At 38.0% G+C, this 288,358-nt stretch overlaps 1 protein-coding gene across 1 annotated transcript; it reads right to left on the bottom strand.

Annotated features, from left to right (window-relative positions):
• Window positions 1-61,119: 61,119 nt before the first annotated feature.
• SRBD1 (S1 RNA binding domain 1) lies at window positions 61,120-282,882 on the bottom strand. Its single transcript, XM_050754732.1, has 21 exons — window positions 282,595-282,882; window positions 276,797-276,876; window positions 273,368-273,545; window positions 270,748-271,134; window positions 256,185-256,351; window positions 252,227-252,344; window positions 250,411-250,549; window positions 245,191-245,287; window positions 243,743-243,878; window positions 232,914-233,017; window positions 223,875-223,982; window positions 221,317-221,474; window positions 218,947-219,037; window positions 218,158-218,265; window positions 160,080-160,171; window positions 149,328-149,410; window positions 91,373-91,479; window positions 89,963-90,139; window positions 85,532-85,711; window positions 65,663-65,847; window positions 61,120-62,351 (listed from the first exon to the last, which is right to left on the bottom strand). The coding sequence occupies exons 2-21, from the start codon at window positions 276,874-276,876 to the stop codon at window positions 62,062-62,064; spliced, it is 2,985 nt and encodes a 994-aa protein (XP_050610689.1). The 5' UTR covers window positions 282,595-282,882; the 3' UTR covers window positions 61,120-62,061.
• Window positions 282,883-288,358: the final 5,476 nt, after the last annotated feature.

Genomic DNA, 288,358 nt, shown 5'->3' with positions numbered 1-288,358 from the left:
CCCATTTCCTGTGTTTGTTTGGTCTCTATTTCAGCTCCTCTTCCTGGCTACAACATCCAGGTAATGGCTCTCCCCACTCAGCTCAATCCCTGGGGCTTCTGCTATTCACCATCCTTGAAGGGAGTGAACCCACCCACCACCAAATGCCTCAGAAGAGCTGCATCAACAGCTGCTTCCCAAGAGGCAGGGAGTGAGTGCTCAGAGAAAACTCTGCGTAGGGGTGAGGACGACGCCAAAGGTTAGCTCTGCTCCCACTGTGCTCATGACTATCTGGGCAGTCATGGTGCTTGGCCAGCTTCTCTTGGCATCAACCCCCTTTCTTCAGGTCCTGGTCCAAAACCCAGCCTTGAGGATGCTGCCTGTCTCAGATCCTGAGCTCCATAGGAGAAATGGGGCCATGCCCAGCACTGGGGCAGATGTAAAGAGCAGTTTAAAGACTATGGAAAAAAGGAGGACATAAAGGACACGGGAAAGGGAGAAAGACGAGGAGGAGGAGGAAGAACAACAGTGCCTCCTTTATTCCAGCCTCCATGCCTTTGCTCATACTGAAACCTAAAGCGTCGCCATGTATGATCTCCTCCCCACAACCATTCCCATCCTCATTGCTCTCCCCTGCTGCTGGCCTCACATCTCACAGAGCCTTGCCTCGCCTGTGCCCTCCCAACCCAGCCTGGGCTTACAGCCTGCAGCACTGTAGCTGTTCACTGCATGTGCTTCAGGCTTGGGTCCACACTGCAAGCTGCTCCTCTCGCTTCCCTGCGGTGACTCATGGGCCCTTGCTGCAGCCTTGATTGATTGGGTGACAGGGTAGCCAGGGTCTGAGGCACCCTAGTGGCTCTTGCAGAAGAAAAAGGAGTCCAGGGCACATTCCAAGCCCTGTCAACGCTGGCTTAGCCCCTTAGTGGTGTAAAATCTCACGCCTGGAGTCCTGTAAGCTCCTGGTGCCAGCTGCAATTTTATTGGTGGTCTGTGACTTCAAAGGCCTCTCCTCCTGCGTGGCTGAGCCAGGCAGACTGCAGAGCAGAAGGCCTGTGCCCAGGGCACCAGGGAATTCCCCCAGGACCTGGACCCAGCCTCCTCTCCAACCTACACTGCCTCTTTCTTTTATAGTCACAAAAATCACTTTCCCAGCTCCCTTAGTAGCCAGAGCAGATGGAACTGCAGAAGAGGAACTGGCTTCGCTGGATCAGTTTCTTAGGATACTGCTTTTCTGGATCCGTTTGTCCCAGATTTGAGGCGAGACACTTCCAACCAAACATCTCTTCAATGTCTCAACTGGATAAGATACTTTTTTTTTTTCTCTCTCTCTAGAAAGTCCCAGCAGTGGAAAGACAGGAGGCTGGGGTGTGGTCTGGGTCATCCTAAGCACCCACTTGGCATCGGTCTGCCTCATCTATCAAGGAGGGTGACACTGAGGCCTGGCCACTGCCTCACAGCTCTTTGGAGGTTAGAAGAGGTCAAGTCTGGGAAAGCAGGCAATGAAGCTTTCAGAGAGAAGGCACTGCTCAGTCCACACTGCTGGTGCCCCTCGCTGGCCGTCTCCACACTCAATGAAGTGTTTAAGACACAGTGTCTGAATCTCAACCCTGACATTTCCCAGCTGCATAACTTCGGGAGAATTACCAACTCCTCTGGGCCTCCATGCACTCGTGGGGATTAGCTCATATTGGTGAAACACTTGAACAGTCCCTGACACCTGGTAGGTGCTATAGAAATGTTTGCTATTGGTTTTTTTGTTTGGTTTGGTTTTGAGACAGAGTCTTACTCTGTCACCCAGGCTGGAGTGCAGTGGCATGATCTCAGCTCACTGTAACCTCCACCTCCCGGGTTCAAGTGATTCTCATGCTTCACCTCCCGAGTAGCTTAGATTACAGGCGTGTAACGCCCAGCTAATATTTTTTGTATTTTTAGTAGAAACGGGGTTTTACCTTGTTGGCCAGGCTGGTCTCAAACTCCTGACCTCAGGTGATCTGTCAGCCTCAGCCTCCCCAAGTGTTGGGATTACAGGTGTGAGCCACTGCACCCAGCCAGAAATATTTGCTGTTGTTATTATTGTCATACATATGCCTCATCTTGCTCATTTATTCCACATGAATAGGATTTGTGTGCCAATGAGATGGCAAGCTTCCTGTATCCTTTCCTCCCCAGCACACACAGACACCCAGCCCAGCCTGGTGTGCTCAGGCGAGAGCAGCTCAGACCCTGCTCGGCCTTTCGCTTGTGAAGTAAGCGTGCGCAAATGATTAAACCCCTGCAATCCGGCATGCTCGTTTATAAGGGGTAGCTAAGAATAACCTGCTTCACAGAGTGGCATAGAATTTACATGAAATTTAGATAAAACTACTAGTAAATATCAGCAAAGCTCAGCGCCTGGCCTACTACAGGCACTTAATGAACGTATTAATGAATATTTGTAGTAAGCATTGAATGAATGTTTGTTCTCCCCGGTGCTGGGCAAACAACAGCTCAGTAAACACTTGGTGGCTTCAGGTCAGTTCTGAAGAGCATGTTTTAAGTTAAAGGGGGTGGTGGCATCAAGTGACCAGCCCCACCCTCCACCACTGGCCACACCTTCCATAGTGACTACACTGAGAAAACATTTAGATGGACCGATGGGTGTGAATCCCTTGAGAACAAGGACTGCACCTTCTCTCTTGCACTTGCCAGCATCTGGCACAGCTGGGTATTAACCGTGCAAGACACAACCTCAGCAGTGGCAGCCCTGGATGTCTGAAATCCTGTCCAGAAGAAAATTGAGAGAAAGCCAAAGAAGGAAAAGCTGCCCTCAAACATGCCCAGGATCTTGCTGGAGATGGAAACTAACAAGGATGGAAACATGACAGCAGAAAACTACAGACCAGTTTGAAGTCTGCCCACCTGGGAGTCAAGCCACATTGAAAATCAATAAGGCATCAAGGCCGGGAGCTTGGAGAGCCGACTGGATACCTGCGTGGGCCTCCTTTAAAGAGGGGAAAGCTTTGAAGTTGCAGACGACCAATAAAAATACAGCTGGCATTTACAGCTTCAACTCCTCCTGCTTTTGCTTTTCACCATGTTGCTAAAGCTGCCTACAAAGCTGCTCCAGGCTGGAATCTTGGCTCAGGTCGACAGAGCCCATTCCCGTTCCACGGACAAGAACAGGGGCTCTTGGTGTCTACAGGCCAGGAATTGGTGATCAACTGTGGGCACACTGGCAATTTCTCAGGGCAACCCCATCTTAGGTTCTGAACATCAGAGGCAATGGCTAAGCTCCCCCAAAGCACTTTGGTAAGTTCAGTTAGAAGCAGGCTAAGTGGTGGCCAAGTTCAGTTAGAAGCAGACTAAGCGGTGGCCAAGATGAGCCTCAGAGAAGCTCATGCTCTTCTGGGATACCTTCGCTCTATTTAATGTGTTTTCTGGTCTCCTGCCCATTCGGTGTTCCCTTTTCAATGCCTGTAACACCAGGAGGAGGAAGGGCCTTCTGGAATGAGCTCTTCCCCTCAAAGATGGAGCAATGCAGGCACAACAGGTTAGTCTAAAAGGGAAACAATGGTTCCAGTGAGAGGGAGCTGGACCCTGATTCCCAGCCCAGTACCTAGGATTTAAGATGCTGAAGCTGGAGGCTCTTCTTTCTTCTCTCACTTCTCTATTTACCACTCTCAGGAAACTCCAGGACCTTCCTTTTTTCTCAGTAAGCACAGAAAGGGTTCTCAGAACTAGGGGCTCCTGGCCCAGTCAGGGAGACAATCCTTAAAGCCTAAAACATCCAGGCAAAAAGCTACAAAGCAGTCTCAGAATGAATGGAAGGTGTTATGCCAGGCAACATATATGGGCAATGTCAGGCTTAATGACCAAGCTGAGCTAATGTCAATAAACAGAGAACTATTAGGAAATTCATTAATCAAGGTCTTGTTTATACTCCTATTTGTCAACCAAATTATTTGTTTGACTTGTGGCCTCCTTGGTTTATTATGGCCATTTCTGTCATCAGTAGAGCTGGGCTGCTGGAATTTCACACATAGGGAGTCCTGCCTCTGTCTTCCGCATGCTCCTGGTCAGCCTTCTCCCAGAATCACACCTCTCAGCAGGGGCCAAGGTCTGTCTGCAGTTAACAAACAACCGTTCTTTATAATCTAGTGATTTCTCGGGCCTTAATTAATTGATTTGCTAATCACTATTTCCTGTTTCTAGAAATGAGCCCAGAAAGTTGACCTTTGAAGCACTCCCCTGCTCTTGGGGGCATGTCATCAGGAAGAAACTCCAGGCTGAAAACACAACTGCAAGGCCAACAGGCCGGGGAGCAGCTTTCTCAGGACATCTGAGGTCCTGCCCCACCAGGCTCTGGTCTTCACACACCATCTCTCTCACTGTGTTCCAGCCCCAACTGCCCTTTGCCTTCCTCCTCCCTGAGCCCACGCTTGCCCCTCCCTCAGCATCTCCCTAGCCCCAGCCTGAAGGCCAACCTCCTCCAGAAAGCCTCTCCGTCACCACAAGGCCAGAAAGAGCCTGTCCTGCCTCTAGCTTCTAAGCTTCTTAGTCCCAACGACTGTCCCTGCTCCATTGACACCTTCCATACACAGCTTTGTGAGCTGTGCGTATCTGTGGTTACCAGAGGGTAAGTTCGAGGGCCAGCTGATGCCTACTGTCTCACAGCTCTGCACCGGGTTTCCTTGGCCCCACTCCCCCACAGACACACGTACATGTACACACACAACACTGGACCAATAGAACTTTATCAGTAAAATGTAACTATTTTGTTACACCAGAAGCTATCCCTGTCTAAGGCCCTACCCCCAAAGCAAGTAGAGAATGACAATTACCTTGATAAGGAACAAGGGCCTTCCCACTTCCATCCCCTAAATGACACTAATTTCCGGGGTTTCCACCTTCTCTGAGCCAGTGCTTCCATGTGGGAAACAAATATGAAATGATTTCTCCATTCAAAGTGACAGATCACAGGTTTCTAGGTAGCAGGCAGGGGAACCTGCCTCACAAAAGGTAGACATCCTTTCTGACTTTGAAGGGAAAAGGGCGAAGGGCTTTGTGGGGAGTGGGAGCAAGGATTGGATTTCTCCAGAATCACTCGGAGTAATATCTATCCTCAGCAGCCGCCCTGTGGATTCTGACACATCTCAAAAAAGCAGGGGTCTGGAAAAAGCAGTCAGCATCTCTTACCTTCTGCAAAAGCTACCGTGCGGACTGTTCCTTTGTAGTTTGGGCGTAAAGAAAAAAATCAAACCATCTTGGAAAAATCAGAAAGCAGATGCGCCCATAATTGAACTTGGCAAGAGCAATAGAAACCTCGTTATGGGTGTTACAGGCACTCACACCTCAATTAACCTAGGGGGCTTGGGGCCGTCGGTTTCTCTGCACAGATGTCAGGGTGAGAGACCCTCATGGGCAGAAGACTTAGATACCCTGAGACCCCCTTCGGAAACCAAGGGCCCGGGATCCCCACCCAGCCCTGGCCTAGGATCCTTCTCAGAGCTTCAGAGCCTCATGTCCAGGGTAGTCTGTGGTGCACCCTGGGCTGCCTAGGCCGCCAAGCCCACCCTGGAGTGGCAGGAGCCCAGCCTGTGGCCAGCTCTGCACCCACAGCCACGACCTGCTGCCGAATTTTACTATCTGCCATTTACCATTCTGACGGGGAAAACAAATTTAAAACACCTGGAAATTTATGTCTCTGATGGGTCAGGTTGCACTGTTCCATTATATTAAATAATCCAGGCTGTGTGCTTCAAAGGCCGCCGGCCTCAGGAGGCCGCCAGGGCGTGGGGCCTTTGTTAGCGGTGGGGATGTGGGCAGCCCGTGGCCCACCAGAGCCTGGGAGCACCCCAGGGTGCTTGGGCCTGAAGGCTGGGGGTTGGGGAGAGGGCAGCCTTCAGAATCAGCCCCAGGCACTGGCATGTGCTTGTGAGTTCTTTCGGAGGCCTGCTTTCCTTTTCCCTGGACTGGGGATGACTCTCATCTGCACTGGCCTGGGTTTAGAAGGTGTTTCCTTTCTCACCCGGTCACTCACAGGCTCAGCGACGTGGGGCCCCAGTTTCCTCCTCTGCGTAACAGGACCTTAGTGGCAGGCAGCTCTGTTCGCATGGCTGACGCCCCTCCCCAGCCCCATTCTGTCCCCTAGACTTACCGGGGGGTTCAATTGATTCCCTTCAAACTCTCAGAAGCTCTGAAGGTCAAGATGGGCAAGGAAGGGGTGAGAAGATTGGAGTTTGGAGGAATGATCAAACTGCTGAGACTTGGGTGGCTAGTGGGGTCAGTAGCAGAAGCTAGGAGAATTCACAGGAGGCGCTGGCCAAGCAAAGCTCTCAAGGCCAGGCCGGCCAAGAGCAGCACTGATTTGGGGGAAGAAGGAGTTCAGCACCCTGAGACCATCTGGCGAGTGACCCTCACCCAGCACTGACACTGCAGGGGAGGTGGCAGGGCCAAAGGGCAGGGGTGAGGACTTGTGTCCCAGAAGCTGGGCAGGAAGGATAGGTGAGTTGTGCCTGGAGTCTGAAACCAACAGATTGGTTTAAGAACTCACATGACGTCTTGGAAACTTCTAGAAAATGCTAGAGGATGGGATGGGAGTGGGCTCTGAGATGTTCTCACCCTATGGTGAGGCCTGTGAAGCTTCTCAACGTTGGTGCTACATCTATAAGATGGAGACGAAGCTTCCTGCTCCCTCTGCCTCACAGCACTGCTGTAAGGGCCAGCGGACAAGTCTTCCGGAAGTACCTTGTAAACCTAAGATTCTGTAAATGAAGACTTATTTTTGCAGTTGGGAAAAGGAAGCCTGGAGGAGGCTGGAAACATGGCAAAGCCACAGCAGAAAGAGAAGAAAGAGTGGGTGTTCTCACTCCCAGCTCTGTGCTGTCCAGCCCCTCGTCCTGCCGGTCATCAGGACCACTGCCCCCTCCCCCATGTCTCCTCTAATCCTCTAAGTGTGTCATGGGTCCTTCCCCGGGTCACTGGTGACACCTTGCTCAGCCACAGCATCAGAGAGGAGAGATAACACCACAATAGTCTTCATAGAATTAAAAGACTTCCTGGAGCGCGCTTGCCCTTTGTTTTTATAGCTGCTGCTCTGTGGATAAGAGTCACTAGTTCAGCTCATACTCAGGACCAACAGAACGCTTCCAAAGGTGGCCCACCTCAGAGACTGGGACTCCAGAGGTCAGCGCGCCTCCATCTAGCTGTGCTTTCTAGTGAACACGTTACTTCACCTCCCCTGGGCTCAGTCTTGTCACTTTGGCAATGAGGGCATTGTGCGGCATTCTCTGAAGCCACCCTACCCCCTTCAATGGTCTGGAACCTTAGCAGCACATTGGAATCATCTGAGGAACTTTTTAAAAATACCTTGGCCTGGGTTCTGCCCCCAGAGGTTCTGATCTAATTGGTCTGGGATAGAACCTCAGGTGGTTCTCATGTACGGGCCAGCTCGAGGACCCCTACACTAGTGGCTATGAGGATTTTATTCAGCAAACATCCAACCCCACATGGAGTGGTCCAGGAGCCAGAACCTAGACATTCAAGAGGGAGCTCCTGTGAGTTTAACTTCCTCTCCTGGAATAAAAATTTTTAGAACTCAAAAAGCACAAAAGTTGATTTTTTGGGGGGTCTCTTTTCTATATGACACTAAGGTTAGGTCGCCATCAGTCATACACAGGTCAGAAGGGGCCAGTGCTGGCCTGGCTGCTGGGTGGGTTTATTGGCCACAGAGAGACTAACTTGAATTAATCTTAAAGGAGCCCCTTGGCAGGAGGAATCAGCAGCCAGCGTGGCCACTCCACTGCCTGACCCGGACCCCCAAGGCGAAGGAACCCTTTGAGCCTCCGTGCAGCAGCCCTGCCAGAAGGCATCACCGTGATGTATCGCCGTGGTCAACCATCCCTCTAAGCCTCAGGGCAGCCTTTGAACCGGGTTGCCCTGCCCACAGTGCGAAGCCAGTGCTCTGAACAGGCATGGCAGAGAATACTGCCGGAAAGTCACTCCTCAGGACCAAGTAGAGAAGGGCCGTAACGAGCAGCAAAAACTTATCCATCAACGTGTTTAAAAGAAATCCTTTGTTAACCCTTTTAAGGATACTAAATGGCAGATGCTGGTGCTTGAAGAGGCCTGGCCCAAACCCTCCCCACAGGCAGAACAGGTTCTCTTATCCCCATGTTTCCTCCACAGTAAAAACCCAGAGGAAGAGCTAATCATGTGCTGCCCACCTGGTCTACTCCCAGGACACAGGATCATTTCTAATTAACCAGACTCTAAACAAATGGGTGCAATTGACATGCTGGGAACATTTTCCTTTCTTAAGTGATAATGATAATATTTTCCCTTTATTACGTGCTTGACTCTGATGTGTTGCACGGGATGGCACTTCATAACCCCTTGAGAAAGTGAGGCAGGTATTCGTGTCTCTATTTTACAGATTAGGCACCCAGCATAAGTTAATGCCAGGGCAAGACTGTTTGTAAGCCAGGTCTCCTGGCTTATCCCCTCCTCACGTTACTGCTCATTCTCTCTCCAGCTGCAATCAAGCTTACATTATCTGTGTGCTCAGCAATTTTAGTTTTAGTTTAAAGGCATATGTTGTGTTCCCAATTATAATTTAAAAAATTAAAAGTATGGCATTATATTTAAAGTATGAATCCAAGTCTGAAAAAACACATGTAAGTTATACTCATGTAGAATAAAATAACCAAAATAAAACACATCAAAATATTAACCATGATTATCTATAGATGGTGAGAATGTGGTTGACTTTCACTGTCTTTATTCTACCTTTCTATATATTTTGAGAACTTTAAAATGAGCATGTGTTAACTTGGAATTTCAACACAAGATGTTTCAAAAATTGAGTTTTGGTTCAGCAGACTGTGCAAGAATAAGCTTCTGTTGGCCCCATCTGCGTCATCGTAAGTTTCAAAATGGCACTGATCCAATTGGGAATGGCAATTACCAAGGGAGAGCTTGTAGTTTAGCACCCCAAGCAAAGCCCAAAATTAATGGCTGTTAGCCATCACAATGGCCAATTTCTCAGGGATCACTCCAATTAGGATCTTCTCCATGGCTTACAACACTAGCCCTCTGACTTCAGACAAGGCGCATCTGCAGCACAGCTGGAGCAGCTGGGTTGGAAAATCAATCACTGCCCAACAACTGTGCAACTGATGGCCCATCAATCAGAAACATAAGGCGTTCACTCCATTTGTAAAACGCATACATTTGCTTGCAAATCTGCAAATGCAATAAGCAGCCCAAGCAGCTCCAGCCCTGGAAAAATGGCAGCACCTGTCAGTTTTGCCTGTAGAGAGTCACAGACTGTCAACCCAAATGAAGCACTCCCATTGCAAGAGTCCACAAAGACCCCTGGCCCCACACTCACTGGCCCTCAAAGCCCTTACAACCCACAGGACAGAGTTCTCCAGATATACTCGAGACCTGACAACAGTCATGCTTTAACTCCTTGAGAATCCATCAGTGCTTGAATAATTTCTTTGAGACCTTCTAATCCTTCCTTCCTTCCTTCCTTCCTTCCTTCCTTCCTTCCTTCCTTCCTTCCTTCCTTCCTTCCTTCCTTCCTTCCTTCCTTCCTTCCTTCCTTCCTACCTTCCTCCTCCTCCTCATCCCTTTCTCCCTTTCTTCCTTCCTTCCTCTCTTCCTTTCTTTCTTCTAAAATTCAAACATTAAAGGAGAAATGTCTTTTCCCTAGGTCATGGTCAGATGAAGGCCTAATTTGTAGAACTTAAATGCACACCTGCACGCAAACCACTTTCTGCGGCAAATCTACTTTCTCGGTACCCAAAAACTTTGTTGCAAGGTCCACAGACAACATCACTCCATGCAGCATTTTAGATGCCCTCAGTAAATGTATTCAGAATAAATATATGAACAGAACACTTTATAGCCATAGCCGCCTCTGTTCCCTCCAGGACACCCTAACATTGCCTGGTGATGTCTCCCTCATTTGCCTCCGGAGTAAGATGAACAGCCCTTGGCCTTCGGCCTGGCACCAGGGTGGAGAGATAGCCCAGCCAATATTCCTGATCTCTGGCAAGACCACTTAATATGTTCCTCTCTGAATAATAATAATGGTAAGTATAAACATCATATATCACTTTGTGATTTATAGATAATCTCACTTGATCCTGAAAATCCTGCCAAATAAGCATTATCATCACCAAGAAAGATGAGAAAACTGAAAGAGAACTAAGGGAAAGAGAAAACTGAAAGAGAACTAAGAAAACTGAAAGAGAATAATAAGGACCTATCAGTGATGTGTAGCACTGTGCTAAGTACTTTTCCAATGTGAGATAATCCATTCTTTAGGATACCCCTGAAGAATGTAGCATGTAGATATTATTAGACCCAATTTATAGTTGAGGAATTAAGACTCAAAAAGGAAAAAGAATCAGAGAGTTGTAAGACACACCAAGGTCACATAGTAAGTGATGGAATGAACTTGGATTTAAACCTAAGACTTCTGACTCCAAATTCTCAAAACTTTCTGACTATAGTTTTGTGAATCCAAGTATGTTAGTGGCATAGTTCTTAAAGTCACGTGAGCTTTCCTGGTTGGTTGATAACCGGAAGCTCAGGATTTCTTTTCTGGAGCAGAAGACTGGACCAGGAAAACCCCCAAACAGCCCACCCTGAAGTCCAAACTCAATCTTGGGGATAGTCTTCCATGACCCACCCTAGCCCAACTCAGCCCTGAGGCTAGAGCTCAGGATTCCGGAGGCACCATTACATGAATAGCAAGTACAGTGTCAGGCCATCTCCCCATCCCTGTCCACTCAGCCCAGAACTGCAGGCTCTGTTTGCTCCTGAGGGAATGCTTCCTGAAACTCCAGGATCCTCCACCTGCACTGGTTTGGGAAAAGAAAGACCGAGCTGCCTCTGCCTATGGCTTTCAGAGCCTTTCCCTGTGTGAGCACAGAGTGCATGCCATTGTGGGGGCAGGAAGGAGTGCTGCAATGGGCTCCACTTCTGTTCTGAGAAACTTAATAGTGGTATTACTAATGCATCAGAAAGCTTCGGGCAGCAGAACCAGACTGCCAAACCACATCGTGCTTGGGGGTGAGCTGCAAAAGGCCCCAGCAGTTATTGAGCATGTGCCAGGTGGAAGAGCAATCAAGCTTTTCCATATGGTTCCAAGGAAGGACCACAGGGAAGAAGCTAAAGGGAGACCCATCTCAGGTTGTAAAGGGAAGAACAAGGCTATGTAGAGATACAAAGACTGCCTTGGTGGGTAGTGCATTTCTCGTCACTGGAGGTATTCAGACATAGTGTGGACAAGCCCTTGCTGTGAGGCTGTAGATAGGATCATGGAATAGGGCAGAGGGTAAGATCTGAAGATCTTCAATGTCCCTTTCAACGAGGAGGTTTCTGTGATTCTACTTTGGTGTCACAGCCTGGTAGCTCCTCTCTTCCATCCTTCAAACCAGGCATTCGCTGAACAAGGAGCAAGGTTGGCCCCCCATACCAGGCAGGAGAGGAGCTGAGGAGCTGCTCAGTTGCTCAAGGCCGCTGCGCCACCCTTCCAGGCATGGTGCATGGGGAAGTGCTTAGGGTGGGTTATGGAGAACTATCTCCAAGACTGAGTTTGGACTTCAAGGAAAGCTACATCTATCAGACCCCTCCTGCATTCCCTAATCTCACAAGCTCTTTGTAAAAACTCTCAGAGCCATGGTAGCTCTTTTTGGCATTTGCAATGAACACAGAATCCAAAACTACTTTCTGTTACTGAAATAAACCCTGATTCCCAAAGAAACAGGTCTTTTGGATGGCATCGGATTCCTTCCCTTGCTATTGCCAATTGCTGTTTTTCTTTACTTTGTAACTTTCAGTTTTTCCCACAGTTTGCCACTCTGGAAAAAATGTGGAAATGGGGCTCTCACATGTTTGAGGTGGAGAGCAAACTCCTGCTGGAAAAAATGAAATCTCCAACCTGGAGCCCCAAGCCTGAGTCAAACTTTCCACGGAATCAAGATCTCTACTTACAACTTGAGAGGCAAAATTAAGTTGTAATATTCCAGCAAATAGCTGCAGCCATTCAGAATGCTACTCCTGGCTCCTTGGCTGGATCACAAACCAATGCAGAGGCAAATTTAATTACCTGTCAGGAACTAAATAAAAGGTTTGCTTCATCTAATATTCCCAGTGTGCGGGACAGCTATGAAAACAGTCTGACGCTCCATCGATTTGCTATTTACAGAGGCCCAAAGAGGCGCTGAGACACACAAATGGGCTGCTTGAAGCTTGCACAAGTTTAAATATTCCTTAGCGTATTTGCCGACTGCTCCCTATTCCTGAGCTACACTCAAAGTCACTGCCTATCCCCAAGGGCTCTTCCATCTGTTCCTTAAAAATATTCCATGATCTTTCCTTTCAGATGTTGAAAATGGCTGGTAAGGCAAGTCCCACTCCATGAGATAGATTACCCACAGCAGAATGCTCATCTCCTGCAGAGATAATCTGGCTTTCTGCGGTCCACTGCCTACTCAGCAAGAGTCCAGGCTGCCTTTTACCTCCAGCAGCATCGGCCATCAGGGTGTCAGGGCAGAAAGGACATTTTTGCACCAGGAAACTGTGATTAACAAGGTTAAGTTCACATCCATTGCTCTAAACCTCAGTTTCCCCAACTGCAACCTGGGGAAACCTGCCCTGCCCACTCACAGGGCTGTAGTGAGCCTAAGTGTGACGATGAGTCTGAAAGACTGGCTGATGTAAAGAGGTGTTACTGCTGATTGATACGTGCAATGGCATTTCGTTGTCTGGAGTTGGAGAGCCAAGGCTGGGGAAGGAGCAATTTCTATCTTCATGGAAGTCGGAAATGGCAGCTGTGAGCAGCACACGGAGAACACAGAGGAGGGGCGGGGCAGCACTGTGATGGGAGATGGGCAGGACTGTGATGGGAGATGGGCAGGACACAGCCAGCTCCCAACAGAGCTTCTCCTCCGAGGCTTTGCAGAAAGCAAAGTCAGCCCACAGAATTGCTTGAGAGAGCCCACCCCAACTTGTTTAGGGTAAGACCCTGAAGATGCTACAAAAGCAGCCGTCTGTTGGAAATGAAGGACAAAATCAGGACTGGAGACAGGAGCTTTAATGTTTTAAAATCATTTCTTCCCTGTGCCTAAAGTCAGCAGTATGGGTTTTTAGAGCAAGGACTCCATGTTGCTGTATCACTTGGACACGTTACTTAACGTTACTTAACTTCTCTGAGCCTTGGTTTCCTTACTTATAAAATAGATTCTGAAAAAAGTAAGTAATCTTAAAAGTGAAAATCATTATGTAAACAATTCTTGTACCATGATGGCTTCTGCCAGTTTTCACCTAGAAGCCTGGAGGACCTTGGTGAATAAATGGACTCATCTGTCCTCACTCTATCCTCAAGAATGTTGTTCCAAAAAGGGTAGTGTATTAGTCTGTTCTCACACTGCTATAAAGAGCTGCCCAAGACTGGGTAATGTTGAAAGAAAAGAGGCGTAATTGATTGGCAATTCCACATGGCTGGGGAGGCCTCAGGAAACTTACAATCATGGCAGAAGGAGAACAGGCACATCTTATATGGCAGCAGGTGAGAGTGAGTGTGTTAAGCCCAGGGGGGATCTGCCATTTATAAAACTATCAGATCTCATGAGAACTCCCTCACTATCACAAGAGCAGCATGGGGGAAACGGCCCCATGATCCAGTCACTTTCCATGAGGTCCCTCCCTCAACATGTGGAGATTATGGGGATTACAATTTGAGATGAGATTTGGGTGGTGACACAGAGCCAAACCATATCAGGCAGCTTGGTGCCACCCAGGAGACACTGCAGACCTGGGTCAGTCTCCTCAACTCTGGGTCACTGGGCCAAGGAGACATTTTCAACATAAAGGCCCCAGGCTCTTGGCATGTATGTCCTGGAATTATGAAGCATGGATTAAAGCATGGGATCTTCCCATCCAGCCCCAAACCCTGATATCCAGGCACTATCACCACACCCCCAGCAGGGCTCCCAGGACCAGAGAGGCCTCCTTCCCCTTTCTCCACACTCCTTAAAGACAGGTTCTGGAAGGTGCCTGAGACAGCTGAGCTGGGACCAAAGTCTGTGACTCAGTCACCTCTGCTGGCCCTTCTGTCATTGTAGGAGTCACAAGGGGCTCTAGCCATATCCCCACCTCCTTGTCTCCCACAGATCAGCTTAAAGTGTACTTTCTCTGGCCACACTCCCTAAGCCCTAGAAGGGACTGAGCACAATTTCACTCATCACCTGGCCAAACTCAGGGAGGGTCAAGTCACCCCAGCACCCCAGCCATAGCGAAGGATGAGCTAGATGAAAGCATTTGGAGAGCCTCTGGCTTCTTTTTCTAAGTGCTGGGTAAAGAAAGATGCTCCCTGCAGCATCTTCAATGATCTAATTATCAGGAAGACACCACATTTTAAATTTCTCTCCATGGTGACTTTTTTCCAAGGCAGTGCTAATAAAATCTCTAACCCACGTGGAGCCCCCCACTGCTCATCAACTATTAGCTGCCCTCAGGCTGTACCAGTCTGTTTATATTATAAATAAAGGCTGAAATATGCAGCTTGCTCGGTGCAGGCTCCTTGGGGGCCGTGGGGAGCGGAGCCAGCCCCCTCCACTGCCTGCCCACCCCAGGTTGGGGAGGGATAGCCCAGCAGAGGTTTTGCCTGAAGCCAGCTCCTTTGGACATTAACAAACCACTACAAGGACCTGCGATCCGTCCCTGGAATCCTGCTTTAATTATTTAGGAGGAAGAGTGTTTTGGCTTCCCCCAAGCTCTGCAGACCCCCAGAGCCCCCAGAATCATTGTTCAATGCTTATTACCGCCGCAGGCCCAGGCACGGTGTTGCAGAGACCTCATTTCAATATTTACCACTTAGATCACTTAAGGGCTGTCAGCTTTAATAACATTTTATCAATTGGATACTTATATTATTCACGGCTTCATAAAAATAACAAGACCTGCCTTAGCATTTCAATCATACCCGGACTAATTTCAGTGACTGCTCAGGGATTTCGTTTTTATTAACATTTAGATCCGCTGCGACTGATCTCTTCCTGGACGCATAGCGCATGAGGTGGCCACCGGCAGGCTGTGGGGGCGGGTGCGGAGCGATCTGCCCTGGGCATGTGGTCAGGGAAGGCACGGAGTTGACACACCAAGAGGCCAGGCTGAGATCCCGTCCCATTTGTGTGACTGTTCACGGTGGGTGGCCTGGCTCAGGGCTCTGTTGGGGGAAAACTTCCCCCTCCAGCCTTTGACAATCTGTCCACAGCCTGGACTCCTTCCTCCCAGTCCTGGAGCTTGCAGCCACAGCGACTATCTCCTGGGCTCTGAAAAGCAGCGCTCAACTCCACAGGGCTCCGCCTGTAAGGCCTCCTCCCGGAAGGCCTCCTCCCTGTCTTCCACCGGCAGATCCCTATTCAGCCTTCCGGGCTCACCTCCAAGGTCACAGCCATGAAGCCCTCTCCTGCTGCCCAAGAGCCAGCAGCATGCTCGAGGCTCAGAGTATGTCTGTGGAGGGAATGGCACCCTCCTGGCCTTTCCGGTCACTTCCTGCCCAGGTTCTGATGTCCCTTTCTCCCCCAGGCACCAGAGTTCTGGGCTTTCCTGAAGCCGCCATCACGCGCCACTCTCCCTTCTCCATCCGTCAGGGGAATGGCATCGGAGTCTGCTAGTAACTGCGAGGCAACTCCAGGCCTTTTGTCCACTGTCCATGTTGGAGATGTTGTCCTTTTAGAGGAAACACCGCCTCGCCCAGCAGCTGCCACATCTTCAGGAGTGGCTCAGTCTCTCCTTTGCTGCTCCCAGGTCCTAGCGTCTTCTTCAGCGCCCTGTGGCCCCAGGTATCCTGCTGCGGCAGCCTCCTGCCTACCTGGCCTTGCCTGCTCCTTTCCCCTCCAGTCATTCTCCTCACAAAGGCCAAGGTCCTTTTATGTCACTCTCCTCTGGGCAGCTTTCGAGCTTCTCCTTCAATAGATTTTTATTGCTCTCAGAACCAAATCAAAAGTTCCTCCCAACCAACCCCTTGCTCTTGTGTGCCCCCACTCTGGCCTCACCATGCAACCCTTCCCCTACGCACAGCGGGCTGGCCATCCTGGTCTTTCAGGTTCTGAGTCCACCAAGCCTGTTTCCCCCAGCAGCTTTGCAATGACAGCCCTCCCTGGGAAGCCCTTCCCACTGCTCCCCACGTGGCTCATGCTAGCCCCTGCTTCCATGTCACCTAAGAGAGCCATTCCCCACTGCCCTCTCTAACGTGGGTTTCTCCCTCCAGCCGTGTCATTCTCTATCTTGGTCCCCTTTGCTACCTCCATGGGACTGATCACCACCTGCAATTTTTACATTTCTTTGTTGATTTGTTCTGCTCCGTGAACTCAGAGACTGTAACTGGCGCAGAGCAGTTGCTCAATAAAAATGAATTGACTGATTGAATGAACTTATCCACTTCCTTAATCCTTTTCCCTTATGAGAATTCTCCCCATCAGCGTCCTTCCTTCTCACATCGTCTTGACTGTCTGTGCTGATAAAGGGAATTCGACTCCTATGGGCCACTCGCATCACTGGTAAATGTTCAGACTAGAGCCCACGGTCCACAGACAGGAGCACAGTGGTTGAGGACAGCCTCCCTTGTCAGCTGTGCCTCAGTCTGTTCATCTGTGACTTGGGGTTAGTATTATAATACCTACTTCATAGGGTCATTGTGAGGATTAAATGAGTTGATATATGTAAAGTTCTTAGAACAGCATCTGGCACATAGTAAGTGCACTATAAATGCCAACTATTATTACAGTAAGTTTAGAATGGCCATCCCCATTTCCTACAGAGAAAATTGCCCTCAACACACACACATACACACACACTCTGTTTATCACACCCTGTAGGTCGCAGGGAGGTGATTTAATGAAGCTGTGACTCCCTCACTTCCCTGCAGTTGCTGTGAATGGCCTTGGGGTGGGGATGGGGTGGGGGCTGGGTGAGTGCTTCCTGCCGGCTCTCCAGGCAGACCTTCACCTTGAGGGGGACAGGCTTTCTTGCAAGAAGGTATTTCTCATTCCTGCCTATCATCCCAAGGTAGACTCCCTGAGTCTCCATAGAAAAAGCACATTCTTTGCAATAGAGACTTAAGGAAAGTCAGTGTCCAATAACTGCTCGCCGGAGAGGACTGCCACAGCTGCATGCCGCAGGGGGGCAACCAGTGCTGCTGGAGGGAAGTAGCTGGGGAAGCCTGGGACTGGCCAGATTCCAATGTCCTCTTCTTCCCAGGCACCACTGCTGTCCTGGCTGGAGTCCTCTAAACAGAGGCAGATATTCCAGAGCTGCCAGGCTCCATTTGTGCCCTGTAATTGGTACAAATTTGTCAGTAAATTTGTCTATTGCTTGAAGCTTCTATTTCTGTTAAAGAGATGTTAAATACCTCCCAGGTGACTGGGCTGCAAGGTTTCCAATCTCCCAGGGGCTGTGTGGGGTGTGTCTGTGTGTCTGTGGTGGGGAAGCTATGTGAAGTAAGACCTTATCCATTTTGACACCCTGAGTTGCCTGGGTTCTGTCCTCCCAAGTGTTCTAAATTGCAGGATAAATTGCCCTGACAGAACGTCCTGCTGACAGACAGTGTCTTTTGTTACAGACGGAGGTGTTGATCCTTCTGTAATCAACAGCTTAATTAGGTCTGCCAAGATGAAAGAGCCATTTTTACTTTGGGAGCTAATATTTATAGACAACCTTCTCCCCAGCCCCTGCACTGGAGGTGTTAACAACTTGAGGGCTAAATCAAATAAAAATTATAAAACTCATTTCTTCACTCTACAAAAACTACTGGCAAACTCAGAGCTCTGCAGACTGTAAGCTGCCCCATCGAGCAGCTTCATTCATGGCCATAGCGCCCAGCACAGATTTTGGCACACGGTGGGCACTCAGGAAGCATTTGTTGAATCTTGAAAAAGTGGAGAGTCAGTTTGATGCCTTCCTTCTCTAGCAGAAAACACGATGGCATTGTGGTTAAGAGCTTGGCTTGAGAATTAGACAGTCCTGGAATTAAATCCTAGCAGCCTCACCACTCGGCTGTATGACCTTGGGCAAGGTGTTTAACATCTGTAAGCCTCAGTTTCCATGGCTGCAAAATGGGACAATAATAATACCTATAATTAGGGCTGTTGCCCTTAAAATCTGTATGTAGCACAGTCTTTGGCACAGAGAAGCTCCTTTAGTGTTGGCTACTTGGAGCAGAGGTGGTAGCAGTAGGGGTGGAAGTGACAAGTAAATCTCAGAGCAGCTATTGCTATAGGAAGGTCTCTGGGAAACTTTTAAGTTATCTTGTTTTATAGACTGCTCAGTCCTGTTAAGAATATATTAGGCTTCCTTATTTGGGAAATGAAAATTAAAACCACAAGGAGATACTACTTCTTACCCACCAGGCCAGCTATAATAAAGAAAACCGGAAAATAAGAATGTTGGAGAGGATGTTGAGAAATTGGAACTCTCATACATTGATGGTGGGTACAATCAATGATGCAGCCAGTGTGGAAAATGATTGGGTGGTTCTTTAAAAAATTCAGCATAGAATTACCATATATCCAGCAATTCCACTCCTAACTATGTCTTAGTTTGTTCAGGCTGCTATAAGACAAAAATACCTTAGAATGGGTAATTTATAAACCGTAGACATTTATTGCTCACAGTTCTAGAGGCTGGGAAGTCCAAGATTAAAGCACCAGCAGATTCAGTATCTGACGAGGGCCTATTTCTCATAGATGGATCCTTCTATGTGTCCTCACATGGCAGAAGGAGCAAGGGAGCTCCCTCGAGCCTTTTTTATAAGGTCAATGATCCCATTCATGATTGTGGACCCCTCATAACCTAATCACTCTCTAAAAGTTCTAGCTCTTAATACCACCACAGTGGGGACCAGGTTTCAATATGATTTTTGAGGGACACAAACAATCAGACCACAGCAGTTTATGCTCCAAAGAATCAAAAATAGAGACTCAAACAGATTCTTGTTCACCCATGTTCATAGCAGCATTATTCACAATAATCAAAAAGTAAAAACAACCCAAATGTCTATCAGCTGGTGAATAGAAAAACAAAATGAAGTATATTTACACAATGGAATATTATTCAGTCATGAAAAGGAATGCAATTCTAATATGTGCTATAACATGGATGAACCTTAAAAGCATTATACTAAGTAAAAGAGGCCAGACACAAAAGACCACAGGTTGTAGGATTTCATTTACATGAAATGTCCAGAACAAGTCCACAGAGACAGAAAGTAGATTAGTGGTTGCTATGGCTACCCATTCCTCCTTAAGCTGGGGAGATATAGGAGAATGGCCTTGGGTTGGGGATGGGGTGGAGGTCAGGTGAATGCTTGCTCCTGGCCTGCTTGATAATGGGTATGGGGTTTCTTTTGGGGGTGATGGAAATGGAATTAGATAGTGGTCATGGCTGCAGGGCATAGTTAATATACTAAAACCCACCAAATTTACATTTTACATTGTGTGAATTATACCTCAATTTTAAAAAAAGAAAAAAGAATGCATTGGGCTCCCAGTGGTTGACACTCAGCACTCACTCCCCTGGCACCCACGTGCCCACCCCTGCAGGCGGCCTTCTTCATCAACTTGCTGTCTGGGACATGAACCAACAACTGTAGTCACAGCCCAAACAGTATAAAACTTTCTCTAACACTTCACAATTTGCAAATCCCCTTCCAATTTGATCCTTACAATAGCCATGAAGGCAGGTATTATCATTACTATTCTACAGATGTGGAAACTAAAATCCACAAATATGAGGCAACTGGGTGAAGATCACCCAGCTAACAAGTGAAAGAGTTGGAATTGCAACTGAAGCCTTCAAACCCCAGCACTCCCTATTTTCCCTACTGATGACACACAGTTTGTTCAACAGCGCTTTCAAATCATCACAACTGTGAGCCACTTCTGAACACAGGCCAGAGTTATCTCTGAGTTTAGCCCTCAGCCTCAACTACAAAGGCAGCGTTCCTGACCCTGTGAGCTGAGGACCTCCAAAGTGCATGTCCCACAAGAAAGAGAAAACGTTTCACATTCTGCACCTGCAAAACAGGTCGCTCAATTCCTGTGTCACCCAGGCAAGGAGTTGGCCTGCAGCACAAGTCAGTATTCAGCTGCCAGGTACCGCTCTGTATGTCCTGCTGATTTGGACAGTGACTAAACACCTCAAGCAAGGAGCAGTAAAGAAGTCCCGGTTTTCACTCATTTCTGTCACCTTCCAGAGTCTGCTGCATTTGCAAGAAGGTTTCTCATGAAGTTCAGAGGCTTTTACATCAGATTCATCAAGATGAATCAGGTGTTGGGGGCATCTAACCATCTGGGTCAAGAAGAAAAGGCCAGGCCAGGCGTGGTGGCTCACATCTGTAATCCCAGCACTTTGGGAGGCCGAGGCAGGCAGATCACGAGGTCAAGAGATCGACACCAGCCTGACCAACATGAAGAAAACCTGTCTCTACTAAAAATACAAAATTAGCCAGGCCTGGTGGCACATACCTGTAATTCCAGCTACTCAGGAGGCTGAGGCATGAGAGTCACTTGAACCCGGAAGGCAGAGGTTGCGATGAGCTGAGATGGCGCCATTGCACTGCAGCCTGGCCAAAAAGAGCAAAACTCCGTCTGAAAAAAGAAAAAAAGGAAAAGTCCAGATGCAAAGAAGCTGAGAAGAGTGAGGAGGGCTTTTCATTCCAAATGTTAGAGGAGTGAGAGAAAGGGAGGCAGAGGAGAACCAAGGAATAGAGTGGAGAATATGCAGTGTGTGGAGGGAACCATGAGGAGCCCAGCCTTCCTGGAGCAAGAAGGGCAGAGATAAGGCTGCAAGAGCAGGTGGGAGCCAGATTTCAAAGGCCATGGACAGCAGGGTAAGGAGAGAGGCCCTCTCTAGCAGGCAGTGGGAAGCCCCTGGAACTTCTTGAGTAAGACACTGATATGAGAGTTCATATTAGTCTCCAAGATACAAGTTGTCGATGTGGAAAAGCCATTAAAAAGAAAAAACATCTGCTTATTTATGGGCCTTAGATGTAGTTTCTGTGGGTGCCCAAGAAAGACTTTAATGACCAACCAAGTTGGTTGTTGCCTCATGAGGAATGGAACTAGGGAGGTATATATAGAAGTAGATACCCAAATTTTTAACTATGAGATGTTAGGGAAAGGTCCTAAAATCTCAACACTCTCTTCTTCATTTGAGTGCCCGGTACTTTGTTGAAATAGAAGCTAACCCTTTCAGAACTGGTCAGATTCAACGGATGCAAAGATAATGGCCTTGTCTTCCTAAGGCTAAAAATGACCTTGAAGTCATTGATGCCTCCATGTGAAGCCCACGTTCCGAAGTAACATCCTTGCCAAACTGTTGTCCAGCCTTTGCCTGAATGCCTGCAGTAACAGGGTTGTCACTGTCTACTGGGGTAACCCTCTCTATCTTTAGAAATATCTGGCTTTTAGAAACTATTTCCTTAGATGAAGTCAAAACCTGACTACCTATGACCTCCATTCATTGGCCTCATTCCACCTCTTGGGGCTTCTCAGAAACACATTTGCTCATTCTTGCACATGGCGGCTCTTCCATGTTTTAAGACTGCTATTCATCCTCCATGCCTACTCGGTGAGTCTTCTCTTCGTATTTCTTATATGACACTGATTTGAAGCTCTAAACTACCCTAGTCATTTTGCTCCTTTCTCTTTTCTTACAATTTACTTTTCAGAGAAGGAAAAGTTCATATTCTGCATTTCCTCTGAAATACTTCTGAACTTCCCCTCCATGGGTTAGCACAGCATAGGAAAATTCAGTACAGGATCATTTATCTCCTCACCTCCCAAGTGTTCTGTCTCATTGCATGGTCATGCCTGGATGACAGCAGGGATGGGGACCTGGAACTAGACGCATCAGCTGGGTTATAGCGGCTTCTGAGAGGATGTCAAGTGTAACAGCAGAATGTGACATGAGTTAGTTAATGGGCATGAATTAGCAGAATGTGACATGGGTTAATGGGCGTGAGCTAGTCCGACAATGAAGGTCTCAAGGAGGGTCTCCCCATAGATCCAAAGATCGGACATCCAGGAACAAGCAATACCCCAAGAATCAAGCAGACAGTGGCACCAGGAAAGCTTTACAGCAAGTGACCATGCCTCAGGCACAGGGCCATCATCTCAAGGAAACTGGTATTCTGCGAAGGCCAACAGTAACAAGGATGCAGGCACAGAAAATTGAGCCCCAGATCTGGGTCTGGATGAGGGACTTTTCTTGGCCAGGTTGCATACCAGTTCTGATTAGTTGGCAGTGAGTCCTGGGGCCCGAGGCTGAACAAGATTCTGGTACCTGCTCTTGCAACCTCATCTCTGCCCTTTTTGCTCTGGGAAGACTGGGGTCCTCATGGTTTCCACCACACACTTTGTATATTCTCCACTCTATTCCTTGGCTCTCCTCTGCCTTCTTTTCTCCCACTCCCCATCTCAACATCTGGAATGGAAAGCCCTCCTCACTCTTCTCAGCTTCTTTAAGTCTGGCCTTTTCTTCTTAACTCAACTGGTTGGATGCCCCCAACACTTGATTCACCTAAGACTCTAGGAATCGGAGACAAGATTCTAAGACTGATTCCAGAAAAGACTTTAATGATTGATTACAAATGTCATCCCAGGCACAGGAGGGAAGAGTAATGGCTTGAATCGTTGACTATTTCCAAACCAGCAACAAGGTTTGTCTGTAGAACTGGGGCCAGGGTCAGAATGGGAAGAGAATCAAATGGTACTTGAAGTTATTGAGTCCTGATGTGGAACCAGAGTTGCATCAATTCCTCCTGCCAGAGGACAGGACTCATCCATATAGAAGTGTATACCAGAATTTTAAACTATGAGATGTTGGGGAAAGGTCCTAAAATCCCAATGCTCTCTTCTTCATTTGACTCCCCGGTACTTCATTGAAATAGAAGCTGACCTCCTTCAGAACTGGTCAGATTCAATGGATGCAAAGATAATGGCCTTGGCCTTTTTTTCTTGGTATATACTTCTACACAGGGCAGAAGGCAACATACCAAACCTGTAGGGGGTATAGAGGGAGAGACTGCCAAGGCTGGAAGACCAGGCAGGACTCAACAGCCACAGTCTTCAGGCCAAAATGAGCTTCTGGCCATTTATAATTCCTCCAAATTGTAGCGATGCTTGACTTTCCTCAGTTTAAGTGGCAAAGTTATGCAATCGAAAAGCATTCTGCAGAAGCAATTGTTGCAGTGAACAAAAAGAGAGAATTCCAGCTGTTTCAGGTCAACAAAACAAAACAAAACAAAAACAAAAAGAAACAAGGCCTTACAAAAACCAGGGGGCAGAGAAGGGAGATAAAATGAGGATGGAAATGGTAATAAAGAGATTCGCTTCCATGCTAAGTAACTGGCAAAATATTTGAAATTTCTTTATGTCTATTTAAAAGCTTCATATCACTGCTTGGAAAGTTATCCTGCATGGGAAACCTGTGATAGAAACTGGTTGGGTTTTCTCTGAATGACTTTATTGTAAGAAACCCACATTCTTAATGAGGCAAGGGAAGGCGGGAGGATGGACCACAGCAAGAAGGAGGGCAGAGCATCCTGAGGTGTTTGGAGCCTGTAAAGACATTTGAGTAGGATTTTATGTAAATCTAATCAGTTCCCAAATCAAATCACAATTATTTAACCCATTATCACTGGTCCAGAGTAATGCCAGGCATATTATTCTTACCAACCCCTCACCCTGTCAAGACCAGGAAAAAATATGAGTGTTTACTTTTATTATTATGCATCCTGTTACGAGCGCCACAGTTGCTAAGTGCACGCAGCACCTTTAACTAAAGAAACTAATTGCAAGCCACTTTCAATATCTCTTGTTTTTTAATTTAATGTCCTCAGAGATATATAATTGGGCTGGAGGGAAGAATTTTCACTGAAGTCATGAATTTGCTATATAAATACAAACAAGAAAGAAAGCTAATACAGTGAGGGAATATGGGATTAATTTTGAAATTGTCTGATTAGTGGATTGCTGCCCATCAATAATTGCCTTATATTTTCCCAAGGCCTTCTCTTTATTGGAGTCTGGCACCGCATCTGCCCACAGTCTGTCAATCAGCCTGTGCAGCTGGGAAGGTCTGGGGAGACCACAATTGGAAGCCTGCTGGGGCACCTTGTTAGACAAAGCAATATATCCCAGACGTGAAAACACTCCCATCTCAACTCGGCTGCTAACATCTTTACACTCAATCCTCCTGCCTTGGAGCAGGACCTCAAAGTGACTAAGTCTGATTTTTAAAAAGGAAAAGAAAAAGTCACAACTGCCTGTTTACGTGTATTTTACAGGCCTGGGTTCTGCTGGAATTGGAGGTCAGAAACACCTTATCCCTGGAGTCACTAAGTTGCCTAGTAACATCCTTGAGAAGAGCTCTGCAACAGCTGGAATTTTTAAAGCAACATCGGCGCCATGGGGGACACCTAAACATGCTTCAGACATTTAAAAATTAAGAAATATGATCAGAAGGGCTATGAGCAAGTGTGCAGATGGTGGGTTTCTAACTTAATCAATGCCTAAGATCTGGAATGTTCCTTAAGCTCCAAGAACATTTCCTATCTATCCTCTCCAGGCCTGATGCTCCCAGGTCCTTAAAGACTTGATCACAGAGAAGAGAGGAGGGTCTATTGACTGAACTCACCATAAACATCTTTTCAAACCACAGGCACATGTGCATGCGCATGCACACACACACACACACACACACACACACACACACACACACACACACACAGTTGCAGCCTTGCTAATGACATGTTTATACCATGCCCATTTCCAGAAATATTTATGTCTCTCTACCTTGCCAGCAATCAGTCAAAATACACAAAAATGGATTTGCATGTAAAGATGCTTCATTTAGAAGACCTAAAATATGATAATAGAACAAAGATGGCCCAGAGCATATTTTTGTTTTGTTTTCTTATCTTCTACTGCTTTCCTTTTCTGTTTGGTAAACTGAGCATTTGTTTTAAATTGGGATTTTGTCCTTGTGAGGTAGGAAATAAAATGATCTGGAGCCAAGGTCCCTAAACATGAGTTTATTTGTGTCAACCAAAAAGTGACTGGGGCAGATGTCAATTGATTTAGAGGCTTATTTGGCCAAGGTTGAGGACGCACCCAGGAGAGAGACACACGGGTCCCAGTAGGATCTGTGTCTTGCGCTTTTTCCAAAGAGGGTTTTGAGGACTTCAATATTTAAAGAGGAGAGAGGAAGAAGGAAGAGAAGGAGGGAAGGGAAAAAAAGGGGAGAGGGCAGGCAATGAGGCAAGTGGTCACATTCTTGTAAGGCTCTGATCGGCAATCAGTGAAGCTACATTTTACATGTAAGAAGAACGGAGTAGTGGGGAAGTCAATTATGCATTCCTATCTTGCTCAGTAGATCTACATTCTACATGAGATAAAGTAAACATGTAAAACTACAACTGTTTGGGAACAGAAGGAAGGTAGCTTTTTGCATGACTCAGTTCCCAAGCTTAACTTTCCCTTTGACATAGTGAGTTTGGGATCCTGAGATTCTATTTTCCTTTCACATTAGTCATTGAAAGGCAATTTCCTTTCCTCGTCACAGGGGCAGAGGTCTAAAGGACAGAGCTAGTTGCGATCCAGGCCTGCATGACAAGAAATCCAGCCACCGAATGGCTCACATCCATGTTCACCACAGAAACCTTAGGAATCATCCATCCCTTCCCTCTACTTTCCATTTGGTTTTCAGCTTTGAAGTTGGTCACACCTTCCTCCAGTGTGTCTTCCTCCTGTGTGACTAACAAGAGCAGGTGCTGGTGCTTGGAGCACTAAAATCACCCTGGTGGGCTGGGCGTGGTGATTCACACCTGTAATCCCAGCACTTTGGGAGTCCAAGGCGGGCAGAACACGAGGTCAGGAGATCGAGAGCATCCTGGTTAACACAGTGAAACTTTGTCTCTACTAAAAATACAAAAAATTAGCCCGGCATGGTGGTGAGCACCTGTAGTCCCAGCTACTTGGGAGGCTGAGGCAGGAGAATCACTTGAACCCAGGAGGTGAAGGTTGCAGTGAGCCAAGATTGTGCCACTGCACTTCAGCCTGGGCGATAGAGTGAGAGTCCGTCTCAAAAAAAGAAAAAAAATCACCCCAGGTGGACAGCTCAGCGCCGTGGGGTACACACTTACTGTGGCCTTGCCAATTAGCACAACTGGGGCCAGTCCAAAATGGTACATCTCCTGTTGAGAGAGAACACGGATACTTACGTCACAGAGTTGTTGTGAAGCTTAAGAGATAGAAGGCAGGTGGAAACACATTTTCAGCTCTAGTCTAGAGCATTCTGTCAAAGTAAGGTGATATTTTGTTATTACTAATTCTTTTCATGACTGGTCATAAGAGTGGTATCAAGGCAGCCGCCTTGGCTGCTTCCTTTGCTTTGGGTGAGTGGGCAGCCACCAGTTTAGGTCACAGGTCCATGGGACTTGTACTCACAACAGTGACCTTCCCAGGTGCTGGGCTTGTGGCAGCAGGATAGAGGAGTCTTCCCTGCCTCTGTTTCTCTTTTCAAATATGCTGGCCCTCTAAGGCCTATCAGACATTGGGCCACTTCTCACTCTGGCTTAAAGGAAATCACAATTTCTTTGCCTTACGAGTTCAAACCTCCAGAAGGGCAAAGCCTCGGCAGGCAAAGCCCTTCTCTCCAGGTACCAAGTTGGCTTTTGGGACCTCTGTAGTATGTACCTGCTATCCCTGCCAGATATCCTCATCTTTTTCACAGGCTGATCCCATCAACCCGAGGGGGGCTAAATCTTCTACTTGTTCATGTTGTTTCCTCACTTGCAATGCTTCTCTTCTTCCTCTGGGGCCCAAGCCTGCCCTTCTTTAAAGCTACCCCTGACCTCATGGCTTCCAACTGCATCTCCTTCTACTTTCTCCAACCACACTAGCCCTTACTGATCTCCTCCTCCCTGAATCTTGCAGCATTCATGGTTGGTAAAGGTCACTGGACAGTGATGAGCCTCTATGAGCTTGTTCCTTTCACATTTGTTGAAAATTCCCTATGTGCTAAGCATTGTGCCAGGGCAGATCCAAACAAGAATATATAAAGTTATGCGATTCCTCATTTTATGCTAGCAAGTTTCATTTGCCTAAGCTCCTGGAGGGCAGGAACCATATCTTATACTATATTTTGCAAGATTCACAGTATCTGTCAATAAATACAGAGTGAATGACTCAGCGACAACCAGTGTTTGGAGAGATCCAAGAGTGAGTTTAAACCATAGAGAAAACGATCTTGAAAATCAAAATGTTGGTTCCCCACTCAGGACAGCAATGTCCCTTGCCTCCTAGGTGGCCTGCCCCATATTACCAAACACATGGCATTGGGGAAAATCAAAGTGTCACAAAATAGGCATGTCTCCTCTCACAAAATAATCAACTTTATGGTTCAGGTATAACATGGAAAGACAGCACTGGAGCCATCAGTTTGTTGATTCTAGGTCCAGATGTGGGCACCCTGCTTATAAAGAGGACCCAGGGCTTCTAACTAGAGCATAAGGTCACCAGGACCTGGGCCAAGGACTAGATCTGTGAGATCTCCAAAGTCCCCATGGGCCACCAAGATATAAGACTTGCTCCTGGATGAAGGCCAGGAAACCAGGTGGAGAGTCCCACAAAACCACGAGACCAGGAGGGATGAGCTCAGGGGAGGCCTTCTCTTCCAGGTTTGTAAGTGTTGGAGAGCCCTACAGCTGTCCTTGGACCTGTCCTCTTCTCCATCTCCCTGAGTAACTCTGTCGAGTCTCATGGCCCTCAACTGATCAACGATGATGCCTATATTTACAGCTCCAGACCCAGACTCTTCCTGAGCTCCAGATACTTGGATGTCTGATAAGTATCCCAAAGTTAACACGTCCAAAACATATCTCTTGATTCCTACTCCAAACCAGCTCCCTCTCCACCTTTCCCTTTCTCAGGAAATAGCATTGCTGTTTAGCCACTCCGGCCAAAATCCTAAGAGTCATTTTTGAGTTCTCACTTTTCTCTCACACCCCATATGCAATCCTTCAGCAAATTCTGTTGGCTCCATCTTCAAAAGATATGCTGAACTTGATGGCTTCTCATCACCTCGACCACTACGGCAGTGTGTGAAGTCAGCCAACCCCACCTGCCCGGGCTGCTGCTGCTGTTTCGTGGGTCTCCTTGCTTCCTTCTTTCTCCCCTACCGGTCTGTTCTCCACATAGCAGTCATAGTGATGTTTGAAAACCATAAATCAAACCATGTCAGTCCACTACTCAAAATTCTCTCGTGGCTTTACTGTATGCCTAGAATAAGATCCTAAACCCCTCCTGTGGTCTACAACGTGCCACCCAGTGTCGCCTCATTTCCTGCCATGCCTTCCTTGTACCCTGAGCTCTGCTCACATTGACCTTCTGGCTCTTCCTTCCAAGAAACCCTCTTCCTTCCAAGAAACCCTGTTTCTTGCCTTTGGACCTTTCTACCTCCTCAGTGTTCTTCTCCTGGTTCTTAGTATAGTTCCAAACTCATTTCACTCTCGCGTCCACCCAAATACCTTCTGAAGAGGCTCTAGTCCATCTACTCTCCCCCACATCCTCATCACTCTTCACCTCCTTTCCCTGTTCACTTTTCTACATCATCACTAATTGAAACTATCTATTTTGCTGTTGTTGTTGACATATTCCCCGTATCAGACCCATGAAGGTAGAAATTTTGTCTTTTTTGTTATTTGTTATATCCTTAGAGCCTGAATCGTGTTTGGTACATAAAAGGCACTCCAGGAATATTTGCTGAGTACGTCAGTGAATGGATAAATAACCTCTAAACTTAATGTCATATTACTATACTCATGATCATGTACATAGTGACTCTCATGGAGTAATTTGTAAAACTAAAAGCACTAGATTTGTAGGAAGGCCTTTCTTCGTGGCGGAGAAAATGGTCCCCAAAAGAAAGGAAAACACTAGAGTTGCTGATAGGACAGTGCAGATGATAAAGATAATGACTAGCTCCCTTCTTAAAGCAAAGCTCAGGTTTTGCAAGGTTGAGCAAGCGTGGCTGGGCTTTTTCTCCTCCGCATCGTTCTTGTCCCACAGTTCCCCTGACCCTGCCCCAAGACCTCTGAACTATTAACACTTGCAGCCTAGCTCCAATTCCTTGCAGCAGAGCTGAGACCACACTGGATCATTTCACCAAATATTCAGGGAAACTGAAAGAAACGCTTTGTATACAGTGAGCCAGGTGCTGTGAGAGGGCACAGGGGAGGAGGAGGAGGAAAGAGCTCTGGCAATGTCCTTCCCTGAGGGCCAGGCTCACTTGCCTTGCAGGACAGCCACTTTGGAGAAGACAATGTAAGGTTTGGGAGGTAGAAGGAGGACTTCGAAATAGAGATGGGAAGGTGCCTATACTTCCAATTGTTCATACCCATCCTCACCACTCATGAGAGATGAAAACTTGAACCCCAGTTTTTACAAGAAAACACTGTGCTTGGAGGCAGGAGTGGCAACAGGTCTGGGTGCCGCAAAGCTGGTGCTTTTTAATCACCTTGGATCCCCATTCCACGAGGACCCATGGAACCAAGGGCCACTTCTCCAGCTGGGGCCTGAGGAACACCGGAAGTGTCCACTTACAGTCTATGGCTTTAAAAAGTCTGCAAACATGTGTGCTGGCTCGTTTTAAAATAAATGGTGTCACCTCTGGTTCCCCATGATTCTCACACCAAAGTGGGAGTGAGGGAGCCTGCAGGGGAAGGAAAGCTCTGAAGCAAAGCTGCTCCCTAACCATAAGGCCAGAACCCGGCTAGAAACATGACTGATGACGTGATAAGAGGGTGCCTGAACCATACGGAATGCAAAACAGGAATTCCAAGGTAACTGGCTGCATCTTAGGAACACAGTTTCCATTTACCCACTTGGAACAGAACAATCTGTAGCATAAAAGGAGAGTAAAATTTGGCAGGGCTCATTGTGAGCTGGTGAGGAGGCATGAGTGGAGAGAATTCCTAAAAGAGATCCTAACTTAATCAATCACTTGAAGCAGGAGGCAAAAAGCTGCTTTCAGAAATAGATCAAAAGAGTTGGATTGGCCCAGGCGTGCACACACCGTATCAATCTCTGGCCCAACCGTGCGAGGCTCCAGGCATCACCTCACAAGCGTGCACAGAGCAGCCTGGTTTTATTTGTAAATGCACAGGAACCACCTGAAACCCAACCCCAGGGTAAGGCTGATGGGGCAGGGGCCATGTGGAGTAGGAGTCAGGACCAAATGGAAATTCCCTTGGATTTATTTTCCTCCTGATTTCATGCTGGTGGAACACACACTAAATTCATCCCCAAACTGACAAATTAGTGGGGCCCCATCTAAGAGATGGAAAAGGGCCTGAGGCAAGAAAGAAAGGCCAGGGCTGGCTGGTGCCAAGGACAGACCTGCCTCCCTGGCTTGTACCTGCATAAACTCGACTCCCAGGAACTGAGGCCACTCCTGTCTCTCATCTCCATGCTCATGGTTTTGAGCCCAGTATCCAGTCTTAGTTCACCTAACCCTCTGCACATGTAAGCGACTATATTAGTAGCTTCTTTATTTACACAGAAGATACGTTGTGGTCCATCTTGCTTTTCTCACTTTGTATCTTTTCTCACTTTACAGTATAACTTGGAAATATTTCCAAATTAACTTTGGTCCTAGGAAGGAATTAAGCCCAAGCACTTTAAATTAGCAATGAATATCTGGAATTACGTTTTCTCCTATGCATTCAGAATGGCACTAGTCATGTACAACCCTTGGGAAAATTAAGAAAACAGTCACTCAAAACAGTTTCTGTTTTCTGGGGTTTGGATGAGGACTTGGGTTAAGAAAGGCTGATGGAGTATGGTGAACTATAATGTAACCCATCCTGTATTGATGGACATTTAAGTTGTCCCCTCACCCCTCTTATTTTCCTATTACAAACAATAGTGCAATGAATATCCTTGAAACGTAACTTGGAGAAGTTTGGTGAGTATCTCTGTAGAGTCAATTCTTAGCGCAACAATGCTCCACAGCTAGATTTTAAGCTCCTTCAGAATAGGAAAATGTTTTAATCATCTTTCTTGCTCCCTCACCTAGCACAGTCAGTATATAGTAGGAACTCAATAAATACTTATTGACATGGATTAGTGAAAAAGATACAATCCATACCCTGAAATTATAGAGCCATAAGCACAAAGCAAACAACGAAACAAAATGGTTTATTATAAAGTGGTAAGCAAAATGGTATGGATCTGGTAAAAGGGCTGCAAGAATTCCAAATGGAAGGTGTTAGGTCTTTGATTTTTATCCTTTTTCTTACATCTGAATTTTATATAACATTGCTAATTAACATCTCATTCCAAGAGACCAACAATGGATAGATCAGTCCTGCCTTCTTACTCCTGGAAATAACAAGCAGGTGGAAGAAAAAGATCCTGGTCAGAACTTGTTCCTTTCATTGTAATTTTTGGGAGACATCTAGAACATCACAGCAGGCGTGATTTCAAAACACAATCTTCTAGTACATTGGCTGGCTCAAGATGTTAGTAAAAAGAAATATATATATATTCCTATATATATATGGGAAAATGCTAGAATTTGGAATTTCATATTTTTCTATCTAAAATAATTTGGATCAGAGCTACTTAGGAACATATCCCACTGCAAACCAGCAGTTTCTGAATTCATACTGTACCAAAGATATGAGGATTCCAGGCTATCTATGGGATTTGGGACAACTGTTGTTCACTTTGATACCAGCTGATATTTCATTAAGAAGGTGTCATCATTATTAACAGCACAGCACAACACTGTGAGATTGTATCACCATTTTGCAAATTGGGAAACTGAGGCACAGAGAGTACTTGACATCCCATAATTCCTAAATAGCAGAGCTGAGCTTGAATCTAGGCCTTTTATTCTACTTTCTTTCCTTTGCTCGCAGGAGTGGACTTATCTTGATGCTTGAGCTTCAGGAGCAATCTGCGCTGCAATTTCCAAGACCCTGGGAGGGGTCCTAGTGTTGTCTATATGGTCGTGTATGTTTGTAAAATTTTCAGATGTAAGCTATTGAGCAGTAGTAAAAACAGCTATCTCTTTTCATACTGACTTTTCTTTCTGACTCACTCCCTTCCTGTTGGGTGGCCTCTGAGTAGTGGTAAGGACATTTTTAGGATCTAACTAAAAGAAAATTGAGCTGGGGTACATTTAGTTTGGGTTTGATGAGATATGTTTATATGACTCATAATCATTTCTATGTAGAGTTAAGTTAATGCTGGCTGTCCTGCAAAAGCAAAATAAACAAAACCCTTAATTTTTACTAAAATAATGTATGTACTGGTAACAAATCAAATAGCACAGGGGGCTTATAGAAAAGTTGAATAGTACAGATTAAGCATCTCTAGACTGAAAACCCAATATCTGAAATGATCTAAAATCGAAATTTTTTGAATGTTGGCATGACACCACAAGTGGAAAATTCCACACCTGATCTCATGGGATAAACTGCAGTCAAAACACAGGTGCACAACACACAATTTATTCAGCGTCCTAGGTCTTCTGGTGATGCCATTTTGCTGCCTGGTTACCCTGAACACACTGTTTTCTCATTGTGTTAATTGTATGTCATATTGTTTACTGTTAAGTACTTATGTGTGAAGAAGTATAAGAGTGATTGCTTGTTGGTAGCATATAAATTCTGAGTCATGAACGATGGTGACGCCAAACAACCACAGAGTGTCCACATGGGTGACTGAGAGAGTGACACTTGTGCTATCTGATGGTCCAACATACACAAACCTTGTTAAAAATTGCACAAATTTATTACAAATATTGTATAAAATTATCTTCAGGCTATGTGTATAAGGAATATATGAAACAAATGAATTTTATCTTTGGACTTGAGTCTCATTGCCAAGATATCTCCTTATGTACATGCAAATATTCCAAAACAAAAGAAAAATCAGAAATAAGAAACACTTTTGGTCCCAAGCGTTTTGGATAAAGGATATTCAGCCTATACTACAAGACTGATAACCAAAAGCAGTGCTCCCACTTGAGATCATTACTTTCCATTATTTTGGCATTTTCTTTTGACATTGATCTCCATATTTTAATTTGTGTCATTCTTTTTTTTTAACTCTGTATTTTTTTTTTTTTTTTTTGAGACAGAGTCTTGCTCTGTCGCCCAGGCTGGAGTGCAGTGGCACGATCTCAACTCACTGCAAGCTCCGCCTCCCGGGTTCGCGTCATTCTCCTGCCTCAGCCTCCTGAGTAGCTGGGACTACAGGTGCCCGCCACCTCACCCAGCTAGTTTTTTGTATTTTTTAGTAGAGATGGGGTTTCACCGTGTTAGCCAGGATGGTCTCGATCTCCTGACCTCGTGATCTGCCCGTCTTGGCCCCCAAAGTGCTGGGATTACAGGCTTGAGCCACCGTGCCCAGCCTTAACTCTGTATTTTTAAACAATATCTTAATACTTCTTTTTTTAAAGTCAAAAATTTGCAGGTATGTAAAACTTCCCTTACATAAATTATTTTAATTTGGTTTTCATATGGGGAAATAGCTAAATTTGGCTTTGTATGTTATAAATATTAAATATTAAAACTAGTTTTATAATATTTTATAATATTCTTTATTGATTTATTAATATTAGACATTACCTATTAATTTCTTATTTCAGTAGATAAAGCTTTCTTCAACCTACCCCCTTCCTTTATCTTCTTTTTATAGTTATGTTATAATTTTTGGTTAAATCAGTAGTCAGAGTTTACATTTTATATGATAGGGATACTATTTTTTTAAAAATTTAATTAATACTTTTCTTTTTCCCCTCAAATAATTATTCCCAACAGAAAAGCATGCGTATGTTCATTCACCAAGAAGACAAATACAAGAATGTCCACAGCAGAATTACTTATAATAACCTTCTACTAAAACCAACCCAAATGCCCATCCACAGTTAAGTGAATAAATAAATTGTGCCATACTCATATACTTGAGTACTCTACATACATAATAATGAAAGAGCTATTTTTATAGGCAACAAAATGAAAGAATCTCAAAAACATAATATGGAGCAAAAGAAACCAGACACATCACAGTACATTAATCTAATTATATAGCATATAAATATAGACAAAACTAATACTTCAGTTAGAAATAAGTACAATGGATGCCCTTGAGGAAGGTATAATGACTGTAAAGAGGTGAGAGGGAGGCTCCTGTGTTCTGGTAATGTTCTAGTTCTCCATCTGGGTCCTTTACATATGGGTATATTTGTATGTTCACTTTGTGAAAATGTAACAATATGTATACGTAGAATTTCTGTATTTTTCTATATGTGTTTTACTTCCATAAAAGTTTTTAATCATTATAAAATGATATTCACACTTTATTATCTTTTGACCTCCCAGATTTTAAATATTTTATTTTACTTGTAACATGTGTCTTTATCCCTTTTCCTCCCAACTTTTATTACTTTAACGCATTTTCACAATATCTTGGTTTATCTACGCTTATATTTACATTCTCTTCTGTTATCAAAAACCCCACATTTGTTTTACTTTTAGTTCTGCAGTTAAATAGACTCAAGGCTCACCACCAGATTATTTTCCTGTAGTTTTCCAGTCTTCTCCTAGGTAATTAAAAATGCATGTTCTTATTCATCAAAAAAGCTCAATAAAATAATATTCCCTCCACTATGTTCTCATATATTCAAAACGGTTTGTTGCTTTAGTACAGTATTAGAATGACAGTTGAAGAAAGTATGTTCTATTGTCTTTTAGTCACTCTGAGGCTTGTCTGTTAAAGCCCTATATTACCTCCTATAAGAAATCAATTTCTTTCTTTCCTTCTTTCTCTGTCTCTTTTTCTTTTTCCTTCTTTCTTTCTTTTGCCTCTCTTCTCAAAGGATTCTTTGAAGTTCCGTAATTTTTTGAGGATATATCTCTAAGTTGACCATATTGGTTCATTATTTTTTCTGGCTGTGTCCTTTCCATATGAAGATTCACACCTCTCTTTTATTTCAGGAAAGTTTTTTTTATCTTTAAATATTTGTCCAGTCCATTATTTCTGCTACCTTCTTTGAAGACCCTACATTGAACCCCTTGGCTTGTCTTCCATAACTATCATTTCTAAGCCTTTCTACTCATTCATTTGCTTTCATTTCATTTCACTATTTTTCTCATTTCCATTCTGTATGCTAATAATCTTAAATCTCATTTCCATTCTGTAAGCTAATAATCTGGGCAAAGACTTTCTTAAGGGTATGTAAGCATAGTTTTAAGAGCATCAATTTCCACAATCTCAATTTCTTAATGTAGAAATTCTTTCCAAAAATCAGTCTGCCAGGAAATATATCTTAAGTCGAGATGTTTTATGAGTTATTTTTTTTCCCATCTCCTCTTCCCAAATCACTCACCATCACTGGTGTTGGTGAAGCCTCTTTTACTCAAGGCACCATAAACTCTCAGTAGGGCTTCATATCTTTCCTTCTCTCATATATATTTATAATAAGTTTGAAGGAAGACATTAGAAACTGAGAATTTTGCCTGTGTTGGCATGTTCTGAATTCATTGTAACATGGGGACACAAAAGAGATGACAAATTTTGTTTATTAATCTCACCTCTTCCAATCCTTAACTATTGTCAAAAAGTGCACTGCTCTTCAGGGTGAGACTTGTGAGGGCCTGCAGGGTCAAACTGATGACAAGCCCTGGCTCTTATGTATCTTATCCACATATCCATTAATCTAAAATTTTCAGTATTAATATTTATTTTTAAATGATATTTCTACCACAACTTGTTCTTTCTGAATGTCCACCATTCTTGGTGATAGAGCTTAGAGAATCCTCTCATTCACCCATGCCCTGATCCCTTCAGGGGTATATCTACATGACTTTGAGGAGGAGGAAGTGAACAGTTCCACACCCATTTCCAATGCTCTAGCAGGTTAGTGTCACATCTGGAAATGGAACAGATACCTAAGTTAGGGGTTTGTATTTCCTTGAACATTTATTCAGACTGGTATGAGAAACATTTTCATTAACTTTTGCCAATAGATTATGCTATAAAGTCCTGTTGATTTTTTATTTGAGCATACATCTCCTTCTCACTGCTACTAGTTAACGACTTGCTCTTCAATTACTCTGTTTTGCCATGCAGTTATTAGATTTATATTATATCAGGGATATGTTCTAGATACCACTGTAAATAATGCACACAGCAACATTTATTAATAAAGTTTTCATAAGTCCTCCACTTAACTAATGGCCCAATACTTTCCTTTTGCTGTTACTTTCCATAAAGTAGTTTAAATTGCATTCTTAAAAGTAGAACATCTACCTCTACCCATGTAGGATAAAATGTTCCCCAAACATATTACAGAACATGATATCCTGAACCTTACCAGTGCAACTTTATTTAATTAGAGATAATTCCTCCCCTTCAGATGTTGATTGTGCTTCTCTAGTCATATCAAACACATCACTATAAACATGCTCCTTTTCAACCATTAAGTAAATGACTAACTTATCTCTATATAACAACTGTCAAGGATACAACTCTGTTCATCTGTCTTGCCTTTTTAAGACATTTTAAGTTGTCCTAGAAAAGCCGAATTCAGCATGATTATACTGTGTTCACAAAATGTGGACAATTTCTAATTTTTTAAAGTGAAACTGTGAACTGAATTTCCAATTTTATGCATTCTTCTTTAAAATCTATGTTTAATTTAAGCTACAAAAATGAGGTTTCTCTAAAAATAACAAGAATAATTAACAGCAATTTGATAAATCATGAAAAGACTTTTTCTGGGAAAATTGAGAAATCAAGAAATTAAATGGTTCTAAAGACTAGAAAACAAAATTAGAACCCAAGTTAAGTGGGTTCTAATTCCTGGGTTCCAACAAAATTGAGGGAAGATCTAATCAAGTTAGATTATTGAAAATAATTTTTGATGATCACGATATAATTTTGGCACATAACGTAAAAGAATTTCCAAGTCTTTAGTGAAATCAAAAAAAGTAAAACGATTTTGACCTCCGTCTACTTATTTATGTGATCAGCTCTATCTATAAAAACCGAAAAGAAGAACAGAATTGATGCTAAGCCTGTCACATCCTGGAAATAAGTCATATTTACTTATGTACCTATGGATATGTAAATTGAAAAATGCCTCATCCAATACTATTAGGTGGTAATTTTCTAATAAACTTTTATTTTATACATTAATCATTATTTATCAAAATTTAGAACATTTGCTTAATTGTATACTGCTAAAAATTATATGATTTTGGTTGCAAAGAAAAATGATAAGGTAATCAATGAACATCTCTTAAATATAAGATATTGTACTGGCATAAAATTATACGGAAGAAGTGGAAAGGAAACAGGAGTTAAAGGAAAAAGGAATGATGTACAATACTGGACTACTAAGAAGCTCATGCATTTTGGTACGTATCAAAGCACTGTGATATTTAGGTCTGAATGGATAATTTAAAAGAGTTATCCAAACAGTTTAAAGTGTCTATTGGGTTATAGTTTGCTAATCCCTGGTCTAGATCTAAGAAAGTGATGGAAAAAAATGATAATAATGTAGATGAAACTTAAAAGTGTGTCATATCTGTAGCCATTACATTGTGAATAGGAGAGAAAAGTATTTTTCCAAAATTCAAAAACTATTATCCAATTCAGCAAAGTCAGACACACCATTGACAACTGAACTAGTGAAATTCCAACACATGTCTTTATTGTTTCGCTTGCATCTTACTTGTTAACGTAAACAAAAGGATCTATCCATCAACACTCATGTCAGAACCACACTTGGAGAGTTGGCTGCTAAGCATTTACCAGGAGTACACACTATTGGGATTCCACGTGGGATTCCTCGTTTAGTCCAACTCCTTTTGCTTTTCAAAACCAATTTTTGTCTCAGGACACTTCTCCCACCAGCCTATGCATTTTCTTCTTGCTATCGTGCACAAAGGATTAGGTCTTATACTTTAGGATGTTTCCCTCAACTCTGAGAAAGACATTTGCTAAGGCACTTCTGACATTTGCAGAATGAATCCTCTCTGCTGCTTTTTGTATGCTCTCCTGCTTGAGCTCCACAGCTTTTGTTTTTTATCCAGGCTGTATTATCTCTGCCTTCTAATCAAAGTATTTAAACTTAAAGTAATTACTGATGTATTCGGATTTAAATCTTACTATTTATTTTTTATTTGTCCCATCTGTTCTGTGCTTTCACTCTTCTCTCTGCATTTTAAATGAAAAATTAATCAAGTTATTTTTTATCATTGCATTTCCCTTTTGATTATCTTGTTAATTATACATCATTGGCTGGCTGCGGTGGCTCATGCCTGTAATCCCAGCACTTTGGGAGGCCAAGGCGGTAGGATCGCTTGAGCACAGGAGTTCAAAAACAGTCTGAGCAGCACAGTGGGACACCGTCTCTATAAAAAATAAAAATAAAAATATTAGCTGGTTGTGGCATGCACCTGTAGTCCCAGCTACTCGGGAAGCTGAGGTAGGAGGATCGCTTGAGCCTAGGAGGTTGAGGCTGCAGTGAGTGGTGATAGCACCAGTGCACTTCAGCCTGGGTGTGTATATATTTATACACACACACACACAATTATTTTACTACCCTTTTTGTGGTTCCCCTAGAAATTACAACATGCATCTTAATTATTTGCTAGGATCAGATATAAATTTATATTTTTACCAATGCAAGGACTATAGAATATTTTAGTTCCCTTTACTCTTTTCCTGCTTTTTGTGCTATTATTGTCAGGAATTTTTTTTTTTTTACATATTTTAAACACCTCAAGATAATATAAGTGTTTTTATACAGTCAATATTCATTATATATATATCTCTACATACTTTTATGGTTTTGGTATCAAGGTAATGCTGGTTTCATAGAATGAGTTAAGAAGTATTCCCTGCTTCAATATTCTAAAAGTGTTTGTGTAGAATTAGTATTTTTTTCTTAACTGTTTGGTAAAATTTCCCAGTGAAGCCATCTGGACCTGAAGTTTTCTTTATAGGAAAATTTTAAACTATAAATTCAACCTCTTTAATAGATACAGTACAATGCAAATTATCTATTTCTTTTTGATTAAGTTTTGGTAGTTTGTGCTTTCATGGAATTTTCCCATTTTATTTAAGTGTTGAACTGATTGCTATAAAGTTGTTATTTTACTCTTTATCTATCTTTCTAATATGAATAGGCTCTGTGGTTACGTTAACTCTCTCATTCCTGACAATGAAAACTTGTGTTTTCTTTCTTTTTTTTTTTTTTTCTGGTCATCCTGGGTAGAAGTTTACCTCCTCCCTGAGCCCCACAAACTCTCACCCACCGAAAGAATCAGTTTTTGGTTTGTTTTTCTTTCTATTTCATTGATTTTTGCTCATGTATTATTTTCCTTCTTCTGCTTATTTTGGCTTCATTTGCTCTTTTTTTTTGAGATGGAGTCTTGCTCTGTTGCCTAGTCTGGAGTGCAATGGCGTGATCTCAGCTCACTGCAACTTCCACTTCCCAGGTTCAAGTGATTCTCCTGCCTCAGCCTCTCAAATAGCTGGGAATACAGGTGTGCACCACCACACCTGGCTAATTTTTGTATTTTCAGTAGAGACGGGGTTTCACCATGTTGGCCAGGTTGGTCTCGAACTCCTGACCTCAAGTGATCCACCTGCCTCGGCCTCCCAAAGTGCTAGGATTATAGGCGTGAGCCACCGCACCTGGACTGCTCTTCTTTTTCTAGCTTCTTAAGGTGGAAGTCAAGATCACTGACAGGACTTGAGGTCAAGAATCTCAAATAGAAGGATAGTACATTTTGCATAAGTTTTCCTTTCAGAGAATCTGCTGACCTTAAAAGCTTATGTATAAGAGTTGAAGAAACAAAGCAAAGAGCAGCAGCTTAGAACCTGGGAATCCAGGTGAATCTTCCAGCAGTCTCTCAGGCTGGGTGGCAGAAATTAGAGATCAGTTCCTACCAATGAGGAGAGGCCCTGGTGTACCTTCCAGGCTTCCTGTTAAGATGCTGGAAGAGTAACAGCACAGGTATAAGTTGCAAATAGAACAGCATGCACAAAGGACTGAAACTCGGCTTCAAATGAGCTCATTCCAGACTGGATTAAAGTGATCTATTCCTACTTTGCCTACCTGCCAAATAGTAGTAAATCTCTAGAAAATTGGCCAGAGACTCAAATTACACTTATGATTTTCAAATATAGTATCTGGCATTCAATCAAGGAATTACCAGACATGCCAAGAGACAGGACCAGCTGAACAAAACCAATGAATAAAAGAGACTTGAGAACAGACTCACAGATGATACAGATATTAGAGTTATCAGGTATAACTTTAAAATGACTGTGATTAATTTGTTCAAGACAATACTGGTCAAAATGGAGAATTTCACTAGAGAATAATTATCAACAATAAAGATAAAATGTAAATTTTCCACCTGAAAAACACAAATTGTTGAAATTAAAATTTTGCTAAAATTAAAAACTGCATAGACAATGAAGAAAAGAAGATTAACTAAAGGACAGGTCATTAGAAGATATCGAGAGTGAAGCAGAGACTAAAAAAGGCTGGTTTCACTGGTATATGCAAATGTTAAAACTAATCAAATGACACACTTTCAACATGTGCAATTTATTGTATACCAATTATTCCTCAGGCACATATTGTTGCTATAATGGAACAAGAATCATGGTGGCATCATATTTCTTTTCTGTAAAATCATTTTCTAGAAGACAACAGAGCAATAATTTGAAAATTCTCAAAAACTCCTACTTTCATTCTAGAATTCTATGCTTAACTAAATTAGCAATTATGTGAGGACTATTTTCAAACATGCACGTATCAAAGCATTTACATCCTGGGCATATTTTTTGAAAAAATCTTAATAATGTATTATAAATAGAAAACGGAGTACAAGAAAAAAGACTGAATATTCAAGAAACAGTGACGCTTACCTAAGAGTGTGACAAAAAGAAATTCCAGAATGACAGATAAGCAGTAGGCTTGGAAAGCAACTAGTTCCAACTGGACCACAGAAAAGCTATCTTACAGAAGACAGTGAGATTTATCAAAAGGTTGTATGGTGAAGAAGATGAATGTTTTAATGTTATGGTGAATATATGTATTGTATATGTTAAAATTAATGTATATAATGTGTGTGTATATATATATATATATATTTATTTTTTTTTTTTTTTGAGACGGAGTCTCGCACTGTGTCACCCAGGCTGGAGTGCAGTGGCGCGATCTCGGCTCACTGCAAGCTCCGCCTCCCAGGTTCACGCCATTCTCCTGCCTCAGCCTCCGAGTAGCTGGGACTACAGGCGCCCACTACCACGCCCGGCTAGTTTTTTGTATTTTTAGTAGAGACAGGGTTTCACCATGTTAGCCAGGATGGTCTTGATCTCCTGACCTCGTGATCCACCCGCCTCGGCCTCCCAAAGTGCTGGGATTACAGGCTTGAGCCACCGCGCCCGGCCTTATAATGTATATATTGAAAATAAAAAAGAAAGGTAATTAAAAGCCTAGGTGGACACTGTACAAGAAATGTGATGCAACTAAAATAAAGTACAATTTTCTCTGTGTATAAGAAAGATAATAAATTAATTTAATGTGATGCCTAGAACATTCTCCTTTAAGAGGTAGTGACATAGGATTATGTTTCCTTCTCTGAGGTTTCAATAAGACTATTTGACTTCACAGTTCACCATATTTTCACAGCCCACTGTATCTGTTCAGTGCATAATAATTTAACCAAATGCTATTTTTTTCTAATTATAGTTACAGAGAAGAATATAAATGCCTTAAATCTCAATGTTGTAAAAAAATGAAATACTAGCAGATGTTGCAGAGTAAAATTAGAGAAAGGAGGAAGAAGGAACTGTAAATATGCTTATTTTCTTATTTTACAAAGTGATATACATATATACATATATTATATATATATACATATATATTCTATAGTTGGCAAAAATAGAGGTTTAAATATATTAGGTAAAATTTGAAAATAACCAAGAACTAGACTATTAATAAAATTATCTCTCTCATTTTAAGATGGAGAAATAAATCTCTGACCCCATCTGCTTTCTAAAAACCAATCAGAAAAAAATAAAAATAAAAATAAAAATAAAATTGGAATAAAAACTCTGGCTAAGAGGAAATCAAGAAACACTGACGACTGGAACTTTAATATTGATAAAGAAGTGCTGCCAAGTGCAGTGAAGATTAGACCAGGGTGAGAAAGGAAGCCAAGAGGCCACACTTATGGCTGCAGATCCCACACAGAGTCAACAGAGCACATTTTTCAAGTTACTGATATATCTGGAGGAGCAAAAGCAACAGTTCCTTGTTTGAAAAAGCCTGAGGTTTAAAACCCGGCTATAGAATTTTCTATGACACCCTTTTGAAACAATATACACATGACATTCCTGCAAGAGAACATTTTGAGAGAGTAGAGAAAGTAAGGTTAATAGGTGGCCTCGAAGCTAGTAAGTCTTGTAAATTAAAATTTTGTAAAGTCTGAATCCACAACTATAACACACTCCACTGAACCTTACATATGTAAGGCCTTGTTGTAAGTTAGGAGGACTTCTTTGTGGTCCAGGCATTGTTCAAAACCTCTGATATCGCTGGGTGTGGTGGTTCATGCCTGTAATCCTAGCATTTTAGGAGGCTCTGGCAGGAGGATCGCTTCAGCCCAGGAGTTTGAGGCCAGCCTGGGCAACATGACAAAAACCTGTCTCTACAAAAAATTTAAAAATTATTAGGGTGCAGTGACAGGCACCTGTGGTCCCAACTGCTTGGGAAGCTACGGTGAGAGGATCATCTGAGCCTAGGAGGTTGAGGCTGTGATGAGCCGTGATCATGCCACCGTACTCTAGCTTGGACAACACAGTGAAAACCTGCCTCAAGCAAGCAAACAAACAAACACCTTTGATATCTCTCTCACATTTTCTTTCCCCGTGAAAGTCCTTCTACACAGAAGGAGTTTGTGTCTAAAAATGAGAATACCCAGGAAAAGGAACCAGGGGTGGTTTCATGACTCTGTAAATATGCTTAAAAAAATTGAACTGTACACTTTAAGAAAGTGAAATATATTTTATGTGAATTATATTTCAATAAATCTTTTTTAAAAAGAAGCCAGGAGACAAATTCATTACAGAAAAAAAGGCAAAAGAGATAAAACAAATTTGGCATTTGCCAGGAAAAAAAAATTATTGTGGGACAGTTGAAAATTATCCCACATAATAAAACTTCATATGAATTCAAGGAACTTGGTGAAAAAAGTGGCCACCATGAAGGAAGAGTTCAAAGCGCAGATAAAAGAAGTGACAGAAGTAATGATAAGACAACATAAGAAGGTAAAATGAAGCCCAGGAAAAATGTAGAAGAGAAAAGTCATAACATCACAGACATAGAAATCACAGAAAAAACAATAGATATTATTGAAAAGCTAAAGAAGTGGAGGACAGGCTTAAGAAAACTGAGCACAAGAAAAAAGAGTTTTAAAGAATTATAGAAAAAGTCACACACATGGGAAACAGCTAAGGGAGAGTTCTTGTTCAATTACGGATTCTTCAGAAGACAACAAAACAATCAAGCACACAAAAGATTTTCAAAGTGTAATCCAAGAAAATTCTTCGAAATAAAAGACTTGAATCTATAAACAGGCATACCATCTTCCAGGAAGAAGTAACAAAAATTCATCAGCATAGAACATACTCTATAAAAGTTACTGGACTTCAAAGATATGATCTTTCAGACAAAAAATCAAATTGCTTCAAGGGAAGAGATATAAATCAGGTTGGCTTCAGACTTCCTTAAAGCAACAGTCTACATTGCAGAAATTCACTATCTTCAAACACCTCATGGAAGTATGACTCAAGGATTTTATTTGTAGCCAACGTATAGTTCAAGCATAAAGGCAACATGCAGATGATTTCAAATATACAAATATTCAAAGAACACAGTTCCTAGGCTCTTTCTTGAAAAAAGTTACTAACAATTTGCTCCGCCAATTAAAGACAAATGGAGAATGAAAATAATTAAATGTCCAGTACAATAAGTTACAAAAAGAATAGCAGAGTAATCTTAAGAGCAAAAGAAGGGAAATATTAGTAAAGATAAGAGCAACAATTAAAGAACTAGAAAAGAGAAGAACTGTAGGACAAACAAACACCTTCTAGAGAATGTTCTTAAGGAAAAATGAAGGGTAAACTTTTACCTAAGTTAATCAAACAACATAAATAAAAAGGGAAGACACGAATAAATAATAAAAATGAGCATGAAGAAATAAGCATAGATACTGAGGAAATTAAATGTGTTTTAAGAGAATACATTGCTCAGCTTTATGCAAATAAATGTAATAGATAATTAGCTCGAGAAAAATTATCAAAACTGATCTCAGAAAAGACAAATCAATTTCTAAAAATTTTTACAAGTTAATTATATAAAATATTTAAGGAACATAAAACCTTAATATTATCTAAATGGTTGCAGAGTACAGAAAGGAAGATTTCCAAAATCTTACCAACTCGACATTGACAGTCTAATCCCTAAACACTATAAATAAGGATATTAGCTGGTAGACTGTAGTCTATTATTAAGCAAATACATATCATGATCAAGAAAGACTCATACAAAAAAATGCAAAGGTGGGCTGGGCGCGGTGGCTTATGCCTATAATCCCAGTACTTTGGGAGGCCAAGGCTGGTGAATCACTTGAGGTCAGGAGTTCGAGACCAGCCTGGCCAACATGATGAAACCCTGTCTCTACTAAAATACAAAAATTAGCTGGGCATGCTGGCACATGCCTGTAATGCCAGCTACTTGGGAAGCTGAGACAGAAGAATTGCTAGAACCTGGGAGACGGAGGTTGCAGTGAACCAAGATTGCACCACTGCACTCCAGCCTGGGCAAAGCAGTGAGACTCCGTCTCTATTATTATAACTTACACATAGATCAAAGAAGAAATACTGCATAAACATTTCTATAGATGCTGAAAAGTCATCTAACAACATTTAATATCTGCTGAATTACAAAAAAAAGTGTATTAATGCAATATTAATAGATGAGTAGTTCCTTAACATGAAGAATATGCTATTTTATTTCAAAGGTCAGAAACTATACAGTGAGTCTCATTAAAATCAGAAACAAAATAAGGGTGTACATCATTGTCACTATTACTTAACTTTGGGCAATACTAGCCAATGTCAGTAGAGAAGAGAAAGAAAAAAAAATTAAGATCAGAAAGGAAAACAAAGAAAACATTATTAATAATTTGCAGATGAGATGATACTACGCCAGAAGGCCCAGAAAAATCAACTAAAAAAAAATCCCTATTTCCAAAAGTAAGAAAATTTAGCAAGGTGGTTAAGAACAAAATTAAAACACAAAAATCAACAATTCCCTCTATATAAACAATAATCATCTAGAAAATATAATCAAAGTAAGTATCCAACTTATGTTACAAGAAATATAATAGAATCCTTAGGAGTAAACCTAAGAAACATGCATTATTCACTTGAAGCAAATTTGAAAACATTATTTAAGGCCATTAAAAAAGACTTGAATATATAATAAGGGGTATCATAGTCTTAGATACGGATGGTGGTAATGATGGCCTCCTCTCCAAATAAATCTATAAATAAAACTTTCTAAATAAAAACATTGACACCATTATTTTTGGCATAAAGCAAGAAACAAGCAATAAGGGATAATCAGCCCTACCTGGTACAGAAAAGCATTATAAAAATTACAGTAATTAAAGTAGTTTGGTACCAGCAGATTAATGGGAATATCTATGGAAAGGAATAGATTTCCCAGAAACAGACGTAACTGTGTATTGGGATTTTGTTTCTGACAAAATGGGCATTTCAAATCTGTAAAATTGTGTATTTAATAAATGGTATTAGGATAAGAGGGTAGCGATCTGGAAAATATAAAATTCTTTCTTTCACCCCTTACACCAAAATAAATTTTAGATAGATTAACAATTTAGATTAACTATTTAGATAAGAAAAAAAAGGAAAATAAATTGTATATTTGACTTTATAAAAATTTTGATTTTCTTCATGGCAAAAATCCCAATTATATTTTTTATTTCCAAGCATTAATTTAGCCTGTTTTATTAGACTTCTATGGTCATTTAAAAATATTATTTTTCTCTTCATATAAATGATTTGGGTATTCAATCCCTTCTTTCATTTAAACAGATTAAATACACCTATTTTATAAATCTTTTCTAATAATTCAACATGTGAAGGCTTTGTAAGTCTCTTTCAGTTGTTTCTTCTCTGCTGGCACTTACCTTTGAGTGGCTTGTTGCTTGTTTTCATTGATTTGTTCGTTTTTAGATTCTTGACTGTACTATCACATTCCTTGGAACTTTTCTAAAATAATTCTTCTTCAGAGGAGATTTGCATTCACTTCAGCAGTGGTCAAGGAGCACGGTCATTTTAAATGATATTCTTGGCTTGAGGATTTGTGGATCACTGAGATGGTACAGTATCAGCGGTACTAGGTAGCGTTTTTGTTCATTTTGATAGGTGGTATTTTCTTCCTTTTAAAAAAATTCCAAGTATTTGCTATTTTCTAATTTTCACTTTGATTTCTTCTTCGATTGATGGATTATTTCAAAGCTTCCAGACTTTTTTTTTTTTTTTTTGCACTACCCTCAATTACCTTTATGAGCATTCTGCAAGTGAACCTTCATCACTACTGTTTTATTCAGGCCTTGGATGCCTCTTGCTTATACTAGAATAACCACTGCACACTGTCTATGGCACCAATGTTGTCTCTCCACTCATGTTCTTTGTTTTTTGTTGCTGTTGTTGTTTTAACTGTATGTACTGGCATGTCTAATTGAGATCTTACAGAACTATTCCACAGAAAAATTACCAGCCAAACCTCCTAGAGAGGATATCAGAGAGGAACTGAATCACCTGGGTTCACCTGAAACAACAGAGCCCATTGAATCAGGGCAGTCAAACATGCTTCCTCTGAGGACACAGTATTGATTTGTTTAATTTCTGAAAGGTCATCTGCCCTGAGAAAGGGAAGGGGAATTGTTCATTCTCTTCCATGGTCTGTAACCTCATCCCTAACAGCTGCAAGGACATGTGTATGGGGGAGAATCTCTCCTTCTCCTCATTCCCCCTCCTCCATTGCTATACACACATAACTGCTCGAATTTACACTCATCACCATGTCCCGAAATGGACTGTGTTTGCCAGACTTCATGTTTTCCATAGAGGCTTGCCATGGGAAAGCTTCTTCTTCTTAGCCCCTCAAATCAACAGACAATGCATTATTCCTTCCTTGGATTCATCCTTGGATTGACTTCAGTTCACTAATAACTCCTGATCAGTATACCTATCCACGCCTGATCCTAAGTCAGTGTCTATTCACACTGACTTACACATTACCAGCTCCAGAAGGCAAAACACAAGCCAACAGAGTCAAAACCAAGCCAAGTCCAGGCCCCCATTAACTTGTACCAACTGCAGCAACTACCTTCTGACTGATCTCCCTGACTTCTATCCCTCCCACCACCCGCCACACATCTGCCAGAGAAATTGTCCTCAAATATTACATATTCAAATGCCCCCCAAATCAAATCCTTTCCCCCACCAGCTATCTTCAGTGGATCCTCTTTGCTTAAAAAATAAGGTACAAATGAAGAGAACCAGAAATGGTAGATAACAAGGTTAATATAACATACTATATAAATATATATAGTTAATCCCCGTATTTGTGATTTCCACATCCATGAATTCACCCAACTGGAATGAAAAATATTCCTTCAACCAAAAGCGAATGCCTGAGTCTGTACTGAACATGTATGGACTTTTTTTCTTGTCATTATCCCTTAAACAATATAGTATAACAAATAGTGTTTGCAATGTATTAGGTATTGCAAGACATCTAGAAGTGATTTAAAGTATATGGGAGGAGGTGCGTAGGATATAAGCAAATACTACACCATTTTGTATCAAGGACTTGAGCATCTGTGAATTGTGGTAGCTTCGGGAGTTCTGGAACCAAACTCCCATGGATACTGAGGGAAAACTGTACTTGCTTTCTTTTCTCAGCATCTTTAATAGACATAAAGATATATAAATAATTATACCAACATATTGTTGGGTTTGTAACATATATATATGTAACAACAACATAATATATAACATAACAGTAACAGTATAAGAAGGGAAGAGAGGGAATAGAGTTATAGGAGTAGTATTTCTTTTTTTTTTTTTTTTTTTTTTTTTTTTTTTTGAGACGGAGTCTCTCTCTGTCACCCAGGCTGGAGTGCAGTGGCCGGATCTCGGCTCACTGCAATCTCTGCCTCCTGGGTTTACGCCATTCTCCTGCCTCAGCCTCCCGAGTAGCTGGGACTATAGGCACCCGCCACCTCGGCCGGCTAGTTTTTTGTATTTTTTAGTAGAGACACGGTTTCACCGTGTTAGCCAGGATGGTCTTGATCTCCTGACCTAGTGATCCGCCCGTCTCGTCCTCCCAAAGTGCTGGGATTACAGGCTTGAGCCACCGCGCCCAGCTAGGAGTAGTATTTCTTTATCTCACTGAGATTGTTAGTATAAATCTGAAGTAGGTTATGCTAGGTTAATGTGTATATGGCAAGCCTAGAGAAACACTAAAAATATAACTCAAAAGACTTAACAAATAGAGAGAGTGTGTTAGTCTGTCCTTGCACTGCTATAAAGAAATACCTGAGATTGGGTAATTTATAAAGAAAAGAGGTTTAATTCTGCAGGCTTTATAGGAAGCATGATGCTGACACTTGCTCAGCTTCTGGGCGGTGGGGGGCCTCAGGAAGCTTACAATCGTGATGGAAGGTGAAGGGGGAGTAGACATGTCACATGGTGAGAATGAAAGCAAGAGTGTGAGAGAGTGGGGGGAGGTGAGGTGCCACATACTTTTAAATAACCAGATCTCATGTGAACTCAGAGTGAGAGCTCATTTATCACCAAGAGGATAGCCCAAACCATTCATGAGGGATCTGTCCCCATGGTCCAAACACCTCCCACCATGCTCTGTCTCTAACATTGAGGATTATATTTCAACATGAGATTTGGGTGAGGACGAATATCCAGACTATATCAGCGAAGTACAGACCAATATCTGTTATGCATGCAGATATAAAAACCCTCAGCAAAATACTAGCAAATCAAATCCAGTAATATATACAAAGGATTATACATTATATGTAAGTTTGCTAGGGCTGCCATAACAAAGTTCCACAAACTGGGTGGTTTAAACAACAAAAACTTACCGTCTTACCGTTCTGGAAGCTGTAAGTCCAAGATCAATGTGTTGGGAGGGTTGGTTGGTTCCTTTTGAGGGCACTAGGGAAGGATCTGTTCTAGGCCTCTCTTCTACCTTCTAGTAGTTTCTTAGTTTGTGGCAGCGTAACTCCAGTCTTCACATGACACTCCCTCTGTGTATGTGTCTGTATCCAAATTTTCCCTTTTTATAAGGACAACAGTTATATTGGACTAGGGCCCACTTTAATCCCATATGATCTCATTTTAACTAATGACATCCACAATGACCCTATTTGCAAATACAGTCACATTCTGAGGTACTGGGGATTAGGACTTCAACATATGAATTTTTGGAGGTCACAATTCAACCCATAACATACCCCTTGACCAAGCAGAATTTATCCCAGGAATGCAAGATTGGTTTAACATTTGAAAATTAGCTAATGTAACATACCATATTAACAAAATAAAAGACAACCCTGCAAAATCATCTCAATAGATGTAGAAAAAGAATTTGAAACAATTCAATACCACTTTATGATAAAAATACTTAAAAAAAACAAAGAATAGAAAGGACCTTTTGCAACTTGATAAAAGGGTACAAACAAAACCCCCCACATAGCTAACATCATACCTGATGATGAAAGAATGCTTTCCCCTGAAAATCAGGAACAAGACAACAATGTCCACTCTCACTATTTCTATTCAATATTGTACTGGAGGTTCCAGTCAGATAAATTAGGCAGGAAAATTAAACGTTTAAGAAATTCAGATTAGAAAGACAGAGATGAAACTCCATTCACAAATGGTATGACCTTATAATACAGAAAATCCAGAAAAATCTGCTAAAAAACTATTAGAACTAATAAAATGAGTTCAGCAAGGTTGCAGGATATAAGATCAATATAAAAAATCAATTGTCTTTCTATACAGTTGTAGTAAACATTCAGAAAATATAAGAAATCAATCTCACTTATAACTGCATTAAAAAATTAAAATACTTAGGAATAGATGCAACAAAACAAGTGTAAAACTTATACTCTTCTACCAACAAAACATTGTTGAAAGATATTAAGGAATGCCTAAATAAATGGAAAAACAGCCCATGTTCATGGATTGGAAGACAATACAGGTGTGCCTCGATATCTACAGGGGATTGGTTCCAGTATCCCCCTCGAACACCAAAATCCACAGATGCTCAAGTCCCTTATATAAAATGGTATAGTATTTGCATATAATCTATACACATTGCCTCATACAGTGTGCTTTAAGTCATTTCTAGATTACTTATAATACCTAATACAATGTAAATGCTGTGTAAATTATTATACTGTATGGTTTAGGGAAAAATGAAAAAAACTCTGTATATATTCAGTTACAGATGCAGCTATCCATTTTTTTTTTCCCAAATATTTTTGATCTGCAGTTGGTTGAATCCACAGAAGCAGAAACCATGAATATGGAGGGCTGACTGTTCTATTAAGAGGCTGTATCCCCCCAAATTGACCCACAGATTCAACACAATCCCTATTAAGATCTCAGCTGACGACTTTGCAGAAATTGACAAGTTGGTTCTAAAATCCATATGAAAATGCAAGGAACCCAGAATAGCCAAAACAATCTTGAGAATGAAAAACCAGGTGCAGTGGCTTACACCTGTAATCCCAGCACTTTGAGAGGCCGAGGGGAGTCGATCACGAGGTCAGGAGTTCAAGACCAGCCTGGACAATATGGTGAAACCCCATCACTATTAAAAATACAAAAATTAGCCAGGACTGGTGGCACACGCCTGTAGTCCCAGTCACCTGGGAGCTCAATAGACAGTTCTTCAAAGAAGATATGCAAATGACCAATAAGCATATGAAAAGATGCTCAATGTTATTATTCATGAGGGAAAAGGAAATTAAAACCACAGTGTGAAACCACTTCACACCCACTAGGATGGCTATAATAATAATAAAAAAATAACAAGTGTTGATGAGGATATAGAAAAATTGTAACCCTCATACACTGCTGGAGAGAATGTAAAGTGGTACAGTCACTTTGGCAAGCAATCTTTTGAAGAACTCCTCAAAAGATTAAACATAAAGTTACCATTTAAAGACTCATTAATTTCACTACTAGATGTACACCCAAGAAAAATAAAAACATATGTTTACACAAAAACTGGTATATGAATGTTCATGGCAGAATAATTCATAATAACCAACACATGGAAATAATCCAATGTCCATCAATGGATGAATGGGTAAGTAACATGTTGTGCATTCATACAGGAGAATATTATTCAGCAATAAAAAGAAATAGACTATTACTACATGGTACAACAGGAATGAACCTTGAAAACATTACACTAAGTGAGAGAAGCCAGTTGCAAAAGACCATGTATTGTATGACTGCATTTATATGAAATGTCCAGAATAGGCAAATCCATAGAGACAAAGTAGTTGTCTGCTAATGGGGGTACAGGATCTTTTGATGGGGTGATGAAAATGATAATATGTATTGTAATGGTTGCAGAACTCCTTGAATATATTCAAAACCATTGGCTGGCACCCTTTAAATATGTGACTTGTATGATATGTGAATTATATCTCAATAAAACTGTTAGAGAGCAAAAGAGCAAGAGTGTGCAAGGGAAAGTTTCTAGACACAAACTTTTTGATTGTAGACTATTTTCTTTGGTTCTGGCCCTATTCACTCGGGCCAGCAAACTGTATTAGGGAAGAGTTGGCCAAAGCCCAAAGGAACTCTCTTGATCTGTGCTTTGCCCTGAGCAATTTATTTTTAAGTAACCCTTTGTCAAATTAGACATACACAGTCTGGTTTTGCATATCCTCTCCTAGGGTTTTTGATGTTTTTATCTTAGGAGGACAGGGGCATGGAGGGTATGTTTTCTTGTTTGGAAGATGTGGTGGGTTAAGGGCCAATTGTCAGTTTTAGTTTTCTTGGCCCCTGACTCATCCATTTTCAACTCCAACAGCTTCCAGTATCAATCACACAGGAGCCAAACTCTCCATGAGCCCCAGAGATTTCCCCACTGCCCAGAATTTCTAATTTTCTTTCTTTAATGGATAGGCAGCTGTTGCTCAGTGTTCTTGGATATCTAGGTGGGAGGGAAGTGATCCAAGGGAACCTTGTAAACAATGAAGAAATAAGAGATATTTTGGCGCCTTGGTCACCCGGTGCTGCAACAAATTGTGAGGCCAGGCATAAGGTTCTGGGACTGGATTGCCTTGGAGCTGGTTGGGTTGTATGGGTTACAGTTGAGTTCCACAAGTAGAGAACAGGAGCAAAAAACAATTGGGGTGGAAGAGGGGGGCAGTTCAGGTAAGCTAAGTTAGTTTGAAAGAACCTCAATTCTAATGCTCTGGAAGCTGTACTGGACTGGTTTATGAAGCTCACTCAAAGCCACATAATCCACTCGGATTCACTCAGCCTTGCCTATATCCCTCCCACCCCTGTCCTCAGCCAGTGGCTCCACGGGAAGCCTCTTTGCTACTGCAGTCATGGTGCATGCTGTCTCACCTTAGCTAGGGGTGGTAAGGACCAGACTTCAGAGTGGTCTCCTTCTCACCTGCTGCTGTGGGATCCAAAGTAGCTCAAGCACAAGGGTCTGACCCAACTGGTTCCACTTCTTAGCAGCTGTCCACAAAAGCCAAGTAATAAAACCTTGAAGTATGGAGGAATCGATGCCTGGTAAGGTGAACACTAACTAGTAAGAAAGAAACAGGAGTCAGGAGGGAGACAGTCAATGAGTTTCTCTTTCCTACTTTCCTTCCACCCTTCCAGTGTTCTGTGCCACCATCATACCACAGAGCTTCTTCCATGACAACCTGGTGACTAAGAAACTGGCAATGTTTTCTTATGAGTCTATGACTAGCTAAGTTAACAGAGCACTTCGTATTTGCTTTCTCTGCTTCCTGGCTCACTTCCTTTTTTCCCTTCTTCTTCCTGCTCTGGGATTATAACCCCCAATAAAGTAAGAGTACATATGCTTTTTTCATGCTCTGTTTTCTCAAAAAAAATGAGCTAAGAGCTAAGACAGAGCCCAAGGCCAAACACTGTATCTAGAGGAATCAAAGGAAAAAGATGGAAGACTCAGGTCTGATGAAGATGGGGGCAAAATCAGAGAAGGAATGAATAAAAGGGGGGTGGTGAGTTTTCTGATTATCACAAATAGTGGTAGATCCTCAAGGTTGCTGTCCTCAGAGAGTCCTCAGAGGAAGACATTAGTTGCATGCTGTTATCACGTACATAAATGTATATGTGCAGGAAGTGAAGCAAAGTCATGTGGTATAAGGACAGCCTGTAATAGTGAACTTGATTTAGTCTGGGAGAAAATGCCCTCTGAGGTAAGATCCAATACTGGGACCTGATAAATGGGTGGAAGTAAGAGGAAGGGGAGGCCGTTCCAGGCAAAAGGAATGACATCTACAAAGGCTCTGTAGTATGAGGTACCATGCTGAGCAGGGGAACAGCAAGAGTTCTTCCCATAGAGAAAAGTGCCTCCCAGTTTTGACTTTCATTTTTTAAAACCTCAATCCAAAATAAAGACTATAGTTTACATTTTAACCCAGTACCAATACACATATATGTGCTCATACAATTGAAACAAAAAGTCATGAAAAAATATTTAACCTTACTGTATTGGTGGTGGTGGTAGGGGGTTCACAATAGCTATTGACCTTTAAATGTGCACATTCTCTGACAAAGCGGTACCACCAGGACAATGTAGGATGGTGCTCACTGCAGCACTGTTTGCTGTTGTTTACAAACACACAATGAAACGTATTAAGGTAGATATGTAGGTACTGACATGGGAACATGTACATGCCTGATTACAAAGAGAAAGAGAACAGTGTACATATGACACCAGTTTGTTAAAAATCTTTAGGAAGGAACATACATATAGAAAAAGGGACAGGGATGTACGTAAACTATAGAAGGTGGCTACTTAGCAGAGGAGATTTTTATTTTCCAACTTTTGTATTTCATTATTCGTGCCTTTTAGACTACACATATTGCTTTTTCAATCAGGAAAAATCGTAAAAATACAGTTATAACAAATGGTCCAAAATAACTTGATGTTTCTTGTGGGTGATAATACAGGTCAACTGACAGTGTGCTTCGCTGGAAATTCAATTATTTTGGTAATTGAAGTAGCAAATTACATCAAATTTGACTAAACTGGGCATTTTGAGTTTTAGCTTCATAAAATCACCTTAAACCTGTGAAACAAAGAACATGAGAATATCTTAGTTTTGACTTTCACTGGTGTTGCCTTCTCTTTCATTGCTAAGAGCCTTAAACCTCAGAAGCAGGTGGGCAAATGTCAAATGATCAAAGAACCAATCGTTGGGACTGGAGAGAGACATCCAAAAGCATGCTCCCTTGGGGGAAATTCCCCCTGCTTATTGTGGGCCTGGCTATAAGAAGGTGGAAAGTTTTGTCAGAAGTGAAAAGCTTTCAGTAGCACGCTTTCATCCATCTTAGTTGATTGCTTTTGCAAAATACTGCAATAAATCTAGAGAGAGTTATATTTGACCTAATTGCTTGGATAAAACTGAACTCTTAAAACTTTGTACCCCACCAACGTGAAGCTATTAAATTGCTCTCTCCCCCTTCCTCCCTCCGTTACCCCATGTCTCCCTTCACCATTGTATCTTTAACTTTAGATTTTTCTGGTAGGATTGGGCCATATAACATCTCAGGCCGCCATATTAGATGGGTCATACAGTTAGGATAAACTCTCTATCTCAGAAGCTTCCCTGAAGCATTTATGTTAATACTTTATTTCCTTTCTTCAGGATGAGAGTTTCTTCTTCAAAATATTTAAGGGGTGGCTATATAAACCTTAGATTCTTGATATGAGGCAAGAGAACAATAAGTCTTTCTGGGGGTGGTTTTTAAATTAATTTCTAAAAAGGTAATGTTTAGTGCTGAAAGGACCAGAGTCTGCTTATCCCACTCTCTCCCTAAGAAACGCAACCTTCATGCACAGAATCATCCTCACCATATAAAGTGAGTGAGAAGAAACCTAATCTTTCTTCCTGTGGAACAGACTGCTTTGGCAATGAGCCCAGCCATTCAGGAGTTCTCCATGATCTGTTATTTAAATCCAACTCATTATGACTGATTTTAGGCAGGAAGCCAAAATGAAAAGATGGGCTAAATATATTTTTGGTGTTTCCATCCTGTCCCTTCTTGCCATCTCCAATTTTAATACAAGTGCTAACTTTGAAGTCAGGGTTAGATATATAGACATCCCAATATGAGCACTCCACTAATCCAAAGCTAAGCTTTCCAAAAGGTCCTGTGGTTTCAGATGAGATGGGATGCCACCATATTCTCAAGTAGACAGCGGCCAGCTGAATTCCAAAATTCTCATGATATTGAACTTAAAACACCCCTTACTGTAGCTTAAATTCCAACTCCTTCAGGCTGAAAACATCCTCAAAAGATGTGTTATCTTTTTTATCCCTAGAACCTGGCACAGGATCTCATGGGTATTCAGGAAATGTCTTCTGAATGAAACTCTTACGTCTATAGGTCTGTGTTTTCCGTTTTTCCTCACATTCCACAACTGTGGCTATTCAATCGCTTCTCAAAGCTCTTCTAGTTTGCTCTTAATTAAAAACACTTTATGTATAGTCCATCTAGAATGTATTTTTGTTTGTAGTGTGGCAATATAATTTTGCCCCAATCTGAAGTGCCATTTCTTTACATTAAATTCCTACTGGTTTTGAATTGTTTTTTTTTTCCCCTCTCACTTCCATAAGCTGGTCTATGAATTGTTTTATTCCACTCTTCTGTGTTAGTAACATACTATTTAAATGATGGCAGCTTTAGAGTATACTTGAATAGTAGGGCAAAGTCTCCCAAACCATACATACAACTCAATTATTCTTTTCTTTTTTTCTTTTCTTTCTTTCTTTTTTATTTTTATAGAGACAGGGTCTTGCTGTTGCCCAGGCTGGTCTTGAACTCCTGAGCTCAAGCAATCTGCCTGCCTCGGCCTCTAAAAATACTGGAATTACAGGTATGAGCCACCACACCTGACCTCAATTATTCTTTTGAAGTATTGATTTGATTTTTCTCACATACTTTTCCAAATAAGTTTTAAGTTTAAATAAACATACAGACAAAAGCAAAGCCAACTGGAATGATGACTAAAATTGTGGCAAATAGATATATATCATTTTTGGAGGACTGGTTTTTCTAGAATACTAATTATAGCCTTATAAGTTAGGAAAATGGTATACCTTAATATATTCTGCTTTTTAAATATTTATTAGTAATGCTTTATAATTTTTCTTCATATTCATCTTTTATATTGCTTATTAGAGTCTAAATTTTTTTTGAGAGGAAGTCTCACTCTGTCACCAGGCTGGAGTGCAGTGGCACAATCTCGATTCACTGCAACCTCTGCCTCCTGGGTTCAAGCGATTCTCCTGCCTCCACCTCCCAAGTAGCTGGGACTAGGTATACACACCATGCCCAGCTAATTTTTGTATTTTTAGTACAGAAGGGGTTTCACCATGTTGGCCAGAATGGTCTTGAGCTCTTGACCTCGTGATCCGCCCGCCTCGGCCTCCCACAGTGCTGGGATTACAGGTGTAAGCCACTGTGCCCGACCGAGTCTAAATATTTTATAGTGTGTTGTAATGAATAGGAATCTTTACTCCATTATATCGTTTTAACATTATTTTTTAGATGTTTATTTTACATTGAACCATTTTATGGAATTCTTAGATGTTCATTTATTCACCCAATCAATATTTATTGAGCAACTGTCACATGCTGGGCATTTTTCTAGATATAGGGGATATAGTAGGGCACAACATAAATGTATATTAAGGAATACATTTTGCTGTAAGCCCCCACCTCACTCCCCTCAGCTTAAATGAATGAGGGTTTTGTTTTTTCTCACAAAATGTGAAGTCCAGTGCAGGTAGTTTGGGGCTATTTTGGTTACTCCATAATGCCAAGATAAATTTGGAAATTTTCAGTCATTCTGATGGAATCTCCAGCACCTTCAGCACTCTATCTGCATTCCAAGCAGGAAGGAGGGCAAGGGCAAAGGTTAAGAAAAGCAAGATAGCTGAGCTGCCTGCACTCCCCACCCCTTTCTAACTTTCCTAGAATTCCATCCTATGACTTCTGCCTATATTTAATTGATCATGTTCACGTCCATTAGCCACATCATTGCTCCTCTCTAGGCAGGATCTTCTTAGAAAGAAGGGGAGAAATCTGAATAAGCATCTAGCAGGCCGAGCCATGAGACAAAATTCTTGCCTTATGAAGTTCAAAAATTTTATAGCTGAGGGTCTTGGATTTCAACAACTTGGCCCTTGGACCCCTTCTCTACTTTATCTCCACTTATTCCACTGGTGGTCTCATTCAGTCTCACGGCTCTAAGTAGTTATGCTAGTAACTATCAAATTCACATTTCCAGTCCAGCCCACTCCCCTGAACATCAGCACTTGGATGTCTAATGAGTATCTCAAATTTAACCTGTCCAAAATGAATTCCTTTACCAAACTGTTCCCCCTGCCAGTCTTCTCATTTCAGTAGATAATTCTATACTCCTGATTGCTTAGGCCAAAAACCTTGGAGCCATCCTAGATTGTCTCACATCTTATGCCAGGAAATCCTGTTTGGCTCTACCTCCGCCTAACTACATCCAGAATCCCACCACTTCTCACCATTTCTACCACTAACATTCTGATCCAAGCCACCGTTATTTTAGCTTGCATTACTGAGACAGCCTCCTAAAATCATTCTTCACATAGATAATCCTTCCTGAATTCTCAGTTCTTTTTTTTGAGACAGGGTCTTGCCCTGTCACCCAGGCTGGAGTACAGCTCACTGCAGTCTCAACCTCCTGCATAGCTGGGACACAGGTGTGTGGCACCATGCCTGGATAATCTAATTTTTATAGAGATGGGGTCTCCCTATATTGCCTAGGCTGGTCTTGAACCTCTGGGTTCAAAACATCCTCCTACCTTGGCCTCCCAAAGTCCTGGGATTACAGGCATGAGCCAGCACACCTGCTCCAATTCTGTTCTTGACAGACCAGAATTTCTTTTCTTTAATTGATCTTACCTTATCCTTTACTTCTGCTACTTACCCCACTTTCATTCCCTATGCTGTTAGTGCCAAAAACTGCAACTCCTCTGTAATCTCAAGGTTATGCACTCCACTTTTGACAAGCATTCTTACCTAAACCCATTATTTCCTCTATTATTCCCACTCCAACATCCCTCCAATTTCATCAGGGCCTACAATCCTTTAATCCCATACTTTCCCACTGCTCCTCACTGTCCCCTTATACTCTCATTTTTCTACTTAAGCTTAAATTCCATGGTCAATAGTTTGTCTACATGCCCTCAACTTCTTTGTCCTCTTCATTGTACTTGTTTGGCAAACCCCCAACCCTGATTAAATCACCTCTCCACCTAATCTGGGCCCACACCCACAAAGCTGATGGGCTGGAGAAAAAAATAAGCTGATCTTAGATTCAATTAATGATCAATAACCTTAACTGAAACATTTAACACTGCCTAGAAGTCACGCTGTTTCCCTAGGCTTTTCACTCTCATTCTCATCCGTTCCTCACACTTCCCTTTCTCTTCAATGTTTCATCTCATATGATGGTATTCCTTCATAATTCAATGAGAAAACTAGAAGAAATTCAGACTTTCCATGAACTCCTATATTTACCTACCTACATTTGTGCTCATATACTTAGTCCTTTCTTTCACTGATATGAATAAACTCTTTGTATTCCTAACTTAGACCAACCCCTTGTGCACTAGATTCCATCTGATCTCATTTAGTCAAGGATATCTTTCCAGTAATTCTCCCCTCTGTCTCCTGTATCATATTTTCCTATTTTTACTGGATCATTTCCATTTGTATACATTTCTTTTGTCTTAAATTTTGACTCCATTTCCCCCTTCCAACCACTATGCTATTTCTCTTCTTCCTTTACAGCTAAACTCCCTAAAAGAACTGTCTATATTCACTGTCTGCAATCTAATTCCTCCTACTCTCTTAAGCCCACTCCAATACAGCTCATTCTCACTATTTATTGGGAAGAGTTATTATTTTTTTTTTTTTTTTGAGGCAGAGTCTCGCTCTGCGGCCCAGGCTGGAGTGCAGTGGCCGGATCTCAGCTCACTGCAAGCTCCACCTCCGGGAAGAGTTATTATTAAAGGTCAGTAAAATTTGTCCTATTTCTGGTCATCTTTCACATCTCAAATCCCACTGAACTACTTTGACTTTTCTAAGTCAACCCATTTATTACACGTCGTCACCATTATATCACTTATCTGATTGTAGTTTTACATTTTTATATGATTAATTATGCTTTCTCAATAGATTCTAAGCTCCATAAGGACAAAGATAATGACTATTTTTTTCTTTTTATTTTCTTTTCGTGCTCCCTACCCCTACCTATTTTTCTATCACAATTTCTGGTCAGTGACTAGCACAATGCCTGGCACACCAGGAGGTCACCAGTAAATGTACATGGGAATAAACGCTTTCTCATATGCCATTTTAAATTTGGAAAAAGGAGGTCTGTAGAAGTAAAGATACCAGCTCAAAGGCACACTGGATTACTAGTAGAACAGGGACTAGGAATAGAATATAATGGATCACCATGCACACTTTGCAGTTATAAATGAGATGTGGCCCCTCATTTTATAGCTTAGGCCTTACACCAGCCTCTACCATGTCTGGGCTGGATGGGACAAACTACACAATCCAGTGCAATGTCAAGTCCTTGTTGTGTCCATGAAAGCCTAGCTGCCAGGTCAACAGAGCAGCTTTACACTGTCAACTGTTCTTGTTCCTATATCTGAAGTGCCCAGGGAGAAGGCCTCTTCCTCTAAAACACTCATGTGAACTTATATCTCGGGCTTCAGAGTAAGACTCCTCAGGTACACATCATTCATCACTGATCTATAGATTATGAACCTGGAAGAATATTGGGAGGAGTGAGTAGGAAGATCGACTTAAAGTTATAACATTAAGATAGATCCATTATCAGTTAAAGACCAGTAAGAAACAGAGGAAAAGCATTTCAGAAATGAAATTGCTAGGCAAATAGTTATCTATATCAAAAAAGTTGATATATGCAACTTTTAAGGAACCTACTGCATTGTAGAACTATCATGAAATATAGTCACAGTCACTACTTAGTGACTACTATAGTTGATCATATGATTTATCATCCAAAATGGGGCACTCTGAGAATAAAGAGAGGCAATATTAAAAATTATGCCATGACAATGGGTGTTTCCTAAGCAAATGAACAAGACTGGTCGTCTTTAGTAACCATCCCCTACTTATGCATGGAGAAAACCAAACACTCATTCAGTCATACAAATGTCTTCATCAGGTAAATCAACAGCAGCAGCAGTAGTCAGAATGAACAGGATACCAGTCCACTGTGGGCTTTATTTTGACCCTGAATGGTCATGCTAATCCTTACAATCTCCAATGAATAAAAACAGAGTAAGAGTCACTTCCTTCATATACTTGTTTTTCTTGTCCCTTCACACCTGATCTACATTTGATCTTTAAAATGGCCATTTCTATCCCCACTTGAAGTTTAATTCTGATTTAAGAAAGGACACACTCTTCTATGCTAAGTCAAAGAAAACCATTCTTCAAATTTCCAAAGGCTTCCCTCTTCTCCAAGGGTTACATAAACCATATCTTCTTTCATCAAGACTGACTTCTAAGTCATTCACTGAATCAACATAGCAAAAACAAGTCACTAGCCACAAACCTTTATTGTTGGGGTCAATATGTATATCCTTTTGAGAAATGTTTCGAACCATTCATTTGATGGTTACAAACACATCAAAATCTGTTTTGGTTTGCATGACAAAGGAAAAGAGATTATTGCAAAATGATGAATGAAGTCCAAAAGGCCTGATTAAAAAAAGAATCTATAAAATGGAAGGATTAAACACTGCCCAGCCCTACTGTGTCAACAAAGACTATACAAGTCAAATCAAGAAGACAATCCCATACCAGTCCAGCAAGGCAGATGTTGGCAAGTAGAAGTTAAGCAATCTGTTATACAAAATGCAAAAGGAGTTAAAGGTAAATTACAAAAAAATAAAAACCCAAAATTTTAGCCAGAAAACTATTACTACATAAAGCCATATAAGAATGCGTATTTTTGGCCGGGCGCGGTGGCTCAAGCCTGTAATCCCAGCACTTTGGGAGGCCGAGACGGGCGGATCACGAGGTCAGGAGATCGAGACCATCCTGGCTAACAAGGTGAAACCCCATCTCAACTAAAAAATACAAAAAATAACTAGCCGGGCGAGGTGGCGGGCGCCGGTAGTCCCAGCTACTCGGGAGGCTGAGGCAGGAGAATGGCGTAAACCCGGGAGGCGGAGCTTGCAGTGAGCTGAGATCCGGCCACTGCATCCCAGCCTGGGCAACAGAGCGAGACTCCCTCTCAAAAAAAAAAAAAAAAAAAAAGAATGCGTATTTTAGTTGTTTCCTTTAAGGGGAAAGGAAATCAAACTGTTGGTTTTCTATTAATTCAGAAGAAAAAATAAAGGAAAGTGTTTGGAAAATATTTCTGATATTAAGTGAATTATTTCTCATTTGCTACCTAAAGTTTACAAGCAACTGACTTATTCTTGTCAATCTGTAGAAATGAGAAAATAAAATCAGTGTTTGGCCTTCAGTTGGACACTCATAACACCCGAATGAGGTCCAGAGTAATCCTAGATCGGGGGATGTCAATGTTGAGTACTTGGACTTCCACCCTTTCTCCAGGGCCCAGTCCAAGGCTCCTTCTCTTCTTTGTTTTTGAAAGTTTTGCTTCTGTCACATTTCGTATAGGAATCAGCCCAGATTTCCCTACTCCTATATCCACAAAAATTCCAAAGAGAGTGGCATTCTCCACTTTGCCTGTAAGAACTGTCCCAACCTGCAGATCTTCCAGGCATACTATGCTTCTCTTGAAATCAGGTTTATCAAAATCTGTAAGGAAAGAGAAAAAAAGTAAGTGGAAAAGGCATTGTACTTCCTAAATACAACTTTGTGAATAAGCACTTAATACATATTGATTATGTGCCCAGACCAATATTAAAGATTAAGGGGGGACATACAAGGAGCTGAAGACCGAGGCTTGCCTTCAGAGAACATGCATATCGGTTGGAGATAGCATTCATGCAGTAGAAACAATTCAAGAAAATTTACTTTCTTCTACAATGCTACACACTAGCATTATACGTGAGGATTGAGAAGAGAGTCTTATTTTCCTCTCTGTGAAGAGGTGGTGAGAATATATTTGCTTAATAAATATACAAAGCTAAACTATAAACACTGAGAAAGTAAGATGTTTGGAAAACAAGAGACTGGAAACTTTTTTTGTTTTTCTCCCAGTGCCTGGATTATTAAATTGTTTAAAGGTGGTAGAAAGTACATCAACTTTTGGTCAAATGTGGATGAAATTCAAATGTTCTTTCTTCCTCACTTCTTCCCACAAATTTGGAACTCAGAAAATCCATTCCCACCCATTTCAAATATATTTATCCAATCAACATTTATGGATTCTTGATTATCTATGACTCAGAATCCCAGACCAGGTAGTACCTAATATTCTTTCTCTTTCAATTAAATTCATCAAACATTTATTAACTCTATTATCTCCTGGCCAGGCACTCTGCTGGGTGCTACAGAAACAATGATGAAGATACAGATTTCTGTTTCCAAGTTCTTTATAGCCCTTTTTTCTTGCTTACCCCAGCATACATTTCTTTGTTCATTATTGTCCAAAAGATAGGCATAAAGTATGCCAAGGAATCATTATGGTTCTAGTTAAAAACAATGGTTTTTATGAGGGAGACAGTTAGAACTAACAGTTTAAACGGGGCTGTGGATTATCTGTGGATTCCATTTATCCATGCTCCTCTTGAAGGCCCCCTTTCCTAGGATTACTGAGTGTTGACTCTAATAACAACACATTCTATGCTTGGATCTCCTTTTACTAAGGCCTCATTTTCCCCTCCACCCATTCCATTTCCTTTTCCTCCGCAGCTGTTGGCTTTATCCTGATGACTTGTTAAAGCTATCCTTTACAGTTGTATTAACAACTGGCTACCCCTTTCTTCCCTTCCCCCAGTCCAACCATACTGATACCAAGATGTTTTAAAAATTAAGCTTTTTCCTATAAAACAAGATAAAAATCTTCTTTAAACTCCAAATTTCACCGTTGCCATGAAAAAGAGTAGGCTAAAATTGGGATTGATTCTGTGGAATTTGACCTGATGCTAAAGCAGTGAATTCCAAAAGCAAGAAACCTACTGTAATGTAATATTACACTAGGCTAAGGCTGTGTCACAGCAAAGTGGAACTAAGTCACTGATCGGGGCAGAGAGGCAGGATGGTCTCCGAGACCCCATAGGCATTGTTTTTATGCTTGGAAATTCTTTGTCTCTCTATTTTCTTGCAGAGGTCCAGCTGCTGCGGATTCCCTAAGGGTTCCTGATCAGCTGCTTAGTTTAATCTTGCATGGAAAATCAGAGTCAGGAACTACTTAACATATTCCTGAAGACAGTCTGGGACACTGAGAAATCAGAAAACCCTCCGTTTACCACGCAAACTTTTAACACTTTCATAGCCAAGCATTTTCAGCCCCTGTGTCTGGACAGCTTCTGATGAACCCAATTAGGGAAATTAACTAGTCACCATAGTGTTAATACACATGAAATTAATTACACCATTGATAAAACAAAAGACAGAATTATTATGAGGAAAGAATGAGGCATTAAGAAATACTTTTGAGAAAATGGAGGAAAGAGATGTAACATAAAACATCATCCATGGAAATGACCAAAATGCCCCCACAAAAGTATGATTTCTATGCCTTCCTCACCTTGGGGATGTGTTTAGTAGTAAGATGAAAGTTCTCAGACATTTTGAAAATTGTGACTTACATTAGAGCAAATGTCAGTTCCAAAGTTTGCTTAAAGAGACCTATTTAAAACTTCACTTGCCACACTGATAAACACTGCAGTAACTGGAAAGCTCAGCCCAGAGCCCAGATGCATCTGTCTTTCTGTTCAACAACTTGGTAGTTTAATTGGACCATATAATTTGAGTGCTGATCTTTGCTCCGAGTCTACAATGCAACTGGGATAATGGAACAATCGACACTAAGACAGAAAAATGAAGATGGATGTGAAAAATCCAGTACAGGATACCTGCAGTTACAGCATTTTTTGCCAACCCGCTAATGCAAAGGATGTAGCCATACCACCTCCAAATCCAGTATTTTTGAGAACCATTGCTCCACCCAGCACTCCAGCTAAAAACCAGCCAAGAAATTCCCATAAAAGGATACCGGGCCTCCAAATGGAGATGGATTTGTCTGCTGAAACATCCACATTGGGTGGAGGACCACTAGGAGGCTTCTACTCTCACATTTTTGGCATAGTTCTTACTGGGTGTTATTTTATTTTTCTTTAACTTAAAAAAGAAAAGAAAAGAAAACCCTACAGAAGGAGGAATAGCACAATGAACTTGCTGGATATATTTCAAAATTCCTTTAAACCCTTTCAAAGAAGTATGTCTAACCATCTCAACACAGCCTAAACCAGAATAAAAAGACAACGGTCTAAACATGGTATCATCAAAACTGGTTATAAGACCAATAAGCAGATTCATTTAAATCTCAGGGGTTCCTATTCAAACTTCCTCGGGAAGTAGGTCATTTGATACTGTAATTCTTTTTTACTGGGTCACTGCTCTCAACAACTATGGTTGTTATACATCCCTCACCATCTACCTGTGCTGAAAGCTGAGAGCACTTTTAATTAGAAGGAAAATCAACAGATAGATATTATCTTATTTGTTCAGTGTGTTCATTGACACGGAATCCAAGAACTTGGAAAGCTATAATTAAGGAAGAAGATTCACCTTTTAGCTTGTGAAGGGACTGCTTTATCTTGCACTTCTGGCTCCCAGGAGATAAAAACAGCTTACAAAAGGACCATAAAAAAATGTGTGCCTCCATGCATACAGCGGTACACACATGATGCATTTAGTTTAGTAAATGGGAAATACACAGTGAACAAAGAGTCCAGGGAGACCACCTGGCTTCTAGCTTTGGCTCTGGATATTAACTATAATGACTCTGAAGGAAGATCACTATGCTTTAATTTTCTCATGTATAAAATGGGAGAATAATATCCATTCTGCTTACGGCATAGGATTGCTGTGAGAATCAAAGGAGATAATGGGAGCTCTGCATATGCAAGGTGCTATATAATTTAAGTTCAATTGTTTACCTGTTCGAAAGTCAAAGCTTTCAGGCTGGCTGAGACCATCTATGATGACCTGTAAAGTGTGTACTGTTGTTTGCAATCTTTCTGCAATTTTCTCCATTCCTTCCTTTTCAAGGAATGAATTTATTTTTTGTTGCATTTCAGGCTTTCCAATCTCATACAGTGTCCCTCCAATGGATGACAAAAATCTGCAGTGGAAAAAATAAAAAGCCCAACACTTAACAATATTACTTCTTTTGCAGTCTCCTTATACAGATCACCCTAAAATGCATTCATCTTAGACCCATAGGTCAATCCATCAGTCTTTATTGAGAATCTATTCTGTGTCCTATGCTGTAAACTGTCTTGAAAAAGAAAAGGCCAAGGGAGAAAGTGGATTAAAGTGCTATTTATCAAATGAAGCACCTGCTCAGAGTCAGCACCAAAAACCTTTTTTTTTTTTTTTTCCTAGATGGAGTCTTGCACTGTCACCTAAACTGGAGTGCAGGGATGCGATCTCAGCTCACTGCAAGGTCCGCCTCCCAGGTTCACGCCATTCTCCTGCCTCAGCCTCCTGAGTAGCTGGGACTACAGGTGCCCACCACCACGCCCAGCTAATTTTTTGTATTTTTAGTAGAGATGGGGTTTCACCGTGTTGGCCAGGGTGGTCTCAATCTCCTGACCTCATGATCTGCCCGCCTTGGACTCCCAAAGTGCTGGGATTACAGGTGTAAGCCACTGCGTCCAGCCAAAAATATTTTACAGTATAATTAGTTCATTATAAGTTTAGTGTCACATATGTTTTTAAAATGAGGCTTTCTATATTTATCTCTTCCCTACAATTTCAGTTAGGAAAACATTTTAATTTAAATTAGCTAATAGGCAAACAATGAAATGATACCAAACTCTAACAAAATATGCATTAAATATTGCCAGTTTTTGAAAAATGAATTACTCTATTCATGTGTCATATCACTGCTTTTTACTTCTGTATACCCTTAATGGCAGCATTACCTGTGCGGCATACCATCAGCTGCCTTTTATAATTTTCTTTTGCTATGTTTACCATTACCTTTGATTGCAAAGCTACTTCTCAATTGCTTTCCTTTATAATTCAGTAAGAAGAAAAAATAATTAAAGGGTTAAGATGCATTTCCCTTTAATTTCGTGTGAATACTGGGCTGTAGCTTACTTTCTTGACATTCCCTGGCTGGGTATTTTTCTACACCATTAAGTTCCATTTCCTATGATTAATGGCACTTTAAAAATGTCAACACAGTAATCAGGCAGATAGTGATACTAATGCCCACAAATCCTTTCCTCTAGGGATACCTCTGGAATACAAAAAGAGAAAAAGGGAATTGTTGCAGGTTTGTCTATAATCAGAATTGGGATATATCCCATTTGGCAGGTTGCTGCACTATCAAAAAAAGAATGCTTGTGATTTTAAGTCTTTTTTGCATTGTTGTGTTCAACCAGAAAGGTCTCTTCACAGTGATACTCTGATAGTAATGATCTGGCATCTAGTGGAGAAAGTTCTCCCATCTCTCATTTAAGTAGGGTATCTCTTTGGATTCAAATGTGCAACACTCCGACATTATTACAGCCATACATATAGCCAAAAATAGACACACTTTATGGCATCCGACTAATTCTCTTGAGAATATATTTTGGTTAATGGTTTAATAAAAGATCAAAACGTTGGTGTTTGGTCTCCCTCTTTGAAAATGAGCTTTCATCCACACTGGTGGCCAGTGAGATAACACCGCAAGTCTGTGTGTCCGTGGCTTCCCCAGCACGGTGGAAAGGCAGCCGGTATCTCTTGGTGCTGATGGACGAACAGTAGCATACAAGGGTCCTGGTGACTGGGAACAGCTGCTGGAACTCTGACTGATGGGACAGATGACACATGACAACCTCTGCCCAAAGCAAACTTCCTTATACAACTTTCTAAATAATGCGTGCCCTGCTCTGAGCAGGCTTCCCTGGTATTCACCTTCTTGGCTTTATTGGTCTGCAACTGGCTACTTAGCGGAGAATCTTTCAAATCATCAAGATTTTGGCTTCTAACCATCTGTTAAAAATGACAAAAAGTATATTCACGCACTGTTAAGTCTAGAACCTTGAATAGCATTTTATAATAAAAGTAACTAAATGGCAGAAACTTCCCAAAGCACTGTATGAGTCTATCTTAAGGTTGCCTGCACGTGTGTGTGTGTGTGTGTGTGTGTGTGTGTGACAGAGACAGAGGGAGACAGGAACTAACTGCTACCAAAGTCACTTCCAAATAAAGAATTCTGCCAAAGCGGTTGCAGATGTAACAAGAACATTGGTCTGTTGAATCTGGGTGCATATTTCATATATCATTTTCATTCTCACACACATAAGCCTGAGGGCATTGGTAACTGAAATCAATAAAAAAGCACCAACTTGTGCTCGTAGCTAACGCTTCCTATTGATCAACCCTATTTTTAAACGACTACAAAGTCAAGTGCTCCTTTATTTTGAAAACTTTCTTAAAGTTAACAAGGTCACGCACACACACACAAAGAGCCAACGAGAGAGAGAGAGGAACTATAAAACGAACTGGGAATAGCATTTAGACTGACCTCTACCTTAATTAATTTTAAATATAGTCAACTGTATATGATAGAAGCAATGTTTTATGCTTAGTAGCCACTCAATAAACATGCTCCTTAAATATCCTAAGAAAAATTTATTCTACGTATTCTAAATTTCACTTCAGAATTAAGTGTGATAAGTAATATCCAATACAAAGTTTCACTTTAGAATTGAGTGTGGCAAGTAATACTCAATACAAAGTACTTTCTAGCTCAGAAGTACCAAATAAAAACACACTGCTTTATGAAGCTTGGCATATAGAAGTGAACATGTAGTGATAAATATCTGTCAGACATTATTCTAAATAGATTTTTCTCATTTAATCATGACAATGATTCTAAAAGGTAAGTATTACATCATACAGAAAAAAAAATGAGGTTCAGGGAGTTTAACTTGCCCAAGGCCATGAAGTTATTCTAACTGGAGTTTTATGCCACATACAATATATACGTCTGTGTATAACAAGATATGTAAGATTTAAAGTGCTATATTTGGTTAAGATAGAAAATAATACTTTTGGTAATATTTTATAATTTACTGGCAGACTACTTTTAACATTAAAAACACTGAGTAAACCTGCAAAGAAATTATATACATGCTTTTAAACAGAATTCTCTCAAAAGTCAATGAATTATTAAAGTTATATTCTCATTTTCTCCACTGTTTTTGGAAGGCTTTTTCAGGTTGGTAAGGACTGCTGTTTTTATTTAATACGTAATTTCATCCATCTTAGTTAAAGTAAGAAAGTAGCATAAATGCAACAAATAAGCACATCATGTTCTTTAAGCACACATCTGCACAAAGTTAAAATACAGATCTTGCAGCAGCGTAAATGCTTATTTTTCAAACAGAATGCTATATAACCTAAAATGGCTAATATTTTCAACAGAAACTTCTTATAAGTACAGGGCTTTTCCCCTCAAAGAATAAGAAAAGTCTTGTAAGGCTTTTCCAAAGAATAAAAAATTCTCAAGATTCATGACTTCAGACATGGCCATTCAGTTTTATGTAATCATTTCCAGCATGGAGATTTAGGAGCTGAGGACTTGGTTCATTACATTAAAGCAACATGATACCCCACAGAGCATAGAAGAACCATGGTGATGCAACACAATCACTTTAAAAACAACTTAATATTAGCATGTGCTTTGTGGGCAAAACACATATGATTTACAACTCAACCAAGAACCATGCTATAACAGCAAAGTACATCTAGTAGTTTACTCATTCTCAACACTTTCAAGAGACTTTCCTACTTGCTTATTTTTACAAAACCATTAGCTTTACTCAGTTTTAATGTAGTAACGCAACAAGCAAAAAATTAAATGCAAGAACACATTTTAGAAATGAATAGGTACAGGTAGAGAGAACAGGTCCTAATTTGTAATACAGGTTAAATATTCAATAATTTAAAAAGAAAGCTTATACTCTAAGAAAATCTGGCCTTCTAAAAAACTATGTAAACTGTGGGGCATAAAGTTTAGTAGTAATTTGTTACTCTAAAAATCTGTTACTGTTTCTATATTTTCTCTATATATAACATATATGTGTTACTCTACGTATACATTTCTTTAACATTTATTACTCTCTATTTTCAAATTTACTGCTCTTAATATTAAAAATGGAATATAAATTTAAGTGTGGCAAATGAGGAAAACCTGCTGCTCCTTTATGCTCTCTACAGAGGAGCTGAATTGACACTGCTGAGTATATCACACTACCTATTTAGCTTAGCTTACAGAAGGAGCGCTGGCTCCATCACAGCTGCTGTTCTAGCAGTCAAATCAAAGGGACAGCAATGTGAATTACATTTTAATCATCATCGAGGAATCTTTTCAAACTTTTTTTAAAGACAGGGTCTTGCTCTTTCACCCAGGGGCTGTAGCAGTGGTGCAATCACAGCTCACTGCAGCCTTGGCCTTCCAGACTCAAGCGATCCTCCTCCCTTGGCCTCCCAAGTAGCTGGAACCACAAGCCCAGCTAATTTTTAGTTTTTAAAAATGTTTTGTAGAGGTGAGGTCTCAATATGTTGCCCAGGCTGGTTTCAAACTTCTGGGCTCAAGAGATCCACCCACCTGGGGCTCCCAAAGTGCTGGGATAACAGGTGTAAGCCACTGTACCTGGCATTTTCAAATGTCTAACCTCCTTGTTAAACCAAGATACTGAAATAGGCCAGAATCCTTAAAAATCTATGCTGGTGCAAAATATACAAGTAATTATAAATTCAAGTATCATTCATTTATAGAGGCCCACAGAACTACCTATTGTACTACAGAAGCTAACAGATATCTACTGAAAATAATATTTAAATGGCATTTCTAAGCATAATAATCAACCACCAAAAGGGCAAATAATTATCCAGTAGAACTTAAGCTGAGACTGGTCTTTTTTTTTTTTTTTTTTAACAGTAAATTAACATACTAAGATAAACATTTTAAAAATGTAACCCTTTCAGAAAGAGTCATCAAGTTGTCCTGAAAGCTCTTCCAGACTCTGATGAGAGAATATAGTTTTAAAATGCATGCAGCTATCTGGGCAGGGATGGGGGCATTTTAAATGTTATTGCTTGGTACCATTTGGAGCACCTCCTGCATATATGAGTAGCAGAAAAAAAAAAAGAAATGAAAAGAGAAAGATTTCCTGTCACAGATGAAGGAATGTAGTTTGCCTTCCAAAGGACTCCGTTTATAAGCATCAGACTGTTACCTGCTTCTAACTTCTGAAGAATTTACTAAACATTTCCTGCTTTTTCAAAGATCTGTTATACAAGTACAGAAACTGGATACTCATTGCATGTTGCATTCATTGTATGTAGGAGAACACATCCTTAGAAAGCTGTTTTATTTCAAAATTTCTATTACTTAGCAATTTAGCATTACTGAACTAGAGTAAAAAAATTTTTTAAAGTGCCATTTAAAAACTCCTGAGATAGAAATCTTCTAAAAGATTTAGGATGATCATCTTTTCAGAAATAGTTGAACAGTGCTCATATAGTTACCTCAAAAGTATCTAAGATCAGTGAAATAATAACCAACGCCATACATAACCACAGTGATTATGTAGCTTTTCCTATTTCAGAACCACTCACTTTATACTGTGTAATTATCATATAATTTAAACAAATGTAGATATACATCTAAATAAGTATAAGTTGATAAAAACAGGAAAGGTGTCATGTACTGAAATGTTGCTATTATTGCTCCAAAGACATCTAAACTGTTGTAGGATTTGTCTTAGAAATAAATTTACAAGTGACACTAAAAAACCAGTCTTCTCACATTTTGAAAAATAACAAACCATTACCCTCCCAAAAGAGAACCAGGAAAAAAAAAAAATCAACAACCCAGTATTATGCAGCCTGATCACCCTCTTTCCTGTGAGTCTGGTTGTTTTCACACACCCTGCCATTCCCCTGCCCAAATGACAAAGATTTGCTAAAATCAAGGCTCTTCAAAGGAATGTGACAAAATGCTGAAACCAACTAAAAATAATTTAGAAAACCATACTCAGCTTTATTCAATAAACATTTATTTACTGTGGAGGAAGGCTCTATGAAAGATAACAGAGCCTTTGCTTTGAATGAGCTTACAATCTAATTTCAAGTAATGACAGTATAAAATAGTCTTCTGCTTATATCTGCTGTTTTAGAGGCAGGACTTTCTGTGCAGATAAACAGATACTTTGAAAGTGCCCAGTACAGATTCATTTATTTCTCTCAAATATTTATTGTGAATGTAGATTTGCTGATAAGAAAACAAAATCTCAGAGAGATTAAGAGACTTGCCCACACCTGACACCATAAGGTAGTGGCAGTGAAGGAAAAAGTTATAACAGATTACATCTTCACTAGCATGCCTACCCTTTTACTTTGGAAGATTTTCACGCAGACAGAAGATTTAGATCTCTGATAAACCTTGGCACCCAGGACCGCTGCCTGGGAGCAATTTCTTACTATTTTTTAAACCAAATTCAAAAGGAAAAAGCTTTGGCTCTTTTTGAATTTCTGAATAAGAGTTGGACAAAATTAAGTTAGTGGTTTCAAAGGCTACAGACTCTCTACAGCTCAAAAACACTGTGTTTAGAATTAATATAATTTAATTTACTGCCTGTAAAGTCATAATGTGGATTAGTGCCTGTGAATGTTTGAAAGAAGAGGGCAAATTTAAAAAGCAGTATTTAAAAACATACAGGCTCACGGTGGAAAAGCTGAAATTAAACAGACCTTGTACCACTAGGGAATAAAGCCTATGTATCAGAGGTAGAGGACTCTTCCTTAGGAAATAGCTTTTTTACTATAAATGCCATCCTGTCAAGGAATCCTCCTATCAAAAAATTTGAAAACGCTTAACATCTGCCATTTCAATAAATCCCTAGTTGTCCTCTGAATGGGCAAAAACATTGTTATTCCATTTAAAGAGTATAAACTGAGGTCAAAGAAACTCGCTTATGGTGACACTGAGAATCAGAAGACAGGCTAAGATTAAAATCCCTAGCTAGGCTGGGGGCAGGAAGGGCAGGAGGGAGATAATGGGAAACTAAATCAATAACCTACTGAGTTTCAGGCTCCAGACTGAGTGGTCTAAACTTGATGAAAAGAAAAAAAGGAGGACAGACAAATACTTTGAAGATGGAAGAGGCTGAAGCAAGCACAACTTTATGACTGGCCGGCAACTCCCTCACACTCCTCCTTCACTGGGTACTAATAGGTTGCTCCATAAACATAGGAGAGAAATCAGCATTTTCTCCAGTCTCAAAACCCAATATTAATATTCATTAACAATGTTAAATGCCTAAAATTACATCCAGATAACAGGATAAAACAACTTTTTTCCTTGGGGACCAACCATTGTAACTCTCCTCCATTCCCTCCACCTACCTCCATTTCTTTTACTGCTTAGCTTAGCCCCTCCTCAATCACAACAAAAATAACAGCAATAATCATCATATCAACACTAGCTTATTCTGTCTAGGTGCTAAGTATTCTACATATGTTAATTAATATAGCCCCATGAGATATGGTACTATTATTATGCACATTTAACAAACAAGAAAACTGAGGTATAGAGAGGTTAAATAACATTTCCAGTTCAAACAGCCATGATTTGAATCCAGGCAGTCTGACATTTCACTGCCTCCAGACTGAGCTAGCGGAAAATGTAAAGTCTCAGGTTCTTGATCTTCCTAGTTTCCTCTACCAGCTTTGCCAGAAACCTCATGTGTGCTGTGTTTTGGAACAGTGTGTAAGACATTGGATATGACAATCAATCCATAGCCTGATCATCTAATTCTCAAGTGGGTGAAGCTTTTTCATCATTTTTCTCATTTGGAAGGGCACTTTTGAAAATATGATTGTTAGTTCCTGGGAACTACAATAAGATGTTTAGGTTTTAACTACTAACAACACCACCACCACACAAAGCTGGGCTCAGTGGCATACACATGTAGTCCCAGCCACTAGGGAGGATGAGGAGTAGGATCATTAAGCCCAGGAGTTTGAGTACAGCCTGGGCAACATAGAGAGACCGCTGTATCTTTAAAAACAAAATTCACTTTTAGTAATCTGTCCACTTAACATTTTCATATTTTAGGTTTGGCCTCTCTTTTATGATGCTATGTCTTTTTATAAGGCAATCTAATATTGTCTAGGCATAGCTCTATTAGAAATTAATGTAGGATAACTAATTGATACACATCTTATGTTATCATTTATTAAAAGCCAGGAATGAGTCTTTCTGCTTTGCTGCCAATTCTTATAAGGCAAGTCCAAGTCCAGAAAATTTTGGGCTCTTTCAAATTTGCAAATAATCTCTTAGGTCTGTTTACCTAATCATCATTTATTGTACAGCATTGGCAGTTGGATTTCTTTTCAGGCAAGCTTCCCACAAAGGAACATGTTTTTATCATTGCAGGAGTTAGCTGGCATGCCAATGCAGAACGAAGCTGTGGTGAATTTTAGATGTGGGGAGGTGTGTTAGACATATTCAGTAGGCTAATGACTCACCCGTCAGAAAAATTGCAAATTACAAGTCATGGGCCTTCTGGTGGCTCATAGTCAAAACTCTGAATATCAAATCTGTGAAAAGTCAACTGTTGCTGTTTTTTAAATAAAAACAATGTAAACTTTTTGCATTACGATCACTTATTAGTTAGAAGACTTCTTTGCTGGGCAGTAAGCCCAGGTTGGCGAGAAGGTAATGAAGTCTCTGAAGGCAATTCTCAAGGAACAGTTCAGAGATGCTAAATTCTTGAACAGGAATGGGAAAGAGACAGAGACTGTGATATGCCCACTCATTAAGGGTCTTTAGTAGTGGAAAATCTTCACTATCTGGCTTGACTTATTTTAGCTCCATGGCAGGGAGCTAGGCAGAACATTTAAAGGACCTCCCTCAATCTCAACTACTTTTTAGCTCAGGGCACCAGTTAGGATCCTTTATATTCATTTATCTCATGACGGAATCCTTGTGTATCTATTGGGTTAATCTACTTTTGGTTCTAAAAACCTGACATGAGGTTTTAGTAAATTAAAGAAAAACACTGCTTGGCTTTTGTACAGAAGTTTCTTCCCTCCCCAAATAAATATTTCGCTAGGTTATATGATTATTCCTGTCCCAGACCTGAATTTTACATTCATGGCTGTCTACTCTCTGATACTTTTCAACATTGATTGTAAGGGTCACAAATAAGCACATCAGCAGAAACAAAGGAAATCCTATAGCACAAATATCACGTACAAGTACTGATACAAATCATTCCTTGATATACATTTACCTGGTCCATTCCAATGCAACTGCATGTGATATTCCTTCTACACAGGCTGTTAACCACTTACAGAAACTAGTATTAGAATTCCTCCCTAATGGGAAAAATTGAAATAACAAATACTAGCTAATGCTTTATCAAAATGAGTGCCAAGTGACAGTCTTGACATTAAATTTCCTGATATTTTTCAAGTTAAATCAAGAGCACAACCACTTTCAAGCTTAACTATCTGGAGTGAATCAAATTCTTAATGCAGCAGATTCTCTGGGAGAGTGCCAGGTCTCACTGTGACACATACAAATCAGCATCATCTGCAGCACCAAGCACTACTCCTGGCACCTTATTCAAGAAAAAGAGGAAATCAGATACCTGCCTTAGCTCTCTGGATCAACCCAAATGGTATGACAAAAACAGAGGGGGTAGTAGTGGGGGAAGTAACCCCTAAATAGGCTGTTTCTGGGTCTCATTCTACTAATATAGCAGCAATTTTACTTATGGTTTATGGCACACAACACAACTCACTCAAACACACAGACATGAGAGTTTCTGGATGACGACAGAAAATGGTAAGAAATCCTCTTTCATCGTCTCTAGTCTTGTAGTCTGCAAAATCTAGGAGGGCCTTGGCCCTTCACAATGCTCTGCGAAGGCAAACGGGATTCAGTTCGGGGAGGTCATGAAATTTTTTCAATCCACAAGAGATTCTGGAAGAAGTACTTACACAACATGTAGGACAAGCAATGTTAGGAAAGGATGATCTATGTGTTCTACCAACAGTTTTGTTTATACAACTGCATTGACCACAGCCAGTTTAGATTATAGGAAAAAAAAATACATGAATTAAAGTAAAGCTAAACATTTCATTTTGTTCTACTGAAGTTATCAGTTCCTGAGTCGTTCCCTTCCTCAGTGTTCTTTTATGTAGTCATCTTTCATTATTAATTTCTATCATTTATTTTCTCATTAAACAAACATTGCCATATCAGTATTTGTCAGGTGCTAGGGATAGAGAGGTAAAACAGGCTCTTATGATCCATGCCCTATTGGAGCTTATAGCCTATAATTATAAACTAACCTGAAATTTAATTGTCACTAGCCTAGCAAATCTGATGCCAAATTTTCAGATGCATTATTTATTTTGCAGAGACAAGGACAATTGAAGGAGCTCATGGCTTTACTATGATATTCTACTATGTTATACTCCTTTTTGACCATCTGAGCATATTATGAGTAAGTGGGGTATGGTGGAGTAACCAAGGGGTACATCAAAAGCAGCTTTTTAATTAAAAAAATTAACATTATTTTTCTTGCTTTTATGCAAGATGTGTTTCAAGATTCCTGATCTCTAAGATCAGTTCAGTGTTCCCCATATTCTTTGTATTCTTATTTTAATATTTACTCTGAATTTTGTTGATGATTTTATGCATCATTTAGAACGTGAGGAGCACTGTGGCAGGGGCTGAAGAATATAAAAATGAATAGAGGTGATTTATACCCTCAAAGAGCCTCCCAAAGTAGGAAGGATATAACTTATACTCACAGATACCATAATAGGGGTAAGAAATTAGTAAATGCCCTTAGTGAAGCATAAAGGTTGTTCAAGAAGGATCTCATTTTCAGCTAAGGATATCTTGTCAAACCAAAGATGATTTCAAGGCTCTGAACTGAGAAACTGAAAGGATGAACTGAAATAATCTGAGATGAAAAAGATTGTAGTTGAAGATTTTGGGGAGAGATGGGTTCAGATTTAGGCATGTTAGGTTTGAGATCTTAAGTAGGCAGATACAGTTTGGAAGAGTGGTTTGGGCTAAGAATATAAATTTTGGAGTCATGTGCTTATGGTAGTCCTTAGAGCCATGAGACCAGATGAGATCACTATGGGAATGATCACTGTTTAGTTCTTTAACTTTTCCCTTTTCCACTCCCCTCCAATACAGTGAGTTTCCACTTCATCCTCCACAGTGTCTCTAGCATTCATATTATTTTTGCCATTTGTAACCAGTTACTAATTTTCATATCCTTCATCCAATCTTTCAGTAAATCCTATTGACTCTACTTTTAAAGTATATCCAGAATCTGAACACTTCTCACCATATCTTCTGCTGTATCATCTGGGTCTCAGTCATCATCTTTCTCTTGGATTACAGCAATTAGTTTAACTGGTCTCCCTGCTTCTACCACTGCCCCTTACGGTGGACTTAAAACAGCAGACAAGGGGATCCTTTTAACATGTAAATCAGATCATATCACTCTTTCAGAACTATAGTCAAGCCCCTATAATAGCCTCCCAATGCCCTTTTGACTCAATCTCCTATTTTTCTCTCCCTTGCTCACTCTGCTCTGGCCACACTGGCTGCCTTGTTATTCTTTGAACATGTCATGCCTGCTCCCACATTTGAACCTTCAAATGTGGCTCCTCTTCCTGGAACTCTCTCAAGATATCTGCACAGCTCTTTCCTCCATCAAGACTTTTCTCAAATGTCACCAAGTCAATGAGGCCTATGATGACTACCCTACTTAAATTTTCAAACCCTTACCCACAATCCTGGCAATCCCTATCCCATTACTCTGCTCTTTCCCTGTTTCCCACAACATTTTATCACACTGTATAATTTATTTATTATGCTGGTTGTATACTGTGTCTCTTTGAGAGCAGGGACCTTTGAATGTGTTCCAAGATTGCATAACAGTACTTGGAATATAGCAATCACTCAAAAGACTTTTTTAAATGAATGATTCTGTCAGTTCTAGCCTAAGTTAATGGAAAGACATTCATGCCATTAACCATTCACTACTGAGCCTTTTTGTCTTGTCTTGTCTTTGTGTGGGGCTAGTGAGGAAGATGGAGATGGAAGATAAGAGAAGATGGAGTTGTAAAAGGAGGGACAAAGGGGGGTGGTACAAGTTTCAATTTTAGATACATAGAGTTTCCATTGCTAAGATACTCATGAGAAAATCTCTCACAGACAAATGGAAAGGTTGGGCTAGAGTTTAGAAAGGCCTGGACTAGGGATGTTACGACACAGGATTTGAATTATATAGTCTAAGACATACAGATGGTCATGTGTATGGGTAGAATCATCCAAGGGAGCAAGTAGAACAAGTAGAAAAGAAGATGAAGATCAAAAGCTTGAAGAATATATACATCTACAGGGCCACAGGAGAAAGAAAAACCACAGACAGTATAAAAGTCATGGTAGAAGGTCGGTAAGTTGATAGTGTCAAATGTGGCAGAATGGGTAAAAGAGTTAAGAATGGAAAGGAGGTGACTGATGATTAGTTGAGAGAATAATTTCGGAAGAGGGGTAAGGATAGAAGCCAATCTGTAAGGGACTGGGAGAAAGCACGCAGAAAGAATTAGAGGCAGATAGTTCTGAGAGGGTCAGCAATGAAAAGAAGGAGCAATGAGTTAGAAGGTCTGAGGGAAAGTAAGATAAAAGGTGGCCACAGCTTCCAGCTTTTCATGAATGAGGAATAGGCAGACCCCAGCAATAATACATCTCTGGCCAAAAATGATGAGAAGAAGTGAAGACATTAAAGATACAAGAGACAGTCATAAAGCTTTATAAAGCTATTATAAAAAATCTTATACATTTGGCTGCCACCCCCCCACCCCTAACATTTAGAGGTGAGGCAATTAAGACACAGAGATCAATACAATGGGCAAGGTCAGGAGTCCTCAGCAACAACCTGGAAGAAGTCAGGGTGGGGAAGGAAAGAGAATCAAGATATGGAGGAGCAGTGTAGGGTTACAAGACCCTGAAACAAGTAAAAGGAATTTAGAATAGAATGGCTTCAAAGAACTATTGAGGGAAAATCTATCTGTAGCAACAGTGTAGAGCAATACTCTAAATCCCATGTTTCCCTTATATCTTCTATAATATGGGTTCTCTTGCCATATTTAATTGACATTCTACCTCCATTCTCCTGCTGAAAACCTTGCTCTGGCTCCAGGATGAACACGCTACTCCTGTTCTGTACCATACTCCTCTCCTAAAATAAGAATATAGCAAACACATGCCTCATATAAAAAACATGATGGAAGGGAATTATTTTTAATGGAATATTTTCAGGAAACAGCATATCTGCAGCAGAACAGCATAAAATTCTACATATTCTAGAGAAGAATCCATTTCCAACATATCCCTTAATAAAATAAATCAGCAAAGTTTCATTTATTGGAGGGGGTAATGTTTTCTTGAGAGAAAAGGCAGTGTCCAATTTCAGCCATGTGATGATCGAGAATAACACTCAAAGACAGCATATTCCAGATACTTTTTTTTTTTTTCCTTAAGAAGCACATTTAACACAAGCCCTGTTATTTTTCTGTACAGAATAACACATAGAATCTTTCGGGTACAATACCTTTAACTGGAAAGACCATTATGATTTCATTAAAATCTGGCTGCAAGCTAGCTTTTTCATTGTAGCCTAGTTAAGAGCTCAAGCTTTAAAGTGACACAGATCTAGTTCAAATCTTGGTTCTACTAGCTAAGTTAGCTTAGACAATTTACTTACCCTATCTGAGACTGTATACTTGAAGAAGTGGGAATAATAATAGTACCATAGTACCAACCTCATAGGGTTGCTGTGTAAGGTTTAAACATGATGATGCTTCTAACATGCTTGGTAATGAGGAAGTAGTCATTGAAAGTTGTTTGTACTGGACCATTAACTATTCCAAAGCTGGCCTGAGCTATATTTTTCTGTCTCCAATCTTTTAAGTGCCTCTTTCTACAGAATGAAATCCTTAAAAACCTAGCCTAAATGTAACCTTCTGCATAAAACTTTACAAGATTCCCCTATCTGGAAATGAGTTCTTTTTCCTGGGAGCAACCTTTATGCTTCACAAAGGGTACTTTCTAATTGTTCAGCACTACTGTGATATCTGTGAATGTAAGTTTTATCCTCCCCAAGGAGTTATTAGGCTCCTTGAGAGTATAGTCACCTCTATTCATTTTTATATACTTCAGCCCCTACCACAGTGCTCTGTACATTCTAAGTGATGAATAAAGTCATCACCAACAGAATTCAGAGTAATTATTAAAATAAAGAACACAAAGAATATGGGGAACACTGAACTGATGATCTTAGAGATGTGGGCTCTTAAGACACAACTTGCATAAAAACCAAAAAAAGTTTTACTTCATAACAATTAAACATTCATATTTCAAAAACGTAACATTATAAGCAGATACAAAAGGTGAACAAGTAGAAAAACAACGCCAGTCCATAAAACAAAGGGCTTTAATATACAAAGAACTCATACATAAATAAGGCTTTTTAAAAATTATATAAATAATAAACATAAACAAAAAAGTTGACTTTCTTTAAACCACTAACTCAGGCTATAAAATATCATAATCTCAATTTTCCTAAAAACACATATGAGACAGACGACCATAAACACGAAAGGAAAGACTACCATAAACACGAAAGGTAATCATGTTACATTTTGATGTATTTGTGTGGGTGATATTATGGAAGGGTGACATTAAAGGCATTTAATTTCCAATAGTTTTCTGATACAACTAAAACATGAAATGTACTGCAACAAAAATTCTTTTAATAGAACTGAAATCAAACCAATGATGACCTAACCACATCTTAAATGGGCTTTTTTTCTTCCCTGGGAAGACACTTGTGTGAGAATATACAGAGAGTATGAACGACCTATGATGGGTGATGTTTAAACTAAGCGTACTTGATAGCCAGAAATTGCTATCGCAGTTCCAAACTGGATGATGGGGATGGCAAGATAAATTGCTAATTTCATCTCTAGGTTTCACACTTGATCTTAGCCAAAAGGCTGAGAAGCGATAATCTCTAGGTTTTAAAGGTCAGGGGTTGGACTGCAACAGAAGAAATTTCCCATTAACTAGTTCACAAATACCTTCCTTCTGAGAGACAAGCACAGACAGAAGGGTGAAGTCACTAGCAGGGCATTTATATTTCACATGCAGAAACTGGACCATATAAAAGTTGGCCAAAAAAAGTCCTGTTTAACAGGAGAAATTCAAGATTTTTCAGGTTTGAACACTGCTGATGGCATTATAAATCAGTGTGTTACTTGGTGATGTATTTCAAGAGCCACAGAAACTTTCAAGCCCTTTAATAGAGTAATTCTACTTCTAGGAATGCATCATAATGAACCACTATTAGCGCTGCTATAGCTAAAATAAGTTACAGTTCAATCACTTGATGAAACATTAAGCTTTTAATGAGAGGGATATATAGAAACAAAAAACAGTGCTTACAATAGAAAGCAAACTGACAAAAATTGAGAAACTTCTAAACCATATTATAATCAGATTACGGAAACAAACAAAAACATACATTATAAAAGATACTGGCTGGATACAGTGGCTCACGCCTGTAATCCCAGCACTTTGGGAGGCCGAGTAGGAGGACTGCCTAAGCGCAGGAGTTCAAGACTAGCCTGGGCAACATGGTGAAGCCCCGTTTCTACTAAAAATACAAAAATTAGCTGGGCATGGTGGCACAGCACATGCCTGTAGTCCCAGCTATTTGGGGCTGAGGTGGGAGGATTGCTTGAGCTCAGGAGGTTGAGGCTGCAATGAGCCAAGATCACACCACTGCACTCTTGCCTGTGTGACAAAGTGAGACCCTGTCCACATTCCCTCCGATCCCCACCCGCCCCTAAAAAAGATAGTGATTTGCACAGAACAAAATAATGTAGTCCCCATGTACCGCTCAGAATTACTGCAAGAAGTCTATGAAACCCTGTGCACATATGCACCTTCTCATCAAACACTAAAAAGACAATTACTATGGAACCACAATTTTTTTACATTAAAAAAAATCAGAACCATGTCCCAAAGTTGAGAACAAGACAAGGATATCTGCTCTCACCATTCCTATTCAACACTGTACTGAAGGTCCCGGCCATTGCAATAGGCAAAAAGAAAAAAAGAAAAAAGAATAAAGTAAAGAAAAATAAGAGGCATGAAGATTAAAATGGAGGAAGTAAGGTTTAATATAGTTACTGATGACATAACTGCTTATATAGGAGAACTTAAGGAATCTACAAATACCTAGTAGAACTAGTAAGTGAATTTAACAAGTCTGCAGGATATAAGATTATACAAAATTCATATTTTTATATACTAGCAACAAACAAGTAGCAAATTTTAAAAACTCCATTTACAATAGTGTTGAAAAACATATAATACATTTAATAAAACACATGCAAAACCTGTACACTGAAAACTAAAAGACACTGCTTAGAGAAATAAGACCTAAATAAATGCTAAGATATAATAAGTTCATGGACCAAAAGATTTGATAAATATTATTAAGACAGCAATAAGACATTTCTTTTGGTCTCTAAAAAAAAGAGGTAAACCACAAACTGGGAAAAAATATTCATGAATCATATATTTGACAAAGTACATTTTTATATATGCAGGATATATTAAAAACCCCTAAAACTCAATAATAAAAGGGCAAACAATTCAATTAGAAAATGGCCAAATAATATGAACAAATATTTCACAAAGAAGATATACAAATGACTAGTAAGCACATTAGAAAGTGTTCAATGTTGCCAGGGAAATGCAAATTAAAACCACGTAGATCTTTCTACACACATTAGAATGGCTAACAACTACCTAACATCATATGACAAAAATGCAAGGCAACCAGAATTCTCATGGTGAAAGTGTAAAACGTGAAATGGTACAACCAGAGGGATTCTAAGAAAACTAAACTTTCATCAGACTTCATGACTTATCAATTCCTCTCCTAGGTATTTTTCTAAGATAAATGAAAACAAAGGTCAAAGGCAACAAAAAAACTGTGCAAGAATATTCACAGCAGTTTTACTCAGAATGGCCAAAGACTGGAAATAAGCAAGGTTCATGTGATATTGGGAAATACATATCTGGCTTTCCTCCCATTTCCCTGCAAAAAGCTCCTAAAACCTTTGGAATCTCCAGAGTGATAGATAAGAGTGTATTTTGTATGACATGACTGGTAGCTGGGGTCCCCTAGATAGCTTCACAATAGGGGACGGTCACCAGAAAAACCAAACAAGTGAGTAGAGGGGTTGTCACTTTCAGCTCCAGACCCTCAACCTCCAGGGAGGGGAGAAGGGATGAAAGTTGAGTTGATCACTAACAGTCAATGATTCAATCGTGCCTATGTAATGAAACCTACTAAAAACCCAAAAGCCTGGGTTCCAATGAGCTTCTAGATAGCTCAACACCTGGAGGTTCCTAGAGGGTAGTATGCCTACGCAGAAGTTCCACATCCTTCCTCCCATATGCCTTTCCTCTCTACCTTTCCCTATACATCTTCTCCATCTGGCTGTTCATCTGTATCCTTTGTAATATCCTTTATAATAAATGGATGAACATTAAGTAGATGTTTCCCTGAGTTCTGTAAACTGGCAAATCAATTGAACTCCAGGGTCGTAGGAATCCTGAAGTTATAGGTCACAAACCAGGCGCCTGAAGTCGGGAGTAATCTTATAGTACTGAACCCTCAAGCTGTGGGATCTGACACTATCTCCAGGTAGACAGTGTCAGAAATTAACTGAATTAGAGGACACCCAGGTGATGTCTGCTGGATAATCTGCTGCAGAATTGACTGGTTGGAGGGGAGAAATCCCTACATATTTTGGTGACCAGAGGCCACAGAAGTGTTCTACGTTGTACCGAATGTAGAGAGTATAAAAAAACAGTTTGGTATTTCCTGTACCTCTTAGATTAATAGGAAAATAGATTAACAGGAAAATAGATAAGCTGTGGTATATTCACACAATGGAATATAACTAAGCAATAAAAAATAAGCTACTGATACTTGTTACAACACAGATAAATCGCTAAATATGATGCTGAAAGAAGCCTTACACAGATGAGTACAACTGTATGGTAGACGGAGAAAACTAATCCTTGGTAGAAAAAAATCAAGTAGTTACCTCTGGGAGGCTGCGGCAGTAACTGATTGGAAAAGGTATAATGGAAGGTTTTCAAATAGAAATGTTCCTGATCTCAACAGCAGTTTGGTTACACAGATGTAGGTATTTGTCAAAATTCAGCTAATACAAACTTAAAATTTAATTGTATGTAAATGTGACCTCAAAAGAAAAAAATTGTAAAGAATTATCAAATTGTAGTTAATTATTTGAATGTTGACGTATTTAGTGCAAAGTGTACCAATGTCTGCAACCTTCTTCGGAATGCATCAAAAACATAAGATGGGCCAGGTACAGTGGCGCATGCCTGTAATCCCAGCTCTTTGGGAGGCCAAGGTGGGCGGATCACTCCAGTCCAGGAGTTCAAAACCAGCCTGGACAACATAGCGAAACTCCGTCTCTACTAAAAATATAAAAAATTAGCCAGACCGTGGTGCTGTACACCTGTAACTCCAGCTACTCAGGAGGCTGAGGCGCAAGAATCACTTGAACCCAGGAGGCAGAGGATGCTGTGAGCCAAGATCACACCACTGCACTGGATGACAGAAAGACCTTGTCTCAAAAACAAAACAGAACAGAACAAAACAAAAAAGATGGATGGACAAGTAGATGGATATGTAGAAAAACAAATATAGTAAAATGTTAATGATAAAATCTAGGTGTGGCTATATAGGAATTCACTGTAAAATTTTTGTTTCCAATTTTTCTGTATGGTTAAATTTTTTCATCATAAAACTTTTGGGGGAAATCACGAACCAGCTGGATGTTGACAGAATATTATTTTTTACTTCTTTTTTCTAAGTTTTCTATAATATACTATAGTCTTTTAAAATATTTTTAAAAGAAAGCAAATTAATGACATAATGACATTTACTAAAATAATCAAATACAAGTGATTTTAAAACAAAAATCTCATTTTAGATTCAATAAAAGTCAAAATATTCACTATATTTCTTATACTGTCATATAATTCAGTAAGAATCTTTTAAAAATGTCATTATGTAGCAAGTCACTGTTTTTGAACTAATTAAAAAAATTTAAAACTAATTAAATATGCTATTAAAAAGTTTTTTCTTTTTATGCCTTAAACTTCCCTTATACTCAAAAGCTTCCCCCATGTCATTCTGTTAATGTATACTCACTAAAAGTACATCATTTCTTAGATTTTAATAACCAATAACCAATAAAAATATTACTTAAGAAAGCTGAGTTGGCTGTATACTTTCAAAAGGGTTTTATCTTTAGAAAAGCACAAGTTTTATGCCAGGTTCTAGTCAGTTGTGTCTTGTTAATTTCCAAAACAAACAGAGGGGAGTGCCATGCAATTTCCATTACACACACTTCACCATTAGTATCAGGGTTTATTAGCTTGACAATGCTCCAGGAGTAATGGCTTCATTCCTCACTGAAATAAAATAATGTGCCACATAACTCAGCAATGCAGAACTTCTGAAAAATGTTGTCACATTAAACATGGTCATATTTTTCAGTTTCCATTATGCCAAAACAAAGGCCATTTGCTGTAAAGAACTCACTCTGGATATGGAGAATTTCCACATGGGCCTTAGACTTACCTCATTGCTATGTCATATGATTCTGGATGAATACAAGTTTGGTCCAAAGGATTTGGCTTCAGTAAAACATTCACTGCAGTTTTGCTCTTCTTTTTGCCCTGCTTCTCATTTGTGACCTCAATGTCTGCTGAAGATGTAACAGCAACTCCTCGAATTTGGCCTGAAGATTCAGTTTGCTGACTATGTAAAACCAGAAAAAACCACATTTATAAAAAGGGGAAGGTTGGGCAGAAAAGTCTTCAAATTAAAATGTGCTTATTTCTCTGTCATACAAATATGCAAAAACAGCAACCAGATTCTGACCTTTCACTTCATAGAAACTACCACTTATTTGTTTAAATCACTGGGAAAAGGGCTTTCTGTTACTTAAAGCCAAAAACATTCTTAACTGATTGTCTGTATAACTGGCATTCTAGGAGAGAAAAGAGGAAAATGTAGGGAAACAAAATAATATTTCTCAGAGCTAAGAAAAACAAGCTCTCAAAAGAATCTATTGAGTGTAGAACAGGATGAACAAAAAAAGACTCATACTTGGCTAAGCGCAGTGGCTGACGCCTGTAATCCCAACACTTTGGGAGGCCAAGGCAGGCAGATCACCTGAGGTCATGAGTTCAAGACCAGCCTGGCCAACATGATGAAACCCTGTCTCTACTAAACATTTAAAAATTAGCTGGTTGTGGTGGTGCATGCCTGTAGTCCCAGCTACTTGGGAGGCTGTGGCAGGAGAATCGCTTAAACCTGGGAAGCAGAGGTTGCAGTGAGCTGAGATCTTGCCATCGCATTCCAGTTTGGGCAACAGAGGGACAGACTGTCTCAAAAAAAAGAAAAGAAAAAGACTCATACTTGACGTATCATGGATAAACTTTACAATATAAATAATTTTTAAAATTCTAAAAGGCTTTCAAGAAAGAAAATTAAAACATTACTTAAAAAGGATCTGGAATCAGGCTAGCATCAGATTTCTCATTGGCAAACATCAGATGTCAGAACATAGTGGAACAGTATCTTAAAAGTTCTGAGAGAAAATGATTTTGAATTTAGAATCACATACCTAGTCAAATTAGCATTTGAGTAAGAGGGCAAATTGAAATCGTTTGCAGGTATGTAAGGACTTAAGTATAACCCATACGACCTCTCTAAAAAGAATTTCTTAAGGATTAATTCTAGCAAAAACCAATAAATCGAAGAAAAATGATAATATGAATTACAAGAAACCGTGTAGAAACCACAAAAACTGATTAAGTAAATGCTAGTGAATGATGTAAATATATATACATTATGTGTATATACACACATACAGTATGTGTATATATGTTAAAATATACATCTATAAAAATACATATTTTTATATAGAGAGGAGTGTGTATAGTGTATGTGTATATTATATACACATATACACATGCATATGGTGTATACATGTATATGTACACACGCATAGTGTGTATATGTACAGACACATGCATAGTGTATATGTACAGACAGATGCATATAGTGTGTGTCTATGCAAAGACACATATAGTGTGTGTATATGTACAGACACATGCATATAGTGTGTGTATATGTCACAGATGCATATAGTGTGTGTATATGTGAAGATGCATATAGGGTGTGTATATGTACAGACAGACGCATATAGTGTGTGTATATGTACAGACAGACGCATATTGTGTGTGTATATGTAAAGATGCATATAGTGTGTGTATGAGGGGAGGGGAGGGGAGGGGAGGGGAGGGGAGGGGAGGGGAGGGGAGGGGAGAGGAGAGGAGAGGAGAGGAGAGGAGAGGAGAGGTGAGGAGAGGAGAGGAGGGGAGAGGAGAGGAGAGGAGAGGAGAGGGGAGGGGAGGAGAGGAGAGGAGAGGAGGAGAGGAGAGGAGAGGGGAGGAGAGTACTGAAACTAAAATCCCAGGTCGTCTTATCATGAGAGGTAGACAGAGTTGAAGAGAGAAAGATTGGGAAGGATACTGTTTCTAGTCGTCTCTAAGAGGGTAGAGACACCTATTAACTCCAGAGGTCAGTCCAAAACAAATTTAAGGATGATCATCAGAAGAACAGAAGATGTGCAACTTTGAAATCACTAAGGAGAGATAAAGATGAGATGAGATAACAAGGAAACAGAAAACTTATTAACTGATAAATCTAATAAATAGCCTAAAAGGAAAAGAAGAATCAGAAAGCATGATGGAGGCAAAATACATAGGAAGAATAAGCCCAAACATATAAATAAATACAACAAATGTGAATGTATTAATATCAGATTGAGTAAAACCATGAAATCTAGCTATATGTTTCTAAGAGCCACATCAAAAATGTCATAGAAAGTATAAAAATTAGAAAAAAAAAAACCAGGCATATTTTGAAAAGGCAAATATAGTAACATTGCTAGCAAATAAATTTCAAGCAAAAAACATTAAATGTGGTAGCAATATTCCATTCTGAATAAACCTATGAACTATTCAGGAGATGTAACAGTCACAAATCTTCAAGTACCTAATTATCAGCTGGAAAAATACAAGGCTTTAAAACAAGCTCAATATTCATCAATAAGACACTGATTAGACTAAATTATAGCTCATCCATACAATTAAATATTATGCAGACAATATAAAGAATAAAAAGTTAGATATCTATATGTAATAATTTGGAAAGAGATCCAGAAGACTGAAACAAATAAAGCAAGTTTCAAATAGTTGCAGAGCCTGATCCCTTGTGTATACATTTTTAAAAAAATAAACATATACAAACAAGGTGACATAACTGTAAATTTACTTTCTGGAAGCAACATATAAGAAACTTTTTCAAGTGAGACTTGAGAGGCGTCTTTGACTTTTTGTTCCTTTTTTATACTGTGAGTTTTTTTGGTGCTTTTGGGGTTTGTCTGTTTTTGAGATAGATAGGATCTTGCTCTGTCTCCAGGCTGGAGTGCAGTGGCATGATCTTGGCTCACTGCAACCTCCACCTCCTGGGTTCGAGTAGTTCTCCTGTCTCAGCCTCCTGGGTAGCTGGGATTACAGGTGAGCACCACCACACACAGCTAATTTTTGTATTTTTAGTAGAAACAGGGTTTCGCCATGTTGGCCAGGCTGGTCACAAACTCCTGACCTCAGGTGATCAACCGCTCCTGGCCTATGCTGTGTTTTCTAAACAAGTGTTCAAAGAACATGTAAACTAACAAAAACAGAATCATTTTATCTTCAATTTTTTTCAGTGCTGGCTTCTAGGTTTCATGATCTATTTAGAAAGAATTTCCATCACTCTAATGCTCTGCAATATTTCCCCATGTTTTCTTCTGGTGCTTTTACAGTTTTACTTTTTTTTTTGCATTTAAGTCTATGATAAACCTGTAATGTATTTGGGCACAGGAGTGAGAAGTGGGACTATAGCTTCCTTCACACACATTGAATTACTGACAGTTGTCATAATATCACTTGTTAGATAATTAATCAATTTTACTCTACCATTTGAAATGTCACCTTTACTATAAACTAAATTCTAACTATGTTTTGGTGGATTTCAGACTTTATTCTGTGCTATTCCTACATCAAAAGCAAACTGTTTAATTACCACAGCTTTATAATATATTCTAGTGAGGCTTAATCAGTCTTTTCCAGAATAAAGGTTATCTTACTCTATTATAATTTTGTCAAAAGAAAAAAGTACATATGAATTAACCAGGTAGTCCCAAAGTAGTAGACACGTAAATGTTCTTTCATGATTATACCACGCTAAGAAGTTTATCTAACAAGCTTTTGTGCTTTCAGGATTAGAAAGTAAAGAAATTTAGCTCTTGATACACACAACTGATAATCAACGCTTTGATCCATTTTCAGTGAGGAGGGAGTGGGGAAACATATCTATGCTTAGGGAACAGCTATGTCAATATAAAGTGGTCACTTTGAAGTCACCATTGTCACCTCATCTTGTACCAGTCCTTCCTATTTGCTATGCTCCAACTGTGTGCGCCTTTCCCTCATTTCCTGAATACATCAAAGTTGGTCCTGTCTTAGGACTGTGCACACTTAGTGTTCACTTTGCCTGGAATGCTTTCTTTCTGATACTTGGGTGGCATTTCATTCAAAACTCTGCTCAAATAAGTTTTCAAAAAATAACGAATCTAAAGTAGTTGTATTACTCCCCTAAGACAGTGTCACATATCCCTGCTTCAATTTTTATAGCACTTCTTGCCTTCTGAAACTACTAATTTTACTAGTTTGCTTATTGTCTGTATTACACGTTAAAATACAACTCCATGAGAATGCAGAATTTGCTGACTTGCTCACTGCTGTATTCCCAATGCCTGCCAAAGGACACTCAACACATATTGAATGAAGGCATGCAATGGACACTTAGAATTTACACTAATCAGTAGTAGGATAGGTAACAGTAACAAGAGAGGAGGTTGACAATAGAATCAAAGTGTATACTTATAATCACCTGCAAAATGTTCGGATATAATCCTGGTTGATTCTGATGAAGCCAGCACACTGTTGGAAGGATTTTGGACCCAGTCCTTTCACTTTCTTCAGCTGTTCTCGGTTGATAAAGGGTCCATTTTTCTCACGCCATTCAATAATATTTTTGGCTCTGTTGGCATTGAGTCCTGCAATATGCCTAAGGAAAAAAAAAAAAAAGGCAAACTGAAAAGAAGATATCATCTGAAAAGACAATGATATAAAACATTTGGATCATAAAAACAACTGCAATGACATATCCTCATATGTATAAGTTAAGTTAATCCAAAGGGGAGTCAAAAAAAGAAAACCAGAGGAAAAAAAAGAGTTGTGCAAGAGGAAAGAAAAAAAAAAAAAAGACAAAACCAATAGCTGTCATAAAGATGCTGGTAAGCTGGCTAACACTGATGCAAGAAAAAAATGTTCCTCACAGTTTTTCTATATATTCATATTCCTTATGTTTCTGGATAAAGTAATAATTTTGCCTATTTTTTTCAGCATACATACAAAGTGAGTTAGAAGAAGTTATAATAGCTACAACTGTGTTGTACTACCTTTTTTGCATGTTAGCCTGTTCTCAGTAATATAGAGCTGAACTATAGAAAGGTCCTTATCTATAATTGTCATGGTTAGTATAAATTATATATAAAAACTATATTAGGTAGTTTCCTTGGTGTTAAAAGATTATTTCAGAGAATTTCAACTTTATTATGAAATTCCATATATGAAATTATGAAATGTTTGTAGCTGTGTTAGAAAATCAACAACTTAAAATGTAAGGGATAGTTTCTCCTATACCTGTTTCAGCGAAAAAGGTCCAGATCAGAGAATTTCATGCTGCATTAGCAGACTTGTGTAATAAATGCAAAACTGTGAACAAAAAAGCAGCTCTTCTAAAACCACGGGGGAAAAAAGATTATATAACATGTGATTATACTATGATAAAAATTTTGACAGGTTTCTTGTAGAATCAGGGTAAAAATACGGTAACCATACTTTGAACCCTCAGAATTTATCTTTTGGTTACTGCCAGGTTTGACAGATGCATGCAAGAGACTTAACTAGTGAAAAATCTCTACTCTCATGTGGTGGGAAACAGCTCTTTTCCATGTTAACCTTATTTAAATTCTATTAGCAACACTAATGCACTCAATGGTTACCATATGCTCTATGCTCTTCACTTTAGACCTGCAATATTAAAAATGATAATGTGAATTGTTATAATTCTTTTCTTACATGATGTCTTCCCCTCTGATTACTTAAAGCAATGTATAAACCCATAGATGTTCTATACTTGACAACTTTATACACGTGTTCCCTTCCTCTAGCCGAGTTTGGACTGGATAGCCAGTTAAACTCGATTCTGTGATCTTCAGCCACAGATGTGTCTCACCTTAACAAAACTTCTGAACAGATGTTAATGTCCACTCCCACAAAGCTGACACATTCTTCTACAACACTGTCCAGTGTTGCCTTGAGTAAAGTCTGGGATACGTCATGCTGAAAAGACAAAGATCAAATATCAAAAGTGAAGGAGATGTAGTTCTTGGACTATTCCATTACTCTGCCTACATTACTGGTGTTAGCTAACACACACCATGGTAAATTTCTTCATTCCTCTTAAACACACTGTTAGCAGACATAATTAAGCTGAAGTCAAGCCATCTATGGTTTCTTACTCTTTAAGCTATGCATATATGCCTAATTTGAATATCATAGTACCAGTATTTTTCCCTTGCCTAAAATTCTGCCCAGAGCAGTGGTTCTCAAACTTTAGCTTGCATTAAAATCACCTGTATGGCTTGGTAACACACCCACATCCAGATTTCTGATTCAGTAGGTCTAGGGTGGGGTCTAAGAATTTGCATTCTAACAATTTTCCGGATAATACTGTGGCTGCTAGATCAAAATGAGACATAGTCTCTATGATTCATGCATGGCCTTATAGTGTTATGGAGAAGAAAACATAAGTTATAATAGGAAGCAGTACAATAATAGTAAGACAGTAAATCAAACTTTTGTTTCATCAAATTCAAGATAGTACTGTTTATATGAAGCACCATTATTTTATACACCACTAAGGAAGAAAATAGTCAAACCATGACACATGCTTTCTTATTGCTTAAATTATTTATTTATTTTAAATAGTGAAAGAGCTCTTTAGACTTATTTAGAAACTGTAAGAACCATATATTATGTACAAATAAGAAAAACATAAGCAATCTAAACTGGCTAAGTTATTCCTAAAATTTCTTCACATTCAGTGTTCAATTCTTCTGATCACTTTTATATTCAAAATCATAGGTGTCAAGGTTTTCCATGTAGTATTGTTTTTATACTATCAAGATCCTTGATAATGTAGCATTTCTTAAAACAGCGATCCTCTGTTGTCTCTGGGACTTTCTTTCAAGCTTCAGATGCTCATTCTTACAAGCTTTGATGATAGTAGCACTATCTTAATCTTAACAGAGGGTATTAACAGAAGAGATTTTGGACAGTAACAAAACTCCTATTCTTTTCTCAAAGGTCCTTAAATGGTTTATTATTCAATGGTTTGTTAATTAAAACAACGAAAGGTGTGCAGTTCAGTCATGTCTCTAGGATTACCAACCAAGTTCATGTGGAAACTACACCATGATTTACCACAGGGACAACAGCAACTGTAGGACACTATTAAATGTAAGCTGCATTAAAATGTCAGAAAATGCGCATCTTACAATTGGTGAAATGCAATATTTTAAAGTATTTGTTGACTAATTGAAGCTAGGTTACAACAATTAATACACTTGATGTTACTCATAATTCTAAAATTAATGATCTGTGGGACAGCAGACTTCTCTTTACCAACGTCAACGAAAACAAGGAATATAATCTAGTAGAGTCCCCAAGTATTGTGCTTACATTATTACCATTTAATAACAGCAGAAGCTTTTGTTCTGGAAGACTGAAGGGTACAGGAGTACTTCTGTATTTCAGAGATAACTTATTGGTAACTAGCCAGGCCTCAGCTAAAAATTTTGGATGTCATTTAAAAAATCTAATAAGCAAGTATCACCATGAAAAAGATCACGAAGTAAAACCTAAGATCTTACCGAGAACTTGGTTACTCAGTTACTCTTGAGTCACAGCTTTTAAGAAGCTAGTCTTTTGTCTAAGCAGATGAAAAGCAGCAAAATGAAAAGGGAACTTTTTAAAATGAGAGGGTAGGAGATAGAATGACAATATAAAGGCAAGCACAATGATAGCAACAAGAAAAAATATCTGAGGAACACAAAACTACAAACAAACCAGAAAAAGGAAGAGTAATTGTTGAGAGCCAATGGAATAAGGGAAACAAGTTGGTACAGTACTTCCAAGCACACCAGATGCTTAGGACAGTTAAATGAGTAAGCTACAGTCTCTGCAGCAGATTATTTTGGTTGCCTATCCTAACCTCTAGTTGTCAAACCCCTTCTCTTCCTTTCAAACAGAAGCCTAACGGTGTGTCTAGCATTTATCCCATTTCTGTAAGGCCATATGCTTTGGAAAAGCTGGTCCCACCTCCGATAGACAATGGTGACTGGTTAAAATCCATGTTTTTCAAACTGAGGGTTATGATCAATTAGTGGATCATAAAATTAAATCAGTGACTTGCCACTGGCATAAAAAAATGAAGGAATAGAATAAACCACATAGAGCATATTGCATATATCCTTAACATCGAATGAACAATAGGATGAACAATGCAGCCAATTGAGACTACCATGTGCGAGGAATACAACATAAATTGTTCAGGAATAGGTATTTGGTTCACTGATACCTCATTTGATCTTCTGACACAGATTTAATGAAGAGGTTAAAGAGTAACTCTGCAGAGTTATAAGCAAAGTATGTGAGAAGTTTATCTATTGGCAAAGTGCTGATTCCTTCACCAAGTTTAGTTACAAACTTTCAGTGCATTTTTCAGAAAGAATGTTATTGAGTATAAAATTTTTCAATTCTCAGCAACTGTAATATTTTAACTGATTTAATACAAGTGGTCCTTAAAATGAATCAATCTACATTTAGAAGAAAAAAAGACAGTGAAGTAAAACCTACAGAGGCAAGCTCAACTACCAGATTTGGAAGTGTTGACAGTGACAAAATTGAGAGAAAATGTTGACTTCAATCAGTAACCTTTGACTTGACTTGAGCCACGTTTTATATAGAAAATAATAACCATAAGACTTTAAAATAAGCTTGATTTAAAACATGGTTTTATAAATGTGCAAAACAATAAAAATGACTGACCCCAGATGTATTGTTGGTAATGATATTCTTGTAGATGACAGTGTTAAAATAAAACTTAAAACTTAAAAAACAAAATCACGTGGAACACCCCTACCACAGGGCTAAAATGAAAACAATGGAAAATACCAAATATTGATGTGAATGTGGAGCAACTGGAATGCTCAAACGATAAGTGCATCTTAGGTTACATATGCAAGGCAACGCAGTTTAATGGAGGATTTATTTTATATGGTTTAAATGTAACTTCACATAAAATTAAATCAGATATGTTTACACAATGCAAAAATGCATACTTGTTCCATATACTTTAAACCAGATACGTGGTAAGAGAAAAAATGGAAAATTACTAAGAACATCAAAATTGCCAAAACTGACTCAAGAAGAAATATAAAATCTGAACAAACCTATTAAGTACAGTTAATAAATAATCAAAAATCTCCCAACAAAAAAAAGTTCAGAACCATATGGTTTCATTGGTGAATTCTACCAAACATTTCAAGAACACCAATCCTTCTCAAACTCTTTCAAAAACAGAAGAGGAGCCAATAGTTCTTACCTATTCTATGAGGCCAGCATCACCCTGATACCAAACCCAAAGATACCTCAAGAAGAAAGAAACCTACAAATATTAATATTTCCTATGAATATCAGTTCAAAAATCCTCAACAAAATACTAATAAACTAAATCCAACAGCCTATTAAAAGGATTGACATACAAGACCTACATATAATGTATTCAGTATGTATGAACTTAAGAGCCAAACTCACATTGTTTTGATTTTAAAACAATCTCTCTTGACATTTTTAAATTTTAACTGTGAAATAATTTCAAATTTAGAAAAGGCATGCAAGAATAGTCCAAAAACTTTATTACCCTTCCTTCACATAAATACTTCAGTGTACAGTTCCAAATAACAAAAACATTGACTTACATACCCATAATACAATTATTAAAATTAGACAACATACTGATGTAATAATATCACCTAACATTCAACCCATGCTCAAATCATCAATTTTCTCAATTTTTCTTTACAGCATTTTCTTCCCAATCCATAATTCAACCCAGGATGACATACTGCATTTAGTTGCCTCATACTTTGTGCTAGGCAGCTTCCAAGATGGTTCCCAAAGATCCTCAAATCCTGGTATTGATACACTTGTGGAATTCCCTCCCACTAAGTATAGACTAAGTATAGAATTCACTGATGAATCTCATCTGAATAAATTATTAAGATTATTTTACTACTCAAAATGTCCTGTTTGTGTAAAAAGGTATTTTTAATCTTGACTCAAAATTTGAAAAACACAGCTCAACCATGTACTATATATGCTCACAGCATTATCCTCATGCATTCCAGACTGAAAAAAATTCATGAACAGCCCATATCTATATATTAACTTACATCTGTTCTAAATTTTTGTATTTAGGTATTAAAAACCTATTTAAATATAAGTAAAATAGCATTTAACTTACAATGAGTAGTAAAGGTAAGCATTATTTTGAGAAACTTATTTTGAATTACATTTAATTGTGTAAGAAAGACATACATATGCCCAAACAGAAGTGATGTGTGATAAGTGCCCTTATCATGACGAAGTAAAATGTATTTCCTAGTGTGTCAAAATCAAAAGGTAGGAAAAACAATGGTCTAAACTAATCATGGTGGTCCCATTCTATTTATTCAATAATGGCAAATGAAATGTGAGGGTAAATCTGCCAGGTACTTCAGAAAAAGACTTCACTGCCCTAAAATAGAGTGAAAAAGAATTAGCCTTTTCTTCTTTTGATTCAAGTATGACTCCCAGTAATCACTGTATCATGTGATGGGACACGCTTGAAGAAAAGCTAACTTAGCGAGAATGGCAGGTAACATACGTTGAAAGACTGGTTCTTCATTGATATTCTTGAGGTTCTGAATTAACTAGTTCTGTACTCAGCCCCCCTGAGCATCTTGTAATAAAATTTTTTTATCATTTAATCAAGAATCAGAAATTTCCTTATTGTTCAGGCCACTTTGCGTAAGGATCTCTGATGTTTTTCTAATTGAAGCAGTCACTTTATTTAGGAGCTCAAAGTCAAGTGGCAAGACTGTGACAATGAAAACAATGACCATACTATCAAAACCCCTTGAGATTTTACTGTCAGGCATTGTTGTAAGGCTTTATAATAGCATGTAACCAAATCCTCACAATTCTAAAAAATGTACATATGACTTTATGCAGCATCTTCATATATAAGATTTTTTTCTAAGGAAATAGCAAGACACTTGCACAAAGGGGTGTGTATGTGTGTACAATCTAAATATCCACATAGAGATGACTCGTACAAATAAAGTGTGCAACAGCCCCACAATGAATAATTCTGATGCCATTAAAAAACACACAGTAGGGGGTGGCTGGCAAGATGGCCGAATAGGAACAACTCCAGTCTGCAGCTCCCAGCCAGATCAATGCAGAAGGCAGGTGATTCTGCATTTCCAACTGAGGTACCTGGCTCATCTCACTGGGACTGGTTAGATAGTGGGTACAGCCCGTGGAGGGCAAGCAGAAGCAGGGTGGAAAGCGCAAGGAGTCTGGGAACTCACCTGGAAAGTGCAAGGAGTCAGGGAACTCCCTCCCCCCCCCAGCCAAGGGAAGCTGTGAGGAACTGTGCTGTGAGGGACTGTGCCGTGAGGAACGGTACACTCTGGCCCAGATACTAAGCTTTTCCCATGGTCTTTGCAACCCACAGACCAGATTACCTTGGGTGCCTACCCCACCAGGGCCCTGCGTTTCAAGCACAAAACTGGGCAGCCATTTGGGCAACACTGAGCTAGTGGCAGGAGTTTTTTTTTTTTCATACCTCAGTGGTGTCTGGAATGCCAGTGAGCAGAACCAATCACTCCCCTGGAAAGGGGGCTGAAGTCAGGGAGCCAAGTGGTCTAGCTCAGTGGATCCCACCCCCATGTAGCTCAGCAAGCTAAGATCCACTGGATTGAAATTCTCGCTGCCAGCACAGCAGTCTGAAGTCAACCTGGGATGCTAGAGCTTGGTGGGGGGAGGGGCACCCATCATTACTGAGGCTTGAGTAGGCAGTTTTCCCTTCACAGTGTAAACAAAGCTGCAAGGAAGTCTGAACTAGGTGGAGCCCACAGCAACTCTGCAAAGCCACTGTAGCCATACTACCTCTCTAGATTCCTCCCCTCTGGGCAGGGCATCTCTGAAAGAAAGGCAGCAGGCCCAGTCAGGGGCTTATAGATAAAACTCCCATCTCCCTGGGACAGAGCACCTGGGGGGAAGGCGCAGCTGTGGGTGCAGCTTCAGCAGACTTAAATGTTCCTGCCTGCCGGCTCTGAAGAAAACAGCGGATCTCCCAGCACAGCTCTAGAGCTCTGCTAAGGGACAGACTGCCTCCTCAAGTGGGTCCCTGATCCCCATGCCTCCTGACTGGGAGACACCCTCAGCAGGAGTCAACAGACACCTCATACAGGAGAACTCCAGCTGGCATCTGGCAGGTGCCCCTCTGAGACGAAGCTTCCAGAGGAAGGAACGGGCAACAATCTTTGCTGTTCTGCAGCCTCCACTGGTGATACCCAGGCAAACAGGGTCTGGAGTGGACCTCCAGCAAACTCCAGAAGACCTGCAGCAGAGGGGCCTATTAGAAGGAAAACTAACAAACAAAGGAATAGCATCAACATCAACAAAAAGGACGTCCACACAAAATCCCCATCCAAAGGTCACCAACATCAAAGACCAAAGGTAGATAAATCCACAAAGATGAGGAAAAATCAGCACAAAAAGGCTGAAAATTCCAAAAACCAGAATGCCTCTTCTCCTCTAAAGGATCACAACCCCTCGCCAGCAAGGGAACAAAACTGGATGGAGAATTAATTTGATGAATTGACAGAAGTAGGCTTCAGAAGGTGAGTAATAACAAACTACTCTGAGCTAAAGGAGCATGTTCTAACCCAATACAAGGAAGCAAAGAATCCTGAAAAAAGGTTAGGGGAATTGCTAACTAAAGGAAAAATAAGCAAAGGTTGCAATCCTAGTCTCTAACCAGTTTAGAGAAGAACATAAATGACCTGATGAAGTTGAAAAACATAGCACGAGAACTTCATGAAGTGTACACAGTATCAATAGCTGAATCGATCAAGTGGAAGAAAGGATATTAACCTTAAATGTAAATGCGCTAAATGCCCCAATTAAAAGACATAGACTGGCAAATTGGATAAAGAGTCAAGACCCATCGGGGGGTGTGCTGTATTCAGGAGACCCATATCATGTGCAAAGACACACATAGGCTCAAAATAAAGGGATGGAGGAATATTTATCAAGGAAATGGAAAGGAAAAATAAGCAGGGGATGCAATCCTAGTCTCTAATAAAACAGATTTTAAACCAACAAAGATCAAAAAAGACAAAGAAGGGAATTACATAATGGTAAAGGGATCAATGCAACAAGAGCTAACTATCCTAAATATATATGCGCCCAATACTGGAGCACCCAGATTCACAAAGCAAGTTCCTAGAGATCTACAAAGAAATTTAGACTCCCACACAATAATAGTGGAAGACTTTAAAACCCCACTGTCAATATCAGACAGATCAATGAGACAGAAAATTAAAAAGGATATTCAGGACTTGAACTCAGCTCTGGACCAAGCAGACCTAATAGACATCTACAGAACTCTCCACCCCAAATCAACAGAATATACATTCTTCTCAGCACCACGTCGCACTTATTCTAAAATTGACCACATAATTGGAAGCACAACACTCCTCAGCAAATACTAAAGAACAGAAATCATAACAAACAGTCTCTCAGACTACAGTGCAATCAAATATAGAACTCAGGATTAAGAAACTCACTCAAAACCACACAACTACGTGGAAACCGAACAACCTGCTCCTGAATGACTACTGGATAAATAACGAAATTAAGGCAGAAATAAATAAGTTCTTTGAAACCAATGAGAACAAAGACACAACGTACCAGAATCTCTGGGACACAGCTAAAGCAGTGTTTAAAGGGAAATTTATAGCACTAAATGCCCACAGAAGAAAGCAGGAAAGATCTACAATTGACACCCTAACATCACAATTAAAAGAACTAGAGAAGCAACAGCAAACAAATTTAAAAGCTAGCAGAAGACAAGAAATAACTGAAGATCAGATCAGAACTGAAGGAGATACAGACACAAAAAAACTCTATTTAAAAAAAAAAAAAAGGAATCCAGGAGCTGGTTTTTTGAAGATTAACAAAACAGACCACTAGCCAGACTAATAAAGAAGAACAAAGAATCAAATAGACATAATAAAAAAATGATAAAGGGCATATCACCACTGATCCCACAGAAACACAAACTACCATCAGAGAATACTATAAACACCTTTATGCAAATAAACTAGAAAATCCAGAAGAAATGGATAAATTTCTGGACACATACACCCACCCGAGACTATACCAGGAAAAAGTCGAATCCCTAAATAGACCAATAACAAGTTCTGAAATTGAGGCAGTAATTAATAGCCTACCAAACAAAAAAAGCCCAGGACCAGATGGATTCACAGCCGAATTCTACTAGAGGTACAAGGAGGAGCTGGTACCATTCCTTCTGAAACCATTCCAAACAACAGAAAAAGAGCGACTCCTCCCTAACTCATTTAATGAGGCCAGCATCATCCTGATACCAAAACCTGGCAGAAACACTACAAAAAAAGAAAATTTCAGGCCAATATCCCTGATGAACATCGATGTGAAAACCCTGAATAAAATACTGGCAAGCCGATTCCAGCAGCACATCAAAAAGCTTATCCACTAAGATCAAGTTGGCTTCATCTCTGGGATGTAAGGCTGGTTCAACAAACACAAATCAATAAACGTAATCCATCACATAAACAGAACCAATAACAAAAACATGATTATCTCAATAGATGCAGAAAAGGCCTATGATAAAATTCAACACCCCTTCATGCTAAAAACTCTCAATAAACTAGGTATTGATGGGACATATCTCAAAATAATAAGAGCTATTTATGACAAACACACAGCCAATATCATACTGAATGGGCAAAAGCCGGAAACACTCCCTTTGAAAGCCAGCACAAGACATGTATGCCCTCTCTCACCACTCCTATTCAACATAGTATTGGAAGTTTTGGCAGGGCAATCAGGCAAGAGAAAGAAATAAAGGGTATTCAAATAGGAACAGAGGAAGTCAAATTGTCTGTCTGCAGATGATATGACTGTATATTTAGAATGTCCCATCGTCTCAGCCCAAAATCTCCTTGAGCTGATAAGCAACTTCAGCAAAGTCTCATGATACAAAATCAATGTGCAAAAATCACAAGCATCCCTATACACCAATAATAGACAAACAGAGAGCCAAATCAAATGAACTCCCACTCACAATTGCTACAAAGAGATTAAAATACCTAGGAATACAACTTACAAGGGATGTGAAGGACCTCTTCAAGGAGAACTACAAACCACTGCTCAAGGAAATAAGAGAGGGCACAAACAAATGGAAAAAACATTCCATGCTCATGGACAGGAGGAATCAATATTGTGAAAATGGCCATACTGTCCAAAGTAATTTATAGATTCTATGCTATCCCCATCAAGCTACCACTGACTTTCTTCAAAAAATTAGGAAAAAACTACTTTAAATTTCATATGGAACCAAAAAGGAACCCGTATAGCAAAGACAATCCTAAGCAAAAAGAACAAAGCTGGAGGCATCATGCTACCTGACTTCAAACTATACTACAAGACTACAGTAACCAAAACAGCATGGTACTGGTAGCAAAACAAATATATAGACCAATGGAACAGAAAAGAGGCCTCAGCTATAATGTCACACATCTACAACCATCTGATCTTTGATAAACCGGACAAAAACAAGCAATGGGGAAAGGATTCCCTACTTAATAAATGGTGTTGGGAAAACTGGCTAGCCATATGCAGAAAACTGAAATGGGACCCCTTCCTTACATCTTATACAAAAATTAACTCAAGATGAATTAAAGACTTAAATGTAAGACCTAAAACCATAAGAACCCTAGAAGAAAACCTAGGCAATACCATTCAGGACACAGGCATGAGCAAAGACTTCATGACTAAAACACCAAAAGCAATGACAACAAAAGCATAAATTGGCAAATGGGATCTAACTAAACTAAAGAGCTCCTGCACAGGAAAAGAAGCTATCATCAGAGTGAACAGGCAACCTACAGAATGGGAGAAAAATTCTGCAATCTATCCATCTGACAAAGGGCTAATATCCAGAATCTACAGGGAACTTAAACAAATTTACAAGAAAAAAACCACCCCATCAAAAAGTGGGTGAAGGATATGAACAGATACTTCTCAAAAGAAGACATTTATGCAGCCAACAAACATATGAAAAAAAGCTCATCATCACTGGTCATTAGAGAAACACGTATCAAAACCACGAGATACAATCTCACGCCAGTTAGAATGGTGATCATTAAGTTAGGAAACAGCAGATGCTGGAGAGGATGTGGAGAAATTGGAACACTTCAACACTGTTGGTGGGAGTGTAAATTAGTTCAACCATTGTGGAAGACAGTGTGGTGATTCCTCAAGGATCTAGAACCAGAAATACCATTTGACCCAGCAATCCCATTACTGGGTACATACTCAAAGACTACTATAAAGACACATGCACACGTATGTTTATTGCAGCACTATTCACAATAGCAAAGACTTGGAACCAACCCAAATGCCCATCAATTATAGACTGGATAAAGAAAATGTGGCACATATACACCATGGAATACTATGCTGCCATAAAAAAAGAACGAATTCATGTCCTTTGCAGGGACATGAAGCTGGAAGCCATCATTCTCAGCAAACTAACACAGGAACAGAAAACCAAACACCGCATGTTCTCACTCATAAATGGGAGTTGAACAATGAGAACACATGGACATAGGGAGGGGAATGTCACACACTGGGGCCTGTCAGGGGGTGGAAGGTTAGGGGAGGGATAGCATTAGGAGAAATACCTAATGTAGATGATGGGTTGATGGGTGCAGCAAACCACTATGGCACATGTATACCTATGTATCAAACCTGCATGTTCTGTACATGTATTCCAGAACTTAAAGTGTAATAGAAAACAAAAACAAAACAGTAGACCAGTTACTTCACCAAAACATCCCACAAGAAAAAAGGTCCAAGTTAACACACTGAATTTAGAAGTTTTAAAAACTCCTTTAGCAGCTATGTATGTAATAGAAACTTCTGTAAGCACTGCCATCAGGTCAGCTGTAAATATAAACTTTGCCTACATTCTTCCCCAATTTTTTGCTTAGGAAAGTACTAAAGAGTTAACCTATTTCTTTTCTTTTCTTTTTTTTTTTTTTTTGAGATGAAGTCTCACCCTGTCGCCCAGGCTGGAGTGCAGAGGCACGATCTTGGCTCACCACAACCTCCACCTCCCGGGTTCAAGCGATTCTCCTGCCTCAGCCTCCTGAGTAGCTGGGATTACATGCATATGCCACCATGCCCAGCTAATGTTGTGTTTTTAGTAGAGATGGGGTTTCTCCATGTTGGTCAGGCTGGTCTTCAACTCCCAACCTCAGGTGATCCACCCACCTCAGCCTCCCAAAGTGCTGGGATTACAGGTGTGAGCCACCACGCCCGGCCAACACTATTTTCTAAAACTAAAATCGTATCTATTTGGTGGAAGGAATACTGAACAAAATCCCATATTGTTTCCATAATAATGTCTTTGACATTAAAGCAGAGGCATTCGTTTGCCATTCTAAAAACATTTCTAAGCAACTATTTTGTATCAGACACTGTGCAAGTTGGGCTATGTGTTCAAAGTATAGAAAAAATCATATGTATTCCATGGTCTTCAAAAAGCTCCATTTAGATTTGCTGAAAGCTGAGTTGTAACACATCACTCTACTGGCAGTAACTGGTACAAGAAGCAAGAGGGTCCCAGGACTAACAGTGCCAATAATCCCTAAGGACTTCATGCCAGGAAAAATGAACTGTTCCATTTATAAATAGAAGTTACCCAACTCTGAATTTTTGGGCAAGTTATTTGAATTGTATCAACAGTCTCTCTTTCGAATTCAAGGAAATCCTGGGACATTATATTTTTATTAAAATTTATGAGATTTTTACAAAGGAATATAAGTGATCACTTATGCTAGTCAGCTTTTGTTCTAAGGTCAGAATTCCCAAAAAATAAAACTTTATTATTCTACCACAAACTTCTGGAAAACCTGCTCAAACTGCTGTGTTTTATTTTGACCTGAAGGACTAAAACTGTCTAACAACTATTATTTTTTTTAAAGTCCTTCCAGATGAAACACTGTGGACTACAGTTTCTAGAGCAACAAAATTTCACTTTACATTCCCCATACTAAACTTGAAGTTTTTCCCAAAGTGGTTTTCTAGTGCAATATTCTTGAGTCTTTATTTTACTCAGTGATCATCATCCACTCACATGTCTCTTCCTGCCCCTTAGTACTGCCAAATTACAAAATGCAGCTAGAAAACCAAAGATGCAAAAAAGCTTTACAGGTGCAGGGTCACTAGGGTAAATGAAGATATACTGAATTCTTTAAAAATACAAAGAGAGTGGATGCTGAGTGCGCACATCACAAAAATAACTGTGAGGTAATGCATTTGTTAATTAGCAAGAGTTAACTATTTCGCAATGTATATGCACCTCAAAACGTCATGCTGTATGTGACAAATATATACAATGTTATTTGTCAAATTAAAAAAAATAAATTTAAGCTTAAACCATGAAAAAAAAGCTTTATAGGCACAGTCTATTCAATTTCAAATAAAGCAAGTTTATGTCTTCATTTTGAATCTCTTTTTCTTTGATTGACATGTGACAGTTTTTAAAAGAGTCATCCAGACAAGTGTGTGCTGAATGACCCATGATAGAACTGACAGGAGGCTGGGAAACATTTGAGAAAACAGTGTGTGCTTAAGAAAGCTCCTCCTCCAATTAATCAAATCCAGTAAACAAGAAGTCTTTATATAGTCCCTTTAAAGACAATGTTCAGCACCAAAGAAATGCTTTAGTTAACTATGTAAAAACCTATGTGTTCTAGCTCTACTGATCACAGACAAGCACATAGAATAAATAATATTGGAAGAAAACCTTGAAAAAGGTATCTTCATAAGCACATTCTTTTAAAAATACATACTTCGAACACCAGATTTTTATTTTGTAAATGCATAAACATGTAAAATAAACAACTCATTGTGCCTATAAGGCTCTGGTATTAAGATGGCAAAGGGCATCAGCACTGAAAGGATGTTTTCTAGATCCTGAAACATAGATTGAAGCATGGCCAGTGGTCATAAGAGGGAAAAAAATAAACAGGAAGACATTCTCTTTGCAAATCCTCCTCCTCTGATAAAACATATGGAAGGTATGCTGAAGATTCCTTTACTGCTAACTCAGTATTTAAGCTTCAGGTTTGCATCAACCTATTATCAATTACTCATGCCAACTTGACAGAAGGATCCTTGGGACAATGATCATCTTACTTGTTCTGCACAAGACAAATGGAAACTAGTTTTTAAAATCCAATATTCTAGGGCTTGAATAGCCTTACTCAAGGCATGGACCTTCTCGGGTATCAAATGAGTGCCCGTGTTGTTCAGTGAGGTCTCCCCACTCTGGATGGCTTCAATTCTTATGTTCCCAGGACAGTGTGTAACCCCTGGAATCTCCATTCAGCTCACAAATCTTTAGCAGCTTTTCTATCCCAGCCCTTATGCATCTTGGCTTACATATGTGCACCTTAATATTTGGCAACCAATTTTTTTTTTTTCAGAGAAATAAAGTCAGTTTATTCTGTCAAGGATCTCCTACCTCTAAAAACAGATAATAATTTCATAAATTTTTAAAGGGTCAATGTTCTCAGATTTCCTATACAACCAGTTATGTGTTAGAATCAATTTAATCACCTCCTTTGCAGGGCTCTCAATTAGAATGTCAAGGGTCTCTAGTTGACTTAAACTTTTGGCCCAGAGTTGTTTGTGTCAGCAAGATCTGAAATCTGATATATTCCAGAAGCAAGCCTTTCTTGCCTATTTGCATTTTTTTATTATTATACTTTAAGTTCTTGGGCACATGTGCACAACATGAAGGTTTGTTACATATGTATACATGGGCCATGTTGGTTTGCTGCCCCCATTCACTGGTCATTTACATTAGGTATTTCTCCTAATGCTATCCCTCCCCACTCCCCTCACCCCACAACAGGCCCTGGTGTATGATGTTCCCCACCCTGCGTCCAAGCGTTCTCACTGTTCAATTCCCACCTATGAGTGAGAACATGCAGTGTTTGATTTTCTGTCCTTGCGACAGTTTGCTCAGAATGATGGTTTCCAGCTTCATCCATGTCCCTACAAAGGACATGAACCCATCCATCCTTTTTTATGGCTGCACAGTATTCCATATATGTGCCACATTTTCTTTATCCAGTCTATCACTGATGGACATTTGGGTTAGTTCCAAGTCTTTGCTATTGTGAATAGTGAATATTTGGCAACCAATTTCAGACAGTTATAGGACTATGATCCCAGGGAGAGGGAAACTACATAGAATGAGCCTCACAATTGCCCTAGCTTTCTGTCTGAGAACACTTTCTAGACTGTGGCACCAGGAGGTAACCCAAGCAGGACATAGTAATCTTACTGAGCTGGAGAAACAGACTGGAGGTCAGGATTCCTGAAGATTTTAAGAGTATGATATCAGAGAGAATGAAGCTCTGAAGAGCAGTACTCCGGTTACTCATATAAGTGACATCTTAAGTATTTAGCTAAATACTAAATACCCAGAACACATACCCAGAACACCAAGACAAGATAACACAAGGCCAGGGGGGGAAAAAAAACAACACAGCTCCTTGGGAGATGGCAGCTACCCAGAGATTCCAGAGATTACACAGAGCTGGGAGACATAGGATGTCCTACCAATCATAGTGAAGAGATTTCACTGAACACCCCAGATATTCAGCTGATACCCAGAAATGGGTACAAGTGGGCTATTCTAGTCCTAGAGAAAGGATTACTCTACACCCACCCTAACAAAATTTTAAAAAATAATCCTTACCTAGATGGGTTCACTGATGAATTCTATCAAACATTTAAGGAAGAAATTATTCCAATTCTCTATAATCTCTTCCAGAAAACAGAAGCAGAGGGAGTACTTCCTAAATCATTCTATGAAACCAGCATAATCTTAATACCAAAACCAGATGAAGATATTACAAGAAAATGACAGACCAATATTTCTCATGAACATAGATGCAAAAATTCTCAAAAAAAACTAGGAAATTAAGTCTAACAACCTGTAAGAAGAATTATACGCCATAGCCAAATATAATGTATCTCAGGTATGCAAGTCTGGTTCAACATTCAAAAAATCAATTAATGCAATCTATCACATCAACAAGCTAAAAAAGAAAAAAAAAATCACATAGTCCTAGCTGCAGAAAAAGCACTTGACAAAATCTATCTAACACCCATTCATGATAACAATTCTCAATAAACTAAGAATAGATGGGAAACATCCTCAAGGTGATTAAGAACATCTACAAAAACCCTAGAGCTAACAAAAAATTTAATGGTTGGCCGGGCGCGGTGGCTCAAGCCTGTAATCCCAGTACTTTGGGAGGCCGAGACGGGCGGATCACGAGGTCAGGAGATCGAGACCATCCTGGCTAATACGGTGAAACCCCGTCTCTACTAAAAAAAATACAAAAAACTAGCCGGGCGAGGTGGCGGGCGCCTGTAGTCCCAGCTACTCGGGAGGCTGAGGCAGGAGAATGGCGTAAACCCGGGAGGTGGAGCTTGCAGTGAGCTGAGATCCGGCCACTGCACTCCAGCCTGGGCGACAGAGCGAGACTCCGTCTCAAAAAAATAAAAAATAAAAAATAAAAAATTTAATGGTAAGAAGCCAGAATACTTTCCACTAAGATCAGAAACAAGACAAGGATGTCCCTTCTTACCACCACTCAACATCATACTGGAAGTATCACCTAATGCAGTAAGAAAAGAAAAGTTATGTAGGATTGTGAGGTGTATTAGTCCATTTTCTTGCTGCTCTGAAGAACTTCCTGTGACTGGGTAATTTACAAAGGAAAGAGGTTTAATTGACCCACAGTTCCACATGGCTGGGGAGGCCTCAGGAAACTTACAATCATGGTAGAAAGGGAAGCAGGCATGACTTACATGGCAGCAGGTGAGAGAGAGTGTGTGTGTGAGTGTAGGGAAAACTACCATTTATAAAACCATCAGATATTGTTAGAATTCACTCACTATCATGAGAACAGCATAGGGGAAACCACTCCCATGATCCAATCACCTCCCACCAGGTCTCTCCCTCAACACCTGATTACAATTCATGATGAGATTTGGGTGGGGACACAAGTCCTAACCTTACCATGAGGAAAGAAAGAAAATTGTCTTTGTTCACAGATATGATCATCTATGTAGAAAATTCAAAAGAATTGATTAAAAAACTCCTAGAACTAAAACACGATTACAGCAAGGTTGTAAGATACAAGGTTAATATACAAAAGTAAACTGTTTTCCTAGATGCCAGCAATAAATAAGTGGTATTTAAAATTTAAAACATAGTACATTTGCATTAGCACTCTCCAAAAGCTTAAAATATAGATCTAATAAAATATGTGTAAGAGCTATATGAAAAAAGCTACAATATTCTATTGATAGAAATCAAAGAACTAAGGGGAGAGATATTTCATGTATGTGGATAGGATGACTCAATATTGTCAAGATGTCAGTTCTTCCCATCTATAGATTCAACACAATCCCAATCAAAATTTTAAAGTTTATATAGAGAGCTAATAGACCCTGAACAGCCAACACAGTATTAAAGGAGAATGAAGTTGAAGAACTGACACTATCTAACTTTTAAGACATAATACACAAAGCACAGTAATGAAGACAGTGCAGTATTGGTAAAGGAAAAAAAAAAAAAAAAGACAAATAGATCAATGGAATAGAAAGCCCCAAAAGACCCATATACATACAGTCAACTGATCTTTGACAAAAGAGCAAAGGCAATACAATGGAGAAAAGATATCTTTGCAACAGATGGTGCTGGAACAACTGGACATCAACATGCAAAATAATGAATCTAGACACAGATCTTATACCCATCACAAAAGTAAATCAAAATGAATCATAAGCCAGACATGGTGGTGCATGTAGGTAGTCCCAGCTACTCAGGAGGTTGAGATGGGAAGATCACCTGAGCCCAGGAAGGGGAGGTTGCAGTGAGCCAAGATCGTGCCACTGCACTGCAATCTGCGCGATAGAGTAAGACCCTGTCTCAAAATCAAAAAAAACAAAACAAAGTCACATCAAAATGAATCATAGATCTAAATGTAAAACATTAAACCATAAAACTAGGCAATAACATAGGAGAAAATCTAACTAAACTTGGATATGGCAATGACTTTTTTAGATACAACAATAAAGGCACAATTCATAATAGAAATAATTGATATGGACTTTGCTAAAATTATAGTGTCTTTATGATACTATAAATAGTGAATATAGGTTATTATCTGTTTGTCCAAACTCATAATGGATAACATTACACCATAATTTAAACTATGAACTTTGGCTGATAATGATATGCATTCATCAACTGTAACAAATGTGCCATTCTGGTGCAGCATGTTGAGAGTGGAGGGGGCTGTGCATACGTAGCGGGAAGATTTATATGGTAACTCTCTGTAGTTTTTGCTCTGTTGTGAACCTAAAACTGCTTTAAAAATAAGTCTTGAAAAAAATTCCTGTATGATTCATTCTGATCTGATAGTCTGATCTGAGAGTTAATTATCTGATTAACAGAAGAAAATGCAATACTCTTTAAAGGAAGACAACAAAATTTGTATTCTCAACAACACATAGCATCCACAATATCTACCATGTAATAAAACTAGCTAGACATACAAAAATGCAGGCACATGTGACCAATAACAGAATAATGGGAGTCAACATCACTTATCCAGTAGAAACCAAACTAGGATGACTCAGATGTTGGAAATAGCAGACAAGAACTTTAAAGTAGCTTCAGGACGTAAAGGAAAATATGATACCAAATCAATGAATAGATGGTAAATAGCAGTAAAGGAATTAAAGCTTTAATAAACAAAGAATCCAGAAACACAGCATCTGAAATAAAAGTATTAAATAGGCTTAACAGCAGATTGGAGTAGAAAAATAAATAAATCCGTGAACGCAAAGAGAGATATGCAGAAATTATCCTATTTGAAGACTGGAAATAAAAAAAAAAGAAGGAGAGGTGAGGATGAGGGGTATAAAAGAACCTTAGTGAACTGTGGGACAAGATCACAATGCACAAATATATGTAACTGGAGTCCTGAGAGGGAATGAGAGAATAGGGCAGATAAATATTTGAAGTAGTAACAAAACTTTCCCCATTTTTTTCAAAAACATAACGTATAGATCCAAGAAGCTCAGTGAACTCTAAGATGGATAAAAACAAAGAAAACTATACCTAGAAACTTTAGAGTCAATGGTTAACTTTTTATCAGAAACAATAGAGGCCAGGAGACAACAAAATGGTGTCTTTAAAGTGCTGAACACACACACACACACACCCACCCACCCACCCACCCACCCACTTGTCAACCTCAAATTCTGTATCTTTAAAGATAATGGAAAATGGATTTTTAGATAAACGAGATCTCATTGCCAGCAGACCTATACTACAAAAAAATTTTAAAGGGAATTTTGCAGACTAAAGGAAATTGACACCAGCTGGAAAATACATGGGTAAATATAAAATTGTGTGTGTTTATTCTAATTTTACTTAAAAGACATATAACCAGAAAGCAAAAAGTAAAACATGGTATTACAGGATATATATAGCACAAAGAAGGAGGTGAGGTGGTAAAATATTAACCACTGTTGACTGTGAGAAGATATGAATGTGTATTATAATCCCTAGAGTAACCACTTTAAAAAAATGCAAAGAAGTATAGCTGAAAAGTCAATGAATTAAAATGGAAAACTAAAAATGATTTGATTTTCAGCCAAAATAAGGCAGAAAAGGAACAAGAAAGGATCAAAAAGCAGATGGGACAAACAGAAAGCAAACAGCAAAACTGCAGACCTTAATTCAATTATATTAATACTTATCTTAAATGCTAGTTAAAAACTCCAATTACAAGGCAAAAATTGTCAATAAAGACTGTATCACTTAAAATCTTTGCATTTTTTTCTGTAGGTAGATCATACCCCCACCCCCCAAAAAAGAGAACCCTAAGTAAAAATACAACCTAAGTTTCTAAGTTTCTAACCTGGTAGGCCAGATAATCAGTTTAGAAGACAACAGTGGTGCCCTTAACATCTGTCTCTAGGGTTTCATAGCTCTAGAGAAGGTGGCCGGGGTGCAAAATACAGAACACTTCTTCTGGTTTTTGTCCACTGGAATCTGACAGCAGATGTCCTCTCCGGATGTCTCACCTCCTGACTCTAAAAGGTAATTCTTTTCTATATAAAGTATTTTCTAAAGCCAGAATCATTCTCAGTATAGCTTCTGTAGATCACATGGGTACTCAGTTAATGACACAAGCTTGCTAGTTAGCTGCTTGTTTGGTTCTCATTCCATAAATAGATGTTAAGACACTGATCCTGCCTTTAAAAGTTTCTAGTGATGATTAAAATTTAAACAAAATGTATAACTTCTTTATGAATCACGAAACTAAAAAAATGAGTCTTTTTGTATGTTATCTAAGAGTCCTGTGTTTAAATTTTAATGTAGACAGACTTTCATTCTTTCCTCCAGTAGGTGCTCTTATGTCCCCTAGTGGATATAGGTCGATATGGTGGAGGAATGACAGGGCAATACCGGCTAAGTAAAGGTTCATAAATCCTAAATGTCTGCCTTGCCCACATATTTTTCCAAACCAGTACCTTGTACTATTCTAATTTACCATAAACAAAGAAAACATTAGCATATCTGAACTGGACCACACCTATCTGCCCCATGTGTGGTCACTGGGCTAAAACACAGTTCTGGCTCATGACATATGCATGAACAAATGCACACCAATTAGCTACACATTTTGACCTGACATAATACAAAAGAGTTGACATTTCCACTGTAAATCTCTATTTTTAGAGATTTATAGCTTAGTCATAAAAGTGGACTTTAGAAAAATCAAGAGTGCAAACATTTAGCCATAAGAAAGAATTTTCCCTTCTAATAAATTAAAACTGTGTGTAGAAAATCTGATCTGAAACTATGGTTGTGTGTGAGAGAGACAGAAAGAGAGAGACAGAAATAGAGGGAAGGAGGGAAGGAAGGCAAGGAGACATCCTCCTGGTGCTCAGAAATTTTGACAGCCGTGTTTAAAAAAAAAAGTCTCCTTACTAATGTTTCCAGTAGTAAGTTAAAAAGATACATTTTCTCTTCCCAAATACACATACATGTATGTGGCCACGCATGTAGTCAGATATTAACTGGCTTCCAGTCCATTATTATTATAGACAGTAAACTTTTCCCAATTAGACCTGAGGCTGACACTGCCAGGACAGGATCCACATTAATGAGGAGTCAGAGAATTAATATGGAAAGGAAAGGTTTCCCTTTGTTTGCATGTCCCATCTCTACATAACCACGGCGACAGAGCCCAGGCACTCCACGTGATCTGCAACGATCCTCCACACCTAGCCTCCGGCACTGGTGGCAGTGAAGACCAGGCTGCAAAACTCTGCCTCCCATACTATTCCTATCCCCATTTCCTATTTTATCCATAGTATTTATTATCACCTGATGCACACAGGTGTGTATGTGTGTAAGTAAATAAAAACGATTTGTTTGTTGTTGTATCCTGGTACATAGTAGGTATTCACTTTTACTGCTGCTTTAATTTGTATTTCCTTAAGTACTGGTTTAGTTGAAGATCTCTTTGTGCATTTGCTGGCCATTTAGACTTTTCTTTGTATTCCCACTTCTTAACACCATGCTTCTTAGTACATAGTAGCTACTCAATAAATTGGGTAAAGGAAGGAAAAACCAGGGACAAATTTCTAACAGTTCAGCTTTTGGATTCTTCTTGCTGAAGCTGGGAATTTGGTTTAAGAAAAAGAATTGCCCTAAAATAGAAGGAGATACTGGTGACATGGCATTGCTTGAGGGCATTACAACAGCACAATCTAAATTCCTATTATAGAAAAGCTTTCTTAGCAGGCATCATTCAACAGCAAACTCAGAAATTTTAAAGTGAAATTTAAGATGTCCTAACACAACATGTTAAGACTGCCCATAGCCACAGGCCCTCCCACTGCAAGCTGCCAAATTCTCATGCAAATAGTTTCTGGGTAGGTTTTTAGGTCAATAAAGAGTTCCTGTTAACTCACACCCTAGTCAGACTAATCTCTGATGCTTTAATTAGAAATGCTTAAGTCTTTCTTTTCCTGGGAACTCAAAACTTAAGCTTCTGTCGCTTCAAACATGAACTAAAGTATGGCATCTCGTCATACAATAAAAAGATACCAAAGAAGCTGGGAGATTTGGAACCGGTATGCAAAGACACACTAGGAAGTCCTGACATGCCAGCGCCCAGGTCAAGCCTTATGAAACTCATTTATGGGATGCCACTTACCACAGACAGATTCTCTACCTTATAACTGACATGGTCAGAAACCAATTAAGCACCTGTAACAGAAAGGTCCAACAGCATACGTTGGTACAGACACATACCTTAATGCAACTAATAAATTTGGGAAAAAAATTATATGAAAATGTTGCCTTTAGACATAATATTTTCTTTAATGTTCAATGTAGTAGAACTCATTTTCCTGCAATATCTCAGGTTCTGGGAAAATTAGGTGAAACCACACCCATTTGACCCACAGACTAACTAGGCCATGGACAAGGGCTAGGTCACAGAGTTAAAGAAAATACAAATTGAGGAATTCTGGAATTTAGAAAAGAGATATGGATACTACTAACTCCTCTTTACCAGGGAGAGAATCCTATGGTATAGGAACCAAATGTTGGTCCTTAGAGGAAGAAACAGCTATATGAGCAAGATCAGGACTCAGATAATTCATCTTATTCATTCTCAACCCATCAAGGGAATATTCTATTGGAGTAAAATCTCAGCTTAGAACTGACAGTTTATTTTAAATAAGTTTGGGTTTTAAAGTGAATCAGCAACTTATTTCCATTTTAGTTTGAAAGTTTTCTGACACTGAGAAGAAATGGAGATAAGCCAGTTTAGCTACCTTTACATGCCACCCTTTTATACCATTCTAACAAAATTTCTTTCCTTCTCTTGAGGCAGTAGTGTCTAGTCCCTAAAAGTAAGTTTGTAATAAATATCTACTGTTTTGAATGGCCAGAGGTAGGAACAAGCTACAGTGTTGAAACTGAAAGGAGGGCAATGTGGCTGAGACATAACCAAAAACAGGAGAAAGAACTAAGAAATAAGGCTGGAGAGTAGACAAGCTCTTGTAAGTCTCCATGGCAAGGAGTTTGAATTCTATTCCAATGACAATGGGAACAGAAATGGGATCTGACATATTTTTTTTTAAATTATGCTGTAGAAAATGGATTTTAAAAAGACAAAAGTGAAAGTAGGAAGTCCTGGTAAGAGACTTTCTCAGTATATCAAGAGGGAGATGATGGCTGCCTAGAGTCAGGTGGCTGGAGGAAAAAGAGGGAAAGAAGCAGATGGAGTTAATAGTAGAGAATGAGAAGCAAAAGGAAGAATAAAGAATTTTAATAACAAGAAGTTTTTAATGACAGCAGGTTTGTAGTTTTACTAATTGGGCAGATGATGATGCCATTAATAGAAATGGGAAAGGATAAGACTGTGTGGTGGTTTTAATTTTAAAATTTTCGATGGGGGGGGTTAGTGGAGGGAGGTCAACATTTTTTTTAGACACGTTAAGTTTGAGAAGCCTGTTAGACTTCCAAATTGAAAGGTCAAGATGGCAGGTGGATATATGGAGTTTAGAGTTCAGGGAAAAGATCTATGGTGAAGTATTTAAGGTAGAAACTGTCTAGCATGCAGATGGGAAGAACACTGTAAACATCTAAAACTCTGGCAGAGAGGCAGGGTGTGGTAGGGAGCAGAACCAGTAACATCAAGGAATAAAGTGGAAACGTGTATATTGTAAGCAGCTAAGTAAACAAAGAGAAACAAAACAACTCTTTTGCAGTTGTTATATGCAAATAATTCTGAAATTCTTTTGAAAAAAAAAAAAAGAGGAGGTGATAACTACCTACTAGTTTTACAAAGAGTGTTGCTTCCAGAATCTTTCTTACACATATCTAGTAATTTTCATCAGACCAGGTGCTTAATCTTTAATGACAGGTACTCCATAAATGTCTATTACAGGGCTGAATTTCCAGGGAAATATTCATAATCTGGTGCAGCTGTTTTTTATTCTAAGGGGCAAAATACAAAATGTCACAGAGAATCTACAGGAAGTTTTAAAGTTCTTCAATAGCTCTACATAAGAAAATCCATTTTATAGTACTAACACCAGAACATATTAATATTTATACTGGCCAGGAGCAGTGGCTCACTCCTATAAAACCAGCACTTTGGAAGGCCAAGGCATGAGGATCTCTTGAGGTCAGGAGCTTGAGACCAGCCTGGGCAACATAGTGAGACCTTAAACTTTACCCAAAAAATTTAAAAATTAGCTGCGTGTGGTGGTACACCTGTAGTCCCAGCTACTCAGGAGGCTGAGGTGGGAGAGTCGCTTGAGCCTAGAAGTTAGAGATAACAATTACAAGCTTATAATTTCTTTACCAAGATATCCACATAACTTTAGTAAAGAAATAAGCTTAATATCTAAAGTCATGGAAACCTCCAGTATACACTTGGGTGAAGATGAGACAGTGGTAATTTTTTAAAAATCTTTTTTCCTTCTTTTCCCAAAGAACCACTTTTAACTTTTCAGGGAAAGTTTAAAATAGCTTTGTTTTGAATGAATCCTTTTTGTTAATTATTTAAAAATCAAAATATGCAACTAAATAGACAAAGGACCACACTATAGTGGTTCAAAGTTCTTTATCCTTCTTCTTTAGTTAAAAATAATCATATACATATGTTAGTTGTCATCATAATTGGGAAAATTTCAATAACCTTTTTCTCTAAATTTCCTGTGAATGTACTTTTCAATTGCCCAAATACTAATGCTCTTCTGCACTGGCATCGGAAGCCATTCAAGTTGGGGAACTCTCTTGGTATCAGTAAGAGACAAGCCTCTGGCCCTGTGACCGCTCAGTGTTCAGCAACGGCAACCTTCTGGCATGAAAGGAAGGCTTCAGAAGTCAGAAAGAATGATGCAAAATTTCTTGAAAACATTGCCAGATGACGAACATAAAAAGTAGAGGGCAAAATAACATTGTCAAATTTGCTCTCCATTTTAGGAACTCAAGGCAAGACAAAAGTCATCCTGAGAACAGTAGACAATGTTTCCATTGCTTTTCACTAATCCAGTAGAAAAAGCATCTAAAGTTTCAGGCATTTAAGAGTGACAATTGTCTTTCAGACAGTTGGAAAGGATGTGAAAAAACACTTGTTGGAATAAACGGAATGCGCCTTGGCTTCTGTGGTCAAAATTTCTGGGACTCAGCTGAAACAAGATTCTGGCTTAAGACTTATATGGTTTTCATCACCCCATAAACATTAACATTATTGATGCAGATCTGTCACTTGAAATATTTTACCCATATCCTCCACTGCAAGGAATTTTCTTTTTACCCATTCATCTCTAGTGACAAATTTGTGGCATTTACAAATTTAAAAGGCTGTCAAAATCTAATAATGAAATCTTGGGGGGAGTCACATGGGGCACAGATCAGAAGGAACCAAAATTAATTCTAGAGGATTTACTACACAGGTTAGGGGTCACAGTGAGGCAAGTTTCTCTCTACATTGTGAAATGCACAGAAGCAATATCTTCTCAGAGGTAAAGAAAAAGTAGAAAAGGAATTAGTGTTAGTCAAGCCATGGAACAAAGTTAGAAACATACTAAAGAAACCAATGTTTAGACAGCATAGAAAAACCACGTTGTCAGTGACTTAAACCATGCCAGTGTCCATCACTGTTTTAATAATAGCTATTACTAAGAGTCATACACACTTTTCAACTACTGATAACTCACCTATGAAACTTTTTCATCTCAATAGAGATTAAATTTAAAGGCTCGAGTTCTACAATTTTTCCCCAGTAAAGTTCAACAAAAATGGAAACATGGTTTAAAAAGTAAAGGCCAGGGTGTTTTCCCTTGCTAAATCCCCTATGATGTACCTGCTACTAGAGAAAGTTCAATGGCTAGGAACAGACATTTGCCTCAAAACCTCAGTATTATGTGTCATGAGTAAGAAAAGTCAGAAGGAAGAAGTTGTAGGCTGACACATTCATGATGGGGACACAGTTAAGAAGTGGCTCCTTTCAGGCAGACCCTCTAGAGAGGTCTGGCTTGGGATATGTCAGATAAAATATTGGATAGGATGTAGGGCATTAATTCAAAGTCAGAATATAAAACAGTTGCCTCCTAAGAACAAGCTGACTTGCCAAAGACTGATTCCCAGCAGGTTGGCTTCACACAGACGTTGGCCTTCTGCACAGTATGCCACGGGAACGACAGCATAAGCTAATCAATCCTGATAGAAAGCTGAGGTGCTGAATCAGATCCCTGCTTCATAATGTCTTTAATGCTGGAACTGCAAGTCTTGAGATCCTAAGTCCCCATTATCATGCCTGGGGAAGAGCAGGGAGTCCCCTAACCATGTATACTGAGGTAGGAGAACAGAAGAAGAGGCAAAAATTCTGCCATACCCTACCACAACCGAATCCTCCCAAATCATTAATTCTCACATCTTAAGGACTGGGGATCCTTTTCCCAAGTCTGAGTTTTCAAGTGTGAAGTCTGGTCCTTTGAACTTCTCTTGTACAGTCCTGAATGCAAAGAACTACAAGAGCAAGAGGTGATATTCAAAAGGTCTGGTAAGTATGCTAGTCAGGCCATCAAGTCTTATTTGCTGCACACCCCTCTCAGTTTCCTAGGGCTGCTATAACAAATTACCACTAACTGGGAGTCTTCAAACAACAGAAATTTATTATCTCATAGTTGTGGAGCCTAGAAGTCCAGAATCATGACATGGGCAGTGGATTCCTTCTGGAGGCTCCAAGACAATCTGTTCCACACTTCTCTTCTAGCTTCTGGTGTTGCTGGTAATCCCTGGCTTGAAACTGTATCACTCCAATCTCTCTTTCCATCTTCACTCAGTGTTCTGTGTGTGTTGGTGTTCTCTTCTTACAAGGATTCCAGTCACTGGATTAGGGCCTACCCCAATCCATTATGGCCTTATCTTAACTATATCAGCAGAAACTCTATTTCCAAATCAGGTCACATTCTGAGGTTCTGGGCAGATATGAATTTGGTGGTGGTAGGAGGTGTGTCATTATTTAACCAGTATGCCCCCCAAATTCATCACAAGTAGCATCCAAAATATTTATTCCACCTATACAGCCAAATATTTATTCTACTTCCCCTATCAAAGAAGAAAAAAGTATATAGGGTTCTTCCCTAAGGAGACTGGAGAGAACCCAGGGAAAAAGTCTTCTGAAATCTGCCGTGTAGACATTTCCCATTTTAAGAATAGCCACTTCCCTTCAAGAGATCCTGACAAAGCAAAGCCTGCTAATGAAACAAACCTTACCTTACATGTAGCAAAGCTCCGTTCGACTTTGCATGACCATATTCTTAAATAGGAAGAGACCATCAAAGGCCTTTCAAGAAGCTGAAAAGTCCCCATCCTAAGAGATAGCAAGACAACAAATAGAAAAACGAAAACAAACAAACAAAAAAACAGAAAAGAAAGAGAAGAGAAATCCAGCTGATTTGTTTCTTAGAAAAATTAAAGAAAACATTGTAGCTAAGAAAATGAACAATAAAAAGAATATAACACCACAAAAAGGATTTGAGATCAAGAGTATTTTTTAGAAATTAAAAAATGATTATCAAAATGAAATATTCAAAATAAAATGATCAGAAGATAAAGTGGAGTAGCTCCCCCAGTACAGCAATAACACAAATCAAGAGCTGAAAAATTTAGAAAAATTGTAGAGACAAAGATGTTTCACCTAACAGTCCAATATTGAAGAAGAAATCAAATATACAGCAAAAGATAATTTCCCAGAAGTGAAGGACATCTTTAGATCGCAAAAGGTACAAGAAGTGTCCAACCCAATTAATAAAAAGATATGAGCATCTAAGCATATAAAGATGAAAAAAAAAATCCAGAGAACACCCACAAAAAAACAAAAAGCAACAAAAACACCCCAAACTTCCAGAAATTAAAAACATAGGTCACCCTCAAAGAAATGAGCATCAGACTGCCATCAATACCACTGGGTGGTAGAAGGCAACAGAATGGATGCAAAAAAAATCACTAAGGAAAAAATATTTGCAACCTAAAATTCTACATCCACTGAAACTATTATTCAAGCATGAGGACAAAATATCTTTTTCGACATGCATGAACTTAGAACACTTACTTCCTATACACCTCCAAACAGTCACCCATCAGTGGCAGGGTTTTACATGCTTATTCTTTTCTAATTTTCTATGTACTACTAGCGTAATAAATGTTTTGTATCTGCATAATGAATACTTTCTCCTTAAAGAGTTTAAAGCAAAAATTACTTCTGTGACTTTCTTCCTTTTCCCATCACTTGTAAAAAATTACTTTTAAAATGGCATGTCGAGGCTGGGTGCAGTGGCTCATGCCTGTAATCCCTGCACTTTGGGAGGCCGAGGCAGGTGGATCACGAGGTCAAGAGATCAAGACCATCCTGGCCAATATGGTGAAACCCTGTCTCTACTAAGAATACAAAAATTCTGGGTGTGGTGGCATGCGCCTAGTCCCAGCTACTTGGGAGGTTGAGGCAGGAGAATTGCTTGAACCAGGGAGGCGGAGGTTGCAGTGAGCCGAGATTGCACCACTGCACCCCAGCCTGGCGACAGAGCGAGATTCCATCTCAAAAAAAAAAAAAAAAAAAAAAAAAAAAGCATGTCACATTTTCTAAATGGGTCAGATACAAAGAGTTAAGTGATGTAACCCTCATGAGAGTTTTAAAAATTTTGGAACACATATTTTCTGTTCCATATAGAAACCAATTTTCTCCCTCTAATCAGAATCTCCCAAATTGGTTTCTTTTGCCAAAATAGAACCAAAAGGCAAACCAAAACATATATTCGAAGAATAGGCATTAGGCATATAAAACCATGAAAGTTGAATATCAAATTATTTAACAGAGAGCTTTCTTTTAATACACTTAGATAGTTATTGTAGGGGTTATATTCCTGAATGTTATGTAACAAAAGCTGAATATATCAGAATTACACATTTTAAGCTAATATAATTTTGTATAAGAAGTGAGTGTACTATTCCTTGGGGGCAGAGAATATTTGTATCAAGTTTCCATAGTAAACAATATTTTCCCTCCATATCTTAACATACAACATACAACTACTATACATTTAAAATAACATGGTTTATTGTTTAGTAAGAGTATTAAAGGATACATTTTTAATAATTTGTTGTTTAATGAGTATTAAATAATACCATGTCGTTTATGACATGCAAAAACAAGAAAAGCAATCGTACTGAGTTCTCTCTTCTACAAGATAAGATTATTACAGGTTAAAGACTTCCAGAGATGCTAAAATAGAATCATTCCACATATAACTTAGTTATCAATATTAAGAGCACAGATTTTGAATCCAGGTAGACTTAGTTTCAAATCTTGGCTCTACTATTAACAGATTCTTAACCTCTTTGTGCTTCAAGTTGTTTTATCTACGAAATGGGGAAAATAACAGCACCTAGCCATATAGAACTATTAGAACTAGATAGAATATTTTATTATAAACTGGGTGCTACAAAAGGGCTCAACAAAAAAATGTTATGATCAACACTATCGCCACGACCATTACCACATGCTGAGTGAGGAAAAAAACCCCAAAACCCAAACTTGGAGTGGACCACTACTATTACGACAAAGGTATTCAGCGTTAGGCACAGAGCTGGAAAAATACAACGTTTGCATCTCACAGGCCTGGGAGGTTACACAAATGTCTAAATCACACAGGCACAAGAGAAAAATGTCGAGACTTAGGGTAAACTGGAAAGGCTTGTGCCCTAACAACCTTCAAATTTATATTATTTAAAAATTTTAGTGTTAGATAAGCAAAAATACTCTGCTAGTGGAATAGACTTGCAGATAACTATTTTTCACCTCTTGAACTAGGGCCATTATTTAAGAACTGAAGCTACCCTGAAAGAAATTAGAAAACAGAATTTCTACATTCCAGTGTGTCACTATTTTTTTCTGGATTTCTCATTTAATAAACCATTTTTTCTCCTTAGTGGAAAAAAAGGTACATGTTTTAATTACAGCAAATTAGAGCAGTGCACAAATGCATACAGAGAAGTAGAAAATAATACACACAATCTTATCACCTAGGGCAACTCATCTTAACTTTTAGGGATTTTTCCTTCAGGTTTTCCTAGGCATATTTTTCTTCTGTAATACAAATGTGAACCCAGCTTTTAGCCATTTGAACATTTTATTTTCACATTTTATTAAAAATTGTTTGGAAGCTTAATTTTAAATGATTGCAGATTATTCAATTATATGAACAAATTTTAATGTCTTTTTTATTGAACATTTTCTTAGCTTTTCCAGTTTTCAATGATTATAGGTAACAATATAAGAACATGTTTATGCATAACAGTTAACTTGCTTAAGACATAATGCTCAAAAGAGAATTGGTCAAAACAAAGCAGGACATTTTAAGGACCTTGATACACACTGTCAGTCTGCACACTCAAACAGTTAAATCAGTTTACAGTCCCTCAGGACAGAGGAACGCCCTTTTGACTACCTGTTTACCGACTGTGGGTCCATGGATATTCCTAACAAATGTCAAATTAAGATTTAAAATTGCTCCATAAAATAAGAAAGGTGATTTTAAACTCTTATTTAAAAGTAATTTTGATTCTGAAATCACCATATGACTTAAAAGTAGTATTACTTTTACTAACAGTGCATTGTAAAGTTTTACCAATCCTCTGAAATCCTGGATATGTATGGTTTTATTTCAAGTATCTCAGCTGTATGATAACAAGGGTGTGATACTAAAATCCAGGAATAATATTAGGACTATAATTTTGGCCAATATTTCAACCACTTCAACCCTGAAGTTTTTTCAGAGCTATAAAAATTAAAACACGGTATTTTTATACCAACATTCTCAGAGGGCATACTACGTAGCACTAGCTTGTGCTCTTATGGATATGCTGTGGAAATAAGCTACCTAAGAGTAAAGCCGCAGCAATAAGCGAGCTACAGTTAACATGAACTAGAGTCATCTTGAGTCAACTACTTCAATTCAACTTCAGGTGTGTGAGCTGAGAACTCAAAAATCAGTGCTGCATAAGGGTGATCTAGGTCTACAGTGATTATATGTCACAGCCCTCTCTCTTAAGACAGGTGAAACCAGGTATCACATACAGCTATTCAGGGTTAATGGCTCCATATAACACCAATAATGCCCAAACACTTGGAAGTGAAACCAGGTTTTTACCTTTCTTAACAGATGACACAAGACCACAAAAATAAGCACAAGAGGCCTAGGATACTAAATTTTCCCATTCGTCTCATGAGAGTGTTGTATGGAAATCAAATACAAGAACAGCTGGCCATTTGAAAAATTAAAGATCATTATCACTAAATAATTTTATAAATCAGCACATTTGGAAGCATTAATTCTCTGTTAAGTATAATGAGAAGATATCGAATTCAAAGTTCCTTAAGGGCAGGGATCATGTACTTTGTGATTTGTGGGGTTTATAGCATATTGCCCTTGAAATTGTAGGTATTACTGAGTAAATGAATGAAAAATGGTAATAAAGTGTATATTTGTATAGCACCAAATGCAAACTATTTTTCACATAATTAATCTACAGCTTTAGTAGCAACAACATGTTTCCAAAAATTATAGATCTTCTATACTGGAAGAGTTACAATACTCTTAAATTTTCTGTGCTCTGTAACATTAGTTATAAATTAAGAAGTTCTTCTCAATTAGCATTATATCTTAAAGCACTGTCCTAGTACATTAGATGTTCAAGGGAGGGAACAAGAGAATGACTATACATGTCAATTGAAGCAATTACAGAACAGAAAGATGTTGGGATGAATATCCATCAAGTTAGTTTTAGAACATATAAGAAGCATCAGAGTTTTGAAGGGAAAAAAGGCAAAAGTGCCCTATCTTGGCTGAGTAGCACTATTAAATTCAGATGCAGGGTTCTATTTAGTTTGGACAGGTCCCAGCCACAGAACAAAGTCAGTCTGTCTTAGTACCATAACTGAATTCTACAAGTTAACAGCTTTTCATGAAAAGCTGCCATTTCAAAATGTCAATCAAATCTGAGCATAAGTGGGAACTCCTGCAGAAATAACCAGCTGCAGGTTTGAAAAACATTTTTCACTGAAAGTGGAAACACAAAAGATGTTTGAACGGGATCTCTTTTCATTCCTGTAACAGTAGACGGCCACTTTCACAACATCAAGGACAGAAAACAAAGGACAAAATTGCAAATAATGTCTTGAAAGGGCTATTTGCAGGGTGATGACTGATTCAAGTTACAAATGACAGAATTATTGGCAAATGGGAACTCGTTAATATGAAATTGTTTGTTTCTCATTAAGTGATCATAGTCTCAGACTAATTTTTTTTTAATTGCACTTGAATGATTATGCCATACAGAATGAAATGTAGCCTCAAATTTTGGCATTTATTCTTACCGTCTTTACAGACACTGATGATGGTATCCCCTAACTTTATGGGGGGGGAATTATTGAACACATGAAAAACATTATGTTGCTTTTCCGAATACCAAAGATAATAAAAATACTGTGCATCAATATTGCACCTTTCATCCAGGAAAAAGTCCCTTGTTGGCAATTATACAATAAAGTGACATTAAATGACAGAGTACTAGGTATGACATACTATGAGAGATTTTGTGGAAGAGAGATAGCATTCATTGAGATACATCACTTTTCTTTCAGAAAATACTCTGCAGAAGATCTGCCGGCATGCAATATCTTCAGAGACACAAAACAGCAAAAAAGATTAATCAGAAAATAGAATTTTAAAATTGTTCCACAACTTAGAAAGTGGTAAAGCACAAATATCTTCCAAACTTTTTTTTTTTTTAACATCACATACTTCAAGTCTTTTTTTTGTTTTTTTCATTTGCTGGCAGCAACGAAGAGACTTTAAGTGCATATAAATAATAGCTCCTCTCAACACCAATGCAATTGTCTGTCTGGGCAGCAGAGATACCAATTTTGATTTTCTTTTATATAAATGAGACGTAAAAATAAAAATTGTGGTTAAAAATGTACTATTCATACGATAATGTTTCATTAAAATTTTGGGGGATCCCGCAGTTAACCAATTTTTATTTGCTTGAAGTCTAAGTTTTGTTTACATATTTATTATACCCCATATTGTTACTTAAATATAAAAACAAAAAGGTATTTAGAAATTAGACTCCCACCCCAAATAAATGCTACAAACTGTTCAAACCAAAAACTGCTTTCATATGTTAAGGAGTAATTCAGGGACATTAGAATCTGTCTTTAAAATTTTTATTTTACAGTTCAATTTCTCATTTTCAGAAATTTGGGCTTTCACTGTTTCGATAAAAATTTGCCACATCTAACTTAACTGCAGATTTATTTAATTGCAGCAGGATAGTTTAATTAACATCCTTATTTCTAAGCCAAATTGTGATTCTCTGGTTTCACACACCTACCTTTATCTGAGAATTTCTCTCAGGCTTATAATCAGCAGCAGCAGTGCCCCCAAGTAAGCATGTAATAATATCCGTAACATTTGTATATAAAATTAATTATGCAGAGATATAATCAATCTCAGTACACCTTTTTAACCTTTCCGAAAGAGCTACGACTCATGTTTAGCTAAATACCAACCACATTCTCCATTACAAACTCTTCATCCTAATTTGAATAAATTAATTTGGTTTTAAGACATTTATATGTGTTTCCAAATATAAGATAGTTAAGTCTTGGCATAATGATGTCTTTTGCTTTAAGAACTTTTCACCTAGTACTATAGCATTCATAGATCTTCCTATGAGAATATCCAATATTTGGTTCTGAATGTTTTTAATTCTTGTGTTCAAACAGCTGTATGGGGTTGTAGAGCTTGTTAAAAAAAATTGGTTGTGGTGGGGGGGCATAAGTTGGTTACCAGTTGTCACCCAAAAATAACAGTTTCTTTTATTAGGGTATTACAAATGCAAATGGTTAATGTGGTATAAACTGTATAGTAGGTTTTAGTTAGAATGTCTAAAGCTATCACACAAGGCATTCATCTGCATTCCCTGTTTATGGGGATGAAATATGTAGTCATTTGAAGTCCACAATATGTATACTGTGTTTGTAATAACTGCAGATTTTACAAGCACATTATTCTTTCCATTAGGATTAAAACCTCACCGAACAGCAATTTGTGAAAGAATTCTAGCAGGGCCCAGAGCCCAGAACTCTGACCTCTGATGAGATGCTTGGCAGCAACAAACTCTAGGTCTAGGCAAAACATCTGGTTTGAGTTAGACTTCCTGAAAAAATAGCCCCTGTACTGGGGAAACTGGTATTCACTGAGCTTTGTATATATACTTTGACTGACTTCAACACTGCTATAAGGAAAAAAAAAAAGAAAAAAAGAAAAGAAAAAGGAAAGAAAGACTCCACTAGAATGCTTGTCAATCATGGCAGACTCCTTGGTGGCCCCTCCAGAGTTAAGCACTCTTATTAGCTACAACAGTCTATTTCTCTCCATTCCTTAAGTACTTTTTTCCACATTATAGTATATAGAATATACAATAATGTCAAAATAAATTTAAGTTTGTTATTAACAAACAAATTACATTACTTTTAATCACTCCAGGGAAGAAATCGCTAAATTTAACTTCATTCTGTTTACATACATGGAAAGAAAAAAGGTAAAAACATGTTGAGAGTTCCTATAAATTTGGCAAATATTAAAACTCAAAAAAATTAAATAGCTTCTAACTAGTGTTCCTTTCTCCTAAAAATTACAAACTTAAATGTGGTAGTGATGTTTATTGCAGAAGTTCTTTCTGTTTTTGTTTTTAATCTTCACTGCAAATCAGATGAAAAACAAAACTCAGAAATTACTCCTCTAAAATATATATAGAGAGAGAGACTAGAGAAAAAATGTTCTCGGTTAACATGCAAATATAAAATAATTTGGAGACAAAACATTCTTTTTAAAGATTCTTCTGCTCATTTGCCTCTTCTGATAAGCAACTTTAGTATGACAAATGTGGCAATTCGTCCACTGCAATTAAAATAAATCTCCAGTTCATTTTAAACCTATCAAAATATATTAAATTATTCCAACATTCTTATATACACAGTCTTTTGAAGGAGAGTTCTTATATGTCAGATTGAAGACGGCCTCAAACTATGAATGGTGCTACAAAAGGAAAAAGCATTATCTAGCAAGATCTATTAGCCGAAGACTAATGTACAGCCCTAACAGAAGCATAAAAGCAGGATATTACAATGTGGTATTCCCTATCTTACCTATGATTTGATTTGAATTTCTAGCAAAAGCAAAAATATAATCCAATTTACCCCATTGTCAATGTGTAAGATCGTGGTACTACGGGATAATGACTGGGAGCATGATTCACTTTGAAAGACCTGGGAGAGTTTTGTCAATCTCAGGTGGTGGTAAATTGCCATTTTATCTTTCTATGTATTACCTTAATTTAATTACTACCTTTGTGAGTTGAAGTGTAAACTTATTTAAATTTAGTGTTTTGAAAGAACAGTGTGGAATATAATACAAATTAATAGTTGTACATTTCTTTAGGTACAAATTTACTTTTCCACCCAACGTTATTGCGAAGGACTCCACTGAATAGTAACATGTTATAAAACATCAATCTAATTCCCCAACAAATATCAGCAGTCCGAAAACTCCACTTTTACCATACTTTAGGGAGCAATTTAGGAATAATTATGATTACTTACACTCTGCTCGCAAGTTAAAAATAAAATCTTATTGACCAAACTCAAGCGATAGTCTGCTCAAAGTTCCTCAGAGTTCTTACAATGCATGAACATTTGTTTGTCTATTTCTCACAAACAGCACGGTTTTTCAAAATGTGTCACAATCATTCAGAAAATTATGAACTTTGTTATATCTTAACATTATACAATTTTTAAAAAGCACATTCATATTTCTACCACAAAATCTTGTTTCTATTCTAATTTGAATCAACAGAATAATCACGGAAAGTAAAAAGTAAAAAATTTTACTTCTCCCAGCTTTGTTTCTTGAATCCATAATTTTTATATATTTTAACAAAGTTTTCCTTTGCCAGTTTTGGGTAAATATTATGTAGCTCAAATTTAGCATCTCTTTTCTCCACACTCTTACAATCTCTTTGTGTACACCCACCACACACACAATTCCTCTACACTTCTTAGTTCGCTATAAAACGTTTTCCTAAGATATTCATTTTAACACAAAAGTTAATGAAGGACATGACAAACTCTTTTCATTTAAATTTTTAAGAGAATATATTCTGAAATTAAAAGAAGATTAATATTAGTAAATTTCTATAAGGGTGAATTTACTTTTCCACTTCAAAACCAGAATAAAGTAAACCAGTTCATTTCAGAAAGAAGGCAGAAGCATTTTTTAAAAACTGTGTAAGAATGTATGCAGTATTATCATACATATTTACATGTAATCGTATTGCAGGTATATGATAGTAGATTTAGGAATAAAGTTTTTAGAATAATCATTGCCTGAGCTGCCTAAATTATTTTTTAAAGACTGCTTTCCCTTAAACCTGACTGTACAACAATCTGCATTTAGGTCAGAGCATAAACACAAATGTGCATAACTTGACACGTGTAATCTTTTCATTTTGTCTGACGATGATAAAGAGGAAAGCCATTATCCTAACTCTGAAGGCCACTCAGAGGGAAATCTTCTGAAGCATAGGGAAGGGGACTTCCTTGTCATCCTCCTTCTGATAGGGATAACAAGTAAACATTTTCTCCCTGACACAACTTTGCAATGTATGTAGTTAGTTAAATCCTGCAAGTGCAGATTTTTTTTAAGTTGACTTTAACAATAAATAGTAACCAAAAAAAAAAAACCAGTGGTGATTTTGTATTCTAGTAGTACTTTTACTCTGGAATTAAACAGCAAATTTTCTTTCCAAAAGAGCATGTCACTGCTAACTCTGTGCATTTTTGAAAGCTATTGCCACAAAGGCACATTTATAAATAAGCCCCACTTGTTAAAACTGTAACATTGCCACCATCACTAGAGTTTCACCTTAGTGAGTTAAATAAATATACATAAAGTAATAAACACTATATGTTTTATAGAGTTCTATGAACCAGAAAAAAAAAATCACCTTACTAAATAACCTCCTGGCAAATGCAAAAGAAAAGCTAAATTTGGTTTGCTCATATTTTCTGAGTCCCCAGAATATAAAAAGCAGTGGGGGAAACCTTATTTAACTGGAAGACTTTTGCTTATTTCATTTTCCACACTGGCCTTTCTGGAAAGTAAGGGGAAAAAAAGTATTAAACAGGAAAGAAAGAAAGAATTAGAAAACGGCAATCAATATATTTTATGTTTTAAGATGACCTTGACAGAAATTTTTCTACTGACCGAGGTGAGAGACTGAAAATAAGCTCTGTAAGAATCAGACAGGATGGCCTGCTATCCCAGGTGGTCAAACGTCCAGCAAGTAAGTTAACCCTTTTGTTTTCTTGACGGTTAAGTGATGTTAAAAAAAAACTTTCCATGCTGCTGTTGTTAGATGGTTGTCATGTCAAATGTTTATTCAGAATTGAGGGATAGAAAATATAAAATACATTGTTTCAGACTTTCTAATATATAATGGGCATTTTGTAAAGTTTGAATATAATTTTCGAGTCATCACCTGAATGCTATCAATAACAACAACACTTATTTTAAATAGCCCCAAATTATATACAGTTGAGTAAATTTTAATTTGTTTTCATTTAAGGTCTTCTAAAGTTTAGGCCAGCATGCTGAAGAAAAATATTAAACTATCTATAACCCTGTGTCAACATATGATGCTACTGGGAATGGTAAGTGAATTAATTTTCCAAGGAAAATTAATTACTTATGACTTACAGTTGTAAAAGCAAACAACGTAACTCTGGATTAGGGCACATTTAATTTCTGTTTGTAGTAGCGATTAAATTAATTTCATCTAATTCATGGTATGTAATGGAAAGCAGAACAAAAATGAAATTCTAGACAATGGCTGACATAGAAAATATATATATTTATGAAGCTGATTCAAAAATAAAGGTCATGGATATTAATCACTGGATAATAGACCTGTATTTTTAATGGCTCTATAATAATGGGTTTTTATAGCATCATTTTGTAAAAAGTATTATGAAATAGAAAAGTCTAACACAGAAAAAAATAGAAAACTGTAACATCACCTAATACTCTTCCCTGTCACCCCAAAGAAGGCCACTGGAATAAGGATTTATGATCTTTTATTTATAACTGAATAATTTTTGTCCACACAGATTTGGGCAGCTAAAATTAAATATACCATTAAATGATTTGTGGATGAAGTTCTTAAAATTACAACTAAATACTCTTCCCTTAACACCCAACCACTAAAGTGCTTTTAAAATGGATCATCTGTGATTCATTTGACTGAATTATGCACCTGAGCACTACTAGGACAATAGATTTTGGCCAACAGAGCCCTAAGAATACATGCACAGCTGTGCATATGAAAATATTCACCTTTTATGTGCCATTACTGCCTACCTGCTCCAATTAAGCTAGAAGTAATCTTTTAATTTCAAGTCCCAACTTCATGGTATAGCTAATATTTTAAGATAAAGAAATAAATCTTGCCTTGATACTAACTGCAGTAAAAGTAATATAAAAAATGTCATTCTCATGGTGTCTATGTTAAAAAAAAAAAAAAAACCTACAAACACATCATGTTCTGGTAACAACCTAAATATTAACTGTCACTAGCCACCTGGTGAAATCATTGATAGTCTAATTCAGCTAACATTTGGGAGCTTTTGACTTCAAGAGAGCAAGAAATTTGACACATGCATTTAAACTATTTTCAATGACTTATGCTTTTAGGAAAAAAAGTAGATGTAAACTTCAGATGAAAAACAGTATGAACACAATGCAAATGAGAATTGAAACTATACTCATAAAATATGCTTTTCAAAATTGGACATTTTACAAATTTTAAACTAAATTATTCCCTTTCCTAGACACAGCTCATATCTCAAAAAGCACTTACTATTCGCATATTCTCTTTTAAAAGAAAAATTAATTTATGTAATTTATGTAATGTCTTTGAGATCAAAGACAAAATAAGCAAATATATTCTAAAATCCATTATAATTTCAAACCTATCAAACCAAGGAGAACTTGTGATGTTAGAGTTTATGAAAATAAAAAATTTTGGCACCGTAGTTTTTAAGGAGATTTTTCTGAACTACTCTGCAATGTCAAAAGATTAATTGGAGAAACCTTTCCATTCCGAGAGAAGCTGTGACCTGAGCATGATTAGAAAACATTTGTTTTATTCTGAAGGGTAAAACAAAATAAAACCACAGAAGCCTCACCTTTCTGGCTTGTTTTCCTAAAACACAGGATTACCTTTATTTCAAAATGGGATTCACTCAGCATAAGCCAGATTGAAAGCAGTCTGTTTACAAATTGGCCTAAATTAAGTCTCTTTAGAGTAGGAGGTACTCTAAAGCTATTCAGCTATTTTTCTGCTACTAAAGCTACCCAGAAGACTGAAACATCATCTTGGACCCTCCAACAACTTTATTTCCTTTCACGCTTGGCTTCAATATTAGAACAGTGTTTTAAGAAAACAGATAAAGACAGAAACAAGCAACCATGTCCTTCTTCATCAGAACAAAATCTATCCTGTTATCCACATCAGTGCTGCCTTACTACATTTTTGAAAACAGAATGCTTTTCAGATTGGCAGTGGAGTCTACAAGAGAGGGAAAAGTTACACCAATACTTCCTTTTTAGAACACACACAAAACACCCTCTACATTCCCTTATATCTGAAATGAATTTCAGAAGTCTCTTCAGGTATTTTATTACAACTCACATTTATATTTCAGTAGAATGACTACAGGGGAATCACTAATTTTTTATGTAAACTATGACGTTTTGGCAAATATTATATGACCAACTGTAAATCCACAAGTCTTAAATACTAAAGAGTTGGTAATTACATGATGAGAAACAGCTTGATTAGGGGAGAGGAAAGGCAGGCTGTCAACAAACAAACAGCTGTTTCTTATTGCCAACCCATCACTAGCTCGTGCATTCCAACAAACTAAAGAGTTTGTTTCTGTTGTTGCTGCTGTGTTTGTTTTTAAGCATTCTACCCTCTTCCACTCCCACCTCCAAAATACTGAGTCAATTTAGATGCGAACCACAACAGAAGAATCAGACACACAAGAATAACAAGTAAAACACTATAGACTTACAAAAAAATTCTGTAGGTAATAACTAACAGAAGTTTAAAGTGTACTTTCCAATTCAACTTCAAATGCCTATCTTTCCTTCTGCAACACGTCCTGTCATTACTATTTATAAGAGGCAGGCAATGGGCCTTCACTTCCTCATTCCTGGATTATGACCACAGCAATGCTGCCATTCTCTCTGATCCTTTGTTTTGGAAGCTTTCCCCATTGGCTGCTTCTGTCCTCCCTTTCAGCAGAAGGGAATGAACATGCTTATACCTGCCAGGTGTGAACTAAATGACCTTGAGGGTCTCTTGTAACCTGAAATTAAATGATTCAGTGAATATTTGATAAGGTTAGCATATGAATAAACAATAGGAATAAATAGGACCTTAACATCAAAGGTTTAAACAAAAAACTACTAAAGTGAATGAAATTTGTTTGATTTCATGAAGTGAAATCACTTCCACATATGCACCTTCAGGCACTTCCATGTCTAATTTTTTTCCCTTTAACATTCCTTCAGAAAACATACGGGTATCCTTATCTTATTTTCCAAGAAGGTAAAATTACTTTCCCAAGGTGACATGACACATGAGTAGCTAAACCAAGGTCCATAGCTCACTTTGGTGTCCAGGGCTCTGTGGTCTTTCCACTAAACCACACCGAACAAGGATGGTGCCAGTGAAAATGTTTCTGAAATTTTAGTTTAAAGCAGGCTCCTGTCTATGTAGGATCTTTATCTCTCAGGGAAATTTTCACTAAACACACCCTGAATAACTCAACTGCAAGGATGGGCATAGGTCATTGAGCGTAGTTATGTGCGCAAGGTGTGACTAACCAAGTATTCTAATCTAGAATCCAAATTTCCTTTTACAAACTTAATGATAAACACGGGATTTATCCACAAGAAAACACGTCCTGGCTCACTGCCAACTTCCATGTTCCATTTTATTCACAATCATGCCCTGACCATCTAGCTGACTGGGTTAGAACGTCTTCTGCATTCTACTGCCATCACTGGGTCAGTGTTCCGTTAATGTTAATTCTGGGAGCGTGCCCGTAAATTTGTATTTTGAAAAACTAAAAAAAGTTGCTTAGATTTGTCAACACATATCTGAGTAGGCTTCAAATCGTAAACAAGGTTTGGCTCACTTTTTTAAAAGCCTGGTTGTATTTCACACCATATGAGGAGGGCTCTGAATGAGGAACTAGGGAACAAACCACCTCTTCAAAAGGCAGCTCACAGGAGGTTGGAAGGGAGTTGAGGAAACAGGCACATAGCAAGCAGGCACAGAAGGAAACGCTGAGGAAGGCAGGGAAGAGCAGAGATACACTTGAAATTATGGCTTCTCTATTATCTATGTTTTAAAAATAACTTATGTTCTGCATTGGTTTGTGGTGGGCATTTAGAAGGGAGAAAGGAAGAGTAACAGACTTTTCAAAACCAACTCCCAAGAATAACTTCTTAAATGTCAACCTTATAAAAAGTAGCAAAACCATTATGAACATAAATCCTCTTTTAAAAATTTAAATGCTATCTTATGTAATATCAAACATAACCTCCCCTGAAATGTCCAGGACATAGTGAAGATACCTGAAAGTTTGAGAGGCCCAACAAATGCCATTAAAACGAAGTTTTGCCGACAATCCAACTTTAAAATGAAATTTCTACCTCAATCTGGGGCTGTCCACGATCGTTACTAATCACCATGACGGAAGCAGTTTCAAAGTAGATACAAAGTCACCAGGAATGACTGGTCAAGATGACCGAATAACAACCTAACCAGGCGTGCCAGTGCTCCCTCCCAGTTTACCCCATTTACAGAAACCACGGGCGTGGACCTCTCTCCTCTATAGCCTGTCTTTAAACTACACAAATAACGTTTCTCCTGGACTTTGTCAACTCTCCTGGGGAAGGGTTATGAAGGAATGACATAATTTTTAGAGTAAATGTAGGGATCTGAAGAGAAATGTGGTGTGCCACTCCAAGGAAGCAGAGATAAAATACAAAACTGATTGTTATACTTCCTTTCATGGAGACTTGTAATGTTCCAGATATAAAATACCTTAATTGCTGGCAGTTAAAAGGCTTACTGATTTCCAAGGCTTCCTGTCTGTTAATGGTTGGTACTTGGCACATCTGGAAAATGATGGGGTCTTTCAGAAATATTTCTGGGAAGATGACCTATTTTCACTCTCTCTCTACGCAGGTTCACATCACCAGATGATGCTGGATATGGCTCCACTCCAACGAAAACAACCTTTTCTTGGTCTTTCAATGGCTGTTTATGAGTATACAACAAGTGCTTTCAATACACTGCAAACTCGTTAGACAGACAAGTCCCTCTGTCAATCTCAGTCTACAGTGTGTGTGCTTCTGTGTGGTACACATCCTCACCTTCTCCCATAACTGACGCCCCCCTACTTTTAAACCTCAAAGATTTAACCGCCTCCCTCCCCCAACTTTTAAATCTCAGAGATTGTCTTGCAAGAGATTAATTTTCTTTTCCACTATCTGCTTAAAAATGCATCCTACAAAAGGGAAGAATAGGTGCCTCATTTTCCCGGACTCTTATTTGACTTCAGATAGCTATCGTCATTCATTGAGAGCTTAGAATATTGACTTATTCTGTGGAGTCCTCTTCTGAGGTAGATGTGGGAGATACTTGGAAGCTATAAAGATGCTACTCACTTTCGTAATGCCCTAATGTGTCAATCCTCCTCCCTTTTTTCTCTTTAGTTTGCTGATGAGAGCTGTTTAGGTCATTTACTAAGTTCTTATTTTCCCACAATAAAATGAAAAGAAACATTTTTCTAAATGCCCACCACAAACCAATGCAGAAACAGAGATTTAAAATTGTACAAAAACACTATAGAAAAAAAGGGAATCATTTTGTAGATAAACTTCATGTAGTGGTGTTGAAAGTTAAGGTCCACAAATCAAAATGCAGTCATTTCTACAGAGTTAGGCTTTTTCACTGCACTCCCAGTGAATCACGCTGTGGTTAGTTGAAAGTGCTGTTCACATAATAAATTAACCACCTCATTTCCTTCATCACCAAAATATACATAGCGCCCTCATACAGATTTGTTTTAATAAAAGTAATAAAGCAAGCCCAGAGGTTATGGCTGTTATGACATAATCACACCTCTGAGATTTAAAAACACTCACTTGCACATCATGCCTCAAACAGTCTTTGCAAGTCCCCTTCCAACAAAACCTAACTGCATTCATACCCTCTGGCCCCAGGTATTCCAAATAAATAATGAAACAAAAGCCTTGTATATGTCAGAAAATTCTCCCTTTCAATTATGCATTTGAAAAGAATATACACTTTTTAATAATACAGTACAATAAACAGTTTGGGTGCCATGATCTAGATTATTAAAGACAATATATCAGCAGAGTTAAAAGTACACTAAGAGATCGACACCATCCTGGCGAACATGGTGAAATCCCGTCTGTACTAAAAAAAATACCAAAAAAAAAAAAAATTAGCTGGGCGTGGTGGCAGGTGCCTGTAGTCCCAGCTACTTGGGAGACTGAGGCAGGAGAATGGCATGAACCCAGGAGGTGGAGCTTGCAGTGAGCCGAGATCGCACCACTGCACTCCAGCCTGGGCAACAGAGCGAGACTCTGTCTCAAAAAAAAAAAAAAAAAAAAAGTACACTAAGAAGGCAGCCAACTTGCCCACTGTCCCACTCAAAAATAGATTTTTTAAGGTTAGTTGTTCAAAATGACAACACATGTATTTCTGTGGACTGATAAACAATTTTCATTCTACACAAATCTAGGATAAGTAACTTTTCTTACCTGGTAATGATATGTAATTATTGAGAATAACCCGGGGAGGGGGGGAAATATCTCTTGTCAATATAATTTTCCCTCACTACAGACTTTTACCACTAGAATTCCTTTCCATGATCGCCAGAAAGAAAGACACTGTAACACAACTGTCTATAGCATAAGATAGATTGGGTGGAGAACTTTGCCATGAGTGAATCCATACCATAATTCAATAAGGCCACCCTTCCTGTCTCTGTACCACATTATAATCAATTTGCAGGCAGGGTTTATTTCCCACCTCAACTCTTATACCTTAGGCCCTCCTACAGGATTATGCATTTAATGCCTACTGTCCCTATAATAATGATGATGTCTTCCCCTTAAATTCAAAATGTAAGATAATCTTACAGGCAATTACATTAGCCTGTGCTATTCTTAAAGATCATGATCAACACACACTCCAACACACACATATAAAGGAATGAGTTAATCAACATACCTGAAAAATAACACGTATCAGATATTCAGGATACAGTTTTGAAATTCTCAGAAGTAGCCTCCCTAGTACTTATACATTTTATTTCTCTTCTCAATTGCTATAATCACCTAGCACAATCTTATATTTGGGTTCTCAACATTTTTTCTAATGTGAACATTATTATATTACATGGTATTTTCCCTGAGTAAAGTTAAACATTACATCCAAGATTCTTAGTGTGCCAAACATTATATCCATACATTATATCCCAAAATTCAGCAAAGCAGTAATACCTTTATGAAGGATTAAACATTTTTGGAGTAATCTTATTGCACTATTTTTAGTCTACAAACTGTGCATCCACACACACCAATATATGCATCCACACATAACCAGTATACTAAAAACTTCCTTAGAGCTCTGTATCAAAGATAAAATTACTAAGAATGTCCATAACTTACATTTTGATGAATAAGTTCACTTTAAAGGAAAAATTCTATTCTGATGAATCCCATGGTAACACAGATTTTTCTTGGATAAAGATATTATACTTTACATTAGAAGTCCTAATTACTGATTTAGCCATAATCAAAGAACATTCCTCTGATGTGTCCTGGTAAGGATTACTTCCACCAAAAACAGAACATGCATTGCGGAGGGGGTAAAGAAATGAAGAGATGTATGCTAAATTAAAGAACTCTAGTTCCTTCATCCATAGCACTCCTTCTCCACTTTCCTTAGGCATTCTCACTTCAACTACATGGCTGTTCTAATGCTCTCTGGCCCTAAATTATCAAACACCTTTCAAGCAGGTGCTCACATACAGAACTCCCACAGAAAGATCGAAGTCAAAAGAGAACAGAAAGGAGATGAGGTGTGCAAGATAGCTCTCTCCTATCCCATTAGGTTTCAAGAACCTTTTGCTTACCAATTCACAGAAAAACGATGTTCTAAGGCACCTTTTGAAAAGACATTTCATGTCCTCAGATCATTGGTTAAATGGCAAATACAATAAAGAAATAACAGTCCTTATAAAGGGTCAAGTAGTAAAGAGCTGTAAGTGTCACCTCCATACACGGAATTACACAAAGCATTCTATCACAAAGAAGGGAAAGAATGTGGCATTGGTTATTCTGGTCACTACCTCAGCTTTGAGACAGATTACATTCTGAATATGTTAACAAGGCCTTCACAAGGCCAGCCATTCACTATAAACTAAATCCAAAGGCTTGAAATTCACACAGAGAAAAACGCTGAGACACAAAATTGGAGACTGGATCAGTGTTCCAGATCACAGAGTGTGTAAATGAGACAGAATATTTTCAGGAAACTGAAGTCTGAACACTGAAGCTCTAAAAATGTATACAAAAGTATAAAAAGTAAGTTGTATGCCAACCTAATAAAATAAGAAAAAAAGGCTATTTATGAAATAATAAAGTGGTTTTACCAACATCTTTACACATTTGTCATAACTATTCTCAATCGAGTACCAATACTCTGTTAAAAAGAAACTGTCATGGTTGAAATTTTGCGCGAACGCGCACGCGCACAGTCATCCCTTGGTATCCATGGGGGATTTTTTCTAGGACTCCCTGCAGATATCCAAATCCATAGGTACTCAAGGCCCTGATACAAAATGGTGTAGTATTTGCATTTAACCTATGCTGCACAACCTCCTGTATACTTTAAATCATCTCTAGATTACTTACAATACCTAATACAGTGTAAAGGCTATTTAAATAGTTGTTATACTGTATGGTTTAGGCAACAATGACAAGGAAAAAAAGTCTGTACATGTTCAGTACAGATGCAACTATCCTTTTTTTCCCCTCAATATTTTCAATCCGTAATTAGTTGAATTTGGAAGCCCCAGATATGAAGGGCTGACTATATACACAAGTATACATTTATGTGTGTGTGTGTGTATATATATACACACACACATACACACACACACACACACACACACGAATGTGACTATCAAAATTCTGCTGGGAAATGATCCAGACTGCAAGAACACACCATGGTCCCTGTCTGGACAAAATACTGAACAAATTCTTACCTTGAACATAAAGGACTTAACACTTTTAAGGATCAAAGTATAAGACTGGAAGAAAACTAGAAAGAAAAACAATGATTTTCAACATATTTTCTTCAAAGGAGTTTCATTTTAAAAATACTAGTTAACAGTTCAGGTTTAAAAATTTAAGTGAAAGGCTACACTTTTTAATGTAACCTTGATTTTTACAAGATTTCCAGGTGTTCTGAATGCACGTTACAGTGCATTACATTACAGTGCATTCAAAACACCTGGATCTAAGAACATTTGTGACCAGGTTACTTTTTTTTATTTTAAATGAACAAGAATTGTTTTAAAATTAAACACAATAGACACATTTTCAGTTCTGATCCCACTTCAACAATAATTTGGAGAGGCTACAAAATTTTATAGTGTGTTTATAATAAGGTTTAACAAATACAATAAATGGTCAACTATACCAATAATCTACCATGTATTCATTCAGAAATACTTACTGAGTATCTACCATGTGCCAGGTCCTGGGAGCTGTAAATACAAGAGGAGGAAACACCCTGCCCTCATATAAGGGCTTTTATTGCATTAGAAGAGAAACACAGTAAGCAAATAAATACTGTGATTTCAGACACTTAACACTAGCTGTTCTTTTGTGTGTGTTGAGGGGGCAGTTAGCCGGGAGCAGGTTCCTGCTTCACAGAGAAGATAAGAAATGTAGGGGAACAACTCCTCACAGTCCTGCTATCTTCCATCTCTTCCCAGGCACCTACTACCCCACAGGAGTCTCTCTGGAGTTCCTCTCCATTTTCTTCCTTAGGCTATTCCTGGAGGCATCCTGTGGATGCCATCTCCTCAGGCAACCAGCTGCCTCCCTCTTCAGCATATTCACCTTCTCATTCTCTACTTCTACCTCCTCCCAGTGACATTCAACACCTTCAAATCCTGACCTCCTTAAATAACTCTCTTCCCTAAACATTTGCATACACTTGTCTCTCAAATGCTTACCCTTTGTTCAGTCCCGGATTTACTTCTTTCTGACTTCCGCCTCCACCGCTCCAGTGAAATTATTTTTATGGTCATCATCAACATTTTAAATGGGTAAGTTCACTTAAAAGGAAAATTTCTTTAAAGGAAACATTTAAAATTAAACACAAAAGACACATTTTTCAGTTCTGTTCCTATTTCATCTTGGCAGTGTTTTATAATATGGATTTTTGCTTCTTCAAACTCTCACCCTTAGATACTGGCATGTCCTAATTTTCCTCCTATATTACATACACTGCAATGTGCATTCAAAACACCTAGAAATCTTGTTAAAATCAGATTCTGATTCAACAGGCCTGAGGGCCCAGGAGACCTTCAGCAGGGTCTCCTGTTAATCACAACAGACCAGCAGCACAGTTATCACCTGAGTGCTTACTAAGAAACACAGACTCTCATTGCTCACTCCAGGTTAACTGAATCAGAATTTGCATCTTTAACAAAGGGATTTTATAAGCACAGTCAAGTTTGAGGAGCATTAGAGACCAGTGGTTCTCAAACCTACGCCAATAAAACACAGATTACAGGGTCCAATCCCCCAGAATTTCTGATCCTACAGGTCTGGGAGGGAAGTGAAAGAATGTGCATTTCTAGCAAATTGGAGATGATATTGATGGTGCTAGTCTAGTGACTGTATTTTGAGAACTAGTGATTCTCTGCCCTGGTTGTACATATGAATCACAAGTGAATTTTAAGAAGCTTGTTGACATGTGGGGCCCACCCCCAGACCAATTAAACTATAATCTCTGGGGATGTAGCCTAGGTATTTTTAAAAAGTCCCCTGCATAATCTTAAGGTTTCTCATTTAAATAATTTAAGAGTGAGGGAAGCAGGTAGTGGCGAAAAGAAAATAGTATATGATAAATGCTAGTTAAATGACAGTACCATTGTTGTAACATATACCATAATTCCTTAAACATCTGCTCTACCCAACTCTGCCCCGTATATGAGCACTAGAAATTTGGCAGTCTACAGGTTTGTCGTAGGCCACGTCTGTCTAAAATGACTACGGGGGAAAAATAACTATTTAATTCTTAAAATTCACAGAAGAAAAACCTACTATTTATGAGATAAGATATGTTTTAAGATAGTGTCAAAACTGTGCCTTACAAAGCATTTGACTTCGTGCAACATTAGGGGCCTGACAAAGATTTCTAAGAGTATTATGAAGGGAAAGGTGACCTATAATATTAAATGTATATTTAAATTTTCACTAACAATGAAAATAGCTTTTTTCTGATTATAAGTAAATTCTCATTGTAACATACACACGTACACACACATACATCAATGTATAGGGAAGACACTAAAACCAACTGAAAGCCAAAGTTCCCAAGTTAAAGCATCTTTAGCATCTGATCAAGCTTTCCTGCATCTTTTTAAAAACTTATGAAATATTTAACAAAAGTTACAGAGTATAAGAGACGCCAACCAGTTTAAGAAATAAGATATTATAAATATGATTGAAACTCCTGGCGTACCTCTCCTAGTTCCCATTTTTCTCTCATTCAATGCCCCATCCAAACTATCATCTTAAATTCTGTGCTTATTTTTATAATCTTACTATACATAGGTATTCATAAACACTATATATATTTTTAAATTTTTTATCAGTCCCATAATACTGTACATATTCTGCAACTTACGTTCTCTCTTAACATTACATCTTATGAGGTTTCTCTGTATTAATCTAGCAGCTCTAACTGGGTCATTTTCACTGCTCTATCTATCTACCTATCTATCTGTCTGTCTGTCTGTCTGTCTATCTGTCTGCTCTTTCACAGTCTTGACTTTACTAGTATATCTTTCCAGTTTCCAGATGATGAGCACAGTATTTCCAAATTTTCACTACTATAAATATTGCTTCAATTAATTTTTTTTTTTTTTTGACACAGGGTCTCACTCTGTTGCCCCAGCTGGAGTGCAGTGGCGTAATCACAGCTCACCGCAGCCTTGATCTTCCAGGCCCAAGTGATCCTTCCACCTCAGCCACCCCAGTAGTTGGGACTACAGGTGTGCACCACCGTGCTCAGCTAATTGTTTTATTTTTTGTAGAGATGAGGTCTCACTATGTCACTCAGGCTGGTCTCAAACTCCTGGGCTCCCAAAGTGTTGGGATTACAAGTGTGAGCAACCATGCCCGGTCTCAATGAATTTATTGTGCATGTCTTCTTATGTTCATTTTAGAGAATTTTTCTAGGCTATATACATTTTGCAACAGAATTGTCGAGTTGAAGATAATTCTCATCTCCAACTTTGTTAACTTCCACTGTTAACTTCCAAAGTGGTGGCACCAATTTATACGGCTACAAATAATGTAAAAGATTCCAAGTATTCCACATCCTTGCTAACATCTGAATTATCAGACTAATTATTAACAACGGCCTGAAGGGTTTATGGCTTTAGCATGCATTTCCTCCATTCATGATGAGAGAGAGAATTTTTTTCCTATCTTTATTATTCTTTTGTATCTCCTCTTCTGTGAATTGCCTATTCATAGCCTTTGCCTGTTTTTCTCTGGAACTGTCTTTTCATGTCTTGATTTCCAAGAAATCTTTATATATTCCGTATCATTTACAGTTTATGTGTTGTAAATATAATACCTTCTCCCTGTCTATGGATGGTCAATATATTGTTTTCTGACTGAGAGATGTTTTATATTCTAACGCAGTAGAATTTACTAATATTTTCCTTTATGATAGTATTTTTAATGTCATATAATTTTTTAAATGATCATATAATTATTAGTTTTAAACACTGAAAGTACCTTAAAGTTTTAGAAATTGTAACAGTGATTTTTGTGCTAACGTATGAAACTAGAAAACTAGAAGGTGAACTTGAAACTGAAATGGATCTAGTTTCACCGCCAAGGTCAATGACATACACAGAGTAAGCAAACAAAAGATAAAGGAAATTAGATATGTCATTTAAATAATTTAAGGCATTATTGCTAAAAGGTTCTTCAAATCACGCTATCATTTCACATTTCTTTTAAAGATAAGTAATGGTGTTACACTAGGTTATGTGTGTGTATATATGGCTTATTACATTGTTGGTGATTTCTAGGAACTTGAGAAAACTAAAGCTAATATTTCAACATAGGAAGCATAATTCATCCTGAAGCGAAAAATACCCAGAAAAGAAATTTTAAAACTTGAAATTTAAGGAATAAATAGCAAATTCTAACACATGAGATGGGTTCATACACCTAGTCAAGGTCAATTACTTGTTTTCCTTCAGTTAGGTCTCTGCTTTGTCACAAGTGAATGCATTGGAATTGCAAGGCTAACTCTGAATTTCACTCATAATACCCTGTAAAGCAAAGATTCAGTACAGCCCATATCCTGGGCCTTAGAGTCAAGGGACAAGATTGCAAAACCATTTTGGCAGACAATTCAGCTGTGTAAATAATGCCTCAGTTTTAGAACAATTTCCTCTGTTTCACCTTTGTGTTTTCTCTATTTCAAAATACTGCTTTTGTGTATGGGGCAAAAATCCAGACAAAAGTCACCTAGGTGACTGGGCATGGGACAAACTCTTTTCTGTATCCCACTATACAATGATAATTAAGGAATTAACATGTTTTAAAAGATTTGAGCAAACACTGTAGAACAGACGAGAAACCTTACTTTATTCAGACCTAAACTAAAACTCCATTTAATAATCTCTACATGTTGACTATAAAACAGTTTAAGTTGTTTTTTATTTTTTTGATTTGTTTTTACATAGAATTGATCCCACAGAGCAGGAATGAAAGAAAATGCAAATTCCCACCTTTGAGGTTTTACCGTGAAAAATTTCCGCTGGGAAGATGATTTTCCTTTTACAGTAACTATTCATTATCCACAATAATGAAGAATAAAGATGGCTGGATATAGAATCCAATAAGAGTTCCAAAAACTTATTTTGGCCAACCATTTCATTCTCTATCATCATCAAATGATCTAACAGAGAGGCACAAAAGGAGGAAAGAGCACTGTTCTGAGGCTTTCCTACTTTACTGTGTGTGTTCATTACCAAATGGAGGTGTTAATGAGCATGAAAATATCTAAAACACAGTCCAAAGAAGAAAAAAATATCAAGTAAATCCAGTGTATTTAAGTTGTGCTTTCAGGATATGACAAGGCCAAGCTAAACCACCATTCCCCACGTCCCAGAGAACTCAACAGAGCCAACCCTGCATCATCCTGCTCTCACTCTGGAGTGTTTTCTTGGGAGTAACACCAAGCCACTTTCCAGCAAAGTCTTTAGGGGTCAGTTAGGGATATGTTGTCATTTGACCACACTGGCTGCCTCTCTCTCCAGAAATAATGACAGGCATGTGTTTTTAAAATCACCTCTCCCCATTTTCTAAGACAAGGATTGGAACGCTGCCTTTAGCATTTTAGCTGTTAATAAACCAAAAGTATTTTAGTTTCTATTGAAATAATATTATAGCTTCTATTATTTCATCTATTTAACATTCTCTCTTTGAACAGCTTTCGTTTTTTAAATCAGCAGTGTTTGTCCATCTACTCATATCTTAAATCAAAATGAAAATAAGTATTAAGTTTACACTGAAAGTACTTAGAAGTCCAGATTAAAAATAAATTCAGTCCCACTCTGGTTGTAAGGGAAATCTATGGTAATGGCTACACATTTCACAACAAATTTTTCCTAATACATATTCACTATAGGAAGTCTGAAAAACAAAAAGTGAAAAAAAAAAATCACATCAACCGAAGAATAAGTATCAGTCACCTGCTGAGTTTTTTTCTTCAATGTAAACGCATGCCTACATTTTTAAAACACAAATTGGTTTTCTTTTTTTATTTATTTATTTTTCTTTTTGAGACGGAGTCTCGCTCTGTCACCCAGGCTGGAGTGCAGTGGCGCGATCTCTGCTCACTGCAAGCTCCGCCTCCTGGGTTCACGCCATTCTCCTGCCTCAGCCTCCACAGTAGCTGGGACTACAAGCCCCGCCATCACGCCCGGCTAAATTTTTTTTTGTATTTTTTAGTAGAGATGGGGTTTCACCTTGTTAGCCAGGATGGTCTCGATCTCCTGACCTCGTGATCCACCTGCCTCAGCCTCCCAAAGTGCTGGGATTACAGACGTGAGCCACCGCACCCGGCAAATTGTTTTTATTCTGCATCAACCACTTTGTTGAAATGTAAAAATTTTATGTCAAGAGCAATTTCTCACGTTATTAAATCTTCCTTGAAAGCCTGTTTTAAATAGTTGTGTATTTCAACTCATACCATAATTTTAAAAACTATTTTGCTATTATAGTTGCTTCTAATATTTTGCTATTACAGCAAACTTATGTATGAATCTTATCAGCAGTTCTTATTGTCTTAGAACTAGCTAAAGGGAGAACTAAAAGAAATGAATTTTTACAAGTGCATTTTAATAGATATTAACTATTTGCTAGAAACAGTAATTTAGACTTCTACCAGCAGTGTATATAAATGTTCACCTCACTGTATCCTTCTGACTTGCACAGATTTTTTCATCTTATTGCAACCTTACTTAATTGTTAGGTTGAAATAATAACAGCTTTTAAAATTTGGGTTTCTTTGATAGAGAGAAATTTGTATATCTTCCACAGTAAATGGTATGCAGTGGCTCTTTACATATTTTATGTAAATATTTTATATAAACCAACTACAAATGTATATAAATAAAAAAAACAAAACCTTAATAATAAAATATGTAGTTATCACATATACATTTGTGGCAAATAATTTTCCTAATTCATGACATGGCTTTAAAATTATGTGTTAATAAATGACCCAGCAAATCCACTCTGAGGTATACATCCAAGAGAAATAAAAACATACATAGAAACTTGAACGAAAATGTTCACAGCAGCATTATTTATAATAGTTGAAAGGTAAAAACAATCAAAAAGTCTAACAACTGATGAATGAACAAAATATCTCACACACACATATATACACAATGGAATACTACTTAGCCACAAAAGAAGAATGAAGTACTGATACATACTGCAATGCAGACCACCTCTGAAAACATTATGATGAAAGAAGTCAATCATAAAAACCCACATATTGTATGATTTCATGTATATGAAGTATCTAGAGGAAAATAGATTAGTGTTGTCTAGGGCTGGCAAAGAAAGGACAATGGAGAATGACTGCTAATGAATGAGTTTCTTTTTGGGGTGATGAAAATGTTCTATTTTCACAACTCTATGACTATACTAAAAAAATCATTGACTTGTACATTTTAAATGAATGAATTGTATATGTGCAATTATGCACATATCAATAAAGCTGGGTTTCTTTGTCTTTTTAAGAGATGAGTGTCTCACTATGTCATCCAGGCTGGAGTGCAGTGGTTATGCACAGGCATGATCATTGCTCACTATCGCCTTAAACTCCTGGGCTCAAATGATCGCCTGCCTCAGCATCTTAAGTAGCTGAGGCCAGGTGTGTGTCACCATGCCTAGCTTCAAGCTGTTTTTAAAATGTATATATTAATATGGTATGGTCTACTAAGACTCCTGCAAAAACAGTGAATTTGTCTCATCTAATTTTTAGAAAAGTTAGTAATATGCATATTTCTTGAAGCTATGCTGTTAGGTAACAGATTGCTCAGGGCACTTATATTTTCTTAGAAGACTATTATTAATATGAAATATCTTTCTTTTTCCTATTTAATGATTTTGCCTTAAGTTCTATTTTGTCCAATGTCAATACTGCTATGGCTGTCTTTTTCATTTAAGTGGAACATTTTAATCCAAACCTTTAATATCAAGGCTGTTTTTTTCTTTAGGAGTGTCTCTTGCACATATATAACTTAAAGCTGTGCTTTATTTTGTAAAGTCTGAAATTCTATTAATAGGAGAAGTTAGCCCATTCACTTTTAAATACCTATTACTTATTCCTATCTCCTTATATTTTATTGTTTATTTCCTATACTTTCTTATTTTCTCTTCTCTACCTTTGGATGAAATTATAAACTTTTTACATTTTACTCTCATGATTTATATTAACTATCTTATTTGTGGTTGTTCTTCATATGTTTCAGGTTACATTTTTAATCAAATTCTAGAGTTAATTTATATCTGAATCTTTTTCCTGAAAAAGAATCTTAATACTTTTTATCATTTCTTTTTCTTCCACTCTCTCATGTTGAACTGATCTGATCCAGACTTAAATATTTAAAGATTAACATTATAGATTTTAAAAACTATCAGGCTCAACTATACATTTTACTGTGTGTACATGTTTCCCATGTCATGTCTTTCCCTTCTTTGGACACTCCCCTGCTTTTGGGAAGGGAGTACTTCTATAAATTCTTTCAAAGAAGGTGTGAAACAATCAGAGAAGGTTCAAAATTGTTTTTATTTTCCACTCACACTGAATTGATGGTTTGCCTCATTTAGAATTATAAGTTCAAAATGTTTTTTTCCCACAACTTCACAATTACTGCATTCTATCTTCTATCATTTATTTTTTATCAATAATAGGCCTGATGTCAATCTCATTCTTTCCTTTGCAGATAAACTATGTTTGCTCTCTGAATACTTTGTCAGTTCCTCTTTATCACGTATTCTGAAATTTCATAAGCAAGCATTTAGTGTAGGCCTTTTGTTAGTCTTTACTTCTGCCCTCATAAGGTGTTTTCAGAAGACTTGTCTGTCTTCAGTTTGGGAAAATTTCCTTCTATTACTTCTGTGATTATAACTCCATACTATTTCAATTTTACATCAGATGAACACTGAAGGTTTAGAATGTCTTCTATATCATGTGACTTTTGTTCATGCTTTCCACCGTTTTCAGTTCAAAACTGTATTCTGAAGGAACTCAATCTTCCAATTCATTAATTTGCTTTTAACTGTGTCCACTCTATTTAGTCCAATTATGCATTTTAATCCTGATAATTACATTCTTAAATTCTAAGATATTTGATAGGTTTGCATTCATTTTAATACATATGTTCTTTATAAATGCAATAATCTCTCTTTTCTCTCTGTGAATCTTACTTTCACTTATTTCAAAGTCTCTCTTACCTATTCATTGTCTCACTGGGTATTGCCTTTTGTTTATTAAGTTTGGTGCCTCATTTGTCTACCATAGGTTTTCCTCAAATGTTTAATCATTCTTGGTAGTGAGATCGTTTCAGAGTCCCTAACTGTCTGTCTATGTATGCTGTTTCTGTTTACTATTCCTCACCTCCAGTGATAATGTGGGAAATGTGGGACATCATGCCAGGTGTCATGTACATGGCAGGAATTTGTCTTCTCAGGATGAGGCTCCTTGAGCTTCCTGACAATCGAAGGTCTCTTGAGGTATCTCCCAGCCTCTCTGGCCTATGTTAAGGTCATTGCTTTAACTTGGATTCAGAGTATATTGGCGGAGGAGGTTACTACAGGCCTAGCTTCTCTATATGTATCTCCTTATCTAATACTTCAGACCTTCTCCCCACTATTTGAATCTGACTAGTTTGGCTCTACCTGGAACTGCACCTACCTCAAGAACACATTGATACACAATGATCTGTATATGTTTTGAACTGTGACTCCACCAGGTTTTATTTCTCCGTGGGTGTGATTCTTCATGCTTAGTATCTGTAAGGAATTCCTGAGATTTCCATCCACTAATGGGAGGGACCCTTTCTTGTTTTCCCATGCCGTTATCAATTTATTCGAATAAATATATATTTATATAGGTACACATGTACACCTTTTCTGTCAACGCATGGAATTAGGAGTTGTGAATATGCAGCTGATGAGGGTAGTGTAATTAAAGAAAAGCATTAATTCAGCCTACCATCTTGATCACGTTCTTAGTTTCATTATTTGCTGAACAGTGAGTAGTCCAATGCTAATACGGCTATTTTTTTAAATCTCAGACTCGTATATCCAACTCCTATTTGACATCTTTCCTTGAATGTCTTGTAGGCATCTCAAGCTTAACATGTCTAAAACTGAATTACTGATTTTAATCCACCAAACCTGCTCTACTCAAGCATCATCTACATATCAGAACCCTTGGAGCAAATTCTTCATAATTCCTTTTCCCTCACTTATTACCACATAGACCTGACAAAATAGACTTGACCTCTTTCCATCTTCACTGCCATTAACTTTGTCCAAGCACTATTATTTGTCACCTGGGCCAGTACAAGAACCTCCTAGTTGTTCCTATTGCTTCTCTTCTTCCTAAGTCACTCTTCCCAGATCAGCCAGAGCCAATGCTTAAAAATATAAATCAGATTATGTCACCTCCCATTGCTTAAAACTCTTCTATTACTTCTCACTGCCGTTAAAATGAATTCCGAAGTCTTTCACATTAAATGTTATCTCTGAATCCCAATCTGGAGGTTAAGTCTCCACTATTTATTTAAAGATCTCTTTGAAGTCAGTAGCTTATTAGCCTGCCCAGGTTTCATAAATTTGGAAGCTTCTCTTTATTCCACTACCTTGCCAAGATGCTCCATAACTTTATCTTGAATGAATATAATTCCTCTTCATTATAATGCCTGTATCACAAAACTGTTATAGTTGTACTTTTTCTTTTTCGAGATGGAGTCTCGCTCTGTCACCAGGCTTCTGTCCTGTGGCGCAATCTTGGCTCACTGCAACCTCTGCGTCCTGGGTTCAAGTGATTCTCCTGCCTCAGCCTTCCACGTAACTGGGACTACAGGTAAACGCCACCATACCTGGCTAATGTTTGTATTTTTAGTAGAGATGGAGTTTTGTTATGTTGGCCAGGCTGGTCTCAAACTCTTGACCTCCAGTGATCCACCTGCCTTGGCCTCCCAAAGTGCTGGGATTACAGGCATGAGCCACTGCATGTAGCCAGTTGTACTCTTTAGATAACAGTCATTTCTATCTACCTGTAGCTAGATCAGTCCCTTTACCAACTATCTTTCTGAAATGAGTAAGTCCAGTTAAAAGTCTGAATGCCTTAGTCCAACTTGCTATAAAATGGAAATATTCCCAGTTGAATCTCAATATATGACAGGTTAATCCAAGCTTTGCTACCATGTGATCTTGGGTAAATGTCTTAAGTACTCCAGGACACAGACTCTTTTTCTATCAAATGAGGAGGGTAGGGTTACACGAATTCTAAGGTGTCTTCCATATCTAGTAGTCACAAAATCCATGACATGATATATTTCTTTAGAAAAAGTGTAGTATAGTACCTATCATTCAAACCCCATAAAAATTATACAGAAGGAAATACTCTATTTCACAATTAACAGCTTTTGACAAAGAGGAAAACAATTTGACCCAAACCTTCTGGAGACAACTTAAGCCCCACGTACCATTTTGCTATCACCATAAATTCACTCTGCCAACGTTTAGTGCTGTCTTGAATTGTCCAATGAACACATATAACCTCAAGAATTAAAAATACAGTAACAACAAAAATGAGTACTACTATTACCTACCACTTCTCTAATCACACATAAGATCTACTTACTACTGTGAACATCAAGATCAATGCACGATATCACTATTGTAATTATTTTAGAATGCCACGAACTGCACCCATGTAAGGTAACAAACTTAATCAACTGAATGGTTTTAGACTATTTTGGGTAATGACCAAAAACGAACTATAATAATCAAGTAGGAATGGGAAATACAGGAAAAAAACAAGAGAGAGAAGGTACCAAAAACATTTCCTTGAAAGGTCAATAAAGATCAATAGTTCATACCGGTTTACACAAAGAGCCAACATGTCCCTGTAGCACCTCCACTTTTATAATAATGTTAAAAGAAGAGGCTCTCTCTCCAAATTAATTATTAGTTTCATCCAGTGTTTTCATAGTCTTTAAATCTGACCACAGTCAATTCTAAGTCTTAATCAAAATCATTAACACCAGAACAACGATGACAAAAATAATTCCCTCCTTCCCTGATGACTTAAAACTCCTACTTCCCACAAACTGTATAACCTTGAAAATGGGAATCTACTCCCATAGACACTTAATTACTATGCCAGGTTTGAGTACTGCTCCTTGTATTGATGGATTTCATAAATTAAATGATCCACATTGCTTTACCTGATACATTCCAACTCCAATGTGCTTCGGCTCAATTTTCACTAGCTCAGCTAATGGATCTTGTACACGCCTTGCTATGGAAACTGAAAAAATAGAATCAGAAAACAAGTATGACTTAATGTGAAAAGCAGTACCTAATAATTACTTACATTAGTTCCTCATAATGTAAGTACTTAATCCTGTCCCTCCTCATCATCCTTCTAAAAAGGCCAACAATTTAGCTAAGTTTCAAAGTTCTCTTTTCCCCGCACACAAAAAGTAAATGCAAACTTTCATGATGAATTATATCATCAGAATTCCTAAGCATTCTTGAACACAAGTAGTTTGACAGGATTATAGATTTAGAAAAACAAATAAAACGTTTATTCCCTATACTTACAAGATTACCTATTCATTCTTTATGTAAAGCATAATAGGATACCTCATGCTTCACAGAGCAAGCAAAATCTTGTTTTAAATAATCCTGCATCATTACAAATATGATATTTTTATATGTCAAATATGCTTATTAGAACTAGGTCCCCCAAATAATGAACAAATGATGTAATTACCTCTTTTTTTAAAGTTCCCTTTTTTTAGAGATAGGGTCTCACTCTGTTGCCCTGGATAGACTGCAGTGGTGCCATCACAGTTCACTGCAGCTTTGAACTCCTGGGCTCAAGCAATCCTCTTGCCTCACCCTTCCAAAGTGTTGGGATTACAGGCGTGAGCTACTGCACCCAGCAGAATCATATCTTAATGCAACCAGAGATCAAGCTACTTGGCTAATGAATATACTCATGTGGTCTTGAATATGACTGCAAGATTGCCCTGGTAAGTGATCTCCTTCTGTCCCAACTGCTTGTCTCTTAACACACCATAGTTCTAATTACATCCCTTTCTTGACCATTACAATCCATGCTCAAGAAACTTTAGAGTTAATTTCAAACATTCCTTTAACTGTGTCACGATTTTACTTGATCGTCATTTATTGTCATTTTTTTTTACCAAATATCAATAAAAATTCACATCTTTCATTTATAAGATAGAGTTAGCTAGAAAAAAAGATACTACAACTCTTACGAATAGTTCTAAAGGTAACCTCCCTCTCCAGTAGCATATTTACGTTGAGTCTTTCTACATGAACTGCTTCCATTTTCAAAACACATGGAAGCTGATCAGTGTCACCTTCTCATACAGGTTGGATGAAATATAAATTCATTAAGTGAAAATATTAAGACCATCAAGGAAAATCCTGTGCCTGTTTCCATGTTAAGCTGTTCAAGGTCTGGAAACAAAAGTCATCTCTTGCAAGTGACTCTTAGATTCTCCAGTCACTGATTTGTACCACTTCTCTAATCAGACATAAGATCTACTTATCTACTGTGAACATCAAGTTCAACGCATGATCATTCAAGTTTTTTTCATATCCTTTATTACTACACCTAACATATAGTGACATATAGCTCCTTGCAAAGCAAGCTTAGAGAACATTGAGCTGGTGTTATACAATCTATTTCTCTCCCAGAAGAGATAGGGATTCCAAGGCCTTCACATACATCTTTATTATTTAAAGAAATCAATTACAAAAGGTTAGTTAGTGCAAGCACTGAAGGTGATAGGAGAAATGCTTTCCTCTAATAACCACATTCATTATTACAGATTTAAAGTAGAGATATGCTTGAATTTCTCTAAAGCAAGTATTATTTCTTTAGCCTAACATTTAAATGTGTAATGTAAATGTAACATTTAAAAGAATGATTTTCAACACGTATACATTGCCTATATACTTCTGAGTAAAAACAAGAAAAGCCCCCACAACAGTAAACCAAGTCAAGAATTTAAGAATATATGGACACCTCATTGTATTGCATTTCATTTTATTGTGCTTCTCAGACACTGCATTTCTTACAAATTGAAAATCTGTGGCAACCCTGAGTTGGGTAAGTCTACTGGCACCATTTTTCCAACAGCATGGGCACACTTCTGGTCACTGTGTTACATTTTGGTAACTCTCAGCAATATTTCAAAATTAAATTATATTTGTTATGGTAATCTGTGACCAATGATCTTTGATATCACTATTGTAATTGTTTTAGAACATCACGAACCACACCTATAAGGTAACAAACTTAATCAATAAATGATGTGTGTGTTCTGACTGCTCCACCAAGTGGCTATTCCCCTCTCTCCCTCTCCTGGGGCCTCCCTATTCCCTGAGACACAATGGTATTCAAATTAGGCCAATAAATAACCCTACAATGGCCTCTAAGAGTTCAAGTAAAAGGAAGAGTCGCATGTCTCTTACTTTAAATCAAAAGCTAGAAATAATTAAGCTTATTGAAAAGACATGTTGAAAGCTGAGAAAGGCTGAAAGGTGGCCCTCTTGGGCCAGTTAGCAAAGTGGTGAATGCAAAGGAAGAGTTTTTGAAGGAAATTAAAAGTGTGACTCCAGTGAACACACAAATGATAAGGAAGCAAAACAACTTTTTGCTGATATGGAGAAAGTTTGAGTGATTAAACCAGCCACAACATTCCCTTAAGCCAAAGTGTAATCCTGAGCAAGGTCCTAACTCTCTTCAATTCCATGAAAGCTGAGAGAGGTGAGGAAGCTGCAAAAGAAAAGTTTGAAGACAGCAAAGGCTGGTTTGTGAGGGTTAAGGAAAGAAGCCATCTTCCTAACATAAAAGTACAAGATGAAACAGCAATTGCTGATATAGAAGTGGCAGCAAGTTATCCAGAAGATCTAGTTAAGATCATAATGAAGGTGGCTACAATAAAGAGCAGATTGTCAATGTAAACAAAATAGCTTTCTCGTGGAAGAAGATGCCATTTCATTTAGGACTTTCATAGCTAGAGAGGAGAAGTCAATGCCTGGCTTCAAAGATTCAAAAGACAGCCTGACTCATTTTATCAGAGGGGAATGCAGCTGGTGACTTTAAGTTGAAGTCAAGGCTCATTTGCCATTTTGAAAATCCCTGGGTTCTTAAGAATTATGCTAGATTATGTAGCATCACATGCTACAGATAAACCTTTTGTGACAGGAGAGTCCACTGCCTGTGCTCTATCAATGAAACGACAAAGCTTGCATGATAGCACATATGTTTACAGCATGGCTTACTGAATATTTTAAGCTCACCGTGGAGACCTACTGCTCAGAAAAAAAGATTCCTTACAAAATATTAGTGCTCATTGACAATGCACCTGTCATTCAAGAGCTCTGATGGAGGTGTACAAGATTAATACTGTTTTCATGCCTACTAACACAACATCCATTCTGTATACCATGGGTCATGGAGTAATTTTGACTTTCAAGTCTTATTTTTTAAGAAATACATTTTGTAAGGCTATAGCTACCATAGATGGTGATTTCTCTGAGGATCTGGGCAAAGTATGTTGAAAATTTTTGGAAAAGGATTTACCATTCCAGATGCTATTAATAACATTAATAATTCATGGGAGGAGGGCAAAATGTCAACATTAACCAGAGTTTGGAGGAGGCTGATTTCAACTCTCACGGATGACTTTGAGAGATTCAATACTTTGGTGGAGAAAGCCACTTCACACGTGGTGGAAATAGCAAGAAAACTAGAATTAGAAGTGGACCCTGAAGATGTAACTGAATTGCTGCAATCTCACAATCAAACTTGACATAATGAGGAGCTGCTTTCTTAGGGATAAGCAAAGAAAGTGGCTTCTTGACGTGGAATCTATTCCTGGTGAAGATGCTATATGAACATTGTGGAAATGACAAAAGATATCAAATATTACATAAACTTTGTTGATAAAGCAGCAGCAGCAGGAATGGATAACATGGACTTCAATTTTAAATAAAGTTCTACTGAATGTAAAATGCTACCAAACAGCATCACATGCTACAGAGAAACCTTTTGTGAGAGGAGAGTCCACTGATGCAGCAGACTTCATTATTGTCTTATATTAAGAAACTGCCACCACATCTCAGCCTTCAGTAACCACCACTCCGGTCAGCAACCACCAACATCAAGGCGAGACCCTCCACCAGCAAAAAGATTGTGAACTGCTGAAGGCTCAGATGATCATTAGCATTTTTAACAATATTTTCTAATTAAGGTGTGTACATATTCTTTTGAGATATAATGCCATTAGATTCTTAACACACTATAGTGTAAACATAACTTTTGTATGCACTGAGAAAACAAAAATGTCATACAACACTTTTATAACTCCTATATCCAGGCTTTAGAGAGAGATGGTGCTACTTTCCTGCCGGCAAGATAATCAAGAATGAGTTGTTTAGTAGACAGCAATAAGGCAGAGCTCTAGGTTGAGAATGATCAAGCCGACAATAGATTCTTGAAAGTAAGAGGGAGATAGCTCAGGAAAAGGGAGTCTAATGAATTGCTGATAAAGATAATTAAGAGGGAGGAAGAGTTATGGCCCAAAACTTAGGGAACGTCACATTTTGAGACAAAGAAGAAAAGGAGGAAGTAAAAAAAGAGGCAGAGAATAAGTGATGAGGACAGCAAAGTAATAGAAGTCAAAAAGATTTCTGGAAAATGTTAAACATAGTTACACGCGTCCCACTTTTTATTCTCAGGTATACGCTCAAGAGAAATGGAAACATTATGTCCATATAAAATGTTATTCATGAATTTTCATAGCAGCCTTATTCGTAATAGCCAAAAATGTTAAAAAAAAAAAAAAACCATCAACTGATGACTAAACAAAATCTTGTATACCTATACAATAGAATGTTATTTGGCAATAAAAAGAAATAAAGGGCTGATACATGCTACAGCATGTGGAATCTTGAAAACATTACGCTTAAGTGAAAGAAGCCAGTCACAAAGACCACATATTGTATGATTTCTTTTATATGAACTGTCCAGAACAGGAAAATCCATACAGAGAGAAAGTACATTCATGTTTGCCAGGAGTTTGGGTGGTGAGTGAAGACAGTAATGGAAGTGATTGCCAATGGGTATGGGCTTCTTTTTGGGATGAAGTTATAAAACTAAACGGTGGTGATAGTTGCACAGCTCTGACTATACTAGAAAACACTGACTTGTACACTTTAAAAGGGTAAATGTTATGTTATGTAAATTATATCTCAACAAAGCTATTGTTTTTTAAAATGTAGTATGTCCAAATGTATGCCAAATACTATTTTGCCCACATATAATGACAATAGTTTGCTGTTTCACTACTATTCACCATTGTTCAGAAAACTCTAGTTGATGCAACTTGACAAAAAGGGAAGATATAAATATTGAAATGACATTATTTACATATGATTATCTACCTAGAAAACCTAAGCAAATCAAATGAAAAAATATCAGAACTAACAAGATTCCAATTAGTTGGGTAGTTTCAAGACACACAAACAAAAACTGATGCTTCTACCATATGCTATCAAACCAATAACAGAGGAGTTGGGGAGTGGAGAGAATGAGGAGATGCTGGTCAAAGGGTACATACTTGTAGTTATATGTTAATAAATTACAGAGATCTTATGTATAGTATGATGAAATTAAAATGTAATAAAAACAATAAAACAATCGATTCATGGATAAAAACCTATTCACAATGTTAAACATACACACACACACACACACACACATATATATAAACAACCCATGAATAATAAAAATAAAACATGCAGAACAGGGATGAAAGTGGAAATTTTACAGAATTTCACTCTATATACTATAGACTTTTACAAATACAGTCATCCTGTATCCTTGGGTGATTGGTTCCAGGATCACTGCAGACACCAAAATCTGTGGATGCTCAAGTACTTTATATAAAATGGAGTACCATTTGCATAGAACCTACACACACCCTGCCATATACTTTAAATCACCTATAGGTTACTTATAATACCTAATACAATGTAAATGCTATGTTAATAATTGTTACACTATATTTTCAAATCTATATTTTTTTATTGTTGTATTTTTTTTTAAATACTTTCAATCCACGGTTGAATCTGTGGGCACATGCAGAGGGTCAACTGTATTTATTAAATGGCTTTAAAGTTCATTTGCAAAAAAAAAAGAAATACTATGAAAAATGCAATTAAAAAAAATTAAAGCAAGGCATATTATAAGCCACAGAAATTGAGAGTTGCATTGTGGTAGGCTACATAGACCAATGAAATGAGAACATAAAGTACATATAGGGATTTTAGAGGTTTTTTTTATAAATGCTAATTTATTAAATGGTAACATAGCTCAATGTATAGAGGAAGACAATTAATATGGGATAATAATACAAAAAGTTAAGCATTAGAGAAAAAAATTACACTTGATATGCCAAAAGTTGGGAAGGGATCCCAGACTGAGTAAAGATTATCATCCTAAAAGACATGCAACCAGAGCTACTTCCTATGGATAAGTGGTTGAGTATATAACTTGCATGCCCACATACAGTAACCTTGAAAGCAACATTTCTCTTCACTCATAATATGTCTTATATCCAAAGAAAAAGAATGTCATGGGTTTTGGCCTTTCAATTCTATGAAATATCTAGAATCCTAAAGCTTCTGGAGCAAATCAATTTATTTGCTTAAAAGACTATAGTGAACTGTACTCTCTTTAAAATTTGTCTCATCCTGTTATCTAGCAATATTAGACATCTGTATTTTTAAAGTCCAATATTCATCTCATTTTATCCTTCCCCTTGACGTCAGACAGGAACAGAGGAAAATAAGCAAAATTCCCCCATGTTGTCTTTTTCAGCCAACAACTCCAAATTAGAATTTTTTCACTATAATGTTTATTAAAATGTAGTTTTAGCAGTCTTGATGCAAATCTATTATAATCTTGACCCTCTAAGTAATAATTACATTTTTGAACAAGAAGCTGAGAAATATGTTGAACTGAAAAAAATTTTCTGTATCCTCACTGTAATGGAGGTAGACTGAAGGTTACCCAACTAGTGTAAACTTTTCAAAATTCATAGATGATGTACCTAAAAAGGGTGACTTTTATTTTATGTAACTATATCTCTAAATAAATAAAATATTTTTTATTTCTTTGAGAATGTTAAACTTTTTCTTCTGTCTTCATCATCTCTATTTCCTCCAAGTAGTTTTTTTTCTTCCCTAGTGTATTTTGGCATCTGTTTTTAATATTAATAGTATAAGTTTTCATTACATGTTAGGTGACCTTTGACTGTCCACCAGGGGCAGGATGCTAAAACAATGACATTAACTGCTTTGCCCAGTGGTAAGGCTTATCAACTATGGCTTTACTTTGGGTGCTGTGGCCATTTCTTTGTGGTACCTCTAATCTCAAGTTTCTTCAATGTTGTCTCTTGTATTGGCAGAGTCCTCTTATCTGCATAGACTGATTCCTCTCTAAGATCTCTACAACTGCATGTAAATATTTCCTCAACTCCCCTTTACTTCAGTAGCATCCCCACTCTCATTTGTAAGCTGTGTCCTCCTTTGTAGAATCCTTCTGTTTAACCCTCTCCAGAGAACAAATCCCCAGTCTTCTGCAAAGGTAGTGAAAAGACAGTTCCTCAACTGTTGTGGAAGGGGATGTTAATTGCTGTTGTTATTGTATTGAGGTGAAATTCTTGTAACATATAATTAACTATTTTAAAGTACAGAAATCAGTGGTACTTAGGATACTTGCAATATTGTGCCTCACCACCTCTATCAAGTTCCAAAACATTTTCATTATGCCAAAAGAAAACCCTGTACCCATTAAGCAGTCACTCTCCATTCCTGTCTCTCCCCAGTCCCTGACAACCTCCAGTCAGTTTTCAATCTCTACAGATTTGTCTATTCTGCACATTTCATATAACCATACACTATGTGGTCTTTTGGGATTGGCTTTTTTTTACTTATGTTGGCATGACATTTTTGAGGTTCACACGGTGTTGTAGCATGTACCAGTACTTCATTCTCTTTATGGCTGAATGATATTCTATTGTATGGCTGTACCACATTTTGTTTATTCTTTCATCATGTGAGTTGTTTCCAACTTTTAGCTATTGTAAATAATGCTGCTATAAGCACTTGCATACAAGTATTTTGGTTGAATACCTGTTTTCAATTTTTCTGGCGACATGTGTAGGAGTGAAATTGCTAGGCCTATGTTTAATTTGGTCTCGTTGCTTTTTAAACAGACTTTCAACCAATACTTTCATTTTCAACCCAGCCTCAACCCTCTCAGCATACTTCCAAAGTACTTGGCACCATTTCCTGAACCTATAGGGGTTGTGTGATCCATCCTAGGTTAGTTCTGTATTTTCTACAATGCTGTCTCAGAATTCAACATTCTCAAGTTGACTAGGTGACTTATTGCTCATCTATCCACTTTAAGCTTCAAATCTTGTTGTTGTTGCTATCTGTTCTCCCATTCCTTTTATCTTAGTAGGTTTTATCTTAGTAGGTTTATGCTTTCATTCTATCATGTCATTTAAATCAATTTCAGAAGGAGAGAAGGAATAAAACATACACTCAATCTTCCACTTTAAATCCATAATAAACAGTTTAATATTACCCATCTACTATATCCATCCAATTTAAAGGCCACATACAATGCATCATGGGGAATTTAAGCATATATATAGAAGACAACTTCTATTTTCAGTAAGCTGATAAACTGGTCAATGAGATGTAGTAATGAGGGTCATTTTCTTACACATGCTTAACACACACATGAATGCTGAAGTTCTGTTATATTCTTATACAGTAAACATTTAGAGGACTTAAAGGTAAAATCCACACCTGTAGGTAGCTCAGATCTCACATAAAGTAAAAAGTCACCCCTGGCATCAATCACCAGGAAAAAGAAAGACTCTCAATGAGAAATAGGAATTGAAAAGAAAGTGGACTCTAGAAAACCAAGAGTAGAGACTCCAACCTCTTTGAATATTTGACTCCAGGACCAGACTCAAAAGTGTCTAGGTATATATTAAACATGGTCATTGCCACATAGAAGTGAGCTAAGACACAGAAGGAAGACACAGATACTTAAACTGAATCACACACCGAAGACATAGCAGACTTTGAAATTAGAGTAATTAGAACCATACAATGATTTTCCATTTTATTATCCTCTATTTTCATAGAGTCTTGTTGGAACGTTGTAATTCTGTCTCACCTATAATACTGTGACAATTATTTACACACATGGGCCAGTGGTTAAGAAGAAACAGCAGTCTCTTCAGCAGTGGGAGGCCTGAGGGATTGTTATCTCTCAGAAAATATGGTCTAAATATTTTTTCCAACACACTATTGGGAGATACTTTCTCAGTGCCAACTTGAGAAATTCTGCATTTTATTTTTTTATAAATGAAAGTGCCCTTTTATCATAGAAATTAGGTACACAAATATTATGTGCACATTTACTGGTTATCTGGCCTCTTTAAGCCTTAGTTTCCTATTTTAAAAGTGGGGATAATAATAAATATCTCACAGGGCAATAGAGAGGATAAAATAATCTTAGTAACATACCACAATGTTTCACATATACTAAGTGCTTAAAAAATTACTATTAGTAGATCCCAGTATGACTACTTTTCTATTCCTTCTGCCATTATTATTATAAGGCAACCACAAAAAGAGTACATGGTGAGGAGATAGAAATCACGCTGAGCTGCTGTGCTAAGCAGCAGCTTCCCAGGAGAAGCAAGATTTTTAGCTAGGATTTAAGAAGATGATCATTTTAGAGAGTGAATTATGTCATGAAACAACTGAAGGGAAACTACAAGTTCTTTTGGATGTAAGAACACTTTTAGATTTAGATTAATGTAAAAATTTCATATATATCTCTCCAGGTATAAATTTCAAGAACAGCCAATGAAATCTGATGATAATATTTAAGGAAAAAATTAAATAACAGGTCCATTACTAACCAAGCGGTCTAAATATTCACCTATTATACAGAAAAATGCACTGACCTGATCTAACATATTATGATACCAACTGCTTTCATGAGATGCATCAAAGTATCTTAATTTCTTCACACACAAGATTTTGACTATTCCCCATTACAGAAATCAAAGCAATCAAATACAACTAAAACCAAAGCAGGCTGTTTTAAGTAAAACATGATCAAATGACAACTCTATTAGCAAGACGAGAAACTAGCCATTTGACAAATATTTGGCACTAAACTGAAAGTCTGTGTACATTCATAAATTTGTATTACAAATATTTTGTTACTATATTACTTTTTGCCAACAAAAAGCTTTAATAATATTTTGTAACAATAATAAAAGATGTTATTGAGACAGAGTCTCACTCTGTCGCCCAGGCTGGAGTGCAGTGGCATGATCTCGACTCACTGCAACCTCTGCCTCCTGGGTTCAAGCAATTCCCTCCCTCAGCCTCCTGAGTAGCTTGGATTACAGGCCCCTGCCACCATGCCCCACTAATTCTTGTATTTTTAGTAGAGACGGAGTTTCACCATCTTGGCCAGGCTAGTCTTGAACTCCTGACCTCATGATCCACCTGCCTCGGCCTCCCAAAGTGCTGGGATTACAGGCTTCAGCCACCGCACCCAGTCTATTATTTTTATTACTGAACTCTCTGGCATTTAATGTTGCTAAAGACTTTGTGGGTTAACTTTGCACTATAGAATAGTAGTGTTCTTTAAAATAGTACAATATTCTTCCTCTTCTTTTCCATAATCACTTTCTTTCTAATATGCCAATTCTTATGCATGTAGTGTAACTTTAAATTTTCTTTGATATTTAGAATATTTAGCATGCCACACATGCTGTCCAAAATATCAAAATCACATGTTTTTGTGATGGTTCATAGTTTCTTACCTGCACTTCTCAAATTAGGGTCCAGTCCTGGCATCTCTTTGTTAGCTTCAGGGCTGACACTGTAGATTGATGCTCCTGCTTCACTGACGATACTGAGAAGACAGAAAAAGGGGAATATCATTTTCCAAACTTCCTGCCTGGTCAAAGAAAATAAAGGAATGAAACCAGGCATTACAAGGAAAACAAAACAAAAAAAAAAACAGGGCAAAGTGTTCTCTTCATATCTCAATGATACTGACAGCATCTGATATTTCATTAATATAAAATGATGATGCAGTGTTTGTTTTTTTCACATATGAAATACACAGACTTAAATCCATAATGAATTCAATCAGTTGCTTTCTCTGTCACTGGTAACAATAGATGGTTTACAGATTAATACAATGAATACTCTCCCATGATGCCAACGTCAAAATTTTCAGAATGCACTTAGCCTCTCCTGTGTTTATAATCCATATTGACTGACATTTATGATTCTTATCTGGATGAATCATTCTAAGGCATCTTGGAGAGCATATGGACATATGTGTGCATATGTGCACATGCAGACATACAAAAAACCACCATCATAAGCACTGTTATTGTTATTACCTGGTTATAATTTACAACCACAACATGGAAAAAAAAGGGGGATCAGACAGGATGTCATCCGACTTTTCAGGAGGGTCTGAAACTCATCATCCTTTCAGTGAACTTAAAGCCTTCCACTCAAGCAGGTGTTAATTCATTTCATCATTTATTTAATCAAATAGTCACACAAATCATTCTCTTTCATTCTCTTCCTTTCTTCTTTGGCTACAAATACCATAGAAACCGCAATGAAAATACTGTCTTAGAGCTGACATTTGTATGGGGATTGCCATTTGTACAGCTTATCAGAAATTTTTACATTAGAGTTCTCCTTTATGATATGACATGCAAAGAAACATCATCTATTCTAAGTACACACAATACATGTGGTTCTACACCACGTGACCATGTAGGTGTCAATATTCAAAACCAGAAACATGTTAGGACTCACTTTTTAATCCACTCTTAGCAACCTCCCTCTTTCTCTGCTCCTCAGTATTTACTTCAATTGTATGAGGCAAATTTAACGGATGACATTTAACATATTGCCCCACTGTAACAACTGAACATTGAGAAGTATAATGTGGAAAAGTTAGTTTGCTATCCCCATCTTTGGAGAATTCTTGAATAAATGTTTATGACAAATGTAAGCCACCATAACTTGAAAAGATTATTCTGGGGAATGTGAGGACTTCTCTTTCTGCAACCAAGATCTACTATCTTAAATTTAAATAGAAAAAAATAAACACTACAACTGAAAAGCAAGCTGCTCATCCTGTTTTTCATCATCACCATCATCATGATACAGTAAGAACTAACTGAGTGCATATTATACACAAAGCAAAAAAACACTTTACAGACATTATCTCATTTAACAGAGTAGGTTCCATTTTGGGGATAAGTAATAAGCCCAAGATCATATAGCTGGAAAGGAACTGAGTTAGATTTGGACCCTAACCTGCTTGATTTCCAAGTCTGAGCCTTAACCAGCACAACCAGGTAACCCTTAAATAGTTTCTCAAACTCTCAATAAAATGAGAATTCATATTTTTGTGCCAAACAACAAATGCAACATATTTTCTAAGGAAGAGCTATTTTCCTAAACAAAATATCCAGAAGAACTCATCTCTTTCTTCTTTTACCTTTATCTTAGATCAAAAGGTAAAGTGGATTGTTTACTTATCTAAAGCAGAACTTAAGGACATATAGGAGTCAAAATGTGTTCCATAATTTCAGAGACCAGCTTTAAAATTAAAAGGTAATATTGCTTTTTCTCCAAAATAAGATTTAGATTATGCTTATCTTCTAATAATATAATGATCAAGGAGAAAATGTAATGTTAAATAAAGCTTGTAGTGAAGAAAATGTAGTGTGACATAATAATGTGATGTTAAAACTAACTTAAGAAGTGATTTTTTCAGTTCCATTATAGTGGCATTTCCTAACCGGGGGCCCTTGGACTACTGGGCAGGGAGAGGCAGGATTAATCAGAACTGTACGTAAAATGTTTGTGTTTATATACATTTCCCCCCTAGGAAAACAGGCTCTAGCATTCATTGACTACTTAGAGAAATTCATGACCCCCTGAAAGGTTAAGAAATGGTACTTAACCCAGGATAAGAATATTTAGCAACCAGCTATGGATAATTCAGTTTTAAATACAAATCAACATTCAATCTAAGAAAGTCTTTTCTAAAAAGACAGAGTATCCATAAAAGTACAGGCTAGACCTATTATTAAGAGAAAAGAGTATTTTTTAAAATATCACCACAGATTTATTTTCTATCACTTCCAGAAGCCTCCCAAGTTACAACAATTTAAATAAAAGGAACTTAAATGGTAAATAAAAATTCCAATTAACTGTGGTTTTTAGCAACTGGGTACCTGAGAATTTGCCGGGCTCTTGGAGGTTATAATTTTCAATAGACTGAGGGAAACTATTGCAAAGAAAAACACTCAGATAATAAATATTCCTCCAAATACCATACTGCCATTTCTTTTAAACAGAGGAATATAAAACAGATGTGACACATTGCACCCAAAGATTTTGGATTAACATTAATATTAAATCAATACAAAATGTAGTAAATTTCATATGCTTTAGTTACTGAATAATAAGTGTCTGATAAACAGTTCAGTGCTCAGCATAGATCAGAAATCTTAAAAACCTAAATGAACAGAAAAACCTCAACATTGAGTACTTCAATATAAAACCTTTAAGGACCAAAGAAGTATATGTGACAAGAATTCATGAAACAAATCAAACTGGGAGAGGTGATGATTTTTTTCCAGACGTTGTTAAGAACAAAAGCTATAATACCCTCCTTTTTTCATTCCTATTTAAGAGTTCAAGAACAGACACTTGCCGAAAATATACTAGATTTACAAAAACACTTTCTGTTTGATGGGAAATTTTCCAATAAACTATTGGGAAATTATTCCAATTATCTCTAATATATTTTGAAGAAAGCAAAAATGAACTTTATATAAAATTCATACATCTAACGATTTAATATTACATTTCACGAAACAAATTTCTCACCAGTACAAACAAATTAGGCTCAAAATTCTAGCAATTTGATTATTTTATGTATTTTGCCATGAAGCAAATAAGACTGAGCAGCATTTATTATTTGGGGGGATTTTAACTGCCACAGTTGTAATTCAACTCATTATTTACAGATTATTACAGTACTCAGAAGGCCCTTCAAATTGCCATAGTTGAGACCTTCACCTAAACCAATACATTAGTATTTCAAGCTTTAGATATAAGAAATTACACTTCAGAAGCTACCATTGAATTTACATTTTACCAGATCTATAATATGACAATTCTCTATAATTAAATTGATAATTAAAAAGATTTTATTTAAGCACTATTTTTGGATTTTTATTTTAAGGAAACAAACCACACACTTATAAACTAAAAAGCAAGTAAAGTACCTACAATATCAATGCATTCACTTTCGTATTTTTTGACAAAAACCTTATGAGTTAAAAATGCTAAGTTTTATTTAATTAATTTATTTTTTTGAGACAGAGTCTCGCTCTGTTGCCCAGACTGGAGTGCTATGGCGTGATCTCGGTTCACTACAACCTCCACCTCCCAAGTTCAAGTGATTCTCCTGCCTCAGCCTCCCAAGTAGCTGGGATTATAGGCGCCCACCACCATGCCCAGCTAATTTTCGTATTTTTGGTAGAGACGGGATTTCGCCATGTTGGTCAGGCTGATCAGAATCCCTGACCTCAGGTGATCCACCCGCCTCAGCCTCCCAAAGTGCTGGGATCACAGGCATGAGTCACCATGCCTGGCACAAAAATGCTAAGTTTTATCTTAGGTAAAATTCAATGGTGTTACTTACATAAAGCGAATCATTAATCAATATAATTTGTTTTCTTTATAAAAGATGTATGTTTAAACAACAGAATTGATATCGCTACAGTTTACAAGTCTTTTCTACCATGACAGATTGTAAATTGATGGACCTTTTAAAACTAGGTTTCCCAAAACATTTCTTACAGTGACTATTCATTCTGACAGTAAGGAATGTTATTATCATTATTATATTTTGCCAAATTGAGATGGGAAGGTGAGATTATTTTCATGAGAAAGAAAAACTAGTTTTTTTTTTTTTTTAAGTTATTGGGCTAACAGTTTTCACATTCATTTACAAGATTTCATGAAGACTCTGCATGAATTTCTTTTCTTCTGATTTCTCAAATATGTAAATAACTTGGTTTTTCTGATTTTAAAATTACATGCCTTCTTATGTTAACAGAAGAACTTAATTTAAAGGTAATTTGCTTAAATAAAAATGCAGTTATTTAGTAAGATACCAAAAATCAACTGGGATATAATTTCTCAATACTGACTGATATGTTTTTAATTCTTTGCAAAAGTATATTAGAATTCTTCAAGTTCTACAAATATCTAGCATCTTCCTCTTTTCCTTCCTTCTGCCTATCAAAAACAAATGTATTAAAAAGCTACTATGCCAAATGCCTAGCTCATCTCAAAGTTTTAAAAATAATTTATCTAAAAAACATTCTTCCAACTTGTCAGACTGAGAAACGTATCATGAGAGATTAAATGACTTGCACTAGGTTTCTCAACAAGTAATAGAAAGCACTAAAAACATGAACCAACCATAAATCTTAATTATTTGCATATGAGATAACCTGTTCTGAAGTATCAAAAGAATAACTGTTTGTATTTTAGGGCTAGGAGACAAGGCCAAAAACTAAACTACCACAAATAATAAGGGTTCTAAGATTTAATGCTTAAAGGGTACAGCTTACTTCTAAGAAAATATCAAAGCAATTTTAAATTCTTTTATTTAATGATGAATTATCATTTCAGGGATTCTCAAATGAGCAATATCTAGTCACCTTAAAAACTTAGGTAGGGCCGGCACGGTGGCGCACGCCTGTAATCTCAGCACTTTGGGAGGCCCAGGTGGGTGGATCAACTGGGGTCAGGAGTTCAAGACCAGCCTGACTAACATGGTGAATCCCGGTCTCTACTAAATACAAAAAATAAAATAAAATAAAATAAAAATAAGCTGAGCATGGTGGTGCATGCCTGTATTCCCAGCTACTCGGGAGGCTGAGGAAGGAGAATTGTTTGAATCTGGGAGGTGAAGGTTGCAGTGAGCCAAGATTGTGCCATTGCAATCCATCCTGGGCAACAGGAATGAAATTCCATCTCAAAAAAAAAAAAAAAAAAAAAAAAAAACCTTAGGTAATCTAGTGAAGAGGACATAGGGAAATAAGCAGAATCATGCCCTGTCAAAGACTCTCAAACTGTAGAACTCTTGGATGGTAAATTGAAAATCAGATCAAAAATCACAAAAATGTACATTCTCTCTGAACAAGCTATTGTATTTTTAACAATGTATGTGAATGAAATGTAAAAATTCAAAAAAATTAAACCGCACTATTTATGATAGCACAACTGTGACTAAAACAAAGTGAAAAAATGCCTATCATTAAAGGGTTCATTTAATTACACTGTCATTAGAAATTATTATTATAAAACATTTTTATCTTATGTAAAATATTTATGATAAATTATTAAGTTAAAACTGGGTAAAAGAAAAAAACAGAAGGCTTATGTAACATGTTAATAGTATTTAAACATGTATTATTACTTTAATTGTATTCTTGTTTCTTTAAGTTTTTCTGCAATAACCATGTAATACTCATATGTAATCAGAAAAGGTTTAAAATGTAAGAACAATTATTAATTGGACAAGGAATCATATCAGATAATGGCCAACTTTTTTTTTTAATCTACCAAACTTTCTTTTAAGGTTATTAAAGTTATTGTGAACTTAAATCTGGGTAAACACTATCATTTGTAGATCTCAAGCAATGACATTTTATGATATCATTATGATAATATAAAAGAAAGATAGCTAAGCAGAAAAGTTCTGCAAGAGTAAGTTCTCAACTTTTACACACAGGCCATATAAGAAGCAAATGAATGATAAAAAAAAAATCTTATAAGAAAATACATATTATACATCCTAAAATTTCACTTGGTCCTTGCCCTCTTGAATTTTACTTGGCCTCCCAAGTTATCCTTCATGATCACTAAGGCATAATCAGCTCACTATCTATAATATAAAAGATGTGAGGTGACACAGCAGTATGCCAGGAAAGTAGTATGTATGAAAAAATACTAAGGGCAAAATATGGTGAGGCAGAAAAAAAGAAAACACGCAACCTCCTTATTTCAATACCAAAGGAGTTTACCTTTGGATACGTAACACTAGCACCATCTGGTGGAGGACAAGTTAGAAGCAATTCTTCAATTACCAGTGTTTTGTTTTTGTTTTTCTAAGTTTGTTATGTTTCAAAAAAGATGATCATTTTCCACAGAGACCAACTCTAGCAGTGGTACAGTTATCACACAAAGGATCCATACCAAGCCTGGGAGAATACAAAAAGTCTAACAACCAGAGGATCTAAGTATACTCCCAGATGGACATCCTATCATATCTTAGCTACAGAGCAATCTTTCAAAAGAACAGAATTCTCTTGGCTACTTCTCTTTTGGTGCCCCATACCACAGTGATGAAAAGAACACTTTACAACCACAAAAAAACCTAAAATGGACAGATCCGAATTACCAACTAAAAAGCAGAGCTTTAATTTGGACTTTGGGATTCCAAACTTCACAGAGATTACAAACTCAATGGTACCTTCAAATGTCATCATGGGGAAAAGCAAATCAACAAACTGAAGGACAAAGAAGATGGAAAGTTTGTCTCCTATTTGTAGATTAAGTCCCTCTACTGAGGCAGAAGAAATTTCGACAAAGAATGGCATGAGCAGAAATTGTCGTTTCCCATTACCTTCCACAGTAAGCATCTCACTATCTCTCTTCCCTCCTTCCCCGCATTCTGCTTTTCTTTTTCAAAATCCCTCTTTTACCTTTTTTCTCCACCTGTATCTGATACCAACATAAAGCTGTTATAAGTACTGCATGGCACCACTAAGGGAACTGAAGAAAAAACCTGCCACAGGACCAACTACAAGACCTGCTGCATAACTGGCATTAGACTAGGCAAGAGGCAAGGGCCTGGTTGACTCTGGGACAGGAAAAGCAGGCTCACAGAGAGGAAGGAACAATAACTGTGGAAGAAATCATTATTTGCAACAGTACTATAAACATTTCAGGTTCACCGCTAACAAGATACAAAACCTAAGGGGGCAGGGAATAAATACTGTTCTAATTTTATAATTAAAATGTTCTTTGGTCAACATTTTGAAATGTATTGACTTAAAAAACATAGTACGTCAACCCACCTGCCATCCCCCCAAAACACCCAAAAGTTGCTTCTCCTGATTCTTGCAGTTAACTCCAAAATTATCAATTTCTTATGTACTCAAATTTGTATTTACTCATATAATACCAGATTATCTGCATTTGTTTATACTTTTCAAGTGCAACTTCATTCAGATACAAGTTGCACAAGGAATTCTGAAGTTTTCTTAACGAAGAGAAAAGTTTGCTTTATTTACTCTTCTACTGCTCCTATGTCTTGTTTTTTTATTTTTAGCTTAAATGCATCTGTGGGAGTTTGTCCAGTAATAAATATGAGAAGTTCAGATTGCTATGGAATAGATTTTTTAGAATAAAATATATTGCAAATTATTCTACTCCATCATTATCTAATAACATAAGAGAGAATTAGCCAACTTTGAGAATATTCTAATATTTTGCTATATTTTCCCAATAATACTATTAAAAGCATCAAAAAAGAATGACAACAAAAAAGAAAATCCCAAATAAACAAACAGAAAAAAAAAGCAAAAGGAAAGAACAGTAAGAAGTAAATAATAATTAAAAAGAGAAAGACAGAAGCAGAGAGATACTTTGCCGGCAACAAACAGCCCAGTTCTTTTCTACCTATAGTTGAATATAGTTTTGGAAATAACAATGGTTTCTGCTATATTCACTAATATGTTTCTATACTGTACTGTTAACATCTCAGAGAACTCCACTAACAAATGACATACATTCATGACGCCATTCCTCACTTCTCCCTTTCTCCCTTCTCTTACATTTGTTTATCCCTCTCCCCATGAACTCTACTTCCCTCTGTACTTATACCTCAGCAGGAGTCACCACTATCCAGTCAAAGGAGACCCCATCTACAAACTTCATCTAACATACTCACCTCCAGTTTGGATCTTGAAGCTCTATTCTGGAGCAGCCTCAACTTTTAAAATTTCTGTTGGCCACCCAGCTAATGCTGAAAAAAAAAAAAATTCTGAAAACACATGCTATGTACAGATCAGCCTCTTTTCTAATCATGGTTTTTAAAGTACACTGAACAGATGGAGGGAAAGAATGAGTTGCTCAGTTCAGCCGGCTGCTCCATTTACTTCTTTATCTATAGTCAGATCTTTACTTTTTTGGGATCACTGCACATTTCTGACTCTGCTATATTACACTGTGTAAATATTTAGGAGACATAATTCCTTTCAGGGATCCAAATTTCTACTGTCGTTATGGCAAATGAACCTGTTTATGCTATGTTCATTAACTAACAGCAAGCCTAAAAGAACACAGGAATTTACCAACATATGGCACACAAACATCACAATCATAAAGCTTCTCACAGGGACGTATCAAGAACATGAAAGGCCAGTTTATTTTTACTCTCATTGCCCTATAATTTCCTTTAACTCTACTAAAATAGTCCTTAATTCAAACCTTTCCTGCAGTTACAGGAACAGGGTAGACTGAATGTACATAAATGGTACCAAAAACAACCCATACTTCCACTTAACTTTCCTTGAATCTAGAGCAGTAATTCTCAAACTGGAGCCTACATCAGAATTAGCTGGAGGGTTTGATACAGACTGCTGGGCTGCATCCCCCTAGTTTCTACTTCACTGTGGCTGAGAATTTGCATTTCTAAGAAGTTCACTGGGCCGGCGCGGTGGCTCAAGCCTGTAATCCCAGTACTTTGGGAGTCCGAGACGGGCGGATCACGAGGTCAGGAGATCGAGACCATCCTGGCTAACACGGTGAAACCCCATCTCTACTAAAAAAAATACAAAAAAAACTAGCCGGGCAAGGTGGCGGGCGCCTGTAGTCCCAGCTACTCGGGAGGCTGAGGCAGGAGAATGGCGTAAACCCGGGAGGCGGAGCTTGCAGTGAGCTGAGATCCGGCCACTGCACTCCGGCCTGGGTGACAGAGACTCCCTCTCAAAAAAAAAAAGAAGTTCACTGGTGAATTAGATACTTCTGGTCCTGGGACTACTCTTTTTAAGGTTTGTTGAGGTATAATTTACCTTACATAAAATTCACCCATGTTAAGTGTATATAATTCAATGACTTTTAATAAATGTTGTACAACCATCACTAAAATTCAATTTCATATTAATTTTTTTCTTTTTTTTAAGAAACTGCCAGCCAGGTGTGATAGCTCATGCCTGTAATCCCAGCACTTTGGGAGGCTGAGGTGGGCAGATCACGAGGTCAGGAGTTCAAGACCAGCCTGACCAACATGGTGAAACCCCATCTCTACTAAAAATACAAAAATCAGCCGGGCATGGTGACACACACCTGTAATCCCAGCTACTCAGGAGGCTGAGGCGGGAGAATCGCTTGAGATCGCACCACTGCACTCCAGTCTGGGTGACAGAGTGAGATTCCGTCTCAAAAAAGAAAACTGCGTAGGTGCAATGAAAGAAGGCTCCAGTTTGTTCATATCCTTGACAATACTTGTTATTTGTCTGTCTTTTTAGTATAGCTATTTTAGTGGTTTTGAAGTGGTATCTACTTATAATTTTACTTATATTTCTTTAATCATTAATGATGCAAATCATTTACTCAATGTGCTTATTGGCCTTTTCTAATCTTCTTTAGTGAAATATCTATTCTGCCCATTTTTAATCGGTTTGTCTCCTTACTAGTGAGTCATAAGTGTTCTTTATGTATTCTAACTACAAGTCTTTTATCAGATACAATATTTGCAATTATTTTCTCCCAATTTCGGTTTATCTTGTCATTCTCTTAATGGTTTTCTGAAACACAAAGTTGTGTGTGCTCATTTTGATTTTTGAAAATTACTTGATCTATAACTGTTCATATCCTTGGGGTATTTTTGGGGGTACATGTGGTAATTAGATACCTGTATATAATGTGTAATGATCAAATCGGGTATAAGTGGGATATCTGTCACATCAAACATCTATTTTTCTTCGTGTTGAGAACATTACAATTCTATTCTATTTAAAAATATATAATAAATTACTGTTAATTATAATTTCCCCACTGTACTACTGAATACTAGAACTTATTCCTTCTATATAACTTCTTCATGCCCCCAACTCTGGTGACTACCATTCTAATCTCTATCTCCATGAGGTCAACTTTTTTGTCTCCCACATATGAGCGAGAACATGCAATACCTGTCCTTCCGTGTCTGGCTTATTTCAGTTAGCATAATGGCCTCCAGTTCCATCCATGTTGCTGCAAATGACAGGGTTTCATTCTCTTTTATGGTTGAATAATATCCCATTGTGTATACATACCACATTTTCTTTATCCATTCATCAGTTGACAGATACTTAGACTGATTCCATATCTTGGCTAATGTGAATAGTGTTGCAATAAACACGGGAGTACGATATCTCTTCAACATACTGAGTTTCTTTCTTTTGGATATATACTCAGCAGTGGGATTGCTGACTTATATGGCAGTTCTATTTTTAGTTTTTTTTTAGAGAACCTGTAGAGAGTTTTCCACAATGGCTATACTACTTTACCTTCCCACCAACAGTGTATGAGTGTTCCCATTTCTCCACATCCTCTCCAGCATTTATTTTTTACCTTTTTGATAACAGTTATTCTAACTGTGGTGAAATGACATCTCATTGTGGTTTTGATTTTCATTCCTTTGATGATTAGTGATGCTTAGCATTTCTTTAATATATCTAGTGGTTATTTGTATGTCTTCTTTTGAGAAATGTTTGTACAGGTATTTTACCTATTTCTTAATCACAGTATTCGTGGGTTTTCTTTTGCTATTGAGTTGTTTCACTTCCTTATATGTTCTAGTTATTAATCCCTTTGTGATAGTTTGCAAATAATTTCTCCCATTCAGTAGGCTATTTCTTCATTTTCTTGATTGTTTCCTTTGTTGTGCAGAAGCTCTTTAGCTTGACGTAATCCCATTTATCTATTTTTGCTTTGTCTGTGCTTTTGAGCCCTTACCCCAAAAATCTTTGCCCAGACCACTGTTCTGCAGCATTTCCCCCATTGTTTTCTTTCAGCAGTTTTATAGTTTCAGGTCTTACATTTAAGTCTTTAATCCATTTTTAGTTAATTTTTATATATGGTAAAAAATTGGGATCTAGTTCCATTCTTCTGCACATGGATATCCAGTTTTCCCAGCATCATTTATTAAAGAGGCTGTTCTTTCCCCAATGTGTGTTCTTGGCACCACTGTCAAAATGAGTTGGTTCCACATGTACAGATCTATTTCTGGGTTCTCTCTTCTGTTCCATTGGTCTATGTGTCTGTTTTTATGCTAGTATCATGCTGTTTTGGTTATAATAGCTTTGTAGCATACTTTGAAATCAGGTAGTGTGATGCCTCCAGCTTTGTTTCGCTCAGGGTTGCATTAGCTATTTGGGGTCTTTTGTTGTTTCATTTGAATTTTTAGTATTTTTTTTCTACTTCTATGAAGAATGTCACTGGTATTTTGATAGGTATTGAATCTGTAGGTCACCTTGGGTAGTAAAGATATTTTAACAATATTAATCCTCCCAACCTATGAGCATGGAATATTATTCCAACTTTCTGTCCTCTTTAATTTCTTTCACCAGTATTTTATAGTTTTCCGCGGAGAAATCTTTCACTTCTTTGGTTAATTTTATTCTGTGTGTGTCTCTGTGTGTGTGTGTGTGTGTGTGTGTGTTTGGTTATTCTGTATGTGTGGTGTGTGGTGTGTGTGTGTGTAGCTATTATAAATGAGACTGCTTTCTTGATTTATTTTCCAGATTGCTGCTAGTATATATAATCAATATTGATTTATTTTTATTTTTTTTTAAAGACAAGGTCTGGCTCTGTCGCCCAGGCTGGAGTGCAGTGGCACAACCACGGCTCACTACAACCTCCACCTCCCACGCTCAAGCCATCCTGCCACCTCGGCCTCCCAAGTAGCTGGGACTATAAGCACATGCCATCATGCCCAGCTAATTTTTTTGTAGAGACTGGGTTTCACCATGTTGCCTAGGCTGGTCTCGAAATCACGAGCTCAAGCAATCCACCCGCTTTGACCTCCCAAAGTGCTGGGATTACAGGCGTAAGCCACCACAGCTGGCCAACAATACTGATTTTCATATGTTGATTTTGTATTCGCAACTTTACTGAATTCATTTATCACTTCTAAAAGTTTTTTGGTGGAGTCTTTAGGTTTTTAAAATAAAAGATCATGTTGTCTGCAAACAAGGATAATATGACTTCTTCCTTTCTAATCTGGATGCTCTTTATATCTTTCTCTTGCCTAATTGCTCTGGCTAGGTCTATGTTGAATAGAAGTGGGAAAGTGGGCATACTTATCTTGTTCTGGATCTTAGTAGAAAGGCTTTCAGTTTTTCCCCATTCAGTATATTAGCTGTGGGTTTGTCATATATGGACTTTATCATGTTGAGGTATGTTCCTTCTCTACTCAATTTGTTGAGAGTTTTCATCATGAAGGTACATTGGATTTTACTGAATGCTTTTTTAGCACCTACTGAAATGATCATATGGGTTTTTGTCCTTGATTCTGTTGATGTGATGTATCACATTCACTGACTTGCACACATTGAACCATCCTTGCATACTTGGGATGAATCTCACTTGAAACACAAAACTTTTTAATTTAAAAAAAAAAATTAATTTTTAATTTAAAATATTTTTAGACAAGATATCACTCTGTCACCCATGCTGGAGTACAGTGGCATGATCACGGCCCACTGCAGCCCCAAACTCCTGGGCTCAAGCAATATTCTTGCCTTGGCCTCCCAAAGTGCTGAGATTATAGGCATAAGCCACTGTACCCAGCAAAAGTTTTTAATTTTGATGAAGTCTAGGACCACACTCTGAGAATCACTAGAATCACTGTTCTAAAGCCTCAAAAACTCAAAAGAAATACCAAGCCCTTGAAAAATGTGAAAGCTTAAGAGTTTTCCATCTGTACAATACATAAATATCTCTCGTAGCTTCAACTTTTCTGTTTTGTTTTAGCAAAGCCTATCATAACTGGCATCCTAAACATATTAGCCCTTTTTATAAAGAAAAGAAAACTTGCAACTGACTTTAATATATTATGGAATAAATAAATCTATTTTCATTTATTTCAGCTTCAGATGGGCCTGAGCTATCCCCTAGGAAGACTGGATGGAGTGTTCATACTAAAGAATATGGATTGCTGTGCCAGTGTTTTCAGAATCATTGGTCAGTCCTATGGCTTTTGACATCCTACTTATGAAAAATATAAGAAATATGTCTACTTTACAAATTAATAAGAAAGATAAATGGTGCACTGTGGTAAAGATTACAGAGAACAAGCATATCATCTTAAAAATACATTTGATTTATCTTGGCATTTTTGTCTAATTTTATTAGTCATTTTCATTTTAGAGCCATTTAAAATAATTCACATTCCAATTCAGCCCTTTCTTTGTTGAAAATCTATTGTACTTCAAGTTAAGAGGAACCAAAGATGGCAGCTAAAGTTCAAATCTTGTCTTATACCATAATTAGCAACAGTATGAAACATACTTCAACAAATGTAAAACATGTTTGATTCAGGTCAAAGTATTATTAAGGTTGTTCATTTCCAAGGTGAAACCCAAAATAATGCATAGTTTTTCCTTAGTGATTATCCACTTCTAAAAAGTAAATCCAAAGAGGAGAAGGCTTATATGAATGCTATTTCTATAACCTAAGACATATATTCTGTGATGCTATGGAAAAACTGTTCTAATAAGAAGAATCCAGTTAAAAGATAAAGACAGTTTAAATTTGCAAGAAGAATCCTTCTTTATATAATTCAAGTCAGTGTAGCTAGCCTAAGCAAGAAGCTTTCTTTACTGAAGAGCTACTAAGCTTCTACTATAAAATATTTTCAAATATTTATGTTCCAATTCATGGATCTTATTGATAACATAAGTCATTAGTCCTTATTGCCTTCTAATTGCTCAAGATGGATTTTACATATCTACTAGTCTTCACAAATTATCTACTAGTCTTCACAAATTACACTATAAGGAACAAGCCTGTTGGCCCATCTTCATTCTCCCTTTTCCATGTGCCACTTAAAGCCACTTGAGAAAAAGCTTTCCAAAGTGATGCCAGAGGATGTAGCTTCACATCTTACCCACAATCTTTCAACATGGTCTGGTTCCCAAAAAATGACTTTTAGGGCATTTTTTCATCCAATCTTTTTATGTTTTTTTGCAATTCAAAAAGATTACAGTCATTGGAATTTCTTTTCCAAATTACACCAAATTAGACTATCACCATCTCTGTGATGTAATCAGACTTGAGATTCAAGACAAAGACTAATATATTAGAAATAGAGGAAATAGTTTACTCAATAGCATACAGCCAATTATAATTTAACCATAATATTAAAAGGTAATAATATGCAAAATAATAATACTTTTTTACGCCTTCCTTTTTCACCAGAGGTCAATTTCCTTCCTTAAACAGGCAGCTATTAATTACTAGAAGGAAAAAACTTATCACTTATCAAGTAAACACTTCTCCTGTCTTTCATTACTAATCAATCACCTAGACTCAGAACATTTAGATGGCTCAAGAGGGAAAAGGGAAGAGGAAGCAGCAAGGACCTTAAACAGGAGGTCTTATGCCTGGCAGTTTTAGATTTGATGGTCATCAGTGTGCACATGTGTATGACATATAATCATAACAGAAGCTCATCGTCAAAAATCTGCAATTTCCTAGTGAAGTTTTTAATAAAAATGAGGAGTAAGGATGGGAACACCCCACCAACCCTCATTATTATCTAGTGAAGTCCAGAAAATAATCACTAAAACCTTTACTTCTACAAAGATCAAGTTAGTATCACACCAAATAGGTGCAAAGGAGAATAAGGACACATAAACACAACTGAACCTTCTACACAAAACCTGTGGTGCACTCTCAAAAATAACTGAACTGTACCACTTCAGCAATTCATCCATCTATGAACAAATGCCCTCAGCCTATTCCTGAGAAAGGAAAAAATCAGTTATATCTGTCTTCATCTTCATCTTGTCTGAAAATCTTGACATTTTTCAGCAAGTAAAGGTTCCAAATGGCAGGTGTCAGAATGTCTTAGCCTCACATGTGGTGCTAGAAGGCAGAAAAAGCAGCAGCAGCATGTGGTCATGTCAGAGCCACAAAAAAGCCGCCTAGAGAGCACATTTCGAAAAGAGCAAACCTCAGACTCAGTTAAATCAATCTAGTGCTAGATGCCACTATCAGAACAAAGCTGTGGTGCCAAGGATTAGCTGCCCAGAGAAACATTCAACTCAAGGCTCTCACATAAGGGAAAATAGCTGAGCACAATGGCACCTGTCCATATCCTGTGTGTATAATTGGATCAAACGGCAGAGAAGAAAATGGCCACCAAATTCTTTGTTTAATCTACAAATTAGTATAATTTTCTCAAGGTCCTTTTCAGTTATTCTAAGGTAAATAAGATGAATCTCCTGCATTTGCACAATACTTAAGAGCTTCCTGAAGTGTTTTAGGATCTACTAACTCAAACCCATTTTAATATTTACAGCTTTATCAGGAAGTCAGGAGCATAAGTAAGCTCCTCATATTTGGAGTAAGAGAGACCTGAAGAGTTAAATAATCAGACCAAAATAATCTAAAACCAAGACTTACATCCTCTGCCTAATACTCTCCTTCCAGTCATCTTTTCACTGGTTTTACCAATAATAAGAAAGCTCTGGAGGCTTTTAAAAGTTGTTTGTGAATATCAGTCAATTACCATTTTTGTTCCCAGAAGTTAACATAATTAGCATGATAGTATACTTTGTTGCTACTCAGACCTGAGTCTAAGAAAGGATAATAATGTTTAAGGAATACTCAAAGCAGGAGATGCTGGAGAAACATAGGGAGGATCATTTACTGTCAAGCCATCTGGTTAGATACATCAGAAATCAAACAAACTAGGATTCACTCAGATGAGCAGTACATGATTAATAATACAATCCATCCATGGAAAAAGCAAATTTGTCCTCATTTAGGTTTTCTTTTTTTTTTCTTTTTTTTTTTTTTTTTTTGAGACGGAGTCTGGCTCTGTCGCCCAGGGTGCAGTGCTGTGGCCAGATCTCAGCTCACTGTAAGCTCCGCCTCCCGGGTTTATGCCATTCTCCTGCCTCAGCCTCCAGAGTAGCTGGGACTACAGGCGCCCGCCACCACGCCCGGCTAGTTTTTTGTATTTTTTTAGTAGAGATGGGGTTTCACTGTGTTACCCAGGATGGTCTCGATCTCCTCACCTCGTGATCTGCCCGTCTGGGCCTCTCAAAGTGCTGGGATTACAGGCTTCAGCCACTGAGCCTGGCTAGGTTTTCATTCTCTAATGGAACACACACAGGGATCACTGGGCCAAAGATTCATACTTCAAAGCCACTTCAGTTCCTCTCTTATGGCACAAGATAAAGCACAAGCAGGAGCCAGGACTTTACTTGTATTTAACTTAGTAATACTTTAACGTAAAACAGTGCCAACAGAAAGGCCTTTGGAAGTATCCAGAACAGGTATGATCTTCTAATTCTCTCACAGAGAAGTTGAGGTTTCCTCTATAATATTTTTTACTCCCTAATGAAATTTTTTATTCCCCACTGACATTTATTTATTTGCCATACACTTGTGCCTATTTCACACTAAAACAGCCCAGGGGAGCCTACATTATCTTGCCTTGTCATCAGGTAGCAAGTACTATTCTTAAATTCTATGCTCAATTAATTTCTCATCTTCATATTTTCAGATCTTCTTCTAAGGCCAATTAAAATATACAGCATGAAAAGGATAAAAACACCTATTAATAACAGACCCATAGTCATATGAAGACTAAGAGTATTCTCACATATATGTTCTACAGTCTAAAAATCAAATGCAAATTAAATAAAGTGCATATTAAATAAAAAGTGTTTTCTAAATTAATTTCTTATTCACCATTTAGTCTGCAGGTTTCCAGTTCTTTAAAACAAGTCATTTTGATATGATTTCTATGTCTGCTGTCTTTTTTCCTACACACTTGGCTGACTTAATTGATTCCAGACTTTCTAGCATCTCACATATCTGTTTTATAGACTGAAATAGAGGGTTTTGTTTTTCATTAATATGGATAAAAACCGATTTGTGTTCATGTTTGGCATATAGTAAAGAATGAGTGTTGGTAAAAACGAGGTCTGATGCTGTTGTCGAGAAATGTTTATTGCTTAAGATCATGAAAATGGAAAACTGACACATGAAATGGAAAAGCTCTGCATTATTAGACTTGGTATGTATCTCGACTGAAATACAAGCAGGACTAACCAGACACATATCTCATAATTTCCAGGGTCACTGTACAATCATATTAACAGTGGTCAGTTTTTTCCAATCCACAGAAAAGCAAGCAGACAAACCAAGGCACTTAAATGTCACTTGGCTAACGACAGACGTTTCAACCTCTTTTACAAATCACAAAACACTATGCTTATTAAAATCACAGACCATTCTCTGAAACTTACAAATAATCCATATTAGGCTAGGTGCAGTGGCTCACACCTGTAATCCCTGCACTGTGGGAGGCTAAGGAGGGTGTGGATTACCTGAGGTCAGGAGTTCGAGACCAGCCTGGCCAACATGATGAAACCCCGTTTCTACTAAAAATACAAAATATTAGCCCGGCGTGGTGGCAGGCCCCTATAATCCCAGCCTCTCAAGAGGCTGAGGCAGGAGAATTGCTTGAACCCGAGAGGTGGAGGTTACAGTGAGCTGAGATTGTGCTACTTCACTCCAACCTGGATAACAAGAGCAAAACTCCATCTCAAATAATAATAATAATCCATATTCAGTCAATTCTCCCTGAAGCCATGAAAATCATCTAAAATTTCTTTTGATATCCCTGGCAATTTTAACACTTAATTGTTGGGTCTAATTTTTGGCAAATACATTTTATCTTAACAATTCTCAATGCTCAGATGAAATCCTAAGTGGTAGAAAAAAAGAACCAAGACAAATAAATAAATAAATAAATAAATAAACATAACCTGGTCTAATCTTACCTAAAAGGAATGACATTTCTCCCATCCCTTCTTACTGTTCCCTGCCCCAAGTTCTTAAAGCTTGACCAATAGATATTTACACATAATTTTTAAAACACAATATGCTAAACAAATTTAGAAGGTTGTTCAGCTATTCAGTCACACTATAAATGCATCTAGTCTTGAAAACTGATTTTAAATATAAAAATAACACAAATTAGAAGAAAGCTAAAGCTGTGTTCCTCAAATTCCCAAAGGTAAACGAGGAAAGGAAAAGTCATAGCTGTCACTTAATACACACTGAACACCATGTGTAAAGAAAATTGGCAATATAATCTCATCCTGAAGAATTTAAACTACAGACTTCCTGATTTTCCAATGCTGGAAATTACCTCTCACAGAAACTATACACAATGGCTGAAGAAACTTTTAAAATTATTTTATTTCCTCTAACTTTATTTTAAGTATAAAGTCTCCATTCCAAAATAAATTTTAAAGGACGTGATGTTGTCCTAAAAATACAGTCTTTTATATGACAAGACTCTAGTGAATTTTTCCTGTTAAGTTTTCTAACTCAAAATTAGGACAACTACAAGTGAAATTAGTATCTCTAATATTATTGTAGTATATCACATACATGGAGTCATATTCCAACATTATTTTCAGGTAAAAGTTAAAAAAACAAAATCAAAAGTATGTTAGAATACAAACCCAATGTGTGATATGCTATGTTGACTTAACTTTGACTTTTTTATTCTTAGAACTTTCTTTTCCTTAGAGGAAAAGAGAACAGTGATATTTCTTCTTTATGAACAATTTTACCCAGTGAATTGCTAAATGTAATAAATGATTTTTACTAAAATAAATGTAAAAATGATTAAAGTCATAAGTCTTCATGAAACGAATTATTTATAGTCACAGGCATTCTTACACAATGGCATGAAAAATGCCATTTTCCCTATGTTTAAATGAGAGAAAAGAAAAAAGGAAGAGAAAGAAGAAAAGCAGACAGAAAAATGTTTGCAGGGCACGGTGAGTGGGGAGGTGGGGGCAGGGAGGTACACAGAGAGAGAACACATGCTAGCAAGGGAGGTGCACAGAGAGAGAACACATGCTAGCACACAAACTTACATGACCACCAAATCCATTAAAAATTTTTCTTTCACTAAAATACTTAGGATACCAACTAATAATGGCTTGTTCTGAAGCAACAGAATGTAACCAGTTGATACCAAGCAACCTACTTCTCCAAATCATCTACCCACCCTAATCTCCGATTGATATATTGGTAATAAAATCAATGCATTTTCCTCACCTGGAATAAGTCACTATTATCAGCAAATTTGAGAGTACCAACTTCTAACCTTATCTAGTAAAGAACAAAATTATACGTATTAGAAACACACATACATGGCCGGGCACTGTGGCTCACGCCTGTAATCCCAGCACTTTGGGAGGCCGAGGTGGGCAGATCACGAGGTCAGGAGATCAAGACCATCCTGGCTAACACAGTGAAACCCCATCTCTACTAAAAATACAAAAAATTAGCCGGGCATGGTGGCGGGTGCCTATAGTCCCAGCTACGCGGGAGGCTGAGGCAGGAGAATGGCATGAACCCGGGAGGCGGAGCTTGCAGTGAGCCGAGATCCCGCCACTGCACTTCAGCCTGGGCAACACAGCAAAACTCCGTCTCAATTAAAACACACACACACACACACACGCACGCACGCAAAGAAGAAACTAAAGGTCACATTTTCCCTTTCTTCCAATCTACTCCACAGGCTTAGAAACCAGGTTTGTCTCCAGATATTTTTCATTTTCCTTTTTCTTTTTTAAGACAGAGTCTCACTGTGTTGCCCAGGCTGGAGTGCAGTGGCGCAATCTCAGCTCACTACAGCCTTGTATTCTTGGGCTCAAGTGATCCGCCCATCTCAGCCTCCTAAGTAGCTGGGATTACAGGCGTGTGCCACCATGTCCATCGAATTTTTAAATTTTCAGTAGAGACAAGGTCTCACTATGTTGCCCAGGCTGGTCTCAAACTCCCGAGCTCAAGCAATCTTCTCACCTCAGCCTTCCAAAATGTTGGGATTACAGATGTGAGCCACCATGCCCAGCTAGATATTTTTTCAAACACCTATTTCATTTCTAGTTTGGTTATTTAAATATTCCCCCAAATACTTAGAGAAACACAGATTTCTAAGATAATTTTTCAGAAATAAATTAGCATGCATGCTTATGTGTATATACACTCTACTTGTTTAAAGCTTTAACTTCATTATTTTAAAATGTAAGTTTTCCATTATATAGAGATATACACACAAACACACAAAGAACCTGTAATTAAAATTAGTCTTATTCTACTATTTTCAAGTGTGGGAAGGGATATTTTTAAAACAAAGAGTACTTTTTGAGTTAGACAGATGTAGACTATAATACAATTAAAGGATAAAGGAGCATAAAATTCACACATTTTATACCTAAATTTATTGTCCCTCTGGAAAGTTATGCTTTTGTCACAAAGATTAGAATTTATTGCATTACCCTTTAAAATATAGAAAAGTCTTTCCACTGTGTTAGACTATTTTAGGTGAGGCTCCTATGAAAAAACCAGCCAAGCAGCTTGAACTATCACATTAAATGGATCACAGGGTTTATAAAGTGCTGCTTCAAAGGCATTCCCTGCACTAAGTATCACAAACAGCAAGGGAAGACGCCACTTCAGGCCCAAGACTAAAATCGTTTTCCTGAATTGTTTCTTGTCAAATTAAAATGTCAAAAATTATTCTATCAAATTCTGTCCCTAAGGATTCTAGCTCAATCCAAAGAGTAGCTACCAATTAGTAAAGTCGGGCCTTTTAACAGTACAAGAAATTTTTTCTATTGATATGTGAAATTAGCAGGTTCCAAAAAGAAAAGTTTCATCTCAGCAGTTAGTTTAAGTGCTACTGATAGCTATAATCACATGCAGGCTGCAATTCCTTTTTCAAAGACTTTTCAAATGAACAAATACAAAGAAAAAAGAGAAACACAAGTGTATTCATAGTGAATGACTGCCTAGGATTATAGTTATAAAAAGCCAAGGTTAGAGATCCAGATATCCATGAGTATTGTGAACTAACAAACCAAAGTCAAACGAAATCTCTGCTAACTCTTTTGACAAGGTCAGCGCACCCATCCCTTAGCACAAAAACCGACTGAATTGCAGGCTGTACAAGGTGCTCCAGGAAAATAAAACCTACCACCAATCATTTAACATTTTTCTATTGCTTTGGATGAGCAAATAAAATCCTCTAAGAAAAACATTTCCTGTTCACTTTGTTGTTTCCCCAAAGCTGCATATCTTTCAGAAACTGACTTGTTAGAAGTATCCATTCATTAGCAGCATAAATATACAGATATAATAAGACATTCTTGGCAGCCAATCATACTGTATCTTTTTCACTTGCCATTCCAGATGAATTTTTATAGTACATTTATAATTTATCCACAGAAGTAAGAGTAATGTTCATCTACCAGAAAGAACTATGAGTGTTCATGAACTTCCCCCAAAAAGTTCTAAAACTTTATGTCAAGGAATAAAAATACAAGTAACAGGAAAAACATGCTCACATATAAGACTGTTTACATGAGGCATGTACTTAAGTTGCCTAAGTTTACGGTTTGGCAAAAATCATTAAATGACCTGTGGCTACTAGAGTGATCAAAGTTTCAATTTTAACTGTAGTGAGAAACAATGTTATCAGCAAAAATTTAATGGTATATATTCACATGCATATATTCCTTCTGCACTTTTCATAAAGAGCCTCTTAGACTTGAATTATCAAATACTTCCCAGTGTTGACGCTTTTTAAAGTCTCCATTCCCAGATACCAAGCATCTTGGCATTGTGGCTAAGCAATGACAAACAGATCATTTCCTATTGATTCTACTTACCTCATCAAGACTGCCAAAATCCAGTTACATAAAGAATTATTTTCAACAGCCACCTTCAATTACAAATGTTTGACATGATCACAGACTTCCAATGCTAATCTCCTTTCAAGTTGAAATACTCACACAAGAGCCCTTTGAGACACACAGCATGGCTATTTGCTTTGCTTTGCTTTATCCTGCAAAGAGGCTGAAATACACTGGAATCTTCTCTTCTCCACAGTTAATGCAATACACATCTTTTATGCAAAGTGGTATGCAGACCAACATGCTTTTATCAAGATAAGAGTCTTGCCAAAGGGATTTTCTAGGTTGAAATACTATTTCTCTAACATGAGCTTCTAAACCTGAAGGCTGCTTAAAGAAAAGGAAAGAAAATTTACATGTAATTGACTATCATTTCTCCAAGTGTTCTACCTATAGACCATACTTCCTTAGTTTACATACATTTGCATGACTTGAATACTACATCTGTAACTTCAGAGTCCTATTGCTAACCACAATTCTGGACTTAGAAACTTTCAGCCTAGTTTAGTGAGAATACGCATCACTTACCCAATGAAAAGAAAAACTGAATCTATAAAGGATAATCCTATCAACATACTAAATTGTACTTATCTGTTGAAGAGATACTTTTAAATTCCAAAAAATAAAAATTTTCTGGCACACCAAATTCAGGCATTTATACCAAGGGCAAATATCAAACTCTACTATTTCCATGTGATAACCAACTAGCGCTTTGAACACAAAGACAATGATTATGCTTTACGTGTAGGAAGATTCATGAAAATCTGCTCTTACACTGAATTTTTATAAGTCAAAATCCATTTTAAATGCAACAAAGAGCTCACCAGCTAAAGGAACTACACAGTGAAATTTTTACATTGCCAAGGATTCACTGGTAAAGTGCTGATTATCCCTTATTTTATGAACTTTTAACTTATGATTATATGTTTGGAATTTGTATAAGTGAATATTTTTCTTTATGCCTGTATTATTCCTAGGTTAGTAATGGAAATATGGACCTCCAAATTCTGTTAGAGAAAAGAAAGGTCTGTCCCCCTTAACCTACTAAGGGAAGTAGAAACAGACACAAACCTCATGCTGAGAAGGACCAAGCAAGCACACAATAAACACACAAATTACCCCCAGAACACATGCCCCTCTGGCAACAGAAAGCAAAATCAAAAAGCAAGAAATCAAGCTCTACTTTGCTGTCAAATGCTCTACTTCTGAGCTATATACCCCCATGGCCTCAAACTCTACTTTGAAACTCTTTCCTTTCTGGCCCTAACACTATTCTTCTGTAACTTTTACCCCATGGCTCCGGCAAGAACATATCCATAGGATAGCATGCCAGACAGCTGGACAGATCTTCTTTCCCCACATGCTTCATCATACGAAACTGTGTTAGCCCAAACGTAATCCCTAACCATTTCTTGCCATCTGCTGAGATTTCAGGCTCAAAAAAAATGTCCACGTATAATGAGAATATATGGTATCTAGTCTAGTTATGTAACAAGGACTAGATTACAACCTGAAAGTTCCTCTTCTCCAGAATGCTCCCTTAAGGAAACAAAACAAAACAAAAAACTGACCAGTTAATAAAATACTTAGTTTCAGCCTAGCACTGAGACAAATTCTGTTCATGCTGAATTTGAATTCTAAAGTGTATAAAAGTTGAAGAAGATGAAAAATTCAAAAGGTGTTATATTTCACAACCTTAATAAAAACGATTTGGCAGAGTTAGGACCTATAAAGAACAAACTCTGGCTGGCTTCATCATTGAGTCCTCAGGTACCTTCAAGACAATGAGGAGTCAGAGCAGATCTTTGAGGGTATTCTGACTTAAATACCGATCATGTATAATTTACGGAAATTCCTTAATGCTGAAAAAAAAAGATGACAATTCATTAATCTGAATATAAATTCGGTCTTGGTTCAAAAGTGTTTTGTTTTTTGTTTTTTGTTTTTTTTGCTACTGTCTCCTCAACCAAAGATAAAAGGTAAAATTAAAGGGTGCTAAAGGCAAGTTTATTCTCTCAATTCAAACTTCCTGGTAATAGCTACCATAATAAAACAACGGAGAGGTAGAAAGGCAGCATGGTGTGCTAGGACTGTGAGATTTAGAATCAGATGACTTGGACTTAAGTCCAAACTCTTTAATCCATATTAGTTTATCAGTTTTCAGTTCAGTTTCCTCACCTATCAACTGTGAACAACACTTACAACCAGGGGGTTAAAGTAAGAAATAAATCAGAATAGGTATAAAAATACTTGATAAGTAGCAGTAAACCCATGGGATATGATTACAAAAAGTCTGAATTAAAGAATTTACTAAAATCTAGTTTTATTCATCTCTAAAGAAAAGTACATTTGAAATTCTTACTAATTAAGAGTATTATTTCCTACAACCTGATTTTTCACACATTTCCAGTTCAGGAAATCACATTCTACGAAGTGGTGAAATAGTAACAAAGCAAATAAGCAGGGACCATTTGTTGTGAAGAAGTAGCATCTAGGATAACTACCAGTTCTGAATAATGCAAATATAGTTTCACAAGTACATGAGTATGAATCTCAAAAAAAATCAAATATGAAAAATAAAATTTGTGACAACTTACCTATGAAAAGGGAAGAAAATGACTGCTTTACCACTATGTTTAACTCCTAAATGCTACTGAGCGCATTCCAACACAAGTCATTTAGCTAACATTTAAACTAAAATTTGGCAGAAAAATAATTTTCCTACATGCCTACATAATATATGGCTAGAATGAAAACAAACATATATCACACTTCTGGATCCTTCTCAGCCAGAATCATATGGGATGAGGGGGGTGTGGAGGGTATTGAAACTTTCTGAGTTCTTCTGGCTCCATCATTACAGAACTCAATGAATAGGCTCAGTCAGGATTTCCAGAGGAAACACCTATTTTCATCCCAGTCTCTCTGGAATAAATACTTCTGAAAGTGTTCCAATTTTCACTTAAACCACTTTTAAAATTACTAACAACTTCCTTACACCTTACAAATTTAATAGCACTAACAATTTTCAAAGCATTTTCAAACAAAAACTCCAAGTCTCTCTTAGATTATGAACAGCTATGACAGATCATATTCTTGATCAAATATTCTTATGCAGTCTTTTAATCACTGGATGTCACTTTTTAATTTTAAAAGGAATTTCTGTATTTCATAAGAAAATATACCAGTAAGCAATATGACTAAGACACTTGGAAATTAACAGTGTTTCAAGCTCAAGAACAGCAAATTCCATGAGAGCAGGGGAACAAGAGAGAGTAGAAATCATATCCTACATACATACATGTGGAACCATTTCAGAATTAAAGGAGATGTATTATTAGCTACTGAGTGTTAACATTTATAGTTTCTATGGTCGGACACTGTTATCCTACATGTGTATTAATTTCTTTAACTGTCACAGCAAACCTATTATTATCCCATATATTAGCTGAGGAAACTAAGGTAGAGAGGTTGGGTAATTGTTAAAGGTTATACAACTAGTAGGTGGCAGAGTTGGGATCTAAGCACAGACAGTCTGACTCTAGAACCCATATTCTTAACACATATTGTGAGCTATATACTATATTCAGTACAGTGTAGATAGTTTAGGTAATTCACATATTCCTGAGACGTGGGTATTTTAGAAAACTGAAGCTCAGAAAGATTCAAAAACTTGCTCAAAGTCAGCCAGCTAGCAAGAAGCAGAGCTGAGGTTCAAACCCAAGACTGTCTAACTCTGGAGTCTATGGCACTATATTACCTCCTAAGGAGGCAGTGACTCTACCACCATGACAAACCCTAACCAATCACTATGCTATTTATTTCTCCTCCTCTGTCTCACCTGATTATTGTCTTAATAGAGAAGGTATGAAAACAAAAATAGATTATATGAAGAAAGAAAACCAGCAGCCAAGAAAGACCTGAAAGATGATTTAAGTACAGTGTTGTAGTATTTCTAAGTCATCTCTATACAGAAAGACCACTGTCAACAATTTCTATCATCAGTAGGTAGGTCATAAATTCACCTTCTCATAATCACTGGGCATGGTGGCTGATTCACTCCATGACAAGTCCCACAGACACACTCCAAAGGGAATCCCTAGATATAACTTCAGCAGCCCCTGCCTTGCCCTCTGTGTTACCTATGTTTTTCTTTCACTCCCAAAACACTCCTAGTCAAGTATTCAGCCTTGACTTTAAACACAGAGGAAAGAAAAGGATAGACCTAATAAGCTCATTTCAAAGTGCCAGGAACTGTGTTTAATTAAAAAACAAAATTCTACATATAGCACTAAATATATGAATTGCACCAAAGGCTAAAATGAGAATCTTTTCCTGTTAAAAAGGGGACAAAACAGACATTCCAAACATGTAAACAAAAATATATGACAGTACACTATTATTTTTCAAAAATAAATATTAGGGATAAGCAGCAGTTGGAGCTGTTTTGAAAGATGGGATCTGTGTGCTTAATAGTATCCCTGCCCCCACAAAAATCCATATTCTGAAAAAGTACCATAAAATATGCACATGCGATAAGATACTATTCAGCCATCCTTAAAAATGATGAGAGGCCTTTAAAATGGTATTTATCTGTAACACATTAATGAGTGAAGGAAAAAACAGGTATCACTGTTAAATTATGTAACACACACACATAGAGATATATCTGGAATAGTGTTCACCAATATAATAATGATTGTTATCCCTTGATGGAAGTAGAGATAATTCTCTACATTGCTCTTTGGATTATTCTGTACTGTTAAAAGTGCTTACAGGAGTAGATATTTCCACAAAAACAATAAAAATATTCTTAATTTGTAAGTGTAGAGGTATAAAAAGATACATTCTGATTTCATTAAAAAAGTATTGCTTTTTTAAAAAAGCTAAGTACCCTCACCATATATATGCTGTCAGGAATTTTAACGTGATTCTGTAGGAAAGGCATTTCGTTAATATAAATAAAAGATATATTAGAATTCATAGGTTCTGGTTAGCACAGAATATATTAATTGAGTCACTCAATGTATGAGTACCATATGCTAGGCACTGCTCTTATGTCTGGGGATACATCAGTAAATAAATACCCAAACATGTCCTGCACCCATGAGGCTTACATGTTAGCCAATATTTACTAATCCTTAAATTTTAAGAAGTGTGCAGCCCAATAGCTAAAAACATATATAGCAATGTTATAGCAAAAAATTAAAATATACCAAAAAATTAGCTCTTCAGAAGGGTTCTACTAATTCATACACAGTAATGAGGGTATCTAACGCACCATACAATCTTCATAATTAAATATCATTTAAACAGTTTAAAATTCAGTTCAAACGGTATTAGGCCACGTTTTCTTCCTACTGTTTTGCTATGTGTATTTTATCTTTTAAATGGTTAGGTCTGCTTTGGCATTTTCTATTGTTTTTATTGCTCTCTATTCCTATTTTTACGACTATCACATTGTTTTGTAATATGTTTAATTTCAATTAGAACTCAACTTTTATATAAGTGAGTTCATTGTAATATGTTGTGGTAACAAAGAAGCCTAAAAAACAAGTAGGTTACAGCCGAGCAACTAAAAGCAGAAAAGACAGTGAAATCCTTTGGATTAGGTGAAAGCAATTTCACGGCAATGAAAGGCTGATGTGACAAGTTTTGACCAAGTCTGTATACAGCTAAGTCATCAAGCATTAATCAGAAATTTCCTGTTGACCTTAAGTAAAAGTTAACTCTCAGCTCAGTCTCTGAATTTGAGTTTCAGAAATAACTTGGGTCAATTTTATTCAGTTTATATTTTATTTTATTTATTTATTTTTTACTTTTCTTTTATTATTATACTTTAAGTTCTAGGGTACAGGTGCACAACGTGCAGGTTTGTTACACATGTATACATGTGTCATGTTGGTGTGCTGTACCCATTAACTCGTCATTTACATTAGGTATATCTCCTAATGCTATCCCTCTCCCTCCCCACAATAGGCCCCAATGTGTGATGTTCCCCTTCCTGTGTCCAAGTGATCTCACTGTTCAACTCCCACCTATGAGTGAGAACATGTGGTGTTTGGTTTTCTGTTCTTGTGATAGTTTGCTGAGAATGATAGTTTCCAGCTGCATCCATGTCCCTACAAAGGACACGAACTCATCCTTTTTTATGGCTGCATAGTATTCCATGGTGTATATTTGCCACATTTTCTTAATCCAATCTGTCACTGATATATTTTATTTTTTTGTACGTACAAGATTAACTTATGATAATAATTTATGTCTAGATAATTCAAGGCTGGGCGTGGTGGCTCACAACTGTAATCCCAGCACTTTGGAAAGCCAAGACAGGGGGATAGTTTGAGCCCAGAGGTGTCAGACCAGCCTGGGTAACATAGCAAGATCTTGTCTGTATCAAAAACAATTTTTTTTTTTTTTTTTTTAAATTAGCCAGGTCTGGCAGCACGTGCCTGTAGTCCCAGCTACTGTGGGGGTTGAGGTTGGAGGATCCCTTGAGCCTGGGAGGTTGAGACTGCGATGAGCCATGATTGTGCCACTGCACTGCAGCCTGGGTGACAGCCTATCTCAAAAAATAAAGATGATGATGATGATGATGATGATGATGATGATTCAAAAGCTCTCTTTATTTGATGAGAAAGTGTAATCTCATAGTAGGCAGACTTTTTTTTTTTTCTTAAAGTTACCATTAAAAAGGTGTGTCTTAAAATGGATAACATCCTAGATTAACTGAAATATAATAATATATTTAGCCTCCACAATAATCCTGTAAGTATTATCATCATCATTTTTACAGGAAGAAAAACTGAAAGGTAAATAATTCACCCAAGAGCATAAAACTAGCAAAATATCCAAATTTATGTGAAAACCAGAAATCTGGCTCTGCTGTGCGATACTGTCCCTTCAAAAAGTCTATTGAATATTTAAGTAATTATCCACTATACCTATCTTCTAATTTACTTGAGCACTGCTATATGAGATTATTTTGAGCAGAATGAATGACAGAATAGTATTATAATTTCCAAACTAGGCTGGCAGCACTTGTCAATTCAGTTGTTTGCTGAGTGGAGCGGAAGAGAGAAAAAGAATATAGAGGCTGGTAGAGGTCTCAAGGCTCCATGTCATGCCTCTCATTACCTTAATCTACAGCGCCTTGTTACATGGAAACCACAGCGAAAGACAAGTAGGTAATAAACTTCCAATTTACATTTATACAACATGTTTGGGGCTTTTGTAAGAATCAACCAAGGAAACATCTTTTTTATGTTTTGGACAGACTATAAAGGGATAGTCTGAAAAAGCACAGATCATAAAGTAACAACCTATAAATTTTCTATATAAAGGATACAGCTGTATTGGAGCAAATAAATCTCTTCAAACACAAATATCTAATTTGACTTGTTTTGTTTACATTAATGAGGCAACAATTTACAAACTGCCAAAACATATACTGTTTTGGTTTGTACAAGTAAAAAAAAAATATTTAAATCTCATTTTGCCCAGAGAGAAATGACAGATTTGAGCTTTCTCAGGGTGAGCTCCTAAAAATGAATAAGGCCAAAAAGAAAAGATAGAAATCTCACCATTTTTCTCTAGTAGAATTTCTAGCAAAGTAGATTAAGAAAGCCTAGAAAATTGGTAGGTAAGACAAAAAGCTGTAACAAAAACTTAAAGTTACTCTAGGAGTGACTATAAGCTATAATTTTTTAATCAAATCATATTTATAGCTCTAAAAAGGTTAAACAAGATAGCTCCTGAAGGAGGGCACAGAAAAATAAAACAAAATATTTAGTTTTTATAGATAAGTAAAAATGTCAGTTATTCCCAGGAAAGACAAAGGGTACAACTTTATAACCCTCATCACACTCCTATACTCAGGGGTCCTAAACTATACAACATGGGGACCCCACTGGCCTCACTAGCACCTCACTTCACACCCATACATTTCAGACTAAACCTTGGCCGCCATTGGTCCAGGGAAAGGAAAGCCTTAACTAAAGTAAAGCAACAAAAAGTTCATCTGGCCTGTTAACTCTTACAAGGACCCAGGTGCTGGCCACTTAAGTAGTTTACAAGAGTATCTTTGATTAAGCATGATTTTCATTGTGTCTCCTGTGTCCTCCAAAGGTGATTAATCCATTCAGACTCTTTCATTTCCTTAAATATATTCAACATTCTTATATTATACTCTCTACTCAATAATTCCGACAACTGCAGTGTTTGGTGGTTCAAAAGAAAATTTTGTTCCTTCTTCTGACTCAGGCGCATACATTATGTGATTTTTAAAATTTTTGTTCATTTATTTTTCCTGGAATTTTAGTTCCAAGAAATCTTTGATGCCTGTTAAATGTGCTGACTTTCAAAGAAGGTGGCGTGTGTCTCTGCCATACAGTAATGGAGCCTTCTTCTAAGTACTTGCATATGTTAACTCATTTAATCCTTGCAACAACCTTATACGGTTACTATTTATTATCATTCCCATTTCACATATGACGAAAACAAGGCACAGAAGGGTTAAGTAACCAAACCAAGACCAAAAAGCTAGTAAGTATTGGAATTAGGATTCAAACTCAGGCAGATCAGACAGAAAAGTGATGATCTTAACCACTCCCCTGTACAAGTTCTTTATGCTCAGAAAAAATATATCTAAAACAGGAGACACCAACAAGACAAAAGTAAAAAAAAAAAAAAAAAAAAAAAAAAAATTACATCCCAGGCAATTATAATACTACTTAAAAAGACAGATGTTCCAAATGTCAGCCAAATAGAGTCCAACAAGCTGTCAGCATGAGCAGCACAGTAACAGCAGCAGGGTACGTGGCCTCAATGGTACTTCTGTGCTGTGACTGGGTCAAGTCAGGCCCATGTCTGCAGGAGCACATATGGTAAAGCTAGGAATGAATCTGGTTCTACTGAAGATGATCCAGAAGAGATCCTCCTCCAAAGCCCCGTGGCCGGTCCAGGCAGCAGTGTGAGAACATGGATTAGCACCTGTTGACACTGCCACAGGCTGTTTGCTTTAGGCATTTCTGTGACAGTTACAAGATCCCTGAATTTGCTACAGACAGGAGACAGGGAAACACTGGGGAGAAGAGGGCAGTTCCCCGGCAAAGGCCCCACCCTCAAACCTGGATATCTGTGGCCCTAGTGAGATACAGGCATTCTTGTTTTCACGCCCAAAAAGTTGCCTTTTGGCCCACCATGCCCTTCTATCCTGAACCCCTAAAAACCCCGAATCCCAGGCTCCAGGAGCAGATGAAGAGACAAGCAAATGGCAGAACGGCACAGCAGAGAAAGAGGAGAGAAGGAGCATCTAAACACCGAGATGAGTTTGGCTGGGGATGGTCAGAGAGAAGAATCGGCCACTGTACAGCCAAACTCCAGGGGAAGATCATCTTCCCACTATATGTCCAGCCCCCATCCATCCGGATGAAAGCCACCTCCACCACTCAATAAGACCACACATTCACACTCTTCAAGTCTATGTGTAACCCAACTCTTCCAGGATGCTGGACAAGAGCTTGGGATACAGAAAGCTATCACAATGGCCCTCTGCCCTTGCAAAAAGGCAGAGGGTCCTCTGAGCTGGTTACCACTTAAGCCGTCCATGGACGGCAAGGCTAAAAGAGCACACTGTAACATGTCCACCTGGGCTCCTGCACCTGTCTGTCAGCATGCTCCCCCTCCCATAAGAAGTTTGAACAGCAGCAGCAACTAAACAGACAAGCCACACCCCTGCTGCACATCCTGCGAGGGGAGTCAGAGAAGTCTCCCATTCCAAATCCACTACCTGGATGCTGCCCAATGACTGCAGGGAGATAGAAACACAGAGGGGGAAAGTGCCAGTTCCACAATATATAAGAACTCCTACAACTCAACAACAAAAAGGAAAACACACACACACACACACACACACACACACACACACACACACCCCGAACCCAACTCAAAAATAGGCAGAGGAGTTGAATAGACATTTCTCCAATTAAGAGATACAAACAGCCAATAAGCACATGAAAAGATGTTCAACATCTTAGTCATTAGGGAAATACAAGTCAAAACCAAAATGAGGTATCACTGCACCTCTACTAGATGTCTATAATTTTAAAAAGATAAAGTAATAAGTGTTGACAAAGATGTCAAGAAACTGGAACCCTCATGCATTGCTGGTAGGAATATAAAATGGTACAGCCATTATAACTCAAGATTTGATAGTTTTCAAAAATCAAAATATACAATTTGATTGTATATTTACACTCCTACGTATATATCACCAGCAATTACACTCCTAGGTATATATCCAAAAGGATTGAAAGCAGGAATTCAAATCCCAGCACTTTAGGTGGCCAAGGTAGGAGGATCGCTTGAGCCCAGGAGTTCTACAACAGCCTGGGCAACATGGTGAAACCTTGCCTCTACAAAAAAATTTAAAAATTAGCCAGGCATGGTGGCACAAGTCTGTAGTCCCAGCGACTAGGGAGGCTCAGGTGGGAGGATCTCCTGAGCCTGGGAGATTGAGGCTGTAGTGAGCCATAATCATGCCACTGCACTCTAGCCTGGATGACACAGCAACACCCTATCTCCAAAAAAAAAGAAAGAAAGAAAAAAAAGGAGGAGAAAGCAGGGATTCAAACACATAATGTACACCAATGTTCATAGCAGCACTATACACAATAGCCAGAAGGTGAAAATCACCCAAGTGTACATCAACAGTCAAATGGATAAACAAAATATAGTATAGATTGATCATCCCAAATCCAAATATCTAAAATTAAAAAATGCTCCAAAATCTACTTTTTTTTTTTTTGACAGAGGGTCTCATTCTGTTGCCCAGGCTAGAACAGTGGCATGCACTGCAACCTTGATCTCCCAGGCTCAAGTGATCCTCCCAGCTCAGCCTCCGAAGTAGCTGTAGCTGGGACTACAGGTATGCACCACCACACCAAGCTATTTTTTAAATTTTTTTGTAGAGACAGAGTTTACCATATTGCCAGAGATAGTCTAGAGCTCCTGGGCTCAAGCGATCCTCCTGTCTCAGCCTTCCAAAGTGTTAGGATTATGGGCACCTGCATGCATGGTTCCTGGCCCAAAATCTGAGCACAAACATGAGACTCAAAGGAATGCTCACTGGAGCATTTTGGATTAGGGATGCTCACTGTTAAGTATATAATGCAAATACAGTTGACCCTTGAACAACATGGGTGTGAATCATACTCAAATTTTCCTCCAGTTCTGCCATCCCTGAGATACCAAGACCAACTCCTCTTCTTCCTTTTTCTCTTCTGCCTACTCAAATAAAGATGATAAGGATGAAGACCTTTATGATGATCCACTTCCACTCAATCAATAATACTTTCTCTTTCTTACAATTTTCTTAATAACATTTTCTTTTCTCTGGCTTACTTTATTGTAGTGATACCGAATACAAGACATACAACATACAGAACATGTGTTAATTAACTTTTTATGTTATCAATAATGCTTCCAGTCAACAGTAAGCTATTACTAGTTTTAGGGAGTCAAAAGTTATACACAAATTTCTGGCTACACAGAGGGGGTCAACATCCCAACCTCCACATTGTTCAAGGGTCAGATGTATTTTAAAATCTGAAATCCTAAAAACACTTCTGGTCCCAAGCATGTGATACAAGGGATACCCAACATGTGGATAAAACAGAATAATTAATGAGTCAAAAAAGAAATGAAAAAGGACATTAGAAAATATACTTTAAGATGAATAAAAATGAAAACACAACATACCAAAATTTATGAAATAAAACTAAAGGATATAGCTAAAAATTATAGTTATAAATGCCCATATTAAAAAAAGAAGAAACATCTTACATCATAACCCAACCTTCCACCCAAAACGCTGGGGGGGAAAGAAAAAAAAAAAGCAAACTAAACCTAAAGTAGGCAGAAGGAAGGAAATAATAAAGATTACAGCAGAAATTAATAAAATAAAGAAGAGAAAAAATAGAGAAACGAACTCCAAAGCTGAACTCAAAACTTGGTTCTTAGAACATATTAACAAAATTGACAAACCGTTAGCTAGACTGACCAAGAAAAAGAAAGAAGACTTAAATTACTAATACCAGAAATGAAAATTATAAGAACAACTGTATACCAATATATTAGGTAACACAGATGAAACTGACAAATGCCTGGAAAGACACAAACTACCAAAAATGATGCAAAAAGGAATAGACAATCTGAATAGACCAATAACAAATAAGGATACTGAATTTGTAATTTAAAAATAAAAAAAACTACCCACAAAGAAAAGTCCTGATCCAAGTGGTTTTAAAACTGAATTCTACCAAACATTTAAAAAAAGGATTAATATCAATTCACAAACTCTTCCAAAAAACAGGAAGGGAGAACACTTCCCAACTCATTCTGAAAAGCCAGTATTACCCTAATATCAAAATCAAAAAAAGACACCACAGGAAAAATACCAAATAATATCTCTTATGAATATGAATGCAAAAATTCTTAACAAAATACTAGCAAACCAAATCCAACAACACCATCACCAAGTGGGATTTATCCCAAAAATGCAAGACTGATTCAACATCCAAAAATCAATTAATACAGTACATATAAAACCATATCAACAGAAACAAAAAAAGGCATCTGACAAAAGGCAATATCTTTTCATGATAAAAATACTCAACAAACTATAATTAGAAGGGAAATCCCTCAATCAGGTAAAAAGCATGTAAGAAAAACCCACAGCCAACATCACAATTAATGATGAAAGACTGGCTGTTTCCTCTAAAACAGGAACAAGACGAGAATGTCTGCTCTTGCCACTTCTATTCAACACTGCATTGAAGGTTCTAGCCATGGTAATTAGGCAAGAAAAAGAAATAAAAGACAAATGCCCATAGTAGAAAGGAATAAGTAAGATGATCTCTATTCACAGATAACATTATTTTACATATAGAAAATCCTAAGAAATCCACTAAAAACTGTTAGCACTAATAAACATGTTCAGCAAGTTTGCAAGATAAAATATCAATTATAAAAACCAATTGGATTTCTACATCCTTGCAAGAATCAATTAAATAAATGAAAAAAGAAAATTCCATTTACAATAGCATCAAGAACAACAAAATATTTAGGAATAAAGTTACCAAAGGAAGTATCAAACTTATACTCTGAAAGCTGTAAAACATTGTTGAAAGAAATTAAGGAAGATCTAAGTAAATGGGAGGACATCAAATGCTTATGGATTGAAAGACTTAACATTGTAAAAAGGACAGTAATCCCCAAACTGATCTACTCATTCAATGCAATCGCCATCAGATTTCCAGTTGATTTCTTTGGAGAAACTGACAAGCTGATTCTAAAATTCAAATGGAATTGCAGGGGACGCCGAACAACCAAAACAATCTGGGGAAAAACAAAGTAGAAGACTTGTATTTTCCAATTTCAACACTGACTATGAAACAATAACAATCAAGATGGTGTGGTTATGGCACAAGGATAGACTTACAGATCAATGAAACAGGACTGAGAGTTTACAAATAAACACACTTGTCTACGGTCAACTGATTAGGACAGGGTGCTAAGATCATTCAATGGGTAAAGAACAGTCTTTTCAACAAATGTTGGTAGGACTACTGGATAGTCACATGCAAAAAAAATGAATTTGAACCCTTACTTTATACCATGTACAAAAATTAACTCAAAATCTGTCAAATACGTGGATGTAGGCACTAAAACTATTGAACTCTTAGAAGAAAACAGGAGTTCATCTTCATGACCTTGGATTTGGCAAAGTGTTCTTACATAGGGCACCAAAAATCTGAACGACAAAGGAAAAAATAGAAAAGTTGGACTTCAAAATTTAAAACTTTTGTGCTTCAAATGTAATCAACAAAAATGTAAAAAGACAACCCACAGAATGGGAGAAAATATTTGCAAATCATACACTTGGATAAGGGACTTGTATCCAGAACTATAAAGAACTCTCACAATATCTAAATAAAAAATAGCAACAGTTTCAGTTACAGAAGAGTAAGTTTAAGCCATCTACTATACAATATGGTGACTATAGTTAATAACAATACATTGTATTCTTAAAAAATGCTGAGAGTAGATATAAAGTGTTCTTACTACAAAAATAACTATGTGGGGTAACGCAGATAGATGTTAATTAGCTCAATTTAGTCATTACACAATGTATATGTACTTCAAAACATCATGTTGTACATGATAAATACATACAATTTTTACTATCAATTTAAAGAAAATATTAACATTTTTTAAAGAATTAAAACCACCAATTAAACATACTATCATGTGTCTTATTAGGTTCTAAAAATAAATGAGCAAAGAATCTGAACAGACATTGATCCAAGAAATACATACAAATTGCCAATAAGCATATGAAGAAGTGCTCAATATCATTAGTCATCAGGAAAATCCAAATCAAAAACCACAATGATATACTACTTCATACCCATTAAGATAGTTAAACCCAAAAAGTCAGGTAACCGTGGCAGGTTGTAGATAAATCAGAACCCTCATACACCGCTGGTGGGAATGTAAAAGAGTGCCACCACTTTGGAAAACAGTCTGCAGTTCCTCAAACAATCATAGGGTTACCATAGTACTTCTACTTTTAGGTGTATACCCAAGAGAAATGAGCACATATGTCCACACCAAAACTTGTACACGAATGTTTATAGCAGCATTATTCATAACCACCAAAGAGCGGAAATAACTCAATGTCAATCAACTAACAAATGGATAAACAAAATGTTGTATATCCATACAACGGAATATTATTCGGCCATAAAAAGGAATGAAGTTCTGATACAAGCTATGACATGAATGAACCTTGAAAACATTGTGCTAACTGAAAGAAGTGAATTACAAAACACCACACAATATGACTCCACTCATATGAAATATTCAGGACAGGGAAATCTATCTAGAGACAAAGTAGATTAGTGGCTACTTAGGGCTGGAGTAGGGAAGGTGAGAACCGGGTGACAGGAGAGAAGCGAGTGAGAGCTAAAGTGTACAGGTTTTTGAGATGAAAAAGTTTTAAAATTAGTAGTGATAGCTGCATATCTGTGAATATACTAAAAATCACTGAATTATATACTTCAAATAGGTAAATTATGTAGTGTGTGAATATCTCAGTAAAACTGTTAAACAAAATAAATGAATCAAGACTTCCAAAAATTATAAACAAAACCAGAAACAACCCAAATGTTAATCAACTCAAAAATAGAAAAATATTGTACAATTATGTAATGCACCACTCAAAATGAATCACAGTTAAATACATCAAAATGAATGAATATAAAATAATCTTAAGGAAGAAAAATCAAGTTATAGAAGAGTAGGATTCCTGTAAAGGAAACGTGCAAAATAGCAACAGAATTATTAACACAAAACTCAAGAGCATGAACAGCTATGGAGGGGAAGTCAAGAGATGTGAAAAAGAAGGGACAGCCAGGGACTTCAAAAGTACTGATAATGTTATATGTCTTAAGCTGAGTGGGAACTGGGAACACAGATCATTTAATCATTTTAAGTTGTTTCTATAGTTTTTAGAATGTTTTATAAAATGTAGCTTTAATCTGAAAAGCATACCTTTTATTTTTTGTATCTTCCATAGTCCTTATGGGAGTGCCTTATTTACAGAAGGTTCTTACATAAAATATGAATATATATACATACTCTCCACATACATTATGTGCAGGGGGAGAGGGGCCAGTAAGTTTTAAATCCATTCAAATTTCTGAGTGCCAACATGGGCAAACCAGTGAACTAAGTACTCTTCCAAATGGATGAACAATAACGATTCTTCCCACCCCAGTCATAAGTGAATTTCCAAAAAAAAAGTTACATAAATCAGTACAGTACAAAGGCAGCTATTAAGTGTTATGGAAGTACATAGAAAATTTTAGGAGAGCACAGACAAGGGTGAGATTAATTCTAACCTAACTTAGAGAACTTCATGGAGAATGTATGTGAGTCAGGCCCTGAAGGATAGGTAAGATTTTGATAGGCAGAGGATGAGGAAAGGGTATACCAAGGGAAGAAAACAGGATGAGCAAAAGTAATAATTACTATACATTTCGAAGTTATAATAAAAATAACAGGTAGTATTTACTGATTGTATACTATGTGCCAAGCACTATTCTAAGTATTTGTTAATGTACTACTCAATTTAATCGTCAAGAAAACCCTATGAAGTAGATACTATTATTACCCCCACTTCAGAGACGAAGAGACACAGGGAGATTAAGTAACTTAAGCACAGTCACCATGGTAGTAAAGGATGAAGCTGTAATTTGAACCTGGTTCCATAGCCTATGCTCTTAACTACAAAAGGGTAGAAAACTTCCACCTAACACGTTCAAAGAACTAAATTCCAACTCACCTTGTATACAGGTATCTGAGAATACACGGTATGAAAGGAAAGGGCACTTAAATGGAAGCCATGGAAAACAGGAGCGAAAATTTCCTTGTAAGTAATAGGAGCAGATCAGGAGAGATTTAGCCAAGGCAATTTTGAATAATAAAACAATGTTGAAAATGGATTTATCTTAGCTTATATATTTAATAAAATATAGGATGTAATTGTAACTCTGGGCTGATTCTTATAATGAATAAACTGTTGATTATATAATTCTTTAAATTGTATGATTCCTTAATGAATGGCATCACAATGGCATAATGTAAAAATAAATATGGAGACCCAGATTATGAATCTTTGAATGATGAACACCGTGTCTTGGGTTAAGAAGTGAGTATCAAGAGACTATACATGAAAAGTAGGTTGAGGCCAGCTCATGAAAGCCTTAACATCTCAAAGGAAGAAGAATGGTAAACAAGAGGCATTGGAAGGAAGAAATAGGAGACACATTTTAGAGACAGAATCAACAGGACTTCATGGTAGTTTGAATGGGGTGTATGACAGAATAAGAAATCAAAGAATGCAAATGTTGTGCCCAAGAGAATTAACATCAATAAAGGAGGGACTTATAAAAGAATAAAAAACACATAAAAAATAGGTTTGGGAGCCAAAGCAAAAAGCTAAATTTGGTTGAAACTGAGGTACCAGAGGGGTACTCTAGAGACTAGTATAAGCCATTGAATCTGAGTCCGTGTCTCTGGTGAGAACTTGAAACAATGTAGACTTAGAACCCACAAGATGCAAAAGATGAAGCTCCAGAAGTGGATGAAGAGATTATCAAGGAAAAGAAGATATACAGAGAAGACAAAGGGGGTGAGGAAAATATCTGGGGTGTTGTCTAAGTTTAAGAGTGAGGAAGAGGTACCAGGATGCCTAGAAAAAATGATTAACAAGCTTAGAAGTACAATTACCAAAAGCAGGTGGGAAAAACAGCAGTGTATGAAACTGAAAAGGAATCCAGATAAGCTAGAGCTTAGAAGAGGCTGCTGGGTTAAACACAAAATGGTCAGTGGATATGGTTTTATAAATCTTTGACTCTACCATGCTAAGCACTATACAGATAAAAGTGCTCAAAAAATGTGTTGAGTGAAAGAGTAAAAAAATTTTGATAGTCAAAGGGAAAGAATTATCCAATATAACCAAAACATTCCTGAATATGTTAGTGAAAATGTCAATAATTAACAGTACTATATAGTAAGATCTCAGGCTTAACTGCAGAGAGGAATTTAAAAGAAGAATTTCCCTTCTATATAATGACAAAAAAGGATTCTGTGTATGCACTAGATTTTGGAGACAAATATCCCCCAAGATATTAAATTCAACAAGACAGATACACTTTACATTTTCCCACTAAGCAGAAACCTGTCACTTCTCACTAAGGAAATGTAGTCAGAAGGAAGATGGGGAAAAAGCAGTAAAAAAATGAAGAGTAGAAACAAATCAAACCTGAAAAAACTAAGATATTTCAAAGGCCCAATATGTTCCTGACATATTCTTAGCTCTGCTTTCTTTATCCACTTCTTATAAAAACCTTAAATGAGAAAAATGTCAAGTCCCAAATCCAAAAATTTGAACAGGGATCCCTAACACCCTTCCAGTCTTTCTGCACCCAATAAAAATTTTATTAAAATAGAAAAAAAAACTCATTTCATGGTAGAAATTTTAATTATTACTTTTCTCACCAAAGTCTAAACCATTTAAAAGCAGTATTTCCTATTCAGAACCAGATAGAGTCTCCCAAATGAGTTGAGTTAGGGATCCCCCAAATAGGAGAGAGGAAAGAAAAAAGGTATCTGGGTTCCTCCTGTATAATCAGTGAATTTTAACTCAAACTAAGCCTAGAACCTTGAAGGCAAGGAAATCATTGAATGCTAGAAATTACAGCATACAAGAATAGAAAGACTTCCTCAAAGCATTTCTCCTTATGAAAGACAGTACAGAGGCTTCTTTGCACCCATATCCCTTAAACTTAAAATAGGAAGTAGAATATGACAATGGCAATGATGGCAGCAGCATGGTTTAAACAATGGAACTGTCTAAATTCAAACCAGGAATTAGAAGGGTGGCCTATCAAACTTCTTACGTAGTCCTAGATTGAGGAAAACCATTATGTTGAAAGGAAAAAGAAAAATGCTTCGAAAGGGAGTGGTAATTTTAGGTAAATGGACTGAGTAAACACAAGAATCAGTAAAAAATATACCCACCAACTGCTAACCTGATGATTCATTTGCAAGCTCAAGTTGCTTATTACTAAGTAATATCTTACGATCCTTGACTAGGTGAACTCTTATTAATCAAGCTTTAGACTAGCCTGTAGTTAATATATTTGAATGATAACACATACAACACTAGGGTCAATTCATGTGCTATAACAATGCTGATCCTAAATTACGTAGGATACACAAAACCTCAGAATATTTAAAAAAGAAAGCAGCAGCAACAGCAGCATGAATCAAAAGTCAATCAAAGGACTCCACAACTGTCCGCCTCAGGAAAGTTAAAGTGCTTACAAAATAAGATCTTAACTTTCTAAGCAATATCATGCTTCACTGTCTCCTGTCTATGACTATGATGGGTCATATCAAATTATTACAGACACACATCCTATATATGAAAGAAGATGCTATTAACTGTGAAGGGGACGGGGGCAGAGGCTGAAGGGAAATGTGGCATAAATAGAAAGGTATAGCACTTTCAACCTTTTTTCTACTACCCAGTTCCTAGTATCAGTCTCTAAAGCCCAGAGGTCACTCTTCCAAATACAGGGGCTGAACCATATATGGTATATGGCAAGGACAGCAAGATGTTCTACTTTGCCTATGTCAACAAAGGGGCAAGCTGGACATGGTGCAGCACATCTATAATCCCAGATACTCACGAAAGGCTGAGCCTAGGAGTTCGAGATCAACCTCGGCAACACAGTGAGACCCTGTCTCAAAAACAAAAACAAAACAAAGACAAATGGGCAAGATGTACCTCTCTACCCACTTTCTTCATCACAGAATCAAATGTCAAATAATTTGCATATGCTGCTCCCTACACACACGTACAAGGCTATCTCCCTTCACAAAACCCCAAGAAACCTCGGTAGCTTATTCTATACTGATGGTTACAGTCTGTCTCAAATATCTGCTTTCCTTGAAAAGAAAAGGTCACTACCAAACTCCTCTGTGTCAGTTGTTGTGTTGGTTTCTTATCCTTCACAGGCCAAAGTCTTTAATTCAACTAACTGCCAAGTCCAGGTCTGGATTGAAATTTATTTTCATACTCACCATATATAAATAAAAAGATAAGCAGGTAAGTGAAAACAATATTACAGAATGTCAAGAGAATATACGACTTTAAAGCATTTCAATACATTAAAATGCACATTAAAAATACAATTTACAATAAAGTTTTTATTACAATAGATTTTTAAAGATCTCAACAAGTCAAGGTTACATTAGTAAATTGAAAATAAAGTATATATTTCAAGGCAAGTAAATATTATCTAAAACACTCCATAATTTCTATTTTTCACTATTCAGATTAAAAAGTTCTATGGTAAAGATGATAGGAATAGATCCAAAGACAATCATGGTGACAATCCAAAAAATAAAATGCTTTTAAATATTTTTTTCTTAAGTAGGAAGAAACAGCCAACTAGTATTTGTGAAACAAAGAAGTAACCAGGGTTTCAAAACTTAGCTGTAAGAAGTTCTACCCCCATATATTCAGCCTAGAACAGAGACAACAGCCTCTAAAACATGTTTACAGGAAAATAAACATTCCATAATACATATGGCAAGACTTCTCTAAGTCCTGTTTCCTTTGTTCTTTCTTCAGACTCAGTTTCCCACTTTACAGCTTCTTCTCATATGACTCAATAAAGAATAAACAGGCTGGAAGTTAAACTGATTGAACAATCTCTGAATAAGATACTGACACTGCCTTTAATTATTTCTTTCACAAAAGTTTGATGACTTTGGCCACCCTCTTCAGTCTTCTGAAAACCAAGATGAGTGCCTCCTCCTCCTAATCATAAGCACTATATTAAAGACTCCCTAACCCAAAGAAAAACACAAAACAATCCTGGGAGGGGCACAGCTGAAAAAGAACATTTACTCTCATTTACTCTCTTCTCTGGCTAACTTTTGCCACGTCGCTGCCATCACCACCATCACTACCATCACAACCACCCTCCCCGCCACAACCCCAAGACTTAAAACAACTCCTTTAAATTTCTTTTAGTGCAGCAAGCAATAGCTTGTAAAAGGATGCAAACCAGCTGAAACATTTGACAGACAGTGTTAAATACCAGGGAATTCCTATCAACCAATTTACTTTAAAAGGTGCTTTGATGTTGGCTATCTTTCATGTACCTCTTTCATGGCACATTAATAAAGAAAACGGAGCTGAAGTAAATCAAGACCCAAGGTCACGTCTAGAATTACAGCACTGTAGGTACCTGATGAAATAGGGATTAATGCTGCATGAGTAGAGAATAAATAAAAGCACCTCTACCCACCAATCAGGCAAGTTTTAAAAGTGCTTCTGAACTTTATTCTGCAACTAGACCTGAGATATCTTTAATCCCCCATGCCCTTGAAACCTAATTATCATAATGTGAACCCAAATGTTAGGGTTCCTTCAAAATGCAAGTGCTATGAAGCAGAAAAGTAATGGGAATTAAACTGGGCGTAACCTTAGAAATGTACGGATGTGGGGAATTTAAAAGAGGTATTTCATTAAGTTAGGAGAGCATAATACAAAGATTTAGCCACACAAAATACACTAGAATCAAAAGGTATACCGACCCCCCACCCCAGTCAAAAAATATATAAAACACAAATAAGGTGAATTCAAGAACTACTATTTTCAACTATCAATTTCTGGCCCCCGAATCTCCAAGTCCTATACAATCAAAAGAAAAAGATCTCAACAAAGGATTTCAGTAATTTTGAATTCAACTAATGCAACTAAAATGAGAGAGAGAACCATAATAATTCTTCATAACCCAGTTTAAGAAAAAACCTAGATATTCCTTCAATAAGAAATTGAATACATTTTTTAAAATGTGTTGGCCAAAGGTGAGACAAAACAGTAAGCTGTTTAATCCCAAAGAAAAGAAGAAAATATGGATAAGAATAGGCCAAAGAGTCAACAATCTTAAAATAAAAATGGTTCCAGTGGTAACCATTGATAATACAGTCTTATTCCTCACACATCTAATTTACCCTAGAAACTATGATAGAAAAAAAAGAGCTAACACTGCTTAATAGAAATACATTCATCTTGAATTCACTACATACCTGTTGTTCACCAAAACACAGAATTCAGCAGAAATTAAGACTGCACTGGACCCTATCCACAGAGATGGTTACTGAAAGTCTTAAAGGATGGGCACTACAACCCTAATATGGTTCCTAACTTCACCAAGAACAGCATTAATAAGAGGGTCTATGCATAATTATTTCATCTACCTATTCACAAGCATTAAAGTCTTAGAAACTATCCTTTTCTACTCAACTGAAGTCTCTAACAGAAAATACTGTTCATCTGATGTATGCTCTTTAAGAACAAAATTGTATACAGGAAATTGGTGAATTACACTCTATTTTCAAAATGGCAGTAAAATGTCAGTTTGGAGGAGTATCTAGGAGTGTAAAACTGTACATACACAAACTGAGATTAGACAGAGAAAATATGTAAAACAATTGCTCAAAGTTAGGCATTGTTTCCTCTAGTTCTAAAGGTTATCAAAAACACTGATAAAATCCCAAAGTTCATCAACTGTTACATTAATGCTGAACATGTTTAATTTACATTTTAGGTTCTGTTAGAGCCTAAATATACTTGTCTAAACAGGACATCTGTTTTAGTTATAATACATTGTATCTTTGGCAAGAACTTATAATAAAACTAACAAAAACAATCAAGAATCTTTATTGGATCTGGCAACAAAAGCAGATTTGTAACCAAAAACCTTAAGACAAGAAATGACCATCACTGGGCTTTAGGCCAATTCTAATTTAAGTCAATAAACAAAAATCTGCAAGAGGGGCTACAGTGAGGGGGTGGGGTAACTCCTGCAGATATTTAAATTGGACTTTGGAACACAAAAACACATGGGTTACAAACTGGTAAAACGTTTTATTTTGATCAAAAACGGTCAAACTGAATTCAAATCCAAATAGTATTTTAAAACCATACACACATGTACATATACACACACCCAAACTATTCATTCCTTATGTCTCCTTTCCCAACATACTTCACTGAAATGGTCTATTTAAATATGTATTTTTAAAAACATTCTGCCTTTCAACAAAATGAACATAAATTGTATTGATAGTAAAACACAGTTTTACTTTGCAATTTACCTTGTATCACAAACATCCTAGAAAGGAAACCCTATAAACAAGAGCTCAGTGTTTATAATAGTCACAGAAATGGAGATGAGTATCAAGAGAAAAAAGGCAACAAAGTTCTAGAATGTCACAGTACATCATCTCAAGCCATTACTGTAGAAAGAAATGAGGAATTTAAATAACACAGCACCTTAACTTGTCATTAGGCATGATAATCTGGATATTAGTTTTAATATCCAGAAAACAATTTAGGTTATCCCAAGTTCCAAGGATGATATATGGTTTTTATCATTCCTAGAAAACTGCATATGGAGGAGACAGGATATTTAAATACAAAAATCCTGATTTCAAATTCCACATGTGAAACGGAAACTACGGCACTAGTGAGAAATTAATAACACCAACCACATCTTTTCCTCCATATAAAGCAGTATTAACTTCATAACATTATGAACTTTACATAGCTAGATAGATTTTAAGTTATATAGCTAAGCTTAGTGATTTTTTGGAAAGTAAGTTTCTTTACACCAAAGCAAAAGAAAAAGGTCCAGGTGGTTCAGGACAGGGGAGATCTGCTGCACATTATTCTGATAGAGTCACCCACAGAGTAAAAAGAAACCCTAGAAATCATCCAAAAATCTCTACCAAAAATTTCCCCTAGCATCACAAAATTAATTTATCCTTATTAAAATTCATATTGTTAGATTAGGTCCAAACACTCAAGTCTTTCAAAAACTTTTTTGGTCCTGATTCTAACACACCTCAATGTCCACAAATTTGAAAAGCGTGTCTCCAAACCTTGACTGAATTATTGACTAAAATGTTAGCTAATACAATGCTTGTGGCACAACACTAGAGACCTCAAACCAGACATCAAAACATTAGCTAATCAACATCTTTTTGGGAGCCACATAACCAAATCTCCAGTTTGTCCATAAGGGTACTAAGAGACTATCAATAGCTATGCTGAGGTCCAGATGTTTCTACCAGTCTAATTTTCCTAACAGAAAATGAAATAGGTTAAGACCAAAATGTTGTATTTGTAAGAAACGCATGGTGATGTCCAATGATTATTGTTCTATTGTCCCTTCCTAAGTGCTCATAAACCATTCTTTCATAATTTAATAATAATCTTGCCTGTTCAAGGTTACACTCAGTCATCTATATAACCTATTTTATTTTCCCTCTGGAACATCAAAATAACATTGGTTCATCTCCAAGCTTCTACAATTTCTCAACAATTACCAACAGTGGTATCAAAATTTTATGTACAAGTCCACCCAGAACTCCAGAAAATGTTTCATCTGGGCCAGAAGATAAAATAAGAAACAGAAGATCTCTTAATATCTTCTTATTTTAATTATATTTTAGTTTTCTTTTATTGATACTTATTCGTCTTTTCAGCCCCCCAAATCATCCTATCTTACAAATCAAAAGAGAAGTTGAACAAGTCTACTCTTTTATCCACTGATTACAATTATGATATTATCTACAAGCAATGAGATTTCTTTTCTAACTCTCTTTACCCAAAGATAATCATTAAAAAACTTTTATGCTATACATGGGGGGAAGCAGGTAAAGGAGGAATTTAGTTCTTAAGTTTTGGTCTTCCAGAACTATTTTTAACAGATCAGTAACTTCCCTCTTACATACATTCTTGGTTACTTACACTTCTTTCAGCTTTGTATATGTCCTTGTAAAATCCACACCTGGCAGGCAGCATGCAGTCAATACATACAAATTAATTTACTTTTTTTTTTTTTCTTTGAGACGGACTCTCGCTCTGTTGCCCAGGCTGGAGTGCAGCGGCGCGATCTCTGCTCACTGCAAGCTCGGCCTCCCAGGTTCACGCCATTCTCCTGCCTCAGCCTCCCGAGTAGCTGGGATTACAGGCGCTGCCACCACGCCCGGCTAATTTTTTGTATTTTCAGTAGAGACGGGGTTTCACCGTGTTCACCAGGATGGTCTCGATCTCCTGACCTCACGATCCGCCCGCCTCGGCCTCCCAAAGTGCTGGGATTACAGGCGTGCGCCACCGCGCCCGGCCAAATTAATTTACTTTTAGTTCCCAATCTTTTTCTGGTGGCAAAGCCCCTGGAAGTCAATGTGTTCTACTGAGAACACAATAGAATATTTGCATATTACATAATACAATTAAATATATAAGAGCTAAATCAGATACTAGTTACTAAAATAAATTGTTCCACACTTGGTTTGGCAAATAACCTTTCTTGTATGAATGACATAATTCATACAAGAAAGGTTCCTTTCTTTTTTTTCTTCTGGGGAAAAAAACACACTTGATAGAATACTTAAGCAATTTTCTGACATACTCTAGTAAGTAGAAGACTTGATCTAGCAAACCAATCACCCAAACATTTTTATTTGTGTTTTTCTCTACTGGAATTATGTTCTGTTTTCCACAAAATTTTGTTACAAAGAGTGCATCTCTGAATTGGCCTATTAGAAGCCTTTTCCCTTGAAATAAGATTATAATAAAGTTTTAACGTGTTAATAACTAAAGTATTTGGAAAGTTTTCTTTGACATGAGGAATTTTAATTGAGATTGGGAAAATTCTATTCATTAATTTAACTTTTTTCCAAGGAATATGGTAAGGATCATGGCTCATTATTTTACTGGAAGAGCACATCTGTCCAGCTTACATATCCCAATGTGTTCTGAGAACCATCCCTCTATTTACTTTCCTTCAGAGGATCTTTTGCAATTGTACAAGGTGGTCTGAATTTTATTTCTAAAAGCTTTCTAACTTTTCATTGAAGACTCTTGCAGGCCAATCTTCTCTCTTAACTTTGCATTTTTAAAGGCTGAAAACTGTAATTTCATAGAACAATGTTCCTCAAACTTTTATGATCAACCATAAGAAATACATCACAACCCAGTACACAATACATATATGTAACGAAAACAAATATTCATGAGGCAATACTTAGCTTACTACACAAAATGCCCTTTATTTCCTATTCTTTTCTATTTAACTTTTTAAAAATGCTGGTTGAGACGCACTAAATGGACTTCACATTTCATCAATGGGTTACAAGTTACAATCTGAAAAACACAGGCTTATACGACACAGAAAAATGAGGATAAAGAGAACATGAATCTGGATAGTAGGATAAAGGAGGACACAAATTCATCACACTGTACTTCAGCACTGGAGGCTTCTTAAAATGTGTCTCATATACCAAGAATATCGGTTATAACTATACTTATCTAAAAATTGTACCTCTTGTCACTATCGCCTTACCTTGCTTTTAATTCTCGATATAGAATTTTTCACCAACTGACATATATAAAAATACACACACACTTATCTTTTTCTCTGTTTTCCCCATTGGAATGCAAACTTCAAGAGGGGTAGGGACTTCACCTATACTGCTCTCGTTCCCAGCACACAATACTATGCCTGTCACATAGTCTTGGTTCTGAGGGATACTCTGCTGACTGGATGATGGAAACAGGAGCAATGGGATGTTTTTGTTCTAGCTAAAGCATCAAAGGCCTGTTTTGTCAACAACAGCAATCATCCATCTGTGTCCTATAAAATGGATGTGTTTTGGGGGGAGGGACAAGAGTTAGGTTCGAGAGAAAAAAATTCTTTGGGAAGATGACTGGGATGCTATGCTATTTTTCCTGCTCTCTCAACATTTCACATAGAAGAATATCTTATCCATCACATGCCAAGTGGAAGGTGCTTTACTGGGAACACTTCGTGAGCTTCACATATGCTCCGAGTATGGAGTGCTAAACATGCCTTAGAAAAATGAAAAGGAAGAGCTACCTCTGAGGGCACAGAAAAGTATGAGAGGAAGGCAAGGATAGGTAAGAAAGAGAATACATAGCAAGCACAAGGTATGAGAGAGAGAAAAAATTAAAAAGGGAGACAGCTGTGCTAAGGATAAGTTGCCATTGGAGAGCAGGCAAGGAGGTATGAGCCAAATGGGCCTGCAGGAGGAAGTGTATGGCAGGCTTTCAACAGATTCTGTCCAAGAGGGCTGAGCAGCGAAGTAACTCAGATGAGAATGGCTGGTCTGAAGCCCAGGGCTAAAGAGGGAAAGCAGGAACCAGTCAACCAAAGAAGATATCAGCTACATCACAGCTTCCTTGCAGGGGAAGTCTCAGAAAACAAAAACAGAAAAATTCTTCATAACACCCCATGAAAGGAAGCATCAGCAATTGTATTTGGGCCACCCAGAGGGCCTTAAAGGGCCTTAACCTAGAATGCAACTGGTCCTACTTCCTAAGACCATGCTCTTTTTCCCCATGCTACTCAACTCTGAGGACTAAACTTAGAGGGATCAAAAATTCAGCTAGTGAGTTAGGGAAAATAAGAATAACAAAGAGGAAAAGAGAGAAGATACTAACTACAAATCCCAATAAACCACCTGCAAATCCCGACAGTGAAGTAGCATCTCCCAGAGTGAAACAGGCCTGTCATTTAATTGAACTTATCTCAAGTTTGGAGCTCTGATTATTGCACTAGAGAAGATATTTCAACTGCTGAAATGAGACTATGCTAATAACTAAGAGAGACTGAAAAGGCTATGATACCTGTCCATTATTTCAGCCAGGAACTCATGAGTTCATCCAAACATGAGTTCATCCAAACATGAGTTGAATAAAGAGAGGAGGTAGTAAAGAAAAAGTTGTTCTCTTCTTGTACCTTACTGAGTCTATCTCATTCAATCTGACATTTATAGGTGATAAATATTTGCTGAATAAATGCATGCATAGGTAAAATAACTACAAGAAAATATATAATAACATTAATATGATTCTCTGAGTAGTGAGAGTACCAGTGATTTTTATTTTCCTCTTGGCATTTTTCCGGACTTTTCAAGATCTCCCTCTTAAGCATCCTTTTAAAAAAAAAGAATATTAAATTGCCAGAGGATGAAGGTTGTATCGTGTACATGTTTCCACAGGCATAGATATCCTGAGGAAAGAACTAAAAGAAACAAGTAATTCTTAACTCAAAAGTGTAAATTTAGATGATTTAAAAGATCTTTATCTACTTTTCTTTATGGTCTGTCTTTGGTGTCTGAAAAGAGCAAATTTTACATTTTAAGAAAATTTAAAATACAAAACCAATATGAGAAATTAGCTACTTGGATTCACCTTTTACTGAAAACAACTAAAATACTAGACCTATCTTCTTAAAGAGATGTGTGAGTTGGCAAGAAAGAAATTTTTTTGCTAAAAAAAAAAAAAAATGAAGTATATGTGAGAACCTTGATTTCCAAAGCTGACTTTCAGCTGAGGCCATCTGCTGAACGAAGTGTGTTTTATTTTCAAGTTTCATGGCCTCACAGAGCTTCACAGAACCAGAAGAACAAAATACAAAACCCAGGATCCACCTAAGATACAGATGTTAACAAAAGATCCCCTACCTACTCTCACACATGTAAAGCTAGGACTCCAGAGTTAGGTTAAGCCCTCAATGTAAGAATAAAACAGAAATATAACTCATTATACTCTACCCCCAGGGGATCACAACGAAAATGGACTATCTCAAACTCAGTCACAGGCTGATGAAGGGGGGAATTGCTGATGAGAATATGGAACCATAAGCCATCTGTCTGGTCTGTAGCCTAAATTCACACTACCTGGGTGGTCAGAAAAAAACTGAAGTCGAGAATTTAATTTAAGTGATCCCAACCTGGGAGTACCTAAGGGAGTGCAGCAGAAACAAATGCAAATCCTCTTTGAAGCAACTTACCATCAATGCAGGCCTAAATGAATTCCCACAAAGTTCCATCAAAAGAAAAAGTTCACCATAAAAACTGAACAAAAAAGGAAAGAAAGCATCACAAAGCAGAACCAGCAATTACAGTATATAGCAGAAATAAACTTCCAAGGATTCTAGAATTATCACACAGATTATAAAATCAAAGATTTAAAAATCAAAGGTTTAAAAAAAAGACAGGCTTGAAAATTATAGCCAGGAAAAAACTGTAGGAATCATCAAGCAGATATGAAAAACACAGAACTTCTAGATGAAAAATAAAACTAAAATTAAATGGGCTAGGTATGGTAGCTCACGCCTGTAATCCCAGCACTTTGGGAGGCCATGGCAGGCGGATCATGAGGTCAGGAGTTTGAGACCAGCCTGACCAACATAGTGAAACCCTGTCTGTACTAAAAATACAAAAAATAGCTGGGCATGGTGGCAGGCGCCTGTAATCCCAGCTACTCAGGAGACTGAGGCAGGAGAATCACTTGAACCCAGGAGGCGGAAGCTGCAGTGAGCCGAGATTGCGCCGCTGCACTCCAGCCTGGGGCGACAGAGTGAGATTCCATCTTAAAAAAAAAAAAAAAAAAAAAAAAAAATTGAATGGATGTCAGTTCTCCAAAAATTAAATTACAGACTTAATGAGTTAAAACTATAAAACTTCTATGATTTTCTAGGAGAAAATCATAGTATCCTTGATTTTGCCAAAATTTCTTTTTTTTTTTTTTTTTGAGACAGAGTCTCGCTCTGTCGCCCGGGCTGGAATGCAGTGGCCGGATCTCAGCTCACTGCAAGCTCCGCCTCCCGGGTTTACGCCATTCTCCTGCCTCAGCCTCCCGAGTAGCTGGGACTACAGACGCCCGCCACCTCGCCCGGCTAGTTTTTTGTATTTTTTTAGTAGAGATGGGGTTTCACCGTGTTCGCCAGGATGGTCTCGATCTCCTGACCTCGTGATCCACCCATCTCGGCCTCCCAAAGTGCTGGGATTACAGGCTTGAGCCACCGCGCCCAGCCCAAAATTTCTTAAATAGAAAACAAAAAGCAAAAACTATACAAAAAAATTGATAAATTGGACTTTCTCAAAACTAAAATTTTTGCTATTCAAAAGATCCTGTTTAAAAAAAAGTGAAAAGCCACAGACTGGGAAAAAATGTTTACAAAACATACACCTGACAAAGGGCTTAATTCAGAATAAACAAAAAATGCTTATTCAATAATCACAAGGAAAACAATCCATTTTTTTAAATGGGAAGATTTGAACAGATACCTCACCAAAGAAGATACATGGATGGCAAATAAGCAAATGAAGATGCTCATGATCATTAATCACTAGGAAAATGCAGATTAAAACCACAATGAGATATCACTACATATCCACTAGGGCAGCTAAATTTAAAAAAGGCTGACCGTACCAAGCACTGACCATAACTTCATAATTCCATTGAGGATATGGAGAAACTAGTGTTACGGAATCCTTAGGGTGTCACTTTTCCAGCCAGACACGTCTGTGGCCAGTGGCGCCTTTGTCCGAGTTTTGTCAAGCTCCCTGGGCTCATTACACTCACTCAAGCTGGCAGGCTGTGCTTGGCTGGTGATACTCGCCCGGATCTCACCCTGCCAAGGGTGAGCCAGGCATAGTGTGGTGAGCAGTGTGTGAGTGAACACAGGGTCCGGCCACTGTGCACCGGTAGGTGTGCCAGCTGTGGCAGGGCAGGCGGTGCCATGCAAGGCTGTGGCTGGACGAGATGTATCGCACACAACAACCACTGCAGACACCCACATCTGGACAAGGGGAACGCCGTGGTGCTTGGAAGGTGGGAGACGCCACGAACCACAGAGTCCCAAAGAGGGTGTCATAGCCCTGGCTTAGGGAGCACCTAGGTCTGGGCTCCCCAAAGGGTTGCAGCTAGCTCTTTTCTCCTTCTCAAGGTCTGCAACATGGCAGGCAGGAGGGCATGTTTCAGCCCTGTTTGTGTTACAGTTCTTTCAGATCCACCATTTGGTGGGACCAGAGTTCTTGTCCCATGTCCAAGAAGAATGAAGTATGTGGACAACTGGAGGGTAAGCAAGGCGGAGAGGAACTTCATTGAGTGACAGAACAGCTCTCAGAAGACCCAAAGTGGATAGACCCTTTCCGCAGGCAGGTTGTCCCAATGAGTATCTAAATCTCAGCAGAGGAGACCCACAGTGGGTAGCCCCTTTCTGCAGGCAGGTTATCCCAATGAGCGTCCAGCTCTCAGTGGAGAGAAGATGAGCAGTGGGTAGCCCTACTCTGCAGGCAGGTCTCCTGACAAGTGTCCAGCTCTCAGCAGAGAGCAGACCCAAAGTGGGTAGCTCCTTCCCACAGCTGGTAGTCCCAACATCTGTGTCAGTCTGGCTGAGTCCAGGGTTTTTATGGGCTCAGAAGTGAGGAAATGCATGCTGATTGGTCCATGGGTGGCCACGGCACTGGAAAAAGTACCGTAAGTTCTCACTCCAGGCCACAGACTCCACCCAGAAATGGTAGCCCGGCCTCCAGGATTCATGTAGGCCCTGGCTTGGAGGTCGGGGTTTCACTGAGACCTGCCCCTTGCCACCCAGGAATGTCTGCCTCCCACCACCAACATGCATCCACGGTGCCTGGGCTGTTTGTGCCAGGAGACACCTGTAGGCCTGTGCCAAGCTGCCCTTAGCCATCACCCCACCCCAACCTCACTCCTGTGTTTGTTGGTGCCCAAAGTCCTGAACAGGCTGAGGCAGGAGAGGCTGGTGTCAGCACTGCCCCGAGTGCATGCACACCTGTCCAGGTCGCAACAGTGCCCAGGCTCAGCCACAACTTTGCTCTGTACTGGAGCAGGTGCTGGGAGCAGGGAGAGACCAGGGAACTAGAGCAGGCACTTCCAAGCCTGCAGGGGCAACACAGGCCTCTGAGAGCACAGGGATGCTCAGGTCCAGAGCTGCAGCTGGGCAGCTGCAACTGCACCCAGGAGCATGGGGCTTCTGCCCCACTAACCTGGTAGGAGGTGGGGCTCCCATCACCTACGGAGCATGTAATCCCAGCCACAACTCCCCTGCTGCAGCCGGTGTCTTCCCAGCAGCTGCTCCAGATGGGCCGCCACTGCCACTACTAGAATTCCGATACATTGCTGGTGGGAAAGTAAGATAGTACAACCATCTTGGGAAAAAGCTTGACAGTTTCTTAAGTTAAACATATACCATACACCACACAACACAGACTTTCCACACCTAGTTATTTACCTAAGAGAAATGACAGCATATATCCATACAGACTTGTAAACGAATGTTCATGCTGCTTTACTGGTAGTAGCAAAAAATTAGCAACAACTTTAATATCCATCAACAGGTGATTGAATAATCGTGATACAGCCAAACAATGAATACTGTTCGGTAATAAAAAGAACCACTGGTTTCTGCAACAACGAGGATGAAATCTCAAAATAATCATGCTCCATGAAAGAAGCTAGCAAAAGATTATATACTGTATGATTCCACTATGTATGAATCTAAAAAACACAAACTATATGTCAACAAATTGAAAATTGCAAACCATTCTAGCATATACTTTTAACAAATGACCCATAAAACTGTATAATTTTTCATGAACATTTTCAACTTTCATTTTTTCATGAACATTTCAACTTCAACTATCACAACTCAGTATGTGACAACTGAGACATTCTGCAATTTAACCATTCTGCATGGTTACATTCTGCAATTTAACCCCAGTTTAACTTTTTGCTCCTTTGGTAATTAGAATTTGTAGCTTTGGATGGCTTGCCCCATAATATGTGTAAGTATCATGATTCGTAAGGTATTTTAAGGGTAGGGAGAGAAATGAATGAGAGAAAAGATAGATGAATGGGTCAGGTTTCATGGGGTTTATGAATTAGGATATATAGCATGGCATTTGCTAACCTATGGTAGCATGTCGAGGCAAAGAGTGTTGGAAGGAACAGATAAGAGGAAATGTGCTGGTAGATATGGCTGGAAAAGGTTTTTCAGGATGAGTGGCTGACAAGATTATAGAAATACCCATCAGATTATCTGTTCAGAAGGTATTAAAAATGACTGCCGGAGAAAGCCTGGAGATTTCAATTTCAATGTAACTTCAAAGTGTTAAGATGAGAAAACATACTTTTCTCAAATAGGCACTTTGAATTGGCAAAATGGTAATAAAATGAAATTAACCAGCTGATTTTTCTAAAGCACTTGCTATAAATTCCAATTAGATATTTGCGTCATTTAAAAACTTCAAAAGCACATAATATTAGCAAAGAAATGCAAAAAGTACTTTAAAAGACTAATACACTATAAGTAGAGTTAAATCAGAACTGCAAAATTGGTTCAACTGTAGAAAATAGCTACTATAATTTAGCACAGGGGTAGATTTTAAAACCCCATATAATTATAGCAGAAAGGAGAAAACAGATTATAGGAGAAAGACTACCATCCAAAGCAAGTCTTAAATTGCAACAAAAATGGGGCTCTTCTGAAAGAAAATGCCTAATGGAGACTATATTCATAAAAGTGCAAAGAAGGGATGAAAGATCCTGGCTAACACGGTGAAAACCCGTCTCTACGAAAAACTATAAAAAATTAGACAGGCGTGGTGGCGGGCACCTGTAGTCCCAGCTACTCGGGAGGCTGAGGCAGGAGAATGGCGTGAACCTGGGAGGCAGAGCTTGCAGTGAGCCAAGATCGTGCCACTGCACTCCTGCCTGGGTGACAGAGCAAGACTCCATCTCAAAAAAAAAAAAGAATTTTTTTTTACATATTAATGGGGTCTCCCTAATGTCAAAGATTAGCCCACACTTAACATATTTACTAAAAATAGCCTTAAAAATAGGAGATACATAACACATTCCATTTTAAATCTTCACAATGGTCTATGGTGCTAACAGGTAAGTAACATTTCCACAGAAGGACATGCTAAAGCTAACAGAGGATTAAAAATATATGGCTAATCAGAGGCAGTAGGTGGCAGGCCTGAACCTAGGTCTGTCTCTATAGCTCACATACTTCACATCATACCACAGCACCTATTGTGAGGCTCAACTAAAACGGCATCTAATTCATATCCATTAATAAGACTGAACATCTCATGATACCACGATACACAGATTATTTTACAAAAGCGCGATAGACATTATTACTATCCAGTGATAGATTTTACTATCATCCTTATTGCATCAAGGTGAAAATGAACTTTATGTAGGTTTATTAATTTGCATAAGAAAATACTGCCTCTAATTTCACAGCACTTTTAAATACATATAATTTATATTTGTAATAAAAGTACATATATAAACAAACACTCATAAAAAAACATACTATTTATTAAAGCCTTAGTGTTTTGTTGTAATTTATGTTATCTCACTTTTAATACTGTTAAAAAACCTATAAGGTAGATATTCTTTTCCCCATTTTAAAAATGAAGGAAAGTGAAGCTAAGAAAGGCTAAGTAACTCTTCAAAACCTGCCTAACTAGTAAATGATTAAAACAAAAGATGAACCCATGGGACATACATATCCCAATCAAGGGATATTCTATAAGCAAATGCAGAAAAAACTGAAGACATCTTCACGACTTAATATTTTTTATGATTTGAAAGTTGTAATTACAACCACTACAAATGTATGCAAGATATTTACATGAAATTAACATGAACGGGTTAAAAAAAAATCAGAGAAGGTACCTGAAATAAACTGAACCAGCTACATCAGTGCTTGTATTAGTTTCTCAAAAGGACTGGGTGCACATTTGCAGTTCCCAGAATAGGGAAGAACCACAGTATTTCCCAGGCCAACTTAAATTACAACAAGAGAGGCTGGGCGCGGTGGCTCAAGCCTGTAATCCCAGCACTTTGGGAGGCCGAGACGGGCGGATCACAAGGTCAGGAGATCGAGACCATCCTGGCTAACCCAGTGAAACCCCGTCTCTACTAAAAAATACAAAAAACTAGCCGGGCGTGGTGGCGGGCGCCTGTAGTCCCAGCTACTCGGGAGGCTGAGGCAGGAGAATGGCGTAAACTTGGGAGGTGGAGCTTGCAGTGAGCTGAGATCCGGCCACTGCACTCCAGCCTGGGGGACAGAGCGAGACTCCGTCTCAAAAAAAAAAATTAAAAATAAATAAATAAATAAATAATAAAAAATAAAAATAAATTACAACAAGAGAAAGAGGGAAAAATCCTGCAGTGGATGTCTCAATCTGTTTCCTTTTTGAATCATGATCCCATGGCACCTATAGTTTGTTCCTGACCTTCTCTTACTCCCCTTGTTACCATGAGTTTGTTTTTCTGACTCTGACTACACTCTTGGCACTCTCGACTATACTAACTGCCTGGCCCTTCCCTTTTGGCCTACTTACACAAATCCTAGAATTCTTCCTGTGTTAGGTTTTACTTTCTGTTGGTTTGTTGATCCTATCAGCCACCTACTCATCAGTCGACTATTCTTTTAGTTATTAGTTTTCTCACTAGCAGTGGGAGATAGCTCTTGAGCACTTTCTGTTAAATATCAGCCATTATAACTACCCTCTCTCCTAGAATTAAATCCTTTAGGACTTAATATTCTACTGTAGTTTGGAAAAGGTAGACATGACTATTGAGATCCAAAGAGCAAGAAGGGAAACAATGGTGAAAGAAAGCAGAACTACTACAGATGCAGGGACAAGACTAGAGAAATTGGGTCTCTAATCCAAAGCTATTCACAAGTTATCTGTATGGCTATATGAAATAAAAGTTTGTGACCAAGGGATAAATGAGGAAAGAATACTGGAAATACTTTTTAATTCATAATACTTACCTTGGCTCTCAGTTCTGAAGGGTAATGATTAATAGGCTTCAAAGCTTTGGGAGAAGAAGGCTAAGTTATTCACAGTCTACTAGCTGCTAGCCTGCCTGGTACATCATTCTACTTATTATTCAATAGTTAACTAGAACCCTCACACAATGTATAGCCTAGAAAATCCGATGAAACTGAGCCCTAATGTGCTGCTTCTGTAAAAAGTTTCTGGACTCTGTCCTGCTCTAATCATTCCTATCTCAAATGTCTCCAAGACTCAGACACTTTACATTATCCTGCAAACTTCTCGTGAACACCAAGAGGTGATCTGGAGGGCAAAGAAGAAGTACATCTTAAAAAGAGAAGGGAGGATTCATCACAAAAGGAACTTTAAAGTTCCCATGCTTCTCCAAGAAAAGAGACATACGTAACAGCCTTACCAGTAAACAACATCCAGTGGTGCAAAATAATTCTTCATTATCAGGTCAGCAAAGTAAGCTTCTGTTTCTCGGCAGGCAGTTCCATTTCCAATCACCACTGTGCTGCAGCTTCAAGTCAGAAACAGAATGACAAACTGAATTTCCAGGCATGCTTTGAAAACAACCAGAGAAAATGTACAGAATGCACAAATACTATTATATGATGTTCTTATTCTCTCATATATACAAGCAACCTGTCCACTGTTGCACAAGAAAAACACAGACTTATATAGAATAAAAGACACTGCCCTGCATTTGGTATAGGAGGCAGCAAAGAAGTATTTTACTGCCACACTATGTCAAAAAAGTCAGCTTTCTTCGCATCAAGAAAGAACCAAAATTAGACATGGGTAAGTCAACTCTGCAGCAATCTAAGCCACAGTAAAATACTATGATTAAATTATATAATACATTGTCAATTTCTGAAACTTCTAACTACAACCACATCTATTCCTCAGATGGAAAGAAGGGAGGGAGGAAGGGAGGCAGAAAACTGGAACAGAAGAATGAACTGCTCACATCTGCCCATATTACCTCCTTTATTTGTGAAGGTAGCAAAGGAAGGGTGCAGCGTTTCTCAAGTCTCCACATGCAGAGATCTCCAGCAATTTTGCCCCAGCACTGTTTTACATGGTTCCTTCTCTCTCACAAAGGCACCTCCCTTAATCCCTCCCTCCAAATTAGGGGCTTCAAAGGTATCTCTGGTTGGCTGAGCCACTGAAATATTCAAAAGATTACTTATTTTCATACTTGAAATTCAGCAAAAGCCTCTTTATTTTCTCTGCCTCTCGGAAGCCTTGTCCACAATGCAAGTAAACCACATCAGTGTGAAGTATCTGACCTTTAAAAAATGAAAAGAATAAGACATTTTACAAGAAATTACAAAGTGAAACACATCAATGATTTTATTAAGCAAGTTGTTAACACAAAAGAAGACTGGCTTGTTTTTTAAAATGAAGTCTGAACTGAGAACAGGAGAATCCCAAAAATGTCAAAGACTACTTCCCTGGAAATCACAACAGTCACTTTGAGAACGGCAGCTGAAACTGAGAGAGGTTTAGTACAAAGGGTGCCCAGTAGTTCTGAAAGGATTAGAAAACACTGATTCCTATGAACTCTTGAAACTAACTAGTAGAAGATACCTTTCAAGACAAAAAATTCCACACTGAGGAAAAACAATTGGTAATCACATCCAAACTGAGCAAAGTAAAGATAGTAAGAGCAAAGGAAAAAGAAAGCCCAGATAAAGGAAAGCAACAGAGAAGCAGATTCCAGAAAGTATAAACTGTCTCTCAATCCACACAAATTTTTTTCTTTTAATGATTTGGAAAAAACAGAAGAGAAAGTTCTAGAGATATAGAGTGAGAACAGTTTGCCTGACCCAGCCTCTACTGAAAGTTCAAGCAAACTAATGTATAAAACTAAGCAAAAGAAATGCATGATGGTCAAATTCTACATAGAATGATTTTTTTTAAAACAAAAAAAATTTTAAAGGAGTAATATAATGTCCTTACAGAAAGATGTGCCTAATGTATGAGAACAAGCTTCTTAAAAAGAAACATTACAGAAAATAAGAGTAACGTAAATCTGGCTCATGCCTGTAATCCCAGCACTTTGGAAGGCCAAGGCAGGCCATAGCTTGAGCTCAGGATTTCAAGACCAGCCTGGGCAACATGACGAAGCTTCGTCTCTACTAAAAATACAAAAAAAAAAAAAAAAAAAAAAAAACAGGCATGGTGGTGCGTGCCTATGGTCCCAGCTACTCATGAGGCTCAGGTGGGAGGATAGCTTGAACACAGGAAGCAGAGGCTGCAGTGAGCTGAGATCGCGCCACTGCGCTCCAGCCTGGGTAACAGAGCAAGACCCTGACTCAGTAAAAATTAAATATATAAAAGAATAACATAAGTCAAACTTAGAAAATCTCAGAAATTAGATGAGATAAACTGGGAATTAATTAGAGATGAAAGAAAAAAAATTTCAGAAATGAAAATCTAAACTAAAAAAATAAAAATAGCAAATGCTAACAGAAAATAAAACAAGAAGTTAAAAGATCAAAAAATTAGAAATAAAGAAGTTCATAGGGAGCTATAAACTATTTTTTAAAGTATCAAATGGAAAGTCTAAAACTAAAAAACCAATCATTTGAACTCAGTAGATGGTTTTAGTAACAAATCAGACATAGCTGAATACAGGATTAATTAACTTAGATGATCAACAGAAAATAAACAAAAAGGACAGAAGAAACTGAAAGGTATAATGCGTATGTAATTGGAGTTCCAGAAAGAGATGCTAGCAGCTCCACAAATCCTAAGTGGAATTCATGCAAAAAAGAAAAGACAAGAAAACTCACACATACACACACACTGAAGCATATCATAAGAAAACTGAAAAACACAAAGAGAAAATCTTAGCAGCCAGAGGAAAAAGACATATTACCTTCAAAGGAACAATAATAACAGTTTGGCTGACTTCTCAACAAAAATTATAGTAGTCAAAAACAAAAAAATGACATATTTAAAATACTGAAAGTACTGCCAATCTTGAATTCTACACCAAGCAAAATATATTCTTCAAAAATGAAGGCAAAACAGAGATGTTTTCAGACAAACTAAAACTAAGACAATGTGTCTCATTAAAAGTAATAGCATAGAGTTCTTCAGGCAGAAAGAAAATAATCTCAAATGGAAGCATGGAAATGCAAAAGAAATGAATATCAGTGAAAATGTAAGTAAATAGGAAAAAAATATTGACTGGGCAAAACAATAAAAATGTCTTTTGGTATTCGAAATATATACAGAATTAAAGTGCATCATATACAAATGCATCACAATAATAGAATCTGATGGGAATTAATAGAGTTCAAGTTTGAGCCTAATTAATCCTCAATATCTCTACTGAGACATAGGAAGCATATAAATGATAGTTGTATATTAACAGGTTTGATGAACAAATGAGAGAAAAATGAAGTTTGATTATCTGGTTCCCAATACCCCCATATGTGAGAAAACTACTTTCTAAGTCTTAAAGATTAACATTATTTCCAAATCCTCATGAAATGTATGAAATGAAACTTATAACCAACTAAACAACTTTTATATGGAAAACTGCAAGACAACTTACTGGTAGGAGAAATTATAGCTAATTTGCAACCATGTTTATAACCAGGATCCACTCCCATTAAGGTGCGCCCTGGAACAGGGCTTGTTAAAAGGAGCTGACGAAGGTTCCGTCCAAACATCATTACTGATTCCTTCTCTGCATCTGATGTTAGTTTGGCTCTTTAGAAATAGAAGAAAAGGTTTTTCATTCACCCAAATTTTCTTTCAGAAAAGGAGCATTCATTTTGTACAATTATTTCTCAAAGGATAATTTATTATAACAATATAACTTAAGAGAAAAATATACAAAAATTATATTGACTCTATTTTCACTAATCACAGTAATATATGATAGCACAAGCAATTCTGAAGCAAGTCTTGTAAGTTTATCATACCTACATTACCTCTCTATCTGCTCTCTACTGTATATAAAACCCATGCTTATAAATATGTGTATATGTGAGAAAGAGAGTGTACACACATTTGAATGTCACATGGGATGGAAACAAAAGTAGGGACAGTGGGCAGGGAGAAAATACCCCAGACAATGGAAACAGCATATGTAAAGGTTCATGGCTCATTATAGAAACAGCAAGTAATTTCGTATGCTAAAGTAAAAAGAAACAGCGAGACAGAAGTAGAGGCAAGAAAAAAACAGATCACAAAGGGTCATGCATGTTCTTCTCAAGAGCTTGGATTCTATCCTGGAGACAAACAAGATCAGCTGAAAGAAGTATACAAGCATGAAATCATGAGATGAGAATTTTGAAAGGGCGATTTATAATATGCACCAGAAAAGACAAGACAGAAGACCAAGATCATCTATGACGCTTGTTCAGTAATCCAGACAAAAAATGATGTCCTCGATTAAAAGTCACCATGGAGATAAAGGGGAGGAAAAATTCAAGTTACAATAAAAGATGGCAAAACAGATAGCACTTTATAACTGACAATGTAGAACTGATGACAGAGGTAGATGTGAAAAATGACACATGGATGAATGATCATGACAGTCACGGGAATAAGATATGCAGAAGTAGGCTATGCATAGTATACAGTCAACCAAATTAAGTGACTGCAAAATAAAATAGTCTAAAAAACAAACCAAGTGGGAGTTTCCTCCTCTTTAACTGTTATTCAGGTAAGTATTCCTATCAGGAGGCGTATCTGTAGATAATACCTGCAAACTAACTTATAAACTGAAATAAGTTATATTTCTTTACGGGCATTTTAGAAAAAGAAAAAGAAAGTACTCTTGCTTATCTGCTGCTAATAGAATTCAGAAAAGGTTTATACATTAAATGATCCCACATCAAACTGTTTACATTAAACCTTAATGAAATTATTCCACATGCAGTGAAGCTACTCAAATCAAAAATATATGCAAAAAATGTCAAAAGTGCCACTAGACATAAGCAACATGAGAAAACAATAAAAAGAAAAACATACAAAAAGAAATTGATATTTTAAATAACAAATTTTCCTTCAGGAAGAACCAAATTCCTAATTTTTAAAGTGTATGCCCTAGCTCTCAAAAGCAAGAGATGTTAGACAGCTTGAAATGAAATACAATTCTAAAAGGAACAATATTTTCAGGCTACATCTAGGCTAAAATGGATGTAACAAGAGATTAAATGACTTTGGTAAAAATAAATTGGACAACAAGACTATGTGTCTTTTTTAATAGTACCTGCTCACTCCCTGCTCTGAACCAATCTTAACTCAATGGTCAAGTCCAGCAAAAGAGAAACAAGCCCTACATAGGCTGCTAAAAATTCTAGAGAGGTTGAAGAGATGGCTACAAAACTACAGTTCTCAAGTCGCCCTTGCTGAAACTTACAAATAAATGAGAATGAAGACAATCTATAATACTTTGGAAGGAATGTATTAGGGAATGTCTAGTTTCTAAAGATTGGGTACAAAAACAAGGGTTACAGAGAAGTAAGAAAGAGGAGTTTTGCCTCCCTACATTTCTTTTCTTTCCATCTTCTGTCCTCTAAACAATTCTAAACCCCACCTCTTTTGCAGTTTTCATCTTTATTACTTAGTCCTTCTATTAGTCCATTCACATTGCCATTTTAATAATCTCCTAATATTTATCATTGATGATAATTTTTCATCCAAATAACTCCCATTTGGAGTTAAAAACAAAGTAATTGACTCATCATGTACCCTACTGATTTCTTTATGCTTTCTTTGGCTCTCTTACCTCTAAAAACACCTCCAACTAACTTCTCCATTAACTTCTCAGTTCACTTCTGCCAAGCCAAATTTCTAATCAATAAAACCACTTGTTTAGCTTGGTTGTCAAATTGCAAGACCAGTATCGTAGGATTTCAAGGGGTGCACATTAAGTGGTCAAGATTTGAAAAATATATCATAATTAAGAACTATTTTTATGATCTATGCATGTGAAAGCATCTACAGATTGAAATCAAGCCTTAACTTTAACACTTTGTGATGCAGACTAAATTTTTTCAATTGGTTAATCAATCAACATATATTTGCTACACACTGTAATGGGACTAGTACCATATAATAATAAGCAGTACACAAAATTAAACAAGACAAGATATATACCTGAATTCTCTACAGAGAAGAGGATAAATAAGGCGTTTAAAGGAATCATTCAGTGAATCACGTAAGATCTTCATTAACTCTGGCCTTGCAAAGCCACGTGGTCTCCACCTGCAAAACAGAAAAGCCCACACTAAAATTGATGCAACAACAAATAAGGCCATAAAAGGGCTCCCAAAAAGAAGGGAGGTGGAATACAGAAGGGGGTAAAACCCTTATTGAAGTCAAAGTAACATAATCTGCAAGGAAAGGCTGTGGTATCTGGAAATTATTACTATGACATCTGGAGTTTTTATTTTAAAAACCCTAGTAACTATCTATGGTCAGATATAAAACAAGGAAAAAATTTCCTCTTCAGTAAAGGGTCTCCAAAGCATTATTAATAATGGCCAAAATCTTAAGATACAAGAAAGGCACCAAAAAATTACTACAACTCTGCTACAGACTGAATGGATCTGTCCCTCCCCAGATCCATACCTTGAAGATGGGACCTTTGGGGGATAATCAGGTTTAGACGAAATCATAAGGTTGGGGATCTCATGATGGAATTAGTGCCCATCTGATAAGAAGAGATAACAGAGAGTTTGCTCTCTCTCTCTCTTTCTCAACCATGTGAGGACGCAGGAAGAACACAGCTTTCTACAAACCAGGAGGGAAGCCCTCACCAGAAAATGAACCAGCTGGCATTTTGATCTTGGACTTCTCAGCCTCCAGAAGTATGAGAAAACAAATTTCTCTTGTTGAAGCCACATAGTCTACGGTATTTTGTTATGGTAGTCCAAGTTAAGACAGCTACTGTATCCTTTTTTTTTCCCTTTCTTTGTCTTTTTCTGAGAGTTAAAGTAGACTGAGCAAAGCAGAAATTCTATTTTAACCCTTGCCTCTTGCCATTTTTGAGTAGAACTTACTCTATTGCTCAGGCCACAGTGCTCTACCAGGCAGCATCTGCATATGTAATGAGGAGTATAAATGCCACAGAATCAATTGTTAATGAACACTGGAGAAAGAATAGAAGAGAAAAAACACAAGCTAAAAGAACAAATGTAGCCTCACTGAAATTGTCCCTATAAACCTTATAAAATTAATCAGGAAAGAAGGGAGGGCTAGAAATGAAAAGAAACCAAGCTGGTAGCACATTCAACATTAACCATGAGGTCAGCTCACTCTCTGACCTGCTTCCTCATAGTTGTTTGGTGCCTACTGTCCTAGAATTACACAGACCCTGTTACTAGATTTTAGCTTCCCTTAACTGCTTTATAGGTAACAACCTGAACATTATGAAATGTTAAGTTTTCCATTTGAATACTCTTTCAGGTCCTGTGTACCAAAGAAACCACTGACAAAAGGTAGTATGAAAGACCCACGACCAAGAAGCTGACTCACCAAAGAGTACAGTTTCCATATCCTGATGATTTTATCCCCCTCACCCCAACCAATCAACGACCACAATTTTCAGGTTCCTTGCCCTCCATGATCCCCTTAAAAATCCTAGCCCAGGCTGGGCACAGTAACTCACATCTGTAATCCCAGAATATGGCCTCCCAGAGGCCAAGGTGGGAGGATCACTCGGAGTTCAAGATCAGTCTGGCAACAGAGCCAGACCCTGTCTCTACAAAAAATAAAAATTTAGCTGGATGTGGTGGTGTATGCCTGTAGTCCCAGCTACTTGGAAGGCTGAAGCAGGAGGATCGCTTGAGCCCAGGAGGTTGAGGCTGTAGCAAGCCATGACTGCACCACCACACTCCAGTTGAGCAACAGAGACCCTTTCTTAAAAACAAAACCAAAACAAACAAAAAAAACCCCAGCCCAGAACTTTTTGAGGAAATGGATTTCAAGTCTTCCTCCCATCTCCTCACTCAATGCCCTGCAATCATTAAACCCTTTCTTTTTTTTTTTTTTTTTTTTTTGAGATGGAGTCCCACTCTGTCACCCAGGCTGGAATGCAGTGGTGTGATCTTGGCTCACTGCAACCTCCACCTCCCAGGTTCATGCCATTCTCCTGCCTCAGCCTCCTGAGTAGCTGGGACTATAGGTGCCCGCCACCATGCCTGGCTAATTTTTTGTTTTTGTATTTTTAATAGAGATGGGGTTTCACCGTGTTAGCCAGGATGGTCTCAATCTCCTGACCTCGTGATCCACTGACCTCAGCCTCTCAAAGTGCTGGGATTACAGGCGTGAGCTACCTCACCAGGCCCATTAATCTCTTTTCTCTGCTATAAATCCTGCTGTCTTGGTGTATTAGTCTGTTACTGCACAGTGGGCATATAAACCTCTTGGTCCTATGATACTATCTACTCTGTTTCATCCATCTATAGCATCTCTGCCCTTGCCCTCTTGAATGAAAACCATTAACAAAATATTAATTAACATTACCTTAAGGGTACTCTCATCCCCTTTACTTATCTTAGGCTAGGAAATGAACTAAATTTCACTGAACAAACATTTAAGCACTTACAATGTTTTATTCCAAAGATTACATAATAGCAACTAATTGAATCTCTTCCATAGAAAGTGCCATATAATTTTTAAATTTTAGTGAAAGTGCTTTTAGGCAGGATACATCCTTCCTTCCACCTAAATCCCTGCTGCTCCCTACTGTAACATTTGCCTGAAGGAATTAGGGATACAGAGGAGTAGGATTTCTCTACTCCATTGAAAAAAGGCATGAATTCAACAAATACACCTTTTTTCAATGAAACAAATATTTTAAAAATGTATGGCACAATAAATGTAAAAATAGAAATAAATGTTAAAGATATGAAGAGCTCAAAAGCAGAAGTGACAGCAAACAGCAGTATAATACACTAGTTAAAAGTATGATCTGTTCTGCTCTATTACTTTTTTTTTTTTTTTTTTTTGAGACAGTTGAGACAGAGTCTCACCTCACTCTGTCACCCAGGCTGGAGTGCAGTGGCACAATCTCGGCTCATTGCAACCTGCACCTCCCAGGTTCAAGCCATTCTCCTGCCTCAGCCTCCAGAGTAGCTGGGACTACAGACACGCACCACCCCGCCCAGCTAATTTTTATATTTTTAGTAGAGACAGGGTTTCACCTTTTTGTCCAGGCCAGTCTCGAACTGCTGACCTCAAGTGATCTACCTGCTTTGGCCTCCCAAAGTGCTGGGATTATAGGCGTGAGCCCCCATGTCTGGCCTTGCTCTACTTTCATGGTGGATTTACTTAAGTATATCTGTGCTACTATTTCTTCAACAGTAAAATGGGAGTAATAGTAGTCTACTTCGTTGAATTGTTGTGAGTTAATATATGCAAGGGACTTATAATGGTGCCTGATACATTCCATGTAAGTTTTGCTGCTACTGCTATTATTATTAATTTGGGGAATCCAATGTCAAGAAAGACTTCCCAAAAGAAACATCTGAGATGGGTTTTTTAATGAATTGTAGTTTACCAAGCAAGAAAAAAGAATAAGAGCATTCTGGGAAGAAATCATAGCATATGTAAAAGCTCAGAGGCATGAAAAAGCATGGTAAATTGAAGTAACTATAAGATTAGTGCTTCTAGGAAATAAAGTGGCAAGATCAACAGGAGGGAAGATGAGGGTAGAAAATATGGCAGTGACTAGATCATAAGGGGTCTTATACACAAACTATAGAGGTTGACCAGGTGGGAGAGAGAACATAGTCCTGAATCATGGAACAATATGCTAGACAGTCCTTAGAGGCAGGAAGACCTAATGGAGCGATTTTTTTTAACGTATGTATCTGATTTGTCTCCTAGGGTCATTCCCTTTAAGCCACTGCTTGCAGGAAAAAGCCTGAAATCTTAAATATCACCTACCCATACCCTCTCAAACCCCCAGTAGTCTTCTTCAAGTCTCAAGATCCTCCGTTGGCTTGGACTGCTCTCCTCCCCTTCCTGAACAGAGAGCTGTGGGTCTATTTAATACTTGAGGATGCCTTGATTATACCCATTCAGTTGAACTTAGACCACCAGACCCAGCCCTGAAAGAGAACAGCTTTTTCATTTCCTACATTATAGAAACTCCTTTTTGCTCCTTACACCAAAACAATTCCTGCCCTTCACAGGCTTCCTGGGATTTATTGAAGGCACTTAGCATAATAAGGGACCTGAAATAGCATAGTAAATTCACAAACCCTGTTACTTAAATCTTTAAACTTAAGAAAATATGATGGGTTTGCCTTACAGGATATCATCCCAAAACTTGATTCTTCCTCTAATTCAATAGTTAAATACATCTGAATAAAACTAAGGAGGATTCACTTAAACCAAATCGTACATTGCAAAACACATGCTATGTATGTTGCATACAATGAAGCACAAAATTGAGGTGAGGGATCACAAACTCCTCCAAAGAAATATTCTCTACTTTGGCAAAGAAATATGCTCTCCCCACTCCAGTTGTCAGATAAAGATAGGCTCTCTCCACTGTGCTTTTTTCCACATTTGAAAGACAGACAGTTTCCCTTAAATCTACACGAAAAACAGCAGCACAATTTTAGAGAACAAAAATTAACTTATCAAGTCAAAGACACAAAAATATGAAAACTCAAAAAGACAAGTTCTGAAGCCAGGTGTGGTTGTGTGTGCCTGTTGTCCCAGCTAATGTGAAGGCTGAGGCAGAAGGATTGTTTAAGCCCAGGAGTTTGAGACCAGCCTGAGTAACACAGTGAGATAATGTCTCTATAAAGAAGTTTTCTTAATTTTTAAAAAAAGTTTTCCTTAAATATGTTTTTATTTAAAGAGCAAATGCAGAAACTTAAATTTCTGAGGTTCTCACAAACACAGCAACTATTTCAGCATCTAAAAAGCTTAGAAATCCTCTTCATATTTACCTTGTACTAGTAACATACAATTCCAAATGAGGAATTGTTCAGCTGCTGAATTTGGACCTAAATATTAGTTTCAATACTAATACATTAGCATTAAATTCTTCCTTGTTATGCTAATTAACTTATGTAATAACAAGATTGCCATTTAAATCATTATTTGCCCTATTACATAGTTCTTAATATATTTATAGTTTGAGAGTAACTATATCATCTACCTTATTGTTCAAGCCACACAATTTTTTTTATTTATTTATTTTTTTTTTTGAGACAGAGTTCCACTCTTGTCGCCCAGGTTGGAGTGCAACAGCACAATCTCGGCTCACTGCAACATCCACCTCTCGGGTTCAAGCAATTCTCCTGCCTCAGCCTCCAAGTAGCTGGGGTTACACGCATGCACCACCATGCCTGGTTAATTTTTGTATTTTGTGTAGATACAGGGTTTCACCATGTTGGTCAGACTGGTCTCGAAGTCTCGAACTCCTGATCTCAGGTGATCCTTCCACCTTGGCCTCCCAAAGTGCTGGGATTATAGGCGTGAGCCACCACGCCCAGCCGCTACACAAATTTTATGCTTCACTTCACCTCTCCCTAACCAATCCACCCACCATTTAATCAGATACCTTGTCCTGCCCCTGTCTACCTCCTAAATATTGCCCAGATCTGTCTACTTATTCCCTATTGTTACCACCCTAGTCTAAGCTACGATAATCTCTTGTCCCATATCTACTCTTCATTCCTTCCAAATAATTATCTACACTATGGCAGCCTGATTGATCTTAAAATGCAATTTGATCATCACACACTCCTGTATTTAAAATCTGTATTGGCTTCCCACCATCCTTAAAAGAAAAAAGTATTTAGCATACCTGAAAGCTATGTATTAGGATCTAACCCGTGTCAACATCTCAATCTTCATTCCATGTCACTTCTCTTCCTTCTCCTTCTATCTCCGACCTAGGCTAGATGTCAAGTCCACACTACTCAGGGTTCTGTTACAAGCACTTTTCTTCTTCTTCTTACTGCACTTTTCCTTCATAACCTCAACATACTCTTAATGATTTTCTCGGTGGTGTTCTCATGAAACTACGTTGTCATCATGGACAAGCAGTATATCTGTCTAATTTACAGGTGAATCTCCAAAATCTAGCACATAACCTGAATATATGAGTACATACAGAAGAGGGTGGAAGAAATAGGGAAAAAGAGAGTAATAAAAGGAACAGGAAGATTCATCAAGTAAGCATTTCGGTAGTCATTCACACATGTTTAATGGGAAGAAAAAAAAAATTGAGAATAATTCTTTAGGTCCTAGAAGAGTGTTTCAGCTCTTGGAATTATCTAAATTAAGAAAAAGTTTCAGGCCAGGCACAGTGGCTCATGCCTGTACTCCCAGTACTTTGGGAGGCGGAGGTGGGTGGATCACTTGAGCGCAGGAGTTTGAGACCAGCCTGGGAAATATGGCAAAACCCCTGTCTCTACAACAAAGAAAAATTTAGCTGGGTGTGGTGGTACGCACCTGTAGTCCCAGCTACTTGGGAGGCTCAGGTGAGAGGACAGCTTGAGCCTGGGAAGTTGAGGCTGCAGTGAGCCAAGATCATGCCACTGCACTCCAGCATGAGCGACAGAGTGAGACCCTGTCTCAAAAAAGAAAAGAAAAAAAGAAAAAGAAAAAGAAAAACTTCCAAACTTGACTGAAAATTATATTACTATGCCATAATGATGTAACATGTTACACTGTAGGCTAAATAATATTACAAATTTTTCAATTGGAAAACTAAATAAAATATAAATAAGTCATAGAAAAATAAATCACTGTAAAAAAATTCCTTGACATTTACTTAGTCTAAAGATAATAAATAGCTTAAAAGCATATTTTTCTTTAACTATTGAGGACTGACTCTGATACTGAGTATTATGAATATTTAAAGAAAAATAAGCCAGAAGTTGTCTTCAACTTACTGTAATTTACTAAAACATTTCTAAAAAGAATTAGCACAATAATCCACTACTTTGTAATAACAAATACCATCAAAGGCCTGTTCTTCACCAGGCATTGTGCTACACAGTTACATAGATTATCACTTAATTCTCTCAAATCTATAAGGAAAATATTACCATTTTAAGGATAAACAAAACTGAGAAAGAAATTAAGTAACAAGCCCATAGGTGCAGAGGTAGAAAGTCATACAACTGGAATTCAAACTCAAATATATCTACTTCTTAGGAGTTTCCTCTATGAAACTATCTTAGAGTTTTATCATATCTTATCTAATTTCCTAATTTTTTAAATCTAGGATTTCTTTTAGGCATACATTTTCTCTTTCCTTTCACTGGAATTTATTTGCTTATTTATAAAGAAAATAAGCATTCATAAAAAATAACAACTAGCCAGGCATGGTGGGTCATGTCTGTCATGCCAGCATTTTGGGAGGCTCAGGCAGAAGGGCCGCTTGAGCCCAGGAGTTCAAGACCAGCCTGGGCAACACGGCAACACGGTAAGACCTCATCTCTTTAGAAAAAAAAAAATCAGTTTATCCAGTGGTGCGCACCTATGGTCCCAGCTACACAGGAGACTAAAGTGGGAGAATCACTGGAGTCTGGGAGACTGAGGCTGCAGTGAGCTATGATAGCACCTGTGTGCTCCAGCCTACGCAACACATTGAGACTCTGTCTCTCAAAACAAGAAAAAGAAAAAAGACAAGACAAGTATATAGGAAAACATATACAAGTAATACAAAGACATTTATTTGCCTCTAATGAAATCATACTATAAATAAATGCTAATTGTAAATTGTCTTTTTAACTTAATAAGACGTGTTCATACTTCAACTTCAGCTCTATTTCCACTTTTTCAAAATGGCTGCACAGAATTCCACCATATGGACATAACATAACTGGCTTAAGCAATTTACCTATTGATTAACATTTAGATTGTTGTTTTACTTAATGGTTGCTTAGTTAATAGTATTTGGTTGTTAAGCAAGTTGATCCTTCATGGCTTTTAATGAATTAACAAAACAGTTCTGTTGAATGAGATAACTGATTTCCAAAATCCATGATACTTATTCTCAAAGAACAATTCATCTAACTTTTTAAGTATCATTCCTAGGAATCTCTCTATTCTAAAGTTACATAGAGCCAGCTGGTGATGAACTTTATCAAAATTTACATCTCCTAGCTGCTAGGAAGCCACTTTACTTACCTCTTTGTATCAGTTTTCTCACTGGCTAAATGGTGGCTACAAAATCTGCTCTACCAACTAAATAGATTGTTGTGAGGATCAATTACACTCCGAAAAATTAAAACTAAAAGTAAAAAGTATTATACAAACATAGTGCTATTTTATAGGCTCCTTAACAAATAAAAAGGGTAATAAAAAATTACATAAGCTTAGACATTTCCTTAAAATATCTAAAAAATTTAATGTTTCTTTCAATCATCCTTAATATGCAACATTTATTCCCACATACAGAATGCTTAGAGATTTATATTGTAATATCCAATAAGTTATTTTTTGTTTCCATCATCCTTAAAGAGCTAAACACTTCAGATATGATACATACAGTATATCTTTGTTAGTTTGTTTTTGCAAGGGAAAAGATGATCTTACAAAAGTTTCAAATAGTACAGAAAAGTAATGAAGTAAAAAAGTTCTTCTCCACAGAGATAATCACTATCAAAAATTCCTCATACACCTTCCTGGATATTCTCTATTTAAACATGCCTGACACACATACTTTTTTTTTTTTTTTTTTTTTTTTTTTTTTTTAATGCAAAAGGGACACTATTTACCTTGTCTGTCATTGGCATTTTTTTTTTTTTTTTTCTGAGACAGAATCTTGCTCTGTTGCCCAGGTTGGAGTGCAGTGGCACAACCTCAGCTCCCTGCAACCTCAGCCTCCCGGGTTCAAGCAATTCTCTGCCTCAGCCTCCTGAGTAGCTGGGATTACAGGCACGCACCACCACACCTGGCTAATTTTTTGTTTTTGTATTTTTAGTAGAGACGGGGTTTCATCATCTTGGCCAGGCTGATCTTGAACTCCTGACCTCATGATCCACCCCCCTCGGCCTCCCAAAGTGCTGGGATTACAGGCGTGAGCCACCGCGCCTAGCCTGTCACTGGCTTTTTAATAATTTTTACATAATAGACATCTTTACATATCAGTACATATAGATATCAGTATCATATTTTAGAAAAGAAAGAAAATTCTGTAAATATCTGTAAACAGACCTGTTTTGGATGCACCACCTACAGAATTCATCCTTCACTCCATCAGAAATATTGACCTTAACCGTCAGTACCTTCAAATTTTCTCCACGGTTAATTGCCAGAATCTGAGTGCAAACATAAGGCAAAGACTAATAATCCACAAAATATATGAAACAAATCAGGCAGCTATGTAGCTGACAGCTATATGAATTTTTTACTCATTTATTTACCAAGAATACATTTTAAAATAATCATTTACTTACACTTTTTTCAAGTAACATACCTCCCTCATAAGGAAAACCCTAACATGTTCTTAGAAAATAAAATGCAGATACAAAGCCTATCTATCACATGTACAAGAAGAAACTTCGATGATCTAAAAATCTCATTGCAGATTGTACTAATTAAAAACTTTTGATCATCTGGAGCTGGAAGGGTATACTTTTTATAATTTGAAAAGATAACCTGTGCTAAGATAAATACAAACATGTAAAATCCCTATGTGCAATATTTAGTAGCTACAAATTGTTACCATCCATTGAGCATTACTAATTGTACAGCCCATCTAAGCACTTTAAATATATTATCTCAAGTAATCCTTAGAGTCACCAGTGATGCGTGTATTACCTTCATTTTACATAATAATTTTTCTGAAACCTGTTCCAAATCACAAAGCTAGCAAGTAGCAAAAAAAGAATTTAAACTCAGACCTGTCCATGCTCTTAATTAAAATATTAAAAGTATGACTGTCTTAAAACACATTTAAAACACTCCTTAAAGAAGTACAAACAAAACCAAAGCAAGCAAAAGAAAATAATAAATAATAAGGTAAAAATAAAATAGAGAATAGAAAAGCAATAAATATCAACAAAACCATAAATTGGTTCTTTAAAGATATCAACAAAATTGACAGATCTTTCACTAGACTAATCAAGAAAAACAACAGGAAACACTCAAATAACAAAATCAGGAACAAGAGAGAAGCCACTATTAAGGACCTTATAGAAATAAAAAAGATTATAAGGGATACCATGAGCAACTGTATAACAAATTAGACAACTAAGATAAAATGGACAAATTCCTAAAAAGACACAAACTACCAAAAACAAACCAAAAAGAAACAGAAAATCTGAACAGACCTATAAAAAGTAAGGACACTGAATTCGTAATTTGAAAATTTTCCACAAATAAATGTCCAGGCCCAGATGGCACCACCACTGAATTCTACCAAACATTTTTAAAAGAATCAATATTCATTCTTCACAAACGTTCCAAAAGATATTAGAGAAGGAAAAGCTTCCCAAATATTTCTATTAGGCCAGTATTACTCTGATACAAAAACCAGACAAGACTTCACAAGAAAACTACAAACCAGTATCTCTTATGAATATAGATGTAAAAATCCATAATAAAGCACTAGCAAACCACATCCAGAAACATATAAGAAGGATTATACACCAAGATCAACTAGAATCTATTCCAGGAATGCCCGGTTGATTTAACATTGAAAAAATCAATTAACCTAACACATTATATCCATAGAATAAATAATAAAAATCCTATGATCATCTCAATAGATGTGGAAAAACATCTGACAGAATCAGGTAGCCCTTCATGATAAAAAAACACTCAACAAACTTGGAAACATAAGGAAAGTTCTTCAATGTGAGAAAGGGCATGTGCACAGAAATCTCACAGCTAACATCACATTTACTGATCAAAGACCAGAAACAAGACAAGTGTGTCCACTCTCACAACATTGTACTGAAGGTTCTAGCCAGGGAAAAGGAAGGGAGGCCATCTATATTGGAAAGGAAGATGTAAAACTTTCTCTATTTGCAGCTAACATGATCTTATATATAGAAAATTCTAAGCAATTCACTACAAAACTATTAGAACTAATAAAGAGCTCAGCAAAGTTGCAAAACACAAGCTCAACATATAAAATTAATTTCTACATACAAGCAATAAACACTCTGAAAATATTTTTTTAAATTCCATTTATGATACCACCAAAAGGAATAAAATACTTAGGAATAAATTTAACAAAAAAAGTTCAAAACTTAAATGGGTTGACCTTTGAACAATACAGGTTTGAATTGCATGTGCTGCCTTATATGCAGAATTTTTTCAACCAAACAGGGATTGAAAACACAGTAATTGCAGAATCTGAAACCCACGTATAAGGAGAGCTGATTTTTCATATACACGGGTTCTGCAGGGCCAACTCTGGGACTTGCATATACATAGATTTGGGTATATGCAGGGATCCTGGAATCAATCTCCTGTATATACCAAGGAACAACTGTACTCTGCAAACTACAAAACACTGTTGAAAGAAATTAAAGAAGATCTAAATAAATAGACATCCCATGTTCATGGATCAGAAGGCCTAATATTGCTAAGATGGCAATACTCCCCAGGCTGATTTACAAATTCAGTGAAATCTCTATCAAATCCCAATTGGCATCTTTTGCGGAAATTGGCGAACTAATTTTAAAACACATATAGTAATTCAAAGGACTGAGAATAGTCAAGTCAATTTTTAAAAATAAAAATAAACTTGGAAGATTCTCACTTCCCAATTTCAAAAGTTACTACAAAGACACAGTAATCAAGACAGTGGGGACTGGCATAAGGATAGACATAGAATGGAATAGAACTGGAGACCAGAAATAACCCTATACACATAGAGTCAACTGATTTTCAACAAGGGTACCAAGAAAATTCAATGAAGAAAACCCAGTCTTTTCAATAAATCTGGGATAACTAGAATTAACCACATGCAAAAGAACAAAAGTGAACAGACACCTACTTCATGCTATACATACAAATTAACTCAAAAGTGATCTTAGACCTTAATATAGGAACTAGAACTATAAAATTTCCATTAAAAAAGAAGAAAATATTTATGACACCAAGTCATAAAGCCTTCTTAGATATAAAACCAAAAGTGTAATCAATAACAAAAAAAAGATTGAACTTCAACAAATTTTAGTTTTTGTGCCTCAAAAAATAGTACCAAAAAAGTGAAAAGAAAATGAACAATATGGGATAAAAATTTTTGCAAATCATATGTCACATAAGGGTATCTAGAATATATTTAAAACTCTTACAGTTCAACAATAAGAAAACAAAACCCAATTTATTTACTTTCTTAAGAGAATGGGGTTTCACCATGTTGGCCAGGCTGGTCTCGAACTCCTGACCTCAGGCGATCCACCTGCCTCAATTTCCCAAAGTGTTAGGATTACAGGTGTGACCCATCACGCCTGGACACAATCCAATTTAAAATGTACAAAAGATCTGAAGAGGTATTTGTTCAAAAATTATATACAAATGACGATAAGTACATGAACAGATGCTCAACATCATTAGAGAAATGCAAATCAAAACACAAAAAGATGGACAATAAATGTTGGGGGGGATGTAGAGAAATTGGAACCTTCACAAACTACTGGTGAGAATGTAAAAACGGCATAGCCACTTTGGAAAATAATATGGCAGATTAGGTTAAACGTAAAGCTACCATATAACCCAGCAATTCCATTCCTAGGTACATATCCAAGAGAAATAAAAACATATGTCCACACAAAAACTTAGACACGAATGTTCATAGCATTATTCATAATGCCCAAAAAGTAGAAACAACCGAAGTATTCGCTTACTGATGAATGGATAAGTAAAATGTGGAGAATCCATATAATGTAATATTATGTAGCAATAAAAAGGAAAGGTGTACTAATACGTACCGTAACTGACAAACTCTGAAATCATTATGCTAAGTGAAAGAAACCTGCATGTTGTACGATTCCTTTATATGAAATGACCAGAACAGACGAATCTGTAGAGATAGAAAGTTGGGTGCCTAGAGCTTGACGCAAGGAAATATTTGGGAGAAAAATGTCCTAAAATTGCTTGTGGTAACGGTTACACAACTCAGTGAATTTACGAAAAACTACTGAACTTATAAAGTTCTAATGGTTGCATTATATGCGATATGAATTTTACTTCAATAAAGCTATTAGAAAATTAAAACACTCTTTTCTTAAAGCACTCTTCAATACCAATTATTAAGATGACAAATCTTAACACAAATTAACCAAATAATTTAATCAAGTTAACAGCTTCCCTTAAATAATATTTGCTAGTCTACATATATTTATGTGTATTATATATTAAAAATAAAAGAAACATCACTTCAATATATATTCAGATTTTTCACTAATTCTTAATGGCTTTCTTCCAATCACTCTTAATGAATGGAGTTTTAATAAACTAAGTTCTCCCTTTACAGGACACAAACTGATATTTTAACAATTTTAGCACATTTCCATGAGGATCTCTAACAAAAACTTAGACTTCCTATCTGTGGTGAAACAAGCTTAAAATAATTCAACTTAATATTACCAGAAAATAATTCTGCTACGAAAATTTCTCAATTTGTGCTTCATGTTGAAAAGAATGTCAAAAGATAAAAAGCATATTTTTCTAACTTTAATTTAAATTTTTAAAATATTGAGTAAAATTTTAAATAAATTGTCAGAGTTTTAAAAAATATATAGAGGACTTTTTTCTTTTTTTTTTTTTGAGACGGAGTCTCGCTGTGTCGCCCAGGCTGGAGTGCAGTGGCCGGATCTCAGCTCACTGCAAGCTCTGCCTCCCGGGTTTTTACGCCATTCTCCTGCCTCAGCCTCCCGAGTAGCCGGGACTACAGGCGCCCGCCACCTCGCCCGGCTAGTTTTTGTATTTTTTAGTAGAGACGGGGTTTCACCGTGTTAGCCAGGATGGTCTCGAACTCCTGACCTCATGATCCGCCCGTCTCGGCCTCCCAAAGTGCTGGGATTACAGGCTTGAGCCACCGCGCCCGGCCGACTTTTTTCTTATATACTTGAGAAATTTCTAAAGTAAACGTCAGCAGAAATAAAACAATCACTTAGAAATAAAAGTTTAGGCTGGGTACGGTGGCTCATGCTTGTAATCCCAGCACTTTGACAGGCCAAGGCAGGTGGACTGGTTGATCTCAGGAGTTCAAGATGGGCCTGGGCAACATGGTGAAATCCCAACTCTACAAAAAATACAAAAATCATCCAGGTGTGCTTGTGCACGCCCATAGTCCTAGCTCCTCAGGAGGCTGAAGTGGGAGAATGCCTTCAACCCTCATGGTGGAAGTTGCAATGAGGTGGGATTCTGCCACTGCACTCCAGCCTGGGTGAAAGAGCAAGATATTGTCTAAGAAAAAAAAAAAAAGTAAGCTTACATAAAACAATATATTCAATAATACTGCATAGAACTATCTACAAAGAAATAAATTGTGAATACAAAATAAACTTGTTTGAGCTCAGCAGAGACTTCCGTATTTGCCATAGGTTGTGCCAGCTTAGTAAACAGAAGTTCTTCATACAAGAAATTATCTCTAATAAATTAATTCAAGTAGAGTACAACAATATAGAGGAGAGTTATTTAATTCTGATTTATATAACTATGGCATAACATCACAACACATTATTGGAGGATTTTTGCTCTTTTTTACCATACCTAGTAATGTAATATGTCAAACTTACAAAAAATCCTGACACACAGGAAGACCCATGGTGGAGAGGGGAGTAAAGTAACAGAAATAATAAAGCTTGGGACAGAAACTGGAATTGAAAATGAGTAGTGGGTTAAAGCAAAATTATTGCAGATGGTGACACTGAACAGGAAATAGGTAGTATAAGACACAGGAAATTGCATGTCAGTGAAAATACACACCAATAAAGATAAGGAACAGAAACTCCCATGAGAGAATGTGAAGACTGAGCTACAAATTCATGTGGTAGAAAAGATCACACTAAGGACCAATTTGAAAAAGAAAGAAAAAAAGATGCAGCTGGAAGAATTTACTAAGCAGCTATTAATGGCTATTCCCACAGTACTCGGAGAGAGTTCCACAGTAATTTTCCTTCACCACACTGTCTTTCATCATTTGCATTCATTTCTGTATTCTGTGATACTATGTGCTAGGGTATTTACGTAAAGGCTGAAAAGTAAGGTTCAGAGTTGGGACATGAGGTTTCAGCACTACAGGAATTGGGAAGCTGTTTTTGTAACCTAGCATATCATCACTCCGGCCTGTGCATGATAAACTAAAAAGTTCGTAAAAGGGCAGTGCTGTTTTTCAAAACTGACATTTCCAAAATGCTCTGCTTTCCCAGGCCTGAATACCGTCACACCCAGAAGCCTGTGTCAATCATAATCTTAAATTCAGTCACTAACTCAGAATGCCACGTGTTAAACACAGCAGTTAAAATGCAGAGCCCAATAAAATATTTTCAAGCAGAAATTAGAAGGCTAGGTTTAACAGAATAAAAGCATTCATGTTTTTCCAAAGTTGCAATAAAATTAAATAAACATAAAAGGTGGACAAAATAAGACAGAAAAACTACTTCTGCAAAAGGAATGTTAGTATACTTAGTCACTGGTACTGTTAAAAATTATTTTTCATTATGTTATATCTGTGTCAGTAGACTATAACAACTAGGTATGTAAAATTTCACCATACTTTCTTTCAAATTATTGAAAGTATGTACTTCACTACTTCACCTGATGCGGTAAATATAGTGTGCACAAAAGTAAAGTTGACAACTTTAGATATAATAGTGAAACATTTCAAATATTCAAAAGGGCAAGGGCCGTGTCACCTCTATACCCTAAATAGGACCCAACATAAAATAACCTTTCAGGAAATACTTGTGGGATAATCCAACACTCTTCATGTCTTGTTACAACAAAACAAAATTTTTTCACATCTGTGTCATCTTAAACGAAAAACAATTACTTTTTTATTTTTTTAAGAGGCAAGGTCACACTGTTGCCCAGGCTGGAAGGCAATGGCTATTCACAGGAGCAATCCCACTACTGATCAGCACAGGAGTTTTAACCTGCTCCTTTTCTGACCTGGGCCAGTTCACCCCTCCTTAGGCAACCCAGTAGTCTCCCATTCCTGTGGGGTCACCATATTGATACTGAACTTAATGTGAATACCCAATCGGCATGGCACACTTCAGTCCAGAAATTCTAGACTCAAGCAATCCTCCCGCCTCAGGCTCCTGAGTAGTTGGGACTACAGGTATGCGCCACCATGCCAAATAATCACATTCTTAATGATGAAAATTAAGTATTACATGAAAGGTTAGGAATACTAGTTTTTTCTATTATTCTCTCTTTATAGCAGTAAAATGCAGATAGGAAGAAAAATAAATTTTAAAATTATTTTTTGAGAAATTCCAGGTTTGAAAAACACTGACAGTTTCCTAACTTCAAATCTCCCTCTCCCTTTCTCAAAAAACTATAAAACCAATAAAGAGAATAAATAAAACACAACACAGAACCCATCTCTTTGCATTTCTAGGAGACAGAGAATTATACTGGCATCAGATTTCTCAAACATAACATACAAAGGAAGCCAACAGCAGAGCAACATATTCAAGAAACTTAAGGAAAGAAAGTGCAAACAAAAATGATTATACCATGCCAAGCTATCCTTCAAGTTTTAAGGCCATAGAAAACAATTCGGAATGTGTAAGAACTCAGAGAATATTGTACACATATACCCTTCTTCAGATCCTTCACTAGAACAGAAGTTAGCAAACTATGACCTATGGGCCAAATCCAGCCTGCCATCTGTTTTTTGTGAATAAAATTTTATTGAAACACAACCATGCTCATTCATTATGTATTGTCTATGACTGCTTTTGTGTTACACAGCAGTTGTGTAGTTGCAACAAAAGCCATCTGGCTCACAAAACCTTAAATATTTGTTCACTGGACCTTTACAGAAAAAGTTTACCAACTGTATACTAGTCTACAGAATAAGTTTCTCACTCTAAAGACTTTGGAAAGCTCTGGCAAAAGGACCAAGGGCAAGCATTACTATAATTCTAGGGCCGAGATTAAAACAAGAGTGGGGTCAGTTTCCTTTAAGAAAGCGCGGGTTGCAAGGCAATCCTCATACCAAAGCAGACTTCAGAATAAAAAGCATTAAACAAGGTAATAAAGAAAACTTTATATAATGTTAAAAGCCACACTCCAGCTCTGGAATAGAACAAGGAGCGTGCGATCCTGTACTTTAAAGATGTTGTTAGGAGTGATATCACTGAAAATTGTGGAGTAGGGAACTCTAAATATCATCCCTCCACAAAGGTAAGGTAGCAAAAACCATCAGAATTAACTTTTTCACAACTATGGAATCTAATAAAAATTTTATAACAACGAAAGAAACACTTACAGAAAGAAGCTGCAGAATTTCTATAAGAGAGCACTTTTAACTTACACCAGTCTCAGCAGTGGCCTCTGAAGATGACAGCCCACTTTCCTAGGGCAGGTTGCTCTTATCAGAAGGAGCAATATGGACCTTATTCTCAAATAACTACGGTTGTGTGTTTTGATGTCTGGTGGGTCCCTGAGGAACTGACTCAAGGGCTTGCCTTTATTTCACATGCCTTGGAGCTTACTCAGGACAGAAGAAGCCTCCCAGGTGGCCTTTGTCAAAAGTACTTAAAGGCAAACATATTAGCACCAGCCATGAGGGGTAAGGGATAACACGGGGGCAACTAACACACAGACCAAAAAACCTGTGAAAAATAAGCGTGGAAATGAGATATTTGAGGGAAAAGGGGCTTTGTAAAATTCCTGGGCATGCTGAGGGCTAGGGTGCATGCTCTGAAAAGATCTGAGGGAACCTTAAGCTTTCACCTCTAAAAGAACTTTGGGCTCCATGCAAACAGGAAGAAAAGGCTAAGGCAGAGCTGTTAGTGGCCTCACTAAGTGTTGAAGGAGTGCCCCAATAAAGAATCAATCTGCAAAGTCTGGGAGAGTTTGGGGTTTTTTCTTTTAGGGTTTATTTTGTTTTTGTTTTTGGCTCCAGGCATTCACGGGAATCTCTGTTAAATAACTAGATGGTTACTAAGCTAACAAGGGAGACCTCAGTGGACACACATAACAAAGAATAAAAATTTACAAAACTAGTTAAGAAAAGTCACTAGAACAAACCACCCCACAAAGCAAGTAGCAACAACAAACACGAGGGAGGGGAGAGAATCTGATTTCCAGAGTTATCAAGTTATAATATACAACATATACAGACTTTACCAAAAAAAAAAAAAAAAAAAAACAAAAAAAAATCAAAGAAACTGTCCATGAGAAAGCTTAGACATTGGCCTTACAAAACAAAGATTTTAAATTAACTCTCTTAAATATGCTGAATTCAAGAAAATCATGAACAGAGACCTAAAGAAAGCCAGGAGAATGATCTTTCAACCATATAGAAAAATAAGAGTTAGAAATTATAAAAAAGAACCAAATAGAAATTACGGAGCTGAAAAGTACAATGACTGACATAAAAAATGTACTAGGGGTTCAACAGCAAATTTGAATAAAAAGAACAAATCAACAAGCCTGAAGACAGGTCAAACGGGAATATACAGTCAGAGAAAAAAGAAAAAACTAAAGAAAGGAAAGGAACAGAGGCCGAGACCTGTGAGACACTATCAATCATACTCTTTACGTATAATGGGAGACCCAGGAGAGGAGAGAAAGGCGCAGAAAGGATATTTTCTTTAAATTATTATGAAGAATTTATCAAGTTTGATGAAAAACATTAATCTACACGTGTAAGAATCACAATAAACTCCAAGTAGGATAAACTCAGAAAGACCCACAACAAGACACATTATAATCAAACTGTCAAAAGATAAAGACACAGAATCCTGAATGCAGCAAGAGAGAAGAGACTTGTCACAAATAAGGCATCGTAAGATTAACACCTGATTCCTCATAAAAAACCATGGAGGCCATACCATAAGAGTGGATGGTATATTTAGTATTAAAAGGGAAAAATTTAAAACCATCAACCAAGAATTCTATATTTTAAAAAACTCTCTGTAAAAAAATGAAGGAAATGTTTAATGGACATAGAGTTTCAGTTTTGCAAGATAAAAAATTTCTGGAGATTGGTGGCACAACAATATAACTATGCTTCCCATTACTGAACTGTATGCTTAAAAAGGGTTATGATGGTACATTTTATGTTAAATGTATTTTACCACAATTAAACATAAATTTTTTTTAAAAAAGGAGAAATTAAGATTTTCCAGAAAAAACAAAAATTAGGAAGTTTGTCACTAGTAGACCTGCCTTACATGAAATAGTACAGGAAGTGCTTCAGACTGGAATGAGAGGGTACTAGATAGTAACTTGAAGCCATAAAAAGAAATAAGGAGCACTGATAAAGGTCGCTACATATGTAAATATAAATGCCAGTATTACTGTATTTTTTGTTATCTCCTCTCTTTTTTCCCTTTATAATTTAAAAGCTACATTCCACAACATAGATATAGCCTATGACTACATTTACGAAAAAAAAATTTAGTAAACTGAAAAATGAAACTAAAAGACTGAAGTACAACGACTATGATTTGTATAACTAAATGAGACCTCTCACACTTTATTCTAAATCAGGTATCTCAGATTTGTATTTCACATGGAAGAGATCCAGAATTGAGCTCAAATATAAGGATACTAGGAAGCAGAGTCTAACAAAAAGATCACCAGCCAAAAAGTCAAGATATCTAAAATGTTATATTGTCAGCTCTGCTATAATTCTCAATGTCACTTATTAACTAACTGCTCTGGGTCGTTCGTTCCCAATTTGTGAAGTGGCGAGGATATGACAATATTATAAGAATTTATATAAAGAAAAAAGAAAACAGTTGACATAAAATTCTTTAAATTCTTAGTAAAGTAGCAGGCAAATCTAAAATATTATCATTATTACTGTATCAGCATGCACATGCAGTTTCTTTATTTACCTGATGATGGTGAATGCTTCTTATGTTGCACGAAAAATGCTGGTAGAGCAGAAACTTATCAACATCTTTCTCATTTACCTTTTTTGAGGACACTTTTGCCAGAGATGACTGGATACAAACGTGTCTGTTCTGGCACCTGTTCAGATACCCAAGTGTTCAAAAAACAAGCATTTATTAATTTGTGCTTTAGTAAAGAATATATAGAAATAAGGATAGCAAAAAAGTCCAAGTGAGTTTTTTTAATGATGCCCAGCTATGAAATCAATATTACTGCCCCATCAAAAGAGGACTCTTTGCCTACTGATACTAGCATAGTCCTCCAGATCTATTTATATATCTACTCAATCTCCCCATAAAATGCCTAAATGAATTCAGAAACCATCTGCAATTATGTAAAAGATCAAAACTCTCTATAGAAATCAAACCAACAGCTCTGATCTAAATATCAGACTTTTCTAATCACTAAGTTAGGCAGTCATAGTCAATTAAAAACTAAAAAAAAAGAGAAACAAAAGGACGTGTCAGGACAGCTTCCAATAACAATTTATAATACTGAACCAAATTTAAGCAGCATAATTACTTATAAAAACACATTTTAAAACCTGAGCAAGAATTTTGCTTCAACTCATTCCTGCTGGGGCCACTGAGAAAATAGAAAAGTTATCTGCCTTGTACTAACAAAAAACCCTGACAAGCAACAGTAGTCAACTAGGTCATCTCCTTTCCTCTTCTCGGCACAGCTCAAACAGCTAGATATGTGGAGGGAGAGAGAGGGAGAACAGACCTCTGGCAGAAACGTGTCTTCTCTTCTGATACACAGCAGAAAAAGAACAAAATATATAAAAAGAGAGTTTTAAATTAATGTGTTTTTGTAATGAGGCATAAAACCCATAAGCCCAAGAAGGCTCTAGGTCAAAGATCTTTAATGTCTGATAAACCAGGACTGTGATCCCATAGATAAGCTGCTCCCCCAACAGCTAAAAATCATCTGGAGGTCAGTCCTTTTACCCTCATCTGATATTACACATTCTCAAATTAAGCCAATCACTGGTAAACACCAGAAACAAGATACTATAAAATTAAGCATACATCACAATCAACATGTTTAAAAAGCAATGCCACTCTAAAGGACATGAATCTCTCTTCATATATATTGTGTAAGGCAATGGTTTTTAAACTCATCAGGCCCCTCCACTGAGACGCCTCAGCATAAAGAGGGTGAGTAGGCAGAGTTCCAGGCTCCCTGCCCAGAATTCAATTAAAACAACTTTACTTTTATCTGTTTTATATATTTCGGTTATGCTATTTGAACAAAGAGTTCTGCTCCTTAAAAAAAAAAAAAAGGTCTGAAAACAAAGTTTTTAATGAACATTGGTATTAGCACTAACCGTGTGACCCTTAACAGCACGAGTCCATAAAGCAGAAAACTCCATAAAAGAGTTACTCACAAGTTCCGAATGAAGTCAAGCGTGTCTTTGTCTTTAGCAATCATGTCTGCTAAAATATGCTGCACTCCTATTTCAATATCCTGAAGCGTTGAAAGCCCTTTAGGAGAAGGGTAAAAAGGAAAACAAAAACAAAAAGTATAAGATTGGTTTTAAATTCTATAATTAAATCACAGTAAATTAATTCCAGTCAAAATAAAACCTTAAGTTGACAGCCTCAAGACAGAAAGATATTGTAGCGGTATACTAGCTTCCATTTGTAACAAAAACAAGTCTCCAAAAGCAATAATACAGACATAATACATAATATATTGCCCAGTGGTAAAAATGCATCTCTGGAGCCAGCTGCCTTGTCTAATCCTGGTTCTACCATTTGCCAGTTGTGAGACACTGGGCAAGCTACTTGACTTCTCTGTACCTGAGTTTCCTATAAAAATGGAATCATTATGTACCTTCTTTATGAAGTGATTACAAATATTAAAGACATTATAGGAAATATATATTAATAGAGTCAAAACAAAGGGACAGTACTCCATTTGTTTAAAAAAATTATCCTTTAGAAGCAATTTCTATTTTGGATTACGGGGCATTTATTCACATTTTCAACGACCCATTTGAATTTCACAAATCTCAAAAGCACAAAACAAGAGCTTTCATGCAGTTGTTCCTCTTCACAGTTAAATTGTGTACAGATGGGCATTAAGTTCTCTTTAAGCATTTCTTATTTGCTAATTTATAGCAATGAATCTTGTAGATCAAGGTTTCTCTGATATTGACTTATGGACAGAGATCATTTGCACTGCTTTGTTTCATTTCTTTTGCCTTTATCATTCTATTTGCATGAAAGATTTTTGCACTAAACTTGAATTACACAAGCACTGCCTATTATATGTATGTTTTCCTGTAAGTAAAGTTTTAATGAGTAATAAGGTACAAAAGCCAAAGAGAGGACAGGAGGACATTTATTATGGCATAATTAATAAATAGAAAAGATCAGTTTGGTTGTGTTAGGATAAGTAATTATGTTTACAGTTGACCTTTAAACAACATGGGTACAGGACCCTTTTTTTTTTTTGAGATGGAGTCTCACTGTCTTCCAGGCTGAAATGCAGTGGTGCGATCTTGGCTCACTGCAACCTCTGCCTCCTGGGTTCCAGCGATTCTCCTGCCTCAGCCTCCCAAGTAACAGGGATTATAGGTGCGCACCCGGCTAATTTTTGTATTTTTAGTAGAGATGGAGTTTCACTGTGTTGGCCAGGCTGGTCTCGAACTCGCGACCTCAAGAGATCTGCCCACCTCGGCCTCCCAAAGTGTTGGGATTACAAGCTTGAGCCACTGCACCCGGTCTGCACAGGTCCACTTCTACATGGATTAATCACAATAAAAGTTGGAACAAGGGTGCCTGCCTCTCATCACCCCTTCCACCTCCTCTACCTCTTCTGCTTTTGCTATTCCTAAGACAGAAAGAACTCCTCCTCCTCCTCCTTCTTCTCGTCAGCCTATTCAGTGTGATGATGAGGATGAAGACCTTTATGATAATTCACTTCCACTTAATAAACAGTAAATATATTTTTTCTTCCTTAAAATTTTCTTATTAACATTTTCTTTTTTTCTAGTTTACCTTATTGTAAGAATATAGTTTATAACACATATAACACACAAAATGTGTCATCTTTATGTCATCAGTAAGGCTTCAGGTCAACAGTGGGCTATTAATAGTTAAGTTTTTAGGAAGTCAAAAGTTATACCTAAATTTTCAACTTTGAAGAGGGAGCTGGGGCTGGGGGTTGTTCCCCTAATATCTGTATTAGGCAAGGGTCAACTACATTTTAAAGAAATTTAAAGAAAGAAATTTAGCTAATGAAACTAATAGGAATTCTATTTACATTTTAAGAAAACTTTCCTATGAGGGAATTTTCATTAACAAATTACCTTTACGAGATGGAAGACTATATATCTAATGGACTTAAAACAGCTATAGCACGTAGAGCACTCAATAAACATTTGTTCTTGTGTTAGCTCTCTCAGTCATCACCTAGGAAAACCATTCACAAGAACTAATTCCTGGAGTTCCAAGTATCTCAGAGCATCATTACATGAAGTTTAATGACAACACCAGGGTGATAAGTCAGTAGTAAAGATGGAACCTACAGGGAGAACCATTAATGGAATCAGAGAACAGAAGAAATTATAGACCTTGCAATAAGAAAGGGCCTTTGAAAATCCCCCATCATAAGAGGGGAATATAATTTGAAACCTTATGTAATTAATGAATCTAATTAAAATTGTGCTAGAGCTCTAGAGAAATGTTGTAAAGTGTAGTCTAAGGACCCAAAAATAAAACCATACCAGGTACTTGTTAAAACTATGAATTCCTAGACTGGGGAACTGAAGTGTTTTTATGGAGTGTCCCAGATAATTCTGATACCCATTCAACTTTAAAAAACTGCTGCTAGGGAAATGCCTTGAGCTACTTCTACAGCAGTGGTTCTCAATGGGAGACAGAAATTACCAGAGTCATTTGGGACACTCTTTCAAATTACATTCCCCTTCTCAGTCCAACCAGGGAGAAAAATAATTTTAAAATAAAGTCTTCTGTGTTTTGAAAAAGCTCCTTTCCCAATCAAAGAGAATAGACCTTGTGGGTTTAAAACAGTCAAAGATAACAGATGTTCCAAAAGTTTAGCACCTCAGTTAAATAAGGAGGAAATATGGTCCACAGAACCAGAAAATCATACCCTTTGCCTTAAAATGAAATCTTTCCAACTAGAGAATCGTCAAACCTCCACACCTGTAAACAAAAACCGAAAGGCCAACATTTCTTTTCACTTTCTCTGCACTTCAGCTACCTCTTCTTATATATGACAGAACAATCAGTTACTTCCTCTTGGACACGAAAGTAGTATTTTGGATATCCCAGGACATAGTCCATTTGTGGCACAGTATAGCTTTATGATTCAGACCAAATGCTTACTGGTCTGTGGCAAGCAGGCAAGAAGTGTCTTCTATTGGGGGAAAAAAAAAACGGAACTATCTGGTTTCTTAAATATTTCTTTCAGGAATGATAGGATTATGAAACTTCTTTAGAAAAACAAAATTAAGGGTGATCATGATTGTGTGTAACATAAAGAAGGAGGAGACAAAGAGAAGGAGAAAACATTTCTATCAAACTTAAAAAAAAAAAGCAGTACCTAGCTTATATAGACTTACTTATAATAATTCTACATTTTTGATCAGGGTAAAGGAAAGAGGGAGTAAAGCAAACAGAAGTCCTGATATGTCTGCTAGTACAGTACTACAGTAACTGTGCTAGACCCTGAACTATCCACCTTATAAGAAGTATCACCAAATGTCCGTTGTCATATATTCCAGCAGCCTCACCATGTATGACAATCCAAAGAGATACGGTTATCAAAAACCTACCCAGTAGGAACTCAGTGTGTGAGAGAACTCAAGAGACTTCGTACCAAAGGTAGTGAGAAGTAGAAGGAAAGAAAATCAACCACAAGGAGAAAAATAAAAATAAAAACAGTCAATAAGCCTTTGTGCATCTAACATTCTGAGAGTTTCAACATTCCATTTTAATAAAACATACGATGACTGGGCACAGATAGTTTCCTACTGTGGTTAACTTAATGCTTAGCTATAGTCTTAGCTATTATTAAAATATTAAGTGTTGCAACCATTTGGAAATCTAACTATAAATACACATTAAAAATTAAACAAATTTGAATTTTATTCATTTCAACCCATCTCTAAATTCACAATCCTATTTTACTTTTTCACTATTGCCCTTCTCCAAACATTAAGATAAGTGTGTTTGGGTATGAACAGATATCTAGATTTTACAGACACACCTACTTGGTTTTTTAAATCACAAATTCACATTTGCTGGGTTATTTAAAATAAAAACAGGCTATGGTATGCTGTAATTTTCTACAGGTTAGTACATACTGTGGATTTTGTTATCAGAGACTGCCCCCTACAGACATTTACATGTCCCAGTCTATGGGATCCACAGAAGGACAAAAGAAACTGGAGGTGGGGGTGGGGTGGAAAGATGTAGGTCAAAGGGTACAAAGTTGTAGCTACACAGGCTGAAAAAGACTACAGTTCTAACATACAGCACGGGGGCTATGGTTAATAACATTGTAATGTGTACTGTAAATTTGCTAAGACAGATTTTAAGTGCTCTTAACACAAAATAAGGTAACTGTGAGATGAATACGTTAATTTGCTTATCATGTATAGAATACTTTAACTATAGTACTCACTTCACTATGTATTAATACATGTATATCAAAACATCATGTTGCACATGTTAATTATATAATTTCTTAATATTAAAAAAATAATTTTTTGAGAGTAGACACCACCAGAACATCAATCTCCCCACTCAATCTTAACAGCAAATTCCTGAGAAAAAGGCACTCTTAACCAAAGTTTTTACTCTAAGGCTCATTTTTACAATAAAAAAAATGCACCTTGACATTTATCAACTGTCATTTTCCTTGAGTTTTTCTTAGAAATATCTCTCCCTTACTTCTTCCCTCTCTTATTCTCTGTTGTGCATGCACACACACAAAATAGGAAGATACACTTGGAGGGAAATTTCAGAAAAAGACACTTTACTCCTAGAGTAGAGAAGTGTGAGAACGGAGCTTCGCTTTACACTTTCTGGATGTCAAAACTGTTGACATTTTTAAAGAATATTTATGACTTTTACAAGTAAACAAATTTTTAGAAATAAAAGCTTTACTAGACAATATAGGAGAATCTTTATAAATTTGGGATATGAAGGAATTTCTTTAAAAAGAAAACACAGCTATTATCTTAAAAGATGGTTAGCTATAATAAAACTCCACTAATACCTATTTATCAAGAGATGCCATAAAGAAAGTGAAAAGACAAGTTACAAACTAGGAAAAAAAGATTTGCAACACATATCAATGACAAAAAATATTTTAAAATAATCATTTGAAAAGAAAAACAATACAATAGAAAAACGGGCAAGACTAGAATAGGCACTTCATCAACAGAGAAAAGTTGAATGGCTACTCAATAGGTATGTCAGGATTTGTTTTATTTCAATTATTCTACATACGCTGTAATATTCTTTCGTATAATCATTACTTAACAGAACATTTTTTTAACACACGTTTTTAAATTAAAAAAAAAAAAAAAAAAAGAAACAAAGTTGATCTCTGTAAATAAAGCCAGTACCTTTAACATCAGGCCTAATGTATGATAGCAGACTGAGCTCCCCTGGTTTCTCAAGCAGTGCCCTGGCTGCTCCTTCTAAGCCCAACTGTCTTGCTCTCTGGGCTTTAGTCCCTTTGCTCCCAGTTTTATATGGAGCAGACTAGAAAATAAAGGCAGAAAACATATGATTCAGTTTTAAAAAAACAAAAGTTAAAACTAGGATACAAAATTAGAGGACATACTGAGAATGCTAAAGAAACCCTTTCCTCAATCCTTTCTTCTTCCTTCAGAGATGAATTAAAACTAATTTGAAAACGCTTACTGTAAGAAGATGGTATGTGCCTTCTCTTATTCTTCATATTTTTCTATATGCTAAATTAGTTGCTTGGTTTCACTCATCTTAAAAACTCATTGCTTGGACTGCAAAGTCCTCAACTCCAGCAAGTTCCTTTAAAAGTGTGCTACACACAATTCTTCTACTTCTTTGTTTTGTTTTTTTTTCTTCTTTTTTTGAGAAGAAGTCTCACTCTGTCACCAGGCTGGAGTGCTGGGGCACGATCTCTGCTCACTGCAACCTCTGCCTCCTAGGTTCAAGCGATTCTCCTCCTCAGTCTCCCAAGTAGCTGGGCCTACAGGCGCGCATCACTATGTCCAGCTAATCTTTTTTTTTTTTTTTTTTTTTTTTTGCATTTTTAGTAGAGATGGGGTTTTACCATGTTGGCCAGGATGATCTCGATCTCTTGACCTCGTGATCTGCCCGCCTCGGCCTCCCAAAGTGTTAGGATTACAGGCATGAGGCACCACGCCCAGCTGGTCAATACTTCTACTTCTTTTTTTTTTTTTTTTGAGACAGAGTCTTGCGCCCTGTAGCCCAGGCTGGAGTGTGGTGGCGTGATCTCAGCTCACCGCAACCTCCGACTCCCAGGTTCAAGCAATTCTCTGCCTCAGCCTCCTGAATAACTGGGATTACAGGCGCCCGCCACCATGCCCAGCTAATTTTTGTATTTTTAGTAGCGACGGGGTTTCACCATCTTGGCCAGGCTGGTCTTGAACTCCTGACATCGTGATCAGCCCACCTCGGCCTCCCAAAGTACTGGGATTACAGGCATGAGCCACGAGCCACTGCATCCAGCCAATTCTTCTACTTCTTAATCCACTCACTCTAACACCCACCACCATCTGGCTTCTCTTCTCACACACCTTGCTGGAAATGGTATCACAAAAATCCATGATGATCTCCTAATTACCAAATACATGTATTTTTTTCAGTTCTTATTTTGCCAAACTTCTCTGCTACACATAACCACTGATCATAACCTCCATCTAAAACTCTCTTCCCTGCTGTTCCAGGGCACCATCATCTCCTGATTCTCCTCATACTTCTCTATTTTTTCCTACCTCTTTATGCTCTCCCATCCTCCATCCACACTTCAAAAGGTGGTATCCTCCAGTAGTCAATCCTGACCTGCTGACAAACCCTTCTTGAGTGAGTTCTTCCATTCTCATGGTTTCATGTAACAACTACAGGCTGAAGACATCCACATCTGGATCTCTAGTTCAGCCCTCTCTGATAAGCTTCACATTTGTATAATCTACTGTCCTTCCCTACTTGACTGGAAATTCCTTGAGACAAAGACTATGTATTTATTCATCTTTGTAAACCCAAGTGACTAGCATACAAAAAACCACTCTATAAATATTTATTGAATAAAGAATATTTTGTTGCAATGGTGGCTAATGACGTTAGCTTTTTATTTCTTGGTGTTCTTTAATCATAAGAAGACCCAAATTACAATATATTCAGGTATTATGTTAAAAGATAAAAAGGGTTCCTTACCACGTGTTCTAGTTCTTCAAAAGTTTTACAATTCAGCATGGCTTTTAACAAGCACTCAGACATCTTCCCCTCCTTCTTAATTTTCTGGATTGTACTATGAACTTTCTTTGCAACAGCCCTGAAAATAGAAACTTTTGTAATCTACAAAAACTGTATGCCAAAACTTTCTTTTCAAAGCTACCTCAAACTTACAGAAAAGTTGCAGGTAAAGTAAAAGGAACTTTATTCTCTCAGAACTGTTTGAGGATAAGTTAACATCCCTGCACTCCAACACTTTAGTGTGATTTCCTGCAAATACAAATCTTCTCCTACATAACCACAAAATAACCATCATTATCAGGTAATTAACACTGATATATTACTACCATCTAATCTGCAGACCTCATTCAGGTTTTACCAACTGTACCAATAATATCCTTTATAGTGGATTCAGTTAAGAATTATGGGTTACATGTAGTTGGCGTGCATCTACAGTCTCCTTCAAGCTAAAACAGTATTTCAGTCTCTCCTTGATTTTCTTCTCCTTGATAAGGCCTTGATGTTTTGAATGCTACTGGACAGTTATTTTGTAGAATGTCCTGCAGCTTGGGTTTCTCTGATGTTTCCTCACAATTATATACAGATGGAGCATCTTTGGCAGAAATATCATAGAAGTCATACTGTGTTCTTCTTATTACACGTTATTAGCTGGTACATGATTTTGATTTGTCCCATTACTGATTACCTTGATCATTTGATTAAGGTTGTATCTGTGGGTTTCTCCACGATACAGGTACTCTTTATTCCTCTTGTAATTATAAGCATTTTGTGGAGAGGTACTTTGAGACTATATAATTACCCCATTCCTCATTAAACTTTGAATTTATTCACTGACTTATTTACATCACTATAGATTTAATGGTTTCTTATTTTACTTAGTGCTTACAATCCATTGCTATCATTTATCTTAATGTTCAAATTGTTCCAGATTTGACCAGAAGTAACCCCTTCAAGCTAGCTTCTGTGTCCTTTTGACATGTCCCTGTCATCCTGTGAGCACTTCCTTATTCTCTGGCATATGATATTTCAGGCTTATCTTCTAGTTTCCCTGCCCCAGCCCTGGAATCAGGAGAACGATACTTGAAAACCAAGGTATAGGTATTAGGTAAGCTCATTGCAACCGGAGTATCACTGCTCAGGATGGGCACACCCAGCACTCACAATTAGTTTCCCAATCCATTCCCCACTAAAAAGAACCAGGATTCCATGTAGAAAAGCTGATTCCAAGAATCAATTTACAGGCATCACTAAACAAGTAACAACAAAAGGGTGGGCACAGTAGTTCCCCCACTTTACAACAGGTTTTCACTGTGAATATACAATCCTGTTGTTATAGTTAATGCTTCTCATCCTATTGTATTACCTTCTATTTATAGAATCTGCCTAATAATGGTACTGCTAAAATGATGGGCAAAAGTTACAGATGATAATATGATTTACTCAAAATGATTGGTGGAAAAGAAAATTAAATCTACTTGTAAATTTAAAAAAAAAAAAAAACCAAAGGCAGAAGACTGTAAATTACAGAAAAGAATATGCAGTACTTAGATTACAACCTGTATGTCTTCTATAATCACGGTAGCCCAAGACTGTTTTCAAGGGCTAAAGCCTACCAGGTCATTTTAACAAAAAGCCAATTCCTTTTGTCCTATTAGCCTGCATATAAGGAAGAAGAGAATTATCTTTAGAGAAAAATACAGAAAACTTTTCTTCCTATGCAGAATCATACTCTGTAATTCACTTTTCAAAGTGAATTTAAAAATGTTTTACCTTGCAACCCAGTATACACACATATATATGCTGCATAATTGAAACATTTCATGAAACAATATTTGCCTTTACCACATAAATGTACTCTTGTATTTTCTATTTACTATTTCATTTTTTAAGTGGTATGACTTATTAAATTGGTTTTACTTCCAATGTAGGGGTAGCAATTAACAAATTGAAAACCAATGTTCTAGTTATAGAAAATGCTGAGCTTAAGAAAAAATAAAGATCATATCTCATTACCAAAAAGAAATCTCTGTATTATAGAAAAAGATCTCTTAAGTTCCAGTCAATGCCCCCACTTACTTCAAGGAATATTCATTCCTCTACTAATACTCAATGTATTCTGGGTTCATAGAAACCCAGAGAATGGAATTCTTTTGCAGTAGAAGTGTTTTTTAAAGAAAAAGAAAATAATAATATTCTTGATATACAGCTCCTATTTGTCTCCCATACAACCAAATATTGTTAGACTACCCTTTAATTTTTAAGCAAGATTTTCTTGCTTGTTTATGACGCTTTCTCCTGTTTCAGATCCAAACCCTCAGACTTTCTTAATTACCTTGCCTTCAACCAAACAGAAAGCTTACTTCAGAATTTGCAAACTGCTGGCATTCTAGGTGTGGTCGAGAGTGGTTTTGTTTGGCCCAGAAATTTCTGACGTAAAAACCCAAATTACCAGCTTCTTTTCAGAAATAGGAAGAACCAGCAAACTGGGCAGACAACCCTCCATGACAGTCATCTACTGGAGATGAGCAAGGGTTGCCCCACTTAGACAGGATTTGTAATCTCCAATTCTCATCCCCCATGCTTGATTATCCTAGCCTGGCTCTGGAAGATTTGCATCTGAGACTATTTGATTTAGTCATTTATACTTTTACATTGGCTAATTGATTCTGACTCTCAATGAAGTATAACTTTCCACATATTAGCATTTTAATTCTCCTGACACTAAGAGAACGTCAACAAAAGAGGTAGAAAAGTTAGTGAGATGCAAGTTCCCCCAAAATAACAGAAAGCCTGTCAAGCTTGTTATAAAAATTACCCTTAATACTTTTAAAATGGCTTCATAGTAGAATGATAATCCAATTTTAATCAGATCTTTTTTGTACACTTGAAGAATGTACGCATTAACACAGTGCCCATAGGAGACATGCAATAAATGCATAAGCAGTGAAGTGTTTTAATAAACGCTATCAAATAATATGGTCAGTCTTATAGTCTTTGTACATATATTTCTGAGTTATTAACAGCGAGTCCAGAGGCATAATTTTTTTAAAAAGGTACTTTCCATTCTGTAACCATATAAAACTTACAATCCATTATTGTTAAATTACCATAACCATTAAAAGTATGGGGAAAAGGCTGGGCATGGTGGCTCAAGCCTATAATCCCAGCACTTTGGGAGGCCAAGGCAGGTGGATCACTTAAGGCCAAGAGTTCAAAACCAGCCTGGCCAACACAGCAAAACCCTGTCTCTACTAAAAATACAAAATTAGCAGGGCGTGGTGGCACATTCCTGTAATCTCAGCTACTTGGGAGGCTGAGGCAGGAGAGTCACCTGAGCCTGGGATGCAGAGATTGTAGTGAGCTGAGATTGCACCACTGCACTTCAGCCCAGGCGACAGAGTGAGACTCTGTCAAAAAAAAAAAAAAAAAAAAAAAAAAAAAAAAAAAGTATGGGAAAAGAAAATATACATATTTCCTACCAAACTCTATACTGTCAAAGAACTCTCCACTTAGGAACTTTATGAAATTAAAAGGACAGTTTTATGTGAATGGTTAAAAGATTTAGAATAAAATGTACTTCAAGTTTCTTGCTGGCAGTCCTAATTTTGCCATTATGCCCAACCTTTTCTATGAAAGAAGATGACAGCCAAACTCTGAGGCACACACTTTTACTGCCAACGACCTTTTTGCTAATACATGCTCAAGCTATGCATAAACACACCAGCAGAGGGACTCCATACACCCCCTAAATAAGTAAAATAGAGCTGACTTCCTCTGTCAGAAGAGGACTATATCCAGATTACAATAATTCAAGGAAACAAAATATTGAAATTGTCAAATACACCATTATTGACTTTCTTACTGTTCCTCATTGGCCTTTTTCCCTTACACTAGGCTCATTCTTTCTTAGGTTTCTTACCGTAGCTCTTCTAGGGTTTGTTGAACTTCTCTCAAGGAATCAGCATCAAGGTTATTAATGAGCTCTTTTCGATAGCGTATAATGAAGGGAATTGTGTTATCATCATTAAATAGACGAATGGTGTTGGCACAGACCCAAGGTTCAATATTAGTTCTTTCCGATAAAACCTGCAAATTAAAGATACTTAGTGATTTAAAATGCTGAAAATTAAACATCTATATCATGTATAATTTAAAACATAGTATCAAATAATGTTCTCCAGTGACTTAGAAATTATTTGCTATAGTTTTTTTTAAAAAAGAAAGCCATATAAAATACATGTATCCATTGACAATCATAATGGTAAAATAGTTATTTCACAAATTCAATAAAATCTAATCCAGACCACTGTATCATTCAAATTCCAGTGTTCAACGAGGGCACTTTTTTTTTTTTTTTTTTTTTTTGAGACAGAGTCTTGCTCTGTCGCCCAGGCTGGAGCGCAGTGGCCGGATCTCGGCTCACTGCAAGCTCCGCCTCCCGGGTTTACGCCATTCTCCTGCCTCAGCTTCCCAAGTAGCTGGGACTACAGGCGCCCGCCACCTCGCCCGGCTAGTTTTTTGTATTTTTTAGTAGAGACGGGGTTTCACTGTGTTAGCCAGGATGGTCTCGATCTCCTGACCTCGTGATCCGCCCGTCTTGGCCTCCGAAAGTGCTGGGATTACAGGCTTGAGCCACCGCGCCCGGCCAACGAGGGCACTTTTTAATGATGCAATGATACACTTTTCTTTTCTTTTTTTTTTTTTTTTTTTTTGAGACAGAGTCTCGCTATGTCGCCCAGGGTGGAGTGCAGTGGCCGGATCTCAGCTCACTGCAAGCTCCGCCTCCCGGGTTTTTACGCCATTCTCCTGCCTCAGCCTCCCGAGTAGCCGGGACTACAGGCGCCCACCACCTCGCCCGGCTAGTTTTTTGTATTTTTTTAGTAGAGACGGGGTTTCACCGTGTTAGCCAGGATGGTCTCGAACTCCTGACCTCGTGATCCGCCCGTCTTGGCCTCCGAAAGTGCTGGGATTACAGGCTTGAGCCACCGCGCCCGGCCAACGAGGGCACTTTTTAATGATGCAATGATACACTTTTCATCTCTCATATTGGTAGCAAAGCAAGGAGTTGGTAACTCACTTTGTCAGCATGAGAACAAAGGAAAGCCATTTTTAGTCATTGTTAGTAAGCAATTAGGCAATATCTATGAAAATTTACAATGCATAAATAAACTCTTTGGCCCAGCAGCAATTCTACTACTGGGAATTTATCACAACATATACATGCTTCTAGAAAATAATATTATTTATAATAATTTTTTTTGAAGAATTGTTCCTAGCAGAGTAAAAATAAGCAAAAACCTAAGTTTACAATGGGAGAACTGGAAAATAAGTTATGCCCATACTAAACACCATGCAACCATTTAAGAACCTGAGGCAGCTCTGTATGAACTAATATGAAATGATTCACAAGATCTGGAAATAGAAAGGTAATTGGTTGGGTGAGGGTTAGAGTTGGAAGACTGTTCTATATCTTTTGAATTTTGTATCATGCACAAAATACAACATCTTCAAACTAATTAATTACTTTTTAAAATTTTTTTTTATATTTTTGCGACAGTGTCTCACTCTTTCACCCAGGCTGTAGTGCAGTGGCACAATCGTGATTCAACGCAACCTTGAACTCGCAGGCTCAAGTGATCCTCCAGCCTCAGCCTCCAAATAGCTGGGACTACAGGCCACGCCATTACACCTGGCTAATTTTCTTTTTTTTTTTTAGTAGAGATGAGGTCTTATGATGTTGCCCAAGCTGGTCTCCAATACCTGGGCTCAAGCAATCCTCCCATCTCAGCCTCCCAAAATGTTGAGATTACTGACATGAACCACCACATCAGGCAATTAATTATTTTTTTAAATATTTGTTTTAAAATATTATTTATTTAAAATCATAGGCATTTTAAATATTTATTTTAAAATATTATAATTAAATACTTAAAATTATTATTTTAAACACATATTAAAATTGATGTTAATTATATTGAAATACTAATTATTTACAATAATATTAAAAGATGATTTATTAATTATTTAAATATTTAATTATTTTTAAGTCTATGGGTTTTAGCAAAATGTACAGTTAAGCAGAAAAGTTTACAAAAGTCAGTCTGGAAAAGAGAAAGAACAAAATCCAATGTTAGTAGCTTCCAAAAACCTAAGCAACTCTTTCAAAGTAAAGAACAAAAGGAGTACGTTGTATTATTATTTCAACCCTGAATGCCCAAGACCTGACAGAAACTGTGGTAAAAAACAGGGAAAATTTATTAAAGAATTATCATAATCAACTGATTACCAAAATCAAGTCCAGATACATAACAGACTGAATTTCAAGACTACATATGAAATAAATGGCTAAACTCCAGAGACTATAGAGGATATCTCATTCATGGGGCATCTTAAATCCTAAGGTCTACATCTTATCACCCATTATCCTGGATTGATGCTAATTTCGATAAGAACGCCAATTTCACATTTCTATCCCTGACTCTCTTCCACATGAGCTCCAGACTCATTTAGCTACCTATTTTGACATATTCTCTTGGAAATCTAATGGGCATCTCAAACCTTGCATTTCCAAAATTATCTTCTTCTCAAACTTATTTCTCCTCTGGTTTTACCCATATTATGCTATTCAAATGGCAATTCAACCCAGAAAACTAAGAGTCTAACTCTTCTAACTCCTTCAACTCTTAAATCCAATCCATCTTAAGAACCAGTCAACTTGAACTGCAAAATATTTCCTTACTCTATCACTGTTCTTCATTTCTTCTGCCCCACACCCCAGTCTAGTTCTAGCCTGAACTAATGAAACAGCTTTTACCTGTTCTCCCTGCATCCAATTCTAAGTCTCATCTATTCCAGTATACACAAAGCAACAAGAATGTTATTTTCAAAATGTATACTGGATGTAGATCTGTCACTGATTTCCCATTGCATTTGGAATCCAAACTCCCTACCATGACCCAAAATACATCAGCCTCTCTCCACCCTCATCTTATCCAGTCTTTCCCCAGATCATTAGATGCCAACCCAATAGCCTTCTCTCAGTTCCTAGAACAAGCCCAGTTACTTTGCTCTTAAGAGGCCTTCATGAGGCTCCTCCCTCTTTAGAAATGCTCCCATTACTTGTTATCTTGCCTGACCCTCACAAAATCAACTCATTTATATTTTCTCCCTCAAACCTGTACCTCTTCCTGTTTCCTATTCCAGTCCACATCATGTCATCTACCACAGAAACCTTAGGGGATACTGTGGTAATCTCCCATAATATTGTGGCCACCTCTCTCCATTATATAGCAGCTATGTGGCTTGACAGCACTTGACCCTAACTCCAGCTCCACAGCACGTGGCTCAAGTAACCAGCTGTTTTCAGAATTAACAGCCTGAGTGCTGCATTGCCCTGGCCAGAGAGATTAGCCCAATCAGCATGAAGTTTAAGATTTGGGCTGGAACTCTGGACCCAGGTACAATTTCTTCCTCTGAAGAAATAGTTTGTAGAGGTAGAAATTCAAAGTTGTAGCCATTTTATTGTTATGAGGATGGTAGTGCTAAGAGAATAGTAGATTGTTTCAGTGAACTGACCGAAATTTTCCTGTTACGTAGATCAATAAATCTCCTTTATTGCTTAAACTAGTTTGAGATAGTTTTCTCTTATTGTAATCAAAAGCATTCTAATCAATGGCCTAAGCATCACTGTATATTCTCTATCACATCCCTCTACTCTGTCACTAAGGAGGCAAACAGAACTTCTAAAATGTCTGTTCCCTCCCCCATCAAGCTCTGTTTCCACTAATAGCATCTTTTATCTGAACTCATAGTAGGTTTTTATTGTTGTCTATGCCTCCCACCCATCCCATCTGCATTACTACAGATTATATTTCTAAAATACAAATGTAATCAAGTCCCTTATTTTTTTTCTTTTGTTTGAACTTAAGCTCCAACGACTCTTAGCTACCTACAGGTAAAGGTCTAACCACTTCCCTCTTGAGAGGCCTTCATGAGGCTGCCCATGAAGAAGTTAGCAATCTAGAAGGGAAGATAAAATATTAATGCAAATAAGTAAAAATAAAACAGCATGTGCCAGGCAATAAGTGGTACCATGTTTTTAAAGAAGAGAAAAGATCTCCCTGAGGTAATCAAGGGAGGCCTGCTGCAGGAATAGCATTTTGGTTGACCCTTGAAAGATAGGCAAGATTCTGAAAGACAGAGATGACAGGTGGAAACGACAGGAATGCTCATCATTTTGGAACTGTGTGATTGTTAGAGCAATCCATGGGCTCCCACTACCCATCAGCTCATCTATTGTTGAATAAAACAAACCTAAGACAGCTAAGACTCCAGACCCTGGATGGTAATAGGTCCTAACAAATCCATATGGCATCATGTATGTTATGGGAGTGTACAGTGCTGCTTATGCAAATTCGATCCTTGAAATTAAGGCTAACAAAACCACATACAAGCAGTCTTCATTTTGGGGACTCCAAATCACCGAATGTTTTCTATATTGATTCAGTTGAACATTTATTTTAGCTCATATTATATGCCAATAACCATACTAAGCCAATGATAATCAAGATGTAAAAAAATCAAGTCCCTCTTCTCAAGGAGCTAACAAGCTAACAAAAGCAGATAGACATGTAAATAGTTGACATACTGTATGGTTCATACTCTGACAGAAGTGTTTATACATTGTTTTAAGACCACAGGAAAGGTGGAAACATCGAACTCTGCAGCAATGGAAAAGCAACAAGAGAATGAAGGTATTTCCAGGCAGCTAAATGGGGAGGCAGGAATTCCAGGAACAGAGAATAACACCAAAAGCCTCTGATGAGAAACCACTGCACATTTTTTAAATTGCTAAAAGTTCAGTAATGCTGAAATGTATAAAACTGCCTTTGCAAAAATCAAAACTGAGAAAATTATTACAGTGAAAGAGATCCGACCTAACCAACTCCATCTTGTTCCTAACCTCCAAGCTGTTCTTGTCCATTCCTAGGTGTAGGCTGAACTAACTTTGGGAGGAACTTAGTTTATAGTTTAGCTTTGAAACAAAGACAATAAAAGCATTTTTGCAAAACAAACCCCCTTCCTGCCTAGGGACTAGAGTACCTTTGCAGGACTAACAAATTAGCCACAAGAGTAGAAATTATGGTTCAGGAGTTGATATGGTTTGGATCTGTGTCCCCACCCAAATCTCACCTTGAATTGTAATCCCCATAATCCCCATGTGTCAAGGGCAGAACCAGGTGGAGGTAATTGAACCATGGGGGTGGTTTCCCCCATGCTGTTCTCGTGATAATGAGTGAGACTTACAAGATACAATGGCTTTCTAAGTGTCTGGCACTTCCTCTACTTGCACTTCTTTTCCCTGCCACCACATGAAGAAGGACGTTTGCTTCCCCTTCCGCCACGATTATAAGTCTCCTGAGGTCTCCCCAGCCATGCTGAACTGTAAGTCAATTAAACCTCTTCCCTGGCCAGGTGCGGTGGCTCACGCCTGTAATCCCAACACTTTGGGAGGTCAAGGCGGGCAGATCACATGAGGTCAGGAGTTCAAGACAGGCCTGACCAATATGATGAAACCCCATCTCTACTAAAAATATAAAAATTAGCTGGGCATGATGGCATATGCCTGTAATCCCAGCTACTCGGGAGGCTGAGACAGGAGAATCACTTGAACCAGGGAGGCAGAGGTTGCAGTGAACCGAGATCGCGCCACTCCAGCCTGGACAACAGGAGTGAAACTCTCAAAAAAAAACCCTCTTTCCTTTATAAATTACCCAGTCTCAGGTATGTCTTCATAGCTGTGTGAAAATATACAAATTCAGGAGTCATGCAGCTGAAGGCTTCAGGATTTTAAAAATCCCCAAATTGCTCCTGGGGATAACATTCCTATTGTAAAACCCAGTATCAGTGTTTGAGATATTTTGCAGCCCCTGCACTAGATGGATCAGTCGGCAACACCCAGATTGATAACCTAGTTCATCTGGTCTTGTGGCCCCCACCCAGGAACTGACTCAGCAGAAGAAGACAGCTTTGACTCCCTATGATTTCATCTCTGACCTGACCAATCAGCACTCCTGACTCAATGGCCCCCTACCCACCAAGTTTTCTTTAAAAACTCCAATTCCCCAGTTTTCAGGGAGACTGATTTGAGTAATACTAAAACTCCGGTCTTCCATGCAGCTGGGTCTGTGTGAATTACTCTTTCTCTATTGCAACTCCCTTGTCTTGATAAATAGGCTCTATATAGGCAGTGGGTAAAGTGAACCCACTGGACAGTTACATGTACAAGGGGTGTGAAGATCAGGTGAGAAATGCAAAGGTAGATGAGGCTACATGGTGAATTCTACAGAGTTTGAAATTGATATCCTGTACTCAATATGAAGCTGTTACAGGTAGTTAGACAGACATGAGCATGGCAGAAGAGCCCCCCTCCCCAACTAGGAATTTTGGGGTGATGGTTCGGCAATCATCACATTGCCTCTCTAAAAGTGACAAATTGGCAGCCAGCCCCAGGAAGAGGCCATTTCCTGATGGTCCATACCTATTACACTGAAGTGTTAACTGAACGCAGACACTAGGGAGAAGTAACTTCCTGGGCATGCACATTGATAAACAAAATGATGGATATGGGTGTGATATGGGCTGGCTGTGATATGGGTTGGCTGTGTCCCCACCCAAATCTCAACTTGAATCGTATCTCCCAGAATTCCCACATGTTGTGGGAGGGACCCAGGGGGAGGTAATTGAATCATGGGGGCCAGTCTCTCCTGTGCTATTCTTGTGATAGTGAATAAGTCTCACCAGATCTGATGGGTTTATCAGGTGTTTCCACTTTTGCTTCTTCCTTTTCTTCTGCTGTTGCCATGTAAGAAGTGCCTTTTGCCTCCCACCATGATTCTGAGGCCTCCCCAGCCATGTGGAACTGTAAGTCCATTAAACCACTTTTTCTTCCCAGTCTTGCGTATGTCTTCGTCAGCAGCATGAAAACAGACTAATACACAGGGACATACCACCAGAGAAGCAAATAAAGCCTCAGATGGTCTATATACAACTTCCTAAACACAGCACGTGCTCACCTCCCAAGCGTAAGGAAGGCACTGCACATGCAGGCAGCCCACTCTAAGGGAAGAATCACGGGAAAGGGGCCAGCCTATAGAGACCTAGGATCAAAGTTAAACACCACACTTGACCTCAGTGCCTGCCTGGGTCTCTTCCAAGCATACTTTCCTTGCCTTTCTTTCCTGTTCTAAAGCCTTTTAAACAAACTTCCACTCCTACTCTGAAGTTTGCCTTGGTCTCTCTTGCCTTATGCCCCTCTGTCAAATTCTTTCTTCGGAGGAGGCAAAAACTTAGGTTGCTGCAGACCCTTACAGATTTGACATCAGTAACTGGGATACCTTCCACTGGTAACAAAGCCATTCAACAACGGATCCACTCGTGGTTTGGTTTCAGCTATTGAGTCAACTCCCTTTTCAAGAGTTGATGAGATCTATGAACTACAGCAGTGGTTTACAATGTGTGGTCCCCAAACCAGCAGCATAAGCATCATCTGAGAACTTGCTAAAAATGCAAATTCTTGGGTCCCAGCCAAAAGCCACTCAATCAGAAACTCTGGGGTGGGGGTTTAATAATGTGTGTTTTAGAAAAATTAGGCAAACAACAAAGAAACAACTAAAAGAGCTAAAAATAGAAAGCAAGTCTTAGAGTTGGGAAGGGGTAGGGCAAAGAACTACTACAGTTTTCACCTATAAGCGATTCACATTTACTACTTTAATATTTTTTAAAAATTAACTGGCAGATAGGAATGAGAGTAAGGGGGGAAAAAAGGCATTCTCAAGAATTTTTTTTACCTCTAAGACAGAGAGGGACTTATTTTGACTGTTGTCTTAAGCTAATTCCTCTATAGAGTCTATTATGTTCCAAACACTTTTACACAGTCAATATAAACTCATTTAAACTATATGAGAAAGGTACTTTATTGTTCCCATTTTACAAATGCAAAAACTGAGGGCCAAAAAGGTAAACTGCCCAAAATCGCACAAACTATAAAACCTCTTCAAAAATTCAATTTATATGCCAAGCAAGATGATTCCTCAGGCATAATCCGCATGCGTCAATGACACGACCAGGTGGAGATAACTGAATTATGGGGGACGGTTTCGTCTATGCTGTTCTTGGAACAATGAGTCTCATGAGATCCGATGGCTTACTGCTCTCTCTCTAAAACCTCCAAGAAAATGCTTTTTCCCAAAGTGTCCTGAGATTTACTCCTCCAAAAGGAAATTCCTATTTCCTCAGTTAAAAAGAAAACATCTTGGTATTAAGCAAATAAACTACAGCCTTAATCATCCAGGCAGCATCTGCATTTTAAAAGAACATCTAAGTTAAATGACTCTCTAATGAGTGGAATTGAGAGAACTTTCTATTCTAAATCAATCCCAAACCAACAACTGGCCACCTCCCCTCTGAAAAGCTGTTGATTTCTGCTGTTCTCCTTACCCTTGCCTAGTTATTTCACTGTATCACTTATTCTATTACACACACAAGTTTCCTTACAGATTGCAAAAGGAAAAACTAATCTATGCTGTCAGAAATCAGAAGAGTGGTTGTATGAGAGGGAAGGAGGAATTGGAAAAGGGTATAAAGGAGGATTTTAAGATGTTGGTAATGTTCTGGAAGCCTGTTGCACGGTTACACTTCTGAACATTCCTAAGCTGTACATTTATGTACAATTTTCTGTATGTTATACTTCAAAAAGAAGTTGGTTTTTTTTTAAAGCCCATAATAAATACTAGCAACTAAATTATATTAACCAAAAGTACCAACATAATTTCTCTTATTTAATTTCTCCTGGACAAAGAGGTTAAACCTAATAAGTGGTTCCGCATTTATATACAGAATTGCACTGAGATACACAACTGAGAAATGCTGACCACTTTTTTGTCTCACTTCTTTCCCCAATTTTGTCATCCCATGGCTTTCTTCACCCACATAATCCCACATAATCTCTTGCAACAAAGGGAAAAAAGCTAATAAAAAAGGTTTTATTTGCCTTTTCTCCCTGTTTAGCAAACTTTACTAAGATATTACACATGGCTGCTCAACTCCCCTACACTCACCACTCCCGAAAGAAACTGGACAACCACCACCTTTGGAGCAGTTTAATTTTCCCAAAAATTGTCTGTAGCTAGTCACTTCTTCCAATTCTTACAGTTCATGGTATCCATAACATATTTGCAAAATACATTTAACAAAAACTTGTTTCTGGTCGCAATCACACATTTGCAGTTTGGGACAAAGGGCTGAAAAGGAGTAGGTTGCTTCTGTCAAAAGACCTGGTGATCCCCAACCCCTGATCAGGAAATAAGAAACAAAATACATTCATGTCTAATGTCTGTTAAAACATTATAGGAGGCCATTGTTTTGGATGAAGCTCTTGCAGTAGGCCCCAATAGATCCTATGGTTCATAGACTAAAAATCAAAATGGACTCACACTGGCTAAAGTTTTAGTCACCAAACCAAAACAAAGTTGTTATCTGACTTTCCAAGAAATCTAAAGAATAACAGCCAAGTTCCCATACAGGCCAATTTCAATCTTCAATGAGCATGATAATAAAGTTCCCTCTACTTTAATCCTTATACAAAAAGACTGAAGTAACTTCATTTCAGCTGTTATTTTTCTATTTTTCTGTCTCCCTCTCTCCACCTTACAAGGAAAGTAATCCACTTTCTGTTGTTTCTGCTTTCATTAGTCCTATGTATAAAACCAACTCCCCTGCTCAATTCATTAGAACACTTATCCTATTTTATGAAACGAGGTGTTGCTTGATTCTAGAATCACACACCCAATTGAGATCTTTAAACTAAACTTGTAATTTTGTCCTTTTGACAAGCCTAAAACTAAATCAAGTGTTGACTATATATAGTTCTGCCTCTCCAAACAAGACAGTGATGTTCCTGAAAAAAGTCTGTAGTTTTCAGAGTTGAGAAATACACCTCGAAAGGAAAAAACAGAGGACCAAGTTTTATTGTGGCCAAGGCCATGGGGAATAGTACACAAAATGAAGGAAATATAAGTGACATTTCCACATGTTCAACTAGTAATACGTAATAATTTCTTTTTTTTTTTTTTTTTTTTTTTTTTTTTTGAGACGGAGTCTCGCTCTGTCACCCAGGCTGGAGTGCTGTGGCCGGATCTCAGCTCACTGCAAGCTCCGCCTCCCGGGTTCACGCCATTCTCCTGCCTCAGCCTCCTGAGTAGCTGGGACTACAGGCGCCCGCCACCTCACCGGGCTAGTTTTTTTGTATTTTTTAGTAGAGATGGGGTTTCACCGTGTTAGCCAGGATGGTCTCGATCTCCTGACCTCGTGATCCGCCCGTCTCGGCCTCCCAAAGTGCTGGGATTACAGGCTTGCGCCACCGCGCCCCGGCCAGTAATAATTTCTATATAATTAAGTTTCATTAACCATTCCTTGCTAACTAGACACTATTCAGGATTTCCCCAAAGAATTTGGACATACATTTTGTGGCAGATAATATGCATATTACAGGTATTTCATTGAGTCTGGTCCATATCCAAATGTTCAAGACTTTTTCTGATTTTCTGGCTTGGTATTACTTGACTCTCATTCTTGTCAGTTCCCTCTTTTTCCAACATCTACCCCTGTTCTCAACCATGTTTACAAGCAGGAATACAGTTTTAAGACAAAATTACTTTCTCTCCCACAAAGTTTCTCCTGTTTACGGAGAAATTTTAAAAGTATAGGAAAGGAAATCCACATATATCACAAGAATTGTCTGTAAAATTCAAGTTAAAATTAAGGAAAGATAATTGCAAATGGTTAAATAAAAAGAACCCAAACATGTAACTTCACACGTAATAGTTTCCCAGGCAATTTCCCTAAACCTACCAGGAAAATGCTGAGCTTAATAGTTGCCATTGGCTTGCTCAGCAAAGGTGGCAGCATCCCAAAAACCACTTCCCAGATCACAGGCAAGGAGTGCCCAGATTCTCAGAGAATAGGCTTTCAGCTGTCAAAATTCGCTTCAAAAAAGGAAGAAGAGGAAAAAAAAATTGCTTGGAATTAAAAGGAAAATCTAGTATGACTATAATTTTCAAAATATTTTCTAAGAGGGCAAAAGGCCATAAAATAGTTCTTGTGCCTTTAAATGAGACAACTTGCTTCCAAGTCACTATTCCCACAACACAACAAAGGACATTACTGCTACTGGCTTACAAATAAAACTTTTGTTTCTTTGCTTTTCCTTTGTCACTCACCTTCTGGCAGCTGGGCACCTATTGCTTATCATACACTTGTCCCTCCTCATTCTACTCAGCAAGCAATCTTGCCTTTCTCTTGGAATGTATTTTCCAAAAGGCTTTGTTTAGCTGCTATTTTAGTGACATTACAAAACTCATTAGGGAACCCAGGTATTCATCCCTAACAAAACATTAAAAGTCTAGGTTAACGAATTGCAGAACAAATTTTCTTCTCTCAAAGCTCTGAAATCAACTTTAGTTATACCTATTAGAGAAGTGATGCAAACTAGAAACTAAATTCTACAAATACCTTGAGTCAATTCTCAGTAATTTCTCAGTAATTATTAACTTTAAGATGGTTTCTCTGAACAAACGAAACTGTTTTCTATTCTACTCCTACTTGTAAAGGATTTTTTGATAACCCATTGTATCTACTAATCCATCATGATAATGTATTAAATTAATATAAAGTGCCTAGTACAGAGCCAAGCTCATAACAAGTCATCTACAAATAAATGGTAAGTTTATTATCCCTTGTCAATTAAAGATCTGTAAATCAACACCTTAAGGTATTATGGTAAAAGAAACCTATGTAAATCTTTGCCAACAGTGGCTAATCATCACCTACATTTATAAATTTACATTATAAAGCTGAACCCTGAAGCAGACATCTCCAGGTGGCCCAGAAATGCCCGCCTTTTCTCAGAGAACACCCCCGCCCACCCAACACACACACACACACACACACACACACACAGAGATGGAGCTCTGGCAGCTGTATTTCTAAAATACGATGAGGCCTCAGCACCCCAGGCACTGGACCAGAGGTAGATACCTGGCCCAAATTCAGCCAATCAGACTTTCTTCTTAAAATTTGGAACTGGAGGCCAGGCGTGGTGGCTCTTGCCTGTAATCCCCACACGTTGGGAGAACGAGGTGGGCAGATCACAAGGTCAGAAGATGGAGACCATTCTGGCTAACATGGTAAAACCCCGTCTCTACTAAAAATACAAAAAATTAGCCAGGCATGGTGGCACATGCCTGTGGTTCCAGCTACTCAGGAGGCTGAAGCAGGAGAATCGCTTGAACCCGGGAGGCGGAGGTTGCAGTTAGCCAAGATTGTGCCACTGTACTCCAGCCTGGGCGACAGAGTGAGACTCCGTCTCACCAAAAAAAAAAAAAAAAAAAAGGCCGGGCGCAGTGGCTCAAGCCTGTAATCCCAGCACTTTGGGAGGCCGAGACAGGCAGATCACGAGGTCAGAAGATCGAGACCATCCTGGTTAACACGGTGAAACCTCGTCTCTACTAAAAAAAATACAAAAAACTAGCCGGGCGAGGTGGCGGGCGCCTGTAGTCCCAGCTACTCGGGAGGCTGAGACAGGAGAATGGCGTAAACCCGGGAGGCGGAGCTTGCAGTGAGCTGAGATCCGGCCACTGCACTCCAGCCTGGGCGACAGAGCGAGACTCCGTCTCAAAAAAAAAAAAAAAAATTGGAACTGGAATACAGAAGTAACTGGTTAGTCTATGTAACTAATAAAACTAATGGCAAATAAACTAGGGAGCTGTCATTTTCTATCCTCTGTAAAGAAACAAGGAAATCTTATCTGCTCAGAAAATAATAACACAAGCAGAGAAGCAGCAGAAATTGGTGATTATAAGACACCAGATAGAGAGAAAACTAACAGCATCTTCTCTGAGTCCTCACAGTTTCCCAATTTCTAGTTCAAGTCCTTTGGGAGACTTGACCACATTCTGTCCCTTTTGTTCTTTGAAAGGTCCCTATGTCCTTGGTGAAAAACTCTTTTCTACTTAGGCTCATTATAAAGAAGTTTCTACTACTTGTAACCTAGAGACAAAAAGTTAAGGCAGGGCCACTTTCTATATCTCTTTCCCTGTAACACAGGGTGGAAAGCAGAGTCATAGAATAAGTAGCTCTTTACTATGAATAACTTATTACCAAGTCTCAAAGACCAGAGACTTCACAGTCTAAAACTTCTTAACTTCCTCCTGCACACTGTCAACTACCAGAGGTGGATCTATGTCAACAATGGAAATAAGCTTAAAAAGTGTTAGAAAAAGAAAAGAGAAGGGAAGTGGTACATGTCCACCTGCCTCTGTAGGCCTGGTCTGGAACCAAGAACTTTAAGAAAGGCTTCAGGGTGAATGTGATGCAGGAAGTCCATGGACCACACTTTAAAAGCGCTGTCCTCTAGGTCTAAACGAACAAAGAGAAAGAAGGCATAGAAAGGAGCCTAATTATACTTTGTTTTTCTAAGATACCTTGGACTATTCATTCAGGAACAAGGGTAAGAGGAAAACCTGTAAAGCAACATTCTATTCCTTAGTGCACCAGAGAGAAGAAAAATCATGATTAAAAATTACCAGTGACATTTTACTAATAGGTAATAGAAAAGGCAGTATAGGTACAAAGACATTCCTCTGAAGAACAAAGGTGACACACAGGCAGTCCCAGATTGAGAAGTGGAATCAGGATCCAGCAGAGGCCCTTGGCTCTACAGCCACAATCACAGCAAGGGAAAGAGTACACATCAGAACCACATGGGACAGATAACAGAGAGGGAAGTCACCCCCATCTACTCTGAGAGGCACTACCACAATTAAGTCAAAAATGGTCCCAGAGTGTGCTCGGACAGACAAAAGCTCATGAGCCACTCTTCAGGTCTCCAATACTGTCCCCAAAGCCAACCAAAAAAACTGGGAGAAATCTGATTTCCCCTGTAGTAAGACATATAATTCTGGCATCTCAAGTTGGAATTCTTATAGAATTTCCTTTCAAAAATTGCTAGGTCTTGTAGTACATTACATCATCATACTAAGGGTTAACTAGATGTATGAACAGCCAGTGACCTAATCACCTACACTGCTTTTATAGGAAAATACAGCCCAAGTTCAAAGCAAAAACTTAACAAAGAATCTGTGGGGGCCCGACCAGTTGGTACAGCCTGTCTATATAGTGTATGTTCACTAAAACACCATGGCAAAGGCCAAGTGAGGCCACACATCTTAGCTGAAGAACTGATGATTAGCTACAACACAAAACAGTGTCCCCAAGAAAGTATCAAGTGGGAAAGCCTCCAGAAATCATTGGCAAAACTGTAGAGAGAAGTGAAAACCCCCAGCCCTTCCCTTAGACAGTACAACTCCTATGCTAGTCAAAAAGAAAGCACTCAAACAAAAGTGACAGAAAAAAGCTGCACATACCTGTACTATGTCCCAATTCATTTCCACCTCCTCTTTAATATTATTGGCATTTGCTGGAAACTTGACAGGCTGCCCCTGAGGACATGTTTCAGTCTTCATTTTCTTTAAAGGGGACTGACCAAATGTAAAGTCATCTTCATTCTCTTCCTTCTTGCATGTACCTCCCCACATAGTGCTTGTGGATGGTGTCTCTGAACTATTACTCTCACCCTCTAAGTTGCTGGCTTTGCTGGTTTCTTCATCAACTTTCAGTTTTTTGGTCCTTTGAGCTGCATGTGGCTGAGCTGAACATTTTCGTTTTGTCTTGGCTGTTTTCAGAGTCTGTACGGTATCCAATTTATTTTTTCTGTCTTCCAAAGCAGTGTCAGCAATAGCCACAGAGCTATTCTATCAAACCACAAAGAGAACATATGAGAATTAGAAGATAAAAAGCAATGTCCAGGGAATATTACTCACAAATAAAAGTGAACAAATTATTGATACACACAATAACTTGGAAGAATCTCAAGCAAATTATGTTGAGTGGGGAAAAAAAATCTCAAAGTTATATACTATATGAATACATTTATATAACATTCCTGAACAGATTAGAGGTTGGCAAGGGTCAGGGATGATGCAGGGAGGTGGGTGTGGCTATAAAAGGGCAACACCAGGCATCCTTGTGGTAATGGAACTGTTCTGTCATGGTAGATACACAAACCTACATGTGTGATAAAATCGCATAGAACCAAGTACATACATATACATACACATGAATGAATACAAGTAAAACTAGAGCAATCTAAATAAGATCAGTGAATTTTATCTATGTCAGTATCTTGGTTGTGATATCTTACCATAGATTTGCAAGATCCTACCATTCGGGAAAAAATGGATAAAGAGTACATGGAATTCTTCTATTATTTCTTGCCATTGCATGTCTATTTAGAAATAAGCAGTTTAATTTTTTAAAATGAGTAAAAGATAGGTCTGCACATGCCAGAAAACCAAGATTAACACGTGCTATCAAAGTCAACCACTTAGCAGGGAGAAAAGTAACACTCATTCGCTCATACAACTCAACAGGCAACACATGCCACCAATTTCTGCTGAAGAGTAGAGGATAGAACACAGAATGACAGCAGGCTAATGTCAGGCACTTTTCCTTAACAAGAGTCCTCACAGCAGCCCACAGAGGTGCCTAGAGGTGTAGGTGTAGGTGTCTAGAGACTACACTCTGCAACGCCACTGCCCCCCAATCCAAGTGACAGCTCAAGTGTGAAGAAATGAGACTTGGCACCCATCTTGGCACTGGGGATAGTGTAAATAAGACAAAGACCCTACCCCTAAGCTGGTCTGTTTTCCATTACCTAAGTGATGCAGATGGCACAAACATGAACAGTTCCCAAACCAAATTTCAGTCAAAATTCTGTCTTCTCTTCTATCAAGTATTTTTTCCAGAGTCACTATTAAGAATATTTAGAACTACAATAAAGAGCACCTCCATCCCAATGCCAACTTACCACCATCACCAACTGAACTTGAAAATAATGAACATTACAGAGCCCTCTGAGTATTAAATTTTTTGCCCAAAATAGAATGGATCAGAGCAGAGATATAAAGATAAAATAACTTCCAGGCCTAAAAGAGTTGATAACCTAATCAAATGAATTGACATATCTAAAGAAAGTGTCAATCATAAAGGGTGTTGTCAGCCACAGAGGAATAGAAAAAGAACTGCAGAAAGCAAATATGATCAGCGTTTTTTTAAATAACACAAGAAAGAGAGGAAAGCTTCACAAACAAATTTTGAGTATTTTCACCCCAACAGTATGAGAGCCCTGCTCTAAGGTGGATACTTCATACTGTCTCAGCTTCAAGCTATTAAAACGTTCAATTGTCATTGTGACAAGCACAGTGCCTAAACCACAGCAGACATTCAATAAACGCAAATGAATGGATTTATTCATCATCCTATTCTGAGTCCATGCTCATCAAGTAAATTTCTGATTACTATTTAATTCCCTATTTAGATTAGCCTCCAAGGAGAGCAAAATGCTGGCCATAAGAATTTCACGTCTTTATTATTTTAAACTATTAATTATTAAACTAGCACTCTGGCTGTATTTATCTCTCTTGTGAACACAGCTGATGTAAAAACACCCAAGAGAGATATATCTGTTCCCAAAACGCTGAGAAAATCATGTTCCTAACTTAGAAACCCAGTTCCATCACTTACTATCTGTACACCATGAGCAAGTCACTTAACATCTCTTTCTTCAGCTTTCTCATCTATAAAATCAGCATAAAAGCACTTGCCTCAATGGTTGTTATAAAGATTAAGTAAGATCATTTAAATAAAATGCTGAGCACATTGCCTGGCTAATGGTAAGCACTCAACTATTTGCTAATGCCACCATCATTAACAGCACTACCACACCCAGTCCAACTCCTAGGAGAGGGAAAAGGGAATAGACACAGAAACACAGTAAAGACCCCAAAATTAAGACCCATGGTAGGGGATGCCATTGCTGGCAGTTTTTGTCATTTACATGCCTTGTCCTACTCTGTAGAATAAGAAAGTAACATCACCAATCAGGAAGACACCACAGAGTTCCCTCCATCCAGCTATAGCACCTACCAGCTCCTCCTTAACAACGACTTCTGAGCCATCACTGATCTGTGGGGTATTCTTCTTCACCCGAGGCATCCTCTTTGGTTTGGATTCCTTGGGAGGGGGCTGCTTATGGCTTCTGGGAACTTTCTTTTGGGGCTCCCAGGCACTATCTTCCTTGTCATCTTCTTCAGAGGCAGATGATCTAGAAGTAAATCAACAAAATAATCTCCAGGAAAATAAAAGCAAATGTCAAAGGTAAAAAAGAGATGCATGATTCTTGAAAAAATGATAAAGTAGGAGGTGTTTAATATAAAATGGAGTGATTGAGTACAGGCTGTGAACAGTTATTGCTAAGAATTGAACCAACAGAGTTGATGACAGACCAGTGTAAAAATACCCCAGTGTGCCGTAAATCACAACTCTGTCTCTCCATTCCCTTCTCACCTAACTGACAAACACATACACACATTCATTCAAGACATAAAAAATCATTTATTACCTTAAGTAATTTACTGGGTCATGTCAAACCATAGTCAATGTGAGCTTTTCAATTTTAACAGTGAAAAGCACTTAAATAAGTTTCCAACTACTAATCAGATTCATTTAAATTGTATTAAGTTATTCAAATCAATGAAAGGATTGAGAAATGGTTCTAGGAAACACCCTAAATTACATTAAAAGCCAGCACCAAGACCATTCCAACTGCTTTAATTAACCCTTTTTTCTTTTCACAGAATGGATTTCTTTCCTGATTAGATTGGATCAGGTGCAACTATGGTACTTTTCTAACAACCAAGAATCAAACTCACAGCAAGAGCAGAGAAAAAGCAGCCATGGGAACTCTGTTAAAGGACCATCATGCTCCTGCCAACCCAGTTAATTCCATTCATTTCTACTCTGATATAAAAGGTCAATATTAGTGAGACTTCCTTTACTGAGATGAGTGAATAGGGAGGTCTGGGTTTTTTAATGTTAAGTTCTTCCTGGGGACAAAAACCTGACTGGAATTATGCTCTAGAAGAGAATAATCATGATAGGTCAAACTACTGGTGTTCTCTTCAGAGGTGACACTAAGCCTGGTAAGCAAAAACAAACAAATAATCAAACAAAAAACAGGAATCATCAGAATAACATAATAGCAATGGAACTGAAAGAAACTATAATTAGAAAACCAATGAACTAGAAAACTAGGGTTCCATTCCTCATACTATCATCAAACTGAGCAGGATGACTTCTTCCCTCCTTAGTCTCATCACCTATCAACCAGGATTACTGACTAACCCTATTTCACAGAGGAATATCACCAAGATTCAAGCCCTTTAGTTATTATGAAGAAAACACAAGCACAGATACATGAAGCAGTTCTAAGGCAGCCAGTCAACTCTCCTTCCCTATCACCTGAGCTCTCAGGAGCATCTGGCACTCACCCCTTAGAGCACATCCCTTATATACAGGAACCCCACCCCTTGGTTTTCATACTACTTCATGGCAGTTTCTCTTTAGTCCTTTTGACTCCTCTTCTCCCTAATTTCTAAACATTGGAATCCCTCGAGGCTTAGCCCTCAGCCCTCTCCTCCCTCTATGCTCTCTTGCCAGCTAATCTTTTATTTTCTCAATACAGGAATCTCTATTTTATTTTTATTTATTTATTTAGAGATAGAGTCTCCCTCTGTCACCCAGGCTGGAGTGCAGTAACGGGACCTCGGCTCACTACAACCTCCACCTCCTGGGTTCAAGTGATTCTCATGTCTCAGTCTCCCAAGTAGCTAGGATTACAGGCATGCGCTACCATGCCTGGCTAATTTTTGTATTTTCAGTAAAGATGGGTTTCACTATGATGGCCAGGCTAGTCTCAAACTCCTGGCCTCAAGTGATCAGCCTGACTTGGCCTCCCAAAGCACTGCGATTACAGGTGTGAGCCACCGCACCCAGCTGGGAATCTCAATTTTATATAGTATCTCCAACTTCACCTTCCCTCCTTGAGCTCAAGACTTGTATATCCACTTTCACCTGAATGTCCAGCAATCACATCAAACTCACCAAGTCCAAAACAGAATTCCTGATTCCACCACTCTCACACCTGTTCCTCTTCCAGTCTTTCCAAAATGTCTGTCATTCTTTCATAACCCAAATCCAATCCAGCACCATGTCCTGTCCACTCTACCTTCAAAATATATCCCAAATTAGACCATTTCTCATCACTTTCATGTCTAGAACCCTAAGCTTCTATAATAATCTCCTTAAGTCATTTCCCCTACTTCCAGTTTTGCCCCCTATAGTCTATTCTCCACCAAGAAACCAGAATATTTTACAAATATAAACCAGGGCACGTAACATCCCTACCCAAAACCCTCCAGTGTCCTCCCAACCCACTTCAAATAAAAATCTAATACCAGGGAAGATCAAGTTGGAGATACTGTATAAAATTGAGATTTTTATATTAAGTCATAAGATAAGATCAGCTACCAACAGGGAGGGGAGAGGGTATGGGGGGGGGCGCTTAGAATTAAGCCTTGAGGGATTCCAAAATTTAGAGGTTGGTGACAAGAGAAGTCAAAGGGACTAAGGAGAAAGATCTAAGCCTATTAGAGCCAGATCCTACTCATTACAATCTCATGTCTTACCACTCTCTGCCTCATGTCTCTAGACTGGCCACACTGGTCTTCTTGCTGTTCCCTCAACACACCAAACATACTCCTGCCTCACGGTCTTTGCACTTGCTGCTTTCTCTATTTGGAACACCCATCCCCAAGATCTTTGCAAGTTGCACCCCCAAATCTCATCTAGATCTCTTGCCACATCTTCCAAACTTTCTGACTACTCTATCCAAAACGCCCTCTGACTGCAACCACTCATTATGCTCTCTATCCCCTGCCCTGTTTTATTTTTCATTATAGTACTTATTACCATAAATATTGTCAGTCATTTACTTAACAAATATCTTCAGAGCACCTAATATGACATTCTAAAGCAGAGATTCTCAACTGGGGATATCTAGCAATGTCTGGAGACATATTTAATTGTTATAACTGGGCAGGAAGCTATTGGCATCCAATGGGTAGAGGCCAACGATGCTGCTAAAAATCCTACAAGCCAAAAGATAGCCCCTACAACAAAGAATTATCTTGCACACAATGTCAGTAGTGCAGAGGCTGAAAAATCCTGCTCTAAAGCAATAGATAAAACTCTGTGCGCTCATGGAGCTTACATTCTAGTGTAAATATTATGTTATATATTTAGTTGGTTACTTTCTCTCTCCTTTTAATACTTTATTAGCAACACTAGACAGAACCTGGAATACAGCACGAGTTCAACAAATATTTGTTGCATGAATGAATAAAAAACAGTTTTTTCTACCCACATCACTTAAGGAGTTAGAAAGTGACAGAATGCATTACTCCTTACTAAAATATTCATCATTCCCCTACCCACATATTAAACCAGTACGCTTACAACTCAGAGAATGAAGAAAATTCATCTTTCGGTAGCACACCCTGGACCTGTACTTTTGCTCTTCTTGGCAATGATGACATCTAGAAGAAACAGAACATAAAATCAGCAACACTTGAATATTCTGATTACTGGCTACAAATAATGGGTCATTCAAAACTAACACTTCATAGAAAAAAACAAAAACAATGATGTTTATTCACAAGCCCAAACAACAGTTTCCCCTGCTATGTAGCTGTCAATTAAAAGAGTCGCTGGTTGGGCATGATGGCTCATGCCTGTAATCCCAGCACTTTGGGAGTACAAGGAGGGTGGATCACCTGAAGTCAGGAGTTCGAGACCAGCCTGGCCAACATGGTGAAACTCAGTCTCTACTAAAAATAAAAAATTAGCCAGGCATGGTGGTGGGCGCCTGAAATCCCAGCTACTCGGGAGGCTGAGGCAGGAGAATCGTTTGAACCTGGGAGGTGGAGGTTGCAGTGAGCTGAGGTTGTACCACTGCACTCCAGCCTGGGCGACAGAGTAAGACTCAGTCTCAAAAAAAAAAAAAAAAGAGAGAGAGAGGAGCTAACAGTCTTCCAATGATTTAAAAGCCTTAAGAGTATGGGCCATCTTTTGAAAAACGTTGTGCGCTTCATTTTTTAAGAATTGTGTGCTTAAGTATTCTGTGTTATTTTATGATAATACTATCAGGCAGCCACTTATAAAGTCCTTTATTAAACTATATCTCAAAGACAGAAACTTTTTTTCCTATTCTATGTATTCTTTTTTTTATTTTTTGAGACAAGAGTTTCGCTCTTGCTGCCCAGGCTGGAGTGCGATAGCACGATCTCGGCTCACCGCAAGGTCCACCTCCTGGGTTCAAGCGATTCTCCTGCCTCAGCCTCCCTAGTAGCTGGGATTACAGGCATGCGCCACCACACCCGGCTAATTTTGTATTTTTAGTAGAGACAGGGTTTCTCCATGTTGGTCAGGCTGGTCTCGAACTCCCAACCTCAGGTGATCTGCACACCTTGGCCTCCCAAAGTGCTGGGATTACAGGCATGAGTCACCGTGCCCGGCCTATTCTATATATTCTTAATGCATAAAGTAGAGGTCTCTCTACAAAGTCAGCAATGAAATCAATGATGCTGATTGACTGAGTAAGCAGCCAGGTTATTCTTAAAACAAGATAACCATTCCCTTATAATAAAAGCTCATTAAACTTAAATAAAATGATTAATCACTAAGTGACTAAAAACTGTTTACCAAATTCGAAGGCCAAGCTGTAAAAAAAAGTTAAGACAACTAACCAGACACATCACATAATACAGGAAAGTAAATAAAATTACTTTAGCTATTAAGATTAATCATCTAAAGAATGTATGCCAAACCATAAGGACTGCACTAGACTCTGTTTGGAACCCTTCAAACAAGTTTCTGACCCAGTCATATGTTATAATGCCTCTGGTTCTAACATCCACTTAGAAGAGGAAGTAATCTCTCATGGAAATACTAAAGGGTTGTCACAAAAGGGAATATGTTCTCCCAGCAGCTATAGCTCAACTCAGTCCAGTAAGTACACAATGATTGGGCAAAACAGTGCTCAGAGGGAACCAACAGAACAACAGGAAAGCAGTCTGCAGGAAGTAGACAGGATAATCTTCCATCTTTCCCTTCACTCTCTCTTTGGCATATTAGGTTATAAAGGTCATCTTTTCTCAAATTAGCACTTTTTAGACATTGATCATGAAAGACCAGATAATTGTGATTTCTATATTATGTGTATCTTGCCACAACAAAATAAGAATGAAGGAAGTTAGTGTATGACAAGGGTGGTATTTCACATCAGGGCAGGGCAAAAATTGATTATTCAATAAATGGTATTGAGACACCTAGCTATTCCTCTAGAAGAAAAAAAGGAGTTTAATTCCTACCTCCACGCCATTAACAAAAATTTATTCCCTAATACCTAATAGTTTAAAATGTACAAAATAAAACTACAAAAGAACCAAGAAACAAAGGTGATTCTTTTCATACTCTTGAGTGGGGATGGGGAAATGGAGGTTTTCCTAAATATTACTTCTCAAATTCCAAAACCAAAAAGACTAACAGATTGCAACACATAAACATTAAAATCCCAAGCCAGTAGTGGGGGCATTTGAGAAACCAAGCCAATTTACCCTGCAGTATTCTCAAAAAATAAAACAAAAAAATTCACATGAAGCAGTAGTTGATACCTTTGGAACTAAAAGGTGAAAGGGGTTAGGGCTGTGTGTAAACTGACAAAGGAATAGCTCTAGGTGTCCTACCTCACTTCTTTCTATTAGGCAACTGCCCCAGGAAAAAGTCTGTAACTTTATTCTCTGGAGAAGGTACTAATGAAACAGTCTCTAGACTGTGGGCATGGGGACCATACAGACTGAATGGGAAAGGCAGAGAACCCTAGTCTTCTGCCACTAAGATCCCAAAATACAGCCCTCTAGGGAGAAGAATGGGAAGGCTTTTCTCTGGACAATCTAACCCATCCAAGAGTAAAAACTTGAAAGTGCTAAGCTTCCCATCAAACCCACCTGCCCAGATCACCTTACAATCACTCTTACCACCACATTCTACAATATGCCTGAATTCAGAACATTCCCACACAGACTACCATATACCAATTCTATCTCCACACTTCAGCCTTAACAGAAATGTGTTTAAAATAGGGACAGGCAAACTCTTGGCAGGCTTATGCTTTTGCTTAACCATTATCCTTAAAGAAGGCTCCCCTGAATCAAATATTTCCAACTGCCTCTTTATTAGGCACCCTGAAAGCAATATACCATGGAAAGATGAGTAAGTTGTAATATTTCTTTTCACAAATGGAAAAAATATGAATGTAAAAGGAAAGGTGGGAAAGCAGAATCTGCATGAACACACAAGCCAATTTCAAGCATATCAGATTTAGAAAGAATACATACAAAAGCTGAAGACCTGGAAATTATGTCTTTAAAACTACCTATGAGAGGTACAACCCCAGGAGTATGTATTCTCCAGTTTAAACACCAATATTCTTGAGGCCTGTTTCTCCATCTCCACTATTCCCATGTCCTCTTACTTTGTATCATAAAACCTGTTAGATTAACCAAAACCTCATCCATCTCCACAGTATTACACACCGATGTCACCTACTTATTAACAATCCTAATCCCTCCATCCCAAACCTTGCCTTTAACATTCAGATTTCCATAACAACTGCCTGTCTCTGAAACTATTTAGATGTCTCACAGTTAACTAAACTTAACACATCCACAATGGAACTCTTGATGACCATTTCTTGCTCTAAAACCTGTTCCTATTGCAGTCCTTCCCATCTCAATAAGTGGCATCCACCTACTTGCTAAGCCAGAACCTTAAAAAAAATATTTTTTTTGAGACGGTCTCATTCTGTCACCTAGCCTGGAGTGATCTCAGCTCACTGCAATCCCCGCCTTCTGGGTTCAAGCAATCCTCCTGCCTTAGCCTCCTGAGTAACCGGGATTAGAGGCATGCACCACCACACCCAGCTAATTTTTGCATTTTTAGTAGAGACAGGGTTCCTCACATTGGCCAGGCTGGTCTCAAATTCCTGACCTCAGGTGATCTGCCTGCCTCGGCCTCCCGAAGTGCTGGGATTACAAGTGTGAGCCACAGCGCCTGGCCAGAAAATTTTTTAACAGCTTCATTGACATATAACTGACATGCAATACACTGCACATGTTTAAAGTGTTCAAATTTGGTAAGTTTTGACATATGTAAACACATCACTATAATCAAGAAAATGAACATATTATCATTCTCTGAAGTTCCATTTGCTAAGTCAAAATGTTGCAAATCTTTTTTTCTTTCATCTCCTATATCCAGACTATTAGTAAGTCATATAAGATCTTCCTCCAAAATATGTACTGAATCTCCACAATCTTCAGTGCGCCTTCAGTCCTCAATCTCCCTCACTTGAACTACTACACTAGCCTCTTAACTGCCCTCCCTGCTTCCACTCTTGCCCTTGCAACTCATTCTCCACTTATCAACTCAAGATCACTTAGAAAATGCTTTAGAAACACCGAATTACTTCCCACCCCATCCTTCACTTAGAATCAAGCCACATTTTTTATGACTGCCTTCCAAAAGGCCCTGTTGGCCGGAGCTTGCCCACCTTTCTAACCACCTTTACTACTTGCTGGAGCTCCTCAGGTCTTGTCACACCATTCTTTCCCACCTCAGGTTCTCTCTGCCTGGAGTATTCTTCCCCCTGCTTGTCAATTGGCTGGCTCCTTGCGTCCCTTAGATCTTAACGTTTTAGGCCTAAAATAGGTTTCTCAGTTATATTTTAAAAGGAGCCTATTTACTTCCTGTATACAGTACTAGGTTATAACATAATCTATAATTATTCTTTTATTTTACTTGTTTATTGCCCGCATTGCTGTCAAGAGAGTAAATACCATGAAAGAAGGAAATGCATGTGACTTATGCACTTCCATATCACAGAGCCCAGCACTTAACAGATGCCCTACAACTATTAAATGAACATAATATGTACAAATACGGTCTCTACAGAGGAATATACATTTATTTTCCACCACTCTTAGGCAATGCCACACATTGCACTCATCTCTTTCTGAAGAAATGATGGCACATAAGAACATTCCTATTCTTCAGTGACGGGATTTTTCCCTCCTTTCAAACTATCTTAATCACTGTGGGCACATGAGCATATTCCAAATCAATAATTTGGAGGTTGCTATGATGTTACTAAGGGAAGAGCCACTAAACTAGGACGACTGAAAATCAGGAGTATGGGGCAAAAGGACGTGTACACGAACGAATACTAAATCACAATTGGGAAAAAAAATTTTAATTCAAGAAGGCGAACAAAAGAGGATGATTTCTTAAGAGGCACCTAAACAAGTTTCCCTGAAGGATCAACAGAGTGCTTCAATATTAGCAGATTCCCAAGTCACAAAAACAAAATACTAGAGCTGAAAGAACCTCTGACATCAGATAGTCCTGCTATATTCAGAAACCTGAGACCCAATGAGGTTAAACAGTTTACTCAAAGGGGAAAGATATGTGGCAAAGGACTATAGCCCTGTGCCTGGAATACCGAGACTAGTCTGGTTTCCCATTCCACACACATTATGTTAATGACATGTCACGTGAGGGGTTCGAGGAAAGTTGCCTACAGAGTTGCCAATTCATTCCTTTCCTCCGGTTACTGAGCGCCTCCTAGACGCCAGGCGCACGACAGAAGGTGCAGTTGATTCAGACAGGGCCACCATGACCGTGAAAAGGGTGCTTCCTCTCCAACCTCCGATAATTTTAGGTACAAAAACAATCCACGTAAATTAGCCGGGCGTGGTGGCGGGCGCCTGTAGTCCCAGCTACTCGGGAGGCTGAGGCAGGAGAACGGCGTGAACCCGGGAGGCGGAGCTTGCAGTGAGCCGAGATCGCGCCACTGCACTCCAGCCTGGGCGAGAGCGACACTCCGTCTCAAAAAAAAAAAAAAAAAAAAAAAAAAAAAATTCAGGTTTGCCCAGGCTTTTCCATGTCTGTTAGGCGCTAAAAGCTGCAGCAATTTGGCTGAAAGGAGGTGTCACGAGGTAGCTAGGAGGGGTTTTCGGGTGGTAGGTTGTAAGAGACCGCTGACAGTAAGATGCAATGAACTTCTCACTTTTAAAAAAGGGGTGTTATTGCCCAAATGAGCGCTCAGAACTTTTTTAATGGTCCCAAAGATACCGGAGCCCGGGCGCCGGGCTCTTGAGAACCCGCAAGACGACCGCCAAGGCGCACGCACAGCTCACCTTCCCGCCCGGCACGTCAGAAGACCCGGGATTCCTTGTGTGCCACCGCACCTTCCGGTTCCCGCCGGAAGTTTTTCAAACGCCGGAAGGTCCGCCTCGCTTCTTCCGGACCAAGTTAACCGCAGGCTGCCAAGGCGCGGCACTACTGGGGCGGGGCGGAGCCAGGCTGGACGGAGGCGGGGCTGGAGTGAGGATCCCGAGAAGCGCCGGGGTGGGGCTGGTTCGTAGAAATGAAAAATGACTTTTTTTAAAATGTTTTTTAACCGAGCACATTAAACTCTTAAGCCCACAGATACAGCGAAGTAAATTAGGTTATGAAAGTAGGGAAGGCCGGGCGCGGTGGCTCACGCCTGTAATCCCAGCACTTTGGGAGGCCGAGGCGGACGGATCACGAGGTCAGGAGATCGAGACCATCCTGGCTAACACGGTTAAGCCCTGTGTCTACTAAAAACTTCAAAAAATTAGCTGGGCGTGGTGGCGGGCGCCTGTAGTCCCAGCTACTCGGGAGGCTGAGGCAGGAGAATGGCGTGAACACGGGAGGTGGAGCTTGCAGTGAGCTGAGATCGCGCCACTGCGCTCCAACCTGGGCGACAGAGCTAGACTCCGTCTCAAAAAAATAAATAAATAATAGTAGGGAAATAAGGCTGCTGTTGTCTACATTCGAGTTTAGCAGATCAAAACCCCATGGATTTGTTTTAGAAAATTCTAAAAATCAGTTTTCCACTGCTAATGACTTATTTCCAGGGACTCTGAGTACTGAACAGCCTAGCAAGTTATTGAAATAACCTGTGAACGTGCCTTGTTGCAAATCTACCCAAAGTGAGCATAGATTTTACTGGATAATTTTTGTGATTGGGGGGAAAAAAAACAAAATCAGAACTCTTTCTAAATTTAGTAAATCTAATCTTCTATATCTGAGATTTTTGGCCACGAAAGATCAATTTCCGAGATTGTTTAGGGATTCTTTTTTTTCCTTTTTGATTAGCACAGTCGTATGTTGCCTTTCGTGATGGTTCCAGAAGGCCTAGAATTGTCTACTACAATCACAGTCTCCTTCACAATTTATGGCCCTGAAAAAGTACTAGAGAACACCAGTAAGGATTGTGGGAAGAGAAACCAGATCATAGAAATCAACAACAATAATTTACTATTTACTATTCACCTACTTTTGATGTTGCATTTGCTACACAGGTTTATGGTAAGGGGTTGTCTTGGTCAATTTTCTGCTGCTATAACCAAATACCACAGACTGGTAGATTTATAAAGAAAAAGAGATTTGCTTGGCTCGTAGTTTTGAAGCCTGGGAAGTCCAAGACAGAGGGCATTGTTGTGTCAAAACATGATGGAGGGGCTCACACTGGGGTGGGTATGTGAGCCCAATTGACTCCTGAAATGACTAACCCTCCTGTGATAATGGAATTAACTCATTCATGACCTAATCATTTCCTAAAGGTCCCACCTCTTCATACTATTACAATGACAAATTTCAACTTGAATTTTGAAGGGGACATTCAAATCATTGCAAAGGTAATGAGGGTAAAGGTGAACCAATATACTGCAAAGTCTTTTGACATAATTCCTGCCCTGGAGGAATTTACGACCAAGAGTAGGAACCAGATACAGCCACAAGAAGCAGAGACACAAACAAAACAGTCTAGATTCAAGGGTTGGGGTATGCAGGTAGCAGCTTCACTACAGTGAGGAGGAGAGTAAGAGTGGGCCAGCAAAGCATTGAACCTTGACTTTCCTCTCCCCACAAGGGATTTTTGCCTTACAGCTGGGGAAGAAAAAAAAAATCACTAAAATAAATAGCCTGTTAAGATTTTAGACATCAGACATCTGGGAAAATAAAGCCTGAAGCAGCTTTCTCAAAAATTAAACTATGTAGGTAGTGGCCTACTCTAAAGGCAAATAAGGACTGTCCAGAGAATATTTCCCTTGGAATTCTGCAGGAGAGCCACTCCCACTACAGGCTGTCAAGGAAAATTTGTAATCACTTAAGTATAAACCAGGCCCTGCCACAAAAACTGCCTTTTCTGTCTAGGACCTTGCTCAATCTATTGTTTACTTTTGGATTTCAAGTGCTGAATTCCAAGAAATTTATGGGTTTAGACTGAGAGCCTGGAATAATCTGTACACCCACTTGAGACTATGCAATAGGGTTTGGGAGTAATGGAAACTTGTTTTGGATTTGATTGGAGGTTGTTTTATCACTCCAAAGTATATAGCTCTTCCCGTGATATTCACTGGTATATTATCATTTGTATGTTATTTTCTGTTTTCAAGTCCTTTCCCTATGGGTCTAGCTCCCTAGGGCAAATGTAATAATAATAGTAATAACTTACCTTTATTGATTGCTTACCTGTACCAGGCACTAAGTTAATGCTTTTAGATGTATTTATGTATATAATTCACAAATTACGCCAATGTAATATTGCTATTAAACCATTTTTATAAATGAGAATTCCAGGTATAGAGAAATTAAATAATTCATCCAAGGTCACATCAGCTGATAAATTGTAGATCTGAGATTCAAATCCAATAATCTGTTTTACTCCAAAGCAAGTACTCTTAAAGGCATCCACATACAATTTGCTGTCTATCCGCAAGGGATTGGTCTGAGGACCCCCCACAGATACCAAAATTTACAGATACTCAACCAATCAGTGACAGAAAAAGTAGGCCCACCATATCTGCAGGTTCCATATCCACGAATGCAGATACAGATGGCCAGCTGTACTGCAAACTCAAAGCGAAGACCATTTCTCGCTCCACTATGGTGGCCAGTGAGACTCGTAATGTTTAAGGTGCTCCGGAACTGTTGAATCTCTAAATACTGTAAGTAAAGTACTATCTAATCACCTAAAACATAACAAAACTATTTTCTCTAGTGGCCTCAAACTAAGTTTCACAAGAACGAAAATTCTTAATATATTAATAGATGCAACTGTTTCACCTACTAATAGATATTTGGATCTAGGAACTAAGTCTTGGTAATTTTTTATCTTCCCCTCTCCAACTTCTCCCTCCACCCACACAGTGCCTAATAATGCTTAATATACAATAGGTACTCAATAAGATAGTAGACTAACTCCTGGACCCAAAAACATGTCTAAAGTAAAAACAAATTTTCCTCCCCTGTCCACCTTCTCCCTCCACCCACACAGTGCCTAATAATGCTTGACATATAATAGGCACTCAATAAAATAGTAGACTAACTCCTGGACCCAATAATTTGTCTAGAGCATAAACAAATTTCTCTTATGAGAAAAGTAAGTTAAAGCTTTTGACACAGAACGTGGGTTGCCATTTTAAAAATCAAGTGTACTTATGAAAATTCAAACATTTTATCTCTGAGAGTCAATCAGTGTGATGGTTAATTTTGGGTGTCAACTGGATTAAGGGATGCCCAGACAGTTGATAACGCATTACTTCTGTGTTGTGTCTGTGAGAGTATTTCCAGAAGAGACTGACATTTGAATCAGTAGACTAAGTAAGGAAGATCTGCCCTCACCCAATTTCAGTGGACACTATCCAATTGGCTGAGGCCCAGATAGAACAAAGAAGAAAGGAATATTTTCTTTCTCTCTCTTTTGGAGCCGGGACACCCTTTTTCTCCTGCCTTTAAGCATTAGAACTCCACATTCCTTTGGACTCCAGGACTTAAATCAGCGTACCCTCTCAGCCCCATGTTCTCAGGCTTTTGGCCGTGCAGTGAGAGTTACATCATTGGTTTCTCTGGTTCTGAGACCTTCAGACTTGGACTGAGCCCTACTAGCAGCTTCCCTGGCCCTCCAGCTTGCAGATGGCCAATCATTGGCCTTCTCAGTCTCTATAATTTTGTGAGCTGTTTCCCTAAAAAATCTTTTCTCATATGTCTTTATGCTGTATTTATTATACACACACAAACACACACACACCCTACTGGTTCTGTTTCTCTGGAGAACTCTAATACAACTAGCAAAGGCAAAAAATAATGGCTGTTTTAGATTAAAGAATGCACAAACAAACTGAGCCCTAGTTCAAAAATTTGCATATTTAATTAGCCAGGCACGGTGGTGGGCACCTGTGGTCCCAGCTGCTCTAGAGGCTGAGGCAGGAGAATCGCTTGAGCCCAGGAGGTGGATGTTGCAGTGAGCCAAGATTTCGCTACTGCACTCTGCACTCCAGCCTGGGCGACAGAATGAAACTCCATCTCAAAAAAAAAAAAAAAAAGTACATATTAGCTCCTATCTCCCCTCTTTTCCCACTGTCAGATGTTCTTATTCCTAAACACTAAAACTCTTTGGCTTCAATGAGCTTCTCTGACTAATTCACCCAGAAATCTAGAGATTTACTGCAAAATCTAAGAGACTAGTAAACAGAGAGAGGTCTACTTCTGTTTCCCAAATGAAAAAGGAGTTTCTTATTAGTGAGTCTGACCGGGCTGGTAGGTGGGTTCTCAATCTTGGCCTGTCCTATTACCTCTTTCAGTCTGGCTGGGAACAGCAGCATGATTCCAAAGTGCTAGACTAGTGCTGATGCCATTGTTCTAGCCAGAGTAACTTTGTCGGTCTTTCTTAAGAAAGAGTAAAGATTCAAGAGATTAAAACCTGAGTCTTTATTAAATATTAAATGGATCTGGAGGAGGCATCAGTTAAAGCTGAGGAAATTAATTGTACAGATTTGTCAAGGAATTGTAATCAAAGGAAAGTGATTACATACATTTAAATTTATCTCACACAAAGCAAAATTATGGAAACTGCATATTGAAATACAATATAATTTATATCTTTAGGTGAAAATTAAAATGTTCGGTGCTTTATCCTACTTATTTTGTACAAATTCCCAAGGTATTTTGTAATGAATGCAGTTATAAATAGGATTAAGACACACAAAAAACATAAATATTAGATGAAATACCATATCTATTGCATGATCACTCTTCCACTCATCACTTACCTTGCAAAGTCACTGGCTAAGAGCCATTCAATTGGTTGCAATCATGAGTAAACATGTTGAAATTTTTTCTCCTGGTAACTTTCTCATCAGTAGTGCTCAGGGACCATCTCAAAGGCCCAAAATATCTATTAAACAGTCTGAGATTCAAGTATGGAAACCCCAGAGGGCTCATTAAGATCCTAATGATGCCATGGCTGGCTGGGTTTCAAGGAAGGAATAAATGGCACCATAATGGGGCCAGATTTATTTTAGTCAAATCTAGACTAACCACAGGTAGCCATGTCTGGATACTGTAATTCAGAACTAAATGTTATATCTAGTACCATTGGTCCATCTTCCACCTTAATAAATTGAAATTATTCTGCAAAGTGCTTGCTTAAAAACATTCATCTAGGAATGCATATGGTCAGAATTTTAGTACTAGAGCCTTCGCATACTGCAATTCAAATTCAGAAAAGCATGGTGTGTCAGATCAGTCTATGTTCAAATTTATGTGTACTTTTTTTCAGTCAGGTTTATTGAAGTATAATTTACGTAGAGTAAAAATCAGCTTTTTTATTCTTGCAAACACATAGAGTTATGTAACCATCACCACAATCAAGATATAGAACACTTTAATCATTCAAAAAAAAATGCCCTTTTATAGTCAATCTTCTCCCCCTCCCCCAGCCCCTGGCAAACCACTGATCTGTTTTCTGTTCCAATAATTTTACCTTTTCCAGAATGTCTTTATTAGTCCATTCTCACACTGCTATGAAGAAATACTCAAGACTGGGTGATTTACAAAGGAAAGAGGTTTAATTGACTCACAGTTCCCCATTGC

This window comes from Macaca thibetana, chromosome 13 (genome assembly GCF_024542745.1).
Source record: "Macaca thibetana thibetana isolate TM-01 chromosome 13, ASM2454274v1, whole genome shotgun sequence".
Classification (NCBI taxonomy): domain Eukaryota; kingdom Metazoa; phylum Chordata; class Mammalia; order Primates; family Cercopithecidae; genus Macaca; species Macaca thibetana.
This window is presented reverse-complemented; position numbering and strand designations above follow the sequence as displayed.

Coding starts and splice junctions, on each gene's coding strand:
- SRBD1 (XM_050754732.1), bottom strand. CDS start 276,876: ATGTCATCATTGCCAAGAAGAGCAAAAGTACAGGTCCAGGGTGTGCTA. Junction 221,475..223,874: donor CTTCTCTGTAGAGAATTCAG/GTATATATCTTG, acceptor CTATTTCTAAAG/AGCCAAACTAACATCAGATG. Junction 62,352..65,662: donor AAGCTTTGACTTTCGAACAG/GTAAACAATTGA, acceptor CTTTCCTTACAG/ATTTTGATAAACCTGATTTC.